Consider the following 288,358-nt stretch of genomic DNA (forward strand, 5'->3'; position numbering starts at 1 on the left):
GCCTGCCCCCGCAACTGGCTAATTTTTGTATTTTTAGTAGAGACGGGGTTTCACCACGTTGGCTAGGCTGGTCTTGAACTCCTGACCTCAGGTGATCCACCCGCTTCGGCCTCCCAAAGTGCTGGGATGACAGGCATGAGCCACTGCGCCTGGCCTATTTCTATAATTTTTATTGTAATAAAAGGATAATACTCCACAAATACAGTGGTAATGCCTACGGCATAAAGACATAATCCAAGGCAACTCATTCATTGAGAGGTCACCAGAAGCTGGGAAGTGGGGGAAACAAATTTGAAAAAAAGGCCTGCTGATGAAAGTGATTGCCTTTACCACACACCTTTGTCCAAGAAAAGCTATGTGAATGCGCCAACACCGGCCTGAAGTCTTCCTAAGAGTGCGTGCTTATAGCCTATTTGTTTAAACGGTGGGAGAGAGTTAACACCCAAAAACCAGAGATTCTGAATATATTTTATTAGTTCAAATGCCTCTACAGTTAACAGAGTCTCGGGGGTTTGGTTAACAGGGCACATGAAAGCAATTCATTAAGCAGTGGAAAATAAAACCTGATCAAGTCTGATGCAGTCTATAAAACCTAGGCCCGGACTCCGTTGCTGCGGCAACCGACTCCGCCCCCACCCGGAGAGGGAACCTGAAACTTGGCGCCCCCAGCACCCCAGCGGGGTGGTCGCCTCCCTTCCGTGTCCCTGGCTTTGTTTTATGGTTGGGAATAGGTAAGGGACACAAATCAACGGCGATACTAGATTCGTCCCCTCTGATCTCCGTAGAGGGAGTTATAACAGGAGGTTCGTCCACAAGCAGAAACCCCTCTGTGGCGCCTCAACGCTAAGGAGCCACGCCATTCCCTTTCCCCGGCGGGAGACTAAAGGCCGGAAAAACACAGCCGGCTCAGGGTTGGGAGCCAAGCTAGCCCCACCTCCCGGTAGCTTCCCGCGATCGTGTAGACGCAGCGAGTTACGTAACTTCCGGTCACGACCCATCAGCTCCTCGGCGATTGGTCCATTTCCATGGCCAACTGGGTGACGTTATCGCCGGGTGCTGGGGTCGCACGTGTGGTGAGGCATACAGAGGCGGCCTTGGGCTGGGCCTTGGTCTCCCCGCTGGACTTCGAGGGTATCTTCGCCGCCTCTGTTGGGGGTGAGCGCCGCGCGGCTGCAGCATGGTGAGCAAGCCTTACTTGTTTCGGCGGCCGGGCGCTGCGGTTTTGCAGAGGCCAGGCTGCTTCCGGTAATGCCTTGGGTACTGCGGCCTGGGTCTAGGTCGTGCCGGAGGCTGCTTGCGGCACAGTACCCTGAAATGGGCCATCCTCACCACCCCGGGCATTCTTTGCTAGTTACAGTCTCGCACCGCCGAGCCTCCCTGGGATGTGGCCCGGAGAGGAGAATGGCCTCCTTTTTACTCCTGGGAGCCTGCAGCCCTGTGCGCTTTCGGTTAGCTAAAAGCTTGTGACTGCGGACACAAACGCACCACCCTGTGCTTCTTGGGGTCGAGCAGAGGGAGCTGCTGGTCTCCCTCAGCGTTGGAGTGGCAGGTGTCTGCCTGTCTGTTTGCTCTGAGAAAGGGAACTTGTGGGAGAGCATAAGGTTGGGCCCAAAGTAAAGCCACTTAATTGGTTTCACAGTTCAGAGAATCAAAATTGAATAGCGAAGTAAGAATGTAGAAGTGGATGATGGATCTTATTAAACTTTAGCTCTTTGTATCGTGATTTTATTTGCTGGTTGGTAGATGCCCTATGTGGAGCTGTCTATTCCAGATTATGCTGTGGCAGGCTTCTTGTCATTCTGGTTCAGTCGGCCAGGGGCCTTCCCTGAGCAGCCAGTGTAAAGTAGCTTTTAAGTCATTTTCACGTCACTGTCTTATATATTTTCACCGGAAATTATCTTGATTTTCTTGCTAAGAACAGGGACTTTATCTGACTTTCCCACTTCTGTATTCTCAGTTCCCATAACAAGGTCTGGCACAAAGTAGGTGCTCAAGGAATGTATGTTGACGGAAGGTTAAGTATGGATTCTACAGAACACAGCTGATGTTGCCTGCCCTAGAAGTGTAGATTTTTAAAAAGTATTTATCTTTAACATGACTACTAAAGATGGATGAGTGAACTATGGAATTGTTCTCTGTCGTTTTGTTTTGTTTTAACTAATTGTTGTGATTTTGTTCCTTTGAAGCCTCACAGGAAGAAAAAACCCTTTATAGAGAAGAAGAAAGCTGTGTCTTTTCACTTGGTCCACCGGAGCCAACGAGATCCTTTAGCAGCAGATGAGACTGCACCCCAGAGGGTTCTGTTGCCCACACAAAAAGTAGGTCCTGTTCTTTAGCCAGTCAGTTTGTAGGTAGACAATAGGTTTTTTGTGTGTTTTTTTCTTTTTCTTAAGTAAATAGTCTCGGCATGTTGCCCAGGCTGGTCTCGAACTCCTGGGCTCCAGTAGTCCTCCCAGCTTGGCCCCCAAAAGTGCTGGGATTACAGGCATGAGCCACTGCGCCGGGCCATGTTAATAGTTTCAATAAATTGTTAAGTCAGCTGTTATTCTCAGATAACTGATATTCTGGGAAATAATCTATAAGTTAATTTTCAGTACAATTTGCTGATTTTTACACCATTCATGTTATTTTGATTGGGAAGACAAAGATCTTTATTAGAGATGTTTAAATGAGCAAATCTTGTAGAATAATGGTAAATATTTACCAAAGCATCAGCTACAATGTGGCATGATGTTATTTAGGGCACCCGTAAATACTCAAACTGGGCTTTCTCTAAGATCCTGCTGTTTTATAACCACAAACTGCATTTTGCCTCCTGGTTGCTTATCTTAGGAAATGTAAAATATCTGAGCTTCTTGATTAGCTCAGGGAACTTTGCAAGGGAGCCTCGAAAAGATTCACTTAATGTTGGACTCTACTTATTAAGTGTAGATATTATGAAACAGAGTGTTGGGAAACAGAGTATTGGGGGACATGGGCCGTGTTTAGCTTTACTGAAAAGCTAGTTTTATTGTATGTTGAGAAGGTTTTTTTTTTTTTGCATATAAATAAAAGAAATTGTACTTACCTTTTAAGGCACCCAAATATCTGTTGCCTAGGCTGGCATGCAAAGTGGCTCCATCTCAGCTCGCTGCAGCTTCTACCTCTTGGGCTCAAGCGATCCTCCCACCTTAGCCTCCAGAGTAGCCGGTACTACAGGCACATGCCACCGGGCCTGGCTGATTTTTAAAACTGTTTTGTAGAAACGAGGTCTCACTATGTTGTCCAGTCTGGTCTTGAACTCCTAGGCTCAAGTGATCGTCCTACCTCAGCCTCCCAAAGTGCTGGTATTATAGGCATGAGCCACTGCACCTGGCCCCCCAAGTCTTTTCTTGTAACCCTCCAAATAGACGATAAAATAAGTTGTATGTATATTTCGTGACTCAGAATGTTGCACATAAATGTCTAGCGGAAGGAGCAATTGTTATTTATTTTTATTGCCCTTTTGAAAGCATGAATGTTTTCATTCCATTTTAATGTTATGTAGCACTCTGGTTTTGAAGCTGTACATTTCCTGTTTGTCAAGAATTCTTTGTCTTTTTCCCATCAGCCAAAATGTTCATGTGCCATCTGCTTCCTACTTGGAAAGCTGTACTCATTGTAATATTTCCTTGCCTTATCCTTGGAAGGCATACTGATTCCATTTTGTTTATAGATAAACAGTGAAGAAAGTACTAATTCCATTTTGTTTATAGATAGACAGTGAGGAAAGGCGAGCAGAACAGAGGAAGTATGGAGTGTTCTTTGATGATGACTATGACTACCTGCAGCACCTGAAGGAACCATCTGGGCCCTCAGAGCTTATTCCCTCGAGTGCCTTCAGTGCACACAACCGGAGAGAAGAGAAAGAAGAATCGCTAGTCATTCCAGTAAGGCTTTTCAGCAATTTAAGTGTGGGAGTGGGTGAAGAAATCATTTTTAAATCAAGATAACTGTTTGGGGCAAGAAATGGTGTCTGTATGAAGAGCACAAAGATAGACCATGCCTCCACTTAAAATTATGTATGTGTATGCACGTGTGTACCATCAGGAGAGAATAGGTCACCTCTTCTCTGGTGGCAGGTGTCAACGCAACAGCCTTTTTATAGGTTTAGAACTTTCGATTGATAGACATGGCCATGTTAGACAGCACTTTTCAATAGGAGAAAAGCAGCTGACATTCTACATGTTAACAACATAACTGTTTCAGGATCATAAACTCTGTTCTAAGATAGGACTTAACTTTTGTGGAATATTTAGATCTTTAACACTTTTGTAAAAGCTGCAGGCTACTCATAAGCAAACAGAATGAGTGGATGATAATAACATTCCTGTCTTGTAAACTAATGTTCGGTCCACTTTAATACCTTCTCTTTCAGGACGAATGATAGTACGTCTATATATGAAATTAGTGCTGTTAGTCTAAGTTCTGTTTTCTCTCTTGTTTATGCTAAGAATGCCCATGTTGTATGCCTTTGTGACCTTATTTTTAATTTGATGTAGAGTAAATTTCCCTGTGGGAAACTTTTATATCATCTAGCACTTTAGAAAAAGGAGACATTCATTAGGTTTATAAGCAAAAGGTAAGAGATAGAAAGGGCACCAGTTTACCCTGCCCCTTATTCCCCAATTCTGTCATGGTCTAGGCATTCCTTTCCTTGGGGAAGATGTGATTGTAGTTCTTACAGGCAATAGCTGGTTGCTTAAGGATACTTAGAAAGGTTCGGTTTCAGGATATCATCCCAAAGAAAGGTAGTAACTGCAGCTGCTTGTTCACTAACTAGGTTGTGACTCTTTTGTAACGCCCCAAATCCTATCACATCTCTGTCATAGAGAACCAACTTCTTTATTTCTTCTTCCTCAAGGCTTTATTGGTGGTAGGGACTTACTGGCTCACTTCCTTCTATAACCTATTGAGGGAGAGAAGGAGTTCCATAGTGGCTCAACTTGTTTATCTAAGGGTGAAAATTCTTAGTAAAGTCTTGCCTGGCTTGTATTGACCAGTACTTTTAATCCTTAATTTGTTTTGAGTAAAAGCAATCACTAATTGATTTTTTAACAGGATAAGGCTCTTAAATGGACAATTCAGTGATGTTTACAGGGACAACTGAATTGTATTTAAAAACAAAATTGTCGTTGGTTTTCTGTACAGCTATGAAAAAATATGGATTAGTCCCATGTACTTTTTTTACTTTAATTTGTAACACACCACCAAATTCAAATAGATTAGAAATAATGAATAACCCCTAGAAACAGTGTGAGACAGTGTAAAAAGGCAGCATAGAAATGATTGATGCTTGAGCAGGCCCTGATTTTGACATGAAAGAAAGAGGGTGGTGCCATTGTGGAAAGTAGCTGGGCAAACACCACGTAGTTGAGAACTACTGCAACCAATGAAAACACAGTACTCCTAAAAAAAAAAGTAATTCCTCTTTACACTCTAATCGTGTATGTGATTCTTTTCTTTCAAGATTTGAAAAATATCTCACAAAGGTAAATTCATTTAACACAAGCTGACCTTGTGTTTAACCCCAAACCTCTAAGGATAAATATCACAAAGGTACCTTTTTAAAAGCCTAAAGGCTAAAACACTATGTAGATTTTGCTATAATTTTAAGTAATTAATAATGTAATATACTTAAAAAACATTAAATTGTACACTTTAAATAGGCGAATTGTATGTGAATGATGTCTTAGTAAAGCTGTTTTCTTAAAAATGTGCTCTATAGCAAAATAACAAATCTTTGCCCATGTTTTTGCTACCGAGAAACTCATTTTGGAAGCCGTAACATCTTGCTGTGTGTACACTGCCATATGTAGCCTTTACTCATGCTCCTCAGAGGCTTCCAATTCAGAGCTTTCTCAGTGAGCCAATGAGGATGCACATTCCAGCTTTGTGCCTCCTCCTGGGCTAAGGATAGGGCAGGTGGTAAGGTGCACAGAGATAAATAACACATAGTGGTTGTCCTCACATTATCAACTGTTTGGTCAAGGAGAGGAAACAAGCATAAGAACCAGTCAGAGAATGTAGGCTAGCACATGTTTAGGTAGATTGCAGTGTGTGAAGAAGGTGGGGAGTTCACACAAGGGAAGTTCTAGGACAGTGATCCGAAAGGGCTTCATGTGGGAGGGTAGGAACTAAGCTGGCCACCAAGCGGTGGGTACTGTTGACAGGAGAAGGAACTTTTTCAGTCAGGGTGCCGAGACAGCTAGCATTGTGGTTCAGTGTCAGGCACATGCATGCCAAGTAAAGTGTTTTGCATTATTACATGACTGAGGAATGAACTTGATTTGCATGGTCGTATAGAATAACTGAGAAATTTGGATACACAGGGTAGGCCTTGGTTTTATAGGGCCTTGAGAACCAGGGCCTTAAATACAGAGTGAAAAATTGAGACCTGTTAGAAACTCAAGAAGGTCACATGATAAAACTATTAAAGGAGCTTAATCTAGCCGTGGGTATGGAGGTTATACTGGATATAGACTAGCTATCTGAGCAGTTGCAGTCATTTATGTTTTGGTTAACTATAAATGAGATGATGCCCCAAAGAATAGAGTGAAATCACTGTAAGTAAGAGATTTCTAGGGGACATAGGACAGAGCAAAATGATTTATAACCACCCAAGGATTTAAGATAGCCAATTCATACAAGGGCTGTGCCATTACTAGAGATTAGGATGTTATCTCTAGTTTAAGAGGAAAAAGTTTAATTTTGTTTTGAAACTTCAGGCAAGTGGAATTAAGAAACTCTGGGATTTGAATCCCAGAATCTCACTTACTGATCATTCTCGGGGGTGGACCATTTAAACTTTCTTAGTTTTCGTTCTTTTGCTAAAACATGGTGAAAACTCATGGGATCTGAGGGATAAATGGAATAATTTACTAGAGAAAGCACTATGATGTATTATAAAGAGTTGCTTTTGAGTTTACGATGGAATATACTTTTTTTTTTTTTTTTTGAGACGGAGTTTCGCTCTTTTTGCCCAGGCTGGAGTGCAGTGGCGCGATCTCAGCTCACCGCAACCTCCGCCTCCCAGGTTCAAGCGATTCTCCTGCCTCAGCCTCCCGAATAGCTGGGATTACAGACATGTGCCACCATGCGTGGCTAATTTTGTATTTTTAGTAGAGACGGGGTTTCTCCATGTTGGTCAGGCTGGTCTTGAACTGCCGACCTCAGGTGATCCACCCGCCTCGGCCTCCCAAAGTGCTGGGATTACAGGCGTGAGCCACCACGCCCGGCCACATGTTTAACATACATACAACCTGGAGCACAGGTGAGAGAACACAGAATGTAGTTGTAACAGTTTCCTAGGACTGCAGTAACAAATTAGCACAAACTAGGTGACTTAAAACAACAGAAATTTCTTCCCTTCATGGTTCTGGAGGTCAGAAGTTTGAAATGAAGGTATCGGCAGGGTTGGTTTTTTTCTTGGGGACTTGGAGAGGCTGTTGCATGGCTCATTCCTTCTGAATGTTACCAGTGATCATTCCTTGGAGTTCCTTGCCTTACAGAGGCCTCATTCCAGTCTGCTGTCATCTGCATATGGCATTCTACCCTGTGAGTCTCTGTCCTCGTTGGTCTCATTATAGGACCATGGTCCAGTAAGACCTCATCTTATAGAGAGGACCCTATTTCAAATATGGTCACAGTCTGAGGTTCTGGATGGACATTGATTTTGGGGGGACTTCAACCCAGTACACTGGTTAAGAAGTATTTCCAAATAAACCTAACCATTGTGCAATTTCTTTTTCAAGAGCACTGGAATTAAGTTGCCTTCATCAGTGTTTGCTTCAGAGTTTGAGGAAGATGTTGGATTGTTAAATAAAGCAGCTCCAGTTTCAGGTATCTTTAATTCCTTTATCTTTTTATGTGGATAAAAGTATTTTGCAAAACATAAATGGTGTAGGATTTTTCTATCCCCATTAAAGTATTGAAACAATTGAGATATGTCTGGAATTCAGATCAGGGATTATTAGGAAGGGATGAGTGTGATCTTTGTATTTTTGTATTCCTACCATCATATCCTTGCATCTTTTGAGTTCCTGTTTGGAGAGGAAAGTGGGGAAACTATTCTTGGTAATCTAGTAGGGGAATTGTAACCTTCACGTAACCTCTTACAAACATAGTGGTGTTCATTATTCATTACTTGTAGTGTAATTTTGCAAAATAATCTGTTGTCTTTCAGAGTTTCTCCCAAGAGCATACAGGTATTTTTATAGAAGTTCATTTTACCATCTACACATATATTGGGGGAAAATTTTTGTTTTTAATTTTTAGTACCAACATTGTATTTCAGAACAAACACAAAAGTTCACAGAAGCGGTGTTGGTATTTTCTCCTGAGTTGCCTTAATTATTAACTAACACCTGTCCTGTGACATTCATTCATTAATTTATTCTACAGATTTTTGAGTTGCCGCTGTCTGTGTGGCAGGGCCTTGGGTTAAAACAGAATAAAGCATAGTCTCTGACCCCAAAATTTACCTCGTTTGGGAAAAATAAACAATAAATGGTAAATTACAGTATAGATAGATAATACTAGTGGGGTGAGGAGTACCAAACCCAGCCTCACAGAGTTGAGCAAGGCTTTCTAAAGGATGTGATGTCTAGTTTGTTTCTTAAGTAAAAGTTAGGTAAATAGAAGAAGGAGGGGAGGGGTGGGGACAAGAGGATGTTCCAGACAGTGGACTGTATGTGCTAAGGCAACAGAACATGAATATAGGTAACTGTACACATTTTAGCAGGCCCAGAAGGAAGGGTATGGATTAAAAAGAAATGAGGCTGGAGGGTTAAGCAATGGCCATGTAGCAGAGGGTGTTGGAGGCCATGTCAGATGATAAATTTGGAGTTGAAAGTTTGTCTTGAACTTGAGTTTTGTTGTTGTTGTTTGTTTTCATTTTCTCCTTGTGGAGCCGGGCTAACTCCTAAGCAGTGCGCCTAGAGTCAGCCTAGTATTTTTATAGATGGAAGAATATATCTGAAAAAACAGGTAGATATTTATTAAAATCTCATAGTCAGAAAAGACTGAAAGTATAACAGTCTAAAAATTGTTCCTTTCAGTTACTTTTAACAGGTGAATTTAAAGCCCAGTTTCTTCCTGCAGACAAAACCTTTGAATTATGCTAGACAAGGTTGAACATTATAGATGTATAATGGAACAGTATTTTTACCAGTGGATATTAAAAGGAGAAGCATCATTTCTTTTTTCTTTTCTTTTTTCTTTTTTTTTTTTTTTAGTTATACTTTAAGTCCTGGGATATATGTGCAGGTTTGTTACATAGGTATACACATGTCATGGTGGTTTGCTGCATCCATCAACCCATCATCTACATTAGGCATTTCTCCTAATGCTGTCCCTCCCCTAGCCCCCCCAACCCCCAACAGGTCCCAGTGTGTGATGTTCCCCTCCCTGTGTCCATGTGTTCTCAATTGTTCAACTCCCTCTTATGAGTAAGAGCATGCAGTGTTTGGTTTTCTGTTCCTGTGTTAGTTTGCTGAGAATTATGGTTTCCAGCTTCATCCATGTCCCTGCAAAGGACATGAACTCATCCTTTTTTGTGGCTGCATAGTATTCCATGGTGTATATGTGCCACATTTTCTTTATCCAGTCTATCATTGATGAACATTTAAGCTGGTTCCAAGTCTTTGCTATTGTGAACAGTGCTGCAGTAAACCTACTTGTGCATGTGTCTTTATAGTAGAATGATTTATTATCCTTTGGGTATATACCCAGTAATGGGATTGCTGGGTCAAATGGTGTTTCTGGTTCTGGATCCTTGAGGAATCACCACACTGTCTTCCACAATGGTTGAACTAATTTACACTCCCACCAACAATGTAAAAGCGTTCCTATTTCTTCACATCCACTCCAGAATCTGTTGTTTCCTGACTTTTTAATGATTGCCATTCTAACTGGCGTGAGATGGTATCTCCTTGTGGTTTTGATTTGCATTTCTCTAATGAGCAGTGGTTTGTAGTTCTCCTCTAAGAGGTCCTTCACGTCCCTTGTAAGTTGTATGCCTATTTTATTCTCTTTGTAGCTATTGTGAATGGGAGTTCACTCATGATTTGGCTCTCTGTTTGTCTATTATTGGTGTATAGGAATGCTTGTGATTTTTGCACATTGATTTTGTATCCTGAGAATACAACTTTGCTGAAGTTGCTTATCAGCTTAAGGAGATTTTGGGCTGAGATGATGGGGTTTTCTAAATAGACAGTCATGTCATCTGCAAACAGAGACAATTTGACTTCCTCTCTTCCTATTTGAATACCCTTTATTTCTTTCTCTTGCCTGATTGCCCTCCAGAACTTCCAATACTATGTTGAATAGGAGTGGTGAGAGAGGGCATCCTTGTCTTGTGCCAGTTTTCAAAGGAATGCTTCCAGCTTTTGCCCATTCAGTATGATATTGGCTGTGGGTTTGTCATAAATAGCTCTTACTATTTTGAGATATGTTCCATCAATACCTAGTTTATGGAGAGTTTTTAGCTTGAAAGGGGTGTTGAATTTTATTGAAGGCCTTTTCCGCATCTATTGAGATAATCGTGGTTTTTGTCATTGGTTCTGTTGATGTAATGGATTACGTTGAACCAGGCTTGTATCCCAGGGATGAAGCCGACTTGATTGTGGTGGATAAGCTTTTTGATATGCTGCTGGATTCGTTCTGCCAGTTTTTTATTGACGATTTTCACATTGATGTTCATCAGGGATATTGTCCTGAAATTTTCTTTTTTGTTGTGTCTCTGCCAGGTTTTGGCATCAGGATGATGCTGGCCTCATAAAATGAGTTAGGGAGGAGTCCCTCTTTTTCTATTGTTTGGAATAGTTTCAGAAGGAATGGTACCAACTCCTCTCTGTACCTCTGGTGGAATTTGGCTGTGAATCTCTCTGGTCCTGGGCTTCTCTTTTGGTTGGTAGGCTATTACTGCCTCAATTTCAGAACTTGTTATTGGTCTATTCAGGGATTCGACTTCTTCCTGGTTTAGTCTTGGGAGGGTGTATATGTCCAGGGATTTATCCATTTCTTCTAATTTTCTAGTTTATTTGCATAGAGGTGTTATATAGTATTCTCTGATGGTAGTTTTTATTTCTGTGGGATCAGTGGTGAAATCCACTTTATCATTTTTTGTTGTGTCTATTTGATTCTTCTCTCTTTTCTTCTTTTATTAGTCTGACTAGCAGTTGATCTTTTCAAAACACCAGCTCCTGGATTCATTGGTTTTTTTGAAGGGTTTTTTTGTGTCTCTATCTACTTCAATTCTGCTGTGTTTTAGTTATGTCTTGTCTTCTACTAGGTTTTATATTTGTTTGCTCTTGTTTCTCTAATTCTTTTAATTGTGATGTTAGGGTGTCGAGTTTAGATCTTTCCTGCTTTCTCCTGTGGGATTTTAGTGCTATAAATTTCACCCTAAACACTGCTTTAGCTGTGTCCCAGAGATTCTGGTATGTTGTATCTTTGTTCTCATTGGTTTCAAAGAACTTATTTATTTCTACCTTAATTTTGTTATTTACTCAGTAGTCATTCAGGAGCAGGTTGTTCAGTTTCCAAGTAGTTGTGCAATTTTGAGTGGATTTCTTAATCCTGAGTTCTAATTTGATTGCACTGTGGTCTGAGAGACTGTTATGATTTCCGTTCTTTTGCATCTGCTGAGGAGTGTTTTACTTCAGTTATATGGTCAATTTTAGGATAAGTGCGATGTGGTGCTGAGAAGAATGTATATTTTGTTGATTTGGGGTGGAGAGTTATGTCGCTGTCTATAAGGTCCACTTGGTCCAGAGCTGAGTTCAAGTCCTGAAGATCCCTGTGAATTTTCTGTCTCGTTGATCTGTCTAATATTGACAACGGGGTGTTAAAGTCTCCCATTATTATTATGTGGGAGTCTAAGTCTCTTTGTAGGTCTCTTAGAACATGCTTTATGAATCTGGGTGCTCCCATATTAGGTGCATATATATTTAGGATAATTAGCTTTTCTTGTTGCATTATTCCCTTTACCATTATGTAATGCCCTTCTTTGTGTTTTTTGATCTTTGTTGGTTTAAAGTCTGTTTTATCAGAGACTAGGATTGCAACCCTTGCTGTTTTTTGCTTTCCATTTGCTTGGTAAATAACCTCCATTCCTTTATTTTGAGTCTATATGTGTCTTTGCACATGAGATGGGTCTCCTGAATACAGCACACTGATGGGTCTTGACTCTTTATCCAGTTTGCCAATCTGTGTCTTTTAGTTGGGGCATTTAGCCCATTTACATTTAAGGTTAATATTGTAATGTGTTAGTTTGATTCTGTCATTATGATGCTAGCTGGTTATTTTGCCTGTTATTTGATGCAGTTTCTTCATAGTATTGATGGTCTTTACTCTTTGGTATGTTTTGCAGTGGCTGGTACCAGTTTTTCCTTTCCATATTTGGTGCTTCCTTCAGGAGCTCTTGTAAGGCAGGCCTGGTGGTGACAAAATCTCTTAGCATTTGCTTGTGTGGAAAGGATTTTATTTCTCCTTCACTTATGAAACTTAGTTTGGCTGGATATGAGATTCTCGGTTGAAAATTCTTTACTTTAAGAATGTTGAGTATTGTCCCCCACTCTCTTCTGGCTTGTAGGGTTTCTGCCGAGGGATCTGGTGTTAGTCTGATGGGCTTCTCTTTGTGGGTAACCCGACCTTTCTCTCTGGCTGCCCTTAACATTTTTTTCTTCATTTCAACCTTGGTGAATCTGACGATTATGTGTCTTGGGGTTGCTCTTCTCAAGGAGTATCTTTGTGGCATTCTCTGTATTTCCTGAATTTGAATGTTGGCCTGCCTTGCTAGGTTGGGGAAGTTCTCCTGGATAATATCCTGCAGAGTGTTTTCCAACTTGGTTCCATTCTCCCCGTCACTTTCAGGTACATCAGTCAAACGTAGATTTGGTCTTTTCACATAGTCCCATATTTCTTGGAGGCTTTGTTCATTCCTTTTCATTCTTTTTTCTCTAATCTTGTCTTCACACTTTATTTCATTAAGTTGATCTTCAATCGCTGATATCCTCTCTTCCACTCGGCTATTGTTATTTGTGTGTGCTTCACAAAGTTCTCTTGCTGTGTTTTTTAGCTCCGTCACATCATTCATCTTCTTCTCTAAACTGGTGATTCTAGTTAGCAATTCCTCTAACCTTTTTTCAAGGTTTTTAACTTCCTTGCATTGGGTTAGGACATGCTTCTTTAGCTCGGAGGAGTTTGTTATTACCCACCTCCTGAAGCATACTTCTGTCAATTCGTGAAACTCATTCTCCATCCAGTTTGTTCCCTTGCTGGCGAGGAGTTGTGATCCTTTGAAGAGAAGAGGCATTCTGGTTTTTGGAATTTTCAGCCTTTTTGTGCTGGTTTTTCCTCATCTTCTTGGATTTATGTACCTTTAGTCTTTGTTGTTGGTGACCTTCAGATGGGGTTTCTGTGTGGACGTCCTTTTTGTTGATGTTGATGCTATTCCTTTCTGTTAGGTTTATTTCTAACAGACCACTCTGCTGCAGATCTGCTGGAGTTTGCTGGAGGTCCACTTCAGTCCCTGTTTGCCTGGGTATCACCAGCGGAGGCTGCAGAACAGCAAAGATTGCTGCTTGTTCCTTCCTCTGGAAGCTCTGTCCCAGAGGGGTACCCGCCAGATGCCAACCAGAGCTCTCCTCTGTGAGGTGTCTGTCGACCCCTGATGGGAGGTGTCTCCCAGGCAGGAGGCATAGGGGTCAGGGACCCACTTGAGGAGGCAGTCTGTCCCTTAGCAGAGCTCGAGCACTGTGCCGGGAGATCTGCTGCTGTCTTCAGAGCCAGCAGGCAGGAAGGTTTGAGTCTGCTGGAGCTGCGCCCACAGCCGCCCCTTCCCCCAGGTGCTCTGTCCCAGGGAGATGGGAGTTTTATTTATAAGTCCCTGACTGGGGCTGAGGCAGCATTTTTTTTTTTTTTTGTCGTGGCATGATCACTCTTTATTCTTCACTAGACTGAACTTAGTTCTTAATCATTCTTTTATCCTCAATATAGTAATAGACTCTTGCTATCATAGGTCCTTATATGAATGAATTGTTGCTACCTTGGGAATTGTTGCTCAATTTTTGTTTTCCTTCTAGGACCTCGACTGGATTTTGATCCTGACATTGTTGCAGCTCTTGATGATGATTTTGACTTTGATGATCCAGATAATCTGCTTGAGGATGACTTTATTCTTCAGGCCAATAAGTCAACAGGAGAGGAAGAGGGAAGGGATATACAGTATGTGTGGTTTGTTTCAAAGCAGAGATGATGACCTAAGTGTTACTGCTTCAGTGGGATGGTAACCATAGAACGTTACAGTTGGAAGAGACCTTCAAGAGCATTTAATCTGAGACTTCTGTATTTTAGAGCAGAAAATGTGAAATTTATTGCTTTTCCTACCAAACTGGGTTGATCAGACACCCTCCTGCCTAGACAAGAACCTTTCCTGAAATACCTTCCGGTTTTACTTGTGTAAAGTGATTTTGTTCTGTTACTTTTTAAGTTGTTTTGGTAGGTAATTTGTGACCTTTACTTTAGGAAATCTGAGAATGAAGATGACAGCGAGTGGGAAGATGTGGATGATGATAAGGGAGATAGCAGTGATGACTATGACTCTGCAGGCCTATTGTCAGATGAAGATCGTATGTCTGTGCCCAGAAAAACCCACAGAGCTATAGCAGATCACTTGTTCTGGAGTGAGGAAACAAAAAGTCGCTTCACCGAGTATTCGATGACTTCCTCAGTCATGAGGAGAAATGAACAGCTGACCCTACATGATGAGAGGTTTGAGAAGGTAAGGTCCCCAAATAAGGGATGCTTTAGTACTATCTTATGATATATATATATATATTTTTTAATACCTGTCAACTTTAGCCCAGGTTGAAGTGCTCACCAACCACAAAGTCAATCATAGGAAATTTACAACTATCCAGCTATAGGTTCATGTAGCCAGCATAAAGCAGAAGGTTATCAGTGCAGTACAGGAGCACAAAGACTGGAAAGGGAGCATAGAACTGTGCAGAAGAAGAGTAATCGCCTAGGAGGATGTGACTTTTCCAATTTATATCACACGCTTACACCTGGAGGTGGCCCAAATGATGTCTCATTCAACCTGAATGGATAACCAAAAGTAGTTGTAATTGTTTTATTCTCAGTAACTGTGGTAGGACAACTCACTTGAGTTTCTATTTGGCCCTTAAAACCCCCAAGAAGTGGTCCTGAAAACCCCCATCATGTCTAATGTTGTGCTTCTTTATTGTGTGTGTCATATAGATTTGTCTCAGATTAGAATGTGAATTCCCCAAGGACAGAGAGTTTTTGTATTTTGCTCACGGATACATCCAAAATCCTAAACTGGTGTCTTGGCATGTAGTAGAAGTTTAAAGTGTTCCATAAATGATAAATGTATGAAGGAATAGTTTCCTTCAAGGTGAATCTAAAGATAGAAGCAATCCAGTAGAGGACCTTGATGAAGCCAAGTGGGTTGAGGTGGATCTGGAAGCTGGACCATCCTCTGGCCAAGTCAGCCAATCCGCCTGTGAGCTAAGTAGATGTTAGGCGCCTTGCTGTGTGCCTTGTTTTTTTGTTTTTTAAATTTTTTTAAAAAGAGAGATTGGGACCCAAAGCTAAAACTTTTGAGTGTTGAAAACAACGTATCTCTTTATTAAAACAGAGCATAAAAGCACCCTACTTATTGTTGTTTTCCCTTTACGCACTCTGTGAGGCCAGTCACCCTAGTTTTGATTCTGGAAAGAACGTGTATAGGTCAAAAGGAGTTGGCTGATCAAACATTCTTATTGTCCCCCTTGAATTCTGACATCCAGATTCTCAATTTCTCCAACAGTAATCCGTAAGATGTTGTATTTCTGAAGTATTGGCCTCATTGAGCACATCAAAATTCCATTTCTTTCCATTTCTCATCTGGAGTTTTCGGACATAACTAACACTGAGGAACATAATGGAAGTAGAGTATAAGACGCTTTTGAAAGTTTGAATTTTCATATACTGTTTTTGGTTCTGTTGTAACAGATTAGCTCCAGGGTTTGTGATCCCAACCTATAGACTGTTTATAAGACTTTTAATCCCACCTATCCTGTTGTTCTGTAGCACATAACACCTCCTAACATCATGTCTAATGTTGTGCTTCTTTATTGTGTGTGTCATATAGATTTGTCTCAGATTAGAATGTGAATTCCCCAAGGACAGAGTTTTTTGTATTTTGCTCACGGATACATCCAAAAGCCTAAAATGGTGTCTTGGCATGTAGTAGAAGTTTAAAGTGTTCCATAAATGATAAATGAATGAAGGAATAGTTTCCTTCAAGGTGAATCTAAAATAAAGGCTCTTACCTTGCTACCTTGTCAGCTAATACTATTTTCCCTCTTCTCTTGAGGGAGAAGCAAATTGTTGCTACACATCTCACACTTCAGGAGATATATCCCCCCCATTTACTCTTTGTCAAAGCTTAACAGTGTCAACACCATTTGCATAATATAATAATTATTGTCTAGACAAGAACGAAATATGTACATTAGTGGGAGAATTTTCAGTTGCACAATCTTTTAGTTTGCGTAACTAAGGAATTTGAAAATATCTTCAGGCTGGGCATAGTGGCCCATGCCTATAATCCCAGAACTGTGGGAGGCTGAAACAGGTGGATCACTTGAACCCAGGAGTTTGAGACCGTCTTGAGCAATGCAGAGCCTGTTTCTATTAACAAAAATAAATAAAATAGCTGGGTGTGGTGGCATGTGCCTGTGGTCCCAATGCTTCAGAGGCTGAGGAGGGAGGATCACTTGAGCCTGAGAGTTTGAGGCTGCAGTGAACTATGGTCGCGCCACTGTACTCCAGGCTTGGAGACAGTGAGATATTTAAAAAAAAAAAGAAAAGAAAAAGTATCTTAAAAAATGTTTTGATGTAATCTGTGCTGCCTAGCATTTTGTTCTCCAAGCTAAGTAGAATAATGCCTTTCATTTACATGTTAAATGGAAGCCTATTTTTAGTCTAAATGTAAGTCTTAAAGTACTGAGCAGAAATATCTTCCACATCCTATTGCATTAAATCCCCACTAATATTTTAATGGTAATTGTGATAGTACCTAAATAACTATTGTGTAAGAATAAAATTAATGTAAAAAAAATTTTAAATATGTAGTCTTACTGAGTACATTTGCTTTTCATGGTATCTTTTCTCTGTTTATATTCAAGTTTTATGAGCAATATGATGATGATGAAATTGGAGCTCTGGATAATGCAGAATTGGAAGGTTCTATTCAAGTGGACAGCAATCGCTTACAGGAAGTTTTGAATGACTACTATAAAGAAAAGGCAGAGAAGTACAGTGACTTTTCTTTCCTTGTTTATCTGTTCTTTTTTTAAAAAAAGAAAAAATTCCAAAGAAAGGTCTATAGTATAACTGAATTGAGGAAAAAATTAACCTAGTCAAAATCCATATTAAGAAAATGAAAAAGGAAAAAAAAAGATAGGAGGGGGGAAAAAAGAAAGTGGTACATTTTCCATAAACTTTGGCTCATGTATAGCTCATCTGTTTTGCCTACATTTTGGTGTTAAGCATTCTGAAGTAGAATGTAATGGGAATATACGAGGAGCCACTTTTTCCATACCTTTGACTTGAGAAGAGTCGTGGTAGAATGTGTTTCGTTTTTTAATTTTTTTTTTTTTTTTTTTTGAGATGGAGTCTTGCTCTGTTGCCCAGGCTGGAATGTAGTGGTGTGATCTCAGCTCACCTGCAACCTCCACCTCCTAGGTTCAGGTGATTCTCCTGCCTCAGCTCCTGAGCCGATGTGATTACAGGGGCATGCCGCCATGCCCAGCTAATTTTTGTATTTTTAGTAGAGACAGGGTTCCACCATGTTGGCCAGGCTGGTCTCAAACTCAACCCCATGTAATATGCCCGCATCGGCCTCCCAAAGTGCTGGGATTATAGGCGTGAGCCACCGCGCCCAGCCCATTTTAAATTTTTTTTACTTTTATTTTGCTTACAAGTTAAAGAAATAAAGGGACATATTCCCCTTGGGAAATAAGATGATATTTCTAGTCTTTGGGCTGAAGAATTATTCCAAGTATATGCTCTTTTCATCTTTCTGAAATGCCAGGTGTTTTGAGAAGTAGGTATTTACATCTCATGGAAAGATAAGAATTTGTCTCTCCAGCTAGATTAGAGGAACTGACCAGCTGGTTATTTTGGCAAATCAGCATCCACATCAAGGTGACTCTCCTCTGAGAGAAACTGATGAAGTGTTCGAATCTGCTAGAAAGGTCTGATGTTCCATGATCACTATAATATATAGATCCCATAGCAGGACAAGGAGCTGTATAGTTTGAGTAAAATATTTGAATACTTCGCAGAGACAGATGAGTTATGCCTTTTTAGGCTTTAAAAACCTGTTTTCTTAGGAAGCTGCCTTGGAAAGACACAGCTAGATGTTACCTTCCTATCAGCTAAGTGAATATCCAAAACTCACTGGAGGGAAAAGGCAGGGCTGGGTAGAACAGAGTTTGACAGAAAATGACAGATAGGTCACTGGAATATGTGCATTTTAAAACACTGGTTTTTTCCCACAGCTAGAAATTGCAGTTTTAGTGACATAGTATAATAAGAGGTCATTTTTTCCCCTCTTGGTCTTCACTTTTAAAAACTCATCCAAAAGTTGTGTAAAATTGAATACTCTTGAACCCTTGGAGGATCAAGACCTGCCAATGAATGAGTTTGATGAGTCTGAGGAGGAAGAAATGATTACTGTAGTCCTCGAAGAAGCCAAAGAGAAGTGGGATTGTGAATCTATTTGTAGTAAGTATATTCACTTTATGATAGTAATTTTAAAGTATTAAAGTATATCAACTTTAGTCTGGGTGCGGTGGCTCATGCCTATAATCCCGGTACTTTGGGAGGCTGAGGCAGGTGGATCACCTGATGTCAGGAGTTCAAGACCAGCCTGGCCAACATGGTGAAACCCCGTCTCTACTAAAAATACAAAAATTAGCCAGGCATGGTGGCGGGCACCTGTAATCCCAGTACTCGAGAGGCTGAGGCAGGAGAATGGCTTGAACTCGGGAGGTGGAGGTTGCAGTGAGCCGAGATCATGCCATTGTACTCCAACCTGGGCAACAAGAGCGAAACTCTAAAACAAAAAAAAACACATACCAACTTTGAAAAAATACATACATTTTAATAAGAGTTACGCTTTTAGGAAATTTGTGAAAAATTATTTGGAAAGAGTAATATTCCAATATTGAGTTGTAAGCAATTTATAAAACATTGATCAGAGACTCCAATGTTATTTTGCACTATGAAAACACAAGGTCAGAAATATAGTAGGAATTCAGTAATGCTTGGTGGAACTGAAAGTGTGCTTATTGATACATGACTTTTATTTGTTTGTTTAGGTACATACTCAAATTTATATAACCATCCACAGCTTATCAAGTATCAACCAAAGGTAAGTCCTAGTGTGCTAAGCTATTTGAAGGATGCAGTGCCTAAAAAATAGAGTGCACATTTTCGCTCAGTAACTTTTTATCTTTGTGGCTAGCAGTGATATTAGGAAAAGCAGCAACAGTATGCCATTAATGTGCTATTTTTTAATAGGAATGAGAAATAACTCTAGTACCATTTTATCTGTATTTCAGCCCAAACAAATTCGAATATCTTCTAAAACAGGAATACCTCTCAATGTCTTACCAAAGCAAGGACTCACAGCAAAGCAAGCTGAAAGAATACAGATGATTAATGGCAGTGACCTTCCTAAAGTATCAACCCAGCCACGTTCTAAAAACGAAAGCAAAGAAGATAAAAGAGCAAGAAAGCAAGCTATCAAAGAAGAGCGCAAGGTAAAAAATATTTTTCAAATGTGAGATTTACAAAGAGCTGGTGGAGGGGAAATTAGGGGAATTTTGTAAAAGCAGCCTGTATCAGGTTAAAGATATGAGTAATACAAGTATATTCTTGTACTTACAACAGGAACGAAGAGTGGAGAAGAAAGCTAACAAGTTAGCATTTAAACTGGAGAAAAGAAGGCAAGAAAAAGAGCTGCAGAACTTGAAGAAGAATGTTGAGGGTCTAAAGCTATAGACAGTGGAGCATACAGGGCAAGCAAGGCACTTTATTAGGGGCTCTTCATTATCTTTAGTCATTGACTAGAACCTTCAGAAAGACAAAACTGTTTGCCATTTTACTGGCAGATAAGAGGAAAATACAGTATTTGTATTATTTTTATACCAGCAAGTGTCCCCTGCCAGCTGTCTTGTAAATACTGTAATGTTTTAATTTTTAATATTTTAAGCTTACATTTGCTCTGAAATAAATGACTTCATGAATGTGAAATGTTTGGATAAATTAAAGGAAAATATCCATAACTTGAATGGAATTCATTTATTTGTATGGTTGTCATAGTTGTTTTTTGCAGATGTTTTCAAATATTTCTTGGAATCCTCTCCATGCCTTTTCAGGAATTACGTGGTTTAATTTGCTGTAAATAGAAAAGTGGCCTGGTTAAACTCAATTTTGAAATGCTGACTTTATTCTGTTTAGTGTAAGATGAGTTTTTCTGAGAAGTTTCCACTGTTAGGAAGCTAAGTTTTCCCTTGCTGTATACAAAGGACTATTTCAAAAGGGTGGTAAAACTGAATATTAAGGTTCTTAAGATTCATATTTCCTGTTATATTACTGGATGACTTGCTTTTGGGATTTAGGAACAGTGAAGGCAGGAAACAGAATAGTCAAGGAAATAAGAAAACTTATTTAGCTTCAGTGAGTCCCTAGTTCAAAATCAGATGTATTTATTTCAGTTTAAACTGGAGTTTGTCTTTTCAGCATTAGTTAATCCTTGGAACCATTCATACTTGATTAAAATACATAGTTGAAAACTTTCCCTGTTTTTGATGAGTTGATTTTTGTTTTAACTGATTCAAACTTTTTCAAGGTTTAGGCAATGACATCATCACAGTTGTTGATTATTTGGTAAACTGTGACTTCTTGCAACAGATTAGTGGCCCTGGTTTATGTTCTTGTCTAGTATGTTGTTATCTAGACTAAGCTGTAAAAATCTGTGAACACTGTTGCTCTGAGTTAGGAACAGAATGGCTGGGGCAGAACCATTTTTGGCAGGTGAGCTGCACTTGATATCTAAATTATTAGAAAACTGCCTTCATCTGTAATCATTTGCTTATGGCTTTTCCAAAGCTGGTAGGTATTAGCTTGTTCTACCATGTGTGATCTGTTTAAATCTAAGTACTGTAGGATTTTTAAAGAGTTGTCAAAACTGATGGTGTTAGGTATTCTACCAACATAGGCTAGAAAAAAATCTTAACTGGAGCTTATCATTGCAGAAGTAGGATACTGGAGAGAATGTATTTAAATGCCAGCCTGTGAAGTAAAGGGTCAGATGATGGTTTATGTCAATATTGAGAACGTAAGTACTAAAAGGATTGGCCATTTATTTTGATAGCTGTCTCAACTGAAGATTCTCAAAAACAGCAAGAGTCTTACAGGCATTGGATGTTCCTTTGTCATGTTACTCAAATTCTGTGTTATGAGGTGCTAACTTTACTTCACTTTCTTTAAATCCATATATTATATATCTTGCAATTAAGAGAAAAAGACTAGGCCATGAGTCTTGATGAAACATATTGTGATTTAGGCAGATTATACTCCAAACTTAAATATTTTAATTTTATTCTGAAGAACAAATTCATGATACTTTAAATGAATTTTCTGATATCTTTGTTGTCTAAAAATCTATGATGATTGGGAACTGATCATAAAAGCTCCGTGTTAAATGTTGGGAGCCCAAGAGATCAGAGGGTTTTTGCCTTCAGGAGCCACATGGTCTGAGGAGGCAGGATAGGTGCAACGAAATGTAACTGGTGATACTATCACTGTTGTGGTAAGTACCACTTTAAATGAGAATCTTGGTACTTGCTGTTCCCTGGAAGTGCTCTCACTGCAGACAGACCTTCCTCATGGTTGGTGCTCAGCTGTCACCTTCACTATAGGCTATTCCCTGAGCTTGTATTTAAAAATACTGCATGCATCTCTCCCTTGCATCCTTGACCCGCCCTCCCTGGTTTATGTTCTTCACAACCTCTGTTGACACAGAGAACTGGTTTTCAGTCTCCTCTTGCAGGACAAACCCTGAAGGCACAGTGTTTTATTTATTGCTTTATCCCCAGGTCTGGAACGGTGCCTGGCATTCAGTATACAGTCACAAAGTAGTGTATGGATGAATGGATACATGGGAAAGATTTCAGAAAAGAATTAAATGTGGAGAAAACCGTAGCAGGGCCTAGACTCACTGGGGTTAGGGAGGAGAGAAAGGCCTAAGAGATCCCAGGCAGGGGGCAAAATGTTGAAGAATTTGTATCTTAAACCTTTTTTGTTTTTTCTTTTTTTTTTTTGCCAAGATGGAGTCTTGCTCTGTCACCCAGGCTGGAGTGCAGTGGTGCAATCTCAGCTCACTGCAGCCTGCAACTTCGGGTTCAAATGATTCTCCTCCCTCAGCCTCCCGAGCAGCTGGGATTACAGGTGTGCGCCACCACGCCCAGCTAACTTTCGTATTCTTAGAGACAGGGTTTCACCATATTGGCCAGGCTGGTCTCGAACTCTTGACCTTGTGATCTGTCCGCCTCAGCCTCCCAAAGTGCTGGGATTTCAGACATGAGCCACCAACACCCGGCCCACCTATTTTGTTTAAGCACTGCCTGTGACTGGTGTTAAAACCACCTGGATATTGTGGTACCACAGATGCTCCTTGACTCATGGTGGGATTATGCCCTGATAAACCCACCATAAGCTGAAAACATGGTAAGTCAAAAATGCATTTACTATACTTAACCTACTGAATATCATAGTTCAGCCTAGCCTACCTTAAACTTGCTCAGAATACTTTCCATTAGCCCACAGTTGTGCAAAATCATCTGGCAATACAGTACGCTGTAGAGTTACCAGTTTGCCCTCGTGATCACATGGCTGGCTGGGAGCAGTGGCTCGCCACTGCCGCCCAGCATCATGAGAGGATTGTACCACTTTCTACTGAATACATACTGCTTTCTCACCATCATGGAAAAATTGTGAAGTTGAACCATCATAAGTTGAGGACCATCTGTACTGTTACTTTACAAGTCTAAGTGTCTGAAGTGCAGTTACCGCTTGTGTGTATTACCTGTGATGCCCTGTATCTACACCTCCATTGTGATGTCATCAAGTCACCTCAGTTGAAAGAACTCTAACCTCTTGTAACTTTACTGTTATGTTTTCAATACTTTTATGTTACTTCTTCATGTGGGTTGACATTGCTATGCTTTATCAGTCTTTTTCCAGTTAAATGGCAGAGAAGGTAGAAATTCTAATGGCCTTGCATTTTTATTGTGAAGCTTACAGGAGAATGTTTAAAGCAAACACAGGGCCACTGTTCAAGTTAAGAAATACAACATAGAAGTCCCCAGTGAATCCATCCTTGATTTCATGTCACTCTTTGCCCTCAGGTAATCCAGCTGTCATGCAAGTTGAACATCTCTAATCCAAAATCCAAAACGTTGAGTACCAATGTGAGACAACAAATAGAAAACACCACGCATAAGTACTTAATACAAGCTTTGTTTCATGCACAGAATTATTTAAAATATTGCATAAAATTACTTTCAGGCTGTGTGTATAAGGTGACATCTGAAATAAAGTGTTTAGACTTGGGTTCCATCCCCATGATATCTTGTTCCAAAATCTGAAAAAAAAAAATCTGCAACACTTCTGGTCCCAAGCATTTTGGATAAGGGATACTCAACCTGCATTAAGTATTTCCTTCTTTTTTAAAGCTACTTGTATAGTATCCCTAAACACAACACCTTTTTTCATTTTGACAACTGAAAAAAACAAACCTAGCTTTTTGAGGGCAGTATTTGCTACCAATTAGATGAAAGCTTCCTAGGGAAGATGAACTGTGAACAGTCCCTGGGTCTGACTTCGACTTCTAGAGTTTACAGGAACCCATGTTTAGATGTCAGTGAGCAAGGTGATGAGTGAGTTTTAGGGAACAAGTCACAGTTTAGGCATCCAGGATGTGCAGAAATATGCTTAAAGGATTGTATTCTTGTTTTATATTTTCTGCTTCTAAACTCACCCTGACCTCTCAAGATCAATGCAGAACCTTCCTGTGGGGTGAAATGAGTGTCTCCAACTGATCTAGAGATCAGGATATGGAAGGGAGAGCAGGCACTTTATTAGAATGTGGCCAAACATGCCAAGTGTAGAACAAAATGGGAGCCAGGACTTCCTTGAATATACTATCTTGAGATTATGAAGGCAGTGAATATGTTAGTCATGATAGCCTTCAACACATCTGTTTCTTTAATCACACACCTCAAACCTCGACTGGTTGCTCTTTGGTTGTGGTGCCTAACTATCATACTGAGAATTCTCTTTTCTCTATCCATTGTATAATTGCCTTTTCCTATATCTCATTCACATGCTTGTGGATCACATCCTCCAGTAATTCATGAAATGGGGTACAGGGGATGTAGACTTTTTGGGAACTTGGATGTCTGGAAATATATTCTACTCTTATGCTGGATTGACAGCTTGACTGGATATAGAATTCTTGGTTGTAGATTACCTCAGAAGTTTAAAGGGTTTCTCCCATTAGTTTCCATTTCCAATTTTGCTTTTTGGAAATCTGAAGCCATCCTGATTGCTGATCGTTTGTATCTGATTTTTCTGTGGAAGTCTGTAGAATCTGTCTTCAGTATTCTGAAACTTCCATTTTACTGAGTATTTTAAATCAGGTGTATTAGGGTTCTCTAGAGGGACAGAACTAATAGGATAGATCTATATATGAAGGGGAACTTATTAAGTATTAACTCACAATCACAAGGTCCCACAATAGGCCATCTGCAAGCTGAGGAGCAAGGAGAACCAGTACAGTGCCCAAACTGAAGAACTTGGGAGTCTGATGTTTGAGGGCAGGAAGCATCCAGCACAGGAGAAAGATGTAGGCTGGGAGGCTAGGCCAGTTTAGTCTTTTCACATTTTTTTTTTTTTTCTGCCTGCTTTAGATTAGATCCACGCTGGCAGGTGACTAGATGGTGCCCACCCAGATTAAGGATGGGTCTGCCTTCCCCAGCCCACTGACTCAAATGTTAATCTCCTTTGGCAACACCCTCAAAGACACACCCAGGATCAATAACTTTGCATCCTTCAATCCAATCAGGTTGACACTCAGTATTAACCATCACAAGTCCACCTCTTGTCAACTTGAACCCATATCCATCTCCTGAGATCATACGTAATCTCCAAATAAAGACGATAATGAGGTCATAATTATGCCTAACGTAATACAACTATCCCTCCTACAATCAGAAATGCACCAATCCCCAACCCAAATACTATTACTATACTATATAGTATACTTACATACTATACTATATACTACATATAAGTACACTATATGTAAGTATACTATATACTATATAGTATGTAAGTATACTATAGTAAGTATAGTATATAAGTATACTATAACAAAAATGGTGATGTGAAGTCAATAAATCATGTCACATGATGAAGGAAAAAGGAAATAAAATGAAGATATCTTCTTAGTACAAGTGTGTACGTGCACAAACATGGTTTTAACAAAAGAAGGAGGAAACACTCATGACAATTACAGTCCTCGTTTCTGCAGCTGGTCAAGTGGTCATAGCTGATATTGATGACTACATTCTTCTACTACCCATTCTGTATTCCCTTTGCCTTCAGCAAGCACCTCAGCAGGTTATGGTTTTTTCCTGGTGGAGTGACCCAAACCTTCATTCCTGAAGGGTCTGGGCCATTTGTAGTTCTGCCTGGATTGGGCTGTTGTAGTTTCCCATTGACCTTAATCACAGGGCATGGTAATACTAAGAGACACCCTAATAAATCTCCTGTATTGTATGCATACTCTTCCTTACCTCTGTTGTGGAATAGTAGAGCATACATGGCCTTCTAGAGAACTTTACCCAGCCCTTCAAAGTATTGTCACCTAGTTGGTGTTGTGATTGTGACTTCAAAAGGCCATTCCACTGTTCTATAAATCCAACTGCTTCAGGATGATGAAGAACATGGTGAGACCAGTGAATTCCATGAGCATGAGGCCACTGCCACACTTCTTTAGCTGTAAAGTGAGTGTCTTGGTCAGAGGCAATGCTTTGTGGAATACCATGACAGTGGATAAAGCATGCTATGAGTCCACGGATGGTAGTCTTGGCAGAAGCATTGCATGGAGGATAGGCAAACCCATATCCAGAGTGACTGTCTATTCCAGTGAGGAGAAACCTCTGCCCTTTCCATGATGGAAGAGGTTCAACATAATCAACCTGCCAGCAGATAGTTGGCTGATCACCCTGAGAAATGGTGCCATATCGAGGTCTCAGTGTTGGTCTCTGTTGCTGGAAAATTGGGCACTCAGCAATGGCTGTAGTCAGGTCAGCTTTGGTGAGTGGAAGTCCATGTTGCTGAGCCCATGCATAACCTGCATTCCTGCCACCATGGCCACTTTGTTCATGGGCCCATTGGGCGATGACAGGGTTGGCTGGGGAAAGAAGCTGAGTGGTGTCCACAGAACAGGTCATCCTATCCACTTGATTATTAAAATCCTTCTCTGCTGAGGTCACCAGTTGGTGAGCATTCACATGGGATACAAATATCTTCCCAGTTTTTGACCCCTCAGAGAGGTCCATCCACATACCTCTTCCCCAAATTTCTTTGTCACCAATTTTCCAAGCATGCGTCTTCCAAGTCCCTGACTATCCAGCCAAACCACTGGCAACAGCCCATGAATCAGTATATAATCACACATCTGACCATTTCTCCTTTCATGCAAAGTGCACAAGCAAGTGCACTGATTAAAGTTCTGCCCACTGGGAACATTTTCCCTCACCGCTTTCAGGGATGTCCTAGAAAGGCAGCTGTCCACTTTTGGGTGGTGCCTCCATATTGTGCAGAACCATCTGTGAACCATACTCTAGTCTTTTTCTGTCAACTGATCATAGGGAACACCCCATGAGGCATCGGTGCAGGCTGGGGGAGAGAAGGCAGGGTGGCAGGAGTGGAGACTATGGGCATTTGAGCCACTTCCTCATGTAAGTTACTTGTGCCTTTAGGACCTGCTTGAGCCCGATCACGTATGTACCACTTCCATTTGATGATGGAATGCTGCTGTGCATGACCTACTCTATGGCTAGATGAGTCAGAAAACACTCAGTTCATGATAGGCAGATCAGGTTGCATGGTGGCTTGATGACCCACAGTCAGACGTTCAGTTTCACCAAAGCCCAGTATCAGGCCAAGAGCTGTCTCTCAAAAGGAGAGTGGTTATCTGCAGAAGATGGCAGAGCCTTACTCCAAAATCCTAGAGGCCTCCGCTGTGATTCACCTTTGGGGGCCTGCCAAAGGCTCTAAACAGCATCACTATCTGCCACTGACACCTCAAGTACATTGGATCTGCTGGGTTATATGGCCCAATTGACAGAGCAGCTTGCACAGCAGCCTGGATCTATTGCAGAGCCTTCTCCTGTTCTGGACCCCACTCAAAACTGGCAGCCTTTCAGGTCACTCAATAAATGGGCCACATTAACACACCCAAATGAGAAATGTGTTGCCTCCAAAATCCAAATAGACCCACTAGACATTATGCCTCTTTCTTGGTGGTAGGAGGGGCCAAATGCAGCAACTTATCCTTCACCTTAGAAGGAATATCTTGACAGGACCCATAGCACTGGGCCCCTAGAAATTTTATTGAGGAAGAAGTTCCCTGAATTTTCATCAGATTTCCCATCCTCTGGCACACAAATATCTTACCAATAAGTCCAGTGTGTTTACTACTTCTTGCTCACTGGATCCAATCAGCATAATGTCATCAATGTAATGGACCAGCGTGATATCTTGTGGAAGCAAAAAATGAGCAAAGTCTCTCTGAATAAGATTATGACACAAAGCCAGAGAGTTAATATACCTCTGAGGTAGAACAGTAAAGGCATATTGCTGGCCTTGCCAGCTGAAGGCAAATTGCTTCTGGTGGGCCTTATGGACAGGAATGGAGAAAAGGGCATTTGCCAAGCCAATGGCTGCATACCAGGTACCAAGAAATGTGTTAATTTGCTCAAGCAGTGAAACCACATCTGGTACAGCAGCTGCAGTTGGAGTCACCACTTGGTTAAGCTTATGATAATCCACTGTTATTCTTCCAGATCCATCTGTCTTCTGCACAGGCCAAATGGGAGAGTTGAATAGGGATGTGGTAGGAATCACCACCCCTGAGTCTTTCAAGTCCTTAATGGTGGCACTAATCGCCACAGTCCCTCCAGGGATGTGATACTGTTTTTGATTTACTATTTTTCTAGGTAAAGACAGCGCTAGTGGCTTCCATTTGGCCTTCTCACCATAATAATCCTCACCCGACCAATCAGGGAGCCAATGTGGGGCTTCTGCCAGCTACTAAGTATGTCTATGCCAATTTTGTATTCTGGCGCTGGGGAAATGACCCGGATGGTCCGAGAACCCACTGGACCCACTGTAAGTCGGACCTGAGTTGAAACTCCATTATTACCTGACCTCCATAAGCCTGTACTTTAACTGGAGGACCACAATGATGTTTTGGGTTCCCTGGAATCAACATCAGCTCAGAGCCAGTATCCGGTAGTTCCCAAAATATCTGATCATTTCCCTTTCCCCAGTGCATAGTTACCCTGGCCAAGAAGGCCAGAGGTCTTCTTGGGGAAGGATGGGAGAAAGATTAACAGCATAAATTGTCAGTAGTGTAATGGAGTCCTTTTTCAAGGGGACACGGCCTCCCCTTCATTCAAGCAGCTCTGGGTCTGTAAACTGGCTCAAGTCTGGAAATTAAGGGGCCATGATTCTCTGTTTTTATAATTCAGATTGGTCTTTTGTTCATTCGACCTAGAAGTTTTCTGCTTATATAAATTAAGTAAAAATGCAGTAGGCTTCGTATCAATTTCGCTTCTAGAAACACTGTGATTAATTAGTCAGTGCCAGAGTACTATATGAGTCAGACTATTCTGATTGTTGCCACTTTGCCTCTGTACTCCATTACAGTAGCTACGTGCACCTTGCCTTTGATGGCTGAGTGCTGCCACTTGACCCCTGCCACCTTGGGATCCAAATATTCCCACTGTATTTATTTCTTACTTTTTAAATTTATGTTTTAGTCTGTTTTCATGCTGCTGATAAAGACATACCTGAGACTGGGAAGAATAAGAAGTTTAATCAGACTTAACAGTTCCACATGGCTGGGGAGGCCTCAGAATCATGGCAGAAGCAAAATACATTACTTACATGGTGGCAGCAAGAGAAACTGAGGAAGAAGTAAAAGTGGAATCCCTGATAAACCCATCAGATCTCATGAGACTCATTCACTATCACGAGAATAGCATGGGAAAGACCGGACCGCACTTAGTTATCTTCCTCTGGGTCCCTCCCAAAACACATAGGAATTCTGGGAGATAAAATTCAAGTGGAGATTTGGGTAGGGACACAACCAAACCATATCATTCTGCTCCTGGCTCCTCCAAATCTCATGTCCTCACATTTCAAAACCAATCATGCCTTCTCCACCGTCTCCCAAAGTCTTAACTCATTTCAGCATTAACCCAAAAGTCCACAGTCCAAAGTCTCATCTGAAACAAGACAAGTCCCTTCCACCTATGAGCTGTAAAAATCAAAAGCAAGCTAGATAGTTCCTAGATAAAATGGGGGTACAGGTATTGGGTAAATACAGCCATTTCAAATGGGAGAAACTGCTCCAGAAAAAGGGGTTACAGGGCCCAAGCAAATGTGAAATCCAGCAGGGCAGTCAAATTTTAACGTTCCAAAATGATCTCCTTTGACTCCATGTCTCACATCCAGGTCATGCTGATGCAAGAGGTGGGTTCCCATGGTCTTGGGCAGCTCTGCCTCTGTGGCTTTGCAGGGTACAGCCTCCTTCCTGCCTGTTTTCATGGGCTGGTGTTGAGTGTCGGTGGCTTTTCGAGCCACACAGTTCAAACTGTCAGTGGATCTACCATTCTGGGGTCTGGAGGATGGTGGCCCTCTTCTCATAGCTCCACTAGGCAGTGCCCCAGTAGGGACTCTGTGTGGGGATTCCAACCCCAGATATCCCTTCCTCACTGCCCTAGCAGAGGTTCTCCATGAGTGCCCCACCCCTGCAGCAAACTTTTGCCTGGGCATCCAGGTGTTTCCATACATCTTCTGAAATCTAGGGGGACGTTCCCAAACGTTTTTGACTTCTGTGCACTCGTAGGCTCAGCACCATGTGGAAGCTGCCAAGGCTTGGGGCTTCTACCCTCTGAAGCTACAGCCTGAGCTGTACATTGGCACCAATCAGCCACAGCTGGAGTGGCTAGAACACAGGGCACCAAGTCCCTAGACTGTACGTGGGGACCCTGGGCCCTGCCCCATAAAACCACATTTTCCTCCTAGACCTCTGGGCCTGCGATGGATGGGAGGGGCTGCTGTGAAGGTCTCTGACATGGCCTAGAGACATTTTTTCCATGGTTTTGGGGATTAACATTAGACTCCTTGCTACTTATGCAAATTTCTGCAGCCAGCTTGAATTTCTCCTAAAAAAAATGGATTTTTCTTTTCTACTGCATCATCAAGTTCAGATTTTCTTAACTTTTATGTTGTTTCCCTTTTAAAATGGAATGCTTTTAACAGCACCCAAGTAACCTTTTGATGCTTTGCTACTTAGAAATTTCTTCCGCCAGATACCCTAAATGATCTCTCTCAAGTTCAAATTTCCACAAATCTCTAGGACGGGGCAAAATGCCACCAGTCTCTTTGATAAAACATAACAAGAGTCACCTTTTCTCCAGTTCCCAACAAGTTCCTCATCTCCATCTGAGACCACCTCAGCCTGGACCTTATTGTTCATATCACTATCAGCATTTTTGTCAAAGCCATTCAACAAGTCTCTAGGAGGTTCCAAGCTTTCCCACATCTTCCCGTCTTCTTCTGAGCCCTCCAGACTGTTCCAACCTCTGCCTGTTATCCAGTTCCAAAGTCACTTTCACATTTTTGGGTATCTTTTCAGCAACACCCCACTCTACTGGTACCAATTCACTGTATTAGTCTGTTTTCACAATACTGATAAAGACATACCTGAGACTGAGAAGAAAAAGAGGTTTAATTGGACTTACAGTACCACATGGCTGGGGAGGACTCAGAATCATGGCAGGAGGTGAAAGGCACTTCTTACATGTTGGCAGCAAGAGAAAATGAGGAAGAAGCAAAAGTGGGAACCCCTGAAAAATCCATCAGATCTCGTGAAACTCATTCACTATGAGGAGAATAGCATGGGAAAGACCAGCCCCCATGATTCAATTACCTTCCCCTGGGTCCTTCCCACAACATGTGGGAATTCTGAGAGATAAAATTCACATGGAGAGTTTGGTGGGGACACAGACAAATCATATCAATTTATTTATTTATTCTTTTATTTATTTTTTTTGTTTTTGAGATGAAGTATCTTTCTGTTACCCAGACTGCAGTGCAGTGACATAATCTTGGCTCACTGCAATCTCCACCTCCCAGGTTGAAAGGATTCCCTGCCTCAGCCTCCTGAGTATGTGGGACTGCAGGTGCCCAGCACCACACCCAGCTAATTTTTGTATTTTTAGTAGAGATTGGATTTTATCATGTTTGCCAGGGTTGTCTTGAACTCCTGACCTTAAGTGATCTGCCCACCTCAGCTTTCCAGAGTGCTGGGATTACAGGCATAAGCCACCACTGCACCTGGCCTATTCCCATTGTATTTAAATTTTGTAGTTGGGTGACTGTGTATCCCACTGTTAGATCTGACATATAGAGAAGGGCAATTACAAGACTCTTCAAAGATGCAGGTGCTGCCCTCTCAAATCTGTTTCACAAGGCATTGGTCAAGGGTATATTTTCTGGACCCTCCTGGATGGGATGAGTAGGTCTAAAGTGACTAATCCACCCCACCATCCCTAAGCCTTTGGGTCCCTTCTTCTACATTAAACCAAGGGAGATCAGGCATTTCCAGCTTGCTCACAGTGGGCCATCTTTTAATCCGTATTTCAGCTAACCAAGCAAATAAACTGTTAGATTTTTTTAAAACTCCCTGATCTGCAACATTAAATGCAGAGTCTCTATTTAGTGTCCCCCAATCTATAAATTCAGCCTGATCCAACTCTATGTTCTTTCCATTATTATCCCACACCCTTAATATCCATTCCCATGCCTGTTCTCCAGATTTCTGTTTATGTAAGTTAGAAAACAGTTCTTTTTGAGTGTATCACACCTCTCATGGGTCACATTCTCAACCTCACTTCTAGGGCCCTCCAAGACTTTTGTCTATTTATAGATCTAGAAGCAAACAGAGGTGTTGGGGGTGGTTTCTGAGGAGAATCAACATTATCTTGCCTGGCAACTGCCTTGGGGGAGGCCATAACTGTTGCCTCAGGCAGCGCAGGGTTTATCTCTTCAGACAAAGGTGGAAAGGCTGATGGCAGCATGGGTCAGGGAAGGGATGTTGCCACTACTGGGGATGGGGAAGCTGTTTCTTCTGGCAAAAAAGGTCCATCAGAGTTTACAAACTCAGTGTCCCCAGCTTCATCAGGGTACTCCCACATGTCCCCATTCAAAGTTGCAGGGTCTCATTCTTTTCCAACCAATGACCTCACTTTAATAGCAGACACCTGGCGAGGCTGTGCATGCACCTTTCATTGCAGCTCAGCCACTTGCATGATAAAAGCTTGTATCTGTTTTTCCATAATTTCAGCTCTTTCTCTAAAGGAGATAAGACTCTCACTCTGGGCAATCTTAGCAGATTTGAGGCTAAGTATCTGCTTCTGAAGCTGGGAGTTAAAAATCCCTGAATTCATCATTTTCTTTCATCACTTTGTCCACTGAACTTAGGAGCAACTAACCAGCTTCATTATGTTCCTTGGTTCTCCACATATGGTCAAAGGTATTACATATAGAGTCACTAAACTCCTTGCCTCTCATGAGCAATGAATCAGGTGTGTCAAATGCATTATTATTATTATAACTCTCTAAACAGTTCATGCCAAGGACTATCAGTGTTTTCCATATTATTAGAAGTAGAGTCCTTGGCATTTTTGGATCTAATTATATTAAGCAGCCAACTCCAGAAACCCCAAAACCGATGAAAGAACTCCATTCTTAATATTCTGTTCTTCTAGAACTCCTGGTACAAAAATCTGTATTAGTCAGGGTTCTCTAGAGAGACTGAACTAATAGGAAATGTATATAAAGGGAAATTTATTAAGTATTAACTCACATGATCACAAGGTCCCACAATAGGCCTCTGCAAGCTGAGGAGAAAGGAGAGCCAGTCTGAGTCCCAAAACTGAAGAACTTGGAGTCTGATGTTCAAGGGCAGGAAGTATCCAGCACGGGAGAAAGATGTAGGCTAGGAGGTTAGGCCAGTCTAGTTTTTTCATATTTTTCTTCCTGCTTTATATTCTAGCCTTGCTGGCAGCTGACTAGATTGTGCCCACCCAGACTGACAGTGGGTCTGCCTTTCCCAGCCCAATGACTCAAGTGTTAATCTCCCTTGGCAACACCCTCACAGGCACACCCATGATCAATACTTTGCATCCTTCAATCCAATCAAGTTGACACTCAGTATTAACCACCACAGGAGGTTTATGTCCTTCTTTTTTGGAAATAATTTAAAAATATTTTTATTCTCTTCCTCATATTTTCTCCTTTTTCTCTCTTGAAGTATTATTTGGAGTAGACCCGTCTGGACCAGTATTCTACTTTGCTTGTTTCTTTGCCATTTCTATGCCATTTTACTTTACTTTCTGGGAGATTTTCCTAATTTTATCTTTCAACTCTCTATTGAGTTTTTCTCCTAAAGACTTTTTTAATTTCTAAGAGTTATAATTTTCCTTTAATTTTTTTTTTTGGTCTGTTTTGGACTTACCTGCTAGAGACATTCTTCAGATCTTTGGAAATTCCTGTCTGTTTGTTCATCATTAAGACTGGAAGAGGAAAAACATGGAAATAACGAACAAGTGAGCAGTATTTCATGACCAAGCTGTATTGTAGGGTGGTCTGAGTGAGCTGTTCGGGAATCTCCCAATATCAGTGTCTTTACATATTTGCTAGTGGAATAATTTGATTCCCAGGGAAGTTACATTTTGCCCTGAGGGCAAGGGTTTGGCAAGCAGAGTCCTCTAAGCCAAGTAGAAGAAGATGGGCATGTGAATATTCTCTGCTTTCAATATCACTATTCATGAAATTAATCACTAGATTGTATATATGTACCCATATACACGTATATATAGACATGCATACATATATAGCTGATTCTTGTTATTCATGGATTCCCTATTTGCAAATTTACCTACTTGCTAAAACTTACTTGTAACCCTAACATCAGTACTCATGGCACTTTTATGGTCATTTTCAGACATGCACATAGTGATCAAAAAGTTGAGTCATCCAGCACATTTTCCCAGCTGAGGCTGAACAAGGTAATACTCTACTTTCTAGTTTTAATGCTCATAATGTACTCAAGTTCCTTCCATGGGCTATTTAGTGCCACATTTTCCACATTTTTGTGCTTTTTCTTTGGTGATTTCACTGTTTAAAATGGCCGTGTTAGTGGCTCACACCTGTAATCCAAGCACTTTGGGAGGCTGAGGCAGGAGGATCACTTGAGGCCAGGAGTTCGAGACCAGCCTGGCCAACATGGTGAAACCCCATCTCTACCAAAAATACAAAAAATTAGCCAGGTGTGGTGATGTGGGCCTGTGCTCCCAGCTACTCGGGAGGCTGAGGTGGGAGGATTGCTTGAATCTAGGAGTCAGAGATTGCAGTGCGCCAAGATCGCACCACTGTACTCCAGCCTGGGTGACAGAGCAAGACCTTGTCTCAAAGGTGGAAGGGGATGGGGAAAGGCCACCTAGCACAGTGCTGAAGTTCTGTCTGGTGTCCCTAAGCTGAAGGCTGTGATTTGCCCTAAGGAGAAAATATGTGCATTAGGTAAACATTCAGGCATGAGTTTACAGTGCTGTTGGCATGAGTTCAACATTACTGAATCAACACTATAAAGAAGGTGTCTTTAAACAGAAATACACATAAAACAAGGTTTTTGTATTGATCCATTAACAAAAAAAGACAGAAATCTAACTCTGTATTTCCCCTAGTAGCCACAGTTCAGTATTTGCTAATTCAGTGCTCACAGTGACTTTATGGAACTTAACTACCAAAAATAATGAGAATTGACTGTATGTATGTCTGTATCTATACCTACCTGTTTTTGCTGTAGTATTCATACCTTCAGACGTGCCTCATATTGACTAATGCACAGACTGCTTATTTTTACCTTTCCAGAAAGCAGAATCACCTAGAGATGGGGAAGGGCATGTATCCAAGGAGCAGGAGAGTTGCGGTGTGGGGCAGGGGTTCGGGGCGGGGCATGATCTAGGAATCTTAACTTCTTTCAAAGAGCTTTCCCCTTGGTCCTCCATATTTTGACAGTCTCTTCCTCCTCATCCGCCTGCCCCAGGTGTAGAGGTACATGCTGTCCAGGAGTTCCTGTGACTTTTAAGAGTCTGTAGGGTGCATCTGGATCGTTCTCAGTTCTCCCTTACTGTTAGTTTGGGAAGTAGAGTTTGGTGTTGCTTTAAGTCCTCCAAGTCAGTTACAATGTCTATTAGCTTTCCAAATTTTAGGTTTCTTGTTTTCTTTCCTCCCTGTCCTATGTTTCTATGTCCCTTTGTCCCTTTACTGTAGCTTTGTTGGGGTTTAGGGAGAAAGCAAAATTAGATGGGAAGCTCTAAATTAGATAGGATTCGCTATCCTAACTGAGTCTTAATTCTTTTTCTTGTCTCATGACTCATGTTCCTGAGATAAATTTTATTGATAAGTTGAGGCCATTATTCCACCCCCTTGCCATAGGGCCTTGGAAGATGTTGATATTGCTAAATATTTGCATGTTCTGGACTGCAAAGAACTTAAGAATTCTGTGATTTGCAGGCATCTGAATGAGAAAGTGTCTTCCTTTTTCTTCTCTACCATGTTCCTTTAAGAAAATGTGGATAGCTTAGTTCTCTACAAAGCACTCTTAATTTTCAGCTCAAGAAAGGGAATATCTGGTCAGAAATAAAACTCTTTCAGTTTTAATCTAACCCTAATTCTCTCCGTGCTTCTTTGTAATGTTTGTTTTTGTTTTTATTTTTATTTTTTTCCTGCTCATGTTGTCCCTGTTTTTTGTTTGGTTTTTTGTTTGTTTTTTTTGTTTTTTTTTGTTTTTTTTTGAGATAGGGTCTAGCTCTGTTGCCCAGGCACAATCAATCATGGCTCACTGCAACCTCAGCCTCCTGGACTCAAGCAATTCTTCTTTGGCCTCAGCCTCCTGAGTAGCTGGGACCACAAGTGCATGCTACCATGCCTGGCTAATTTTTAAATTTTTTTGTAGAGATGAGGGTCTCACTGTGTTTCCCAGGCTGGTATTGAACTCCTGAGCTCAAGCAACCCTCTCGCTTCAGCCTCCCAAAATGCTGGGATTATAGGTATGAGCCACCATTCCTGGCCTATGTTTTATTTTTGATGTGTTAAACAAAGCTTTATCACTCCCAGATTACTTTCTGTTACTCATTTTTAATGTTTTCAAAGTTTACAAACCAATGTTTGAAAATAATAGCCACTATGATCGTTTACCAAGTATGATTCCAGGTAGACAGGAAAAGAAATCGCTGAGGTGATACTCATTGTTTTAGAACATCTTCTGCCAAAGGGGTCCTTTTTTATTTTTTAAAAGGCACTCATTTGTTCTGATTTTTAAAACAGTAATGCATAATTCTCATTAAAAGTTTGGAAATACAGAAAACTAAAAGTAATATTCATCTTTATTCATACCCAAAGTAATTCCTCTTGTGTGCCCTTCCAGTCTTTATTAGTAAATATATGAATAAAAATGTTTCGTTAATATTTTTCCATGTTATTCTCCCACAAATTCCTTTAAATTAATATAAAAATGGTTCAGCAATTTTTGGCAACCTATTTCTGTCAGAGGCCAAGTAGTATCATTTTTGGCTTTGCAGGTCATATGGCCTTCATTAAAAGTATTAAAATCTGCTCTTGGAGCCAGAAAGCAGCAATAAATACTACATATACAAATGAGCATGGCTGTGTTCCCATAAAACTTTATTTACGAAAAAAAAAAAAAGGCTCAGATTTGGTCCACTGGCTACAGTTTGCTGACCCCTAGATATTATTTTTAAACTTTTAATTTTGACATAATTATAGTTTTACAAAATGTTGCAAAACAGCACAGAGAGATAGTTGCTGGATGCCATTTACCCAGTTTTCCCCAAGTTACATCTTAAATAACTATAGTACAATATCAAAACCAGGAAACTGACATTAGTACAAGGTGTGTTCACAGTCTGCACAATTTGATAACATGCAAAACCACCTCACAATGAAGATACAGAACTATTCCATTATACAGAGATCTCCCTCATTCTAACCATAGAGTCACAATCACCTTCCACCTCACTCCCAATCATCTTTATCCTTTTAAAGTCTCTAATCTGTGTCCTATTTCTCTAATTTTGTCATTTTTTAATAAGTTATGCAGGTGAAATCACACAGCATGTGACCTTTGAAGATGGGCTCGTTTCACCTAATATTGAAATCCGTCCAGGTTGTTGCATGTATCAGTGGTGTTCTTTTTCAGCTGGGCACGGTGGCTTACACCTGCAATCCCAATACTTTGGGAGGCCAAGATGGGAGGACTGCTGAAACCCAAGAGTTCGAGACCAGTCTGAGCAATATAGTGAGACCCCATCTCTACAAAAAATAAAAAAAGCTAGCTGGGTGTGGTGGCACATGCCTGTTGTCCCAGTCACTCAAGAAGCTGAGGTGAGAGGATTGCTTGAGTCCAGAAGGTAGAGGCTGTAATTGACCATGATTGTCCCACTGTACCCTAGCCTGGGCAAAAGACCGAAGTCCTGTCTCAAAACAAAAACAAAAACAAAAACGCATTTTTATTGCTGAGCAGTATTCCAGGCTCACCATTCACCTATTGAAAGGCATTTGGGGAGCTTCAAAAGGTTCTTTTAATGTTCTAGCAATCACCTATTCCATGTGATTCAATATACAAAACAAACACTGCAGACCTCATTGATCTCCATGTTTGATTCAGCTGGCTAGCTAGGTGTTCCCTTCCTTCCTTATACTCAAGCTTCTGAGTTGAATGTGGTTCAGAATGTGGTGGTCCATCTGTATCCAAGTATTGAATTGAATCATATCATTTGTATCTGTCAATATTTTAAACTCATTGAACTCACTGATTTCAACCAAAGGTCATTAATCCTCTAGGGACTTCTAGTTGCTTTGCAGGTGAGTACTAACATCTCTCTAGTTGTAGTGATGGTTGAATTAATAGTCTTAATACTTGGAAAGAGACTCAAATTCAAGTCCCAGTATTGCCACTTACTACCTACAGTCGTAGAGAAGTTACCTACTTGAGCCTCCGTTTGCTCATTTGTAAAATAAAAATAGTACTAACCCTGTCTCATAGGGTCACTGTGAGGATCACATGAGATAACATAGTAAAGCACCACACAAATGTTACTGTAATATTCATAAAAATAGATTATCCTTCACTAGTGTTTTAGAAAGAGCAGCAGTAGTTTTATAATCAAGATGAGTAGTTTCAGGTTGTGGTACCCTTGCTTAAAAATATGTACACATATTTTATATACATTTATATATATTTAGATGAAGTTTTACAAACTGCACCAAAAGAACAGGGAGGGCAAGAGGTATTTCTGTGTGCTGCGATGGATGACCTGTGTTGAAAATACAATACCAATTAGCAGATGTGAGAAGAAATCATTTAAATCAACAATGTCTGTAGCAGGCTACCCATCTGCTTCCTGTTAACTAGGGCTTCCTTTTTCAAACTGTCTTCCTTGGTTTCCATGACCCTGTTCTCTCCTGTTTCTCCTCCTGGCTTATCATCATCATTTTCTTGGCCCTAAATATAAGTTTCCCTAAGGATCATCTCTGTACTTCTCTTTCCATGACTTCTTCCCTGGCAATATCATGCCTTTACTTCATTTCTCAAAGCCTACATCTGTGTCTCTCACCCTGACCTCCCTCATTTCCATCCTGCTGGCTGGACAACTCTATTTCAACTCAGTGTTTCCAAAGCTGAGGTCATTTTTCTTCCTAAGATGGCCCTTCTTTTCAAGTTTCCTGTTTCTATCCCACACCCCAGCATCTTCTCAGTCCTTCTGCCTCTAAACGTAGAACAATCCTCAAGCATTCTTCTCTCTTTGCCACCTCCTACCCCCCACAAATCTAATTATGCTGTTGACTCTTTGATACAGAATCATTCATCTCCTCTTTCTTTTCCATTTCAGGCCTCCACCTTCAGCTTTTTTGTGTGTATGTGGGGGAGACAGGGTCTTGCTCTGTCTCCTAGGCTGGAGTGCAGTGTTATGATCATGGCTCACTGCAACCTCTGCCTCCTGGGCTCAAGTGATCCTCACCTCAGCCTCCTGAGTAACTGGGACCACAGGTGTAAGCCACCAAGCCCCACTAATTTTTTATTTTGTGTAGAGACACAATCTCCCTATGTTGCCCAAGTTGGTCTCAAATCCCTAGGCTCAAGCAATCCTCCTGCTTCAGCCTCCCATAGTGTTGGGATTACAGGTGTGAGCCACCACACCTGACCCACCTGCAGCTTTTTCCCTAAACTCCGCTTTTCTCCCACTATACTCGCAATCCATTTGCCCTTCCTTGCCTTTCTCACATCTGTCTTCCACAGTTCTATTCTTCCAACTTAATGTCCCTTGTTACTTTCTTTGCATGTAGAGTAAAGCCCAGATGATTGGTCTAATATAAAGTCTATGCTCAGACCTCAAACTGCTGTTTTTATTAACCTAAGATATCATAGCTTTGATCAAAGTGCTTTTTAAATCTTTACAAATTTGACGCCTGATGAACCAAAAGGAAGTAATACAAAAAACGCTTTTTCAGAATTTCATAATATTTTGTTTTTCTCATGATACTTTTCTAATGTCATTCATTTATCTGCATACTTTTTTCTACACTGGTCCCATGTATGATTTCTCCCAATATTTCCACAGAATTGCATATAGCCAATATCTATTTATCGAACGAATGACTGTTTCTATGTTACAAATTCAATTCTTGCTTGGCCCATGCATTCAATCAATAATTATTGAGTACCTTACTCTGGGTCAAGTACTTGGAGGCATTGGGCATAAAATAGGCACATTCTCAGCCTTCATAGAACTTGCCTTCTAGTAGGAATCCCAAGGATGTTACCACTGGATTATTTATGACTGACCTTATACTAAGGTATTTTTTGCTTATGTCTCAAGCAAAGTTATCAAGCACTTCGTTTAAGAATATATTAAATATTAAATCAAATAATTATACTCTGGTTGCCTGAAGATATGGAATTTACTTGTTTAGTGATATGAGTTTATATCAGGAAAGGAAAACACAGGTGAGTTTACACAGGGTCTTCACAAGGGGAAGAAGCGGTTGGTGGGGAGGGAAAAGAGAGTGAGCATATCAAGCTATTGAGGTCACCTCCAGTCAGTCATTCCTTCTTGGCCAGGCAATTCCATGAAACTAACATAATGTGCTCTTGAATTTTACACAGATGGCAATCAGGAGTTATTTCCCTGTGAAGTCTGTGGAAGACGCTTTGCAGCAGATGTTCTGGTAAACATAAAGACGTTTTGTAGATGTGTTTCATTGGACTTAAATGAACTGTCAAGTCAATGAGGAGGCGGCAGTGCAAAGATTAAAGACAGATGTGGAGGGGAAGCAAGGGAAGAGGAGAAGTACATAACCTATGGCTGGTGGGCCCAGAGAACACTGAGGCAGATTGATGCTGCCTCACTCAAAAGCGACCCTGTTGAACATGGTCCTCCTGAAATGATGCCAGATGGAAGTCTCTTGGCATCGTCAATGATCCCTCAAGAGGTTTTGGCTCTTCCGCCTTTTCTTTAAGCATCAAAAATTCAAATTTCAAGGCCAAAGCACCAGGGAAATTAGCTAGTCAAGAGGAATGAGCATTGAATTTTAGACATCTGGAAACTTGGCTTTTAGCCGCAAATTTGTCACTAATCCTGACAAGTCCTTTAACCTTCCTGTTTTCTGCTTTGCCACGTATACAGAACCTTCCAATTTCAGGGTTTTTATACCATTTGAACAAAATGATACATGGATGTAAGGCCTGTTCCCAGATCTAATTGTTGTCCAGATTCAAGCTAATGACATGTCAAGTCCCCTGATTGATGACTATAAAGTTGAATAAAAGCTTGATTTATTTCAAAATTAGGGAATCAAATAGATGACATGCCCCAATATTATAAAGGGGTTCCCCAGAAAGATCATTTTTTTTCAAAAAGAAAATCTAAGATGATAATACAGCTGTAAGTTGGGACATTTTAGATAAAGGAGACTTATCTGGAACTTAAAGGATGTGAACTGTAAGCCTGACTACGTTTGGGACAAAAGACTATAAAATGAGGTTGTAGGTTTTATTTTTCTGAGGAATTTAAAAAACGAAACAGCTGTCTTTTAGTTAACTGTGGTTAGAGCTTCCTGAAACTAGAGGGAGAGCTTGCGGAGCTGGTTGTGGCCCTGTAGCCCACCAGTGTGTGTCACTGCCTTTGCCAGCCTGGAGCCGCACCCCCAGCCGAGAATCAGTTTGAGACCTGGGAGGTTCCATTTGCAGAGGGAACTCTAAATGTCAAGTACATCTTGGATACTTTTGAGTTTCATTTCCTAAGCCTATTTCTAAGCTATGGAGGGCATTGATCAAATGATTTGATCTTTCTCTCTCCTTTAGCTTAAAATGCATGGCTTGTTCTTAGCCAGTGCAGTGATTTTTATAGAGCTTGTATTTTGTGGGGTCTTACAAAGCTACTGTGTCAATGACAACTATTACGTGTCACACATCCACCAAGGGAGAGGGCAAAGGTCCCATAGTGGTACAGTAGCATACTTTATACAGATGGTACACAGGCAAAGCTCTGCGTGTTAGCTTCTCAGTTTTTGTATCAGAAATGTTGAATACTTGAAGGATTACTGGTTGGAGTAAAAAGTATACTGCCCACATTTGAGTTAAACATATGAACCCAAATTTGAAGTAAGTCTTTTAGCTATAAAGGCATTTTATTGTCTTTGCTCAAACACAGTATCTAGTTATATGTAACGTGGATGAGAAGAGTCAGATGGATTCGCTCTGCTGTGACCTGTTAGAGAATGAACTAGGCTCTGAGGAGCAAACATCGTCCCTGGAGTAGGGGCTGTCTAGGAATGCCTAGGCATTAAAAACTGATTGTGCACTTTAGAAATTCCAATCCCTACCCTTCATTTTCTAGGAAAGGCATGGACCAATATGTAAAAAACTCTTCAACAGAAAGCGTAAACCTTTCAATTCTTTGAAGCAAAGATTACAGGGCACCGACATTCCTACTGTGAAGAAGACTCCACAATCCAAGGTACTCCTGATATCTTCTTTATTGTTTGTTATTACATTCTGTGGGACTCTAAGGCCTGTTTCTGGGACTTCTGGTTTCATTTTTGCTTGATAATGCAGTAATGTAACTGTAATCCACCTTTACTGTTTTCTTTATAATCTTGCTCACTTAGATTTCCAAATATACTTCAGATATTTTCCAGATGTAGCAAAAAATAATCTTGTTTATGTTTTCGTTAGAGTGGCTTTAAATCTAGCAATTAACTTGAGAAGAAAGTCACTTTTAATGTTATATTTGTCTTTCTTTAAAGTTTTATAGTTTCTTTATTTTTCTGAATTTTCTTTTGTGTTTTCCCTCACTATTATGGCCTGCAAATTATATTACTGTATTTTCCAAACCACTTTAAGGAGTACTTTTGAAAAAGAAACTCTCCTTTTCTCCAATTTTCACAGTTCTGTTTCCTGTGAATTCAAATTCCAGCTTTAAACAAAATTGTAATGGAGAGGTATATAGTCTAGGGTATTATTTGTTGGTTTTATTTTTTACAGTCTCCACCTGTGAGGAAGTCTAACTGGAGACAACAACATGAAGACTTTATTAACACAATCCGATCAGCAAAGCAGTGTACGCTAGCCATTAAAGAAGGCCGACCCCTCCCACCTCCACCCCCTCCATCCTTGAACCCAGGTGTGTGGACATTTTCGGTTGCTTTTGAGGCTATGCTTGACTTTTGACCAAATCATCATGCCCTCTATGCACTCTGAAATTGACAATAACAATTACATAGAAGTAATTTTATTAATTATATAAAAGTAAACTTATCCTATTTTTTTCAGTTCTGCATAAAGATTTTGTCTCAACATGGGAACACCAGTGTAGCTGTGCTGTAGTATTACATAACTCCAAGGGACACCAGACACCTCTTAGCTGATAGGCATGGAGCTATGCAGAGCAAGCTAACCAACTCTGCAACAGCTCCGTCGTGTCAGATACCCACAGCTCTTTTTCTTTTCCCGGGTAAAATTCCCAAAACATGAAATTTAGCATTTTAACCATTTGAAGCTGTACAATTTAGTGGTCCACAGCTTTTTTTTTTTTACTGGAAACATTTTATTTGAAAATTTAAAAATCTGTAGAAAAGAGGAAGGAATAGTACACATGCCCTCCACTGAAACTTGGCAATTGTTGACGTTGTTGCCATAATTTCTCCCTTTCTCTTTTTTATCTTTGGCAAAACTATTTAAAAGTAAGTTCCAAGCAACATCAATACTTTATCTTTAGCTATTTTAGTGTGTATCTCTTAAGTTCATTTTCCTGCATAATCTCAATACTATTATCACACTTGATATATATTAATATGTTTTCCCAATTACTTTAAGAATGTTTTATAAAGCTCTCTTCTCACCCATATTCAGCCACAATCCAGGATCCAATCACAGTTTACATATTACCTTTTGTTATCTCTTCAGTCTTTATTAAATCTTGAACAACATCCCTACCAGGCTATTTATCTTTTACAATGTCTCATGTTCTGTATTTCTCCACTTATTTAGTCATATTGGTAAACTTTTTCCTCTATCTCATCTTTCTGTAAACTGGAAGTTAGGGCTAGAATCTCAATGAGATTAACATAAATATTAATATAAGATTATTAATATATCAATATTAATCTCATCAGATACAATATATGACTTGCAAATATTGTCTCCAATTCTGTGGACTGTTTTTTCTCTCTCTCTTGATAATGGCCTTTAATACACAAAAGTTTTTTGTTTTGATGATGTCCAATGTATCTGTTTTTTCTTTTGTTGCCTGTGATTTTGATGTCATATCCAGAAATTAATCACCAAATCTACATCATGAAGCTTGCCCATGCTTTCTTCTTTTGGTTTTAGCTCTTATGTTTAGATTTTTTAAAATCTATTTTAAGTCTATTTTTGTGTGTGATATAAGTTTTCAACATCATTTTTTGCATGTGGCTATCCAGTTATCTCAGCACCATTTGTTAAAAAGACTTTTCTTCCCCATTGAATAATTTTGGCACCATTATCAAAAGTCACTCAATCATATGTTTGAGGATTTATTTCTGGGCTCTCTGTTCTATTCCATTGGTCTAGATGTCTGTCTTTATGCCAGTACCAAAATGTTTTGATTACTGTAGCATTCTAGTAATTTTGACACAAGGAAGTTTGAGTTCTGCAAAATACACTCAAGATTGTTTTTGCTATTTAAGGTCCTTTGAGATTCCATATGAATTTTAGGATTTTTGTTCTGTTTCTGGAAAAATATTATAATGAAATTTTGTTAGGGATTGAATTGAATATATAGAATGTTTTGGGTAGTATTGTCATCTTAATAATATTAAGTTTTCCAATCCATGAACATGGGATGTCTTTCTATTATTTACATCTTCTTTAATTTCTTTTAGCAAAATATTGTAGTTTTCAATGGACAAGTCTTTCACTTCATTGGTTAAATTTATTTCTAAGTATTTTATTCATTTTGACATTATTATAAATGTCAATTTATAATAATGGAATTTTTAACTTTCTTTTCAGATTGTTCATTTTTAGTGTATGAAAATGTAACAGATCATTGTATGTTGACTTTGTATCCTATAACTTGTGCTGAATTCATTTATAATATTATTTATGATAGTGTTTTTGTGGGATCTATAGGATTTTCTACAATAAGATTATGTCACCTGAAACAGAGATAATTTTACTTCTCCCTTCCCAATTGATATGTCTTTTATTTCTTTTTCGAACCTAAATCCTCTGGCTAGAACTTTTAGTACTATATTGAATAGGAGTTGCCAAAGTAGACACCCTTGTCTTGTGTTTTCCATTGAGGATAATATCAGTTATGGGTTATGACTTACTTTTTAAAGCATAAATAATAGCATATAATGGGTATTATAACATGGAAGTGAAATGTATGACAACAATAGCACAAGGTTGGGTGAGGAAAATGGACATATATTGTAAGGTTCTTACATTATACATGAATAGGTATAGTGTCATTTAAAGGTAGACTATTGTATGGTAAAGATACCTATTGTAAGCTCTAGAGTAACCACTAAAAAATACTGCAATTTAGTTAATAAGACAATACATGGAGTAGAGATAAAATTGTAAAAAAGTTCAATCCAAAGGGGGAAAAAGGCACAAAGAGCAGGTGGGATAAAGACAAATAACAAGATGGTAGACTTAAACGTAACCATATGCATAATTGCATATTAATGGCCTACAGACTCCAGATAAAAGACAGAAATTGTCAAACTGAATAGTAAAGCAAGACCCAACTATAAGTTTTCCATAAGAAAAACACATTGATATAAAGACACAAGTAAGTTAAGAGCATGGGAAAAGATATACATGCAGACAATAATCATAAAACTGGAATGACTGTATTAATATAGCATGAAGTTAACTGCAGAGCAAGTATTAACAGATGATGATTCAAAAGATAAATACATCAAGAAGACCTTTCAGTTTTAAATGTTTATATGCCTAGTAACAGCTTCTAAGAATGTGAAACAAAAACTGACAAAACTGGAAGGAGAAGTAGACAGATTCACAATTATATTTGGAGATTTTATCACTCCTCTCTTAGTAACTGATAGAATACACAGCAGGAAAATCAGTAAAGATATAGAAGAGTTGAGCAACAGTAACCAATTTGACCTAATTGACATTTATACTTATCCTATGACACATAGCCACAGCAGAAGACACAGTGTTTTCAAGTATACATAAAACAGTCACCCAAGAGAGACCATATACAGGACCACAAAGTAGGTCTCAAATTTAGAATTGACATCATACATAATATATTCTTGGATCAGAATGGAATTAAATTAGAAATGTATGACAAAATATATCTTGACTATTTGGAAATCAAAAAGTCATTCCTAAACCTATGGATCTAAGAAGAAATCACAAGATAAATTAGAAAGTATTTTTAACTGAGTGATAATGAAAACATCTAACTTTGTGGGATGCAGCTTAATTAATTCTTAGAAGGAATTTTATAGCTTTAAATGTTTGTAATAGAAAAGAGAAAAGGTTTACTTCAATTATCTTAAACTTTCTCTTTAAAAGATTAGGAAAAGAACAAATGAGACCTAAATTAAGTCAAAAGAAGAAAATGACATAATTCATTAAATTAACAAAATATTTTTAAAAGCATATGATCATCTCAATAGAGAAAAAGCCTTCCACAAAGTGTAACTCCTTACACATTAAAAACAATACAAAAAAAAACAAAAAACAAAAAATCAAACTTCTCAGCAAGGTAGAATTAGGAAGGAATTTCCTTCATGAAGGTCATCCTTGAGAAATCTGCAGCTAACATCACACTTAATAGTGAAAAACTGAACACTTTCTCACTGAGATCAGGAAAAAAACAAGGATGTTCATTCTGACTACTTCTATTCAACACTGTACTATTGATAATGCTCAGTGTAATAAGGCAAAAAAAATCAATTAAAATATTATATTTATATGTAAAAAGCATGTAAATTGGGGAAGAAGATGTAAAACTATCTTTATTCACAGACAACATAATCATGAATGAGTATACATAGAAAAGTCTAGGGAACTACAAAAAAGCTACTGGAATTAAAGTGAATTTAACAATGTTTCAGGATATAAGGTATACACAGGCGAGTTGTAGTTCTATATACTAGACATAAACAATTAAACAATGAAATTTAAGGCTGGGCGTGGCAGCTCATACCTGTAATTCCAGCACTTTGGGAGACCGAGGCGGGTGGATCACAAGGTCAGGAGTTCGAGACCAGCCTGGCCAAGATGGCAAAACCCAGTCTCTACTTAAAAAAAATACAAAAATTAGCCAGGTGCAGTGGCGGGTGCCTGTAATCCCAGCTACTCCGGAGGCTGAGTCAGGAGAATCACTTGAACTGGGAGGCAGAGGTTGCAGTGAGCTGAGATCATACCACTGCACTTTAGCCTGGGCGACAGAGCAAGACTCCATCTCAAAAAAAAAAAAAAAGAAAGAAAAGAAAGAAATGTAATAAATTTATAATAACATAAAATAGTAAATATTTAGGGGTATATTTAATGAAATATATGAAGAATCTATAAAATGAAAATCTCATAGCATTCCTTCAAGAAATTAAAGAGGACCAGACTAAATGGTGAGATGTACCATTTTTCTGGTTTGGAAGACTCAAGATTGTGTTATGATGTCAGTTCTACCCAAATTAGCCTATGGATTAAATGCAATTCTAATAGAAATACCTAGAAGTTATTTTTGCTGAGTAGAACTAGCTGGCCGGGTGTGGTGGCTCATGCCTGTAATCCTAATACTTTGGGAGGCCGAGGCGGGTGGATCACTTGAGGTCAAGAGTTCGAGACCAGCTTGTTCAACACAGGGAAACCCTGCCTCTACTAAAAATACAAAAAATTAGCTGGATGTGGTGGCGGGCATCTGTAATCCCTGCTACTCCGGAGGCTGAGGCAGGAGAATCCAGGAGGCAGAGGTTGCAGTGAGCAGAGATGGTGCTACTGCACTCCAGTCTGGGTGACAAGAGCGAAACTCAGTCTCAAAAAAAAAAAAAAAAAAAAAAAAGAAAGAAAGAAAAGAAAGAAATTGACTAGCTGATTCAAAAATCTTATGGAAATGGAAAGGATCTGGAATACGCAAGATAGTTTTTAAAAAAGCATAAAATTAGAGTATTTACATTACCTGATGTCAAGACTTATTGTAACATTACAGTGATCATGACAACTTGGTGTTGGTGTATCAATTTAACAGAAAATAGAATCTAGATACAGATACCCCCCTATCTGTAGGTAATCGATTTTCTTAAAGGATGCCAAGGTAATTTACTGGGGGAAAGGCTAGTCTTATCAACAGATGATGGTGGAACAACGGATATCCATATGGAAAAATGAACCTTGATTCTTATACCATTGTCTTAATCTGTTTGTGTTGCTGTCAAGAAATACCCGAGGCTGGGTAATTTATAAAGAAAAGGGGTTTATTTGGCTTACAGTTCTGCAGGTTGTACAAGAAGCATGGCACTGCATCTGCTTCTCTTGAGGATCTCAGGAAGTCTCCAATAATGATGGAAGGTGAAGGGGAGCAGGCATCACATGTCAAGAGAGAAAGCAAGAAGGAGGGGAAGGAGGTGGGAAGGAGGAGTGACAGGCTCTTCTTCTTTTTTTTTTTTTTGAGAGGGAGTCTCACTCTGTCACCCAGGCTGGAGTGCAGTGGCATGATATCAGCTCACTGCAACCTCCACCTCTCAGGCTCAAGCCATCCTCCCACCTCAGCCTCCCTAGTAGCTGGGACCACAGATGCATGCCACCGCGCCTGGCTAATTTTTTTGTATTCTTGGTAGATGTGGGGTTTCTCCATGTTGCCCAGGCTGGTCTTGAATTCCTGGGCTCAAGCAATCCGCCTGCCTTGGGCTCGCAAAGTGTTGGGATTACAGGTTTGAGCCACTGCACCCAGCCCAGGCTCTTCTTAACAATAAGTTGTGATGGGAGGTAATAGAGCAAGAACTCACTCCATACCAAAAGGACAGCACCAAGCTTGTTCATAAGAGATCCACCCCCATGATCCAAACAGCTCCCACTAGGCCTGCCTCCAACATTGAAGATCAAATTTCAACATGAGATTTGAAGGGGACACATATCTAAACTGTATCAACCACATATAAAAAGTCATTCAAAAAGGATCATTGACCTAATATAATGGTTACAACTAATGACCAACAAAGATTTGCCAGGCAGAACACAAAATCCACTAATAATTTTTTTTAAAAAAAGGAAATTAGCAAATTAGGCCTTACCAAAATTAAAAATTTCAGTTTGAGACTTAAGAAAATGAATCTGGTCTAAAGAAATGATCAATAAAGAAAACAACAACAACAACAACAAAAATGGAAAGGCAAGTTACAGACAGGGAGACAAATATTCATAATATGCATATCTGACATAACAGGAATATATAAAGAACTCGTAAAACTCAGTAATGAGACAACCCAATCAGAAAAGGTCAAGAGATGTATTTGAACAGACACATCACAAAATAATAGCCAATAAGCACATGAAAAGATACTCAACATCATTTTCATTAGGAAAATGCAAATTAAAAACCATGAGATACCACTACACATCCACTTCAATGGCTAAAATTAAAGACTGACAATACAATGCCTGTAATCCCAGCACTTTGGGAGGACGAGGTGGGTGGATCTCTTGAGGCCGGGAGTTCGAGACCAGCCCGGCCAACATGGCAAACCCTGTCTCTACTAAAAATACAAAAAATTTAGCCGGGCATGGTGGCTCACTCCTGTAATCCCAGCTACTTGGGAGGCTAAGGCATGATAATCATTTGAACCTGGAGGCAGAGGTTGCAGTGAGCAGAGATTGTGCTAATGCACTCCAGCCTGGGTGACAGAGCAAGACTCTGTCTCAAAAAAGAAAGAAGAAAAAGACTGACACTGTTAAGTGTTTGCTATGATGTGGACCAACTGGAAGTCTCATATGCTGCTGATAGAAGTATAAAATAGTACAACCACTTTGCACTGGTATTTTCTTAATAAGTTAAACATACACTTAGCCTATACAGCAATTCCATTTCTTGATATTTATACAAAAAATGAAACGTGTCCATAAAAAATATTTACATGAATGTTAGCGTAAGCAAGCTTTATTCATATAGCATAAACTGGAAACAACTAAAAATATCTGTCAACAATTGAATAGGTAAACAGATTGTGGAATATTTACAAAATGGACTAGTATTCAACAATAAGAAGGAAATACATGCAGTAACATAGATGTTCTATTATATGAAATTATAGGTCAGGGAAATCTTATGAATAGTAACAGGAAATGGATAATTGGTTGCCTGAGACTGGGTTTTGCAAAATATTGACTGAAAGGGGGCATGAGGGAACTTTCTGGGGTGATGAAAATGTTCTGTATTTTAATTAGGGTGGTTAAAATGGATACATTTGTCAAAACTCATTGAACTGTACATGTAAAATAGGTGCATTTACTTGTGTGTAAATTATTCCTCAAAAAGACTATTTAAGAAAGTGCAAAAATGAAAAGCCACAGTGTAGTCATACTATAAAATCGTCTGAAAAATAAGTCATCTGAACTTCTATACCCGAAAATAATCCTCATATTTGCTTCCCTTTTATTGAGTGCTAATGAAAATATAACTTGAAATGATGTGTTGTCTTAAGATATTCAGTAGAAAGATCTGTGCTGTGATTTTAGTAATAATGTAAGTACTTTGGCAACAAGTTTCATATAACAAAAAACATCTTTTATGAGAAATATATTCATTTTAAGATCAGAAGCTACAGCATTGATGGCTACCTTATGGTTCTTTAATTGAATAAGTGAAACCATGTCAGATGTCCTGCTGTGTGAATTTCTCTCACATTTTAGATCCAACTTGGATCCAAGTTAGATCCAAGTTGGATCTAAAATGTGGGGATTATTGTTTCTCCAAAAAAAAATTCCTTTTGTAAGGCCTCACCAAATGTTCAATTTATTTTTCTTTTCTTTATATTTCTATGCTAACATGTCATTTTATAATGAACTTCTTTCTTGTGCCCTTTACATAATTTTATGCAACAAACCAAATGATTATATGCACTCCCAATATTTTCACCACAATTGGATGATTTTGTTTGTGCAGAGATTTTATATTAGCCCAGAATTCTCAGGCTTAAGTACTAGAGAATTTATTTGCTGTTGTTGTTGTTGTTTTTCCTTCTTTTTTTTTTTTTTTTTTTTTTTTTGAGATGGAGTTTCGCTCTTGTTGCCCAGGCTGGAGTGTAATGGTAGGATCTCAGCTCACTGCAAACTCCACCTCCCAGGTTCAAGCAGTTCTCCTGTCTCAGCCTCCTGAGTAGCTGGGATTACAGGCACCCATCAACATGCCCAGCTAATTTCTGTATTTTTAGTAGAGACAAGATTTCATCATATTGGTCAGGCTGATCTTGAACCCCTGACCTCAGGTGATCCACCCACCTCGGCCCTCCGAAGTGCTGGGATTACAGGCATGAGCCACTGTGCCCAGCCAGTATGAGAGAATTTATATACATATAACTAGAATTATATATAACATGGCCTAACATGCATGAATGTGCCAGTAATTTCCCTTTTTTCCTCAGCATGTTTCCCTATTTTCATGATTCAGTTTTTGAGACATGCCTATATTCTGCTTTTTAGTGACTTAGCTAAGCCTGTCAATGATTTAAATTTCTCAGATACTGTGACAGTTTATGGGGACAGTGATATAGAATATTTATAATTGTTATTTTTCTGTGAGACCTGGGACATTCAGTTACCATTTTATATAGCTACATAGACATGGATATACAGCACAATGTTGGCATTTTAAAATAATGCTTGGTTTTCCACTTTTCTGTGAGATCTGGCCACCATATTCCTCATAAGAATTCATTTGTACTCTGACTTTTAAAATCATTACCTATCGAAATAAATAGGACGTGGTGATTTTCTGAAAACATTATTGATAGAGGAAGAGAGGTGACTCCGATTGAACTGACAGTAGAACAAATAACGCGGTCATGCTGGGTTCAGATTATTGTTGCAGAAAACACAACAATTCTTAAAGTATGTGAAGTTCAACATAAATAGAATCAGCAACCTTGAATTCTCAGCCACAGGACCCTCTCCTGCCTGCTCTCTGCCCCTCTGGTGGGGACTTACATTCCTTCTGTAGGTTCCCAGAGGCCTTAGTGCCTCCTCTTCTACAGTTTATCCCACCAAGCAGTAATTGTCTGTTTGCCTAGTCATCTCTGAGATTTTCATTGGCAGAGAAATAGACTTCAACTGCTGTCTCCATGGTGATATGTAGTACCAAACACACAGAAGGGTGGCAGTGAGTGAATGAGCAAGTGGGATTAAGGAAGCTACTCAGTATTGCCATGATCATTGTCTTTGCCTAATGTGAGTAGGGTTTATGGTTGCGGCATTTCTTATGTAAGACTTCGATTTCCAGCTGGCAAAATTGAAGAAATAACCACCAAGCTGAGAGCCATGTTCTAGATGGTTCTTCTAAACTATTGTAAATGAATTCTGAATGATAATGGCACTTTCTATTGTACTTTTTTCCTAGGCAGTTTCACTTCTATTTTGGTAGTTGGAAACATAACCTTGCTGAACCTGTTTCCGTATAGCAATAGCTAGCATTTATAAAACATTTAGTATATTCCACCCTGCCCACTGTGCCAAGCCTTTATGTGGGTTATCATAGTTAACTTTCACAACAACCTGATGAAACGGGTGATATGTAGGTGCTGGGAAAATGGAAGCTTAAAGAGGTTGGGTAACTTGCCTGCGTTCACACAGATAGCAAGTAAAGAACTCAGGCTCAAAACCACTCAGGCAAGCTCTAGCACTGGGCTTTTTATCATTTTCCAGTGCTGTCCTGTTCTGTTTTTTTTCAAAGCATTTATCTCCGTGTGAAACTTTTATTTATTTGTTTCTGTACTAGAATGCTTACTCCTTGATTTCAGAGACATTGCATCCCCAGGTGTAAGACAGCACCTGTCACCAAGTAGATGCTCAATCAGTATTAAATAATGATGAGGTACTGCCTTCTGGATGGAGTAAGAAATAAAGGATAAGGTTACCAGATAATTTGTAAGTGCTTAACAATTGTTACATTTTATGAATATACATTTTAGGAAATGATTTGTTCAAATAGAAAACTCCCCAAACTGCTTTAAAAGGTGGCTTACAAAAAATTCTTAATATCCTTTCATGAAATATCCATTCACACATGTAGGAATTTTGACTATACACTAACACAAGTTCTACACTGAGTTTGAGGTTGATGCAGTTTCACAACCTTCTTGGGGTGCGGGGGGGGATTATTTTATGTTGCTGATATCTAGTATGTTATCCCTTTAAGGTACCTAAAACAAAACAAAGCAAACATCAATCTCTGCTTGATTTAGAGGGGTAGGTGCCAACCTAGTTTTGCTATGAGCAGCTCCACGTTCTAAGAAGATCTTGGCTCTCTCCCAGTTCTCATTTCTCTCACTAGCCAATTATGTCTGGTAATTGCAAATGAAAGAAGAATTTAGACAAAAAGATATTATACAGAACCACAGAGAACCTGAGGCCGAGAGGAGCTGCCTGGGCCATTGCATCTCTGGAAGCTGAAGCTGTTTTTGGTGAACTTTCCTATCATCCCTCCTTTTCTCCCTTTTCTATTTTTTGAGTCCTCACCTTTTATCCTATTACTATCTCCTTCCTGAATATAGCCTGCTCACTTAGTAGTTAAGTGAAAAAAAATTCTAGCCACTGCAAAAGCAGTATGTCTTTCTGCCAGTGACACAGTCCCATTGACTTCCGTTCACATCTCCCAAACCCCCATTTTGAAACATCCCATCTCCCTCTGTAACTCCGTAACTTCTGTAAGACCCACCCAGCACTACAACCTAGGTTTTGAATATTCTATGCCCTTCTGTGCCATCAATATTAACATTCTGTGTTTCTAGAACTACTTTCTTTACACAGGATTTACTAAATAATTCATTTAATTGGGAAGTTCTTAAGTATAATCTTCTTTGTTTTTCTGGAAAAGTACATCACTTAAACATTTCAAGGGCACATACTTGAAATGAATGCACAGGCTGTGACATTTTTCCCTGCCATGTCCTTTAGTTGAGCCCTGCATGTCTCCCCCTTTGGGAGTTTGGGACCTTGTTCTTTCATGTTGGAGCAGAGTTCATATCATTACTTATATATTTATTTATTTATTTACGTATTTGAAATAGTGTCTTGTTTTGTTGCCCAGGCTGCAGTGCGGTGCATGATCACAGCTGACTGCAGCATTGACCTTCTGGGCTCAAGCTATCCTCTCGAGTGGCTGGAACCACAGGCACACACCACCACACCTGGCTAATTTTTTGTAGGGACAGGGTTTTGCTATGTTGCCCAGGCTGGTCTCAAACTCCTGGGCTCAAACAATCCACTCACCTCACCCTCACAAAGTGCTGGGATTACTGGCATGAGCCATAATATCCTTATTTCACTTAATGTAGTTCACTCTATAATTCTGTAGTTGTTTTTGAAATGTTAATTGCCATTTGTTATCTTTACATTCAGATTATATTCAATGCCCATATTGTATGAGGAGGTTTAATGAAACCGCAGCCGAGCGACATATTAATTTCTGCAAGGATCAGTCTTCTCGCCGAGTCTTTAATCCAGCTCAGACAGCAGCCAAATTGACATCCAGAGCTCAGGTAACTATCTCTCCCCAGGTGTTGGCTCTTGTGCCCTTGCATGCCTGGGGTGAGCAGGTAGAATTCCCTAGAGAACCTCAATTACCCATCCTAAGAAGTGTAAGGGTGAAGAGAACTGATGACCATTGCTCATCCCTATGGGAGCTGACTTCTTTTGAAGGAGAATGCTTTCCAGCTAATGGCACCTTTGGGTGTTGTAGAAAAAAACATTTCTAAAGTATTTGTAGCTTCTTTGGGTGAAGACTTGAATATATAGTGTTTCTATAGTATTATGGCAAAACTCTTTATCAAACAGTAGGTATCAACCTTAACCATCCAGAAAAGAATTACGAATCTAAAGTGAAACTGCCTGAGTGGGACAGGCTGTCCCAAGGCAACTTCCCCACAGGTCATATGTTTTGCTCTGTAGAGGAGGGGTCTTCACCTTTTATTTAAAGTCACAGAATCAGCAAGTTAAAGGGATATGTGAAAGAATGGAAGCAGCTGTTATAATTAGGTGCAAATCAGTAAAATAACAACCTGAAGTGGAAGACAGTAGATTTATAAACCATAGAACTGGAGCCAGCAAACAGCACCATACACATCAAAGGTCTCAGGTACATACCTACAATATAGCATAAAAACTATTCGTTTCATAGACATGCTTAGATGCCATGAAAAGTTGGTTTGAATACTTTAAGTGTATACAGACTGTTTATTTTTGAGACAGGGTCTCACTCTGTTGCCCAGGCTGGAGTGCAATGGTATAATCATGGCTTATTGCAGCTTTGACCTCCCAGGTGCAGGTGCTCCTTCTACCTCAGCCTCCTGAGTAGCTGAAACTACAGGTGCATGGCACCACGTCTGGCTAATTTTTTGTATTTTTAGTAGAGATGGGGTCTCACTGTGTTGCTCAGGCTGGTCTCGAACTCCTGGGCCCAAGCGATCTGCCCTCTTTGGCCTCCCAAAGTGCTAGGACTACAGCTGTGAGCCATCGTGCCTGGCCCCTGCAGCCTGTTTAGAAAGCTTCTGGTTAAATCCGGTATCTAATGGGGTGGGACCCTTTCCAACAAAAGCGGATCCCACAGACTGTGGATCATGAGCTCTATTCCCATAAGCATTAGAGAGTTATTGACTATCACACATGTACCAGAAACTGTGCTAGCTACTGGTTGATCAAGAATTTGTCATTGAAAGATGGAGGAGGACTTGGAGCTGGTACAGTTGGCATATATAGGAGAGCTATGGAAGAAGAAGTCACTGCAATTCCTGGAAGTCTTCAAAGGCAAGCAAACGTTTTGCCCTTAAATATCAAAATGGGTTCACCAGCCTAGAGTTGGGGTTGGGAAGCACTTTATGCACAAAACATCCAGCTTGTGGCCTGAGGCACCCATCTGGGGGGCTAAAGCATACAGTACCTATGAAAGAGGTACAGGATGCCAGATGTGGTGGCTCATGCCTGTAATCCCAGCACTTTGGGAGGCCGAGGTGGGCAGATCACCTGAGGTAGGGAGTTTGAGACCAGCCTGACCAACATGGAGAAACCCCGTCTCTACTAAAAATATAAAATTAGCTGTGCGTGGTGGCACATGCCTGTAATCCCAGCTACTTGTGAGGCTGAGGCAGGAGAATCAGTTGAACCTGGGAGACGGAGGTTGTGGTGAGCCGAGATCATGCCATTACACTCCAGCCTGGGCAACAAGAGTGAAACTCTGTCTCAAAAAAATAGAGAGAAAGAAAGAAAAGAAAGAAAAGGAAGGAAGGAAGGGAGGGAGGGAGGGAGGAAGGAAGGAAGGAAGGAGGGAAGGAAGGAAGGAAGGAAGGAAGGAAGGAAGGAAGGAAGGAAGGAAGGAAGGAAGGAAGGAAAGAAGGAAGGAAGGAAGGAAGGAAGGAGGGAAGGAAGGACAGGGACAGGCAAGATAGGCAGCCAGATCTAGAAAGGCTTTAACTCAAGTCAGTTGAGAGAGGAAGAAAAGAGGAATTGATTGAAGAGACACCCTAAAATCAAGGACAGCCAGACCTGAGGGCCTGGAAGCAGGAACTGGAAAGTCCTCAGGAAGTCAGGCAGTCCTCCTTTGTACTTTGCCATCCCATCTCTTCCTCCTGCTATTCACTGCCTTCTGTTCTCTCTGACGATGGAGTTTCTTGGCCTTTCTGTCCAATTGGCCTCATGTGTCATCCTGCAGGCAGTGTGGGTTGGGTGAACAGTGGAGGCTGGAGTGACATGGAACTGGCTTTTAAGGAAGGTCACTTTTGCAACTACTGTTCCGCATGGATTAATGGGAGACCAAGTAGGACCCACCACAACAGGGAAAAAATGAGGGCCTAGATTAGGAAGATTAATAGGGTGTGTGGGAGGGAGAATCTAAGAAATAATTGGTGAGACTGAGAAAATGATTAGACATAGGATAAAAGAGGGGATCAGAGTTGACAATAAGGTTTTCAGCTCCAGAGCCTGGAGAGATAGGAAGACAATCTCTGTAGATAATAGAACACAGGAGGGAGGACATATTTGTGTTGAGGGGCAGTGGGTATGATAAATACAGTTTTATAGATTCAGTTTTGTTTTTTACTTTTGTTTTTGAGACAGAGTCTCACTCTGTCACCCAGGCTGGAGTGCAGTGGTGCAATCTCGGCTCACTGCAAACTCCGCCTCCCAGGTTCAAGCGATTCTCCTGCCTCAGCCTCCCAAGTAGCTGGGATTACAGTCACCCACCACCACTCCCAGATAATTTTTGTATTTTTAGAAGAGACGGAGTTTCACCATGTTGGCCAGGCTGGTCATGAACTCCTGACCTCGAGTGATCTGCTTGCCTCAGCCTCCCAAAGTGCTGGGATGACAGGCATGAGCCACCACACCTGGCTTAGATTCAGTCTTGACATCTGAGATAGCATGGGAAGAAGTGCAATGTAGAAAAAGCCAGGATTCTACATTCAGTAGTCAGGGTTTGAATTTCTTTTTTTTTTTTTCTTGAGATGGAGTCTCACTCTGTTGCCCAGGTTGGAATGCAGCAGTGCGATCTCAGCTCACTGGAAACTCTGCCTCCCGGGTTCAAGCAATTCTTGTGCCCCAGCCTTCCAAGTAGCGGGATTATGGGTGCCCACCACCATGCCTGGCTAATTTTTGTAATTTTAGTAGAGACGAGATTTCACCATGTTGGCCAGGCTGGTCTTGAACTCCTGACCTCAGGTGATTCGCCTGCCTTTGTCTCCCAAAGTGCTGGGATTACAGGCATGAGCCCCCGTGCCCGGCCAGGGTTTGAATTTTAATTCTATAATTTAAGTAAACTTGGCTGATTTACTTAAATTCTTTGAGATTCACTTTAATCTGTCAAATGGGGTTAATCATGTGTGCCTTGCTGAGTTGTTGGGGGACTTAAAGATAAGTGAAGGACCCAGTTCAGTGTCTTGCACATAGGGGCTCCTCCTTTCCTCTCTCTACATTACCCCACCCTCCCCTTCTCCAGTAGCCTTTTCTAGTTGATACGATTGGCACCACACCTTTGGAGGAATATGACTACTTTGGGCTTGATTACAGCCTAATTATGGAAAAGTTTCTTTGTATAAGTCTACCTACATTCTGTAAAGCAGTAAAGGGTGAGTTACCTTTCTGCAAATGGTTCCTCTTACCGGTCTCCATAGTTGGTCAGCTTTAGTGGGGCCAAGGAGAGTACAGGAAAGCAGCAAACGGAAGTGTTTTTATTCCTGAAGAAGGCCAGCTGGCTGTCAGTGTAACCAGTGACTTGGCCCCATTCCTCTCCTTGTTTTCCAGAGCTGAGTGGTGATTGGGAACACAGAAGAAAAATTGCTTGCTTTGTGAATTCCTTCACTCACTGTAGAGTATATCTGAACAGCCGTATTTGTTTCCTTTGTGCCAGCTTCACCACTTTGGGGCCTTGTCTAATAGTGAGGCTTACTCAAAAATGGAACAGGAAAGGAGGGGTTGTTTCAGTTTTGAAGGGCTGTTAACAACACAGCCGAAATATGTTTCTATTTTAAACATAATCAGCTTTTAAAATGTGTCATACCCTTAACCAAAAGAGACCAATATGGGCCTCTAAAAATAGCTTTATTTGTGTGAATGGGGATGAGCTGTGTGTTATAGTCTCTCAGCCATTCTTACCCAAGTGAGAATTCTCACTTGGGGTAACAGGTTATCTTTATACTGCAGTTTCCATGGAACTGGAGGTGGGATCAGTGACAAGGTGAAAGGAGCATGTGAGAAACCTTTTGGTCCTTATTTCGTTTTAATATAACTATTCTGCGGCTGCTGCTCTGCAGGGAGGGGGATGGTATAGGGATGTTGTAATTTCATGCTTAAAACATTTGTTGCCTGCCAATCTGTTTTTCTTCTCTGTTCATGTTAAAACAAAACAAAACAAAACTGTCTTCAACTGTAATGAAAAAAATAAAATGTTCTTTAACCTTTATTGACATGAAGTGATTTCTTATGTCTCCATACAACTAATTTTATAGGATGAATATACCACTAACAACCCCAAGGGCTTCATTATGGAAGGGAAGCTTCAAAACCCAGATATGGCTTTGAGCACCAGCTGGGAGGACAAGAACTAGGCTAACTGAAGTGCAGGGTGTGTGTCTGTCCCCTTCTCCTGGATTCAGGGAGTCCCTGCAGATGATGCCAGTCTGCTGCTGGTGAAGTGGGAACAACTGTACCTCCTATGTGGTACCTGAGATTACAGAAGGTGTTCTCTTTGTCTCTCTTTCTTTCTCTCTCTGTAGGGTAGGGCTCAGATGGGTCCAAAAAAAGAACCAACTGTTACCAGTGCCGTGGGAGCTTTGCTGCAGAACAGGGCCCAGGTGGCCACAAGTGAAGTCCCAACCAAGTCCGGTGAGTCAGAGAGTGCATTTCAGCTCTCAAATGATGGGGGTCAGAGGAGATCACTATTGGGTCTGGGATTCACCGGTAGTCTGCAAAGGCTCTAAGACATTCACTGTTGCTTCTGGATGCAAAGATATTTGGAGTAGAGGTTAAAGCTTATTTGCCAAAAGGGAGTATTTCTTAATTTATCAGGATTACACAACTTTCACAATGTACAAGTCAAATTCTATTATTGCAATGGGAGTCTAGAACCATTGTTCTCTGGTCTAGTAAAATTGAAGAGATTGAAAACAGGAGAAGACCATGTGTCTTATGTTTGTGTTGAAAATAAAGGGAAAGTTTCTTCTCTAGAAATAAATACAGATCCTCCTCAATGTATGATGGGGCTATGTCCTGATAAGCCCATTGTAAATAGAAATATGATTTTTAAAAATGCATTTAACACCCCAATTAACTCATGTAAAGTTGAAAAATCTTATGTCAAACTATCATAAGTCAAGAATTTCTGTACAGTCATCCCTCGGTATCCACAGGGAATTGGTCCCAGGGCCCTAGTGGATACCAAAACCTGAGATGTTCAAGTTCCTGATATAAAATGGTGTAGAATTTGTATATAACCTAGGCACATCCTCCTGTATACACTAAATCATCTCCAGATTACTTATAATACCTAAGGCAATATAAATACTATGTAAGTAGTTGTTATGCTATATTAAAATTGTTGTATTATTTTTTATTATTGGTACAGTTGTGTTTTATTTATTTATTTATTTTTAAATGTTCTCCATCTGTAGTTGTTAAATCTGCAGATGTGGAACCCATGGGAACAGAGGCTGACTGTAATTTCTTCAAAGTAGCAGCAAGGCAGAACCATAGGAGCCATCCTAATGGGGATGAGGTGGTATCTCATTTTAGTTTTAATTTGCATATCTCTAATGATTTGTGAGGTTAAGCCTCTTTTCAAGTGCTTATTGATCATTTGTATATATTCGTTGAAAAAATGTCTGTTCAAGTCCTTTGCCCATTTTTGAATTGTTTTTGTTGTTTTGGTTTTTGCTAACTTAATCACCAGTGTAATTAGTTGTTTTTGTTGTTGACTTTTAGGAATTCTTTATGTATTCTGGATATTAATCCCTTATCAGCCATATGGTTTATAAATATTCTTTTATTTCCTATTTCATGGGTTGCCGTTTTTACTCTGTTGATATTCTTGTGTATGTGTGTGTGTGTTTGTTTGTTTGATTTTGAGACAGGGTCACTGTTGCCCAGGCTGGAGTACAGTGGCACAATCATAGCTCACTGCAACTTCAACCTCCCAGGCTCAAGTGACCCTCCCACCTCAGCCTCCCAAGTACCTAGGACTATAGGCATGTGCCACCATGCCCAGATAATTTTTAAATTTTTCATAGAGATGAGTTCTCACTATGTTGATATTCTCCTGATTCATAAATTTTTAAAATTTTCGTGAAGTCCAATTTGTCTATTTTTCTTTGGTTGCCTCTGGTGACCAAGAAATCCAAGAAATTGGATTAATCTTTGCCTAATCCAGGGTCAGAGAGGTTTACTCCTATGTTTTTGTCTAAGCTAAGGCTAGCTTTAGATCTTATATTTTAGGTCTTTGATCCATTTTGAGTTAATTTTTAATATATGGTGTTAGGTAATGGTCCAGCTTCATTCTTTCGAATGTGGATGTCCAATTTCCCCATTCAACCAATGGTCTTGCACCCTTGTCAAAAATCATTTGACCATGTAAACAAGGTTTTATTTCTGGACTCTGTTCTTGGTTTATATGTCTGTCTTTATGCCAGTATTACATTTCCTTGATTACTATAGCTTTTAGTAAGTAGTGACATAAGGAACTATGAGTCCTCCAAGATACAGCCAAGATTGCTTTGGCTATTTGGGATCCCTTGAGATTCCATGTGAATTTTAGGTTGGGCTTTTTTATTTCTGCAAGAAACATCATTGAGATTTTAACAGTGATTGCACTGAATCTGTAGATTGCTTTGTTTAGTATGGACAGCTTAACAATAGTAAGTCTTCAAATCCATGAACATCTAATATATTTCTGTTTATTTATGTCCTGTTTGTTGGTGTTTTTTTTTTTTTTTTTATCATGAAAGGGTGTTGAATTTTCTCAAATGCTTTTTTATGCATCAATTGAGTTGGTGATGTATTTTTTGTCCTTTATTCTGTAAATGTAGTGTACATTGATCAATTTTCATGTGTTGAACCATCCCTGTATCCCAGGAACAAATCTCACATGGTCATGGTGTATAATCCTTTTAAGATGCTACTGAACTTGATTGGTTAGTATTTTATTGAGGATTTTTGCATTAATGTTCGTAAGGGATGTATTTTTCTTATAGTGTCTTTGAAGTCAGGGTACCCTTGGCCTTATGGAATGAATTAGGAATGTTCCTACTTCTTAATATGTTTGGGAAAAGTTTGAGAAGGTTTGGTATTAGTTCTTCTTTAAATGTTTGGTAGAATTTACCAGTGAAGCTCTCAGGTCTGGAGCATTTTAATGTCATAAGATTTTTTATTATTAATTCTATCTCCTTACTAGTTATAAGTCTTTGAAATATTCTATTCGTTCATGATTTACTGTAGGTAGGTGTTTTGTTTTTTAGGAATTCATCCATTTCATCTAGGTTATCCGATTTTTTGGTATATATTTTTTCATAATACTTTCATGAAATCCTTTTTTATTTCTATAGCATTGGTAGTTATATCTCCACTTTCATTTCTGATTTTAGTAATTTGTGTGTTTTCTCTTTTTAAATTTTAACTTTTTTTTTTTTTTTTTTTTTTTGAGAGAGAGCCTCACTTTGTTGCCAAGGCTGAATTGCAGTGGCGAAATCTTAGCTTACTGCAACCTCCATCTCCTGGGTTCAGGCGATTCTCCTGTCTCAGCTTCTCCAGTAGCTGGGACCACAGACACACACCACCACACCTGGCTAATTTTTGTATTTTTAATAGAGACAGAGTTTTGCCGTGTTAGCTAGGCTGGTCTTGAAATTCTGGCCTCAAGTGATCTGCCTGTCTTGGCCTTGCAAAGTGCTGGGATTACAGGCGTTAGCCACTGTGCCTGGCCCCTCTCTTTTTTTTTAAATTAGTCTATCAAGCTAATGGTTTTCTTTTTAAGTTCAGGGGTACATGTGCAGGATGTGCAGGTTTATTACATAGGTAAACATGGGCTATGGTGATTTGCTGCACAGATCATCCCGTCACCTAGGTATTAAGCCAAGCATCCATGAGCTATTCTTCTTCATGATCTCCCTCCTTCCCCCATTCTCCAACAGGCCTCAGTGTGTGTTGTTCCCCAGCGTGTGTCCATGTTTTCTCATTATCCAGCTCCCACTTATAAGTGAGAACATGTGGGATTTGGTTTTCTGTTCCTGCATTAATTTGTGGAAGATAATGGCCTCCAGCTCCATTCATGTCCCAGCAAAGGACACCATCTCATTCCTTTTTATGGCTGCATAGTATTCCATGGTGCATATGTACCACATTTGCTTTATCCAGTCTACCATTGATAGACATTTAGGTTGATTCCATGTCTTTGCTATTGTGAATAGTGCTACAATGAAAATACATGTGCATGTATCTTTATAATAGAATGATTTATATTCCTTTGGGTATATATTCAGTAATGGGATTGCTGGGTCAAATGGTATTTCTGCCTCTAGATCTTTGAGGAATCACCACACTGTCTTCCACAATGGTCAAACTAATTTACAGTTCCACCAACAGTGTAAAACTGTTCCTTTTTCTCCACAACCTTGCCAGCATCTGTTATTTTTTAACTTTTTAATAATAGCTATTCTGATTGGTGTAAGATGGTATCTCATTGTGGTTTTGATTTACATTTCTCTTATGTTAAGTGTAGTTGAGCTTTTTTCATATGTTTGTTGGCTACATGTATGTCTTCTTTTGAGAAGTGCCTGTTTATGTCCTTGGCTTACATTTTAATGAAGTTGTTTTTATCTTTTAAATTTGTGTAAGTTCCTTGTAGATGCTACATATTAGATCTTTGTCAGATGGATAGATTGCAAACATTTTCTCCCATTCTGTAAATTGTTCACTCTGATGATAGTTTCTTTCACAGTGCAGAAGCTCTTTAGTTTAACTAGACCCCATTTGTCAATTTTTGCATTTGTCGCAATTGCTTTTGGTGTCTTCATCATGAAATCTTTGCCCATGCCTATGTTCTGAATGGTATTGCCTAGATTTTCTTCTATGGTTTTTATAGTTTTGGGGCTTTACATTTAAGTCCTTAATACATCTTGAGTTGATTTTTGCAGATGGTATAGGGAAGGAGTCTAGTTTCAATTTGCTGCATATGGCTGGCCTGTTATAGCAGCACCATTTATTAAATAAATAATTCTTTCCCCATTGCTTGTTTTTGTCACGTTTTTTGAAGATCAGATGGTTTTAGGTGTACAAACTTGTTTCTGGCTTCTCTATTCTGTTCCATTGGTCTCTGAGTCTTTTTGTACTTGTGTAATACTGTTTTGGTTACTGTAGTCTTATAGTGTAGTTTGAAGTTGGGTAGCGTGATGGCTCCAGTTTTGTTCCTTTTGCTTAGGGTTGTCTTGACTATCTGGGCTCTGTTTTGATTTCATATAAATTTTAAAATAGTTTTTTTCTAATTCTGTGAAGAATGTCAGTGGTAGTTTAATGGAAATTGCATTGCATCTATAAATTGCTTTAGGTAGTATGTCAATTTTCATGATATTGATTCTTCCTATTCATGAGCATGGTATATTTTTCCATTTGTTTGTGTCATCTCTGATTTCTTTGAGCAGTAGTTTATAGTTCTCTTTGAAGAGATTCTTCACTTCCCTTGTTAGCTGTATTCCTGGGCATTTTATTCTTTCTGTGCCAATTGTGAATGGAGGTTCACTCATGATTTGGCTCTCAGCTTGCCTATTGTTTGTATATGGGAATGCTAGCAATTTTTGCACATTGATTTTGTATTTTGAGACTTTGCTGAAGTTGCTTACCAACTTAAGAAGCTTTTGACCTGAGACAATGGGGTTTTCTAGATATAGGATCATGTCATCTGCAAATAAAGATAGTTTGACTTCCTCTCTTCCTATTGGAATCCTCTTTCTTTCTTTTGCCTGATTGCCCTGGACAGAACTTCCAATACTATATTGAACAGGAGTGGTGAGAGAGGGCCTCTTTGTCTTGTGCCAGTTTTCAAGGAGAATGCTTCCAGCTTTTGCCAAATCAGTGTGATATATGCTGTGGGTTTGTCATATATGGCACTTATTATTTTGAAATGTGTTCCTTTAATACATAGTTTATTGAGAGTTTTTTATATAAAGGGATGTTGAGTTTTATTGAAGGTCCTTTCTGCATCTATTGAGATAATCATATCTTTAGATCTGTTTGTGTAATGTATCACATTTATTGATTTGTGTACATTGAACCAACCTTGCATCCCAGGGATGAAGCCTACTTAATTGTAGTGGATAAGTTTTTTGATGTGCTGCTGGATTTGGTTTGCCAGTATTTTGTTGAGGATTTTTGCATTGATGTTCATCAATGGTATTGACCTGAAGTTTTTGTTGTTGTTGGTGTATCTCTGACAGGTTTTGGTGGTGGGCTCCTGTAATCCCAGCTACTCAGGAGGCTGAGGCATGAGAGTCACATGAACCTGGGAGGCAGAGGTTGCAGTGAGCTGAGATTGACCCACTGCACTCCAGCCTGGGTGACAGAGTGAGACTCCATCTCAAAAAAGAAAAAAAAAAATGCGTTAGGGAAGATTCCCTCCTTTTCAATTTTTTGAAATAGTTTCAGTAGAAATAGTACCAGCTCTTCTTTGTACCTTTAGTGGAATTCATCTGTAAATCTATCTGGTCCTGGGCTTTTTTTTTTTGACTGGTAGGCTATTTATTTCTGCCTCGATTTCAGAACTTGTTATTGTTCTGTTCAGGCATTCTGTTTCTTCCCTGTTCAGTCTTGGGAGGATGTATGTGTCCAGGAATTTTCTTCTAGAATTTCTAGTTTATGTGCATAGGGTTGTTTATAGTATTCTCAGATGGTTGTTTGTATCTCTGTGGGATCAGTAGTGATATCCCCCTTATCATTTCTGATTGTGTTTATTTAAATCTTCTCTCCCTCTTTATCAGTCTAGTTAGCAGTCTATCTATCTTATTAATCTTAAAAAAACAGTTATTGGATTCTTTGATTTTTTGAAGGTTTTTTTTTTGTGTTTTTACTTTCTTCAGTTTAGCTCTGATCTTGATTATTTCTTGTCTTCTACTAGCTTTGGGTTTGTTTGCTCTTGGTTTCCTAGCTCTTTTAGTAGTTAAGTTGTCAATTTGAAGGCCGGGCGCGGTGGCTCAAGCCTGTAATCCCAGCACTTTGGGAGGCCGAGACGGGCGGATCACGAGGTCAGGAGATCGAGACCATCCTGGCTAACACGGTGAAACCCCGTCTCTACTGAAAAATACAAAAAAAAACCTAGCCGGGCGAGGTGGCAGGCGCCTGTAGTCCCAGCTACTCGGGAGGCTGAGGCAGGAGAATGGCATGAACCCGGGAGGCGGAGCTTGCAGTGGGCCGAGATCCGGTCACTGCACTCCAGCCTGGGCCACAGCGCAAGACTCCGTCTCAAAAAAAAAAAAAAAAAAAAAGAGTTGTCAATTTGAGATCTTTCTAGCTTTTTGGTGTGGGCATTTTAGTGCTATAAATTTCCCTCTTAACACTGCTTTAGCTGCAACCCAGAGATTCTGGTACATTGTGTCTTTGTTCTCATTAGTTTCAAAGAACTTGATTTCTGCCTTAATTTCATTATTTGCTCGCAAGTCATTCAGGAGCAGGTTCCATGTAGTGTTCAGTTTCCATGTAGTGGTGTGGTTTTGAATGAATTTCTTAATCTTGAGTTGTTCAGTTTCCATGTGATGTGGTGTGGTTTTGAGTGAATTTCTTAACCTTGAGTTCTAATTTGATTGTGCTGTGGTCTGAGAGACTGGTTGTTAGGATTTCAGCTCTTTTGCTTTTGCTGAGGAGTGTTTTACTTCTGATTATGTGATCAATTTTAGAGTTAAGTGCCATGTGGCAATGAGAATAATGTATATTCTGTTGTTTTGGGGTGAAGAGTTCTTTAGATATATTTTCTTTCATTTCAATCTTGGAGAATCTGATTATTATAGGTCTTGGGGATGATCTCTCTTCTCACAGAGTATTTTACTGGGGTTCACTGTATTTCCTGAATTTGAATATTGGCCTGTCTTGCTAGGTTGGGGAAGTTCTGGATTATATCCTAAAGTGTGTTTTCCAACTTGGTTCCATTCTCTTTGTCTCTTTCAGGTACACCAATCAGTTGTAGATTTGGTCTCTTTACATAATCCCATATTTCTCAGAGGTTTTGTTCATTTATTTCATTCTTTTTTCTCTATTCTTGTCAGCCTGTCTTATTTCAGAAAGATAGTCTTCAAGCTCTGAGATTCTTTCTTACTCTGAGATTTTTTCTTCCACTTGGTCTATTCTGCTATTAATATTTGTGATTGCATTGTGAAATCCTGTAGTGTGCTTTTCAGCTCTAACAGATTAGTTATGTTTCCCTTTAAACTGGCTATTTTGGCTCTCAGCTCCTGTATTATTTTATCGTGATTCTTAGCTTCTTTGCATTGGTTTACAACACGCTTTTTTATCTCAGTGAAGTTTATTACCCACCTTCTGAAACCTACTTCTGTCATTTCAACCATCTCAGCCCAGCCCAGTTCTGAGCCCTTGCTGGAGAGGTGTTGTAGTCATTTTAAGGAAAAGGGGCACTCTGGCTTTTTGAGTTTTCAGTGTTTTTGCATTGATTCTCTCTCATCTTAGTGAGTTTATCTACCTTTGATTTTTTATGCTGCTGATCTTTGGATGGGTTTCGTTGTTGTTTTCTATTTGTTTTTCTTTTAACAGTCTGGCAACTCTTCCATAGGGCTGCTATGGTTTGCTGGGGATCCACTCTAAACCTTAGTTTTCTTTTTTTTTTTTTTTTCGGTACCTTGAGGTATCACCTGTGAAGCCTGTGAAATAGCAAAGATGGCAGCCAACTTTTTCCTCTGGAAGCTCTGTCCCAGGGGTCTTGACCTATTGCTGGCCCAAATTTGCCTGTAGGAGGTGGCTGAAGACTCCTGTTGGGAGGTCCTACCCAGTCAGGATCAGGAACCCTCTTAAAGAAGCAGTCTGCTTTTGATAGAGCAGCTATGCTGTATTGGAGATCCCTTCAGTCCCTGATCTGTTTGGGCTCTCCAAGGCCCACAGGCTGGACAAGCTGAGAAGCCAAATGGCCAAGTTGGCAGCCTGCCCCACCCTTCAGACACTTTGTCCCAGGGATAACACAGGCCAGGGTGACCGGAGGCCACTGTGGGTGGGACCTGACTGGGAGTGCCTGCCCCACAAGGAGGAGTGGATCAGGGTCTTGCTTAAAGAAGCAGTCTGGCCATACCTCAACAAAACAGCTGTGCTGTGGTGATGAACTGCCTCTGCCCTTGTCAACTTGGCCTCTACAAAACCCAAAGGCCAGAAGGGCTAAGTCATCCAACCAACCCAGGTGACAGCCCTCCCCTCCTCTGGGCACTTCATCCCAGGGAGAGATCAGAGCTCTGTCTCTAATATGTGCAGGCAGGCATGGCTGGAGGGTCCAGCTGGAAGGTTCTACCCAGTGACGAAGAAGCAGTCTGGCCATGATCTGGCAAAGCTGCTGTGTTGCACTTCTAGGGAAACCCTTCCTCGTCTGGACCGTTTTGACTTTCCAAAGCCCACAGGCTGAAATGGCTGAATTGACCGAACAGCAGAGGTATTGCCCTCCACTCTCCTCTTGAGGCTCCATCCTGTCTCAGGCAGGCTCCACCCTGTTGCTGATGGCTTGCTGGAATTCCAAGACAGTGGGTCTTATCTTGTGAGGTGCGGTGGAAGTGGGGTCTACAGAATGATGCTGATTGGCTCCCTGGATTCTGCCCCCTTCCTAGGGGTATATGTGAACCACCCACCTTGCCTGAGTTGCAGAAAGACTGGTGTGTTTAAAGTTCTTGGGTTTCTGTGTGTGCCTCAGCAGTTGCTCTGCCAAGTCTCTACCCAGTTCTAAGTGACAGATCCAAAGCTCTGGTGCGTGGGCTCACAAGGGGATCTCCTGATCCACAGGTTGCAAAGATCCATGGGAGAAGCATGGTTTCTTGGGTCACATAGTCACTAATTGCTTCCCTTGGCTGGGGGTGGGGGTTTCCTTGGCTCCATGTCACTCCTGGTGGGCCATCGCACCACCCTACTTTTCTTCATTCTCCGTGTATTGAGTTGATTCCCTAATCAGTACCAATGTGAGAACCTGGATGTTTCAGTTGAAGGTGCTGTATTCACTTGCCTGTTTTGTTCCTCTCTGTGAATGCTGTGGACCACAGCTGCTTCTAATTGGTCATCTTGGCCCCTGCCCCTATGGTTTTTCAATTTATTGATTCTTTTCAAAGAACCAACTTTTGGTTTTATTGATTTTTCTCTCTTATTTTTCTATTCTTGATTTCATTTCTCTCTGTCTAAACTTTATTATTTACTTTCTTCCACTAGCTTTTGATTTCATTTGTTCTTCTCTCATTCCATAATTTGCAAAGTTGGATTGTTGACTTGAGATCTTTTTTGTTTTTTTAATGTAAGCATTTATAGGTATAAATTCCCCCTTAGCACTGCTAAGTCCCATAAGTTTCAGTGTGTTTTTTCTTGAGCTTCGTTCATCTCCAAATATTTTCTAATTTCTCTTGTGATTTCTTCTTTGATACATTGGTTGCTTAAGAATATGTTGTTTAATTTCCACAAATTTATGAATTTTATAGTTTTATTTCTGCTTTATCTCACTGTGGTTGGAGAAGACACTTCATATGATATATGTCTTTTTACATTTACTGATACTTAATTTGTGGCTTAACGTGGTTCATTCTGAAAAATGTTGCATGTGCCCTTGAGAAATATATATTGCCGTTTTTGAGTAGAGTGTTCTGTATATGTCTGTTAGATCTAGTTGGTTTATTGTGTTAAGTCCTCTATTTTCTTACGTATCTTTATCTAGTTGGTATTGGAGTGGGGTATTGAAGTCTCCAACTATTATTGTAGAACTGTCTATTTCTCCCTTTAGTTCTGTTGATTTTTGCTTCATATATTTTGATAGTCTGTCAGTAGGTTCCTCTTTGTCTCTTGTAATCTTTTTTGATTTAAAGTTTATTTTGTCTAATATTAGTGTAGCCACTAATATTAGTGGCCTCTGTTCTCTCTGGTTATTATTTGCATGCTATATCTTTTTCCGTTCTCTCAATTTCAATCTATTTGTGTCTTTGGATCTAAAATGAGTATTTTATAGACAGCATGTAGTTTTATTCATTCTGCCAATCTCTGCCTATTGATTGGACAGTTAAATCAATTTACATTTCAAGGAATTACTGATAAGGAGAGATATTTGTCATTCTGATATATGTTTTGTATATGCCTTATAGCTTTTTTGTTCCTCATTTCCTGCATCACTGTTCATATGATTTGGCTGTGTCCTCACCCAAATCTCATCTTGAATTCCCATGTGTTGTGGGAGGGAACTGGCAGGAAGTAATTGAATCATGGGGGCATGCCTTCCCTGTGCTATTCTCATGACAGTGAGTAAGTCTCACGAGATCTGATGGTTTTAAAAAGAGGAGTTCCCCTGCACAAGCTCTCTGTTCTCTTTGCTGCCGTGTGAGATATGCCTTTCACCTTCCACCATGATTGTGAGGTCTTCCCAGCCATGTGGAACTGTAAGTCCAATAAACCTCTTTCTTTTGTAAATTGCCCAGCCTTAGGTATGTCTTTATCAGCAACATGACAACAGACTAATACAGTAAATTGGTACCAGTAGATTGGGGCGCTGCTGAAAAGATACCTGAAAATGTGGAAGTGACTTTGGAACAGGGTAGCAGGCAGAGGTTGGAACAGTTTGGAGGCCTCAGAAAAAGACAGGAAAATGTGAGAAAGTTTGGAACTTCCTAGAGACTTGTTGAATGACTTTGACCAAAATACTGATAGTGATATGGACAATGAAATCCAGGCTGAAGGGGTCTCAGATGGAGATAAGGAACTTGTTGGGAACTGGATCAAAGGTTCCTTTTGCTATGTTTTAGCAAAGAGACTGGTGGCATTTTGCCCCTGCCCTAGAGATTTGTGGAACTTTGGACTTCAGGGAGATGACTTAAGGTATCTGGCAGAAGAAATTTCTAAGCAGCAAAGCATTCAATATGTGACTTGGGTGCTGTTAAAGGCATTCAGTTTTAAAAGGGAAACTGAGCATAAAAGTGTGGAAAAGTTGCAGCCTGCAACTTTTATAGCACAGGAAAGACTTGCCCCCATTATTTAGTTACTTCCCACTGGGTCCCTCCCAAAACACATGGGAATTCAAGATGATATTTGGGTAGAGACACAGCCAAACCATATCATTTTGTACCTGCCCCCCCAAATCTCATGTCCTCACATTTCAAAACCAATCATGCCTTCCCCACAGTCCCCCAAAGTCTCAACTCATTTCAGCATTAATTCAAAAGTCCATAGTGCAATAGAAAAGAAAATCCCATTTTCTGGGGAGAAATTCAAGCTGGCTGCAGAAATTTGCATAAATAATGAGGAGCTGAATGTTAGTCCCCAAGACAATGAGGAGAATGTCTTCATGGCATGTCAGAGCCCTTTGTGGCAGCATCTCCCATCATAGGTCCGGAGGTTTAGGGGGAAAAATGGTTTTGTGGGCCGGGCCCAGCATCCCTCTGCTGTGTGCAGTCTAGGAACTTGGTGCCCTGTGTCTCAGCTGCTCCAGCCCTGACTAAACGGGGCCAAGAGACAGCTCAGGCTGTTGCTTCAGAGGGTGGAAGCCCCAAGCCTTGGCAGCTTCCATGTGGTGTTGAGCCTGTGGGTGCACAGAAGTCAAGAACTGAGGTTTAGGAACTTCTGTCTAGATTTCAGAAGATGTATGGAAACACCTGGATGCCCAGGCTGAAGTTTGCCGCAGGGGTGGGGCCCTCATGGAGAACCTCTGCTAGGGGAGTGTGGAAGGGAAATGTGGGATCAAAGCCCCCACACAGAGTCCCGACTGGGGCACCGTCTAGTGGAGCTGTGAGAAGAGGGCCGGCTGCCATCCTTCAGACCCCACAATGGTAGCTCCACCAATAGTTTGTACCATGCACCTGGAAAAGCCCCAGACACTCAACACCAGCCCACAAAGCAGCCAGGAGTGGGGCTGTATCCTGCAAAGCCCTAGGGGTGGAGCTGCCCAAGGCTGTGGGAGTTCACCTCTTGCATCAGAGTGACCTGGATGTGGAACATGGAGTCAAAGGAGATTATTTTGGAGCTTTAAGATTTGACTGTCCCGCAGGTTTCAGACTTGCATGGGGCTGGTAGCCCCTTTGTTGGGCCAATGTCTCCCATTTGGAATAGCTATATTTACACAGTGCCTGTATCCCCATTGTATCTAGGAAGTAAATAATTTGCTTTTGATTTACAGGCTCATAGACAGAAAGTAATTGCTTTGTCTTGGATGAGACTTTGGACTGTGGACTTTTGAATTAATGCTGAAATGAGTTAAGACTTTGGGGGACTGTTGGGAAGGCATGATTGGTTTTGAAATGTGAGGACATGAGATTTCGGGTGGCGGGGGGCAGGTACAAAATGATACTGTTTGGCTGTGTCTCTACCCAAATATCATCTTGAATTCCCATGTGTTTTGGGAGGGACCCAGTGGGAGGTAACTGAATCATGGGGGCAAGTCTTTCCTGTGCTGTTCTTGTGATAGTGAATAAGTCTCATGAGATCTGACGCCTTTAAAAAGAGGAGCTCCCCTGCACAAGCTCTGTGTTCTCTTGTCTGCTGCCATGTGAGACATGCCTTTCACCTTCCAACATACTTGTGAGGCCTTCCCAGCCACGTGGAACTATAAGTCCAATAAACCTCTTTCTTTTGTAAATTTCCCAGTCTTGGGTATGTCTTTATCAGCAGCATGAAAACAGACTAATACAACTGTCTTATTTTGTTTTTAGTTGATTTTTGAAGCAAAACATTTATATTCCCTCCTCATTTCCTTTTGTATGTATTCTGTAACTATTTTCTTAGTGGTTACCATGGGGACTACATTTAACTTCCTAATCTTATCACATTCTAATTTGAGTTTATACCAGCTTATCTTCATAACATACAAAAACTGCTCCTTCAGCAACTTCTTTTCCACCCATTTTGGTTGTTGATTTAACAAAATTACATCTTTATACAGGTTGAATGTTCCTAATCTGAAAATCTGAAATGTAAAATGCTCCAACATCTGAAACTTTTTGAGCACTGACATGACATGCAATTGATTTTTGGATTAGTGATGTTCAACCAGTAAGTATAATGCAAATATTCCAAGATTTTAAAAAAATTTGCAACACTTTGGTCCCAAGCATTTCAGATAAGGGATCCTTAACTTGTGCTTTGTATACTAAACTATAATTCCTCTATTTGGTCTGTTAAATTATGTATAAAACAAAATGTGGAGTTACAAACCAGTTACAGTACTATTTTTTAGACTAATAATTGTTTGTAAAAATGTATTAGTCTCAAATCATGTAGAAAACAAAAAAGTGGAGTTACAAACCATTATTACAATAGTACTAGCTTTTATAATTGTCCATGCATTTACCTTTATTGAGATTTTGATTTCTTCATACAGCTTCAAGTTTCTGTCTAGTATCCTCCTACTTCACCTTGCAGGATTCCCTTGAGTATTTCTTGCAGGGCAGGTCTTATGATAATGAACTCCCTCAGCTTTTATCTGGAAATGTTTTAATTTCTTCCTCACCTTTTTTTTTTTTTTGTAAGAGACAGGACCTTACTATGTTGCCCAGGTTAAACTCAAGCTCCTGGACTCAAGCAGTCCTCCTACCTCAGCCTCCTGAGTAGGTGGGACTAGAGTCATGCACGTCTGTGCCCATCTCCTCCCTTACTTTTTGAAGGATAGTTTTTTTGTATATGGGATTTTTGGTTGACAGTTTTTTTCTTCTAGCACTTTGAATATATTGGCCCACTGTGTTTCATCCTCTAAGGTTTCTGTTGAGAAGTCTACTGATCTGATTGAACATTCCTTGTTTGTGACAAGTCATTTTTTTTTTCTCTTTACTCTGATTATTTTTTGTCTTTTTCTTTTGGAAGTTTGATTATAATGTATCTCAATGTTGGTCTCTGAGTCCGTCTTACTTTTAGTTTTTGAATGATTCTTACATGTTTATAGTCATGTCTTTTGTTAAATCTGGCAAGTTTTCAGCCATTATTTCTCTCTGCCCTTTTCTCTCTGCTCCTTCTGGTATTCCCACAATGCATATGTCGGTCAGTTTGACAGTGTCCCACAGATCCCTAAGGCTCTGCTCACCTTTCCTTAATTTTTTCTCTTTCTCTTCCTCAGACTCGATAATTTCCATTGTCCTGTCTTTAAGTTTGCTGAGTCTTTCCTCTGTTTGCTGAAATGTGTCCTTGAATCCTACCAGTAAAGTTTTCATTTCATTTAGTCTATTTTTCAGTTCTAGAATTTTATTTGGTTTCTTTTCAGGATTTATCTCCGTGGATATTTCCATTTTGTTCACATATCTTTTTCTTGAGTCTCTTCACATCATTTTTTAGTTCTCTGAACATCTTCAGTTGTTTGAAAGTATTTGTTTAATAGATCTGTTTAGTATATCTGTCATCAGGTCTTTTCTGGGAACAGTTTGTGTTGATTTTTTTTTTATTTGAAGGGGCTATACTTTCCTCTTTCTTTGTCTGGCTTGTGATTTTCTTTGTTGTAAATTGGACATTTGGACCTAATAATGTGTAACTGTGGAAATTAGATTTTCTCACTTCTGCAGGGTTTGCTATTCTGTCTCTGTCTGTCTCTGTCTCTCTCTGTCTCTCTCTCTCTGTGTGTGTGTGTGTGTGTGTGTGAGACTGTCTCTCTGCCAAGGATCAGTCTGAGGTGTCAACTTAAGTAAGGTTTTCTCGGTCTTTTTGAGCCTCTGCCTTTTTCTGGGTGTGGCATGTTCACTTTCTAATTTCCTAATATATGTAGTTTTTTTTTTTTTTAAAGCCTAGTTTTTAATGTCTAGTTTCCAAAAGGGGGAAAAGACAAAAATAAAAGGAGAGAAGGGCACTATCCCTTTAAATCCCCTGGAAGTTACTTCAGCCAGAGGAGAAGGGGCTTACAACAATGATGGAAGGTACAACAACAATGGCCACCTGCCCCCTTGTCCCTCTTTGATCAGAAACAACAATCAGTGATCAGAGAATAAATCTCTGATAGTTAGAAATTTTATTTGGGTTCCTATTTGCCTACCATGGCTCCCACAGGCCATGTCCAGATTGATCCAGGAATATGTGCAGAGCTGCCTGCCATGCAGCTGAGGGGTGGAGGATGTGTAGCTGTTGCTGTGCTAAGATCTGAAATTGATGAAATTAACTGTATCTTACTGTTCAAGCCTTCCCCTGGAAGTTTTGAGTCTTCAATAGACTCCAGAGTCCAAAATAGTTACAGGGGATACATTCTGCCAGTGCAATTGTTATCTAGGAGGGGAGACAAATTCCTGGTGCTTCCTACTCTGCTATTTTTCCAGAATTCTGACAAGTCATTAGTTTTTTCCTCATTTGGGAAAAACTTAACAATCAGGTAGATATTAGTTTTAAGTAAGAAAAAAATTTAAATTGTATTCATTTGGTAAAACTTTTACTAATACGCTTTTTTCTAAAGTACGATGCTAGTGTCCTTCAGAAAAATAAAAAACAATGTCTTTATATTATGGTTTCTTTTTTTATTTTTCAGAGATAATACATATGAGAATGCTTAAAGGAGCAAAAAACACTCCTTGAAGTTTGAGGTCAGATCTTATTTCTCAAGAAGGAATATTTCTTAAGTTATAAGAATTAGATAACAAATCAACACGAGGGTCTAGAACAATTGAGCTCTTGTTTAGTAAACTTGGAAAGAGATCATGAATGGGAAAAGACAACATGTCAGTTATGGTGTTAAAAATCAGAAGAGAATTTCCTTCCTTGAACTAATTTCTTTAAAATAGCAACAAGACATAAGTGAAAAGGTCCCAAGTTAGGAATCAGAAGTCCTGTGTCCTAGTATGTGATGTTAAGCAGAACATTATAAAGATGCCATTCTAATACATAAGAAAATAGACTAGTAGATCAGTAAATCTAAGCAAAATGGTATTATGTTTGCTCTTGACTAGTTAATGATAATTTGTAAGTACTGTGATGTCACTAAGTAAAAGGCAAAATTCTTAAAATAGTTGGCACGACTGGGCACGGTGGCTCACGTCTGTAATCCCAGTACTTTGGGAGGCCAAGCGGGCAGATCATGAGGTCAGGAGATGGAGACCATCCTGGCCAACATGGTGAAACCCTGTCTCTACTAAAAATACAAAAATTGGCCAGGTGTGGTGGCACGCACCTGTAATCCCAGCTACTTGGGAGGCTGAGGCAGGAGAATCTCTTGAACCCAGGAGCTGGAGGTTGCAGTGAGCCAAGATCACCACTGCACTCCAGCCTGATGACAGAGTGAGACTCTGTCTCAAAAAAAAAAAAAAAAGGTTGACACTAGATTCCATAATACCATCTGAGCTCACCTTCTCCTATTTCTTCTTTTTCTTAAAAAACTGAATCCCAAAATACTGTGCTATTTCTTCTTAATCCTGCTCCAGGTTCAGGTGGCCCCAGGTTGTTCCTTGACCATAGCAGCCATGCACACTCCTGTCTCATGACCATTCACTGGCTGCCCCTTCTGCTGAAAACAAAAACATTCTCCCAGTAATCTGCACTGTTCACTCATTCACTTCCTTCAGTTCTTTGCTAAAGTGTCATCTCAGTGAGACTTCTCCAACCTCTGTATTTAAAACTAACCAAGCCTTCCCTAATTCCTTTGTTATTATTTCCACATAACATTTATCACTATCTAATATTCAATATATATTTAACTCATTTGTCTCTGCTGCGCCAAAAAGAAATGGGATGTAAGTTTCAAGAAAGGGGAATTGTCTACTGTATCTTTCTCTATTGTACTGGAATATCCCTACTTTTTAGAGTTGTTTGTGGCACACATGAGGCACTCAATAAATACTTGTTAAATGAAATGTATGGGGAGAAGTGGAAATCTTGATTCCATAATTTCACACTCAAATTATTATCATAGAATAGAATTATCATGTTAATTAGCTTTAGGAGACAGCTTTCTTTTATTTCAAGTTCAAGATGCTTTTTAAATTTAATTTCTTACTCTCTACTTGCTTACGTTAAAAAATATAATTGCTGGCTGGGTGTGGTGGCTCACATTTATAATCCCAGTGCTTTGGGAGGCCAAAGTCAGAGGATCGCTTGATGCCAGAAGTTCAAGACCAGCCTGGGAAACATAGCAAGACCTTGTCTCTACAAGAAAAATTTAAAAATTAGCTAGATGTGGTGGCACCCACTTGTAGTTCTTGCTACCCAGGAGACTGAAGTGGGAGGATTGCTTGAGTCCAGTACAGGTGTTCAAGGGTTCAGTGAGCTATGATCATGCCACTGCACACCAGTGTGGGTGACAAAATAAGTCCTTTTCTCTTAAAACAAAATAACAAAAATAAAGTTGCTAGGGTTAATGTGTCTTTAAATTAGTCACATGTAATTTGAAGTCATTCCAGGGAGGAATTAGAAGCATACTGGGTGAAGGTGAATCTCTAAAGTATTTAAGGACTTGGAGAAAAGTACCAAATGCCTTTCATTGATGCAAACAAGCACATGCATTAGTTAGAATCTCACTTAGCGAGATTTCCTTTGTTCTGTTCTGGTATTAGTCTACTTGTAATATGGTGGTCTTTTTGTTGATATATACTATTTGTGGAATATATACTATTTTTATGGAATGCATGTGGTATTTTTGATACATGAATAAAATGTGTAATGATCAAATCAGGGTATTTAAGATATCTATCACCTCAAACATTTATTATTTATTTGAGTTGGGAACATTTGAAATCTTCTTTTCTAGTTATTTTGAAATATACAATATATTGTTGTTAACTGCAGTCACCCTACTGTGCTATCAAACACTAGAACTTACTATTTCTATCTAACTGTTTTATGTACCTACTAACCAACCTCTCCACCACCACCCTGCCACACACATACCCTTCCTGGCCTCTGGTAACTATCATTCTATTCCCTACCTCACTGAAAAAAACTTTTTTAGCTCCCACATATGAATGAGAACAAATATTTGTCTTTCAGTGTCTGGCTTAATTCATTTAACAATAATGACCTCTAGTTGCATACACATTGCTGCAAATGACAGGATGTCATTCTTTTTTATGGCTGAATAGTATTCTACTGAGTATATATACCACATTTTCTTTTTTTTCCAATTTTATTCACATTTTTTATTCATTCATCCATTAATGAACATTTAGATTGATTTCATATGTTGCTATGGTGAATAGTCTTGCCATAAACAAGAGGATATGGGTATCCCTTTGATATACTGATTTCCTTTCCTTTGAATAAATACCCAGTAGTGAGACTACTGGATTTTATGTTAGTTGTATTTTTAGTTTGTTGAGGAAACTTCATACTGTCTTCTGTAATGGCTGCACTAATTTACTTTCCAAACAACAGTGTATAATATAGAGTTTCCTTTTCTCTGCATCCTCACAAGCATCTGTTATTTTTTGTCTTTTTGATAAGAGCAATTCTAACAAGGGTAAGATGTCTTATTGCAGCTTGGATCGGCATTTCCCTGATAATTCATTATGTTGAACATTTTTTCCACATACCTGTTGTCCATTTTTAAGTCCTTTTTTCCCCCCCTTTAACCAGAGGTGAGAGAGGTATGTCTTCTTTTGAGAAATGCCTACTCAGATCCGTTGCCCACTTTTTCATGGGATTATTAGTTTTTTTGCTGTTAAGTTGTTTGAATTCCTCAGGTGTTTTTGTGTTGTGTTAGATAAAAAACACAAAAAGTTGTTTGAGTTCCTTGCTTGTTCTGAATATTAGTTCCTTGGCAGATGAATGGTTTGCAAATATTTTCTCTCATTCAGCATGTTGTCCTTCTCACTCTGTTGACTGCTTCCTTTGCTGCATAGAAGCTTTTTAGTTTACATAGTCCCATTTGTCTATTTTATTTTTGTTGGCTGTGCTTTTGAAGTCTTAGCCATACATTTTTTGCCTAGACCAATGTTTGAGAGCATTTTCCCTATTTTCTTTTAGCAATTTCATAGTTTTTAGGTCTTACGTTTAAGTCTTTAATCAATTTTGGGATGACTTTTGTATATTGTGAGACATAGGAATCTAATTTCATTTTTCTGTACTTGGATATCCAGTTTTCCCTGTGCCATTATTGACGAGTATGCCTTTCCTCAATTTATATTCTTGATGGCTTTGTTGGAAATCAGTTAGCTATAAATGCATGCATTTATTCCTGGAGTGTCTATTCTGTTTCATTGGTTTATGTGTCTGTTTTTATACCAATACCTTGCTGTTTTAGTTACTACAGCTTTTTAATATATTTTGAAATCAGGTATGTGATGCCTCCAGCTTTGTTTTTTTTACTCAGGAACACTATGGCTATTTGGGCTCTTTAACGGTTCTATAGAAATTTCAGGATTTTTTTGTATTTATATGAAGAATGTCATTGCTGTTTTGATCGGGATTACATTGAGTCTGTAGATTGCTTTGCATAGTATGGTCATTTTAACAATATTAATTCTTCTGAGTCATGAGCATGGGATATCTTTCCATTTGTTTGTGTCCTCTTAACATTCTTTCATCAGTGTTTTGAAGTTTTCCTCGTAAAGGTCTTTCACTTTCTTGGTTCAATTTACTCCTAAGTATTTTATTTTTCTTAGCTATTGTAAATGAGATTGTTTTCTTTTTTAGCCAGTTTATTATTGGCACATAGAAATGCTGCTGATTTTTATATGTTGATTTTGTATCCTGCAATTTTACTAAATTCATTTATTGGTTCTAAGAGTGTTTTTGGTGGAGTCTTTAGGTTATATACATGCATACACATATAAGTATATATGTATTTTTTTATATATATATCCATGTCTATATAGTACATACACACACACACACACACATACATATATCCATGTTATTTACAAAGAGGCACAGTTTTACTTCCTCTATTCCAATTTAGATGACATTTATTTATTTCTCCTGCCTGATTGCTCTGGCAAGGACTTCCGGTACTATGTTGAATAAAAATGATGACCCAATCTCTAAATAAATAATGAAAATGAAGTGGTGGAAGTGGATATCAAATATCTTGTTACAGTTCTTTCAGCTTTTCCCCATTTAGTATTATGTTAGCTATACATTTGTCAGATATGACCTTTATTATGCTGAGGTATGTTTCTTCTATGCCTAATTTGTTAAGAGTTGTAATCATGAAAGGAAGTTAAATTTTATAAAATTCCTTTTCTCTGTCTATTGAAATGATCATATTGTTTTTGTCCTTCATTCTGTTGTTGTGAGGTATCACATTTATTGACTTGCATGTGTTGAACCATCCTTTCATCTGATATATTATCCTTTTATGGTGCTGTTGGATTCACTTTGCTAGTATTTTGTTGAAGTTTTTTTGTGTCTGTGTTCGTCAGGGGTATTGGCCTGTAGTTTTCTATTTCCATTATGTTCTTGTCTGGTTTTGGTATCAGGGTAATACTGGCCTCACAGAATGAGTTCAGAAGAATTTCCTCCTTTGAATTTTCTGACATAGTGTGAGAATAATAGGTGTTAGTTTTTCTTTACAAGTTTGATAGCATTTGGAAGTAAAGCTATCCGGTGCTGAGCTTTTCTTTGTTGGGAGACTTTTTATTACTGATTCAATCTCATTACTTGTTATTTTATTTTTATTTATTTTTTTGAGACAGAAGATCGCTCTGTCGCCCAGGCTGGAGTGCAGTGGCACAATCTCCCCTCACTGCAAGCTCCACCTCCCAGGTTCATGCCATTCTCCTACCTCAGTCTACCGAGTAGCTGGGAGTACAGGCGCCCGCCACCATGCCCAGCTAATTTTATGTATTTTTAGTAGAGACGGGGTTTCACCATGTTAGCCAGGATGGTCTCAATCTCCTGACCTCGTGATCCACCCACCTGTGGCCTCTCAAAGTGCTGAGATTACAGTCATGAGCCACCCCACCCGGCACATTACTCGTTATTGGTCTGTTCAGGTTTTTCTTTCTGATTCATTGTTTTTTTTTTGTTTTGTTTTTTTGTTTTGTTTTGTTTTTTTGAGAGGGAGTTTCACTCTTGTTGCCCAGGCTGGAGTACAGTGACTCAATCTCGGCTCACAGCAATCTCCACCTCCCGGGTATAAGCAATTCTCCTGCCTCAGCCTCCCAAGTAGCTGGGATTACAGGCATGTGCCATCACACCAGGCTAATTTTTTTTTGTATTTTTAGTAGAGACAGGGTTTCTTCATGTTGGTCAGACTGGTCTCGAACTTCTGACCTCAGGTGATCCGCCCACCTTGGCCTCCCAAAGTGCTGGGATTACAGGCATGAGCCACGGTGCCCAGCCCTGATTCATTCTTGGTAGATTGTATGTGTCTAGGAATTTATCCATTTCCTCTAGCTTTTCTAATTTGTTAGCATATAGTTCTTTATAAGTCTCTAATGCTTTCTTGTATTTCTGTTGTATCAGTTGTAATGTCCCTTTTTGTTTGTGATTTTGCTAATTCACATCCTCTCTCTTATTTTCTTGGTTAGTCTAGCTAGTGATTTATCTATTTTGTCTTTTCAAAAAACTAACTTTTCATTCCATTGACCTTTGTATTATTTTTAAGTCTCTATTACATTTAATTCTGCTCTGATCTTTATTTTTTCTTTCCTTCTTCTAATTTTGGATTTGTTCTGCTCTTGCTTTTCTAGTTATTGAGGGGTATCATTAGCTTGATTATTTGAAATGTTTCTACTTCTTGATATAGGCATTTATTACTATGAAATTCCCTCTTAGCACTTCTTTTACTACATCCCATGGGTTTTGATATGTTGTGTTTCCATTTTCATTTGTCTCAAGACATTTATTTCCTTCTTTCTTCTTCATTGATCCAATGGCTGTTAAGCATGTTATTTAATTTCCAAGTATTTGTACGGTTTCCAAAGTTCCTGTTGTTATTGATTTCTAGTTTTATCCCATTGTGATCTGAAAGGTACTTGATATGATTTTGATTTTTTTTTAAATTTAAACTTGCTTTTTGGCCTAGCATATGGTCTACACAAGAGAATGTTTCATGTGTTGATGAGAAGAATGTGTATTCTGTCACTATTGGATAAAATATTCCATGCATGTCTTTTAGGTACATTGATCTGAAGTGCAGTTTAAATCTAATGTTTCTTTGTTGGTTTTCTGTCTTGATGATCTGCCTAATATGGAGAGTAGGGTGTTGAAGTCTTCAACTATTATTGTATTGGAGTCTATCTCTTCCTTTAGATCTAATAATATTCGCTATATATTGCTATATATTTGCTATATAAGCTAGAGGAACTGGATGTTCTGGTGTTAAGTTCATATATATTTGGAATTGTTATATCTTCTTGCTGAATGGATCCCTTTATCATTATACAGTGACCTTGTTTATTTATTTAAAATAGATTTAGGGGGTACAAATACAGCTTTGTTAAATGGGTATATTGCCTAGTGCTGAGGTCTGGGCTCCTAGCGTAACCATCACCTGAATAGTGTTTATTGTACCCATTAGGTAACTTTTCATCCCTCACCCGCCTCCCACCCTCCCACCTTTCCAAGTCTCTAATGCCTGTTATTCCAATCTGTATGTCCATGTGTGCATACTATTTATCTTTCACTTACAAGTGAGAACATGCAGTATTTTACTTTCTGTTTTTGATATTTTACTTAAGATAATGGCCTCCAAATCCATACATATAGCTGCAAAAGACATTATTTTATTTTTTCATGGATACATAGTATTCCATATATATATACCACATTTTCTTTATCCAATCATTCATTGATGGTTACTTAGGTTGATTCTGTGTCTCTTGTGACTAGTGCTGTGATAAACATGAGTGCATGTATCTTTTTCATAAAATGATTCTTTTCCTTTGGCTATATGCCCAGTAGTTGGATTGCTGGATCAAAGGGTAGTTCTATTTTTAATTCTTTGAGAAATCTCTATACTGTTTTCCACAGAGGTTGTCTAATTTACGTTTCTACCAACAGTATATAAATGTTCCCTTTTCTCTGCATCTTTCCCAACATCTGTTATGTTTTGACTTTTTAATAGTAGCCATTCTGACTGGTATAAGATGACATCTCATTATGGTTTAAATTTGCATTTCTCTGATGATTAGTTATGTTGAATATTTTTTCATCTGCTTGTTGGGCATTTTCATGTTTACTTTTGGAAAATGTCTGTCCATGATTCTTTGCTCACTTCCTAATCCTTTTGTTGTTGTTGTTGACTTGTTTGAATTCCTTGTAGATTCTAGATATTAGTCCCTTGTCAGATGCATAGTTTGCAAATATTTTCTTCCGACCTGTAGTTTGTCTGTTCATTGTCTATTTCTTTTGCTCTATAGAAGCATTAGTTTAAGTCCCATTTGTCTATATTTGTTATTGGTGCATTTGCTTTGAAATCTTAGTCTTGAATTCTTTGCATAGGCCAATGTCCAGAAGAATTTTTCCTAGGTTTTCTTCTAGAATTTTTAGTTTCACATCGTACGTTTCAGTCTTTAACTCATCTTAATTTTTGTATATAGTGACGGATAAATCCAGTTTCATTGTTTTGCATGTGGCTATGCAGTTTTCCCAGCACCCTTTATTGAGTAGGGTGTCCTTTCTCTGATGTATGTTTTTGTTAACTTTGTTAAATATCAGTTGGCTATAGGTATGTGGTTTTATTTCTGGTGTAGCAGGAAGAGCCACAGACAAAACCCCTCAGACACCGAGTTAAAGAAGGAAGTGGTTTCTTCAGCTGGGAGCATTGGCAAGACTCCTGTGTCAAGAGCCGAGCTCCCCGAGTGAGCAATTCCTGTCCCTTTTAAGGGCTTGCAACTCTAAGGGGGTCCGTGTGAAAGGGTTGTGATTGATTGAGCAAGCAGGGGGTATGTGACTGGGGGCTGCATACACCGGCAATTAGAAAGGAAATGAACAGGACAGAGATCTTCACAGTGCCTTTTTAATGCAAATAACCGGTTAGGTCAGGGGTAGATCTTTAACTTCCAGGCCCAGGGTATGGCGCCGGGCTGTCTGCTTGTGGATTTCATTTCTGCCTTTTAGTTTTTACTTCTTCTTTCTTTGGAGGCAGAAATTGGGCATAAGACAATATGAGGGGTGGTCTCCTCCCTTACTGGGTCCTCTATTCTGTCTGTTGATCTATATGTCTATGTTTATACCAGTACCATGCTGTTTGATTACTATAGACTTGTAGTATAATTTGGAGTTAGGAAATGTGATGCCTGCTTTCACTAACTGGGTTCTTTTCAGTTCCATATGAAGTTTAGGATTTTTTTTTCTAATTCTGTGAAAAATGTCATTGTTATTTTGATAGGAATTATATTGAGTCTGTAGATTGCTTTGGGCAATATGGTCATTTTAACAATATTGATTCTTCTAATCTATGAGAATGGAATGTTTTTCCATTTACTTGTGTCCTCTTAACTCTCATCAGTATCTTGTAGTTTTCCTTATAGGCATCTATTACTCCTTGGTTAAATGTATTCCCAGAATTGTTTTCTTTTTCTTTTCTTTTTTTTTTGACTATTAGAAATGGGATTGACTTTTGGTTTGGTTCTTAGCGTGATTATTATTGCTGTATAGAAATGCTACTGATTTTTCTATTGATACATATTTAGAAATTATTTTAGAGAAAGATGTGGCTCTTCTTGCATTCCTAAAAGATTCTAATGTTCAGATGGGAAATGAGTGTATAGCCTAGTCAGCAAATATGTACTGGTGGCTGTTTTCTGGAGGCTTTTGTTATATGAGTGATAAATATACTGGAAGGTACTGCCAAGAAGCTGCTTCTCCAAGATCTTTGTACAGAGACTAATGTCACGATGAGCATGTAGTTCTGGGATCTAGACCTGCATTGCTTTGTATATTTAGTAGTGGATTGCATTAGTACAGCTTTGCTGGTGTGGGCTCTACTTTACTTCTAGATCCAGTGGATTTTCATCAAGTTAAGCATTTTACCTTCACTAGCATTCCATTCTTTACCTAATTTACTTATGTAGCAAACCTGTTGAGCATCAAAGTGTCAGTTGCGGATTCTTTGGCAGAAGTAAAACCAGTTTATGTTTCAGTAAAACTAACACTGAAAGCTCTTTCTATTCCTATCCTTTGAGAGTTTGATCCACAATTTCCTTGTTATTGCTCCTTCATAAAACACTGAGTAGAAAGGAGGCTTCTTAGGACAGAGGGGACTTGTTCCTTTTTTATTTTTTAACAAAAAAGAACCTCTGAGAATCCTGTCCCCTACGATGTGGTCAGGGGGTGCTGTGGTGTGCGCATATCCATAAACTCGTGTATCTCCATACCTAACAGCGCTGCTGGGCTCAAGGGAAAAGAATACTGTCAGCAGAATGAATCCATTGTCACGTAGACAACCTCAAGCAGGGAAGGAAGCTTATTCTTCCGTAAGGCTTAGCAAAGTCTTCTCATATGAGAGCTAGCAAAGAATTTGAAGATCCAAAATATCAGGGTCCATTTTGAAAGCTGGGGCAATAGTGGAGGGGGTGTCGAAAGTCCTAGTGTATAAAAGGTGGGTTACCTGAGGTACAGTCCAAAGTCCATGAGTAAACAGAGGCTAGGGGCAGAGGAAAGAAGACACCTGAGGGAGCCCCTGTTTTCCTTATTTGGTTCAGGCCAGAGAGTGGGTATTTGTCTATAGCTACCCTACCCTTACTACCCTCCCCACAACACTCCCCCACCTCTCACCAAAAAAGAAAAACAAAGGAAGAATAGAAACTTTTGAACCCATGTGGGGATTTCACAATTATGTCTTCTTTTCTTGGTAATGTTCTGCTTTGACATAATAACAAGTCTGTTTGTGTTTGCAAAGGATTAGCTATGGACCCTGCTTCTGGAGCAAAACTCAGACAAGGATTTAGTAAATCTTCTAAAAAAGATTAACTCCTAGAAGCCAGGTAAGAAAAAAAAAATCACCTCTAATCCAGGTGTTCCTGGTCAGTTAATGACTTTTAAGAGAACGGATGCATAGTAGGCAAACTGAAGAGACGTTTGGACAAACTCCAGATTGAGTTAACAAAATGTATGCTCTTGAAACTGACTCTTCTGTTAAACATACAGTTCAAAGAGGATATTCAGTTTTTGATTTATGACTTAATAGGAAAGGGGAATGATCCTTCACTTTTGACCGGAAAGGTTATTGCCTTGTCCCTTTTTCTAAGTACCTTACCTTCAAAAAGAATAGTTCCCTGAGAGTGTGAATTGTTTGTAAAACAATTAAAAGTCTAAAGAGGCCTATATTATTTAGCATTCTCAATGTGGAAACAATGACGTTCTAAAGTAAATGCCTCTTCTTTCTGCTTTCAGGCTGGCTCCCTGAAACCCATCAGCCTGGATAGCTGCATACCCCAGAATGCCACCTAAGGGGAGGGAACGGTAGATGTGACATCGGTTTATATACCCTTGATTCTTCTTGAAGCATCACTTAGAACAAGTAAAACTAGCTTCAAATTTTTATTTACTCCCTTTGAATTTTTCAAAACAAAAGCATGAAACACATCAACCTGTATAATGCATGATTCAAATTCACTTGATGTTTTTTAATTGGACATTTGATGGGTTTTTAAGACAATGTTGCTTTGATATTAGAACCTTTTTAGTAGACTAGTAATTGGAGTACTAACATTATTTACTTACTTGGAAAATCTTTCTTTAACTAGCTTCATTTTATGTACTAGCTGTGAAATCTCAGTTTTGATATTGGCATCTAGTAAGTATTAAATTATAGCTATTATACTTATTTTAAATGTTTATGTATATACTGTGTAGAAGTGTCTTACATATACCAGTCACACAGACCATATTTGGGGGGAAACACTGAAGTGGAGGAGAAAAGATTACCAAAATCTTCCATACTGTGGGAAGAATGTTCTCAGTGGCCTCAAGCCATTTATTTATCATGGCCAAATCAGAAGCTATCTATTCATTTCGTTAGCATTGATTTATACAGAACTCTGTTGGGAGGTGACCCTCTCTTCTCTTTGCAGTCTTTTTTTTTGGGGGGGGGGGGACAGGATCTCAGTCTGTCACCCAGGCTGCGGTTGTGCGATCTTGGCTCAAGCAGTACCTTCCACCTCAGCCTCCCGGGTAGCTGGAACCACAGACTTGCGCCACCACAACCGGCTAATTTTTTATATTTTTTGTAGAGATGGGGTTTCGCTATTGGCCAAGCTAGTCTTGAATTCTTGAGCTCAAGCCATCTGCCTGCCTTGGCCTCCCAAAGTGCTGGGATTACTGGCATGAGCCACTGTGCCCAGCCTCTTTGCAATCTTAAGGGTCAATAGATCTCTTTTTGTAGAATGAGTTGTACTTATACTTTTAAATCCAAGACCTTTTTCTTAACCTCGTAAAATTTTAATTAGGACAATTAAACCGTTTCTTTCTGTCCAAAGGTAAGTAGGAGAATCCCAGCCTACCTCAGCTTCTAATGCAGAATATCTGAAATTCTTATGCTCTGTATTTTGGGGACCAAACTCCAAATGTTATGTTCTGTTTTCAGGAAAATCAAGTATGTGTTGTGGAACTGACAGGAGACAGTAGTAAGCCATGTAAAAGTATCTGTGGAAGCTTCTGTAAATGGATGTCAGGAGGTTTTAGCTGAGATGAGCTACTCCTTTTTCCCCTTTTGCTCTGGGAGATTGCTTTGCCTCTGAGAACAAAGAGGGGATATGGGAACTGACTTAAACATCCCCAAGCAGTGGACTCCTACTAATGGAATAACTTACATCACTTTGTCTCATTTCCTCCCTGTGGGTTTCATTGTAGTTTAAAGACCCAGGTCTGTCTGGCAGCTGGGTCTCACAGATTAAGCTTCCTTCTCAGTTCCAACCCTGGGTAGCAGTTTGCCCCTTAAGTGGTCATCAGCATCATTGTTAAGGACTGTGAGTGGGTCAGGTTTTTCTCACGTTTGACCAATAGGCTTCTTGGATAGACAGATAAATTCATCTTCCCTTTCTCTACCTACCCCACCCTATTTAGTGGTAAAATAAACAGAAATAGGCCTGTCAGATTTAAGGAGCATAATACTTTGAGGAAATCCCAATAAGAAATAAGTACATTTCTAATTTGGCTAGAAATTAATGGTAAACACCATTGTAAAAGTGGATCATGGTAGCCCAGGTTAGACTAAACTCTGGTAGATAGTAGTATTCTGATCTATACATTAGAAATAAATTATGTCATATTATAGACTGATTTAAAATATTGTACAGTATTTTTAGAAATAAGATCTTAGCACTGTGAATTTAACAGAAGCATATAAGCTTCTATCTTAAGTCATAATTATTTTACTCAAAAAAAGTGAAGTTTCTAATAGATGCTCAGTAGAAGTCCAAACAGTAGTTTCTGTGGGGGAAGTAATGACCAGGAGGGGGCAGGAGGGGGCAGGAGGGGGCAGGAGGGAGCCAGGTGGAGCCGGAAGTGTTTTCTGTCTTGATCTGAGTGTATGTAGTTCATGTTGACACAGGTGGAGCGGTATGAAAAATTAATCAAGCCAAATTGCAAGATTTGAAAAGTTTATTATATGTAAGATATATGTTTATGGAAAAGAAAGCCTCTAAAAACATAAGACAATGGAGCTTTAAAAAAGGTTAGGTTTTACATCTTTAAAACTCATTAATAAGATACCAAATTCAAGAGATTATAGTTACATTGTAAAACATAATCCTCTTTGAATAAAAGCTAATAAGGACAAACTGATGAATTACAAATGCACTTATTTATTGGTGATTAAAAACAATACTTAAGAAGTTAAGCAGCTTGAGTAGTAGTTTAAGCTAGACAGAGCAAAGAAAATTCTTGTTTAATATATATATTTTTAATTCCAGTAATATTTTCTTAAATTCCTGTTAAAAATATAATCAATATTATAGTCAGCAAAATGCCTTTGACTGACGCCTGGATTATTTTACCACTTAACCTGGTTACACAGTGATTTTTCTTTCTGTTAGATGTAGCTGACAACCAGTTTAGTCTTTAAGATAAATGAAGTGATAACTCACATTGCAGCATCTTGTGGAAAATATTCAAACTACATTTAAAATGCTTCTGTAAAATGGAGAACTCTATTGCTCCACAAGAAATTGTATATGTAAAACTACAGGTTGGCTATGGTAATAGCAACTAAACTACATCCAACCCTGAAGGTAGAAAAATCCCTGAAAAGAAATACACAGCCTAGTCATAATATATCATATAAAGGTTATTTTCTTATTTTTAAAATTCTCCCAGTTTGGAGAGATCCAAACCTTTCCATAGTTCCCTTACTAGGCAGTGCCACATAAAGTTATTTAGTTAACATTATGATCATGGCTTACGATTAAATTCCATATGACAAACACTTATATATAGCAGCCGTCATTTTGGATGTTGGTTATGACAATATTTGCAGTTTGATTACAGAACACGCGTTCATTAAATTTGGTACAAAGCATGAACACTCAGGACAGATTGGCACAATACATGCAGTTCGAGAATTCTCTTATCTCAAGCCAGTCATCACTGAATAAGCCATAGTCTCAGTTCCGTTTTCCAAATCTTTCTCATATTGTAACTGACATTTAAAATGCTTCTTAAAACATCTTCCAGAATACGAAAAATACACTTTAAAAATCATTTATCTGAATGCATGATGGAAATGAGGCAGGATGGCAGAGCCAGTGCCAGCTGAGAACACATGAGGGATGGGGGGCAGGGGGAGCTGGCCCAGGCTCACAGTGCCCATGGCAAGTGGGGGTTCTTGCTGCTGCTGCCCCAGACAGCTTAACCTGTGGGGCAGAGATTCCCCAGGCCCCAGGGCAAGAGTGCTATTCCCAAAGGTATTTTGGGTAGCAGGAGGGGGCAGCTGCCAGAAGCCCAACAGGGGGGACAGGTCCAGAGAGGCAGGTATTGTTAGGTTCACAGCATCTGCAGGCAGCTCCTTGGGCAGGTTTATTTTACCAGCATTTCCCTTAGCCAGATCAAAACCTGGGTTGAGCTTTTGAGGTGACTGAGGCTCTTGCAGAGGCAAGTCCTCAAACAAACTGATATTGCAAAAACCTTTAGTATCTGCTTTGAGAGGCAGGCTTGCAAGTGGGGAGTATGAGGTAGAAGTGGTGTTGTACTTGTGATTGGGAAGGGGTGGCGGAGGAGAGCTAGGGGATACCGAGGGGTGGAGGGAGGCCAGGGACTCTGGCAGCGGCTGCATAGGCTGCGCGGCTTGTTCTGGGGGACTGAGGGTGAGGCTATGGACCTCAGCTGGCAAGCTACTTGCAAGCCCGTTCTGGGCAGAAGCTCCTAAAGGGAAAGGAGGCAAGGCAGCAGCCTTCAGTTGGAATGAAGTCGAGATGGTGTGGAAGGTGCTCAGAAGGTCTCCGGTCTGCAAGCTCTCTTTCATCAGCTCTTGTGAGTGGGTCTTCTTGGTATGCCGGGTAAGGTGATCCTTGCGCCCAAATCTCTGGGCACAGAACTGGCACAGGAAGTCCTTGCATCCTGTGTGGACCACCAGGTGGCGTCGCACATCCTTCCGGGTGTAGAAGCATCTTTCACAGTGGTCGCACTGGTGCTTCTTTTCCTTGGTTGCGCTAGGGGGCTTCTCTTCCGCATGGGATTTGAGGTGATCCAGTAGCACCTCGGTGCTCCCTAGCTCCAGGGCACAGACCCCACAGGTGAGGTCCCCACTGCTGGCCGCATGGAGGGCCAGGTGCCTCTTATAGCCCAGCATGGTGTTGTACTTCTTCCCACACTCCTCACACCCAAAGGCCATTTTGTTGGGGTCGTGGGTCTGGAGGTGGTTTTTCAGGTGGTCTTTCCGGTTGAACGTCTTCTCACAATGAGCACACTGGTGAGATTTCTGGGGAGAATGGGTAGCCATATGCCTAGGAGCAGAAGGAGAAATTTCACAATACAGAGTTGTTTTAAAGAGCTGAAGAAAGGTGTAGAAACAATATTATATCAAAATGTTAATAGTTTTCTCTGGGTCTTGGTATAATTTTCAAAATTCTTTCTCATATTTTCCAAATATATAAACTTTTATAATTAAAAAAGCAAGCAATACTAAAGCCATAATACATTTTTCACACCTATAAAACGTTTTATGAGACAGGATCTCACTCTTTTCCCCAGGCTGGAGTGTGGTGGTCCGATCATGGCTCACTGCAGCCTCAACCTCCTGGGCTCAAGCAGTCTTCCCACCTTAGCCTCTCAAATAGCTGGAACTACAGGCACACACCACCAGGCCTGGCCAATTTTTAAAATTTTTCATTTCTTATTTTTTTTGTAGAGACAAGGTCTCACTATGCCCATGCTGGTCTCAAACTCCTGGGCTCAAGTGATCCTCCCGCCTTGGCCTCCCAAAGTGTTGGGATTACAGACAAGAATCACCCTGCCTGGCCAGAATATTCTTTAAGAGAACATGTTTTTTTAAATGTATACAGATTTCTAAACAAAGTATGCAAGTATTTAAAAATATGTGACCATGAAAAATCTTTTTCAGGAAGGGGTTAAAGGGGTCTTTTGTACTCTGGAAATTCAAGTGACTCAATTTGCCTGCTACCCAGAACCACATAAAGCCCCAGTTTTAGGTTATCACTCCTAGTTCCTATGTTTCTGTTGTTTGAGACAGAAAGTTCAGGCCATGGACAGGTAACTCTTAGGAGCCTCTTAAAAAGTCCATCCTTAAGCTCAGAAAAGTGTCTAATAGGACTGTGAACATCAGCCTGCTGCCTGTGCTTTCAGCCTCAGCCTCTGCCCACCGTGAGATCTCACCACTGTCTTGATTTCCTTCATTCAAAGCTTGCCTATCAGCTCTTATCTCTGATGCTGCTGCCTGTCTCCATTACTTCAAATTTTCCCTCTAAGACACCTTCGACTTACTTCTTAAAGGTCACTGGTAATTTAATTGGTAAAATTCAAAAAGACTTTCTTCTTTAAATATGAAGCTGCTACTCCTAATAAGAGTTGTAAGTCTGTCTTCAACAATGGCTCAGGGACAAGCCATAGTCCATCTAGTCAATTTGGAATTTCAAAATAGCTATTTTATGTTTGTGAGGAAGAAATTGTTATGGAAAGCCACCACAATTCCATCTTTTTCACAGTTCCACTGAATTGCTAACATCTCAACTCAACATTGGCTTTTAAAAGCTCAGTGCATAAGGAAACCCTGAGTTTGTCATCCTTGAGCTTTAAAAGGGTTCATTTTAATAACTAAAACACAGAGCACTATATGTTAGCATCTCCTATAAAACAATCCTTCATTACAACTTGTAGCTTCATATCCCTCAGGGTTACCTCCTTTACAGGTTTTGTCTTGAGAGGCTAAAGCTTGTCCTGACTGACAATTTAAGTGCAGTTGTACCCTGTGAGCTTTCACGTTAGATACAAAAGAATTTCTAACAACTCATTCCGTAAAAGAGATAGGATCTCTTTAAGACAGTATGTTTAAGTCAAAAGTATGCTTAATTACACCTTTCAGCCAACATCTGCCCTATACTGTTTATTCCTGCTCCTCTTGTGGAGCCAGAATTGGTGAGGGGTCTACAACAGCAGCTGTTGAGTGGAGGCCCCCACCTAGAGGCCGACTGGAAGCCAGTTCAAAAAATATAAAGCTAATCTGAATCAAACTGTCATTTTCTTAAAAATAAAGTACAACCTCATGCCTCCCTCCTGTCTCTCATTAAAAATAAAAAAATAAAAAAGCCTGCTGTGTGCATCCCTTCCCTTCCCTCCAGGACACCACGGCTGGTTCGCACATAAATGATAACATGGTGGGTACTGTAAGGCAGGGACAGGAACCAACACTATGGGCATCTGAGAAATCAGATTGTGCTAGTGTCTCCACGTTCTAGGTCTATCTAAATAAATGCACAGGTTGGAGAAAGGGTTTTTAGAGCATGTTAGAGGGCAAATAGCCATGTTGTTCTACAAGATATCTATATGTATATATATATCACAGGAATAAATATGAAGTGGGGCTGGCTTACACACTTGGTATTTAAACCTTTTTTTTTTTTTTTTCTTGGCCCAGTACTGGTGACCCACAGCTCTCGAGTCAGTTTGTACCTCTCTCTTTTCTTTCATTATAGAGGATTTTCATTTGATTTGATTTCATTTATCACCCATGGGTAGATCAATACCAGGTTAATGACTTCACCTGGTTATCTCCTACCCACTCTTTCCTGTCCTGTACCTGTACTACCTGTAAGTGGGGTGCAAGCTGACACCCCAGTAGTACTTGAACAAGACCACTGCCTTCCAAACTTCACTAGCTCCCACACTTCTGAATTTCTTGACTCTTTCCCTTGCCTGGCATCTACTTCTTTCCCTTTTAATTTATCCCTTACTTACTTATGCAACAATCCTGATCTAGAACATTCTCATCCTGTAGCTGAAATTACTTCAACGACTTGTTTCTTTCCCTCAGTTTTTCATCTTACCTTATAACCCATGAAAACAGCTTTAATATGTCCTAGAGTCAGTACCCAATGCCACCATATTTGGGTATCATCTGGATCATATCAGTGATCTTAGAATTATTTAGAGGTTGATTGCTCACATTAGGACCTCCAACCTTGCCAAATCATCTTTTCTTGCCTGTTGCTGTCTCTAACTGGTTTCATTATTTGCTGCACTGGAACCCACATTATGTTTTCTGGTTAATCAAGTCAGTTATTTTTTCCTTCAACCTCTGTTGCCCCATCTTTTTTTCTTTTTTTTGAGATGGAGTTTCGCCCTGTCATCAGGCCGGAAAGTGCAGTGGCTCGATGTCAGCTCACTGCAACCTCCGCCTCCCAGGTTTAAGTGATCCTCCTGCCTCAGCCTCCCGAGTAGTCGGGACTACAGGCGTGCACCACCACGCCCAGCTAATTTTTTATATTTTTAGTAGAGACAGGGTTTCACCATGTTGACCAGGATGGTCTCTATCTGTTGACCTCATAATCCACCCACCTCGGTCTCCCAAAGTACTGGGATTACAGGTATCATCCTTTTTTTAAAAGCAAAACCGAAAGCATCCTGCCATCTCACACTCTTCCAGTCCTTTATTATATCACTGCTTCAGGCAAGAGAGGCAAGACATGCTGGGGGCTGAGGTAGGGAAGGCAGTTCGTACATAAAGTACACTGACAGCTCCCCTTTTTGCCTCTCTTTACGCCCTTAACTGAACAAGCCATTTTCCTTGCTCAGAACAACTACCTTCTAAACATGACTTAAGACTTCTTTTTCAGTGCAGTTTACCATAGTAAATTATTTCTCGGAACATGCAGGATACTGATTCTACCTGTCATACCCAAATACACGTATACTCAAGTCCTGCGGTCCACCCTGTGGACCACGTGTGTATGAAAAGTCAGCCTTCAGTATACACAGGTTTCACACCCTGCAAATACTGTCCTTTCAATCTGCATTTGGTTGAAAAATATTTGTGTATAAGTGGACCTGCGCAGCTCAAACTCACGTTGTTCAAGGGTCAACTGTAATTCCAATAGTTCTACCCCACTAATGCTTCTTTTCTAAACATTGGTCTCTTGTATGTGTCTCAGTCTTTATCTACAGTTTTAGTGTCCTCACTGTGACTCAGCTACAGCCAGCGCTGCTCTCATGTTTGGATAAGGACCCTTACCCTACGCACACGCAAGAAGCTTCATGCAAAACAGGGAGCCTCTGCAACAAAATCATGCACATGATCGGCACTCAGTACTTCTGCTCGTGACAGCTAGAGGGGGGCCCATGTACAGAAGACATTTGAATTTTAAAATACGTAAGCATTTGCAGGCTAACTTTTAAAACCAACTTATTACATTACATTATGTATAACAGTGGTATTCTTAAGGGCCAGGAGCATAATTTCCATCTTTTCATTCTTTCAAGTGCCTTCCTCCAGGGTCACTCCAAGATTTCATAATGTCTATGGTAGTACCAGTCAGATGCAAAGTCTGACTTGCTAAAGCCTGGCTCTCTCCAGGCGTTTGTATGTGAACAGTCAAAGTTGAAACTTCAAAGTTTATTTCATGAAATTAAGGGCAAATGGTGCATTTTCCTTAACCAAGTATCAAAAGCAGCGCGTATGAGTGGGCGTGGTATGTGTGTGGCTCTGAGTGCACAGACACAACACACACCATGCTCATTACCAGTTCCGGTACTGTGCAGCACAGCCACTGCATGTACACGGAGCCTTCCTGTGATATTAAAAAGATCCTCTGGGGGCAGAAACTACATCAAATGTATTCATATCCCTCATGGAAGTAGGTACCTAACAGGCATTCAATAAATAACTTAGATTAAATGTGATTTTTTTTTTAAAGACTCGTCCACTAAAACAGTGCTTTTTATCCTTGGTGTGTCATGGATGCCTTTAAAACTTTGATTAGATGCACATGCTCCTCATCTGCATACCACCTGAACTCCACTTACTAGGGTGGCTTTCTACCCAAGCTGAGAAACTGTGTTCTAAACATTTAAACTTGGAGATGTCTCCTCCTAGCTTCACTCTCAGGACCCGGACCAGCTCCCTACATTTCATCCCTGGACTCTGAGAGCAGGTTTCAAATCAGCCTACCTGCCACTTCTTCAAATTATTATCAGAGTCCTCTTTCTAGGATACTAAACAAATCATATTACTTCACTACTTACACACTTGAATGAGACAAACCCTCTCAGACAGAGGTAAGGCCTGCTATATGTGGCTTCCTTCCTGCCTGCACTTTTAGCCTCATCTGCTCCTCCGCGGGTAGTACCCTCTGAACATGGGTGCTTTAAGGCCAAGACTTACGGCTTTCCCAGAACATCCTCTCTGCCTCCTCCTCTTTCATTGTGTCACAGCTTAAAGATTGTCCCCATCTGAGAAGCCTTCCCAGGTTTCATCAGGCAGTGAAGAACAACTTCTTCCACCTGTATAGCTCTGTCAGAGCAGTGAGGTTGTGTTTTAATTGTGTTGTCCTATTTCTCCAGCCATGGGGAGAGGCCTGGTATATTGTAGGTGCATAAGAAATCTCTATTGAAAGAATGAACTGACGCTACGTAACAAGACTGTCACATAAAACCACAGGAATCACTGGATGCAGATTTAAAGAATCCCTCAAAGGCTAAAATGCATCCGGATCCTGTGTCCCTTTCCCCTTGCATCGTGTGGTCTGAGGGCTAGAAAAGCCATTTAAACATACTTCTAAAAGTGCATACCTTTGCTAAAGCCTCTCACCTCATCAATTTATATCTGGAAACAAACGCTTTGCCACAGTCAGGCTGCACGCACTTGTACGGCCGCTCCCTGGAGTGGGAATAATTGTGAATCGTGAACTTCTCCAGGGTGAGGAACGTCTTGCCACATAATTGGCAGGGGAACGTGGCCATGGGCTTTGCTTCTCACACCTTCCTTTTCAGATGTGCTGACCAAATGCTGTGCCATTTAAGCACAAACAGAAGGATGGTGCTGGGCACATCAGCAGAGTCCCTGCAGCTGAACTCCAGACCACGGGAAAGGCAGCATCGTGGGCCTGGTTCTACCCAGACATGGGCCTCTCAGCTGTCACTAGCTTTGCTTCCTGCTTTCACACATCCCAGTTTACATGCAGTCTCAAGCTGGGGGGAGAAAGTCTGAGGCACAGGTGCGATTCAGGAGCAGAAAGGTAATCTGCATCACTATAGCTGGGGCATGTCCTGGGTCCCCGGATTGGCTGTGGAGAGAAGAGGAACAGTTTTCTTGCATTAGCCATTTGAAAACAATGCTTTTCCTCCCTGACCGCTTCAGAATCAACTACCCACAATCACCACGTTCCTTTAAATGGTGCTCATGGAACATAATTCTCCCTGCGAGAGGGCCGTCTGCATATAAATCTACACATCTGGCTTCTGAGAGTGTGAGGAGTCAAGCACTGATGGCCAGTGGAGCACACTTTTCCTCTCATAAGGACAGTTCTTTCCACAGATCCAGTATTGTCTATTTCAGGTCACTGTGAAGCTCAGTTGACCAAAGAGGAAAACAACAACAACAACAACAACAACAAAAACCTCCCTCAGTGTGTTCAAGTGTTTTTACTGGTCCATAAACAAAAATCACCCACGCTTATTCAAACCATGGGCTCTTCCTCGTCACTCATTGTTGGCATAACATTAGTTGCTTATCACACCTGTTTAAACTTCCAGAGGATAAGAAATAATTTGTATACACCTAAGTTAATTTGTTTGTAAGATTACTCTGCAGAAGGGCTGATATAAACAGAATGTGCATAAAGCTAGTCTGTCTGGTTGCACTGATGTGGCACAAAGCTGATAGCTCAGGAACCAGCTCAGGCCACATTCAGATTTGTAGGCACCATCCTCTAGTAAGTTCTACTAATCTCTTCCTCTTTTGTTTATGGACCTTTCTTCATTCCCTGGCCCTACCCTGGAGGGCCCATCCAGCTACCACTTCCAGGAGGTGGGCCTACTGCCTCCTCAAACCCAACTTGTCTCAAACCCAAATCATGATCACCCTTCTGACTCAGCCACAGTCACCAAAAACCATGTTCTTTTTCTACCAATTGGCCATCATTGGAGGAACCTGAAGTGTCTGAGGCTACATCATGAACAATACTTCACTTACTAGGGTGGCTTTCCAGCCGAGCTGAGAAACTGTTCCAAAAACTTACACTTGGAGATGTCTCCTCCTAGCTGCACTCTCAGGACCTGGACTAGCCCCCTACATTTCATCCCTGGACTCTGACAGCAGGTTTCAAATTGGCCTCTACCTGCCACTACCTGCCAGTGTAAGGCCCTGGATCACTATCACCCTGTGCTATTCTAGAGAGAGATTCTCAGGTGGGTAAATGCTCACCTTTCAAGTGCCAATACTTAAAAAAATTAAGAGTACTGTATGCTTAGGTGAAGTACACTTGAGTAGCTTTTGTCCACAGGCCAGCATTTGCTGAACTTTGCCAGTAAGCAGAGCACTCATGGTAAGCTGACCAATTGCAGTGAGTCTTTAAAACCCTCCCTGCTCCTTGCAGTCATTTATTGCCATGTCTCTAGAGTTGCTCTTTATTGTTAAAAGTTAATTTTTACTTACCTTTTTGGTTACTTTCAGATCAGAAAGTATGAGTCTAACTAGATGAAACTTTATTGCAATAACAGTTTAAGCATGTTTAAATATAGTATTACGTAGTACACAGGCATAACCAAACACATACTCCTTTTCTAACCAGCAAAAATTCCAGGAAACTTGTAGAGTTCCTCATCTTCTGTTGTAGATGTTTTCAGTGTCTGGACAGAGTTCACAGTGCCAAGCAAATGCCCTTCACCATCCTGCCCCACCCACTTGGAAACTTGAAAGCTGACTTAGGCACCTTTGGTCAGCACTAATCCAAACCAGGGGACACACAGGCATCCTCGGCCAGCACCTTGGCACCACGCCTTCTTTCTGATGGCTTTGATTCTAGCAGCACGCACAACCTCTGCAATTATGTGTGACTTTAACTAACTACCTGTCTTGGCTCTGTCCAAACCCCTTTCCCCCAACCCTTGGTTCCCTTCCAGTATTCTAGTTCATGCCTAAGGCCCTACCTTGAGGAATCTTCAACAGCCCTGGTCACAAACAAAATAACTCCTTCTAGGAATTCTATTCCGCCTGCCGAGTTTGCTCTGCTAGGTATCATGATCTGTTCTACTTCTCATCCAGCCTAAGTCTGGCCATAATACCGGCCCAGCTATAAAACACACTCATTCACTTGGAATTGCTCTGTGTTCTTTTTTATTAAAAAAGACTAACACACACAGAGTATGAAGTTTGAAAATGCATCTTTTTCTCCTCACCTTTATAGCTGAACTCAAAATAGCCTTCATCCCACTCGCCCCTTCAGAGAAGGAGCTGGTTTGTTGGGGAAGGTTTTGTATTTCTCTCACCTACTTAAGGCCCTGCATATATACTTTTTCCAACTTATCTCAGTAAGCTGATTCTCCCCAACTCTTGCTTTGTGAGATGACCAGTATGTCCAACAGAACTTTCTGCAATATTGGAAATGTTACAGATGTGATGGCTACAGAACACTCAAAATGTGCCTCTGAGAAACTGAATTTTTTACTTTAACTTTAATTTAAATTGCTACATAGAGCCAGTGGCTCCTGTACTGGATGGCACAGGCAGACTCTTGGTATCCCCATGAAAGGAGATGAAGGCAAGGCTGTGTTTTCCTTGCACACAACTGTGCTACTGATTCAGCCTCAGGTGTTTACCTTGAAGCTGTAAATCCAGCCACTTGTTCTGTGAATCCAGTGGAAAGATTCCCCAGTTCAAATTCCAGCTTATCCATGTTATCTGTGTCCTGAGTTTCGGTTTCCTCAATTGTGATAGTTACCTGATGTATGTAAACAGGCTGCTGGGACAATTGACTGAAACAAAATGGATCTGAAAGCACACTGTAATCTAAATGAACACCCTACAAATATACAGTATTTATGAAACACTGGGATTAAAAGTACTGTAGAACCACGTGTCAATGTACAGCTCACGTTCTAACCATGTAGCTATGGATGTAACCGGAAAGAGACACATTCTCTCCCTATGGATACTATACTGTATCAATTGTACCGAAAGAAGCGGCAGTTTGGACAACACATGTGCAGAAAGGACACAAGAGGTGGCAAGTAAAACGCCGGCATTCTTTCTCAGCAGATGTAAACCTTGACTAATTGCTTACCAAACGCACTAGGAGTACAAAGAAAAAAATAAAGCTTATTCAATTGAAAAACTTGCCCTTTGGCACTGAATGAGGTTTTCCAGATCTCTTTCCAGCCACTTCTTCTCTAGATTCAAAATGCCAGCAGTCATGGACATCACCCATGCATGCATTTCCCCTGAGCCCTCAAAGATGAAGGAGACAGTCTAAGCGTTAGACATGGCCATGGTTTATTTAAAGATGAGACACATTTCCTCCAACTTCAAGTTTCCCTCAAAGACCAAAACATTTCCCTCAAAGACTAAAACACAAAGCCTCTCGTTTTTATGCTTATTTCATGAATATCTTTTCCCAAGGCTTTATCTTGAGTTCCAGATTCATGTGTTTAATATACCTAGCCTAACACTAAGTGCAAAGTTGGTCCTCAGAACTAAATTAGTTATATGATAGTGAACATTCTTTAATTTCTTCAGAGAGTCCTTAATGAACTCAAATTCATAGTAATTTTTAATCACTATAACTATGTATTTCTTCAATATGGGCCTTAGAATAAAATAAATATTTGTTTTCATGATATAATAATAAACTTCTGTAAAAATAAGACTGTCTTCCCCAACAGATTATAAACTCTTTGTGGCTGAGGGTCAAAGCTTAGTTATTAAAAAAAAAAAAACTGTGTGGATATATACAACATCTCTCATCACCATGCACTTGATCGGCTCTGGCTGTTTACTGATGAGCCCAATCTTTGGTTGAAACCCGATGCACTTTCTGGCCACATCCTTAAAACAACTTAGGACAGCTTTCTGTTATCTGGCAGACCACCATCGATCCTAACAGAACTGACAGAGCAGATAGTAAGTCTTACCCCAAAACGTCTCAGGACATAATTTTCAGTCCCCTTGATTCTAAAAATACTGAGTGAGTGATACAGATCTGCCAGTATGCCAAAGAAGGCTTGTGCCATCTGCTTCGTTGTGCTCATGTTGATTATTTTGGGGATGAGAGAGGATCAGACTGGAAGAAGAACATATATATATGGTAACAGCCAGGAAAGACTGTGTTCCCAGGGGACAGGGGTATACGAGGGTGGAGGGGGAAGTCAGAACACACATGTAGTTCCAGGACTTCCCCAATGCTACATAACACAATCATCTAATGGGGCACAACTGCTTTACAACATTCTTAAAATAAACTGTGACTTCTGGCTTCTATTTCTATTGTCCCCACTGACACAATCAATGCAAGACCCATTTCTGAGAGGAAATTGAATTTCCACTTTTGGTCTTCCAACACAGTTGTTTTTCTCAATATCAGTTCTTTGAAGGACTTTGGTAGCAGTCTCTATCAAATTTTTAAAAAGCTATTTAGAAATGTCATCAGTAGAAAGATGATGTCCAGAACCTCCAGGTAGTCATGGCTGCCATGTCTGCAGACCTCACTCCCATCATGGCCTAAAGGCAAGGCCAAAGATCAATCTACTTGCTGTTTCCTTCTAGTGCTACTTTCTCTCATGCTTCTGGCTTTCTCCCTCCTGGAATGTCCTGGGAACCCTTGTCTACCTGGCAAATTTCTACTTTTCTCTGTCACTCCCAGGCAGAGGCATGAGTTCCTCCTCCACACAGTGAGGCCCAGTAGAGATCTCCACCTTACTGTGTTTGAAGAGCTTTCATTCTAGCTTATCCTCATTGTAGGAGACACCACCTGCCCTTCTATTCTCTCTGAGAGAGCCACCTGCTGAGCCATCAGGCTTGTTGCCTATAGGTTCTTTTCAGCTGTCATCTTGAGACACTGAATTTTGTTAACCCAGTGACTAAGCTCTTACTTTCTAAGAAATGAGGCTTAAGATAAACAAGAAAGACAAAGTGAATTATTTCTTCAGTATTCAGGGAGAAAATTGAGAAAGCTGTCCAGATGATGATGCTACAGCTTTGGAACATCAAATCCACATCCTAGCCAGAACATCTGAAAAGGGACAGGGTGTGTTCTGTTTACAAATAGTGTAATATCTAGTTAAAGATGGCCAATTGAATAAAAGCATGTAGCTCTGGTCTCTCCAAAAATTCTACTAAAACAGTGATGGTGGGATTTTTCTAAAACACAGCCTAATATAAAAGGGGGAAAACAACAAATTTTGGAAGCTGAAAAGCAGGTAAACAAACAGTGATCAACTTGGTCATCCTAAGAAAGCTAAACTTTAAGCCAGCAATAAGAGGCAACAAAACAACCTGCTATACCCTGCAGCATCTACCATACGTCTCCGCAATTTGGTACAGTAAGTACTTCTGGAAGTGAGGATGGAAACAGGTAGGAAAGCAGCAGGTGAAAGTCTGTTAGTGAAGCACTGAGCCCTCCTGACCTCTCCTGGTGCCTGCAGTGGGGCACCTGCCCTTCCTTCCCCTAGCACAAGTGCTCGCTATGGAGAGTGTATGAAAGTGGGGGAGTATTCTGACACAGGGTGAATGTCCCCTCTCTCAGGCCAGGAGGATGGAGGAGTCTTCCCTGGGAAGCCGACGAGCCCAAGAGAAAAGAGCAAACCATAAGGACAAAGGGGGTTCCTCCAGGGGTCGCCACCTTACCCTATACAAGGCTCCAGCTGACAAGCCCCACCTAAGTATACAAAGCTCCCATCAGCTCTTTACTGGTTCGACTCACAAATTAGTAGGCCAAGAATCACCAGAAATCAGAGGAAGGCACTTAATAGGGAAAGCGGACACAAAAACTAACGGGGAAAAAAAGACTATGGAGGGAAGGAAACTTCAAAAAAAGAATCATGAATATCCTAGAGAGAACAGAGGTCCTTAAAAGAAGAGCAGGATATTATTTTTTAAAGAGAACACCACCAACAAAAAGGCAGTGGCAGTGCAAGACCCCAGGGGCTGGGACAGGCATTTGAGTCAAACTTTCAAGGGGAACACTTGAGAACCCAGAGAGCATCTGAGAGTCAACACCATGAAGCAACCTGTTATAACTCAGCTAATATAATCCAGTGACTAACATTCATTGACGAAATGGTTAAAATATGTATCATTACACCAAAAAACATGAAAGGAGAGGGGATGATTTTTAAGGCTAGCCCCTGACTGCATCTACATGGAGATGGAGTGAGGTGGTAGAGGTAGGTAGAAGATGCCAATAAAATGTTCAAGAGGGAAGGGATGACTCCGATGAGCAGGGAGCTGGAATCTGACACCACAGAAGTGCTTCATCTCTCACAGATCTGGGGCCACTTCCACCACTGGCCTTCCTCATCCGTACAGCATGGAAGCAAGGGGCTGGGAGAGCCAGGATCCCCATAAAAGGGCCAAAGGCCTTCTTCCAGATGGGTCATCCAGTATAGTACCCACCAGGGGGAAAAGAGGAAAAGAAATACTGTTGCAGACTCTTGGATCTTTAACACGCCTCCTCACCTCTCCCTACCATATGCATTGTATTTTTAAATAGAAACATTCACAAAAAAAAAAAAAAAAAAAAAAATAGACAAATGTCTACAAGTAAGTAAAATAGATGTGTGCATTGAGAAAGGCAAGGGTTAAGCCAGGCCTGGTTCTCAAGCTGAGATGGGACTGCCTTGTTTGAAGAGGACTATTTATTAAAGAAGACTCTCAGTAGCCTGGTGGGGGGTGAAGGGTGGAGAGCAAGTCCCAAAATCCAGACAAGAGCCTTTGGTATTAGGGGAAGATTTTCTAATCATTATAGTCAGGAACGGGGATCATTCCTTTATGACAGCTGAAAATATATCCCCCTCCTCCCTCCCTAGAAACCCTTGAGTCTCACCTTTAGGCCCTTTTAGGGTCTAGTCTACTTCTATCGCTGATGGCGGTGATCTCTTTTCCTGGGACTCTAAGTATAGGACATGGAGGAACTGCAGCTCTAATTAGCAGCAGGACCTATTATTTTTCCAATAAGGTTACCATTCAAGGGAAAGAAAAGCCTGTTTCTTTCTCAGGAAGTATGTGAAAATATAGGCTCACATTGAGAAGAGAAATGTGAAAAGCATATTAGTTACATTGACCATGGGATGCCCGGTTTGTGCGTTAAAATGACCTGAATGACCTTGAAGGATCTGAGATCTAGAAAGGATGCTCAAGACTTGGGTGGACTGTTTGATCCTAAAATAACATATCACTAAATAAACAGAAAAAGGCCTTGAAGTGCAGATAACTACATGGCAGCAGGGCATCTTGACAGTGGAATTATAGATGACCTCATTTTTTTTTTTATTTTTTGAATATCTGCACTTTCTAAAGTTTGATAATGACTATTTAGGCTGAGTCTAGGAGTATACCAGGGAGGAGGTATATTGCAGATGCAGAGGGGAGAATAGAGAAGAAGAGCTCGGAGTCAGGAGCAGTATGGGGCATTGTGGAACATGTGGTGCAGACTGGCTGGGATCAACAGGAGAAGGGCCCGTGTCAGAAAACCAATAACAGGGATAGCGCACCTGGCAGGGGACATTGGGTTTATCCTATAGGGAACTGGGAGCCAGTGAAAGTGAGGATGTCCCATCTACAGAAGAATTGCAGAGAGGAAAATGTTACATATAATCACTTATCCTTCCCACATGGTAATTCAGTTACCTGGAGAGAACAGCAGATTGAAAGGTACTATTCTGAAATGCTAACTGGTTCTTTTTACATGAGATGAACCCAAGACCAAATCGGATTACCCTAGACACAAATGTGATGGACAGTTTTAAAGTAACATGCAGTATTTTTTTCAAGCTCGATGTAGAACTATCCAGAACTTATAGTAAACTGTGTACATGCATGGTTATGTGAGAAAAGTGAAGCTGCTGCACCTGTTCCAAAGCTCACTCCGCTTCCTCCAGAAGCATGCCCGTCTGCCTCTCGGGACACAGGCCATATTTTATTAGACACAATTATTGCCAGAAGCTTGAGAATTTTCTCTTTGCCTTTCCATGTCATGTCCAATAAATTCAAAGGATGCAAAGCAAATTGTTCATCCAGGAATACTTAATTTGAGAAATAAAAATATTTATCACTAGTCCTTTAAGATTATCCTGGTTCTTGATTTTTTCTTTTTAAACTGATTAACATTTCATCGGGTTTCCATTTTAAAAGAAAATGGCACTGAAGGGACAAGGCAAGTTTTCCAAGCGACAACACTGGCTTTTCTGAAAGGGGAAAGGAATGTTAAGGAAATGGGGGAGAAAGCTTAAAAAGAGTGGAACACTAGCAAGCAGGGCCTCTTCTCCTTTTCACCTTAAGTCTTTTTTCTCTCCCATTCACAGCTTTAGGTCCTTTGTTTGTTTAACAAACCATTACAATCATACCCAGTTCACTGGGGGAGGAATGTGAACTCTCTGAGTAGCTGTCCTTGCAATCCACATGTGTGGTCCATCTTCCGGCTCATCCGCAGGCGGCTTTCATGTGCTGCTCTGCGCTCCCCGTCACCCTGGAGGCCAGCACCTTGCTCACAATAAGCCTCAATTTCCCACCGCTGCCTGCTCGCAGCTCCTCCCCAGCAGCCGAGAGCAGTGTCTCAAGTGGCTCTTCCTCCCCTGCTTGCCTTGCAATCATACTGTCCACCCTGCTTTGGCTGGCCCCCTTCAGCTCCTGAGACAGACAAGGCCTGCTGTGTTAGCCACCCCCCACCTGTTCGCAGCCCATGGACTCGCCACTGAATACTGGGCAGACACATTCCAGGATCTTCCTGGCTAGCACTCCTAGTCTTCTAATGTCAGGCGCACTGTAAACAGAAGATACAGTCAAGACTCTCCCCCACTTCACCCCAACTCCCAGCCCTAACTAGAACTGCTAGTGCCTCTCTCAGGTCCTAGTAGATATGTTGGCCCTGTTGGGATTAATTTCAATTTCTTGGTCAATAAATCAAAATATTTAGTGACAATATTGTATTTCAGTAGGAGTCAGAATACTATTTAATAAACTGTTTCAGTTGAGCTCATAAAGCTTTCTCATGCTATTCTAATAATTCCCATCTCACAGCCCTAAGAGATAGGTAGAAAAGCATCATTGTCCCCATTTGACAAATGAGGAAACTGAGGCTCAGAGGATTTAAGTTTACTGCCCATAAGCATGGACTAATGAGATACTGCAAGTAATACACTATCCCAAGCAAAGCGCCTAGCACAGAGTGAGTGCCCCAAAGGCATTAGCTTCCATTAATATCATTATTGGATGATAATGATGATGAACAGAGGTTGCTCTAAGGTGTTCTGAACTAAGCCAAGTGCTCTTTCAACTTATGCTTTGCCATCCCTTCTAGCCACGCTGTCTACATGAGCAGTGAAGTTCAGCAACAGCTTTTACAACAGTGTTTTCAAATAAAGCCTCAGGAAGTATGACTGGATTGCCTTGTGTGGCTGGGATGTGACCAGCATCTTTCCCAGGCTTATCTTTCAGTCTACATCTGCCACAAAGAGAGGACAACCTCTTACAAATCCTATGTATACAAGTTAGGAGTGTTGGCAGGGGCAGCTTTCTTCTTTTGAACTGACGGGGTTGTCAGCAGAAAATTCCATAGATCTATGTGTATTACTAGGCTGTGGATGTGGGACAGCAGAGGTAATGAAAAGTTGCTAACTGCATCATCAAATTCCCTGAAACGCATGTGCACTGAGCTTTAAAAAATGAAAGGGCTAAAAGAACCCTGTTCTCGGGTATTTTGCAGTTTGTGGAGGAAATGTGTTTATTTTCTACTAGAACCTTTTTGAAGTACCCTGAACCTCCAGCATGTTCTTGCCTATGATGTGTTTCCAAGCAATCATTAATAAACATGCCCAACTAGAAATAATCTTAAAACATGCGCACCTACTGAGTGACAGGAAACATCTGCTGCGAGGCAGGGACTGAGTCCTCCCAGAAGTTTGTCTGAAGATTCAAACCTGTGAGAAAAGACCTTGTACATCGTCAGGGAATGAAGCTAGGAAAACATTCCTCCATTATGCTACCCCCGAGCTTCACTTCTAGAGCACACACACGACTGGCGACGTGCAGAGGAGATTTTCTAGTGTGTTTTCATGCATTTTAATAGATGATCTTTAAGTACTTATATCCTTTGTCCTACTTGCAACTGGATTAAGAAAAACTCTCAACTTTTCCCCTGCTTTCTGCAAGTGGAACAAAAAGAACACATGAAATTGCTTACATAAAATATTCAAAAGAGCACTCAGAGGAAATGGTATTTTTTTAAACCAACAGTATTAAAATACCATAAAACAGGTATGCAAATCTATGCAATAACAGAACCTAAAACAAATTCTGAATTGAAAGAAAGTCAGCAAATAACCAGTTGGCACTCAACAAAGGGGCTTCATATAAATAAAGATTTATCAAATTTGCAGTGCAAGAAGGTTGAAGTCTCCACATTGAATATTTAATTAAATGGTCACTAAACCTGGCTATGCATTAGAATCAGCAAGGAAAACTTTTAAAAATACAGATTCCTGGGTGGCCACAGGGCAAATCAGTGCAGACTAAAACAGCATCACTGGGACCCCAAGAATTTATGTTTTTACCAAATCTACAGAAGCCAAGTCTACAGCCAGCTTTGTGCCACTGAACCCTGATGAGCATTTGGAAACCAGCATTTCTGTTCACCAAGTAATTATCAGACTTGGTTTCTTCCTACCAAGACTATTCCAATCAATTGCTCCTCTTACAGGAAAGCTTTTCAGGATTTTCTTAACTAGTACAAAGGCAAATCTGTTATGGAACGAAGCCAATTAATATCTCACCTAAGTGATTTATTCACTTGCCTATTTTCTTCTGTGAATTTGATCAAAAAGGCTATGTCCATTTATTTTGTATGATAACATCCTTTGAAGTTAAAAATGGAAAAATCAAGGCCATTTTTGGACAACTGTTTTAAAAAAAATGCATCACAATACAGGAAAAAACTGGAGGTGAGCAGGTTATTTGTCTGAGTCATTTAGGGAAATTGTTTCCAACGTATTCCTTGTTTTGCTTGTATAAACACTTTACAAATCATCTTCATGGTCCATCTCTTTTCTCAAAATGCTCAACATTTATTGTGGTGGTTTAATTGGGTGGTCTCCAAAGGCTTGTATAAAAATTTTTTTGAAAGAGCTTTAAAAAGACATTAAAGCAAAAGAGTAAAATTCTTCCAGATGATTCTTCCTTTGCGCCTACCCATCTCACAAACGAACAATACCAATTTATGTATTCAAAGAGGCAGGGGTTCTTCTGCTTCCCAGGAAAGGGTGCACATAACGTGAGGTACGCAAACCAGGCAGTGAAGTAGCTTAGCTTCATTGTGAAAATATTCAAATTATCACAAAAAGAAAGCGATTCCTTTCTGAATTCAACAATACTCCTTGGCCTCCGAGGGCTCACACAGCAGCTTATTCTTAAGCTGTTCAATGTAAGCAGCACTCGTGAAAGAGGAGAACTCTGGCAGGGAGGAGATCAAGTCCCTCAGCTTTTCCCACCTGCCATCTCTGCGCCAGTCTAATGCTTAAATAGTTAACAATACAACAGAGAGCCCGAGGCAGGCCCGACCTGGGGGGAAAATCATGTGCAGTATATGACGATTTAATAAAGCAGAGAAGAGACAGGAAAAATAACACATCTTAGTTTGACAGGATGCTACTTGCAGACTGCTTTTCAGGTCAGAATTTAATTTCTAAAGCAGAGGGAAAAAAGGGTTTTCATAACGTCAATTATTCTTTTTTAAGTATGTGGTTAAAAATGACCCTATAAAATTAAACAATCCTACAGATAAATGTTTCCGAGTTCCAGAGTAACAAGAATCACATTTTTCTAGGAGTGAAGACTGGCAGATGCTAAACAGATTAGTTAATTGTTTTAAATGAAGGGGGAAATATTTTTTGGTAAGTTTATTTATTCGTTGATGACAAAAACCAAAGTTTCACAGATCTAGGGTTTATGAGTTCCAGGATGTGTTTTTGCTGTCACAGTATGTTTTCTAGGCATTTGCTTCTGAGAACAGCATTTAAGAACATGTCTTTTTCTCTCTTAATGAACTGGTTTAGCCGCCTGCTGGGCATTCACTGAAACCCACATTGAACAAAGGGATTTCCTTCCCGTTTCAGCTCATTCACTTCTAGCGACTCCTGATTTTACTTAAGCAAATTCTCCAAACTGACTTTTTTATTTCTAATGATTTGAGTGGGAAAGAATTGGGCAACCCTCAAACACTGGGAAGTCTGCCCTGGTTCTCAGTGAAAGAATCCTCTAGACTGACCATGTACAAGGTTTGTTTTTGTAAAGTCTCTCGAATGTGTTTTAGTTTCCAGATGGAAAGGAGCCCACCCGGTTTGGTGGATTAGAGACAACTAAATTTTATTTCAGCAAGACGGATCATGGTGAACAATGAGACTATATCTTTGAAATGAAGACCCTGAGTGGGATATTCAGATTCACCTCCAAGCAATGATGTCATTTTAAAGGTGACACTGAGGGGCATGGTATTAAGGGGGTCACTCGATGTTGGAACAGATTTGTGGGCCTGGCAGCTGGTCTTCTACCTTCTCCCATTATACATGATCTCCCTGGGGGACCCCATGCATAACCCAAGGTTACCATTACTCCTTGAAGTCAGAAGCCTCCCAAATCTCTATCTTCAATCCCGAACTTTCTTTCAAATTCCAGACTAATACATCTACCTCCCTCCTGCAACTCTTGGATACCTTGCAGTGCCCCTTCAAGGTCACATGGTGGGCTTCAAACGTTAACCCGCAGACTTGCTCCTTCTCCAGCACTGCCTGTTCTAATGGCACCGTTATGCAATAGCCATCAGGGCTCCCGGATCCTCACCAGGTGATGGCTACTGTTTTACGAACTTTACTTAATACCCTTAACAACCACATGAGTAAGTAGCATTAACCCTATTTGACTAATGGGGAAACTAAGTCTTAGAAGTTGTGCTGATTTGCCCATGATCCTACAGCCAGCAAGCAGTTAAGCTGGGCTGTGAATCCAGGGTGCATGTCAAAAGTCTACCTCTTCCCATGTCACTTTCCAGCCTCTCCAAACTTAGAAGCTCTGCAGTCTAGATTGTTCTCAGAGATTAAGCTTTACAACCTTATTGTCTCTCAAATCTGTTTCCTTCTCTTAATTCCCATAGCTACCTACTGTTCGAGTGATGTTTTGCCTTTATTAGGGCCTCCAAATTGGGATAGCACGACAACTTTGGAATTTTACTTTGTTTGAATTCCCAGTGATTTTCCTTTCTAGCTCATTTAAAACAGGTGGCAGCCTTTGTAATCCCTTGTATTTTCATCCAGCTGAAGACAGAAGCATCCTGAAGAAGTCTGTCTTTGTTAACAATATCTAAACCTAGAGAAGAAATTCTGCTGGACTTCTGGGAGGGGAGAAGGAAAAGCAGAGGAGAAGCTGCCAAAATGACACTCTCCCTACCATCTCCCCATGGCCAACCCCCCCATCCCAGGGCCTGATAAGGAGATATGTCAGCCCCCAGCAAGAGAGGCCCTTGCACCCCTCTGTTACCTAAGGCAATGAGTAGAATCCTTGAGAAGACAGCTACGTGAAGAGTGTGCCTCGGGAGGCCAGAGCTGAGGCAGGAGGTTTCCAGCCCTCACTGGCGACCCTGAGGCAGACAGCTACAAGGATTCAATAAATCACTACTTTGATAAACTGAAGGTCAGAGGTGGGTTCCTCATCTTCCAGAGGCCATGAAAATCTCCAGGTCCTAGGACACACTCCATGGGGGAAGGGGAAGCACCTAAAACTTACTGACATGAAATTTCCTCTAGGTTGGCAGAATGCGAACTGGAGTCCGTTTTCATTATGGTGAATGAAAACAGTAATGCTCCTTGCGTACTTGACGATCTGAGGTGAAATGCAGACTTGTGGGGTGCCTCAATAAAGTGCAGAATCTTAGAACAGCACATATCTGTGCTATAGACTAGCTGCAACTGCTGGAACTGGAGCTGATCTAGTTTTCAAAAAAAGCCACCGCTCGGTTAGAGAGACGAGCACGGACTCTGCTTAGGCTCTGGTGACCTAGGGCAGAGGGGTGGGGTGGCGGGGAGGGCAGCAGGCTTATGCTTTAAAACCCTGAGGCAGATAGAGAAGGAAGGAAGGAAACAAGGGCAGATGTTAGAGTATACTCACAAGATTAACTCCTCTGATTCCTATGCAAATACCTAGAAAGGGAGAGACACACAAAGTTATCTTTAAGGTCTTTATCATCAACTCTGAATTGCTAAAATAAACAAAAACACCCAAGTAGCAGGGGGAGGGGGGAACGGAAGTCGACTTGGAAGAGGAAAGAGAGCAGCTGGTGCTGCTGAAGTCATGAGATCCAGGACACCCCTGTTTCCCAAGCCTGGACGTGCCTCCCAGCGTAGCATGCTGGCACGGAGCGGGAGGGATGATTTCCATAAGATGGAAATGATTGCGTGCTGGAAAATGAGGTGCTTTAGGGGAGAGAAGATTCCTAACCCAGAGGAAAGGATATAAATCTTTAATATATCACATTTGTTGACTGTAAGATGTTGCAGTAATGGTCGGTACTTGCAGCACCAAATGGGCACGTCTAAGGGGTCCGGGCTTTGAAATCAGTCATGTTATCCAAACAAATTCCACTTGAGCTCCATGGCTGAATGTCTGAGACCTTCAGAAGAAGCTTATAAAGGCCCTGGTGGAAACTGAAGAGGATTTTAGATACGCCAAAGATGTGCTGGCCATTACACAGAGACTAGAACTTTTAGTGGCGAGAGCTCTGGCTGGGAGAACCTCACATTCCTAAGAATCAGCAACCAGGGACCCCATTTTCCTGCCAAGTAGGCACACTATTAAATCTGATGGGCATGTCCAGGGGAAAGATGACCTGGGAAAGGAGTTGCTCGGGGAGCAAGTGCCCTGTCGCAGAGGCAGAGATTGCCAAGATGGTCTGCTAGGGATTGAGGCACAAAGCCCCCTCTATCTACTTTAGTTATAAGGAGGTGGGAATGCTGTGTTAAATTGTACCCAAGAAGATAACTCATAAGGCAAGGAACATGGAAACTAGGGTGTATTGGGCAAGTAAGCAGAGGTTGCTTGCTTTACTGAAAGTGGGGCTGCTCTGGTCTCTCAAGGGTCTAGCCTTGGTTGGCACATGCTTCCTTTGTCACACCAGACAGGTGAGACCAAGAAGGGAAGACAGAAAGAGACAGTCAGTGAACACCTGCATGGCCCAGCCCCAACCCCACCACTTAACATGGCAACTACGTACAGGAGGCTACTTTCCAATCTGTGGTGCCCAGAAACTTGGCAGGGATAGGGGGTTTGCATGGGGAGGGATGCTAGATAATGGAGAACAAGCTCACTCTATTGTCCCAAACTCAATTTTCGTGTGGCTTCCTTTAAACAAGCCACAAGCTCAATGTGTCAGTTAGGTCAGTGGAGAGAGAGATTTCTGCATGCTAGAGGCAGATCCATATTGCTTCCCCAGTCTCTCTGTTTTTGGATGGTTCCCCTTCATTCTAATCACAATGCTGCTGCCAAGGTGATTCTTCTAACATGCAGATATTTTCCTGTCACTTGCCTGTTTGGAATTCTTCAATGGTCCCCTTAGGTTTCTGTCGACTGCAACGAAAAGTCTTGTCTAATCAGAACCACTGAAAGTTTTTAATCAAGAGAGCAATATGTTCAGGCTTGTGTTATAGAAAGAAACTGAGAGAGCAGACATACAGATTATCCTCCTGGATTTATCAGTTATATACATTAAAATGGCCAAACAGTAATTCACATAGCAAAACAAACAAAAAACCCAACTGTGCAGACACACATACACACACACACACAAGTGCAATAACTGAACTCTGAAGTTCAGTATACAGCTGTTCACAAAGCATTCTAAATCTTCCCTGACTCAGAACAACATCTTCGTGCACTCTGATTTGAATATGTGGTGCAAATGAGAACCATTTTAGGGAAACAACATAAGATGACTATGATCTTAAGGTGGTTTCAATTTACATGGCGATTGTGAGTTTTATGAACCACCTCTAATTCCTACTCCTGGAACAAACAGTGAAAAATTACCTTGGTAAACGCCACATCATGGATCAATTAAGTTATTCCCCAAATAAAGTATCCTTTGTTATAGTATAAGCCTGCATAATTTCTAGCATTTTAAACATTGATAGAGAAATGTACTTTTTTTCTAATTTTAATGTTTAACACTCCTATGTTATGATCCCCAACTCCCTTCATCCCACCACTGATTTCATTTTAACTTTTGTTTGTTCATGGAGGGAAGTAAGGAAATTTTAATGATATTCCTTAGATAATACATTTTCTTACCTAAAAGTAGTACAATAATGAGTTTTATTCTACCTCAGTCCACTATGCGGCATGCACACTCTACTTAATACTAGGTTGTGTTCCTACAGTTAGTTAAAAAAACCAACTAGCTGGTAGAAAGACGGTGTGGTCTAGTGTACAGGAAACTGGCTTTGGAGTTGGATGGATCTAAGTTCGAATGCTGGCTCTGCTACTTGGAAGGTGTGTAACCTTAGGTAAGTTGCATAACTTCTCTAAGCCTCAGTCTCCATCACCATAAAATGGGTATATCTATATATCTTGCAGAGCTGCTCTACAATTATGCATAACACATGTATATTTAGAGGCACAATGACTGGTACCGAGTCCAAAGTACATGTACGAAGTAGATGTGGCCTGTGAATAAAAAGTGTTAGGGCTGATTTTACACGATGGGTAAGCTCACAACTAGGAAACATGAATAACTTTTTTTGGAGTAACATATATATATAATAGAAAGTCAGAGTATACATGATGGATTCGCTTCAATCATGTTTCTTTAATGTGGATCATCATGACACAATTCCATCTCCTGGCATGTATTTATAAAATAAATTTCTACTATCCCTGTGCTTTCACATTTTCTCACATATTTGAGAAATTCCTAGATTCTTAAGCAGTGTAATCCTATTTACTGAGATTTTAATGGCAATATCATGTTTAACTAGAGAAAACAGTTACAAATGGGCCTGGCATGAACTGGTCCTACAGGTGCCATAAAGTTACCCAAATGGTATAATGAAGTGATTGAGGGCGTTTGGGGATTTTGCTACATTTTTTTCCTTCTGAACATATTGGTGGGGGTAGTGGACTAGTTTTAATTAGAATCGTTTGGAGAACAGGAATCCAAACACACGACCTAATATTCTCCTAGTTAGCCTTCCGCCTGAGGCAGCTGTGGACAGCCTTCCTAGAAGTCAGCCTCACGATAAAGAATAGAGCGAGAAGTGGTTTATCTAGTGGGAGGTTTGTGGGGGGAATCGAATGTAAGATGGGATATAAGAAAACTTACAAAGACAACTGGAATTTTTAAAAAATACACCATTATGACCTTCAAGGACATTTTGCAAAGAAAAAAAGAAAGTCTGGAGAGAGGCCAAGAGTTATGGTTTAGCAACAGCACTGCAGCTGCAAAACAAGTGAGGGCTGCTTTAGGGTGACATGGCCTTGAACCTAGAATTAATGTATATGACAGGGAAAAACAACAACCATGTTAGATATGAAATTTAAGGCTGGGATTTGGAATCATTATCTTGAAATAGGCGGTTAAAACAAATCCTAATCTTTACATGAGTGGTAGAAAATAAGAAATAAAAGCTTCTGACATATAATGGGCCCCTGGCAACCATGAATTCCCTCAAATAAACACTGGATTGAGCGACATAACCTATTTTATAACTCTAGAAAATTTGGCAAGCTGAGAATCATCTCACATTATGATTTTAGAAGAGTGGTTTAGAGACTCTGAATTGTAACATATGTTACATTCTGGATATCTGATTCTAAATGGTGGACCCTATCTCAGTTTTTTTTCCTAATATTTCCTTAAGATAAAACCATTTAAAAAACACCTTTTTAAAATATAACAGAAAGAGAACAAGAAGTTTCTAGTGAGCAAGTCATGATAAGTAAAAATCAACTGTACAATGCCCATGATTTCTAATTTAAGACAAATAAATAGCAATGATCATTCTTAGCGTGTCCTCTTGATTTTTTTAGAGTGAAAAACAGGCTTTCATTTAAGACCACATCTTAATCCGCCAACCTTATTTTCCCCTCAAAGCCTGAAGTTCCTCAAATGTAAATTCTCTCACAGAGTCTCTTCTGGGACATAAGCCCCTCTCCTGTGGAGGAGGCCAGGGCTCTGGTTTGTGCTGCAATGCGAGGAGAGAATGAGAACAGAGCCATGACTGATGGTGGGAGTGCTGGGGGGCAGGAGTTGGAGGGTTCGGCACAGACATATTTACCTTTCTAAGTGAGGTACAGATGAGTTTCAGATGTGACACGAGACAGAAGCCACATTAGACGTGACAGCAATCCTAAAGAAAAAAACAATATCAAAAGTTTTTTTTTTTTTTTTAAAGCATCAAGAAAAAAACACATTGGTACTATGAATACTGAAATTTACCTAATCAGAATATGAGTTCAAGGATACCAGGGGTCAAAAATCTCTCTCCATCAATATGCTGTGCTATAATGCCATATCCAAGCATTCCAGAGGCACACATTTAACTCCTTAAGGGATCTTTAGTTTTAGAGAGGCTATACAGTGATGTGGTTAAGACCACAGTATGGTGCCAGAAAGCTTAGATTCCAATCTTGGTGCCACCTGGAGCCACTTAGAGACCTCATGCAATTGGTTTTCTCTCTCTACCTCAGCTTCCTCTCCTGTAAAATGGCAATAATGATTACACCCACATCACAAGACCCTTTTGAGAATTAAATAAGCTAATTTGAGATAAATGCTTGACACTGTCTGGTAAGCAGGGAGTATTCATGTATTTGTATTTATTTTTCAGAGACCCCACGTAAAAATACCTCACAGCTTCAAGCAGAAATTACAAGATAATCATGGCTGGGCACAGTGGCTCACGCCTGTAATCCCAGCATTTTGAGAGGCCAAGGCAGGAGGATTGCTTGAGGGCAGAAGTTTGAGACCAGCCTGGGCCACATAACAGGACTCAGTCTCTACCAAAAAAAAATTTTTTAAAGATAATCAGAACCTTTTTAAGAGTGTCAACTAACCTTTTTAAGAGTGTCAACTAAAAGAACACTATTCCTTTGGGTAAGGGAAACAAGAACCTCAGCAGGGATGAGGGTGAAGAGGGGGAGGGAAGTAAACGCCACTAAAAGACAGAATATGGGGGAAAAAAACACCCCACTTTGGCTTGACTTCAATTTTTTTAAAAAGTCAAGACCACTATTATCAGCAGAGGCCTGGAGACAAGAATTTGCTGTGCAGACCCAATCATTCACCTTGAGATAAGGAAAAGGACAGAAACTGGACAGCAAATGATGAGAGGGCAGCAGCGAAATGTTTACAGACTGAAAAGAGATGGAAATATAGCTTTCAGTGAAAATAATGAAGACAGGAAATAGATCAATAACTTAAACCCATCAACCCTCACCTCCACAGATATAAATTCATTACTGATTAGCAGTGTAATCCAATTGGATGAATACTTGAGCACCAACCCTAAGTAACCTCCTTCTCTGAGTAGCCCACATTTATGCCTTGAACAAAAAGGCTGCTGTTGTATGTGTTTTTAAAATAACAAAACGATATGAATTTGAATCTTACTAATGCAAAAGGCATAAACTTTTAGGTATAAGCTGAGTTGGGGTTTTTCCTCCTGAATTGAGGTTTTTCTTTCAGAAAAATGTCTCACTAAAGGAGACAATACGTAATGTTGCAAAGTAAACATTTAAACTACTTAAAATGTACTAAGTATTTTAACAACCTCATTAATATACAAATGATTAATTACAAATGATTAGGTATCTAATTATTACAGATGATCTTTATAATAGTCATATCTGATCTTATACAACTGACACATTAATTTTAAATAGTTCTGTATTTCAGAATAGCTTTCTTGCAACTAAATCTAGTGGTGAGGAGGATATCTTGTTTTCAACGGCTAGATACATGTTTATTAGGGCTGCTTTATTTGGTCAGTCTGGGTGGACGGGAAACTGTCTAAGAGGGAAATATCTGGTATTTTTCTACTAGGAAGTTAGCTTACATAGATTAACACACATGTAAACAAACAGACATAACATATGTCCATTCCCAAACTTATTTTGAGGGTTTGACTCTTAAGTTACTTGAAATTATTCTTCTGGGATATTACAGCAGTCTTCAGTCTAAAGAAAAAGGCTCTTTTCTGAAGAATCACATAGTTGAAGTTATCTGATTCTACAAGCAGAGCAAGAACAAAATTTTTAACTGCAGTTACTTCCCTGGCCTGTCTGTAGTTCTTTTTTTATTAATGTAGACAAAGATATGCCTCACTGCTGAAAGCTGAAACATCAAATGGAAAAGATGCAGTTTGATTTCCTACATTCCCTCCACTCTCTGCCTCTCCCTACTTCGGTATAAGTCACACAAAATTACTTCCAGAAACTAGGAGGATTGAGCAGCCAAGTTATGAAGCCTAAAGTGCTATGCTTAATGCTTTTTTTTTTTTTAATCTTCAAGTTAATACTTATCAGGGTGACAGTCTACCAATGATCAAAGTCATGGTAATTTTTCTGTTTCATGAGAAATCTAAAATCTCAGAATCACAACCCGCTGACTCGATCTTATTTGTAACAACCCACATAAGTGCCTCTTCCTCTAGGAGATTCCTCCTGCAATTCACAAATGTGAATTTCACCTCTACTATTAATCAAAACAGAAGTGCAAATAAGTTTCTTTAAAAATAATCTTGGTAGTGAACATAAAACAAAAATAACATGGAGAGTAAAGTATTAGCCCGTTCCTGTACTTGTCTGCTTACTTACTCCCTCCTACAACACTTTCTAAAAATTTCCATTTGATTTTAAGACGTTATTTTCCCAAAAAATGTTGACAATAATTTCCCACTTCAAGCTCTGGCTTTAAAAAGAAATAGGTTATAAGTTGAGAATAGCTAAAAAAATTGGGTTCGTCCTAGGGTTCTGTGACATCAGACTAGTCAGTGCTTTAGAATCAAAATTTCCCTTAGACTTTTCACTAAGAAGCAAAGCTGTTTGTTTGCTTTATCTGATAAGGAATTCAAAACATGCAGTGGTAGTAAATCTGGTTAAAGAAATTGTCAAGGGAGGTTTTGAGTTTTGCCATTATTTAACATTACATCATAGAATTAAATCATGTAAAATGGCAGCCTTATCCATCTCAATCACTAAATTTGGTCAAGTGAAAGTCTACAAAATTCTAAATGAAAAGCTTTTTCATCTTCTTAATGGAAATATCTAAACATTACATTGAGGTTTATTTTTAGGAAAGAATAACAGAGAAGAGAGCTTGGCTCTGAAAAAGAAAAATGCCACACACTGGTGATGCTTCCTTCTAGAGGCTGTGAACTGCCTGACAAACTTGCTAAAGCAAAAAAGGGCGTAATAGTTCTCCACAGAGGAAGAATTTTAAAAAGCAGTAGCAACAATCAGGTAACAACAGACCAATCAGGTCTTCCCAAAATTTAGTATTTGCAGTTGAAACTGGGATAAATAATTACTTTCTAAGGAATGTAGAGAGAGCCAGCAATCCCCATTCATTCAGCCCGCATTTACTGAGCCAAGAGCTCTGCTAGGCTTGAGATATAAAAATGAATACAACACAGCTGCTTTACTTCCAGCTAAAAGAATACACCTAAATAAAGAGCTACAGGGCCATGTGTTAAGTGCTATAATAGAGGTGTACACAAAGGGCTGGGGGCCAAAGGAAGAAGCCATAAATTCTTCCTGGGAAATCAAGCAAGTGAGGGGAGATGTGAAAGAAGGTATCTCAGAGATGTTTCCTTGTGATAAACTCAAGACTTTTTCTTTAGTGTGTACTATAAAGGTGGTAATTTTAAGACTGATCAACTATTGCAATGCCAGGTGCTAATCTTGGTCTACAAGCCAGTTTGTGTTTGATACACACTTCCAGTTACAATATCTCAGGAATATAAATATTTTAAAATAAATATATTATTGTAATATTCCCATGCAATGCACACAATCCAGAATGGCATGAATCACTGGCTTGAGTGGAACATAGCTTCCAAGTTCAAAGATGTTTTAAAATATAATGAATGAAAGATGAATTTTAGAGAGTTTCCATATAATATCAATAATGCTTACTGTATCACTGTTTTCTTTTCTCTCAAGGCAAAAATAAAAGAATCACCTGATTATATCATGGTTAATATTTGTTTTTCTCTACTTCTGTGTTTAAAAAAAGAGGGAGGGTAGAGAATCAACTTCTACTTAACATTATTTATTATGCAGACCATATTCCTACTTATAACATAGTTGTGACAAAACCTCCATTGTTCATTACACACTAGCCCCAAACTTGAGTAATTCTAATGTAAGCATGAGAAACTCCCGTCTCCTTTGGGGTGAATTTCCCAATTCCTCTGTGTTAAATTGAGGTCTAATTTTCCCTGTGCCTGGTTTTCACAAGAAGGTCCATTCCACCCCATGTGCTCCTTTTCAGCTGTCAATAAACAGAGGCAGTGAATTCCCCACGGCTTCACAAAGCTAGTTAGGCAGAGCCATTCATTCCTTCAGGAAAACAGGGCATTGATTTCAGCGAGTTCCCAGGGAGCAGCTGCAACAAAGAGATCAAAGGCCCACCTCTCTTTCCCTCCATTGCTTTCATTAGGCCCAGCCCAGACAAACAGCGACAGGTTTCCTTGAGACAAGGAGAGGGCCCAGCAGACCACCTCATGGTTCAATTCAAATTCATCCGTTTCCTACATTCCAGTGACAGTCCAGAATGCTAACCATGACAAACCAGCACAATCACCCGGCATAATATACTGCTCGCTAGTTCATCCAAGGTCAGAGGGAGAAAACAAGCACGGGGGGAAGTCCTCTGCTTCTAGGGCCTGCTGAGCTTCAATGGCCCCCTGACATTCCATAAATAAACTTCTCCCTCTCACTCTCCCTTTCTTCCTCCATCCTACAACCCTACAAGCGACGGTCTCACTGAATAATCTGCAACTTCTTTCATGTCACCATATCCAAACTATATGGAAACTTTATTCTCAGTTGAATAGTTCGTTCTAATAGTCAGAGGAAGATGGCTATACATGCAGCCTCTATTAGTTCACTGCTGTGCTAAAGCCAGTCTGCTACACCTAGTAAGCTGCTACTACAACGTGATGAATTCAGAGCTGCAGTTTCTAGGGTTACCTTAGTAAGGGTTGATCTCCAGAGCTGCAGTTTCTAGGATTACCCAAGGGGTGATCTCCAGGGAAGGCAACACAACTTAAAGATGGAGTTAGTTTGCATAAATTCTGTTTGTACAACAAAAGTGTGAACGGAGATATAACAGTTTTTTTTTTTTTTTAATTGGATCCAGGTAATCACCCAAACTGGTTAATCCAAGCTCCTGTGTATAAATGAGTTGTGTGTTTGTTGGGGTGAGGATGGTTAGTCAAGGGGAGAGGAGAGAGCAAGAGGGACTATGAAAGAAAATGAATTATTCTGACTGGTTTACCTACACGGAACAAATATAATTAAGAGGTTTCCAAATTCACCATTCATTTCTGAATTGCTTATTTCACACCTTCATGGAAGTCTATGACAAAATGCCTTTATTTCATTGTGCTCATTCCATTTGTCACTAATCCTGAGTATACATGGGAATCAGTGGGTTAAGTTTCAAAATTGTGAAACCAAAAATAAAATAAACAATATTGGAATGAAAGGCATGAACCCACTGGGTGAGGCAGAACACAACCTTCCCACGTGCCCACAGGCGTCAGTACTGACCTCGGTAGTGGGGTGGAGGGGAGGTCACCAGTGACCTCCAGGGCCATCTATTCACCAATTACTCACCTTGACCTGTCAAAGATGCTATTTTGTATAGAGAGCTGAACAGCCCTCAAGGAGTAAAGACATTCCTTATATTCAAATTAGGACAGAAATGGACTTTGCATATACAGAACTCTCAACTGCACAGGAAAGGTAGCTTTGACAAAAATGGTGTGACAATTAATTAGGAACCTTAAAGCTAACTCTGGCAATGACTTGCTTTGGGCCTAGGGGACACCTTTAATCCCTCTGTCTTCCCACTCTTCCCAAATGATGACAGAAATATCTGTGAAGAATTCTTTGTGGCAGTCCAATGAAATAACCATTCCTCAAAAACTATGTATCTTGTCAAAGAAACTGGCTTATGAGTAGAACTTCCTTATATAATGATCACTCTGTAACTCAGTAGAAATTCTCTGGAAACTCGCTACATTTCTCTAAATCAAATTGTTTTTTGTAAAGCACTCAGGAAAAATACTACTGAAAGAAAGTCTATGGCAAATGACCAAAACCACTTATCAATCCATTTATGTATCTTTCAAAACCATTTACAAAACACTGAGAAATGTTATCCACTGGATCTCTGCCTCAACCACCTGAGAGAGATGGTTTTATTAATCTATTTTTGAATGAGAAGATAATAGGCTCAAGAGAGGTAAACTGACTTGCCAAAGTCATGGAACTAATAATCAGCAGTTAAAACTTTAAATTCAAGTATTCTATCTTTGAGTCTCTTGCTGTTTCCATTATACCAGCTACCATGTACTGGGGATACAATTATTCACTGAAGTTCTCTTACCAAGGCTATATTAAATAAGTCATCCTGGTTTTTGAGGCCAATGCATTGTACCACTTCCATTCAACGAGGTAGTTGCTTAAGCGTATGGACTCCGGAGTCAGATCTGTATTTAAATTTTAGTGTCACTTTGTAATAAGTTCATAAATTAAACAATTAACAATATATTTGGAACCTCAGTTTCCCTATTTGTAAAAGAGGAATAATAACCTCACAGGGTTTGTGGAGGATCAAATTAGATAACTTATATAAAGCTCCTAAAACAGTGTTGACATACAACAAAAGATCAACAGTTATAGCTATTATCAATGCTGAAAATCAAAACAGTGTAAAGCTTGTTAAAAGGAAAAATTTCTTTTAAAGAAAAAGACATAAAATTTAACATCCAGTCTCTAGATTGCATGATTCCTTGCATTAAAAGTTTAGCTTTCAAATCTAGGATTTTATGGGGAGCAACTAATGAACTAAGATCAAACTATTATAAAAGAGAAAGAAACTACTATACAAAACAGAAACACTAATTGAAGTGTCGTTTTAAAAGGCTAATTGAGGCAAATCCTTGCTACTATAAAGCAGCAGTGTGGTTTTTCTGCACAATTCAGCTTTACTTCTTGCCACTTAGCCATTTCAAGTAGAAATGTATTGGTAACAGGAAGATATTCACAGACTGTTACCACTTGAAGAGAAAAATACACACAGGGATATTTGTTGTCTGTAGACAGTGCTTTCATGTTTTTAAAGAACTAACACACATCTTACTTCATTGACCCTCACATTACTAAGAGAAAACAGATTAATTTTCTAGCACAAGAGAAGACTGCCAGTGGTAAACAGCAAACCTTATTTTTTATTCCTTGTCTCATTTTTCATGACACCCTATTACTGGGTGGTGGCATAGAGATGCCACAGTACAGGGTGTACAGAATACTGTGGGAAGACAGAGGCCACTAAGACTGGGAGAACCAGAAAAGGTTTTGCAGAGAAGGTGACATTTATCCAACCTTTTATCTAGTACAGACGTACTTCTGGAATATTCCTGGTCACCCTTGAGCCTGAGATTTCTTTTTTTTTGTTTGTTTTGGTGAATTCTGAATATCTCATTCAGTGATTTAGTTCTCCTTATACTGCTTTTTGTTCATTTGAAAACTTAAATGGATGCCCTCACCCCCTTTTAAAAATTTCATCCAAGGCCTTGATATTAAAGAGGCCAGGAGCTGAAGCCACTATTGTTTGACTTAATAACATTAATACGTAAGGCACCTTTTGATTCTACAGTTCTGTGACTTTTAAAATGACTGCTTGTTCTGTAATAAGTAGTAGGTATACTGCATTCTGTAAGTAGGTATATTGCATTACCTACTATACAACACATCACTTGAAATGTGCAATTTACTTCCTGTTAATATTTTAGAATATTTTCTTTATTACCATTTATATCAGAAACAGTTTAAAAGAACTCTTATGAACATCTAAAGGACTATGTCTAGCTAAAGAAACTCAGCCCAGAGTTAGTGAAGTATGACAACTGTTTCTGTCCTAAGAGCCGAGTTCCTTTTTGTAGGTAACCACCCCTAATTCTATCTTCTCTCACAACATGAAAGAAACATATTTTTTTAATGAAGGACATTCAGACGTTTGAAGATGATTATGACAATCCCTGATGAGTTATTAATTTGAGACCATTCTTCTTTTCGAACATAGGCATGTAGTGCTACAAATTCCTCTCTGAGCCTTGCTATAAGTTGCATCTTAGTCACTTAAAAATTTGGTTTCATTTTCATTCAGTTCAAAATATTTTCTAATTTCCTTTTTGATATTTTTTAAAAATAGGCTACTTTTTAGAGAAGTTTATGTTCACAGCAAAATTGAGCCTGTTACAGGAATTTCGCATATACTCCCTTCCCTCCCAACACACTTAGCCTCCTCCATTATCGACATCCCCCACTAGAGTGGTACATTTGTTACAACTGATAAACCTCCATTGACACATCATTATCACCCAGAATCCATGGTTTAGAGGTCACTCTTGGTGTTGTATATTCTATGGGTTTGAAAAAATTTATGACAGTTCTCCATCATTATAACATCATACAGAGAAGTTTTGCTGATCTTTTTCCTGTCTAATTCTGCATTTTCTAAAATGTCATATAGTTGAAATTATATAGTATGCAGCCTTTTGAGACTGGCTTCTTTTACTTTAGTAATATACATTTAATTTTCTTCCATGCCTTTTCATGGCTTGATAGCTCATTTCTTTTTCTTTTTTCTTTTTCTTTCTGAGACAGAATCTGGCTCAGTCACCCAGGCTGGGGTGCAGTGGGGCAATCTCGGCTCACCGCAACCTCCAGCTCCCAGGTTCAAGCAATTCTCCACCTCAGCCTCCCGAGTAGCTGGGACTACAGGTATAGTCTGTATACCTGAGATTACAAGTGCCCACCACCATGCCAGGCTAATTTTTGTATTTTTAGTAGAGACACAGTTTCACCATGTTGGCCAGGCTGATCTCGAACTCCCAACTTTCAGGGATCCACCTGTCTCGGCCTCCCAACGTGCTGGGGTTACAGGCGTGAGCCACTGCACCCAGCCAGCTCATTTCTTTATGGTGCTGATTGATTTCGTTTGTGTCACACTTGTTGGCTGGTAGAGTTCACCAGTACAACCATCTGGGTCTGCTGTCTAGAAGGTGTTTTAGTTTATATGTGTATTTCAAGGAACTAGTCTATTTTATCTAATTTATCAAATATGTGGGTGAGAGCTTATTTATACTCTTCTCTTACTAATCCTGTATTTTATCCACGGGATTAGCAGAATAACACCTCTTTCATTCCTAATATTGGTAATTGGTGTACTCTTTTTTTCTTTGGTTGCCTGGCTAGAGATTTATCATTTTACTGATCATTTCAAAGAACCAGCTTTTTATTTTGTTGATTTTCTCCATTGTTTTCCTGTTTTCAACTTTGTTGATTTCTGCTCTAATTTTCAGTATTTACCTTCTTCTGCTCACTGCAGGTTTAATTTGTTCTTCTTTTTCTAGTTTCCAAAGGTGGAAACTGAGGTTATTGATTTTAGGTTCTTTTTCTTTTCTAATACATCATTTAATGCATTTAATGCTGCAAATTCTGAAGCACTGTTTTAGCTGTATCCCACATGCTTTCATAAACTGTATTTTCATTTTCAGTTAACTTAAAATATTTAAACATTTTTTCTTGAGATTTTTCTTTGATCCGTGGGTTATTTGGAAGTATACTGTTTAATTTCCAAATATTTGGAAAATTTCCAGCACTTTTTCCGATATTAACTTCTAGTTTAATTCTGTAGTCTGAGAAGGTATTTTGTATGGTTTCTATTCTTTTAAATTTGTTACGATGTTTTTAATGTCTCAGGATGTGTCCCTGGGTTATTTGGAGGTGTGATGTTCAGGTACAAGATATTTTTCCAGATTCCTTTCTAATTAAATTCCATTATGGTCAGTGAACACTCTTTGTATGATTTAAATCCTTTAAAATTAATTGACTTATTTTCCCACCCAGAATATGGTCTATCTTGATAAGTGTTCTGGCTATGCTTGGAAAAAATGTGCAGTTTGCTGTTGAGTAGTGTTCTATAAATGCCAATTAAGTCAATGTGGTTGATAGTGTTGTTCAAGCCTTCTATAGCCTTATTGGTTTTCCAACTACTTGCTCTATTATCTATTGAAGGAAGGGTGCTGAAATCTGACCATAGTTGTGAATTTGTCTATTTCTTCCCATGTATACTGAAATTATTTTACTAGGTGCATAAACATTTAAGATCATTTCTTCTTGATGAATTCACCACTTTATCATTATGAAATAACCCTATTTATCCCGGTAATATTCTTTGTTCTAATTTCTACTATGTTTAATATGAATATAGTCACTGCAGTTTTAAAAAATTAGTACTAAAAATGATTTTTTTTCATCCTTTAGCTTATAATATATTTGTGTCTTTACATATGAAGTGCATTTTTCTGTAGGCAGCATAGAGTTAGTTCTCAGGGGGTTTTATATGTATTAAATCTGACTGTGAACAATCAATTGAGATAACTCACTACCTTCGGACCGGCCAATGTGTATATTAAATCTGACATTCTTTGCCTTTTAATTATGATAGTTAGACCATTTATGCTTACTTAATGTGCTTACTGATGTGATTAGGCTGAAATGCACCATCTTGTTATTTGTTGTCTAATGGTCTCAATTATTCTTTGTTCCTTTTCTTTCTTCTTTTGGATTGATTATCTTTCTCTAATTTTATCTTCTTTGGCTTATAACTATGTTTTGATATCTTAGTGGTTGCTGTAGAGTTTATAGTTATATCTTTAACTTACCATGGTGTACTTTCAAGGGATATTATACCAGCTCATGTAGAGTACAAAAATTTTATCTTTTTCCTCGCCTGACCTTTGTGCAATTATTGTTGTACCTTTTGCTTTTATAAGTTATACACCCCATTTGCTACTATTTTTGTTTAAACCATCTTTTTAAAAATAATAATCATCATCATATGCATTTACCTAGGTGGTTGCCATTTCTGGTGCTCTTTACTGCTACCTGGCATTATTTTCCTTCTTTATTAAATCAATTAATAATAAATGTGAGAGTTTAAAAAAAAAAAGATTTCCTTTAGTATTTCTTACACTGTGGGTCTACTGGTGATTAATTCTTTCAGCTTTAGTACATCTGAAAAAGTCTTTATTTCACCTGTTATTTTCCTACCAAAGAAAGTGCTTGCATGTTTCACCTTTTTAAAAATATGTTGTCACAACTCTAGATTTCTAGATGAACAGTTTTAGCTTTCGGTACTTGGAAGATGTTTTCCACTGTTTTCTGGATTACATTCCTTCTGACAGGAAGCCTTCTGTCATGCTTGCTCCTCTGAATGTATAGTCTTTTTTCTCTGCTTTAAAATCTGTCTTTACTACTGGTTTTAAACTATTTGATTACCGTGTCCCTTGGTTTAGTTTTCTTCGTGTTATTGTGTTTGCTTGATATTTATTTAACTTAGATTTGTGGATTTATTGTTTTCATCAAATTTGGCAAGTCTTCAGCCATTATATCTTTATTTTCTGTCCTCTCCCTCCTTTGGGGACTCCAGTTACATACATATTTGGTCATTTCAAGTTGTCCCACAGCTCACTGATGTGCTATTCAATTTTTTCTAGTTTTTTTTTTTCCATTCAGTATCTCATTTGGTATAATTTTAATTGCTATCCAGTGTATTTTAGGATTTTAATCCTATCCAGTGTATTTTTCACCTCAGGTGTTATCTCTAGAAGTCTAGAAGTTCAATTTAGGTCTTTTTATAGCTTCCATCTTTTCTTAACAACCCTATGCTTTCCACTACCATCTTGAGTATATAGAACATAGTAACAATAACTATTTGAATATTCTTATTAAATCTATTTAATTTATTTTAGTATCTCCACTTATTAGATGTCTGTCAATTCTGGGTCTATTTCTATTGAGTTTTCTCTTCACTATTGAATTTTCCTGGTTCTCTGCATGTTGGTAAATTCTGATTGAATGCTACATATTGCATACTTTATTAATGGGTGCTGGATATTTTGTATTTCCTTAAATATCCTTGAGCTTTGTTCTGGGATACAGTTAAGCTACTTGAAACAATTTGATCCTTCAAACCAAGTGTCTGCAAACTAGGCCCACAGGCCAAATCTGGCCAACTGCCTATTTCTATAAATAAAATTTTATTGGAATACATTCTGATACATGTAAATACATTTGCTTACAAATTGTTTATGGCTGTTTTAACAGTAGAAGGGCAGAAGTGAGTAGTTACAACAGAGACCACATGGCTCACATATCCTAAAATATTTTCCATCTGGCCCTTTACAAAACAGTTTTATGACCTGTCTTGAACGGCTTACTTTTAAGATTTTTTAGGCAGGATCAGATTAGACTAGTCTAGGGCTAATTTTGCCTCATCGCGGAAGCATTAGTCTTCTGAGTACTACATCTAATCCCACTTATATACAAGGTTTTTCTACTATGAATGGTGGGAGGGTGGGAAGGGGCACACTCTTCTCTGCCCTACATGAGCTACTTTTTTCTTCCCAGTGGCTCTTTCCTCATCCATGGGTAGTTCTCTTACGCATATGCACTAATCAGCACTCGGCCGAAGCCTACAGGAGAGCCCTCTGAAGATCTCTGGAGCTCACTCTCTGTGTAACCAACTCTCTCTTCTCTGGTACTCTGTCCTTCAAATTCTAGCTGCCTCAGCCTCCCAGAATTCCTAACTCTATCATCTCAACCTAGGATAAGCTGTATTTGGGTTCTGCTTTCCTGCATTGCAGCCTGGGGCAAATCATTTGTTTTTTCCTTCTCTCAGGGTTCACTGTCTTGTGCCACTTGTCCAATGTCAGAATGCCTTTGTTTCATATATTTTATGGGCTTTTTGTGTGTGTCTGTTTGTTAGGCTATTTTAGGCGACAGAATAACTCCAGTTCCTGTTATTGCAAGATGGCTGGAAGCAGAAGTCCTCTCAGTACGAAGTTCCAATTCTTTATATTTGCCTTAGTGCTTTATAGTTACAATAAACTGTCCCAGCTCAAGCCATTTACCCAATTCTATGGTCAGTCAGCAACTAGAGAAGGGTGTAATAAGCAAAGTCAGTAACTAGTATAGCATCCCTTTACCCCAATCCCACTTTCCTATCTTTGTGGGATGTATATTGTGGGATATATATCACGGACTATATATTACAGTGAAACTTGGTTTTTAAGATTTATCTTTTCATTGAACCAGTATTTATTGAGTGGTTGTTTTTCCTGGCATTGTTCTAGGTGCTGGGGATTCACCACTGTGAACAAAACACGCAAAAATTCCTACCCTTGTGAAACATACCTATGAATTAAGCTTATCTTTGAATTAATTGTTTCTAGTAGCTTAACTGTATCCCATAACAAAGCTCAAGTAAGATATGTATCAGATGGTGATTAAAAAAATAAAAGTAATGAAGAGACAGGAAGTGCTAAGATATTTGGCAGGGAAAACAGTGTCAATTTAAAACAGGCTGGTCGGGGACAAAGGCATGGGTGAGAAGATGACAATTTAGTGAAGATCTGAAGGAGGTAAGGATGTAAGTCATGTGGCTATTTCTGGGTACAATAACTGCAAAACTGACGCAGAAACAAGAAAACTGGTATGGCTAAAGCAGTCAGTGAAGGGAAGCGGTAAAAGATTAGGCCAAAGGTAATGGGACCCATAGCACACAGGAGCTGATAAGCCTCTGTAAGTGAGACGGGAGGGACTGGAGACACTGGAGCAGGAAAGTAACATGATCAGACTTAACAGTTTTAAATCATTTATCAGGCTGTTGTGTGGAGAGTGAATTCTAGGGGAGAAAGTATGAAACCAAGGAGACCAGTTAGAAAGCTACTGTTATAAAGAGATGATGAAGGTGTGCACCAGTGCAGTAGCAGAAGAGGTGGGGAGAAGTGGCCACCTTCTGGATTTAGGCGGGGCTGACAGTATCTCCTGACAGCTGGCTGTGTAGAGGGTGAGACAGACGAAATGAGGATGCTGCAAAGGCACCTGGCCTGTGCAACTGGAAGAAAAGTCTTCCTCATCTAGGTAAATGGCTACTTAGCATGAAGGAAGTTTGGTTGGGAATAGAGAAGAACTCAGGAGCTCAGGTGCAGACACATTAGGTTTGATATGCCTATCAGACATCCAGCAATTGGATATTTGAATCTGAGTTTAGAGAAGAAGTCTACACTGGAGACAATTTGGTAGCTGCCAGCATATATGTATTTAAAGCCATGAAAATGAATGGGAACAGCTAGGGAGTGAGAATCGACAGAGGACAAGTACAGAGACTGTGCCCTGGGACAGCCAATGTTTGGAGGTCAGGACAATGAGGAAGTATCTGCAAGAAGGATAAGAGTAGTCACATGCAATAGGAAAGCAGTTGGGAAAGTGTGGAGACTCAGAAGACAAGGGAAGAACATACTTCACAGAGCAGCATGATCAATGGGGTTAGTGCTTCTGACAGGTCAAGGAAGATAAGGACTGAGAATTAATGGTTGGGTTTGCAATATGAGGGTCGTTGGTGACACTCGAGAACTTTGGTGGAATGCCCAGAAAGAACTGAGAAATTGTGTAAAAGGAAGCAGGGACATTAAATGGAGCAGTAATTAGAGAGGAATGGGAGTTAAAATTTTTTTTTTAAGTAAAGCAAGGAGGCGGGAATGCATGATGCAGGAGAGAGAAGGGACAACTACTGTAGTTATATCCTTGAGCAGGTGAGAGGAGATGGGACTAAGAATATAAGTGCAAGGGTAAGCTTTAAATTGACCATGGCTGGGTATCTTTCTCCAACTATGTTCAGCTGCACTGCTGCGTGCATGGAATCAGCAGACCAAAGCACCTGGATATAGATGGCTAAGTACAACGGAGCAAAGGGGAGGGACAGAGAAGATGAGTGGATGAGTGATTTTAATGAGAGGGTAGGCTATTGACATTGAATAAGGAAGGATGTGAGATATGAAGGAAGTGTGCTGCAGTGTAAAAGTTGTATGTCTAGATGGAGTTAAAAATGTGTTGGAGTGGGAAGACAGATGGAGAATAGGGTGCTGGGACTCAAGGTCATGGAGTGAGAGCAGTTCTTATTAATGACTAGGCCCACAGTATGACTATGGGTGGAAGTTGCTAATGTAGTTTGGGAGACAAGGTCATTGAAGGAGAGGAAATCAAGAAACTGAGAAGCCAGGATGTTAGGACTCTACAAAGCCTGAAAATCACCAAGAATTAGGACACATTAGTGTTACAGGGAAGGACGGATCCTGAATCTTCAAGGAATAATGAACAATGATGTATTTTAATTTCCAGATTTTAAATTTTTATGTTGTCTTATAACTATATTTATAATAATGACTTAGGCCTTACTCCAAGTCAGCTGTTTTAAGCTAATCCAACTGTCCTTTTATGGTCCAACTTGCATTCTGTTCAAATGTCCTTCTTTTCTTTCGCTATCATTCTGAAAAATGTACAATTAATTCTGTCATTTAAATCAGTTTTCTAAATTCTAAAGCAAAATTTCTCAAACTTTTCCACGGAGCACCAGTTCGATGGTATATTTGGTGAGGTAGGGGTTGTATGGTGAAATATGTTTGGGAAACACCACAGACCAAAGGCCATCGATAATCACTTGTTGGAAATAAACAAGTCTAATTTGATTTTAACTCAGCTTTTTCCACAAATTTAAATGACCATAGGCTCATTTTCTGTATAATATCAGTTAACATCCTAAGGAATGAATATACCAAGGTAGGTACTATCGGGAAGGCTGTATTAGAGGTGTGTGTCTTCTTGGTGACTTCAAAAGAGGTGAAACAGAACCTGCTAGAACAAGATTCAAGATACAGACTTAGAATCTGTCAGAGAATGCAAATCTTTGTTAAGTTACTTTGTAAGAATATTCTTCTCGCCTGCTAACATGATGAAAAACAAAACCATCTCAGAAAATAAATTCTCAAAGATATATTTAAAATTGGTTTAGTATATTTCAATTCTCCTCCATAAAAACGACACTTCATAGACTATTTAAAAACAAAGATACATAAATATGTTTTGGAGGAAGACTAATGCCCAACAGGATGTCTGCATCTATATACAACCTCAGTTCTGCCCTTTGCTCCCACTAACCATAAATCTGATAAGAAGTCACTATAAGGAAACAAATGCCCCAGGCCAAGACATGTACTTCAAAAATCACTATCAAAATAACTATCATCTAAGAGGACCAGAAAAAGTGTGACAGACTTTAAAATAATGTAAGAACCAAATAACAAAAAAGTTTTGCTCCAATTTTTGCTCTAGGAGCTCTAAAAAACCATTATCAAGTTATTAGAGAAGAGAAGGTATTGGGAGAAGAGGATAAAAAAAATTGAAATACCAGCTTACAAAAGCCAATCACGATGTTTATGAATCAGGCAGGAACAATCTGAAAACAAAAATAAAAATTACTAGTTTTATATAATATTTGCACATGCATTTATTAATTATAATTTTGAGATCATTGTATGTTCATACGCAGTTTTAAAAGAGCCTTTACTCAGTTTCCCACAATAGTAATATTTCACAAAACAACAGTACAATATTACAACCGGCATGTTTATACTAATACCATCTACTAGTCTATTGCGATTTCCTGTTTAATTGTATTAGCGTGTGTGTGTTTTATACAGTTTGAGCACATGTGTAGGCTCACATATCTACCACTAGTCAAAATATCGAACAGTTCCATCACAAGGATCCATCATGTTGCCCTTTGACAAACACATACCACCTCCTTTGCCACAATCCCTCTCTGCCCCTGACCCACTGCACATCTATTTTTAACACTAAAATAATAACAGCCATTTACAAAAAGTATTTCACTCCTTGTCCATAGTTGAATGTTGTCTACTACTACTACCACCACTGCTACTACTACTACTACTTCTTCCTAGTTATATGTCAAATCTTGAATGAATACTTTTAGTTTTCTGCATTAAAATTTTAGTTTAAGGAATAAATTCTCCAGAGAGAAGTCTTTCTCATTGTTAGCATGGCATAGATCACTCATTTCAAAAATCAAAACGCAAAAAGTAAGGGAGCCAGAGGTGGTGTCTGCACTCACAGATTCCGTATTTTCAATATATTACTAACGAGAAACTCTGAGTGCTTACTGTGGGCCAAGCTACATATTATATATGTATGTATGTGTATGTGTATGTGTGTGTGTGTGTGTATATATACAGACACACACACACATATACATATATTCCATATACCAAGCCTTGATGTATGCACATTGACCCTGTTTGGCCCAGGAGAAAACTGAGGCACCAAGAGGTTTACAAGTTGCCTAAAGTCAAATAACTAGCAAGTGGCAAATCCTGGAACCTGGGACCAGACTCTGGGCACCCAGACTCTACCATCCCTCAAGGAAACCATGATAAAGTCAAGATGTTTTGGTGTAACCATTCATTGCTAAGACAAATAAATCACCCGATTATTGGTAAGCTTCACTTTAACATAACGGAATTCAACAACGAAAATGTCCAAAACAACGATGTGTAAAATGGAAGAGGTATTTTATTCAAATACAAAATGATAGGAAATTGCCAAAAACAAAGGTTGGGACATGCAGAAAAGATTTTATATTATGGCAACAAACTGTTCACCAGCCCTGAACAGATAGTCTTAACATTCACTGGGGACTGTCAGGAAGCAGTTTATACATAGCCAAGATTACTCTTGAAAAAGACATATTCAATTGAGCAGAGATGATGATGGGAGAACTGAAATTTCTGAGCAGATAAAAGCTTCAAAATTAGGCTCTTCAGCCAATAGAGACATCTAAAACTCCAAAGATAATGTTCGGGTTATAGTAATTTAACAGACACCCATTGTGACAAACTTTCTGTAGGTTTATTAGCTTAATAATATAGCATTATTACTGAGGACTAGTAGATATTCTCTTATGTGAAACTACACAGGACATTTATGCATAGCTGTGACAGTTTTGCCTATCATTCAACAGTACTTAAAAGGTGCCTACTCAATAAGCCATTGATATGCTGCACCAAATACTCTGGTGAGGCTTTCTTTACAGTGCTAATTTTACAGACATCTCCTGGATGATCTAAGTTCAAGAGGCAGCCGGGGAGGAGAATGCATTATTAGCATGGTTTGGTGTGCATATAACTGAGTTATACATAGGAACTAGGGAAATGGAGCTCTGAAGTTCATCTTCCAAATGAAGATATATGCTATTAGTCTCGACTTTCTGGGAGGGAAGTTAATTCATTACTTCATTAACACTGAAATATATTAAAAACATTTTCAGTTAAAAGAAAAAAACCTTTAAATTAAAATGCTTACATGTTATGAGATTTCTAGAAATCACTATTAATTGGTTTTAACTAGTTTTATAATCTCCCCCAGTTACTTAAGGCTTTTATTTATTTATTTTTTGAGACAGGGTCTCTGTCACGCAGACTGAAGTGTGGTGACGTGATTAAGGCTCATTGCAACCTTGATCTCCGGGGCTTAATTGATCCTCACACCTCAGCCTCCCAAGTAGCTGGGACTATAGGCATGTGCTACCACACCTGGCTAATTTTTTTTCTTTGGTAGAGACAAGGTCTCACTATATTGCCCAGGCTAGTCTTGAACTCCTGGGCCCAAGTGATCCTCCCACCTTGACCTCCCAAAGTAAAAACTCACATTTTCTTAAAGGTGGGTAAGCAAAGGATCAGGGTGAAGGAAACCCTCTCCTCCTTTTCAGACACCACCCTGTTTGCCCTTCTTCACCAAGAAGCCAGCTGTCTGTGGCTGGGCCAGCGTGACAGACTCAGGGGACATTGGATACAGCTCTCTTTTCCATGTCTCCTAAAGTTAAGACTTCTATAAGCATTATTATTTCAAGAAAACACTGTGTCCTGTTCTTCTTGAGTAAATACAAGGCAGATGGTAACCTTAATTTTCTCTGAAAACTCTATGTCTAAAACATGGGAAACATTTATCTCCAATTCTTTTCCCAGGGAGACACATACACAAAGCACCCTTTAAGTTGAACACGACATGTTTCTCATATCTTTCTAAAAGTATGTTGTTTATTTAGAATAAGCTTTCTATCTTGCCTACTAAGCTTTTCCCATACATATAAGATAAAAACTGAGAAACACTTTTCCATTCCCAGTGATGTTTGCCCAGTAAGTCTTGGTAAATAATAATGATTATGCCTAAACTAACATCACTCTTTCTCTGCTGCTAAACACAGTCACCTGGCGGTGTGATGTGCATGGTTCCTCAGTGGTTCATCATTCTAGAACATCCTACAAGATTAACTAAATTTTTCAAGTTTGTCTATCACCTCAGCTATAACATTTATGTTTATGTCACTGTTTTTAAGTTGTTAAATTCTTACAGGATACAGACTATATCTGTATAACTTAGTTTACAAAGAATAGCCATGCACGAACATCCCATAAATGCCCTTGGCAGTGATGACCACAATCACAGCAGAGTTAATGGCAGGTTTACTCCACTTCATCAGAGGTTCTGAAGGAGGAAACCAAGATCTTCCCTGAAAGGCAAGACCTGGCATCAGGGGCTACTGTGGGCACTTTCCTTTGAATTGTATTTATCTGCCAGGAAGATGATATCCTTTATCGTTTTACATGAAAGCATTCGAAAATTCTAAAAACTGACCATGCCTGTCTTGGTCAGTTCAGGCTGCAATAACAAAGTGCCATAGACTGGATGGCTGACAAAACATTTATTTCTCACAGTTCTGGAGGGGAGAAGTCTGAGATCATGGTGCCAGCATGGGCAGGTTCTGGTGATGAACCTCCTCCAACTGTCTACTGCTGACTCTCCTATCTTCACAAGGTGGGAAGAAAAGCCAGCTAGTTCTCTGCCCTCTTCTTATAAAGGCACTAATCCCATTCCTGAGGGCTCCACCTTTATGGCCTAATTTCATCCCTAAGGCCCCACCTTCAAATACCATTTCATTAGAATTAGGGTTTCAACTCATGGCTTCTGGGGGGACACACACATTCAGTTCATTGCAATGCCCTTACATAGACATGAAGACAGGTCAGGTATGTTTGAAATAACTCATGATCTGCAAAATCTCACACCAAAAATAACAGAGGGGGAAAAATTCAGAGTAGACCACTCAAAACCTATCACAGCACTAACCAAATAATAATGCATACCTCAGGTATAACTTGGAAAGCCCAGATAGTCAGCTCAGTGTGACTGAGGGTACCCCAGGGGACATTAAAATGCACAGAAACAATAGAGTGGGAAGGCTACTACAGTAGAAATGCACGGAGGATTCAGAGATGAGTTCTCATTGCTGGAGAGTGTGATATGACAGTGAATTGTGTCAACGTGACTGTGCCACAGGTGCCAGGTTAAACATTATTTCCGGCTGTGTCCATGCAGGTGTTTCTGGATGAAATCAGCACTTGTGTTGGTGGAGCTGGGAGCATACCACCCTCCCCAATATGGGCTAGCATCATCTAATGCATTGAGGGCCCAAATAGAACAAAAAGGTGGAAGAGGAAGAATGTACCCCCTTTTCTTCCTGCCTGCTTGAGCTGGGACATCAGTCTCCTCCTGTCCTTGGACTGGGATTTACACCCCCGGCTCCTCTGCTTCTCAGGCGTTCAGACTCGGACTAGAATCACACCACCAGCTTTCCCAAGTCTCCAGCTTGCAGACAGTTGACTGTGGGATTTCTCAGCCTCCATAATCATCAGGGTCAGTTCTTTGTAATCAATCTCTCTTTCTGTCTCCATATATGTATCCATGGGTAAACATACATGCACTCTAACTCTGCCAACTCAGATTCACTTGGGTTCTAGAGACTGCCCAACAATTATGCAACGTTTCCCTAATCTTTGGTCATTTCATTTCACACCTTCTCTCTTATCTTCCAATTGCCTTCCCCACTCCTAATACTTACATATAACATCTCTCTGTTAACATCCCTACTTCATGCTTCTGTGAGAAAACAAAAGCTGTTGGATAGGGCATCTCTGCTTTCTATCTCTAAACTCACAAACTTCCCTATATCCACAGGAGGATGCACCCTCCCTAGAACCAGAGGCCAACTCCACCTCTCTATTCAAAATTTCTTCCTCATTATCTTCTTCCTTTCTACTAAAGATACTTGTCATTGACACACACTATGCTCTGATAGTCCCAATTTTTTATTTTTTTATTTTTTGAGACAGAGTCTCACTCTGTTGCCAGGCTGGAGTGCAGTGGCGTGATCTTAACTCACTGCAACCTCCACCTACCGGGTTCAAGCGATTCTCTTGCCTCAGCTTCCCAAGTAGGTGGGACTACAGGCATATGCCATCACGCCCAGCTAATTTTTGTATTTTTATTAGAGACGAGGTTTCAACATGTTGGCCAGGATGGTCTCGATCTCCTGACCTCAGGATCTGCCTGCCTTGGCCTCCCAAAGTGCTGGGATTACAGGTGTGAGCCACCGTGCCCGGCCAATATTCCTCAATTTTTAAAGAACAAAATGGTCATTCAGCCCCAGGTCCCACTATACTCCCACCTTTTCTCAGACAAACTTCTGAAAAGAACAGAAAACTTAGATAATCCCCATTTCCTTACCTCCTACTCACTTTCCAACCCATTCCCCAGGCTCTTATCTCTACCACTGTATCAAAAGATCCTTATCAAGGTCATCAAAGCAATTCTTATTATCCTCATTTTAAAAACCAGGACACTGAGGCTCAAGAGAGATTACTAGGTTGAGATAGTAAAAACATACCTTGCCTTCAAGATATGCAAGAGCCCAGGGCTGCCCCAAAGCACTCTTTTCAGGATATTAAAGACTTCATCTTCCAGGGACCCAACCCCTCTTTCCTCCCTTATGTCATGCCGCTGCATTATGTATCAGACACACTCCTTAGAATATCTCATTGTTTTTCATTATTTTTAGTTGAGAAAAAGGACCTTGCTTTGCCTATGAATGTTTTCTGTGTTGACCACTTGGTGTAAATTATTTAATTGTTCCAACCACGTGAGAATAGGTGGCTTTAGCCCCTTTGTACAAATAAGAAAGTTGTGGCTGAGAAAGAATAAAACCTTTCCCAACATCAGACAGATAATAAGCATTTCATTATTTCTTAGTTGTTTCCATTAGATGATGGCAAGATAGGGGCATCACTTTGACAGATGTGACATTGTCCCATTATGTCTATGAGGTTGGAAAACCTAGAACTGATGCAAATTTGCTATGAGGAAACACCTCAGAATCTGAATTATATATCATAATGGAACTTTATAATGAGGATTTTAATTTACCATACATCTAAATATTTATAAGTTATAAATTATGGAGACCAACAAAGCTAACCAACCAAGTCCAAAATATATCTTTCCTTGACCAATTTACCTCATATTTCCTGGAAAACCATGTTTGAATGTGGACTTCTTGGAGCCTGTACCTCTAGAACATGGCACTAGGGGGACATGATACTGAATTTTGCTGATTAGGGCATCTTCCCTCCCTAGTTCTACCATGGAAGCCAATTGGTGAGCATGAGGTGTGGAACAGGGATATGTGCTCATCCCATAACCTGTCTGGTTTTCTAGGTATTCAGACATTGCACTCGCTCAGTACTGCCCTTAACCCGGGCGAGTGGAGCTCTGCCTTAGGATCTATGCTCCATTCTGGCCTTTCTCTAGCTTCACCATTTCCTTTATTGTGAGGAGTCCAAAGGCCTAAGGGGAAGGTGCCCACCCAGGCCTACATTCCCTCTCGTAGGCTATGCTCCTGGTTCCTAGAACCATGGAATTCTTTGTTCAAAGAGCTTCAAGTCTGCTAACCAGGGACTGCACAGGTTCTTTCCTAGATTTGTGTTTTTAAGGGCAGACTGTGCCCCTGTTACATGCAGCCCCTAGACCCAGGGGGTGGCCAAGGGGTGGCTGTTTGCAGGAGATGGGGACATAGTGGGTAGAGTGATCCCAGAACATTAAGAGGAGTGAAGACAGGCCGGGGCCTAGTAGCCACTTTGCACCCCAGTGCCATGTTCTAGAGGTACAGGCTCCAAGAAGTCCACATTCAAACATGGTTTTCCAGGAAATATGAGGTAAATTGGTCAAGGAAAGATATATTTTGGACTTGGTTGGTTAGCTTTGAACTTAGTTGGTCTGCATAATTTACAACTTATATTTAGATGTGTAGTAAAAGTGTTTCTATTTATATTCTGACTTGAACTCTACCCCCGTATAGTTAGGAGGGGCATGAGATTAGTTCTAGACTTTAATACAAAGTTGATTACTGAGGGAAAACCATTGAACATTCTCTTTCTGAACCCCAGAGGCTGAGAAAGCCAAGTGTTCCAGAAAGTGTACAATGACAAAGGTGGTACACTCACAGGCTTGAGTCTTCCTGTGTGAAGCAGAGTCTTCTGCAAATCCACAGTGGATGTTTATCGTAAGCAAAAAATAAACTGTTTTTGAATGAAGCCACTGAGGTTTGGGGATGGCTTGTTAGCACAATATAATGTTAACCCATCCTGACTACATAGAAATTGGTACCAGAAGTAGGATGTTGTTTTAGCAAAATCCTAAAATACATGACCTTGGTTTAGTGGTCAGCAAGTCGTGAGGAAACTGATCTTAAGGGCCAGAAAGATAGTGATGTGTTTTATACAGTGGCAACATATCTGGTAAAACATTTGCCTCTGTCAGTTCAGGAGGCAGATCTGCTGCCAAATTTACTTGTAGCTCTAGGAGAAGAGGTAAGAAAAAACAATTGAAATATGGTTGGATGAGGCGGCTCACAGCACCTTTGGAGGCCAAGGCAGGTGGATCACTTGAGGTCAGGAGTTAGAGACCAGCCTGGCAAACATGGTGAAACCTCATCACTACTAAAAATACAAAAATTAGCTGGATGTGGTGGTGTGTGCCTGTAATCCCAGCTACTTGGGAAGCTGAGGCAGAAGAATCGCTTGAACCTGGGAGGTGGAGGTTGCAGTGAGCCAAGATCCTGCCACTGCACTCCAGCCTGGGTGACAGAGTGCGTGAGACTCCGTCTCAAACAAACAAACAAACAACAACAACAACAAACCAGAAAATGGCTGGGTGCGGTGGCTCACACTTGTAATCCCAGCACTTTGGGAGGCCGAGGCGGGAGGATCATGAGGTCAGGAGTTCGAGACCAGCCTGGCCATCACAGTGAAACCCCGTCTATACTAAAAATAGAAAAATTAGCTGGGTGTGGTGGCAGGCACCTGTAATCCAAGCTACTCAGGAGGCTGGGGCAGGCGAATTGCTAGGACCCAGGAGGCAGAGTTTGCAGTGAGCCAAGATCATGCCACTGCACTCCAGCCTGGGTGACAGAGCTAGATTCTGTCTCAAAAAACAAACACACACACACACACACACACACAAACACACACACAATGGAAATGTGTATTGGTTATTATTGGCTTCATTTGACAAAGTATTTCAAGAAAGAGCTGAGCTTAGAAAAGAACTATCCGGTTTCCAGGAAGTGAAAGGGAATGAGGAGACAGCAGACATTTCAGATTTTGCAACTACAAAAACTAACTTCTTCTCCACCCCTACACTAACAGTTAACAGTAAGGCTTTGAAGATCATAAGCCCAGGAAAACTTTTTTTTTAAAACTAATTTGTCTCAGTTCAAGGATAGATAATATATCCATTAAATCTTTTCATGTGGATAAAATGACTGAGAGAATAGATCAGATTAAAAGTAAAACTTTCCAATAGAAGCCAGCCAGTCCCAAGATAACTTCCTTTAGGACCAGAAAGACAGCTATGGGAGTGAGAATGCAAATCAGTGTAGCAAATCTGAGAGCCAGGACTCATGCATGACAAAAGAAAATTCTAGGGCTGTGTTTACTACCACACAGAATTGATTGGAGACAAACAGATAAGAAACCTTCCAAATTTTGTAGAGCACTGTGCTGCCAAAAAGAATAAGCTGAAGTGTTAAAATGATCCTTTGGTCCCCAACACTCTATATGCAGGAAGTGGATAGAAAGAGTTGCTCAGTTCCCAACTAGGGCAGATTCTCAAATGTCCACTTCATATGTGGCTAAGGAAAAAAAAAATAAATAAAATAAAAGAACTCCTTAGTGGGCAGGGCCAGTGCTTCTGAAAATGATGAACAAGGAGGGCCTAATCAGTGCCTAATCAAGAAGCATTTTACTCCCCAGGCTTCCTGGAATCTGGTGAAGGATTTCAAAATTGTTATGGACCAGGAACTCCCTAAAGTATACTGGTGAAATTTATAACTTACAATGTGGGAAAGACTAGGTTTGGATCTGTATTATTTTGATAATCTCAGAAAGGTATCAGAAAAATGAGGAATTTTCCTATATATTGTAAATTTTAAAACCTCACAGTGCATGGGATGTCCACATGTTCCACATCGTGTCCTCTGAGAATATGAACATCTTTCCCCCGCTGTTTAAAAGCAATTTTCTAGATTGCAGTTTTAAACATCTCTGAATGTGACAAGGTATTACCATTAAAGCGTATGACACTGATTTTACACTCCACAAAAGTGCAGACAGATTTAACAAGACAGCCCTACTTCACACTAGCTCTTGAAACCTCAAGTAGGAATGAAATGAAACTAATGACATTATAACTACTACTATTATTCACAAAAAAAAAAATATGTGGAAGATGATGAGAGACAGCAGTGTGACCACTGGAGCAGCTCATATTCGGTCCCAACATTTTATTCCTGCTTGCGTTTCTGGAAAATCCACTGTTACAGATTCAAATGTGTCCTCAAAATTCAAATGTTGAAAACCCAACCCCTAATGTGACTGTATTTGGAGATAGGACCATCAGGGAGGTAATTAAGGTTAAATGATGCCTTAAGAGTGGGGCTCTAATCCAATTAAAAGTCTCATTATAAAGTCTCATTATAATACGTGTCAGTTTCTGATGTGTTTGCTCATAGCAAATTTGCATTAATTTCAGATTTTCTCACCTCATGGAGGTAATTGGACTATGTCACATTTCTCAAAGTGATGCCCCTATCTTGTCATCATCTAATGGGAACAATTAAGAAACAATAAGATAGAACCATCACAAAAGAACAGGCCTCCTGTACTCAGAATCCAAGTGATCAGAGGTCAGATGCTTGCTGTATTACTTATTAACTGTCTGATATTGGGAAAGGCTTCATTGTTTCTCAGCCAAAATTTTCTTATTTGTACAAAGGAGATAAAACTATCTATTCTCAGGTTGTTGGAACAATTAAATAAAATGATTCACAACAAGTGGTCAACACAGAAAATACTCACAGTAAAGTAGGGTCCCTTTCAATTTATCCTTAAAGTTAATTAACAAAAAACTTCAATTTCAGTATTATACAGATATTTGTATGCATGTATCGAGCTACCTTTTCATATCATTCAATAAACAATGCATAATTTTTGGCTTTTGCTTTTTTGTTGTTACGGTTTTTGGGTTTTTTTTTTCTTTTTTGTTTTTGCTTTGCTTTGGGAAAGGGGATAAATGTTAAACTAATTTGAGGAGTAAGTTAAGCCAAGGAAACATGACTCTAAGCTACATAATTTAAACATATTTCTATACTTTGTATTTATGTGTGAACCACTTTGGTCAAAGTTTGAAATTATGTTTACTTCCTATAAATATTTGTTGAATAAATTTATGAATGTTTTCTAAGTTAAATATCTTTAAAAGCTATACTGTCATAAGATACTCATACCACTTAAAATTCAAACACTGTTATGATATATATGCTTATACAAAATGTTTCAAATCTGAAATATAAGGATTTCTTTTGCCTGAAGACTAAAGGAAGAAAGATCACCCTTTCTATAAATTTCATAATATATTTTCCAGGGATGAAAGAGAAAAGAAAATTTAACACTTGATGGGCTCAAATCTTAATTATAAAACAGAAGCTCTTGTTTCAAAGCCGAGTAATAATAAGTATTTCCATAAAATACCTACATTACTGGCTATATTAATGGTGGCCAGCCATAAAATTAAAGCAAAGAGAAGAACTGAAATCTAGACCTCTAATCTTTTTTCCAAAAATATCAAGGATAAAGGATGATCAGGAGTTAACCAAAACCAAAAACTGTTTAACCTGGTCACCCTCCCACCATCGTTCACTCTATTTTGAGACCTGCTGAGCCACATTGTCCTTTAAATTTTCTTGATTTAGGGTCTCATTTTCTCCGAACTGCTATGATCACAATAGTGACACATAAAGAAGAAACACTGGGTGATTTGAGAGAACTTTAACAAGGTCTGGACATTTCTCTCACTAGGAAGTAGCTGACCCCATTACTACAGGGCACACTTCTTATTAGGTGGATCTGGGAGAGTCCTATCACAGAGCTGCAATGTCTGCATGCATGATTACAAGCAAAAGTTGACCAAGAAGGCTTCAATGAGAAGTAGATGAAATTGAATCAAATGAATGTTTATTAAGCACCTACAAAGTGCTTGTAAACAAAAAGTATGGCAAAGACTGCCAATTTTCTCTGATATTCATTCTTCCCTTCTTTCTTTGTAATATAATCTCTGAATTTTATATGGGCACATGACTCCCCAGAATAAAAACATTTCTCAATGTCCCTTGAAGATAAAGGTTGTCACGTTACTGACACGATATAGGCACAAATGTCATGTGCAAATTCTGGTTATTGTCCTGAAGCAGGAGCAGAGTCTTATTTATTCCATTTTTTTTTTTTTTTTTTTTTGCTGACTGAAATACAGACATCATAGCTAGAACTTGGCTAGCCATCTTCGATCATGAGGTAGACAAACAGAACAAGGACACAGACCTTAGAGTTCAGAAACAGACGCACATACTCAGGCATTTGATTTTCAACAAGGGTACCATGTAATTCAATGGAGGGAAAGAAAAATTCCTCAAAAGATTCCAGAGCAATTAAATTTTGATCCTGAAAAAATTAACCTTGACCCTTATCTCACATCATACAGAAATTAATTTGAGATAGATGATGGAATGGGTCACAGATATAAATGTAAAAAAAAAAATGGATATCTTCTTGATTGAGGGATAGACAAAGATTTCTTAAATAGGACAAAAAACAAACTATTAAAAAACTGATAAACTGGATTTCATTAAAACACCACAAGACAGCATTAAAAGATAAACAGAAAAGTCATGAAATCATCAAGGAAATGCACATGAAAACCATGAGACCATGAAGCCATGAGATATCACCTCAAACCCACCAGAGGGCTTAAAGTGAAAAAGACTAACAATATCAGGTGCTGATGAAAATGCGCACTACAACTACAACTCTATTGCTAGCAAAAGTGTACACATATGCATTCAGTTTTGTAAACTGTTTGGCTCCCCTATGGCCTAACAATTCTAGTTTCAGATTTGTTCCTTGGTGAAATACTGCAAATGTCCACCAAAAGACTTGTGTATGAGTATTCACAGCAGGTCTATTTGTAAGAACCCAAACTAGAACACACCCACATAGCTATTAACAGAATGGATAAACGAATTGTGGTAATGGATTCCTACTCAGAAAAAATACAAAAAGAACCACCTATTGATAGATGCATCAGCACAGATAACTCTCAAAAATTTATGCCGAATTAAAGCCAGACACAAAAAAGTACATCTTATTTGGTTATACTTAAAATTCAATAATAGACAAAACAGGGAGGCTCAGGTGGGAGGATTGCTTGAGCCTGGGAGGTTGAGGCTGCTGTGAACTGTCATCCTGTCATCATGCAACCACACTCTAGCCTGGCTGGCAGAGTGAGATACCATCTCGGGGAAGGGGGAGGAGGGGAAGGAATAGACAAAACTAATCTACAGTGATGGACATCAGAAGAGTGTGATCCACAGGGGAGGTGTTGGCCAGGAGGTAGATGAGAGAATTTTCTCCTCGATGGATGTAATATTGTCTATCTTGGTCTTGGTTGTGATTACACAGGTGTGTGAATGTGTATGTGTGTGTGTGTATATATATATAAACTCATCAAGCTATATACTTAAGAATGGCAGAGTTCATATGTTTTTCCTCCCCAAGTATTTCATGCCTCAACAGAAGCAGAGAAAAAGTACTTTATGAAAGATAAGTAGACTCTTTTTACCTTATCCATTGCCCAGCAAAGGTTATTAGGCAAATGTAAAATTTTCTACTTAAAATAAAACAAACACCAAGCAAAGTGTGACTAAACTTTACTTTTTTTCTTACCCCCAAATAAGCCAAAATTAGAATATTCAAACCTTATTCATTAGTATCAACAAAAACTTAGAAGGAAATTCCAAAGAAAGTAGGAGTACACCAGTTAGTCCATAGCAACTATCATGGTCACCAAAGTGAAGATTCTATAGTATAATGGCAATGAAAGCAAAGTTTTCATTGTATATGCCATTTTCAGTGTGTGTTTTACCATAAATGCTTCTGTTCTTGATTTTAACTATTTCTTTATTTTTAACACAAAGGCAGTATGGCATAGAAGAAAGAGCAAGAGCCCTGATTCAGACAAACCTGTTTTGCCACTTACTAACTATATAGTGTTAGGCAAGTTTCCTAATCTCTTTGATACTAAGTTTCTTCACAATTTAAGAGAGATAATAATACTTACTTTGCAAAATTGTAGCACAATTATAGTAGGTACTTAGTAGTGGTAGCTATTTGGCAATAGCTCTTTGTATGCAAAGTATCATGTCAGCCACTTGAACCCTATCTAAGAACCTGACCATCTGGAAATTTATATATAAAGATTGGTGACGAAAGGTAAGAATTTAACATGGGTTACAGATTATAAATTATAGGGTTTCTATGTAGCTAGTAGGGTTGTAGAGTGAGTATTCTCTGAACAGAGCTTGAAAAAAAATGGTTGAAAATTAGTTGGGGAGAAAACATTTAAGGCAGAGGAACTGGCACAAATAAGAACACAGCTGCAAAAGCAGGAGAGTGAATCCTTTAGGGGCTGATGAGTGGTTAGGACCACTTGTATTACTGGATTAGTTCTGAGAAATCAGAGAAGAAGGCCAGCAAAGTAAGTTAGGAACAGGCAAAAAAGGACTATTGTCTTGCTAAGAAGCAAGAACCTTGCAAGTATTGGGATGCCACTAAAGGACTTTTTTCAGGGAACTGACCCCAGTGGTCATTACACATGATAGGAAGGGAAGAAGTCAATACAGGGAAAAATAGCATAGGGTGACAAGGGCCTAAACCAAGATGCTGAGGGGAGTGAAAGAAACAGGAAGGAAAGATATTAGAAAGTTCATTTTTTTTCCTGTGTTTCAGAATGCAAATGGAAGAGAAAGTTCAATTTTATTATTTTAAAAAATGATCATTGAGTTTCCCTGAATGATACAAATAGGCCTGCCTTCAACTTCAAGATTGATCCTAATTGACCCCTAAGTTCCTCAAGAGCAAAGATATGCCCCCAAGCCAACAAAACACATTGCCTGGCACAAAGAAAGTGCTCAGTACATCACTGGTGAATGAATCTTTCCAAATATTCCAAATATGGAAATCTCCATATGCAAATAATACAATGTATTAATGATGTAATGTGAAACACAGAGAAAAGCTAGAATCACTTTTCCTTTTTGTTTAGTGATGATTTTCCAAAATATATGCCAACTTCTGAATTTGGTCATGCAAGAGCTATCTCTATCTCCAGCTTATCAAAAGACTCAGATATAAATCACTCCAGAAAGTTAGGAATGTTGCCACCTCAGTTGCTAAGCTCTTGTGTAATGTTGTTCTAGGAATCCATCATTCTTTATGTCCTTTGCTATAGCAAAAGAACAGTCACTTTATGACTCATGAATATTACATCGAAAAATTAAAACAGTAAATTAAATCCAAATTATGTAAACAAATATGTGTAAGGTTACTTAAGAGTGCAAGATGATTTAGTAATTAATTTGCTTATTACAATAATTTAAATTAAAATAACCTAACACTAAGAAATGAAGGAAAAAAATGAGTACTTCCTAGGAATAAGCACAATTCTTACCCTATTTTATGTATTAACTCATTGAATCCTCTCAACAACCTTATATGGTAGACAGTTTTACCTAAATTTAAAGATGAGAAAATTGAGATACAGAGAAGTAACTGCCCAAGGTTACATTACATGGCAGCAGAGCAGCAGAAGTAGGAATTGAATGCAAGCAATCTGGCTTCACAGTCCAATAGATTCAGAAAAAAAACACTTAATAAATCCAATATGATTCATGATATAAAACTCTTAGAGAACTAGAAGAAGAGAACTTTAAATATTCAGCAACAACATCACACTAAGCTTCAGTGCTACAGAAGTATTCTCATGTAAGTCAGGAACAAAATAAGAATGTTCATGATCAGTACCACTATTCTTCATTGCACTGGGGGTCCTAGCCAGTGAAAGTAGACAAAAACAAAAGAATAAGACATATGAAGATCAGAAGGAAAAGAAAAAAATTATTTCTTGCAAATTATGTATTTATGTAAATGGAAATATAATATTATTTATGAAGTAATAACTAGCTGGTTAGAAAATAGGAAACTAAGAGAACCTATTCACAGTAGCAACAAAAATCATCAGGATTTAGAAATAAATGTAAAAAAAAATGTGCAAGTCCTTTGTTTGTGTCATATCATTGAAGGACACAAAAAGGACATGACAAAGAAAAAACTGAATATTGCAAATATGCCCATTCTTCTCATATTGATCTATAAATTCAAAGCCATTTCTATAAAAATCCCAATAGGACTTTTCAAGAAACTTCATAAACAGGTACTAAAACTCATATGGAATGGGAAAGGTCCAAAATAGCCAAACAATTCAGCAGAAAAACAAAAGAAGGTTTCTCCCCTATGACATATCAAAATCATGAGAGTTATCTTAGGAAGATTTGTTCAGGCAATATGGAGAGCTAGACATTCTAAAACAAACCTTTTAATACTTGCAAAGTTCTAAGGAATACTGGAAAAACATCCTTTAAAATGTCAGATATTTGTAATTCTTCATGTCATCAAACTAAGAAAAGTCATAATCTCAATAGATGCAGAAAAAGATTTTGACAAAATTAAAAATTGAGTATACATACAAATAACTCCTAGCTCTGTCCACAGAGGGCCAAGAAACAGTAACATCTCAGTAGCAGCAAGGACACATAGCACACAGATCTTGGTTTCTAATACCATCGTCCAGTAAAAGGAATCAAGACATTTTGGAGAAATGGCTGATTCTAAGGTTGGGGAAGGGAAAATACTAAATGAGCCTGGAGCATCTCATAGTGCCAGACAGTAAGGAAATGATAAAAAAAAATAAAAATTTTTAATGGCGACATTTCAAAAGGACAAAAGAGCCAACCTGAAAAAATCCCAATGCCAAAGCTGGAACAATTTAAGCAATATAAAAATGATATTAGATAATAGCTCAAAGACTAAAATAAATATCCATCAATATACATGGACATAAATAACTGACTGAATAATAAATCAATGGGAGAAAAGGGACCAATCTTTTTTAGAGAAGAATTCCTATTAATAAATGTAAAAAAAGGAAGAAAATGGAAAATCACCATTAGAATACCACAATAATAATTGTTGCAGGCAAGATCCACTGAATACTAAAATTATTGGACAAAATTTTAAAGAGAAATAGAATATTTGTACTACCTCAAAATATTTATTAATCACTGTGGTGGTTTTAACATATGTCCACAAATTATTTGATACCTTTCCTTCCCTTGACTGTGGACTTTCTCCTAACAAATAGACTATGGAAAGGGGGAAAAAGGAACATTACAATAAGAAACCTTGCCAGACACCATCTGGCCATGTGATCAAAGTTATCATCAGTCGATGTGATTATCATATGTTGCCATATGTGATACAATGAGAAGGGCACAACAGCTCTGCGATATTCTTCTCTCAAAATCCATAACCTCAGTCTAATTGTCAGAAAACATCGGATAAATCCAAATTGAGATGCATTTTACAAAACACATACCAGTACTCTTCAAAAGTGACAAGATATGAAAGACTGAGAAATTGTCACAGATCGGAGTAAACGAGGGAGACATGAAAACTAAACACCATGTGGTATATGGGTTGGATCCTGAAATTTAAAAAAAGAATATTAGAGGGAAAACAGTGGTAATCTGAATAAAGTGTATAGTTTCATTAATACTATTGTGCCAATGTTAATTTCTTAACTTTGGTACTTTACAACGGTTATGTAAGATGTTCACATGAGAGGAAGTTGGTGAAGGGTATACAAAAACACTGCACTATCTCTGCAATTCTTGTAAATTTAAAATTATTTCAGAATAAAATGAATTTGAAAATTCAATACTCATTTGTGAAAGCAATTCTCAGTGAACTAGAAACAGAAGAAAATTTCCTCAATCTGGTAAAGAACATCTACCAAAAAAAAGTACAGTAAACATCACCCTTAATAGTGAAATGTAGAGGCATTCTCCCCTTAAGATGAGGAAAAAGCAAGGATATACATTGTTAATACTGCTGTTAAATATTGTTCTAGAGGTCCCAGCCAGTGCAATAAGGCAAGAAAAGGAGAAAAAGATAATAGAATTGTAAAGGCATATTTAAACCATTTTTTTTCCAGATGGCATGACAGCACATTAAAAAAAAAAAAAAAAAAAAAAGAATCTGCATACTACCAGAACTAAAAGTGAATTTAGCAAGGGTACAAAATACAAGATCAATATATAAAAACAAATTTTGTTTCCATACACTAGGCAAGATGTTTGGAAAATAAAACTGGGGGAAAAAAAAAACACGCCACCACCTGCAACAGCATCAAAAATCATTAAATGTCTAGAAATAAACTGAATAAAGTGTAAGTCCTCTACACTGAATATACAGAACATGTTGAAAGTAACTGTAGAAGAATTTATTCAATGAAGGGAAAGACTCAATTCTGTTAAAATGTTCACTTTCCCAAAGTTGCTCTGCAGAGTCAATGCAATCCCAGTCAAAAGTCTGGTAGACCTTTTTTTTTATTATTATTAATGGACATTGACAAGCACATTTGAAAATTTATATGGAAATATAAAGCACTTAAATAATCAAAACATTTGTTTAAAAGAACAAAACTGGACGGTTTACAATACCATGTCAAGACTTACCATAAATGACAGTAATTAAAAAAGTATGGTACTGATGCAAGAACGGATAATTAGTCCAAGTGGAACAGAATAGAGTCCAGAAACAGACCCAAATATATGACCATTCATTTATCAACAAAGTCCCCATGCAATTCAATGGGAAAAGAAAAGTGCTGTTTTTTTCAGTAAATGTGTAGAGTAGATGAATGTCCATACAGAAAATAAATCTTGAGGCTGGGCATGGTAGCTCACTCCTGTAATCCCAGCACTTTGGGAGGCCGAGGCGGGAGGATCATGAGGTCAGGAGACTGAGACCATCCTGGCTCACACGGTGAAACCCTGTCTCTACTAAACATACAAAAAATTAGTCGGGCATGGTTAATGTGGGCGCCTGTAGTCCCAGCTACTCAGGAGGCTGAGGCAGGAGAATGGCATGAACCCGAGAGGCGGAGCTCGCAGTGAGCCGAGATCACACCACTGCACTCCAGCCTGGGTAACAGAGTGAGACTCCGTCTAAAAAAAAAAAAAAAAAAAGAAATCTTGATCCCTACCTCACACCATACACGAAAATCAACTGGTGATAATCACAGACCCAACAGCTAAAACTGTAAAGTTTCTGGAGGAAAACAAAGGCAAATGCCTTCAAAACCTTGAGAGTGGGCAAATTTGAGGGTAGGAAGAAAATTTTACAGGTAGGATGCAAAAAAGCACTAACTTCCACTCCCTTCCCCTTTTTACCCACTCCCAAATCCTGATAAACCAAACTTCAAAGGAATAATTCTGCTCATCAAAAGGTACTATTAAGAGAATAAACAGGCAAACTCAGGGTAGGAAATACTTGCAAACATGTACCCAACAAAGATTCCCTATCCAGATTATATTAGGAACTAAAAATCATTAATAAAAAGATAACCTATTTTTTTTTTAAATGGGCAAAATATTTCAATAGGCAGGTCACAAAGGAAATCGAAATGGCTGATTAAGATATTTTAAGATGTTCAACATTATTAGTGTCTATGGAAATGCAACCAACCTACCAAAGACCATCAATTCAACTCCTTGGTATATAGCTGAGAGATGTATGTCTACCAACGGATGTTGGAAGAACATTCTTCACAATTTAATTCTTAACGGCCCAACAAGAAAATGAATAAGTAAATTGCTTATATTATAGATCCACATAATGTAATACCATAGAAGAGGGGTCAATAAATTTTTTTCTGTAAATGGTCACTTGGTAAATAGTTTAGACTTTGTGGGCCATATGGCCTCTGTAATAACTACTCAACTCTGCCAAATGGGCATAACTATGTTCCAGTAATTTTTTTTTTTTTTTTAAGATGGGGTCATCTTACTGTCACCCAGGCTGCAGTGCAGTGGCATGATCACAGTTCATTGTAAGCTCAAACTCTTGAGCTCAAGAGATTCTCCTGCCTCAGCCTCTTGAGTGTCTGGGATTATAGACAGGAGCCACGGAAACCAGCCCAATAAAATTTTATAAACAAAAATATGCAGTGGGTTGGAATTGGCCCACAGGCCACAGTTTGCCAACCCTTGATATAAAGCAAAAATAAAAAACAAACAAAAATACTTATACGTGCAACATGGATGAATACAATGTGAACAAAAGAATAAACTCTATGACTCCATTTATATGAAGTTTTAAAAAACACTTGAAAATAATCCATGATCACAGAAATCAGGACAGTAGTTGACTGGGGGAAGCGAGTGGCTCCATTGACAGGAAGGGGCAGAAGGAATGAACATGTTTTATATGTTTATCTGGGTAGTAATCACAAAGGTATACACATATGTAAATTTCATCAAGCTACACGCTTTTTTTGTTGTACATAAATTATAGAACTAAAAAATGTATGTAGAATTCAACATGGATAAAAAATATATTAAATACATTAAATGTACCTTAAAAGATGTGGGTGACAGAGTGAGGAAGTCTAACAGAAGTCTAATCATAGCTCCTAAAGGAAAGAATAGGATAAAAACAGGTGAAAATAAAGAGATAAAAGACAAAATTTTCCTGAATTGATGAAACATAAACCTTAGAGACAGGAGATTTTATTTATATATAAAAATTTATACAAATATATTTAATTTTTATATAAATTCTACAGTGAGATATACATATAATCTATATATAAAGTGCGTATGTATATACATTATGTATATACACACACCTACATACCTTGCCTCAAAAGTCTGTGACTACAAATTATTCTTGATGATACAAGGAGCAGTGAAAACCATAAAGCAATTCTCGAATTTCAAAGAATTAGTGGCCTTGACATGTATGCTGACTACAGGGCAAATTAGAAATCAGTAACAAAAGGATAACTCACAAAACCTTCCACATTGGAACTAGACTACTTTCTACAAATCTGTTAGGGGAAGAAAAAATATCACAATGAAAAAATTTGTAATTCTTAGAACTGAACAATATACTACATAGAAAACAACAGTAAATGAAAATCAGCAGTATTTTCAGATGACAAATAAACAAACCAGGATTAACAGCCTGGAAATAAGCCCAAGCATATCTGGGTACTGTATGTGACAGAAGCGGCACTGCTAATCACTGATATTGGAACAATTACCTTTTCACATGGGAATCTGAAAATGAATTAAGCTTGATTTCATAACATAAAATATATAGATCTAAACATATACATGTTTCAGGTAAATTAAAGAACAAAATGTGGACAAAACATAATTGTTAGAAAAATATTCAGAATACATTTCATTAATAGTAGAGTATCTTAAGACAAAAAGCATACAGATTAATGTCTATAGTTTAATATCTCCAAGTGTATAACAAATATTTGTATCCAGAATGTTTTCCAAGAGAAATTTCTGCAATGATGGGAATATTCTGTTCTATAACATATTATAATATAAAATATATCACAAAATAAAATACAAAAGTAATATGTGGCTACTGAGCACTAAAAATGTGGCCTAAAAGAACTGAGGAACAGAAATTATTGCAGTAAATACATGTTAGCATTTTAAAACCCTGAAAGTCTGTAAAGTTCTGTGATTTTTATATACTTTTTAGTTTTCATTTTTCATAACAAAATTTGATTTTAGCTAAAATTACTACATAAAATATTCCAGTTGTGTATAAAATATGTAAATGTGACTTTTGGGAAAGCAAACACCCCAAATGATATTTTCTCCTAAATGCTTTTTGAAATATTATAAATTAAGTTATAAGAATAAAGAATAATTTAATAAATACTGATACATCTACCATGGAATTTATGAAATAAAACATTATTGATAAGTTCCCTAGGTACTCCTCCCTGAGCAAGATTTTTTTTTTTTCTAAAAAGAAGCCAGGCAATAACAATAACAGACGTAGAGCCCTAGACTCACGCTTCTTCAGTTTGTGACACCCATATTTTAATATATTTGGGGAGAAATGTGACATTCAAGCTTAGTGTGTATCATTTAACAAAGAGTTACAAAGCAAACACCCATGTAACCATTGCACAGGTCAGGCGATAAAGCATTTCCAGCATCTCTGAACCCCAGACCCTCTCCTCCCCACCAGGAGGTGACCATTAGCTTGACCTTTTTTTTTTCTTTACTACTTTTAATGCCTATATATGCATCCCTAAACAATAGCTTTGCTCCATCAGGTTCTGAATTTTACATAGATGATATCACACAACATTCTCTGGCAACTTTTTTTTTTTTTTTGGTTCAACACTGAAAGGCATTTGTGTTGAAACACAAAAATATTTCGTTGGCCACTGTACAGTGTGCCCTTTTTATGACTGGTGTATAATTTATCTTTCTCCTTCAGGTGGGCATAAAGGTGGCTTCCAGTTTTCTGCTATTACAGTCAACCTTCTTGTACACGTCTGCTTGTGGACATGTATTAAAATTTATCTAGGGCAGTGGCTTTCAAACTTTTTTGTCCATGACTCATACTAAGGAATGACGTTTTACATCATGACACACATTTGTGTATGTATGAAACTGAGGAGAGGAGGAGAGATTCATAAAGCGAACACCTCTATGACCTGAGAGACACTGACGTTCTATTCTCTGTGTTTTACAAATTCTGATCATCCACTTAAATGACTTTACGACCCACTAAAATGGACTTCAAATTCTGAAAAACATTGTTGTTAAGGATGAATACCCAGGCGTGCAACTGCTGGATCAGGAAACACGGACATCGGACGTCGTCAACTTTTCCAGATCCTTAACTGTTAAATGTTCTTATCTAAGCGCATATAAATTTACCACTATTTAACTTCAGAGTGAAAAGCGTGAAACATCAGAGAACATTTTATCTTTTCCCTCGGTCATTAAACAGTATTAATCACTTACCATGTGCCAAGTAAGCAATCTCTGGGCCCAGCGCGACCCATGGGTTAATATGCGGAGGGGCTGCGGGGGAGCACTTAGGGGACCAGGACCTCAGTGAGGCCCCAGAAAGCACCCGGGAGGGGCCTCCGATCCTGCCTGGGAGGGAGGGGTTAGAGGAGGATTCCTGGAAGAAGGAGGACCTAAGCTGGGTGTTTCTATTTTTGATTTTTATTGGTTTCCTAAAACATGAAAGTAACACATTTGATGAGAAAAAATATTCAAAATTACAGGAGTATATTCAGTAAAAGGTAGAAATCCCCACTCCGCCCTGAAAGTTGGATGCGGAGACTAACCGAAGTTGCATTATCAGCTGTCCCGATCTAGGAAATTTTTAGGACCTCACATTTTAAAATACTTTTAAGAGTATGTCTGATACAGTCTGTAATACTAAAGCGTCAAAATAATCATATTTTCCATAAGAGACTAAAGCACAAACAGTTACTGTCTAGTTCCATTATTACTTTCAACAGACTTTTTCTTCTTTTCCTTGTTCTGTTTTTTTCCTGGCCCGTTGGCGAGGTTAGAGCGCCAGGCTGTAAGAATCGGGTCTATGGACCACATACCAGATAGGCGCGAACGCCTCTGGCAGCGGCGTCCGGGGGGCTGGCGGCACTCGCGGTGGGGCGGCCTGGGTTGCGGGTGACGATCTGCGGGGTCCCGCACCCGGGCCCGTGGAGCCCGGACCTGCACGTAGGCAGCGCGGCAAAGGCACACCCTCCTTGCGGCCGCGAACCCAGCGCCGTCCTCGCAGCGCGGCAATGCACGGCCACAGCTGCCCCCAGCCCGCCCGCCGCGGCCGCGAGTACCCAGACACCTACCCTGCGGGGCAACGACCCCCGGAGCTCAGGCGAGGCTGCTGGGGCGTGCCACCTCTGCGGCCATGACGGCGACCGGGGGAAGCACCCCGCGCGCCAAGGCCCCGCGCAGCTGGGCTGTGAGTGCTGCTGCCCCGTCCGTCCGTCCAGCACCCGCCCGGAGAGTGAGGCCAGAGCACGCCCCAGCCGTGTCTAAATCAAGGCTCGGGGCGGTACCGACGGGCTGAATGACAAATGGCAGATGCCGTGGGCTTTGCCGCCCGCGGCAGCCAAGAGGATGGCTGAGCCGAGGAGGCCGCGCGCAGGCGGGGCTCAGGAGCCGGAACGGCACGGCTGCGAGGAGGGCGCTGGGGCCCCTGGCGGGGGCGTCACGTGGCAGGAGGAGGCCCCGCCGGGGAGCTGGGGGTCGGCGGCCGAGGCGGGGGGAGCGGAGCGGCACCCACACGACCGGTGGGCCGGGTCACTGGTGGGGGCAAAGCCAAGGTCGCCCAGGTACAGCGCTGGCGCAGGTAGACCCGAGCCGGCCCGGAGTCCGCAGTGGGGCCTGCTAGCTCAAGTCACCGCCAGGATGGGCTGCCTAAGCCTGATCACACACGAGAAACGCGACAGATGCTAGGACGCTGCAATAGGCCAAACTAACTTACCTCCTGTGCCAGCAGCGCCCAAGTGCAGCTGCCCAAATGTGAGCACTGACCGTGAGCCAGGCACTGTCCTAAGTACTTTGCAGGTAAATACGTGTAATCCTCACAGCAATGTTGGCAGAAATAACCGTCTCACGGCTGAAGAAACGAAGACGCAGAAAGCATAGACAGAAATAATTTTATAATTATGGGATCACACTATGTCTGCTTCACACAATTTCAAATTTTTCAATGTTACTGGAATTTAAGAAAAATAAACTGAAAGGAATCTCTATTGCTTTCTTCCCTAAAAGACGTGCTTTTTAAAAGGCCTATCAGCATTACGTAAAAAGATTAAGAGAGGTGTAAGGAGCTCACTACATGTTTGGGTTTAGACAGTTTCATAGCTCTGAAAGATGAAGTTAATTAGCATCATACACCTCCGCCTACCTTTACCCCCTGCCTCTCAATTTCCATTACTTCTATTACTTTCAGCTTACTAGCAATGAGAACATTTGCAATTGCTCTGCAACTTTATTTTTCCAGATGTTGTCTTAATTCTCTCTTTAAATGAATTTGATGTTCACTATAACTTATCCATCCCTGAATTTTTATTTTTATTTAGTTCTTGATGGACTGCCTTCTTTTTCAAGTCATATTCCTAAGGAGGGTTTATAGAGTGCTGCCATGGTTGAGAAAATCTGGTATTTTTCTCTATACATAAATAAAAACTGAGTTGGGTATTTTCAATTCATACCTTCCTTCAAAACCTAACAGAACAAGATGGCAATTGCTTTATTTATTTTTTTATTATACTTTTAAGTTTTGGGATACATGTACAGAACATGCAGGTTTGTTACACAGGTATACACATCCCATGGTGGTTTGCTGCACCCATCAACCCATCATCTATATTAGATATTTCTCCTAATGCTATCCCTCCCCTGCTAGCCCCCACCCCTCCCTGTGTCCATGTGTTCTCATTTTTCAACTCCCACTTATGAGTGAGAACATGCAGTGTTTAGTTTTCTGTTCCTGTGTTAGTTTGCTGAGAACGATGGTTTCCAGCTTCATCTATGTCCCTACAAAGGACACGATCTCATCCATTTTTATGGCTGCATAGTATTCCATGGTGTATATGTGCCACATTTTCTTAATCCAGTCTATCACTAATGGTTTCAAGTTGGTTTCAAGTCTTTGCTATTGTGAATAGTGCTGCAATAAACATACATGTGCACGTGTCTTTAGAGTAGAATGATTTATAATTCTTTGGGTATATACCCAGTAATGGGATTGCTGGATCAAATGTTATTTCTGGTTCTAGATCCTTCAGGAATTGCCACACTGTCTTCCACAATGGTTGAACTAATTTACACTCCCACCAACAGTGTAAAAGCATTCCTATTTTTCCACATCCTCTCCAGCATCTGTTGTTTCCTGGCTTTTTAATGATTATCATTCTAACTGGCATGTTATTTGATAAGCAACTTCAGCAAAGTCTCAGGATACAAAATCAATGTGCAAAAATCACAAGCATTACTATATACCAATAATAGACAAACAGAGAGCCAACACATCACTGAACTCTGATTCACAGTGGAGACAAAGAGAATAAAATGCCTAGGAACACAACTTACAAGGGATCTGAAGGACCTCTTCAAGGTGAACTACAAATCACTGCTCAAGGAAATTAGAGAGGACACAAACAAATGGAAAAACATTCCATGCTTATGGGTAGGAAGAATCAATATCATGAAAATGGCCATACTGTCCAAAGTAATTTATAGACTCAATGCTATCCCCATCAAGCTACCATTGACTTTCTTCACAGAATTAGAAAAAACTACTTTAAATTTCATATGGAACCAAAAAAGAGCCTGTATAGCCAAGGCAATCCTAAACAAAAAGAACAAAGCTGGAAGCATTACACTACCTGACTTCAAACTATACTACAAGGCTACAGTAACCAAAACTGCATGGTACTGGTACCAAAACAGATATATAGACCAATGGAATAGAACAGAGTCATCAGAAATAACACCACACATCTACAACTATCTGATCTTTGACAAACCTGACAAAAACAATCAATAGGTAAAAGATTCCCTGTTTAATAAATAGTGTTGGGAAAAACTGACTAGCCATATGCAGAAAACTGACACTAGACTGCTTCATTACACCTTATACAAAAATTAACTCAAGATGGATTAAAGACTTAAACATCAGACCTAAAACCATAAAAAGCCTAGAAGAAAACCTAGGCAAAACCATTTAGGACATAGGCATGGGCAAAGACTTCATGACTAAAACAACAAAAGCAATGGCAACAAAAGCCAAAATTGACAAATGGGATCTAATTAAACTAAAGAGCTTCTGCACAGCAAAAGAAACTATCATCAGAGTGAACAGGCCACCTACAGAATGGGAGAAAATTTTTGTAATCTATCCATCTGACAAAGGGCTAATATCCTGAATCTAAAGGAACTTAAACAAATTTACAAGAAAAAATCAAACAACTCCATCAAAAAGTGGGCAAAGGGTATGAACAGACACTTCTCTTTTTTTTTTTTTTTTTTTTTTTTTTTTTGAGACGGAGTCTCGCTCTGTCGCCCAGGCTGGAGTGTGGTGGCACGATCTCGGCTCACTGCAAGCTCCGCCTCCCGGGTTCACGCCATTCTCCTGCCTCAGCCTCCCGAGTAGCTGGGACTACAGGTGCCCACAACCGCGCCCTGCTAATTTGTTGCATTTTTAGTAGAGACGGGGTTTCACCGTGGTCTCGATCTCCTGACCTTGTGATCCGCCCGCCTCGGCCTCCCAAAGTGCTGGGATTACAGGCGTGAGCCACTGCGCCCGGCCGAGACACCTCTCAAAAGAAGACATTTAGGTGGCCAACAAACATATGAAAAAAGCTCATCATTACTGGTCATTAGAGAAATGCTTCACTGATTTTTGACACAGAAGATTTCTGTGGAAAGATCTTAATCCCATGTAATTTTCCTGTTGGAGGTGGCTTGATTTTTCTGCTCGGACACCTGAAAAATTCTTTATCATTAATATACCTCTTAATATTCCTATCTGGGCTATGCTTCTGTGTCAGTTATTCTAGATCAATTTTTCCCCCAGCATACAGTATGATCTTCCAATTTATAGATTATGTTCTTTTCTAATATCCCATGCATATTATATATCTGAATAAACTGCATTTTCAGGGCTGAGTGTTGTTTTTATCTACTTGTTCTGTGAATCGAGGTTTTTCAGACAAGGAGAGGTGGGGGAAAAGGGGATGTGTGGAATTCAGCTCAGACAGAGTATAAAGCTTGCTGGGGGAACTCAACCTTCACATCTGAGATTCCTTTAAGTCCTCTGGCAGCTGGACTTCAAGCTAGCCAAGGGAATATCCCATGCCTCAGAGCTTCAGTTCATTTGCTCAGTTCAGCACTGTATCCCAGAAAGCGGGAAACCTTCCTGCTTCCGGCAAGATCCAACAGTGGTATGCAAAGGTTCCTCAACATTTCACAGGTGTGCCACTGCCTTTCCACATTGGAGGACATTTGTGAGAATTCTTAGGATTTGGTCTGATCATCTTTTTCCTCAACATGTCTTGCAGGGTGGGTGGAGGGCTGGGCAGACATAGGTTCATCAGTACACAAATCACGCCTCCATAGAATCTTCTGTTCTCTTTGCTTTTGCCATCAATTTTCAAAGTTTACATTATAAGGTTGTACTTTTTTCTTCTTTGGTTGCAGCATGTAAGTTTTTTGTTGCTTTCTTTCCTTTGGGAGATTTAGTGTTTTGTTTTGTTTTTGAAACAGAGTCTCGCTCTGTCACCCAGACTGGAGTACAGTTGCGTGATCTCGGCTTACCGCAACCTCTGCCTCCCGGGTTCAAACAATTCTCCTGTCTCAGCCTCCTGAGTAGCTGGGACTACAGGCATGCACCATCATGCCCAGCTAATTTTTGTATTTTTAGTAGAGGCTGGTATGGGGGTGTTGGGCGGGGGGAAGTTCACCATATTGGCCAGGCTGGTCTCAAACTCCTGACCTCAGTTGATCTGCCTGTCTCAGCCTCCCAAAATGCTAGGATTACAGGCATGAGCCACCCTGCCTGGCTGATTTAGTGTTTTAATTTTGATTTTTTTAGTGCTTTCTTGTGTCGTCTTTATCCAGAAGTCAGTCAAGCAGTCTTTCTTTCTCACTGGTAATGAATTACGTGAAATCCTTTTTTATCTTTAGGTTATTTCCACAGTGGTCTCTTTGAACATGACTATGTTGACCTGGTAGCTGTGATACACTCTTTTTCCCCTAAGCTTTCCCTCGATGACACATGCTTTGGCATTACAGCATGCCCCAGCAAAGTTTCTGGAGCAGGGGTTGCAAACTCAAATCTCTACAAAGTTTAAAACAGTGAGGAACAATGGGACTGTGGTAAAGTGAAAAGGACATTATTTATGTAAGGGGCAGATGCTCAGCTCAGGCCAATGGCTGCCATGTTTGAATTCAGGGCAGGGTTGCCACATCTGCATAATTTTCAAGGGAAGTATGCTAGCTAACATTTTAATATAAAATCTCCTAATTTTAGAAACACTGTAGAGGCCACATGAAGTATTTATCCAGGTCAAACTGGACCCAAGGGTTGCCAGCGTGGTCCCTGTTGTAGAGAGAACCCCTCAGGACAAATTCCGTAATCACACTTTTTCTTTAAGTATTTGGAGATTCCATTTTATTCTGCAGACTATTGAATGACTTCTTAAAATTTCTTTAGCAAATGCAGAACAAGAAAATTCATCTGACACATCTATAAGTTGATACAATGTGTCAAGACCCAACACTTTCAGGAACAGGTGTTACCAGGGGTGGCAGCTATGATGGGGCTAAAATTAATAACACATGGGCAGATAGTCATACAGATTATGCCCACATTAACAAAATAATGGAGAGAGGAATGTTATTTTCAACTGATGCAAAAAGAACATTTGACAACCACACCCCATCCTAAACCAACTAGGAATGGAATGGAACTTCCTTAGCCTGATAGTGGCTGTATTTTATCCTATAGCTGCCATAACAAATTACCACAAACTGGTGGCATAAAACATGAAATGTATTTTCTGAGTCCCAGAGGCCAGAAGGCTGAAATCAAGATATCAGCAAAGGCCGCAGGCGCCATCTAGTGGCTCTAGTGGAGATTCCTTCCTCACTTCTTGCAGCTTTTAGTGACCATTGGCATTCCCTGGCTTCCTCGGCTTCCTTGGCTTGCGGCCACAGCATGCCAATCTCTGCCTCCATCTTCACAACGCCTTCTCTGTGCGTGTCATGTGGTTTCTCCTGTGTGTGTCTCTCTTATAGGGATAGATGTCACTGTACTTAGGACTCACTGAAATAACTGAAGGTGGTCTCCTCATTTCAAGATCCTTAACTTAGTCACATCTGCAAAGACCCTTTTATTCAACTCAGGTTACATTCTGAGATTCCAGAGATTAGGACACAAACAAATATTTTTGAGGGTCATCAGTCAGTCCTCATGTCAAAGTTGATGTGGGCAAAATCCATGTCAGCTTTGCTGTTGAAATTGACAAGCTGATTCTAAACTTTATATGGAAATGAAAAGAACCTAGAAGAGAAAAAATCATCTTAAAAAGAAAAACAAAGTTGGAAGGCTAATTCTATCTGATTTTTAGGCCTACTATAAAGCTAGACTAATCAAGACAATGGGGTACTGGCTGGGTGCGGTGGCTCACACCTGTAATCCCAGCACTTTGGGAGGTCGAGGCAGGCAGATCACTTGAGGTCAGGAGTTCAAGACCAGCCTGGCCAACATGGCAAAACCCTATCTCTACTAAAAATGCAAAATTTGCCAGGCATGGTGGTGCACACCTGTAATCCCAACTACTCAGGAGGCTAAGGCAGGAGAATTGCTTTAACCTCAAGGTGGAGGTTGCAGTGAGCCAAGATTGCACCACTGCACTCCAGTCTAGGCGACAGAGCAAGACTCTGTCTCAAAAAAAAAAAAAAGACATAAGGGTACCGACAGTAGGGTACTGACAAAAGACAGCAGGGTACGGACATAAGAAAAAACAATATTGTATTGAGTCCAGAAATAGACACACACATAAGATCTATTGGGTTTTGTTTGTATGTTTGTTTGTTTGTTTTGAGACACAGTCTGGCTCTGTTGCCCAGGCTGGAGTACAGTGACTCGGCTCACTGCAGCCTCTGCCTTCCAGTTTCAAACGATTCTCCTGCCTCAGCCTCCAGAATAGCTGGGACTACAGACAGGTGCCACTGCACCCAGCTGATTTTTGTATTTTTAGTAGAGATAGGGTTTTGCCATGTTGCCCAGGCTGGTTTCAAACTCCTGGGCTCAAGTGATCTGAGCACCTCGGCCTCCCAAGGTGCTGAAATTACAGATGTGAGCCACCGCCCCCAGCCTAGATCTATTGGTATTTTGACAGAGGTATAACGTAATTGCATTGGAAAGAGATAAATGGTGTGGGAACTGGTTACCTATATAGAGAAAAAAATAAACTTCCACATTCATTTCACACCCTTCCCCCCCCCCAAAAAAATCAAGTGAAATCTCAGACCTAAATAAAAAGCAGGAACTATAAAACTTCTAGAATCACCCTAGAATCACTTCTAGAATTCAATACAGTACCCATTAGCCATGTATGGCTATTACATAGCTAGTCCAAACTGAAATTTGCTATAAGCGTAAAATATACTCTGGTTTTCCAAGATATGGTATTTTTTAAAAATGTAAAATATCCCATTAATTTTTATATTGATTACATGTTGAAATAATATTTTAGATACATTGCATATAATTCAAATTAACTTAAACTATTTTTAAAACATGGCTATTGGAACATTTTAAATTACCTATGTAGCTCACATGATATTTCTGTTTGACAACACTGTTTCAGAAGAAAACCTAGGGATAGGCAGAGACTGACTGGGCAGGACACAAGAAGCAATGACCCTTAAAGAATAAACTGGCAATTGGATTTTACTAAAAATAAAACGTGATCTTTAAAAGAGACTATTAAGGAAAAAAATCCAAGCCACATGGGAAAAAATCTTCACAATGCATATACATGACATAGGATTTGCACTAAAATATTTGAAGGACTCAATAATACAATAAACAATACACTTCACTAAATGAGACGTGTGAAGGGCCAAGAAGCCCAAGAATGACATTAAACGTCATTTCCCCAATGATTAATGCAAATCAAAACTATAGTGAAATACCACTACATACCCACTGGAAAGGCTGAACTTGAAAAGACTGACAATACCAAGGGTAGGTGACAATGTGGGAAAACTGGAACGCTCACACATTGCTAGAAGAAATATAAAATGATACAGCCACTTTAGAAAACAGTTTGAAAGTTTCTTATAAAGTTAAACATACTCTTATTATATGACCCAGCAATCCAAGTCTTAGATATTTTATCCAAGAGAAATGATAACATGTCTGTGGAAAGATTTAAATGCAAATATTCATATTCTCTCCAAACTGATAACAACTCAATTGTCAGTAATAAAATGGGCAAACTGCTGATACTGTCAACACAGATGAATTAAAACAATAGCAACAGTGTGCGGAGTCAAAGAAATCATATTGTATCATATCAGGGTTCTCTAGAGGAACAGAACTAATAAGATATATATATATGTATATATACACTCACACACATATACATACATATATATATTATATATATATGAGTTTATTAAGTATTAATTTACATGATCACAAGGTCCCACAATAGGCCGTCTGCAAGCTGAGGAGCAAGGAGAGCCAGTCCGAGTCCCAAAACTGAAGAACTTGGAGTCTGATGTTAGAGGGCAGGAAGCATCCAGCATGGGAGAAAGATGTAGGCTGGGAGGCTAGGCCAGTCTCTCCTTTTCACATTTTTCTGCCTGCCTTATGTTCATTGGCAGCTGATTAGATTATGCCCTCCAGATTAAGAGTGGATCTGCCTTCTGCCTTCCCCAGACCACTGACTCAAATATTAATCTCTTTTGGCAACACTCTCACAGACACACCCAGGATCAATACATTGTATCTTTCAATCCAATCAAGTTGACGTTTAGTATTAACCATCATAATATGTAAACAACACATGGTCCCATTCATATGAAATTTTAGAAACACAAATTTATAGTCTTTCTAAAGCAGATCAATAGTTTTCTACAGTGGAAGGAGGGGAGGTGTTGGGGAATTTTACAAGGTGATAGAAACACTCCACCTCTTGCTTAGTAAGAAGATTACATTGGGGCTATGTATTTGTCATACTGCACTGAATGATACACCTAAAATACATCCATTAGATTACATGCAAATCATCCTTCAATAAATGTCATTAAATTATTTCCTTTCTGATTTGGATAGGATGAGGAGAAATCACATGAGATTGGTTTTATTTCTATTACCAGCAATTTGAATTAGAATTGACCTTCTGCTACTTTTTTGTTGTGAGCTTTTTCATTAGCACTCCCTTGTGCATTATTAGTCTGTTTTCTAACCTGCGAGTGTGTCAGTGGCAGTGACCTAGAGCCTTCTCTTGGACTCCTAATCCAGTGTTCTTTTACAATAACAAGCAGCCACAGAGCCTCATTATGGCATTTACAGTCTGCTAAACAGATTATGCACCATAAAAACTCAAAAAAATCTCTTAGTGTGTTCAACTCAACAGATATTCACCAAGTGCCTAGATTTAATTTTCTCTAATCACAATATAAATAACCCCTAAAAACCTATAAACATGTGTAGTTTTTTTTTTTTAAGGCTCATCACTTCTGGCCAAACTACCTCTCGCTGGTCTTAATGCTGGCCATTCTCAAGCTTCAAATCGCTTTTCCTTTTTTTTTGAAATGGTAATCTTGGCTCAGAGGATTCCTACCCCCTTCCCTCCTCTTGCCACTATTTGCAATGACTTCTCTATCTAGGTATCACTTCCCCACCAGGGCTCCCATGAGAACATCTTAAAATTTTTCCCCAAGCAAAACTGACTAATGTCCATTTCTATCTTCATTCTGACATTTAGTGAACATAGAAGACCCACAAGGTGAAGTTTGGCGCCTCTACTAAAATGTCCTACTTTACGTGATACAGTTTTTCCATAGACTCATTATCGAGCCTGCTCAAGGGATGATTTTGGCACCTGCTGGTTAAATGTCCCCGCTAGTTGCCCTATCATCCCGGGCCAATTAGACAACCATGTGAATTATTTATTCAATAGCCTAGTCTTAGAATTCCTTCACTTCCTCCTAATGGAAAACTTCCTCTCCATTCAAACAGTTCCCTGAATCCATGGCAACCCCCTAGACTTCAACAACCAGGATCTGCTCTCCCCTAGAAATCTTCCAACTCCAAAATTCCCACCACTGATCATAACTTCCAGCTCTTCCTGGTTTCTCACTCTCTTACTCACAGAATGTTTACTCTGACTGCAGTGAGACTCTCCAGTCTCCACTGGACTCCCTCCTGGTTTCCACACCTTCCCTAGCCAGCCTACACCACAAGGTTCAAGACTGTAATCATTTTCTCACCACTGTCCAGATCTTGATATCCTGTCCTTGCACCAAACCAAACTCCAAAGCTGCAGCCCCACTAGTGAATGAGCACAGAAGGAATAATTTAGAAAAGTTACATTTTGTAACCATTATAGTAATAATGAATACACGAATTATCAATGGATGCTAAAACTACTAGGGGGAACATTGAAGAGGAATAGGATATCTACATAGTCTCTATAGTCTCAAAAAATTAAAGAAATTCTATCGTTTACAACAACATGCATGAGCCTGGAGGACATTATGTTAAGTGAAATAAGTCAGACACAAAGACAAATACAGCATGATCTTTCTTACATGTAGAGTATAAAAAAGTGAAACTCATAGAAGTAGACAGAGAGTAGAATGGTGGTTACCAGAGAGTAGAATGGTGGTTACCAGCTTTTGAAGCTATAAGAGAAGATAGCTTCAAAAGAAGTGATCCAACTCTCCTACCTTAGGCAGGTGTAGGGCTTTGAACGAGAGGCTGAGAATCACCAAAAGAATTTTTTAAAAACCCACATTCCAAAGACAAACCACAGATTGGGAGAAATATTTGCAAATCACATATCTGAGAAATAACTTATATTAAATATACAAATAGCACGTAAAACTAACAAATAAAAACAATCAACCTAATTAAAAGATGGGTAAAGATCTGAACAGACAACTCACCAGAGGAGATATCTAGATGGCATGTAAGCATATGAAAAGATGTTCAGCATCATTTGTCTTTAGGGAAATGCAAATTAAAACAAGATACCACTACGTACTTACTAGAATGGCTAAATTTGTTTTTAAAAGTTGACAATACAAAATGCTAACAAGGATGCAGAGCAACAACCCATCATTGGTGATGGGAATGCAAAATGGTACTGCCACTTTGGAAGACAGTTTGGCAGTTTATTACAAAGCTAAACATAGTGATATGGTTTGACTGTGTTCCCATCCAAATCTCACCTTGAATTGTAGCTCCCATATTCAATTCAATCCAAATCTCACCTTGAATTGTAGCTCTCATGTGTTGTGGGAGGGATCTGGTGCTGGTAATGGAATCATGGGGACAGGTCTTTCCCATGCTATTCTCATGATAGTGAATAAATTTCACAAGATTTGTTGGTTTTATAAAGGGGAGTTCCTTTGCACAAGCTCTCCTGCTTGCCACCATATAAGATGTCCCTTGCTCTTCCACCATGATTGTGAGGCCTCCCCAGCCATGTGAAACTGTGAGTCAATTAAACCTCTTTCCTTTATAAATTACTCAGTCTCAGGTGTGTCTTTATTGCAGCATGAGAACAGACTAATACACACAGACTTCCCATACTACCTAGCAATCACACTCCTTGGTATTTACCCAATTGATTTGAAAACATATCCATACAAAAACCTGCACGTGAATATTTATAACAGCTTTACTCATAATTGCCCAAAACTGGGAGCAACCACAATGTCCCTCAATAGATGAATGGAAAAACTATGATATATCCATAATGCGGAATATTATTCAGCAATCTAAAGGAATGAGCTATTAATTCATGCAACATCATGGAAGAACCTTAATGTGTACTGCTAAGAAAAAGGAGCAAGTTTGAAAAGACTACATACTGTATGATTCCATTCACATAATATTTTTAAAAAGAGAAAATTATGAACATGAAAAACAATTCAAACTCACCAGGAGTTTGTGGAAGGAAGTAGATTGACTGGGTGAACAGAGGGGATTTGGGGATTATTTTTTAGGACAGTGAAGCTATTATGTATGATAACGTAGTGGTGGATACATAACAGTATGCATTTGACAAATCCCACAGAATTTTATAGCACAAAGGGTAAACCTTACCATAGGCAAATCCCAGGATGGAATGCAGACGGCGACAAAAGAATCTCACTGTAATACTAATATGTATAGCATAAACTCATTGAAGGGGGGCTGGAGAAAAAAAGGTGCTGATTTAAGTAACTTTGGAAATAATTAAAGACAAAAAGGAACTGTACAAAAAATAAGCACCGCACTCTAGTTGGTAAAGTTGTTTCGTGTGAGGGTACAGATGAACAGTTCCAAAACCACAGTCCATGCACAATGGGAATGGCCAAGTAAGTAATTAGATGGTAGGTGGTGGGAGCTAGGTTTCTCTGTTAGGGGAATTACAGATAAGCAAGAGGGGAAAGCTAGAATAAGCCAGGTAGGACTGGATTAGAGTTGGACATCATTATGAATTCATATTTAGCTTTTTTTTATTTTTTATTTTTTATTTTTTGAGGCCACAAAGAAATTAAAGACTCTCATTGTCTGGACCACACAGTTCTTTTCCTTTGTGAAAGCAATTAGAATGGTAAGGAGAGCTAACTATATATTGGTAGCATTCCAGGAAGGTTTCAAATGGTCAGGTAGTCATGGAATCATAAAACTGAAAGATACTGGCTCTCTGGGAGGTAACTTACTATTCCTATTTTATAATGAGGCAACAAGAGTCTTGCTCTGTTGCCCAGACTGGAGTACAGTGGTTCAATCTTGGCTCACTGCAACCTCCGCTCCCAGGCTCAAGTGATTGTTGTGCCTCAGCCTCCGGAGTAGCTGGGATTACAGGCACGCACAACCATGCCCAGCTAATTTTTGTATTTTTAGTAGACACGGGGTTTCATCATGTTGACCAGGCTGGTCTCAAACCCCTGGCCTCAAGCAATCCACCCGCCTCAGCCTCCCAAAGTGCTAAGATTACAGGCCTGAGCCACTGTACCTGACCAGCTTCAGAAAGACATATGTGGATATATAAATATAATTGTAGCTATGTGTGTATGCATAGGTTAGTATCCACCCCTATATTTCCTAGCTCTGTCTACTGAGAAGGCCTACATACAGTGACACCCTGCTGATGATGAACATACATGGTCAGATTTCTATGTCTAATATTATTCTCCAATAAGAGGAACCACGCCCCTTGGAGAAAGCATTCATGTGAGGGGTGGGCAGGGAATATACAAGATGTACCTTGATGATATGGTTTGGCTGTGTCCCCACCCAAATCTCACCTTGAATTGTAATAATCCCCATGTGTCAAGGGCCGGGCCAGGTGGAGATAGTTGAATCATGGGGGCAGTTCCCCCAAACTGTTCTTGTGTGTAGTGAATAAGTCTCACAAGATCTGATGGTTTTATAAATGGGAGTTCTCTGCACAAGCTCTCTGGCCTGCCGCCAAGAAAGACGCTCCATGCTCTTCCACCATGATTGTGAGGCCTCCTTAGCCATGTGGAACTGTGAGTCAATTAAACCTCTTTCCTTTATAAATTAAGCAGTCTTACATATGAGCAGCATGAGAACAGCCTAATACACTTGAGCATCCTGAATACCAGAAAGTAAGGAAGTGCTCAAAAATAAAAACAATAATGGTGGTATGTCAAAGGGACACAAGAGCCAACCTGAAAGAGTTCCTAATGACCAAAACTGAAATCATCTGAGCAAACAAATAATTCATGTAGTATTGAATTATAATCCAAAGTATAAAATAAACATCCATGTATATCAGTATGATCTCATACTGATATAAATAATTGAATGAATAAGTAAATAAATGAGGGGGAAGAGACAAATCCTATGCAGGAGAATTTCAAATGATTTATGTAGATACTCCGCTCTCAAGGAGATGAGGCATAACTCCCCATTCCTTAAGCATAGGCTGCATGTACAGCCCTCCTTACATTATTATACAGCATGTACATTATGGAGTGGGGAGGGGTGACTTTGCCAATGGAGAAACCAGACAAACATCACCTCAGCCAGGTGACCAAGGTCAATCTCAGCAGCGACAAGTCATAGTCACAGCTGTACCCTTTTCCTTTCTTTTGTAGTCTTCCCCCAAACTCCAGTCTAACCATGAGAAAAAACATTAAACACACCCAAATTGAGGGACTTTCTACAAAATACTTGATCACTACTCTTGAAAACTGTCAGGGTTGTCAAAAGAAAAAAGGAAAATGTGAGAGACTGTCACAGCCAAGAAGTCCCTAAGGAGACTTTGTGACTAAATGTAATGAGGAATCCTGGAATAGAAAAAGGACTTAGGGGAAAATGAGTGGAATCCATCCAAAGTATGAGGTTTACTTAATAATATGTATCACTATTGGTTCATTAATTGTGACAAATGTACCATAGAAATGTAAGATGTTAATGCTCGGGGAAACTGGGTGCTAGGTATCTGGAAACTCTCTGTACTGCCTTTGCAACTTTTTTGTAAATCTGAAACTATTTTAAAGTAAAAAGGATACTTTTAAAAAACACCTACTAGATGGGCACAGTGGCTCACACCTGTAATCCTAGCACTTTGGGAGGCCGAGGCCGTTGGATAACTTGAGGTCAGGAGTTTGAGACCAGCCTGGCCAACATGGTGAAACCCTGTCTCTACCTAAAAATACAAAACATTAACTGGATGTGGTGGCATGCACCTGTAATCCCAACTACTCAGGAGGCTGAGGCAGGAGAATCACTTGAATCTGGGAGGTGGAGGTTGCAGTGGGCCGAGATCATGCCATTGCACTCCAGCCTGGGTGACACAATGAGACTCCATCTCGAATAAATAAATAAATAACACCTCCTTGCCCAAGTTCTACCTGAGAGATTTGGATTCAGTCAGTCTGGGAACACTGCCACATATATGAATACTAAGTGACAACCAACAATGGACAAAATCTACCTCTAAAGAATTTCTCTGGTTTATCCCAGCTCCTTATTACTTTCCCGACTTATTCATTCATTCTTATATTTCATAAGCATTTATAGAGGACCTAACATATCCTAGGGACTCTATAAGGTACTGGGAATTAAACACCAATAAACCACTGTTTTGTAAGGAGCAGGTCACAACCCATTAGGAGGTCATGAAATCAAGCTGGTAAGTCATGACTAGCATCTTCTTCCTACTAAAAGAATGAAACGTATCAGAATCCAACTTATATAATAAAAGACTGGGTTGGAAAATTATTTGTTTTGTGTATGTTTGTGTGTCCTGGATATAAAACACAATTCTTAATATAGATTTAAAGCCAAAAGAGTTTGAAATCTACCATAATAAATTATGTTCCTGGCCTCAAGGAGTTTCGGTTTGGCAGAGGAAAAAAGACAAGTAAATCTTAGAAAAAAGAGTTTGCTTTAACAATAGCAAAATAGAACTGTTTTCTACAGTTTATACAAAAAAATAGTACTGCATTAACTAGTTCACAAAATCTTAGCCAAAGAAGTATCACGGCATATTTATACTTATTCATTTATAATTTATTTCACTATATCTCCAGAAAGAATTTACAGCAGCTGTCTAGTTAAGATAGTCATCCCTAGCTATGAAATTTAGAGACCTGGGGTTCAACTGCCACATAAATCTTCTATACAAATAGCCTAACAAATTTCTGATGGTATATTCTTACAGAAACCCATGTTTTGCAATAATTCATCTATACCCAAGCCAGACTTGTCCAAATATCTTTGCTTGTTGTTTCAAGTTAGAATAAATACGTATTTTCAATCTCTAGATTACATTCACAAGAATACTGTCGTGCTCAAGCTTAGTTAGTGCTTAATCCTTTGGATGCCCTGCAAACCACTGTAACTACTGGCAAAGCAGATAGGAACATTTATTTCTAAAGACAAAAAAAAAAAAAAAAAAGGTAGCTTTTCAATTTCAGACTTCCAGGTTAGATCAACTTGCTTAGACTTCTCAGTGCAAATTAAGCTTATCAATAAAACTTAGTATTAGCATTATTTTGTCCAGATGCAGTGGCTCACACCTGTAATCACAGCACTCTGGGAGGCCGAGGCAGGAGGATCACTTGTGTCCAGGAGTTTGAGACCAGTGTGGGCAACAAAGTAAGACCCCCGACTCTAGAAAAACAGTATTAAAAAATTAGTCAGCCGCAGTGGCATGCATCTGTGATCCCAGTTACTCAGGAGGCTGAGGTGGGAGGATCACTTGAGCACAGGAGTTTGAGGCTGTGCGGAGCCATGATCATGCCACTTCACTCCAGCCTGGGTGACAGAGAAAGACTCCAACTCAAAAAACGAATGAACGAACGAATGAGAGAAAGAAAGAAAGAGAGAGAGAGAGAGAAAGAAATGAAGAGAAGAAAGAAAGAAAGAAAGAGAGAGAAAGAAAGAAGTAGAAAAAAATTTATTTGATCTGCAGTACAATGTCTTTAAGAAGTGAAATCTGTAAGTATTCAGAATAAAAAGGAAAATTGCAGGTGAGGATCTTTTTGTTTCTTCCACGATCCCATGAGAAACAGCTAGAGAAGAAGAGAAAACAGGACAAACTAGTAGGAAGAAATAGAGAAGTAGTTAATAGGAGAAATAGAAGAATGCAAATACCACTCAAGAGTGAGGGAGTAGAACAAAAACAGCTAATATAACAACACTGACCTCCACCTCCCACCATCCTTCAGCACCAACTGCACCCATGGAAAAGGCCCTATAAAAGCACCACAGTAAAATTCTAAGACTGTACAGTGCTTTGATTTACATAAATATAACCTCTTGCTCCAACAGATGAAAGCTCCTTTAAGTGTTCTTGTTTTGAAATAAGGTTAGATATTTTAAATAGTCTCTTTACTAGGAAACACTTCGCTCTGTCAGGGAAATGTTAATCGTATTTGCTCAACTTACTATTATATATCCATTCTAATAATCTCCATTTCTCCAGTCTTGCAAATATGTACACAGATTCACATATAAGATCCTAAAGAAAGGATTTTGCTGATGCTTCCCAATTTTCTCAGAGTGTCTTTCATTTTGATATAAGAATATACAGATGCCTGGCAGCATTTGTCTTTGAAAAAAGAGAGAACAAGGAAATATAAAGTATTCAAAACTCCAAAAATGCACAGGAATGTCCCTTTGAAGTCTCAGCACCTCAAACAATTTAAATAATGGCTCATATGGTTCCTTACCACTCTTACTTATTATAATTTTATGCTATAACCAAAGCAGGCTTTCTTGGTGAAGTTAATTATTTAACTGTATGCAGTTACTATATAAGCCATTAACTTTTCAAACATTTATTCCTTTAGAATACTCTATCTAAAATTAACTATTACTCTTGTAAATGTTCCAAAGTATATTAGTATATTAGTATAAAACACATTATATCTTTTAAATTATGTATTTTAAAAGTCAGTTCTCTGTAGTCCCGTGAAAATGTTCTATCTTAATTGCAGTCACAGCTCCAAGGGTAAACACATTTGTCAAAATTCAAGCTGTGCATTGAGACTGGTTGCATTTTACTGTGTGTAAACTGTAACTCAGTAAAGCTGATGAGGAAAAAAGACTCTATCAAGTGTGATGAAGATGTGATGGGAGGGGAGCAGGGAAAAGGGCCTAATTTTAAAAGAAAGTCAAATCATCAAGAATTTTAAAGGGAGAAATAAAGATTTACTGTTAAGTGCTAATTTTAGGGTATGGCTGTAAAGTGAGCTGCATCTTCTCTCAGTGAAATACATAAAAGAGCACATTCCCTGCAATCCTGACATCCGTCTATAAAAGAAGAAAATCTGGATAAACTAACTATATTCAGGACAAAACAATGATCAGTTTTCTTTGCTCTACTTTTGGCTGCAGAGGGTGTAGAGAATGTCAAATACCCAAAGTGAGTGGATCCAAAGCAAATGCGTGTTATCTGCGTGCTGAGACTACAATACCAACCATGACACTGTGTTTTTTTATTATAAAAATACATGCTTGTTTTAGAAGTTTTCAGAGACCATAGAAACATTTTAAATAAAATAATATCACTACCAAATTACAGTAATTAATCTGCCTTCCATTTTTTTCTCCTCTTTTTTTATATAATTGAGATGATCTGGAATAATTAGTCTTGATTCTGGTCTCAAAACTTGTACAACCATAATTCCATGACCTTCATTTGTAAACATTTTATTACTGTATGTTTTGAGGAACTTCCTGTAAATATTATTTATACAAGTTGCATAATAATCTATTGTGTAGCTATATCACAAGTAAAGCACTATTCTTCAGTTGTTGAACTTCTAATTACCTTTTTTAATTTATAAAGAATGGAATGAACATTTTTACATATAAATCTTTCAACATATTTAAAATTATCTCCTGTGGTAAGGAAGGCATTCCCAAATTTGACACAAACCCCAACAGTCACGGAAAAATTAATAAATTCAACCATGTAACAAAATCAAATTCTCTGTATAAAACATACCATAAACAAAGTCAAAAGACAACAACAACCTGATGGGGTGGGAGCGGGGTAACTGTGATTCACAATAAAGGGCTAATTTCCTTAATATAGAGAAAGTTTCTGCAGATAAGTAAGGAAAAAATTAACTCAATAGAATAATGAACAAAGAATAGGAAAAGACACAGCTCATTTCGTGAAGAATAGAAAGATGGCTCTTAAGTCTATCAAAAGATGCTCCTCATCCTAAGAGAAATGCAAATTAAAATTATGCTGAGATTTTCCACTTATCAGATTGGCAGTGATTCAAAAATCTTAACACATACTATGCTGTCTAGCATTTGGAGAAAGGCACTCTCGTCTCTCACATATTGCTAATGGCAGTAGAAACTGGTACAGCCTTACGGAAGGCAACCGGGTAATATCTATCAAAGGTATAAACACGTGCACTGTTTGATCTCACATTTCCACTTTTAAGAATATATTCCGTTGATAAACTAACATGCTCAATATGATGGAAGAACAAGGTTAGGCAATAAAGCTGTATTTCTAATAGCAAAGTTCAATAATAGAAGACATAAATTTTAATACAATGGATGTAAGTTCATACAATGGAATAAGGTACAGCTTTTTTATTTTAATTTTTTTATTTCAATAGGTTTTTGGGAAACAGGTGGTGTTTGGTTGCAGGAATAAATTCTTTAGTGGTGATTTCTGAGATTTTGGTGCACCCATCACCTGAGTAGTGTACACTTTACCCAATGTGTAGTCTTTTATCCCTCACCAACCCCCAACCCATTCCCCCCAAGTCCCCAAAGTCCAATGTATCATTCTTATGCCTTTGTGTCCTCATATCTTAGCTTCCACATATAAGTGAGAACATACGATGTTTGTTTTTCCATTCCTGAGTTACTTCACTTAGAATAATTGTCTCCAATTCCATCCAGGTTGCTGTGAATGCCATTATTTCATTCCTTTTTATGGCTGAGTAGTAGTCCATGGTATATATATACCACATTTGCTTTATCCACTTGTTGACTGATGGGCATTTGGGCTGGTTCCATGTTTTTGCAATTGTGCTGCTATAAACATGAGTGTACAAGTATCTTTATCATATAATGACTTCTTTTCATCTGGGTAGATACCCAGTAGTGGAATTACTGGATCAAATGGCAGACCTACTTTTAGTTCTTTAAGGAATCTCCACGGTGTTTTCCATAGTGGTTGTACTAGTTTACATTTCTGCCAACAATTTATAAGTGTTCCCTTTCCACTGCATCCACACCAACATCTGTATTTTTTTTATTTTTATTTTTATTATGGCCATTCTTGCAGAAGTGAGGTGGTATCGCATTGTGGTTTTGATTTGCATTTCTCTGATAGTGATGTTGACTTGTTGGCCATTTGTATATCTTCTTTTGAGAATTGTCTATTGATGTCCTTAGCCCACTTTTTGATGGAAGTGTTTGTTTTATTCTTGCTGACTTGTTTGAGCTATTTGTAGATTCTGGATATTATTCTTTGTCAGATATATAGATTGTGAAAATTTTGTCCCACTCTGTGGGTTGCCTGTTAACTCTGCTGATTGTTTCTTTTGCTGTGCAGAAGTTTTTCAGTTTAATTAAGTCCCATCTATTTATATTCGTTTTTGTTGTTTTTGCTCTTGGATTCTTGGTCATGAAGTCTTTGCTTAAGCCAAGGTCTAGAAGGATTTTTCTGATGTTATCTTCTAGAATTTTTACAGTTTCAGGTCTTAGATTTAAGTCTTTGATCCATCTTGAGTTGATTTTTGTATAAGAAAAGAGATGAGGATCCAATTTCATTCTCATACACGTGGCTTGCAAATTATCCCAGCACCATTTGTTGAATAGGGTGTCTTTCCCCACTTTATGTTTTTGTTTGCTTTGTCGATGATCAGTTGACTGTAAGTATTTGACTTATTTCTGGGTTCTCTAGTCTTTTCCATTGGTCTATGTACCTATTTTTATACCAGTATCATGCTGTTTCAGTGACTATGGCCTTACAGTATAGTTTGATGTTGAGTAATGTGATGTCTCTAGATTTGTTCTTTTTGCTTAGTCTCGCCTTGGCTATGCAGGCTCTTTTCTGGTTCCATACGAATTTTAGGATTGTTTTTTCTAGTTCTGTGAAGAATGATGGTGGTATTTTAACAGGAATTACATTGAATTTGTAGACTGCTTTTGGTGGTATGGTCAATTTCACAATATTAATTCTACCCATGCATGAGCATGGGATGTGTTTCCATTTCTTTGTGTCATCTATGATTTCTTTCAGCTGTTTTGTAGTTTTCCTTAAAGAGCTCTTTCACATCCTTGGTTAGGTATATTCCTAAGTATTTTGTTGTATTTTTTTTTTTGCAGTTAATGTGAAAGTGGTTGAGTTCTTGTTTCTCAGCTGTTCAATGTTAGTGTATAGCAGAGCTACTGATTTGTGTACATTAATTTTGTATACTGGAACTTTGCTGAATTCATATACCAGTTCTAGGAACTTCATGGATGTCTTGAGGGTATTCTGGGTATACAATCACATCATCAGCAAACAGTGACAGTTTGACTTCCTCTTTACCAATTTTAATGCCCTTTATTTCTTTCTCTTGTCTGATTGCTCTGGCTAGGACTTCCAGTACTTTGTTGAATAGAAGTGGTGAAAGTGGGCATTTTTGTCTTGTTCCAGTTCTCAGGGGGAATACTTTCAATATTTCCTCATTCAGGAAATTTTTCCTCATTCAAGAAATTGGTATTAGGGTGATAGTGGCTTCATAGAATGACTTGGGGAGGATTCTCGCAAGATCTTCATTATTTCCTTTCTTTTGCTAGGTTTGGGTTTGGATTGTTCTCATTTCTCCATTTCCATGAGGTGTGACCTTAGATTGCCTATTTGTGTTCTTTCAGACTTTTTGATATAGGCATATAATGCTCTGAACTTTCCTCTTAGAAACACTTTTGCTGTAACTCAGAGGCTTTGATATATCATATTATCATTCAATTCAAATAATTTTTCAATTTCCATCTTGATTTTATTGTTAACTCAACTATCATTCAGGAGCAGGTTACTTAATTTCCATGTATTTGAATGGTTTTGAGGGTTCCTTTTGAAGTTGATTTCCAATTTTATTCCACTGTTGTCTGGGAGAGTACTAATTTTGATTTTCTTAAATTTACTGAGACTTGTTTTGTGGCCTATCATATGGTCTATCTTGGAGAATGTTCTGTGAGCTGATGAATAGAATGTATGTTCTGCAGTTACTGGGTAGAATTCTCTGAAAATATCTGTTAAGTCTATTTATTGACTTTCTGTCTTGATGACCAGTCTAGTGCTGTCAGTGGAGTATTCAAGTCCCCCACCATTACTGTGTTGCCATCTATCTCATTTATTAGGTCTAGTAGTAATTGTTTTATAAATTTGGGAGCTCCAGTGTTAGGTGTGTACATGTTTAGAATTGTGATATTTTCCTGTTGGACTAGCCTTTTTATCATTATATAATGTCCCACTTTGTCTTTTTAAACTGCTGTTGCTTTAAAGTTTGTTTTGTTTGATACAAGAATAGTCACTCCTACTTGCTTTTAGCATCCATTTGCATGGAATATATTTTTCCAGCTCTTTACCTTAAGTTTACGTGAGTATGTGTTAGGCGAGTTTCCTGAAGACAGCAGAAACTTGGTTGGTGAATTATTATCCATTCTGTCATTTTGTATCTTTTAAGTGGAGCATTTAGGCCATTTACATTCAATGTTAGTATTGAGATGTTGGTACTACCCTATTATTTGTGCTGTTTGTTACCTGAATAGCTCGTTTGTTTGTTTTCATTGTGTTTTTGTTATATAGGTCCTGTGAGATTCATGTTTTAAGGAGGTTCTATTTTGGTGTATTTTGAGGATTTGTTTCAAGATTTAGAGCTCCCTTTAGCAGCTCTTGTAGTGCTGGCTTGGTAGCAGTGAATTCTCTCAGCATTTGTTTATCTGGAAAAGACTATCTTTCCTTCATTTATGAAGCTTGCTTCACTGGATACAAAATTCTTGGCTGATAATATTGTTTTGTTTAAGAAGGCTATAAATAGGCCTCCAATCCCTTCTAACTTGAAGGGTTTTTGCTGAGAAATCTGTTGTTAATCTGATAGGTTTTTCTTCACAGGTTACCTGATGCTTTTGCCTCACAGCTCTTAAGAGTCTTCCCTTTGTAGTGACTTTTAGATAACCTGATGACTATGTGCCTAGGCGATGATCTTTTTGCATGAATTTCTCAGGTGTCCTTTGAGCTTCTCGTATTTAGATGTCTAGATCTCTAGCAAGGCTGGGGAAGTTTTCCTCGATTGTTGCCTCAAATATGTTTTCCAAACTTTTACATTTCTCTTCTTTCTCAGGAACACCAATTATTCTTAGGTTTTGGATGTTTAACATAGTCCCAAACTTCTTGGAGGCTTTATTCATTTTTAAAATTCTTTTTTGTCTTTGACGGATTGGGTTAATTTAAAAGCCTTGTCTTCGAGCTCTGAAGTTCTTTCTTCTGTTTGTTTGATTCTACTGCTGAGACTTTCCAAGGCATTTCATATTCACTAAGCGTGTCCTTGATTTCCAGAAGTTGTGATTGTTTTTTATTTATGCTATTTCACTGAAGAATTTTCCTTTCATATCCTGTGTCATGATTTTGGTTTCTTTAAGTTGGACTTCACCTTTCTCTGGTGCCTCCTTTACTAGCTTAATAATCAACCATCTGAATTCTTTTTCTGGCAATTCAGAGATTTTATCTTGGTTGGGATCCATTGCTGGTGAGCTGGTATGATCTTTTGGGGGTGCTAAAGAACCTTGTTTTGTCGTATTTCCAGAATTGTTTTTCTGGTTCCTTCTCATTTGGGTAGAGGGAAGATCTGGGACTCAATGGCTGCTGTTCCGATTATTTTGTCCCACCAGGTGCTCCCTTGATGTGTTGCTCTCCTCCTTCTCCTAGAGATGGGGCTTCCTGAGAGATGAACTGCAGTGACTGTTTTTGCTCTTCTGGGTCTAGCCACCCAGAGGAGCTACTGGGCTCCAGGCTGTTATTGGGGAGTGTCTGCAAAGAGTCCTGCAATGTGATCCATCATCACGTCTTGCAGCCGTGGATACTAGTACCTGCTCCAGTGGAGGTAGCGGGGGAGTGAATTAGACTCTGTGAAGGTCCTTGGTTGTGTTTTTGTTTAGTGTGCTGGTTTTGTGTTGGTTGGCCTCCAGCCAGGAGGTAGTGCTTTCAAGGGTGCATCAGCTGCAGGAGTATAGGGAGGATACAAGCTCACCTCCTGCTGTGCAGCCCAGTTCCTAACAGGCCACAGATCCGTAATGGTCCTGGGAGTTGGGGACCCCTGCTTTATGAGACTCTAATGCCTGATGATCCGAGGTTGGACAGTTTCTTCCCAAAACCACCTGCGCCCGCCCCCCAACCACTCCATGGAAAAAATGCCTTCCACAAAACTGGTCCCTGGTGGTGCCAAAAAGGTTGAAAACTGCTGATCTAGTCAGAAGGTCTAAAGGTTGTAAGACATTTAACTGTGAAACTGCTTTCTGAAAGAGTTCCTCAAATTATATTTCTGGTAGTAGTATGTGAACATCTTTCCCAGGCATTACAGAGAACATAAGATCCTTATATTTGATAACATGATTAAAAAGAGGTGGCATTATTTTGACTTGCATATACTGATTACTAGTGAGTTTAAGCATTTTCTCAAATTTTGTTAGTTCTTTATATTTGCTCTTTTGTGAGCTACCTAGTCATGATGACCTTTTCACCTTTACCTATTGGGCACAATGGTTTTTATAAAATATATTATATGTTATATCAAGCTTCTCCCTACACCTTACTGCATTTTTTTTTTTTTTTTTTTTTTTTTTTGAGACAGAGTATCTCTCTGTTGCCCAGGCTGGAGTGCAGTGACACAATCATAGCTCACTGCAGCCTCAACTTCCTGGGCTCAAGCGATCCTCCTGCCCCAGCCTCCTGAGTAGCTGAGACTCCAGGCGTGTGCCACCACACCTGGCTTTTTGTTTGTTTGTTTGTTTTGGTGGAGATGAGGTTTCACTATTTTTCCCAGGCTGGTCTCAAAGTCCTGGGTTCAAGTGATCCTCCCATCTCAGCCCCACAGAGTACTGGGATTTCAGGTGTCAACCACCATGCCCAGCTACTTATTGCAATTTTTAAGCCAGTTTTTATCTGCCTTCTAATTTTTAGCTTCTAGGCAGAAGTTTTAAGTTCTATGTGGTAAAATAGTGTCATAATTTCTTCTACCTCCTAGTTCAGTTTTGATTGTGTTTTTAGGGTTTTTTGTTTTGTTTTGTTTTGTTTTTTGAGAAGGAGTCTTGGTTTGTCACTTAGGCTGGAGTGCAATGGCACAATCTCAGCTCACTGCAACCTCCGCCTCCTGGGTTCTAGCAATTCTCCTGCCTCAGCCTTCCAAGTAGCTGGGATTACAGGCATGTGCCACCATGCCTGGCTAATTTTTGATTTTTAGTAGAGACAGGGTTTCACCATGTTGGCCAGGCTGGTCTCAAACTCCTGACCTCAAGAGATCCAACGTGCTGGGATTACAGGCATGAACCACCATACCCAGCCTACCTAGTTCAGTTCTAAGCATTCTTTGGTTGCTACTATGTTCCAGGCAATTACTAAGTAAACCCTGAGAGGTAAGAGATTAAGAGGGATACCATACTGGGGGCAATAGACATGTGATAGATAATTCTATATGGCATGATAAGTGAACATGAAGGACCACATGCTACTATGGACACACAGATTTGGGCCACTTAGCAGAACTCAGTAGCAGAGCCCACATTTCTAGAAGAAATTATTCATTAGATGAATTTTAGAAGACAGGACACCAGCCAATAAACAAAATGGGAAGAGCATGCTAGGTAAAGGGCATACCACAAGAAGTGCACAGATATGTGAGTGACATGAGGACTACTGCCTGTAATTGCTAAAGCCTGGAATATACAAAGAATGGTGAGAGATGATGTCAGAGCTATTGCAGGGTCATCTTGGACTTTTTATCTACAGACCTAGGACATAATAAATACTGGGTTTAAGCCACTAAGTTTGTGGCAATTGGTCAGGGCAGCAATAGAAAACTAATACGAATTTTGTTGCCTGGAAGTGGTGTGTTGTTGTAACAAATATCTAAAAATGTGGAAAGCCTTGGAATTGGGGAGTGGGTAGAAGCTGGAAGAATTTTGAGAAACATGATGGAAAAACCTAGATTGTCTTCAGCAGACTGAAACACAGACAGGAAAGGTGGTACCAGTGAGAGTTCAGAAGGAAACGAGGAACACATTACCAGAAACTGCAGAAAGGATGATCTTTGTTATATACTAGTAGAATGCTTAGTGAAATGTGTCCTGTAGTTATGTGGAAAGCCAGAAGTGTAAATGGTGGACTGAGATATTTAGCTGAAGAGATGAACAAGTTTAGAACTGATCAGGTAACTTAACTGCATGCCAGAACAAAGTCCAACACTATTCAAAGGAATAAAACAAAATCCAGCATAAAACAATGTAAAATCACAAGGTCTACCTTCACATCAAAAAATTATCAGCATGCGAAAAAGCAGGAAGATGAGATCCATAACTAGAAAAAAAAATCTGTCAAAAGAAATGGTCATTTCTAAGTCTGAGGTAATGAAACTTGAACATAAAAACCGCTATTATAAATATGCTCCAAACACTCAAGAATGTAGAAGAACCCAGATAGAATTGCTAGAGATGAAAGATACACTATCCAAAATCAAAAACACATGGATGCTTTTACTACACTACAGGACATGGTCTCCATGTAGTACATACAAAACTGCAGATTTCAATTTTCATGGAGTGTTTTATACTGTCAATTACATCTCCATGCAGGGCTGAAAAGAATGACCTATGTTTACATGTAAAATCATGTTGTTGGAGGAGGGGGTGCCCCAGCTTAATGAACCCCAGCCTCCCTCCTGGGGTGCCTCACTCCAGGGCTCTTCCATCTTTCTTCAGCTGCCAAGGCCCAGGCTGACGACCCCCCATCCCCACCACACCCCTCTGGGCTAAAACCTCTAGGCCCAGGATTGCTGACTCAGGCTGCTGGGCACACAACCCCAGGCTGACTAGAAGATGAGGCTCACTGATACTCATCTCAAGGGCAGCAATGAAGGACTCTCCAGTTTTCCTGTTAACTAAGTAAGCCTCAAGTCCTTTTAGTGTTTGTTTCTCTTCGAGAAAATAAAAGACTTATTTGTTTCCTTTGTATCCTCCTCTCATTCAGGGGGTTCAAGAAATTATATGCCAGAAAGGAAGTATGGAGCTGATTCAGTCCTCCAGCAAAGAAAAGTGGGGGGCCCCGAGGAACTGTCATTATGCAATAATGAACCTTGAACAGCCAAAATTTCATCTACAATATCAAACATGGAACTTAACTTTGGAGTTTATTTTATGCTAAAAATCAGGATTTCCCCCTAGCTTTTAAGATTGAAACAAATCTTCCTTGGAGGTGATTGTCATCTTACATAGCTGACAGTAATTTTCAGATTTGTGGAGTTTTGCAAGCTTTAAGCAAAGTAGATGAACCAGGCCCAATGCATCAGCTTTGTTTAACATCACTGAGTAGACTAATATTCCTCCCAGAGCCTGATCTAGGACTTCAGCTGAAGTCTTTCAGGTTTGGACAAAAATCTTTGAGTATTAACTTGGAAATAAGGTAAATTGATGGATGGGTATGTAATACATTGAGAACAGTTAAATGTTAATAATAGAATCTAATGGTAGGTATAAGGGCATTCACTATAAAATTCAACTTTCCTGTACATTTCAAAGTTTTTCATACTAAAATGTTTCGGGGGTTGGGGGGTATATTAGGGTTATCTAGATGCACATAACTAATAGGATAGTTGTATATATGAGAGGGAGTTTATTAAGGAGAATTGACTCACACAGTCACAAGGTAGTCACACAATAGGCTGCTTGCAAGCTGAGTAGCAAGGAAGCCAGTGGTAGATCAATACAAGCACCAAAAACTCAAAAATAGGGAAGCTCACAGTGCAGCCTTCAGTCTATGGCCAAAGGCCTGAGAGCCCCTGGAAAACCACTGGTGTAAGTCCAAGTGTCCAAAAACTCAAGTACTTGGAGTCTGATGTTCGAGGGCAGGAAGCATCTAGCATAGGAGAAGGATGAAGGCAGGAAAACTCAGCAAATCTGCTCTTCCATCTTCTCCTGTCTGCTTTATTCTAGCTGTGCTGGCAGCTGATTAGATGGTGCCCAACCAGACTGAGGGTGGATCTCCTTTCCTAGTCCACTGACTCAAATGTTAATCGAATTTGGCAACACTCTCACAGACACGCCCAGGAACAGTACTTTGCATCCTTCAATCCAATCAAGTTGACATTCAATATTAACCACTACGGGGGCAAGAGGCTTTGTGTCAAATCCTTGTTGCTATGAGTGGTAAGACTAGAACAAAATGCCCAATACTCAAATTACCTTATTTTCTTATTTTTGCCTCTAGATATGATACCTTGTTTTTTTATATGTGTAATGTAGATCATTACTGATCTCACATGGTTGATGAGAAAAATGACAACGTCAAGAGCATTTCTGGCACTACTAGAGGCCCTCAAATCAAGGGTAGCCAACTGATGGGGCAAAGAAATTCAGGGATCACTGGAGTGGGCTGGTGAGAAACTTCTTTAAGGAGGTGGAGGAGCAGGGGCATTTCTGGGTTTTATTGTGCCCAGATTGCCATCTGATTATGTGTGGCTTAGCCTGGAAACCCTCAACGCAGGACTCCAACCCCAAGAAAGTGCTTCAAGGACACCCCAGATGGATCCAGAGGGCAGCTGCAAGCCGACTTTTATGCTCTGCCTCCAGAATGCCTCCTTCCAATGCTCACTGATGCTTAGGGACCTGAGGAGAAGTCTTTTATGCCCAGAAATGACAACCACTTCCTCTGACTCTAAGAACAGTCCATTTAGGCTATTTCATCTTTGCCAGTTTCATTTTAGTAAACGCAAGCCTTATAACAAAATCCCGAGGAAACCAGCTGTGAAATACACAGACTTTGTGCGGAGAAGTGGTACAAGTGTGCACTGCTTCAGTCTTAGTGACTGAGGACAGCCAGCCCACATGCCCAGTACCAAAGGGGCACATGCTCCGAACCAAAAAATTCCACAGCTGAGATTGCCCAGAGAAGGGGACCTGCTACACAATTCCTCACCCTTAGCACTTTGTGACATAGGACAATTCCTGCCACGTGACAGGACTCCAGTCCCGGGGCTGCTACCGGGTGCAAGTGGCGCACTGGAAAGAGCGTGGTGGACATCTAGGGGCCAACTCTAGGAACATGCATTTCTGATTCAGAATAGCTTTTTGGTTTTTGTTTGTTCGTTTGTTTGTTTGTTTTAACTTATGAGGCTTCTTCACTACTCAGGGACAAAAGAAAGCGGAAAGAATGGAAAAAGTGAAAATACAGAAGTTGTGCAACTTCCAGAAAACTGCTCTAAGACAAGCAAAAAGGGAGACGTGTTAAATGCCCATTATGAGACTATTTAACTAAACAGGTTTGAAATACTCTGTCGTAAAATGAAGGCCAACCTTAATGGTTTGTTCTTGGTGTTGGGCAAATCATAAAAGGACCAGACATTGCTGTGATGAATTATATGCCCTGGAGACAGGCAGAAAGTGAATGTACCACCTTCATTTGCACATGGAAAGGAAAACTAAAGGTAGTACCTTAACTCTTTCCTCTGCACTATCTGCTTGCCTCTTATCACAGACCACTCCTGCATGTCTTTAAAAGCATGTAATATTTTAGTGCTTTAATTAAGGACACATGTAAAGGCAAGATTCCACCTGATACAACACTGATTTTTGAGACTGAACTTTATGCTGTGATCAGAGGACCACTGAACCATTTAAACAGAAAGACACCATGACAGACAGCTCTCTAAAACAGAGCTAATCATTACCTAAAAGAGAAGTTTTAAAAAGATGAGAAGCCATGTGATAAGTAAGTCATATCAGAATGCAGTTTTAGGCCAGGCACAGTGGCTCACGTCTGTAATCCCAACATTTTGGGAGGCCAAGGTGGGACAATAACTTGAGCCCAGGAATTCCAGACCAGCCTGGGCAACACAGCAAAGCCCCATCTCTACCAAAAAAAAAAAAAAAAAAAAAAAAAAAAATTAGCTGGGTGTGGCAGTGTGCACCTGTAGTCCCAGCTACTTAGGAGACTGAGATGGTAGGAGTGCTTAAACCCAGGAGTTTGAGACTGCAGTGTGCTCTGATATGACTGTGCCACTGCACTCCAGCCTGGGTAACAGAGCGAGACTCCATTTATTTATTTATTTATTTATTTATTTGAGACGGAGTCTCGCTCTGTCACCCAGGCTGGAGTGCAGTGGCCGGATCTCAGCTCACTGCAAGCTCTGCCTCCTGGGTTTATGCCATTCTCCTGCCTCAGCTTCCCGAGTAGCTGAGACTACAGGCGCCCGCCACCTCGCCCGGCTAGTTTTTTTTTTTTTTTTTTTTTTTTTTTTTTTTTAGTAGAGACGCAGTTTCACCGTATTAGCCAGGATGGTCTCGATCTCCTGACCTCGTGATCCGCCCGTCTCGGCCTCCCAAGACTTCATTTTTTAAAAAAGCAAAAACAATGCAATTTTAGAAGATATTTTAAAGGAAAATGATCACGATGGTGATAGTTTTCTTTCAAGGAATACAATGCATATCAATATTATGAACTATAGTATATTTTTATTTCTATATTTTCTTAGCTATTTACTGTCTTTGTTTATAAAATAAAGTCACTTTCATAAGAAAACCCAAACCCAAACTACTGCTTTTGATGTTGTGCTATTGTACATAGAAATGTACACCTCAAGGTTCTGCAATGAAAAGCACAGTACTCTTGAGACTTAGTACTGCTTTGATTCATTGTTCAGGCTACAATCTCCCCCCTTAGAATGTAAGTAAAACTTAGTGCTTGTCACCAATAAACGGTAATACTAAAATGAACTAACTCCCACCTATGCAAAGAGAAAAATAATTGAAAAAATAAGCAAAGTCTCTGAGATCTGTGGGAACAGTATCAAGTTGTCTAACAGATAGTAGTTGGAGTCTCAGATGGAGGATAGTAATAGCATTTGACAAAATAATGGCTGAAAATGCTACACATCTGATGAAAATGATAAGCCCACACAGATCTATGAATCTTAATAAACCCCAAAGCACAAAAAATAAAGCCATATGTGTTAAGATGGTAATACGACTGAAACTTACCTTCTTATTGTTTGTTTGTTTGAACTTGTGAGGCTTCTTCACTACACTAGGTTGCCCTATCAAGATTTTGGTTAATGTCTTTGTAGAAACTGACAAGCTGTTCATAAAATTCATATGGAAATTCAAGGGAATCAGAATTACCAAAAAATATTGAAAGAGCAGAACAAAGTTAAGGGGTCACCCTTCCTAATTTCAAAAGTTACTACAAAGCTACAGTAATCAAGACAATGAGGTACTGGCATTAAGGCTAGTTATAGATCAATGAATAGAATCAAGCATCCATAAATAAACCCATATGTCTGTACCCAGTAGATTTCTGACAAGAAGGCCAAGACAATTCAATGAGGAAAGAATAGTATTTTTTTAATGAATAGATAAATAAAGTGATATATCCATACAAAGAAATTCATTTGGCAATAAAAAGAAATGAAGTACTGATACATGCTACAACATGAGTGGCCTTTGAAAACATTATACTGTGTGAAGAAATCAATCACAAAGAACCACATATTGTATGATCCCATTTATATGAAATGCCCAGAGTAGCCAAATCTAGAGAGACAGAAAATAGATTAGTGACTGCCTAGAGCTAAAAGTGATGAAAGATGTGGGGATGATGACTAAAGGGTAAAGGTTTCTTCTTTGGGTAATGAAAAAGTCATAAACTTGATTATGGTGGAAAATGCACAACTCTATGAATATACTAAAAGCCATTAAAAATGGGTGAATTGTATGATATGTGAACTATATCTCAGTAAGTTGTTTTTTTACAAAAAGAAAACCACACCAAGATATATCATAAAATTTCTGAGAGCCAGTGATATTAAAAAATATATCAAAAGTAGCTCAGGGATAGGGGAAAGACATAAAGTAAAAACACGACCCACAAATTTTGGAGATAGGTTTGCTATTCCAGAATTACAAAAAGTTATTACAAATAAATAAGGAAGAGACAATCCAAAAGAAAAACGTGCAAGGCATATAAACAGGTGTTTTACTGAAGAATAAACAGAAATGGCTGTGAAACAAATGAAAAGATGGTTGACTTCATTAGTCATCAGATAATGAAATTTTAAAATATCACATGCTGGCCAGATGCAGTGGCTCACACCTGTAATCCCAACACTTTGGGAGGCAGAAGCGGGTGGATCACTAGAGGCCCAAAGTTTGAAACCAGCCTGGCCAACATGGCAAAACCCCTTCCCTACAAAAAAATATAAAAATTAACTGGGCATGTTGGCACACATTTGTAATCCCAGCTACTCAGGAGGCTGAGACATGACAATTGCTTGAACCTGGGAGGTGGAGGTTGCAGTGAGCCGAGATCGTGCCACTTCACTCTCGCCTGGGTGACAGAGTGAGACTGTGTCTCAAAAATAAAATCAAATAAAATATCACATGCCATTTTACACTCCCGAAATGAAAAGGCTGACAAGAAGAGATTTACATTTCTGGTAGGGGTATTAAATAGCACAACAACAAATTATACAACAATTTGTAATAGTCAGCGAATACAAAGGGGTATATACTAAATGCTACAGAAATTCCATTCCTGGGTATAAATCCTAGAAACATTTACACATATATATACCAGGATATATGTGCAAGAAAGTTTATAGCAAATCTGTTTGTAGTAGCAAAAGGCCAAAAGGTCCATCCACAAGAAAATTAATAAATTGTGGCACATAATGGCATTCTTTATGCCAATAAAAATGGATGAAATTATAGTTAGGTTCAAAAGGCAAGCCTCCAGATAATTTATATCATATAATTCCACATACAACATTCAACAACAAGCAAAACTAAACATATACATATGTTAAGGAAAATGATGAACAGGGTTAGAAAATGATTAATATAAAATTACTGCACAGTGATAACATTTAATGAGAAAAAAGAAGGAAGGACTTAGTGAGTGACCTACAGGGAACTCCAAAGTTCATGGTAAGTAGTAAATACATAATCAAAGTACTCAAAATAGAAAATATTTTAGTAATGTTTAGTCAATATCTTATTTAAAACAAGGTCTAGGCCAGGCGCGGTGGCTCACACCTGTAATCCCAACACTTTGGGAGGCTGAGGCGAGTGGATCGCTTAAACCCAGGAGTTCAAGACCAGCCTGGGCAACATAGTGAAACCCTGGCTCTATTAAAAAAAACAAAAATTAGCTGGGCATGGTGGCACATGCTTGTAATCCCAGCTACTCAGGATGCTGAGGCAGGCAAATCATTTGAACCCAGGAGGCAGAGGTTGTAGGATCACACCACTGCACTCTACCCTGGGTGACAGAGGGAGACTCAGTCTCAAAAAATAAATAAATATAAAAATAAATAAAACAATGTCTAAAAAATACTAAAAGCTACTAGGAGGTAGCCAGGCACAGTGGCTCACACCTGTAATCCCAGCACTTTGGGAGGCCAAGGCAGGCAGATCACTTGAGGCCAGGAGTTTGCGACCAATCTGGTCAACATGGCAAAACTCCGTTTCTACTAAAAATACAAAAAAAAAAAAAAAAATTTGTGTGGTGGCACATGCCTGTAATCCAAGCTACTTGGGAGGCTGAGACATGAGAATTGCTTGAACCTGGGAGTGGAGGTTGCGGCGAGCTGAGATCACGCTACTGCACTCCAGCTCAGGTGACAGAGTGAGACTCTGTCTCAAAAACAAACAAACAAACAAAAAACTAATAGGAGATGAAGAAGTAAAGATAGCTAATCTTGAATAATCTTTAAAACCCTTAGGTGGGAAAAAGAGAGAATATATTAGTCAGAAAGGGATCTGTGGTCAAGAGACAGTTTGACTTTATTCTTTTCCTGAACAGGAAATGCTTTGCAGACATATGAGCTGTGGGTTGAAGACCAATGAAGAGTAGCAAGTTAACAGTAGTAGAAGCAGTAGTAATAGGAAGAGTAAAAGCTAATATCTATTGAGAGTTTGTGGCAGATACTATTCTAACTTTATTTTTTTTTGGTATATACTTTAAGTTCTAGGGTACATGTACACAATGTGCAAGTTTGTTACATACGTATACATGTGCCGTGTTGGTTTGCTGCACCCATTAACTCGTCATTTACATTAGGTATTTCTCCTAAGGCTATCCTCCCCCACACCCCCACCCCACGCCAGGCCCCGGTGTGTGATATTCCCCACCCTGTGTCCAAGTGTTCTCATTGTTCAATTCCCACCTATGAGTGAGAACATGCAGTGTTTGGTTTTTTGTCCATGAGAGTTTGCTCAGAATGATGGTTTCCAGCTTCATCCATGTCCCTACAAAGGATAGGAACTCATCCTTTTTTATGGCTGCATAGTGCTCCATGGTGTATATGTGCCACAGTTTCTTAATCCAGTCTATCATTGATGGACTAAGTCTCTTTGTAGGTCTCTAAGGACTTGCTTTATGAATCTGGGTGCTCCTGTATTGGGTGCATATATATTTAGGATAGTTAGTTTTTCTTGTTGAATTGATCCCTTTACCATTATGTAATGGCCTTCTTGTCTCTTTTGATCTTTCTTGGTTTAAAGTCTGTTTTATCAGAGACTAGGATTGCAACCCCTGCTTTTTTTTTCTTTCCATTTGCTTGGTAGATCTTCCTCCATTCATTTATTTTGATCCTATGTGTGTCTCTGCACGTGAGATGGGTATCCTGAATACAGCACACTGATGGGTATTGACTCTTTATCCAATTTGCCAGTCTGTGTCTTTTAATGGGGGCATTTAGTCCATTTACATTTAAGGTTAATACTGTTATATGTGAATTTGATCCTGTAGTTATGATGTTAGCTGGTTGTTTTGCCCATTAATTGATGCAGTTTCTTCCTAGCATCAATGGTCTTTACATTTTGGCATGTTTCTGCAGTGGCTAGTACCGGTTGTTCCTTTCCATGTCTAGTGTTTCCTTCAGGAGCTCTTGTAGGGCAGGCCTGGTGGTGACAAAAGCTCTAAGCATTTGCTTGTCTGTAAAGGATTTTATTTCTCCTTCACTTATGAAGCTTAGCCTGGCTGGATATGAAATTCTGGGTTGAAAATTCTTTCCTTTAAGAATGTTGAATATTGGCCCCCACTCTCTTCTGACTTGTAGAGTTTCTGCCAAGAGATCCACTGTCAGTCTGATGGGCTTCCCTTTATGGGTAACCTGACCTTTCTCTCTGGCTGCCCTTAATACTTTTTCCTTCATTTCAACCTTGGTGAATCTGACAATTGTGTGTCTTGGCATTGCTCTTCTCGAGGAGTATCTTTGTGGTGTTCTCTGTATTTCCTGAATTTGAATGTTGGCCTGCCTTGCTAGGTTGGGGAAGTTCTGGATAATATCCTGAAGAGTGTTTTCCAGCTTGGTTCCATTCTCCCCACCACTTTCAGGTACACCAATCAAATGTAGATTTGGTTTTTTCACATAGTCCCATATTTCTTGGAGGCTTTGTTTGTTTCTTTTCACTCTTTTTTCTCTAAACTTCTCTTCTCACTTCATTTCATTAATTTGATCTTCGATCACTGATACCCTTTCTTTCACTTGATCGAATTGGCTACTGAAGCTTGTGCATGCATCACGTAGTTCTTGTACCATGGTTTTCAGTTCCATCAGGTCATTTAAGGTCTTCTCTATACTGTTTATTATAGTTAGCTATCATCTAATCTTTTTTCAAGGTTTCTGGCTTCCTTGCGATGGGTTCGAACATCCCCCTTTAACTCAGAGAAGTCTGTTATTACCGACCTTCTGAAGCCTACTTCTGTCCACTCGTCAAAGTCATTCTCCGTCCAGCTTTGTTCCGTTGCTGGCTAGGATCTGCAAACCTTTGGAGGAGAAGAGGCACTCTGGTTTTTAGAATTTTCAGCTTTTCTGCTCTGGTTTCTCCCCATCTTTGTGGTTTTATCTACCTTTGGTCTTTGATGATGGTGACCTACAGATGGAGTTTTGGTGTGGATGTCCTTTTAGTTGAGGTTGATACTATTCCTTTCTGTTTGTTAGTTTTCCTTCTAACAGTCAGGTCTCTCAGTTGCAGGTCTGTTGAAGTTTGCTGGAGGTCCACTCCAGACCCTGTTTGCCTGGGTGTCACCAGCAGAAGCTGCAGAAGAGCAAATATTGCTGGCTGATTCTTCCTCTGTATGTTATTCTCTTTTCTTCTGTCTGAGGAGAGAAAAATTCTTCTATACTCTTTTAAGGCTGTCCCTTCTTATATGTTTGTGTCTCTATGATTACATTATAGGCTTATTCTATGGAATAAATATCTTATTCCTGCCTTGCAAAGAATAAGCACATGATATTTATACACATCTCTGGGTCAGGTGCAGTGGCTCACGTCTAAAATCCCAGCACTTTGGGAGACCAATGCAGGAGGATCGCTTGAGGCCAGGAGTTTGAGACTAGCCTGGGAAACATAGTGAGACCCTGTTTCTACAAAAAAAAAATTTTTTTTTTTTTAAGTAAATCAGGTGTGGTGGCACATGCCTGTTGTCCCAGCTACTCAGGAGGCTGAGGTGGTAGGATCACTCGTCTGGGAGTTTCAGGCTGTAGTAAACTACAATTGTGCCACTGCACTCCAACCTAGATGACAAAGCAAGACCCTGTCTCAAAAACAAAACAAAGCCAAAAACCTTAGGGAACTATATCTGTTACTCTTTTATTACAAATGGTATCTTCAGGCAAAATCTACTGACAAACATTTATCAATTAAATGTAAAAATAAAATCTTAAATCAGCTTTAAAATAATTTGGTATATGATATGTAACAACTCTAAATCAATTTTAACAGTTTGTAATATGTAACAGCTTAAAATCTAGACACCTTCACACTAGCAGATAATGTCTAGGAAATCACCTCAATTACATACTTTCTCTAAGTTTTCTATATATCACACAACGAAATTACAATAAATTTCAGAAAACGATGAATCAACTCAATACAGGAAACCACAATCAGCAAAAGTACAGGACACAGGGAAACCAAAAACTGCAACATGTATGTGCTTAATGAAAAAAGATCCATTCAGGCATATATTCAGATGCCAAATAGCTTCTACTAGTACTTTCCTCACACTAATTCTACTTTACTGCTTTGAATCCTTTTGGTAAACAATACTCACCATGCATGAGGCACACACACAATTAAATAATAACTAAGGACAGCCATTTACCCTATTTTTTTTCACAAATGTATCTCATTGGATGTGCTTTAAACCAATATGTTTCAAATGTTTTTACCACGACCAACACTAAGAAAAACATTTCATGTTGCAACCAAGTTCAAACATATTGTATTAGTCTGCTTTCATGCTGCTGATAAAGACATGTCATAACTATGATAGATAGTTAAGACTGGGAAGAAAGAAAGGTTTAATGGACTTACAGTTCCACATTGCTGGGGAGGCCTCACAATCGTGGTGGAAAGTGAGGAGGAGCAAGTCACGTCTTACATGAATGGCAGCAGGCAAGAGAGAGCTTGTGCAGGGGAACTCTCATTTTTAAAACCATCAGATCTCATGAGATTCATTCACTATCATGAGATTAGTGCAGCAAAGACCTTCCCCCATAATTTAATCACCTCCCACTGGGTTACTCCCACGACACGTGAGAATTATGGGAGTTACAATTCAAGACGAAATTTGGGTGGGGACAGAGCCAAACCATATCACATATATTTATGAATTACAGTTTAATCTAATAATATTTACCTTACTACTCATGATGTACTGTAACATTTATTTTTATTTTTACTAGTTTCATTTTACCAAATTAAAACTTAAGAGTTTGAAAAATCCTGCTCCAATTACTTTACTCAGATATTATTTTTAATGACATGATTATAGGTTGCTATTCAGAAAAATAAATATTTGTCCTAAGATCCTGACAGATAGCATATATGTCCTTCATTCAATATGGCAAGGAAAAGAGCAATGGCAAGGAAAAGACTACCACCAAAGAAGGGCAATTAGTCAATCAATCAATCAGTCAATCAACCAAGGCAGATAGAACATTTTTGCTGATATTCAATCAGGGTCCTTTAAAATTATGTGAGGCAGTGTGATACAAAGGATAGAGCACTGAATTTAAAATGTGTATACTTAGTTCAAGTCCCAGTTCTACCACTTTGGACAAGACATTTTGCAGAGATCTATTTTTTTCTCATTCATAATGAACATGGGGCAGGGACTCTATTTCCTGTCCAGCACTCTACTCCCAGAGCTTAAACAGTGCTTGACATTTAATAGATGTTGTTAAACAAATAAATAGATGAATACATATCTTGTTCATATGGTTGCAAACAGGATGTCAAACAAATGCTTGATTTTTAAAAATTCAGTCTGAAATAATTGGAAACTCAATATGCTGGCAGCTTCACACTATGCTGATTAAGCGCTTTTCTCTTTCCACAACTCCTAAACCAAAAAAAGAAAAAGAAAAAAAATGTGGGGAAGGGGTTGTGGAGGGACTGATTTTCTGTATTTTTCCTTTTCCAGCAACTAATCCTTAAGAAAATAAATTCTATCAACAATGTGTTTAAATTCTCCACATCCAGGATATATGCAACATTGGTGCCCTCTTAGACCAAAAATGTAAAAATTGTACTACTCCTTGTTTAAACATTTAAGCCATTTAATTCTTTCTTGGTGTCATGAACTGAGAAGATTGAAGGAGTCACAGAAAAATATTATAATCACAATACTATATTTTTTCAGGTTGCATCAATACTTGTAAATGTTTTGATAAACAAGGATGAAATTATTTATTTTAACTGATGCTCATCTGTATTGGGTCATCCTAATTAGCTACAACCACACATTGCCAAAATAAATGAATCAATCTTTTTTTTAAGATGGTCTCGCTCTGTAGCCCAGGCTGGAGTGCAGTGGCGCAATTTTGGATCACTGCAACCTCTGCTTCCCGGGTTCAAGCAATTCTCCTGCCTCAGTCTCCTGAGTAGCTGGGATTACAGGCATGCACCACCACGCCAAGCTAATTTTTGTAATTTTAGTGGAGACGGGTTACACCTTGTTAGCCAGGCTGGTCTCAAACTCCCGACCTCAGGTGATCAGCCACCATGGCCTCCCAAAGTGCTGGGATTACAGGCATGAGTCTCCACGCCTGGCCTAATTACTCATTAATTCTTGAGTAGTTCATTCAGGTATAACATCTTGCTACCATCTATGAGGGATACAAAAGGTCCCAGTGCTTGTCATCTTAACATGATTTGTCATGAAATTACTCAATAACTGTGCAAAATACTATTTGATTAAATACAATAGACAGTACATCCAATAAGCCCCTATGGGATTTGGATAAAAAGGGATATACTACCTTCATAAAGAAACTTACCACCTAAAAGTCTAGGCTTCAGGGATGGCAAATACATGGAAAATGATCAGCTATTTTCCTCATCCTCTACTAACTATGTCAGGCCAGTTACTGATCATGGTATTCTTGCCCAGTGAACATAGTTATAACCTCAAGATCCTTATCAGCACATCCTTCTAGGCAGCTACAATAAAATACAATGAAATCTATTAGTCATCTCTGGGCTCAGCCTCTTTAAGAAGCTGCAGGAAAGTCTTTGGTTATATTAATTATCACATGAATCCTGTCCAAGTACACACCAAGAAGAACACCATCAACTTCAAAATCCATCAGGAAAGGGATATTCATTTCTCTATATGGTCTAACAAAATGACACTATTTAACTTTAGGTCTTAACTTACTTATGTCAAATGACAATTGTACTTATAAATTCAAAAAAGTACTTTATAATTACAAAGTCTCATTCTATAATGAACCACATGCATGAAATTATAAAATATATGCCCATTTTAACAAACAATACAAAAGTATATAAAGTAAAAACTGAAAGTTTACCAGCCCCTACAATAGTCCATTCTTCAGAGATAACCAAGACTAAGTTTAGTATACATCTTTCCAAACTTACTTTTTACTTATGCAAGAAAACAATGTGTGCGTCGTATGTTTACTGCAGCACAATTTACAATAGCAAAGACATGGAACCAACCCAAATGTCCATTAATGATGGACTGGATAAAGAAAATGTGGTACATATATACCATGCAATACTATGCAGCCATGAAAAGGAATGATATCATGTCCCTTGCAGGGGCATGGAATGAAGCTGGAAGCCATCATCCTCAGCAAACTAACGCAGGAACAGAAAACCAAACACTGCATGTTCTCACTCATAAGTGGGAGCTGAACAATAAGAACACATGGACGGGCAGAGGGCAACAACACACACTGGGGCCTGTCGGGGGTGGGGGGTGAGGGGAGGGAGAGCATTAAGACAAATACCTAATGCATGCAGGGCTTAGAACCTAGATGACAGGTTGATGGGTGCAGCAAACCATGGCACACGTATACCTATGTAACAAACCTGCATGTTCTACACATGTATCCCAGAACTTAAAAGAAAAAAAAAAAAACTAAAAAAGAGAGAGCGTGTGTGTGTGTGTGTGTGTGTGTGTGTGTGTGTTCATGTCTAAGGTGTACTAGAGCTAATTTCCTTACAAAATTATTTCTAGCAAAAGTATTTCTTTCCTAAACTTTAAATTTGTAAAAGAAATGCAACATGTAAATAATATAAATTTAATGCCATTTTATTCTGTACTTAACACAGGTCAGTGTTTGGACATGTACAAATTAAAACATGGGGAAAATGCATTAACCCAGCATTTGAAAAGGTTTCAACATGAATTGTCATAATAAAGGATTCCATCCAAGTGTTATTGAAGCTCAAAAAATAGAACTTTCTATTGAAAAACACCCTTTACGTATAGTAGTGCCATATATTTTGAAAGAGAAATGTCTAATGAGCCTGGAGAGGCACATCCACAGATATTCATATCCACAGATATTTATGAAAACACACTTACCCAGAAACACAGTGTGTTCAACAGAGAAGAAAGCTCACTGAGTACTTAGTTCAACACTTTCATTTTACATATAAGGAAGCAGACCCAAAGGTCACAAAGCCAAGAACAGAAGCAGCACCAGAACCACAACCCACCACGACTTGCTGTGCTTGTTATACAAAACCACACTGGCATTCTTTAACATGAGGAATTTTATTATACAGATGAGACTTATGGTTTAAACGGGGGTTCTTATCTGTACTAAATTGTTTTTGTCCCCAAATCTAGCTCCTTGATGCCCTGGGTGCCTCTATTGTAGGACCCCCAACTACCCTCAAGCCTGTGATTCTTTCTCCTCCCTCCAGTCTCATCTCAACAGTCTCTTCCATTGATGGCCCTTGTGCTGGTCTGCCCCTAACCCTGACCTTCAGTTTCATCCTTAGCAAAGTTTTGGGGCTTAATAAAGGGAAATGTGTATGTGCTCATCTCCAGATCCGGAACCACAGTTGTCAGAGATATAAATCATAACGATAGGTGCCTTTAGGAAAGTGAAAGCTACATTTACATTATTAATGATAACAAGGCCTGGAAGAAAGAACCTCATCCCCATGAAAGATTACACAGCCACTGTCTTTATTTGGGTACTACATTCACACACACACACAGATTCATGTTCCAAATACATGATAGTCCTGTGATTCAGGCTAAAATTTAGCCTTCAAAAGCTCATAAAATAGTGGTGCTCTTACTTTTGAAAGCAGATACACCCTTTTCATAATGGTATATCAGAAGCTCAACATATAAGACAGAAGTACCACACACAAGTTAAACATGGTAAAAGATTACTCACTTTTCTTTCCCCATCCCTTCCTCCACCCCACCCCTACCTCTGAAGAAATCTAGAGCTCCAAAGGATCAGTTTGAGAATCACTACTTTATATATTTTAACACGTTCACTTTTTTAAAAGCCTATTTTTTTTTTTTTTTTTTTTTTTTTTGAGACGGAGTCTCGCTCTGTCGCCCGGGCTGGAGTGCAGTGGCACCATCTCGGCTCACTGCAAGCTCCGCCTCCCAGGTTTACGCCATTCTCCTGCCTCAGCCTCCCGAGTAGCTGGGACTACAGGCACTCGCCGCCACCTCGCCCGGCTAGTTTTTTGTATTTTTAGTAGAGACGGGGTTTCGCCGTGTTAGCCAGGATGGTCTTGATCTCCTGACCTCATGATCCGCCCGTCTCGGCCTCCCAAAGTGCTGGGATTACAGGCTTGAGCCACCGCGCCCGGCCAAAAGCCTATTTTTTAAAGCAGTTTTATGTTCACAGCAAAATTGAGAAGGAAAGAGACTTCTTACATGTCCCATCCCCCACACATGCACAGCCTCCCCTATTACCAGCATCCCCACCAGGGTGGCACATTTGTTCACACTGTTGAATCCACACTGACACACCATTATCATCCAGAATCCATGGTTTACATTCAGGCTCACCTTGATGTTATACGTTCTATGTGTTTGGACAAATTTATAACAGCATATATCTACCAATATAGTGCCATACAGAGTAGTGTCACTGCTCTAAAAAAAAACTCCTCTGTGCTCCGTTTCACCCTTTTTCACCGCTAACCCTTGATAGCCACTGATCTTTTTATTGCCTCCATAGTTCTGCCTTTTCTAGAATGTCATACAGTAGGTAGCCTTTTCAGGTTGGCTTCTTTCACTTAGTAATATGCATTTAAGGTTCCCCCATGTCTTTTCATGGCTGGATAGCTCTTTTTCTTTCTTTTAATTCAGACAGGGTATCGCTGCTGCCCAGGCCAGAGTTCAGTGGCACAATCACTACTCACTGTAGCTACTTTTTAAAAATTTTCTTTATGTTTCTTTATGTTGCCCAGATGTTGCCCAGACTGCTGTCAAACTCTTGGGCTCAAGTAATCCTCCTGCCTCAGCCTCCCAAACTGCTGAACCACTATGCCTGACTCTCATTTCTTTTTAGTGCTAAATAATGTCCTGTTGTCTGGATGAACCACAGTTTATTAATCCATTCACCTACGTATTGGTTGCTTTCAAGTTTTGGAAATTATGAATAAAGCTGCTATTAACATCCTCATACTGGTTTTTGTGTGGACTTCAGTTTTCAACCCCTTTGGGTACATACCAAGTAGTGCAATCACTGGATTATATGGTAAGAGTATGTATAGTTTTATAAAAAACTGCCCAAAGTTCCGCCAAAGACATGTTCACTTTTACTAAACAACAAGAAGACCTACATAAAGACAAGGCACACGGCACTTTGCAAGCTGCAAATCGTTAATAACCAGCAGTATTCTATTTATCCTTGCTTGATAAAATGTAATGCTTTTACTTCTCCTAAACAAGTTGTTTATAAATATGTTGCTCTGTATTGAGTAATATATTAAAAATCATCTTTCTTCTGACCAGAGGCACCCTACATGTATACCTGGCCAAGGGCTGGCCCATCAGTGGCAGGAGGAAGCATGTGCCAGCACCCACGCCACTGCGGCATGCTGCATACCGCATACAGTGCTCCAGAGAATCCCGCCCTTCCCTGCGCCGGCACCATTTCCCAATGTACTCGCAAGATTCCACACCCACAAGCTGATAAAAGATGCTACATTCCCTTCAATCTTTCTCTGAAAATGACACACCCATTAGCTTCATTGGCTCATGTCTCTTGCTCCTCTCCCCAAAAGCCCAGTCTAAGTAGCTGTGCCGCAAGAGAAAAGGAGGAAGTGGCAAATGCCATCCCATGCCTTCCACACCACCACTCATCTCCATTTTTTTAAAACTTCCACATGCTTCGTCTCTCTTCCTTCAGCCCAAAGCCCTCAGGTTCATGGACTCATGCAAATTAATGTTTGAAGGAACCTATTATTACTATTGCAGTTTTAACTTCGGCCAGATCCAAACCAAGATTAGGTGGAGCCAATGAATACTTGACCGTCTCTAATAAGATTGACTCCAAATTTATACACCTATACCAAAACTAAAATTGGTGTCATTTCCAAAATATCACTTGTGGTAGGCCATCTTTGCATCACTATACAGGAATAACTGAGACTGGTTAATTTACAAAGAAAAGAAGTTTAATTGGTTTGTGTCTGTAGGCTGTACAAGAAGCATGGTGCTGACATACGCTCAGCTTCTGGTGAGGGCTCAAGGAGCTCTTACTCATGGCAGAAGGTGACAGGGAACCAGCATGTCACATGATTAAGAGCAAGGTAAGGTAGATGCCACAGCGCCATACACTTTTAACAACCAGATCTTGCATGAGCTCATTCATCACCAGGAAGATGGCACTAAGCCATTCCTGAGGGATCCATCCCTATGATCTCAACATCTCTCAGCAGGCCCCACATCCAACACTGAGGATTACATTTCAACATGAGATTTAGAGGGGACGAATTTTCAAACCACATAATTCTGCCCCTGCCCCCCCAAAATCTCATGTCCTTCTCACATTACAAAGTGCTATCATCTCTTCTCAACAGTTCATTAAAGTCTTAACTCATTCCAACATCAAGTCCAAAGTCCTAAGTCTCATCTGAGACTCATGACCTTCCATTTTTGGGCCTATAAAAGTAAAACAAATCATTTACTTCCAAAATACAATGGTAGTACAGATATTGGGTAAACATTCCCATTTCTAAAGGGAGATATTGGCCAAAAGAAAGGGGTAATTTTCATGCGAGTCTGAAACCCAGCAGGGCAGATATTAAATCTTAAAGCTCTGAAATAATCTTCTTTGACTCCATGTCCTGTGTTCAGGACACATGGGTGCAAGGAGTGGAACCCCAAGGCCTTGGGAAGCTCTGCCCCTGTGGCTTTGCAAGGTACAGCCCCAGCAGCTGCTCTCACAGGCTGGATTGTGTTGCAGCTTTTCTAGGCAAGAGTGCAAGCTGCTGGTGGATCTATCATTCTGGGGTCTGGAAGGTGGTGGCCCCCTTCCCACAACTCCACTAGGCAGTGCCCTGGGGGTACTCTGTGTGGTGGCTCCAGCCACACATTTCCCTACCACACTGACCAAGTAGAGTTTCTCTTCAGGGACTCCACCCCTACAGCAGGCTTCTGCCTGTGCACTCAGGCTTTCTGATATGTCATTGGAAATATAGGGGGAAGCTGCCAAGCCTCCTTCATTCTTGCATTCCATGCACCCACAGGCTTAACACCACATGGAAGCTGCTAAGGCTTATGAAACCTTGTATTCCCCAAAGCCATAGCCAGAACTCTACCTGGGGCTCTTTGAACCAAGACTGGACTGCAGCAGTGGAATGTGAGAAACAGCTTCCCAGGGTGGTGCAGGGCAGCAGGGCCCTAGGCCTGGCCCTTTAAGCCATTCTTTCCTCCTAGGCCTCTGGGCCTACAATGTGACTCAGACCTATAGGTCTTGCTAAGGTTCCTCTACCAACTGGGCAGGATTCAAGGGCCTTTGTGTCTGTTAACAAAGCCTCAAAGTCCTCTCCAGATACCTCCTCTCAATTCCCTTTCCTGGGGATACTGTGACCTCCTGCTCTGTAACTGCCCTTCTCAATAATAGGGAAGAATCACATACATTTTGATAAATACTACTCACAGCCCTAACCCTAACTGTAACTTTCCCAGATATTTTTAATATATTGAGGAAATGTATTCAGCAAAATTATTCAGCAAATAGCTACCACCCATCGTAGCCACTCATGAAATCTATCACCTATTGTGAATTTAAGGGAATCTTGTCATTGGGTGCATTAAGCTTTGTCTTGCCATTAATAATATTTTCCATCCCTGAGGCTGCCCTGTAAGTAAACCTGCTTTAGTCTTTTGGGGCACCTGGGGCCATTTTGAGAGATCAGCCTTGAAGTCCATTTTGGGATATAACCTCAAGGTTATTAGTACCCTTACTGTTTATTTCTCTATCCCTAATGCCACTTCACTGTCCCCAGGTGGCCAAGGGTCTGAAAGGTTATTTCCCCCCCCTCTAGCCAGAGCAAGTCCTCTTTACTCCTTTACGAAGCTTTCTCAAATTTTATGAGAACCCTCTGATCTATCTGTGCAGCCTACCAAGTTCCACCAGGATCAAGTAAAGTGAGATAAGAACAAGAGAGCAGCCACTCCTGAATGTGGCCTTTTCATAGCCAGGTGCCTCTGAAACATCATAGCTGTTAATCCTCACAAGTCTCCTGTAGATCATATTATTATATCCCCATTGTACAAAGAGCAGACACAGCTGATTGAGGACCCTGTTCAAGGTCACCAGCCAGTAAGTTATTCAAACTTGTTTAGCCCATGTTTAACCTCCATACTATACTGTCTCCCTCTACATTTTCAAATAACTTTAAAACTACAAATCTACACAGTTCTATTAAAATATATATGAAAAAATGAGTCCCTGAGGAAGAAGTTGGCAGCCAGATTTGATTCACTTATTCCTTTTCTACTCCCCACCTCCCACCATCAATTTTATCAAGTTCCTTCGTCCTCCCAATCTCCCTCTTCTAGTTATTCCTTTTTATTCTTCTTACGATTTTCCTTTTGTGCACCTCTCCTCTGTTTTCATTCCACCCTTCTGTAATTAACATAATGAGACAAAAACGCCTACAACTTGAAAGTTCGTGCAATTAAAACAATGTATCAGTTATATTTACTATGAATGTAGGACACATTTTGAACTTTTTCTTTGTTTTTGTTTGTTTATTTGTTTTGTTTTTTAACCGCCCCTTTATTGTGTTAACTTTTGACACAGCTGAGACTTTAACGAAGATGAAATGACAGAATGCTTAGAAAACTTGAAAAAGAGACACCACCGGCCGGGCGCGGTGGCTCACGCCTGTAATCCCAGAACTATGGGAGGCAAAGGTGGGCAGATCACAAGGTCATGAGATTGAGACAATCCTGGCTAACACTGGAAACCCCGTCTCTACTAAAAATACAAAAACCTAGCCGGGTGTGGTGGCACACACTTGTACTCCCAGCTACTTGGGAGGCTGAGGCAGGAGAATCACTTGAACAGGGGAGGCAGAGGTTGCAGTGAGCTGAGATCGCGCCACTGCACTCCAGCCTGGGTGACAGAGCAAGACTCTGTCTCAAAAAAAAAAAAAAAAAAAAAAAAAAAAAAAAAGACATCATGAAACAAAGTAATTTCCATTTTAGATGATCAGCACATAATTACACTAGAATGTTAGACTAAAACACACACACACACACACACACACAGATTTGACTACACAGTGAATCCTAAATTCTATATGTGGCTAGTACAGAAGGCCACTGTTTACCCATCCCTATTTTTGCCTCCCTTGGATGCTTTTCCCCCCAAACCCAAACCTAGGGAGCTGCCCCTCTCTCTGGGCCACGCAGCACTTTATTCATTTTCTACCTTAGTTATCATCATAGCTGGGTTATATTGCAGCCTGTTTTCACATTAGTCTCCCCAGCTTAACAGAGAGGGCTAGGGAAAAAACAGCATTTATTCATCTTTATATTCCAAGAATGCCTGGTACATGAAGATCCCCAATACATGTCTGTTGAATGATGGAACAGAAATTCACATTTAGCAGGAAAACATGCAGCCTTCAGACAGACTGGGGTTACCACAGGGCAGGACACATTGGCGATTACTGGTTCTTAATTTGCTTACAGGAAAATAATCTAAAGCCTTTGGTTCTTGAGAACAGGAAGCAGAAATGGTGCATTTTTCAAACCATCCTCCACAGGCTGGAGCTGGCTCACTTTTCAACCTGCTGACAATTTTCTGAGTTACAGTTTACACCAACATTGTCACAGAGCTGATCGCCTGAAAACCAGCCCTCCTTTCCTTCCCGTGGCAAGGGTATCCTGCCATACTCCTCTCAGCGGAAAGATCACTTGCAGAACCAAAGAATGAATTTATTTGTTGCAACCTGCACCGGAACTTTGTATTATTCCAAGTTCTCCCTTTTTCACACACTTCCATAACCCTATTTCACCTCTATTACAAGTTCTCTGGGGCCACTTTACAGATGATAAAACTGGGCTGAAAATGTGTTTAAGGTCACATGAGTGGAACCCAGTTCTTCTCCTTCCTGATCCCTAACTAGGCGTCCCCAGCCACATCCCCGGGGCAGCTTTTACCAAAAGGCACAGGTCAGGGCTTTACCCCCTCATGTGATTCAGGACCTCTGGGGTAGGCCTAATAGGTGTGTTCTGAAAAGCTCTCCAGGTGCTACTGGGAGGCGCCTTGGGTTAGGCAGCGACGCACAAAACAACATAAACCCTGTCATATCATTATTTATTCCCTTAACACATCGGAGTTATGTCTTCTTTCAGTGGCCACAAAGATGCTCAATGTCACTACCTTTGAGTAACTGCCATAGTTGTCACTTCACTTCGCTTTTTCAATAAAATGAACAGCTCCCGCGCTCCCAGACCTCTGAACACTCGGGAAGCCCCAGGGGTATCGCTGTCCTCGACACAGCCCGGGCCCTACAAACCCAACACGGTTGTCCACCTGCCAAAGTCCCCACGCCCACCACGGCGGGGCGTGTCCTGCCTGCCCCCATCAGGGGAGTCCTGCCCCCGAAATTATCCCGCGCGCCGCCGGCAATCCGGGGGGAAGTCACGGCCCAGGTCTCTTTTCTCCCGAAGTCTGAGGGGACCTCCCCGCCGCCACTCGGTCACTTTCTTCCCATTAACTCAGTCTCTGGTGGACGGGCTAAGCTGGCACTTGAGATTCTCCCGTTGGGGTGGTTCAGCAATGACCAGCCCGCCGTCGGCGCAGACAGCCCCGCCCCCAGCCTCGGCAAGCACAGGACCCGGGAGGCGGCGACAAGCCTCGACGCGGGGACAGGGGACGGCGGGGCGGGCGCTAGATGGCGGCTGTTCAACTCCCACGTCACCCGGCCCGCCCTCCGCCCAGCGCAGAAGCGAATAGCTGCATACGACGGGGAAAAGGGAAGCGCGCCCCAAGTAGCACAAAGGTGGCTGCCGGTGTCCCAAGCACCGACCGCCATCCCCAGCAGGACGCAGGCAGGAGCCTCGGCCAGGCTGCCTCGCCTGGCCAGCGGGCTCCGCGCGGCACGTGGGCCCCTGCGACCCGGGTTGGAGCCCCCGCCCCTCGCTCCTACCTGCACGCCGCGCCACGGGCTTCCGGCCCCGCTGCCAGCCCGTTCTCTCGCTAGCCAGTGCCTCACCTGCCCTTCCTACCGACCCGCCGCCAAGTTTCCCCCGTTTGGAAAGTTCTGGAGTCCGGAGCCCGTGGCCCACTGGGGCAGCTCCGAGGGCGGCGAGCGGGTCCGGGCGGCCACTGGGCGTGCGGCCCGGCTCCTACTCCGCGGCGCGGAAAAGGGGAAGGGGAGGAAGGGGCGGGAGCCTCGGCGGGGCGATCCCCCTCCGACCCCAGCCTGCCCGCGGTAGCCGCCCTGGGGACTTCTGCGCTATGATTATCCGCCCCCGCGTTGGGGACTTTGCCTCTCTTCCGTGAGACTCTTGTCATCGCCGCCCGCGGTTAAGAGTTGGGGCTCCGGGTCGGGCTGCTTCGGTTCAGATCTTGCTCCTCCACTTAGGAGGGTGTGATCTGAGGCAGCCTACTCTAACCCTCTGCAAAAGGAGGGAAATTAATAATAATAACAATAATAATAATTCCTATCCAGGGGCGAATCCACGTGTTGTGGGGCTTGAAACTGAAATAACTGTGAGTGGGGGTGGCGAATCCTGAAGGGAAGTATAAAATGAGATTCTGGGATTAGAAAGCATCTGTGCTCGTGAGGGGGCCCGAAGCTTAAGCTTCATTAGCTTCACGTCTCAAACTGCCTCTGCAATGTTCCTCATGAAATTAATTAAGTGCGAGAATTAAATGAGGTGAGCTGCGAACTGGGCCTAGCAATAATGCGGGGCGCACTTAGCAGGTGTTGTTTATAGGGATCATTTCCCTGTAACTGGCCAGGTGGACCTGGGAGAGGAGGAAATAATGCTGATTGTCAGTTATGTGCCAGGTGTTAGAATACGTGTTAAACTCAATTCATATGCCAACGCGTGCGTAAGCAATATGCCAGTTTTATAGCCCAGAACACCGAGGCTCAAGAGAAGTCACGTAACTTGCTCATGGTTTTACTGAAAACCCAATTCTGCCACGTTGCAAGGACCCGCTTTTTCCACAGCTCCATCTCACAAATATGAATATGTAACTATGTTACTCTAACTTGTTGTTCGGGCAAGAGAAGAAGAAATTCCCCCATGAGAGAACTGTTAACGAATTTTCAGTGCAGAATTTCCCCAGCTCATGCAATGGCAAATGAAGACTTGCCCTGCATATGAAATACCCTCCTGGAAAATCAATAAATTTACTGAAATGGGTTCAGTTTACACATTTGCTTGCTCTGTTAGCACTTTGTAGTTTTTATATTGGTTATTAACACTACTGCATTTCAGATGAATGAGTTTATAAACTATCCTCAAAGGGCTTATAAACGAAGACAACAACATAAGGGAAGGAACTTTCCTTGTTCAAGGCACTTCGTTCTTTTTCTCATTGAATTTCAACATCTCTGTACTGTAGTTGTAATACCCTCAATTAACTGATGAAAACTCAAAAGTAGATTAAGTTGTCTAAGTTCACACAGATAATCAGGATTTGAACTCACTTGATTTGCCTGAATTCTAAACCTTAGCTCTTTTTTTCTACACTCTGGGGTAGAAGAGAAGAAACTATTTTAAATACATGAAGTCAGGTCGGGCACAGTGGCTCACACCTGTAATCCCAGCACTTTTGGAGGCTGAGGCCGGCAAGTTTGAGACCAGCCTGGCCAATATGGTGAAACCCCTTATCTACTAAAAATACAAAAAATTAGCCAGGCATGCTGGCAGGCTTCTGTAATTCCAGCTACAGGCTGAAGCAGGAGAAGCGCTTGAACCTGGGAGGCAGAGGTTGCAATGAGCCCAGATTGGGCCATTGCACTCCAGCCTGGGCAACAAGAGTGAGACTCCACCTCAAAATAAATAAAATAAATAAATAAATAAATAAAATACACAAAGTCATTTATGTTTTGCAAAGTGGAAGAAAAAGAGTATATCAAATGCAAGTGGTTATTTTCTTAAGTTTCTATTGCAGGAGAACTATACAGAAAGCTTAGATCCACAACTTAGTTACTTAGGGTGAGGAAGGGAGAGTGCCTACTACAGTGCCAGGCACATTATAGGATATTTGTTGCAAGAATTAATGAATTCATAAAAGAATTAGTGAAATTCTTTTGGGTGCTTGGTTGTGCCTCTTAAGTTACAGCCTTTCAATATGTGCTTCTTATAAAATGCCAGTATAGTGAAGAGATTTTCCCCTCTACCTTTTTTCTCCCTCTTGGGTAATAAAAGGGACAAATCAAATTTTTAGGGTGAGCAAAAGGAGAGTGGAAGAAGGAAAGAACATAGAAGAATAAAAGGATCGTAGGAATAAGGAGAAGGAGAATGAGACATATCCTTTCTCTTGCCTCCTCAGAGTGAAAAGATTTTATATCTGTCAGAAACATGAATAAAACTGCAAAAGTGCATTAAATTTTCTAACTAAATTGTGAAATAGTTTGATTGTTATTGTATTATTGTAAAAGCAGCAATATTTTGTTAAGACCGAAAATAAACCTTGCACCCATGTGCACTCCCACCCCACAACATGTGAGTTCAGCTGTGGCTTGGATGGGGTAGCCGGATGGGAGGTTGCACATTTAGATAAAGAAGGCAAGTTCACTACCTCTCCCTCAGGCAGGTAGTGAACTTTCATACAGGAAGTGAACTTTCAAAAACTTTCAAAAACGAATTCAATAAAGGAAGTGAGAGAGGGAGGATACATACGACTTTCAAGGAATAGATGATTTTTCTGAAATTTAGAGGAGGGAAGGAAATGATGGCTCTAATGAAAGGAGTAAGAACTACCGTTCTAGTCCTTATCCAGGCAAGCTGACCCCAGAGCCCATGTTCTTTTGCCCATGCTGTTGGGCACTTTGCAGGAGAAAAAGTTAGACCAACTGATCTAGAAATGGCAGGCTGGAGAATAGAAAGTGAGAGTGAGGAGGGAGGAGGAACTCTGGGTACTTTCTTTTTCTTTCTCTTTTTCTTTTTTTGAGTCAGAGTTTCACTTTTGTTACACAGGCTGGAGTGCAATGGTGCCATCTCGACTCACTGCAACCTGCACCTCGAGGGTTCAAGTGATTCTCCTGCCTCGGCCTCCTGAGTAGCTGGGATTACAAGCACCTGACACCACATTCGACAATTTTTTGTTTTTTGAAACGAAGTCTCATTCCGTCACTCAGGCTGGAGTGCGGTGGCACAATCCTGGCTCACTGCAACCTCTGCCTCTCAGGCTTAAGAGATTCTCCTGCCTCAGCCTCCTGAGTAGCTGGGTTTATAGGCACGTGCCACCATGCCAGCTAATTTTTGTATTTTCAGTAGAGATGGGATTTCACCATGTTGGCCAGGCTGGTCTCGAACTCCTGACCTCAGGTGATCTGTGCACCTCGGCCCCATAAAGTGCTTGGATTACAGGTGTAAGCCACCACGTTCAGTCTCTGAGTGCTTTCTTAAAAGACCTACAGAAGATGTGAGGCCCTTGAGCCTGAAGATTAAAGCAAAGTCATTCCCCAATCCCAGACTGAGAGTACAGCCTTCCTTACCTGCATACCTAGTCAGAACATCTCTCATTTGCAGATGTCAGTAGCACATCCAGCAGTCCTTAAGTTTCAAGTACAAGATCTTTGGTTATATACCATCAGTACAGCTGCACACTGTTTATTAATACACATCGCACCCCCTGCCCTATAACCTGCATCTATCTTTCGTACACCGAACTCCATTTTGGGTCATCATCTGAGAGATGACACCAACCATTGAGTGATGGGTGTTGCTGTTAGCCACTCATCAAAAGGAGCACAGACGCCGGGGGTTTGTGGTCCCAATGCCCACCAGCCCGTGCCAAAGAACCGTGTTCTTGGACCTCTGCCTCCACACAGAGGGCACTCATGAAGGAGGCTCAGGGGTCATGTCCCAGTGCCTAAAACCTGCTCTCCTGGGTTGGGGAATGGGGTTAGTTCCAGCAGACACAGCCTCAATTCTTTGGTGAAATAATACAATCAAATCCTCTGTAGGTGCAGAAGATGAAGATCCTCACCCCCTACCCTGTTCCACCTAAACAATGGCATGATGTTGGTAGTTAGGTTTAATCCACCCAGGTGCCTGGGACATGGGTGGCCTGACCCCAGCAGCTATCTCCCTGCCTGGGGTTCCAGAGTGAGGGCTGACAGGCTAGAACTCTCAGTGGCACCCCTGGCCGTTCAAGCCTGAGGGAGCCAGGGCCTACAGAGACCATCATGAGAAATTTTCTAACATCTACATGTTTTTTTTGTTGTTGTTATTGTTTTGTTTTGTTTTTTTCTTTTTTGGCTTTAAACACATTTCCAGGAACTCACATTGGTTACCAATGTAAGGGACCGCCTTAATGAACATATTACTCCAAGGATATAGAATTCCCTTTCGTTGTCACAGCCTCTTTTTCTGCCCACCCTGTCTTGCTTCCTATTTCAAAAAATGTCTTTGTGACCTTTAATCCCTAGATCCTCTTCCTACTTTCTTAGTTCATTACCTCCATTCTGACTTGCCTTACCTCTCCACTCACTATAGGTCAGTTCTTGTTGCTGTGGTTTTGTGTGTACGTGTGTGCACTTATTTCCTTACCACCATAAGCATGACTCTTCATTTCTTTGACTTCCCTGCATTCCCAGTCAGAAATCTTCCCTCATTCACTTGTTTTGTTACTTTCTCAAATTGTTACATGCCACTGGGACATCAAAAGAGTATGCTGATTGGATCTACTATGAATATAATTTCAGAAGAGCACATACAGCTTTTTAGCATCTTTTTCATCATCTCTTGTATTAGTCCATTTTCATATTGCCATGAAGAAATATCCAAGACTGGGTAATTTCTAAAGGAAAAGAGGTTTAGGCCGGGTGCAGTGACTCATGCCTGTAATCCCAGCACTTTGGGAGGCCAAGGCGGGCGAATCACCCGAGTTCAGGAGTTTGAGACCAGCCTGGCCAACATGTACTAAAAGTACAAAAATTAACTGGGCATGGTGGTGGGCGCCTGTAATCTCAGCTACTCGGGAGGCTGAGGTAGGAGAATTGCTTGAACTCGGGAGGTGGAGGTTGCAGTGAGCCGTGATCGTGCCATTACACTCCAGCCTGGGCAACTGAGTGAGACTGTGTCTCAAAAAAAAAAAAAAAAAAAAGAAAAGAAAAAGAAAAAGACGTTTAATGGACTCACAGTTCCACATGATGGCTGGAAAGGCCTCACAATCATGGTGGGAGGCAAAGGAGGAGCAAAGTCATGTCTTACATGGTGGCAGGCAGGAGAAAGTGTGCAGGGAAACTGCCCTTTATAAAACCATCTGATCTTGTGAGACTTATTCACTACCATGAGAACAGCATGAGAAAAACCTGCCCCTATGATTCAATTACCTCTCACTGGGTCCCTCCCATGACACATGGGGTGTATGGGAGCTTCAATTCAAGATGAAATTTGGGTGGGTACACAGCAAGCCATATCATCTCTTTATTACATTTTCTACCTTTGCAATTCTAAACCTTTTCCATCCAAGATCTTAACTTTTCCTCCCCTTCATTCTCAACAGAGTGAGTTGCCTTCTTCTTCAAGTAGAAGTACTTCCCACTGGAGCTTCCACAAATATTTTTGCATTTTTCCATTATGTATTTTTCTTCTTTCTTCTCTGAGAAAATGGTTCTCCTTGCAAAAGCTAATCCCTGTGACTTCAACTCAAAACCCCGAACTTCTCCAGGATTAGACTATCGGTTGTCACATTTTACTTGCATTTTCAGAGTCCTCTACTGTGTTGACTCTTGGGCCTCTGCTTTCAAGCTTATGTCTTCATTATTCTTTAAATAATAATCATGAATATTAATATAAAATTTTCCAGCAGCTTTGCCACTTCCTGAAACTATTGACTTGTAGTTCAGTGCTCCCTTACTACCTGTGAAGTTTAATATTGAGTGTCAACTTGATTGGATTGAAGGATGCGAAGTATTGTTCCTGGATGTGTCTGTGAGGGCATTGCCAAAGGAGGTTAACATTTGATTCTGTGGACTGGGAAAGGCAGACCCACCTTCAATCTGGGTGGGCACCATCTAATCAGCTGCCAGTGCAGCCAGAATAAAAGCAGGCAGAAGAACGTGGAAAGACCAGACTGGTTTAATCTTCTGGCCTACATCTTTCTCCTGTGATGGATGCTTTCTGCACTTGAACATTAGACTCCAAGTTCTTCAGTTTTGGGACTCAGACTGGCTTCTTTGCTCCTCAGCTTGCTGACAGCCTATTGTGGGATCTCACCTTGTGATTGTGAGAGTCAATACTCCTTAGTAAACTCCTCTTATATACACATCTATCCTATTAGTTCTGTCTCTCTAGAGAACCCTGACTAATACACCACCAAACTTTGTCAATGCATGTCTCTGCCCATTACCATTGGTTCTTGTCCCTACTCACTGTGGAACCCCTTAGTATCCACACCTTGCAATCTGGCTTCCCCACCACTCTGCTTTAGCCATTCTTTGCAATCGACAGTGACGTCTTCTAACTGCCAAGCCACTGGGCTCAGTCTTTAGCATCCTCGACTTTTCCAAATGATTTACCATAAAAATGGTTCTGAACCATTTACCGGGTTAATCTGTGTCTCTCCCTTCACATTATCTTCCCAAAGGCTCTTTTATAAAAAAGGAAACGGGGGATTTTAAAATTAGCTACGTGATTTAAATTACTGTTATTACTTTTATTTAACGGTCTTAGTTCCTTTGACGGTCTACCAGTTTGAACACTTCAAAACAAGCCAGACACCTGAGCATCTCATGTCATGCATCAATAATCCCAAATTAGGTAGAATTGTTGCAGGCTGAATGTTTGTATCCCCCAAAATTTATAGGTTGAATCTTAATCCCCAAAGTGATGCTATTAGGAAGTGGGGGACTTTGGGAGGTAATTAGATCATGAGGATGCCACCTTCATGAATGGGCTTAGTGCCCTTCTAGAAGGGACTTCAGAGATCTCTTGCTCTCTTTCCTCCGTGTGAGGATACAATGAGAAGCCTGCTGTCTGGGACCTGGAAGAGGGCCCTCACCAGAACCCAGTCATGCTGGCACCCTGGTTTTGGAATTCCTGCCTCCAAAACTATGGGAAATAAATTTCCGTTGTCTATAAGCTATGCAGTCTATGGCATTTTTGTTATAGCAGCCTGAACTGAGTAAGACAAATTTTATATACTCTCTCAATCTTTTCTGTCTATACATTTGCTTGAGGAAGGAGGACAGGGCTCTAACTAGCCCCAAGGAAATAGCTAATAACCCTAAGCAGAGGCAAAACAATTATCAAGAAATTAAAGGAAATCCTACATGAAATTATCTGTCCATTCAAAGCTGTTATCTCTGCATTGAGGAAATAATGCCAGCCCTAGCAGAAAGTAATTCCTCCATTTGCTTCAGTGATTCTATATCTCCTGGCTCTCCTAACACTCAAAATATTTCTTTATCATCATTCTTTCCTCTTTTCCTTTCTTAAATGTGGTGGTCCTCCAATATTTTATCTTGAGACCTTTCCCTTTATCTTCGCTCATTCTCCTTTCCACTTATGTTCTTAAGAAGCACATAATAAATCACTTCCAGGCATACAGATTCCAAACTGCTAGCCCTGAAAGATCCCCAGTCATAAGATACCTGGTTTTTTTTTTTATACTGCCGGCTGAACATCTTGCCCTGCAGTGCCCACCAGACTTTCTCACTCAACATTCCAAACTGATCTCAGCATCTTATCACTATAACTAGTTTCCTATTTCAATTTTCATAATTCCAGCAGCACTGCCATTCTCCCAGATGCCTATATTTGAAAACTAACTTTCCTCCTCTGTTTCTTCTCTGTCCTTCCCTCCCTGTATTGTATGTCCCAAAGCTATCGAAAGTGCACTTAGACTAAGCTTGGCATGTGTATTCTTATGATACCTATTTTATTCTGTTGGGAATTATACAGATGTGACCATTTTAAGGAAAATCCATAAAAAGAAATGAAATTTAAATAGTAGTATTTAGATACTTAAGTTAATATCAATGGTATTATTCATTCTACAAAAAAAAAATACTTCTGTATAACCTCTTGACAAATACGAGATGTAAAATTCAACTTCTATGTCTAATAATTTAATTTTTACAGGCTAAAATTACATGCAGTTATAACATTTTTGCCTATTAGAGGAAAATAGTAACATTTAAAAACTATATATCTGTCATTTGTCAGAGTAATTTTATTTTAATATGAAAAGTTTAAGCATACAAAGAAGAGAAAGTAGTAAAATGAACTCTCATGACCATTGCTCAATTCAATAAATACCAATATTTTGCCATGTGTGCATAATATATTTTTTCTGTTCTTTTATTTGTTAAAGTATTTAAAGCAAAACCCAGACATCAGTTTACTACATTCCTGTTTACTTTGTTATGCTGTTATAATAGTGTTATATAATAGAAGAATATAAGCATATCCATTCTAGTACATAAAGCATGTAATAGTGTTATAATGTAATTATAACACTAGCAAAATTGATGGTCATAACTTGGTGTTGTATAAAACCCATACTGTATTCAAATTTTCTCTATTGTCTCAAAAATGTGTTCTTACAACTGTTTTTTTGGGGGGGGATATTGTTTTGTTTTGTTTTAATCAGGGGCCACACAAGTTCTACTGAATGCATTTTGTTGTTATTGCTCATAATTCCTTTTTAGTCTTTTTATTTTCCATACCATTAACTTCTGGAAGAAACCAGATCCATAATATTCAAACATCCCACATTCTGCGTTTGTCTGTTTACTTCCTTGTGGTATAGTTTAACAACTTGTTCCTCTACTCTCATAGTTTCTGTAAACCGATGCCACTAGTTTTGTTTTTTGCATTTTGTATATTTTTCCCACTGCCTGTGGGCCACTCAAAAAAATACGTCTTTCAGTGATGCCTTTTTTTCCTGGATTCATCTAAGTTGAGTTTTGATCTTTCAATAGATACCAATTATGATGAATTAGTCATATTCTAGTCATTTTCCTAAGAATAGACTGATGCCTTAATGAGGGAACTGACAACACATAAACATGGGTTGAATAAAAGAAAATTATTTTAGAAGAATTCAGGAAATGACATTAATTGTTTTATATAGCTGAGTTCTTTGATTCAATATGCTGTACTATAAGAACATTCTCTGTGGTGTTATTTTATATACATATATATATATATATATATTTGTTTTTGTCCACTGTTCTGGCTCATACCTGCCATAAGCCCTTGCTACAGTCTTTGTTATAATGTTGGGTGTATTTGGCTTCAGGGATAGGCCTCTGCCTTTCTCCTGCCTTCCTTTCACTCTCCTGTTTCCCTGCCTCTCTGATAGTGGGTGGGTCTTAAGACCCTCCCAGGAGAGGGTCCCACCCTAAACCCTGGGGGAAGGAAAGCTGATGTTATGAAGCTTTCATAAAAAACCCAAGAGGACGCATTCAGAGAGCTTCTAAGTAGCTGAACACATTGAGGTGCCTGCAGGGTGGCCTCCAGGGAGGGCACGGAAGCTCCACGGCCCTTCCCCATAAGTCACCCTACACGCCTCTTCATCTATATTCTTTGCAGTATCCTTTATGATAAACTGGCAAGTGTAAATTAGTGTTTTCCTGAGTTCTGTGAGTGGTTCCAGCAAATTAATTGAACCCAAAGAAGGGGTCATGGGACTTGGGACTGATGTATGTGTAAAGGGAAGCAATCTTGAGACTGAGCCCTCAGCCTGTGGGATCTGAGATTATCTTAGGGTAAATGGTGTCAGAACTGGATTGGAGGACACCCAACTTGTGTCTGTTACTGGTGTGTGGGAAAAAAAATCCCACACATTTGATCACAGAGTCTTCTGTGTTGACTATTGTGTAAGAGTGGAGGGAAAATGTGGTTAGAGAGAGTTTTCTCTACTACATTCTCTTTTTCATTTAAAATAAATAAAACACCTTCACATATCAATTATCATTTTTTTTTTTTTTTTGAATCGGAGTCTTGCTGTGTCGCCCAGGCTGGAGTGCAGTGGCTCGATCTCGGCTCACTGCAAGCTCCACCTCCCGGGTTCACGCCATTCTCCCACCTCAGCCTCCCGAGTAGCTGGGACTACAGGCCCCCGCCACCACACCTGGCTAGTTTTTTGTATTTTTAGTAGAGACGGGGTTTCACCATGTTAGCCAGGATGGTCTCGATCTCCTGACCTCGTGATCCACCCGCCTCGGCCTCCCAAAGTGCTGGGATTACAGGCTTGAGCCACCGCGCCTGGCCTCAATTATCATTTTTTATAATGAGAGCTGGGTTTTGAAGTTTTTAGAAGTAAAGAAGCGCTAGGCCGGGCACAGTGGCTCACGCCTGTAATCCCACCACTTTGGGAGGCTGAGGCGGGTGGATCACCTGAGGTCAGGAGTTAGAGACCAGCTTGGGCAACATGATGAAACCCCTGTCCCTACTAAAAATACAAACATTAGCTGGGCGAGGTAGTGGGTGCCTATAATCCCAGCTACTCAGGAGGCTCAGGCAAGAGAATCGCTTGAACCTGGGAGGTGGAGGTTGCAGTGAGCCAAGATCATGCCACTGCACTCCAGCCTGGGCGACAGACGGAGGCTCTGTCTCAAAAAAAAAAAAAAAAAAAAAAAAGTAAAGAAACACTTATTTTTGAGTGATTGGAGGGATTTAACTTATGTCTGTGCAGACCTGTTATACTGAATAGTGTATGTGGGTAATCCTGTGTTTTATAAATAAAAACCGAAGCTCAACAAGGTAATTTATTTCCCAAGTATATATAGATATTATAGTCATATTTTTATCATAAATATATATAACTTGTTAATAAAGATATAGTTTCTAAATATTTTCTCTACACTCAAGAATATGAAAATTTCATAAAGGATATCATAATTACATTTATTGAGTACCTACAATATACCATTTATATGTTTACATTCTCTATATATGTAATAAGCCTTTTAGGCTTTACAAAAATCCTATGAAATAGGCTTTAGAATTATTCTCATTTAATAAGGAAGCAGAGGCAAAAATCAGTTAGGTCCCTTTTCCAAGGGCTTTCAGGTCCAGGATTTGAATCTAGGTAGTTTAGCCCTCTTTGCCCTTAATTTCCATGCTGTGCAAAGCTTGCATTAAAGTAGGCTAAGTGGGGAGGCGGGCAGAAGCAACTCATCACGTCTCAGCTTGTGTAGGCCAGAGTCCCCTTCCAGAGTGGCCCCAGGAAACTTCTCCAGTTACAGAGGGGCTTTAGGGAATCCCCGTCCAAATAGGGCAGTGTGGGATAGACCTGAGAAAACTGTTGAAGAACAGTGGAAATCCCCTGCCATCGAGAGATTTGAAAGAGTCTAGCATTTTCCTCTTTTGTCTCTTCAGATGGAACTAGTCCATTAGTTTATAGCAACTGCAGCAGGTCACAAAATAATGGGTATAAGTGCCCTTGGAGGAATCTAGACCAGCTCTGTGTAAGTTTAGCCACATTACCTTGGTCCACCATGCCTTTCAAAAACGCTAAGGAGACTGGAGTTTGCATTTTGAAGACCAGCTTAGAGTGAAATGACTTAGGTAAAAAGTTGCTTGTTACACTTGGCCTTTTTGTCCTTCATGCTGAATGTTTCATTTTAGATCTTCAAAGACTTCTGTAAAGAAAGCTCTTCTAGATTAAGAAGACATTGTAGTAAAGTTGTAATTGGATTGGTTGGGTTTTGTTTTGTTGCAAAAACACCTCTCTGTATCTGAAACCTCTTGACACCACCCGGAAAACTGTTGCTGAGGTTGTTTGTAATAGTTTGCTAGGGCTGCTGGAACAAAGTCCTGGTGGTTTACATTAACCAACACTTACTGTCTCACAGTTCTGGAGGCTAGAAGCCTGAGATCAAGGTGTTGCCAGGGTTGGTTCTGTCTGAGGCCTGTGAGGAAGAATCTGTTCCACAGCTGCCTGTTAGCTTCTGATGGTTTGCTGGCAATCTTCGGTGTCCCTTGGCTGGTAGATGCATCACCTGATCTCTGTCTTCACGCTCACATAGTGTTCTTCCTATGTGCACGTCTGTTTCTGTGGCCAAATATTTCCTCTTTATAAAGGCACCAGTCATATTGTATTAAGATTCATCTTAATGACCTCAGTTTCAACTTGATTGCCTCTTAAAGACTGTTATATTTAGATTATTTGTCCCCTCCAAAACTCATGTTGAAACTTAATCCCCATGTGACAGTATTGAGAAGTGGGGACTATAAGAGGTGATTGGGTCATAAGGGCCATGCTCTCATGAATGGATTAATCAATTCACAGGTTAGAAGATTAATCCATTCATAGATTAATGGATTAATGGGTTATTATGAGAGTAGAACTGTTGGCTTTATAAGAAGAGGAAGAGAGTCCTGAGGTAGCACAGTCAGTCCCCTCATCATGTGATGCCCTGTACTGCCTCAGGACTCTGCAGAGTCCCCACGAGCAAGAAGGTTCTTATCAAATGCAGCCCCTTGACTTTGAACTTCTCAGCCTCCATAACTATAAGAAATATTTCTTTCTTTGTAAGTTACCCAGTTTGAGGTATTCTGTAACAGAAAATGGATTAATACAAAGACCCTATTTCCAAATAGGGTCACATGCCGAGTGAGGTACTCTGGGTTAGGACTTCACACTATTTTCAGGGGGGCACAATTCAACCCATACCCATAACACTAGTATTTTGTTGTTGTTGAAATTAATGTTTTGTTTTTCTGTTTCCTTCTATTTTTTTTCCATAACAAATTTAACAGACATTTATTAAGTAGATTAAATGGGAACAGCTCCAGGCTAGATGGGGCTGGGCAATACAAAGGGAAGATGTAATCTGTGAAGGTCGTAGGGGCCAGTGAGGGATTGAAATCCCACGGATATAGGTTGTCATACACCCACTTCACACCAGTTGCTCTTATTCTATGCCATCATTTCACAGAAACCTCCCACAAATGCTGAGTGGAATGGCATGATTTTCCTTATTGCAAGATGAGGCTATCTGGAAGGATCCAGTGACTTCCCCAGTGAGTTGGGGGCTACCCAGGCTTTTGTCTCTAAGGGAAGAGCTGTCACTCACTGCACAGGAAGCAGCAGGAGAATAACCAAGTCATGGTCTAAAGTTGGGACACCCAACTGAGATACAGATTTCTGCCTGCACCCATGATACAGGAATTCAGAATAAGGGTGAGATCCTTGTGGGTTCGTGTGATGGTGGCACGGCGATTCATGCTTGATTGAGAAGACAGAACATGAACACTTCTTTAAGACAAAACATGAACACTTTAAGGGCTTCTTGCACAAGTGAAGTGGTTGTGGAAATGTTTTCAAGGAGCAAATGCCTTTTTAATAGAGAAATTTACTTGACTAGTTAGCAGAAGTTTTTCTTTCTTGGGTTAAAAGTAGTTGCTGCTATTATATCCTGAAGCATCTGGCTGTCCTGATGGGGACATATGAGCGCTGCCACAGGCCTGGAATATCCCAGGCGGGTAAGAATAGCCCACAATAAGAGATGACTGCTGCTTGCTCTGCTGGTCACTGCGGTTGTCAGGAATGTTTTGCCTCAGAGGCTGAGGGCTGTCTCAACCTGGAGACAGAAGAACCCATTTCCTACTCCTGGCTTAAACCTTTGCTTTCTTATTTCCAGCTCACAGCTTTAAGTCTTTTGTAGTTAAAGGACACTTATCCAGGCAAGGATTTTTCCACCTCCTTGGAGAACACAGCCCTCCAGTGTCTCCTGCAGCCTGGAGCCTGTAACATTCTGGAAGCATGGAAGGCGTGGACTTGCTAGGGTTTCTCATCATCACACTAAATTGCAACGTGACCATGGTGGTTGAGTATTGGGACTGTCTCCAAACTCCTGCACAGTTTTTGTTTCCATTGCCATGGTGGAATTGAGTCCTTCTTCTTCTTTTTTTTTTAATTGTACTTTAAGTTCTAGGGTACATGTGCACAATGTGCAGGATTGTTACATACGTATACATGTGCCATGTTGGTGTGCTGCACCCATCAACTCCTCAGCACCCATCAACTCGTCATTTACATCAGGTATAACTCCCAATGCCATCCCTCCCCCCTCCCCCCTCTCCATAATAGGCCCTGGTGTGTGATGTTCCCCTTCCCGTGTCCAAGTGATCTCATTGTTCAATTTCCACCTGTGAGTGAGAACATGCAGTGTTTGATTTTCTGTTCTTGCGATAGTTTGCTGAGAATGATGGTTTCCAGCTGCATCCATGTCCCTACAAAGGACACAAACTCATCCTTTTTTATGGCTGCATAGTATTCCATGGTGTATATTTGCCACATTTTCTTAATCCAGTCTGTCACTGATGGACATTTGGGTTGATTCCAAGTCTTTGCTATTCCTTCTTTTATTTTTATTTCCATTTATTTCTCAGAGTATTGGCTGTGTTTTTATTTTTCAATGACAGAATTTTCTCCTCCATTCTGTCCCCTGTCCCCTCCACCACCCTTGCCCTTTCCTCTCTGTCCAGTTCTTTCTGCACATTGATTCTGGGTTAAACTCGTAGCGGCACAACTTAGAGCAAGTAAATCTCTGTGCAAAAATTCCCATTGCCCCCAGAATTGAGTTTTGGCTTCTTGGTTTGGCATTTGGGGCTCTTTTACAATCTGGCCTCCAACAGAACTTCCCTTAAGAATGCTCTGCTCTTGACTGGCTTTATTCTAAGATACATATTTATACTTCCACTTTTTCTTACCGTCTATTCTCTTTTTTCTAGAATACCCTCTCTCTCATTTATCTTTGTTGACCTGAGCCATATCCTTACTTAAATGCCAAGTTCAAGACCTACTTCTTTCAGGAGAGAGTCCCTATTCATTTCTAGGGGTCTGCTCTCTGCCAGTTATCACTACCTCTTCAGAAACCTTGAATCACTCACTTGTCTTCTTTTACCTACTCTCTTGTAGTAAATGCTGTATATAAGACACAGCAAATAGATGCTGATATGGTTTGGCTGTGTCTGCCACCCCAAAGCTCATCCTAAATTGTAGCTCCCATAATTCCCACATGTTGTGGAAGGGATCCAGTGGGAGACAATTGAGTCATGGGGGCAGTTTCCCTGATACTGTTTTCATGGTAGCAAATAAGTCTCATGAGATCTGTTGATTTTATAAGGGGTTTCCCCTTTTCTTGGCTCTCTTTCTCTCTTGCTTGCTGCCATGTAAGATATGCCTTTCACCTTCCACCTTCCACCTTCCACCTTCCACCATGATTGTGAGGCCTCCCCAGCCACTTGGAACTGTGAGTTCATTAAACCTCTTTTTCTTTATAAATTACCCAGTCTCAGGTATGTCTTTATCATCAGTGTGAAAACAGACTAATACAGATGCCTTCACTTTTCAATTAGAGTATAAATTCCTTAAAGGCAAGGTTTATATCATTTACTTTTATGTTATTTTTTATTTTTGTATCCTTACCATCCTGACAAAAACTGGCACTTTATTTCATTCAGTCTAAAATGCTATCAGATGCAGGATGCACCATTATTTTATTTATCAGTAGGAGGAAAAAATGTGACTGCTTAACTGAGGGCACAATGCTTTCTTATGTTCTTTGAGGTATCAAGAGTGTTGATGACACAGCATTTCTTCAAAGACTTCATAAAAGAACTAAAAGCCATTGGTGCTGAGCTGTTCAGCTGACTGTGCAAGTATAGAGCAAGAGCTTTTTGACCCTTGCTTCAGAAATGTTGCTAAACATATCAGACTCACTACTTGTCCCTACCCCTCTTCCCATTACAATTTGAGTTCTGAGAGCTAAGAAAGTGATCCCATATTTGTCTCTGGATTTTTTCTCAAGCTGCTGACACCCCTTTGGATAGGTCTTGATTTTGGAGTTTTTGACATTTGGGTAAGCACAGTCAAGCCATGTCATGACTGCCATTGGGCCAACAGTGATTATATGATGCTGCCTGATTTTGGAGATATAAAGATGTGAAGAAAAAATATGTACATCTTAAAACACAGGAAATGCAGTATGTAGCATGTAGTTGACAGACTGAATGCTTAACAAATACTCTAAGTATCTTTAGGGGACAACTCTGGCTTAGTTTTGTCCAGCATCCATTCAGTCTTCTCCTGATAACTGTCCCCCTCTTTCTGTGAATGGGTCCAACCTCTTGTCTACTGTGGGCTTGGGTACCTCTGAAGGCATTGACTTTGCCTGTGATCCATGGGTGGAACATATGCCCATGGCTAAATTAATCAACATGTTGATGTCCCCGGCCACAATGCTTGGTCCAGGGATCATCTTGGATTTGAACCTGAAGTATATAGCTCTTGGAGCTACTGTCAGCTTCAGGAAATGGCAACAATACTGAGGAATCATAAATGAGAAATTAGCAGAGAACAACAAAGTTCCAGTCACATATTTGAACCGTGGATCTTAAAGCACCAAGACTGAAGCACCTGGATTCGCCCTAAGCTCTTTTTGCCTCAGTCTGTGGATCTCAATGCCCTTCTTTTGCAACTTAAATTATCTTGAATCAGAAGAGGGAAGATGAATCGCTAGGCAGAGAAACACATTCAAGAAATATTTATTGCTTGTCTACTGCATACTGGCACTGTGTTACATCCTGGGCTATAAAAATGAATAAAATCGTTTCTCCATTGAGGTGCTTCCTAGGTTGGAAGATAAAAATCTTTCCACCAACCTTGACCAGGTTAGTTTGGCATTTTCCTTGAACTCTTTTGCACACCCTGAAAATGATAAATACTGTATTTTGTATTACTGGCTTCATTAGGAGGAATTTCCACAAGTCTGCAACGTAACAGATAAATTTGGACTTTCCTTAACCACATATTTGTGAGAAACTCCATGTTTTCCATAGCCATAATCTTTTTTTTTTTTTAACAAAAAAATTAAGACATTATACCAATTTATCATGTGCAGCAGTGTGATCATGGCTCACTGCAGCCTCAACCTCCTGGGCTCAAGTGATCCTCCCACCTCAACCTCTAAAGTAGCTGGGACTATAGGCATACATCACCACATCCAGCTAATTTTTTTTTTTTTTTTTTTTTTTTTTTTTGAGACAGGGTCTCACTCTCTTGCCCAGGCTGGAGTGCAGTGGCGTGATCTCGGCTCACTGCAAGCTCCACCTCCTGGGTTCACGCCATTCTCCTGCCTCAGCCTCCTGAGTAGCTGGGACTACAGGTGCCCGCCACCACGCCTGGCTAATTTTTTGTGTTTTTAGTAGAGACAGGGTTTCACCGTGTTCGCCAGGATGGTCTCAATCTCCTGACCTTGTGATCTGCCCGCCTTGGCCTCCCAAAGTGCTGGGATTACAGGCGTGAGCCACTGTGCCTGGCCTGATTTTTGTATTTTTTGTAAAGATGAGGGTTTTGCCATGTTGCCCAGGCTGGTCTTGAACTTCTGGACTCAAGCAATCTGCCCCCCTCAGCCTCCCAAAGTGCTGGGATTACAGGTGTGAGCCAGCTCACCCGGCCTAATACTATCTTTTAAAATAAGCAGTGCTGTTTCAAGGAAACTGTTACTGAAGGTATGCACAGAGCCTCCCAAAGTGCTGGGATTACAAGCATGAGCCACCTCACCCAGCCTAACGTTATCATTTAAAATAAGCACCACTGTTCCAAGACAGTTGTTACATAAGATATCCACTGAGACAGTAGAGGGTAGTTTGAATTAAATCTTTTTTAGGTCTATGTACCATGCACTACCGATATTCAAGGTTCAGTTACTTGGTAAAATAGGAAATATTCTGCAGTTTAGGCTGAAGAATAAGAAACGATGTTTCACTTGAGAAATAACGCCTGCTGTACAAATAAATGCCATATTCCTTGCATTGCTTAACATGGCAGAGATAAGCCAACTGATGCTGCTTATTAACGTACTGGGTATTTGAAATTGCATTTTAGCATTCATATAACAGCCTGCCATTGAAAGATTTCAGTAATTTAGAACTGGTTGGAAGAAATTACACTACTTAAAACCCATAAAAATTAGTATCCTCAAGTGTATATTTGAAAAAATGAGTTAGTTAATATTAATACTAATGGGAATTAAAAAAATCAAATGCTAAGTGAGAACACAGGATTTTAGTAAGAGTCTTATATATGTGTAATATATTTGAATATTTGAAACCTAATAAATATGCGCATATGAAAGCCAATTTATATTATGCGAATTGTCTAGGACCTTGTGTCTGAGGCAAAAAACAGGCTCTTATACAAATTAGAAATGATATATTAGAATTGAGAGAGACTTAAAGACCATGTGGGTGCAGGGAAATCTTCATTTGTAGAGGAGGGCTAAATTGAATAGATCGAATATAATTTTCATGAAGGCGGGAGGTAGCCATTATCTCACAAAGAACAAATGTGAGGCAATTTTACAGGCTTTGACTATCAAAGAAACTTTCTGTATAGTGATAACTATGCATATATTATTGGCTCTTTTTTGAAAAATGGAAAGAGCTTTTCCAGAAATACAACAGTGACATGCACCACCCCCCAAATTTTATCTATTTACAGAATGAGTGTTAGGAGGTCACTCTGGCCTTGCAGTGCCCATGATGCTATCAGAAAGCTGTGCCCGGCTGGGTGCGGTGGCTCACGCCTGTAATCCCAGCACTTTGGAAGGCCGAGGCAGGCAGATCTCTTGAGGCCAGGAGTTCAAGACCAGCCTGGCCAACATGATGAAACCCCGTCTCTACTAGAAATACAAAAATTAGTCGGGTGTGGTAGTGCATGCCTGTAATCAGCTACTCCTGAAGCTGAAGCAAGAGAATCACTTGAACCCTGGAGGCGGAGGTTGCAGTGAGTGGAGATTGTGCCATTACACTCTTTTGGAGTCAGAGCAAGACTCCATCTCCAAAAAACACAACCTTTGACTGGCTTTCTGTGAATAACATCCTGAGAGCTCCATTTGCCTTCCCACTAGAAACATTCCAAGAGTCCTGGCCTGGATAGGGATGTTCTTTGAATCCTATAGAATTTGTAGTGAGCAGGCCAGGCACAGTGGCTCACACATGTAATCCCAGCACTTTGGGAGGCTGAGGTGGGCAGATCACTTGAGGTCAGTAGCTCAAGGCCAGTGCAGCCAACAGGGCGAAACCCCATTTCTACAAAAATACAAAAAAATTAGCCAGGCTTTGTGGCATGTGCCTGTAATCCCAGCTACTCAGGAGGCTGAGACAGGAGAATTACCTGAACCCAGAAGGTGGAGTTGCAGTGAGCCAAGATCAAGCCACTGTACTCCGGCCTGGGCAACAGAGCAACACTGTCTAAAAAAAAAAAAAGAATTTGGAGTGATCAAAGTTGCTAAATTAAAGAGTGAATAAACCCACGAATATGGTCTCTCTTTTTTTCTGTCTCTTTTGAAAAATACTTTTCTTGGCCGGGTGTGGTGGCTCACGCCTGTAATCCCAGCACTTTGGGAGGCCCAGGCAGGTGGATCAGGAGGTCAGGAGATCGAGACCATCCTGGCTAACACGGTGAAACCCCGTCTCTACCAAAAATACAAAAAATTAGCCTGGCGTTGTGGCGGGTGCCTGTAGTCCCAGCTACTTGGGAGGCTGAGGCAGGAGAACAGCATGAACCCGGGAGGCGGAGCTTGCAGTGAGCCAAGATCGTGTCGCTGCACTGCAGCCCCGGTGACAAAAAGAGACTCCGTCTCAAAAATAAACAAACAAACAAAAACCCAAAAAACAAAACAAAACAAAAACAAAAACAAAAAACCTTTTCTTTCGTTCGTTCGTTCGTTCTTTCTTTCTTCTTTTTTTTTTTTTTTTTTTTTTTTTTTTTTTTTTTTTGACAGAGTTTCTGCTCTTGTTCCCCATGCCGGAATGCAGTGGTGCGACCTCGGCTCACCACAAGGTCCGTTCCCAGGTTCAAGCGATTCTCCTGCTTCAGCCTTCCGAGTAGCGGGGATTACAGGCATGTGCCACCACGCCTGGCTAATTTTCGTGTTTTTAGTAGCGACAGGGTTTCACCATGTTAGGCTGCTCTCGAATTCCTGACCTCAGGTGATCTGCCCACCTCAGCCTCCCAAAGTGCTGGAATTATAGGCATGAGCCACCGCTTCCGGCCTTAAAAATACTTTTCATTAAATAAATTCACCACCTTTAAACTTTTTTTTCCAGATTTTTGATACAGAAGCCTGAATAACCAGCTCAAATACAGTTCATACATTAGGCATTCTCAGGTGCTCCTACGACAAATGAATAACGTCTACAATCTTTTTCTACTGTACCGGTAACAGTATATACATATTATTTAGCATTCAGTTTCCCATTAGTAATGTGTGTTTTATCAAAATAAACTTGTGTTATCAAACGAAGAACTCCTTCATGCACATATGCCTTATTTACCATCTTAAAAATTTCTGTCTGCATGACACAATCTTTGAGGTGTGTGAAATGCAATTAGCACTGCATGTCTTAGTATATGAATTTTCAAGAAGTTCTAGGGCTGAGAGAAAAGGGTTAAAGATGTATTGGCTTCACTACACTAATAATCTGTTGTTTCTTATCACAGAACAGCAAGAAAGAGATAAGTGGGAAGAGAGAGAGAACAAAAGCCGGAGAACATGCTGAAGCGCTAGAGGAAAAAAATGAATGTCTAATCAGTTTTCATCCTCATGAGTGTGAATATGTTGGCTTTCCATAATTTGCCTTCCATGAATTTTAAGTCTATTTAAATTAACTGAAAGACAAGGTGCATATTTAGTCCTGTGCTCCCATGTTATAGTCATCGCCTCCAAAGTCCTTACTGACATGTATTTACCTCAGATTTCACCTTCCATAAATCAGTAATCGTTTTCTTCTGCATATGGGAAACATTTTGGTTTTAGCAATATATTTTTTCTTCAAGAAACTAAAAGAATTTTCATGTGATCCTATAAAAATGGGTATTGTGTCACTTCTTATTCAATCAAATATGTATTTTGAGATTTACTTGGCTTGAGACTTTCATTTTATTATGTGGAATTATCTTATAAGTACTGTGCGCTAACCGATTGCGCCACTGGAGCCACTTATTATGTGGAATTATCAAGTTATTTGAACATTTGGTATTTTCCACACATGCTTATTTATATGCTGACAATAGAAACAAGTGTGTATTTCTTTGAAAGATGTTGATGTTAGAAAAAAAAAAAAACCCAAAACCTATGGTGCTTGTCAGACTTGATAAAACTAAAATCACTGAGGTGAGGTTGTTAACACATCAGAAAACATCAGAGTTCCACGTTGAACGTAAAAGGTAGAAAGATTCATAATCAATCCATGTTTAGCATTTTTCTGTGTCCCATCTCAACTTTACCCCATCCTCATTGTTCCTCATGAATTTGTTTGTTCATTTGTTTATTTATTCACTTACTCATCATTCAACAACTAGTTATTGTGTCCACTCTGTGTCGTGCACTACTCTAGAATCTGGAGATGCATTGGTGCACTACATTTTTCTTTTTTTTTTTTTTTGAGACAGAGTCTCGCTGTGTTGCCCAGACTGGAGTGCAGTGGCATGATCTTAGCTCACTGCAACCTCCACCTCCCAAGTTCAACTGGTCCTCCTACCTCATCCTCCCAAGTAGCTAGGAATACAGGCACACACCACCGTGCCTGGCTAATTATTTTTAGTAGAGACGGGGTTTCACCATGTTGGCCAGGCTGGTCTCAAACTCCTGACCTGAAGTGATCTGCTTGCCTTGGCCTCCCAAAGTGCTGGGATTACAGGCATAAGCCACCCTGCCCGGCCTATTACTTTTTCTTTTTTTTTTTTTTTTTTTTGAGGAAGGGTCTCATTCTGTCGCCCAGGCTAAAGTGCAGTGGTGGCACAATCATGGCTCACTGCAGCCTTGACTTCCTGGACTCAACTGAGCCTCCCACCTCAACCTCCTCAGCAGCTGGTACCACAGGTGCGCACCCTCACACCCAGCTAATTTTTGTATTTTTTTTTTTTTTTTTTTTTGTAGAGACGGAATTTTGACATGTTGCCCAGGCTGGACTTAAGCTCCAGAGCTGAAGCGATTTGCCTGCCTCGGCCTCCGATAGTGCTGGCATTACAGGCATGAGCCACCATGCCCAGCCTCATTTTCTTTATTAATTGTGAGTGCAGGACCTTGTTTTCATAATCTTTGTATCACTCTTTAGTGCTTAGGACTGTGCATTACATGGTCTGACTAGTATTGTCAGTCAAATATTTTTATAGTGTCTATAGTGCATTAAATGCTAAGCTACATAATGAATAGCATCAGCTAAAATTGTTGTTCTTGCTTCATGAGATTTTATCATTTAAAGCAGGGGTCCCAAACCCCTGCTGCAGACCGGTAATCGTCTGTGGCCTGTTAGGAACTGGGTAGCATAGCAGGAGGTGAGCGGTGGGTGAGTGAGCATTACTGCCTCAGCTCCGCCTCCTGTCAGGTCAATGACAGCATTAGACTGTCATAGCAGCTTGAACCCTATTGTGAACTGTGCATGTGAGGGATCTAGGTTGCACACTCCTGATGAGACTCATGTGGAACAGTTTCATCCCGAACCTCCCACACTCACCCCCTCAACCCTCCAATCTCCCAATTCCCCAACCCTGGTTCATGGAAAAATTGTCTTCCACGAAACTGGTCCTTGGGGCCAAAAAGTTTGGGGACTGCTGATACAAAGTCCAAGTTAACCTAGCAGAAAAACACAAGATATAAGACATGTCCAGCTCCTAAATTTCACAGGAAAATACACATTTTGCTCTTTCTTTTAAACTGATTTTTAGAAAAATTTATTCTAAGGCTGATACACTTTTTTTGCAAGGTGAGATGGATGCAGTAAGGTTAAAGAACCTCTCTTGAAAGAGAGGCTGAGAAAATTAGAAGACTGGTTGAGGAATTTAGATAACAACTGGAAATGGTGGGAGGAAAAGGGGTCAAGCAGAGGAAAGGAAACGGGAGAAGCTGAGGTGGGTCCAGATGAAAAACAGACTGGAAGGAGCTGCTTTGTAGAGATTGAAGTGTTCAAGAGTCCCACCTCTTATTCTAACCAATTGATTACGTGCCTCCTTTGCTGCAGACTGTGAGATCCACAGAGGCCATGACCCCGTTTGCCCCATTGCAGGTTCAATAAATGTGCGTTAAATAAATGGCTAAGAGTTAAGATTCTAAAAATAAGAAGCCTACATTCATATAATACATTAAAGCTTTGAAAACACATGACACACACCTATATACTGAGGACATTTTGCCTGCATCTGAGGAGACACATATGAGAATGTTCGTTGCAGCATTGTCTGAAATAATAAAATGGTGGAAACATTCTAAGTGCCCTTAATTAGAGAATGCATGTATAAATTGTGTAGTATATTCCTATGACATAACCTTAAAAAGGAATGAACTACACAACTATAGCTCTCAACTTGGATAGATCTCAAAAATATAATGTGTGGGCCAGGCACAGTGGCTCATGCCTGTAATCCCAGCACTTTGGGAGGCTGAGGTGGGAGAATCTCCTGAGCCCAGGAGTTTGGAATCAGCCTGTGTGACATATGGAGATCCTGGCTCTACCAGTAATAAAAAGAATTAGCCAGGTGTGGTGGCATGCATCTGTGTTCCCAGCTAAGTGAAAGGCTGAGTCAGGTGGATCGCTTGAACCCAGGAGGCTGACGCTATAGTGAGCTGTGGTTGCACTACTGCACTCCAGCCTGGGCGACAGAGTGAAACCCTGTCTCAAAACAAAAACCAAAAACTATATATATAAACTAAATTATGTGTGCAATACCATACTGTATAATACCATACCTTATAATACCATATATAATTCAATTATATATAATACCATATCTGTATATACCATAATGCAATTATATGTATAATATGTTGGCATATGTATAATACCAATTATATGTATAATACCATATATGTATATGTATACAAACCATACGTATATAATACCATATATATCTACTTTAAACAGCTTTATTGAGATATCATTTACATACCACACAATTCGCCCATTTGAAGTGAACAGTTCAGCTGGGCACAGTGGCACACACATGTAGTCCCAGCTACTCCAGAGGCTGAGGCAGGAGGATTGCTTGAGCCCAGAAGTTCAAGGCTGCAGTGCGCCATGACTGTGCCCATGAATAGCCACTGCACTCTGGCCCAGGCAAAACTTTGTCTCTAGGAAAATAAAATGAAATAAATTTAAAAACAAAATGAACAATTCAATGGGTTTTGGTAAATGTATTATTAATTTTTAAAATTGCAGTAAAAATATATAACACATAATTTGCCATTTTAATTAAGTTTACAATTAATTCTGTTTCATTAATTACATTCACAATATTGTACAACCATCACTACTATGTCATGATTATTTTGGAAATAATTTTCCATTACCCCTAAACAAAAATTCTGTAACTGTTTTCTTGGGGGGGCGGAGCAAGATGGCCGAATAGGAACAGCTCCAGTCTCCAACTCCCAGCGCGAGCGACACAGAAGACCGGTGATTTCTGCATTTTCAACTGAGGTACTGGGTTCATGTCACTGGGGAGTGCTGGACGATCGGTGCTGGTCAGCTGCTGCAGCCCGACCAGCGAGAGCTGAAGCAGGGGGAGGCATTGCCTCACCTGGGAAGCGCAAGGGGGAAAGGAATCCCTTTTCCTAGCCAGGGGAACTGAGACACACAACACCTGGAAAATCGGGTAACTCCCATCCCAATACTGCGCTTTAAGCACACAGGCACACCAGGAGATCATATCCCACACCTGGCCGGGAGGGTCCCACACCCACAGAGCCTCCCTCATTGCTAGCACAGCAGTCTGTGATCTACCGGCAAGGCAGCAGTGAGGCTGGGGGAGGGGCGCCCGCCATTGCTGAGGCTTAAGTAGGTAAACAAAGCTGCTGGGAAGCTCGAACTGGGTGGAGCTCACAGCAGCTCAAGGAAACCTGCCTGTCTCTGTAGACTCCACCTCTGGGGACAGGGCACAGTAAACAATAACAAATGCAGCAGAAACCTCTGCAGACGCAAACGACTCTGTCTGACAGCTTTGAAGAGAGCAGTGGATCTCCCAACACGGAGGTTGAGATCTAAGAAGGGACAGACTCCCTGCTCAAGTGGGTCCCTGACCCCTGAGTAGCCTAACTGGGAGACATCCCCCACTAGGGGCAGTCTGACACCCCACACCTCACAGGGTGGAGTACACCCCTGAGAGGAAGCTTCCAAAGCAAGAATCAGACAGGTACACTCGCTGTTCAGAAATATTCTATCTTCTGCAGCCTCTGCTGCTGATACCCAGGCAAACAGGGTCTGGAGTGGACCTCAAGCAATCTCCAACAAACCTACAGCTGAGGGTCCTGACTGTTAGAAGGAAAACTATCAGACAGGAAGGACACCTACACCAAAACCCCATCAGTACATCACCATCATCAAAGACAAGAGGCAGATAAAACCACAAAGATGGGGAAAAAGCAGGGCAGAAAAGCTGGAAATTCAAAAAATAAGAGCGCATCTCCCCCGGTAAAGGAGCGCAGCTCATCACCAGCAACGGATCAAAGCTGGACGGAGAATGACTTTGACGAGATGAGAGAAGAAGGCTTCAGTCCATCAAATTTCTCAGAGCAAAAGAAGGAATTACGTACCCAGCGCAAAGAAACTAAAAATCTTGAAAAAAAAGTGGAAGAATTGATGGCTAGAGTAATTAATGCAGAGAAGGTCATAAACGAAATGAAAGAGATGAAAACCATGACACGAGAAATATGTGACAAATGCACAAGCTTCAGTAACCGACTCAATCAACTGGAAGAAAGAGTATCAGCGATTGAGGATCAAATGAATGAAATGAAGCGAGAAGAGAAACCAAAAGAAAAAAGAAGAAAAAGAAATGAACAAAGCCTGCAAGAAGTATGGGATTATGTAAAAAGACCAAATCTACGTCTGATTGGGGTGCCTGAAAGTGAGGGGGAAAATGGAACCAAGTTGGAAAACACTCTTCAGGATATCATCCAGGAGAACTTCCCCAACCTAGTAGGGCAGGCCAACATTCAAATCCAGGAAATACAGAGAACGCCGCAAAGATACTCCTCGAGAAGAGCAACTCCAAGACACAGAATTGCCAGATTCACCAAAGTTGAAATGAAGGAAAAAATCTTAAGGGCAGCCAGAGAGAAAGGTCGGGTTACCCACAAAGGGAAGCCCATCAGACTAATAGCAGATCTCTCGGCAGAAACTCTACAAGCCAGAAGAGAGTGGGGGCCAATATTCAACATTCTTAAAGAAAAGAATTTTCAACCCAGAATTTCATATCCAGCCAAACTAAGTTTCATAAGTGAAGGAGAAATAAAATACTTTACAGATAAGCAAATGCTTAGAGATTTTGTCACCACTAGGCCTGCCTTACAAGAGACCCTGAAGGAAGCACTAAACATGGAAAGGAACAACCGGTACCAGCCATTGCAAAAACATGCAAAAATGTAAAGACCATCGAGGCTAGGAAGAAACTGCATCAACTAACGAGCAAAATAACCAGTTAACATCATAATGGAAGGATCAAGTTCACACATAACAATCTTAACCTTAAATGTAAATGGACTAAATGCTCCAATTAAAAGACACAGACTGGCAAACTGGATAAAGAGTCAAGACCCATCAGTCTGCTGTATTCAGGAGACCCATCTCACACGCAGAGACATACATAGGCTCAAAATAAAGGGATGGAGGAAGATTTACCAAGCAAATGGAGAACAAAAAAAAGCGGGGGTTGCAATACTAGTCTCTGATAAAACAGACTTTAAACCATCAAAGATCAAAAGAGACAAAGAAGGCCATTACATAATGGTAAAGGGATCAATTCAACAGGAAGAGCTAACTATCCTAAATATATATGCACCCAATACAGGAGCACCCAGATTCATCAAGCAAGTCCTTAGAGACTTACAAAGAGACTTAGACTCCCATACAATAATAATGGGAGACTTCAACACTCCACTGTCAACATTAGACAGATCAACGAGACAGAAAGTTAACAAGGATATCCAGGAATTGAACTCATCTCTGCAGCAAGCAGACCTAATAGACATCTATAGAACTCTCCACCCCAAATCAACAGAATATACATTCTTCTCAGCACCACATCATACTTACTCCAAAATTGACCACGTAATTGGAAGTAAAGCACTCCTCAGCAAATGTACAAGAACAGAAATTATAACAAACTGTCTCTCAGACCACAGTGCAATCAAACTAGAACTCAGGACTAAGAAACTCAATCAAAACCGCTCAACTACATGGAAACTGAACAACCTGCTCCTGAATGACTGGGTACATAACGAAATGAAGGCAGAAATAAAGATGTTCTCTGAAACCAATGAGAACAAATATACAACATACCAGAATTTCTGGGACACATTTAAAGCAGTGTGTAGAGGGAAATGTATAGCACTAAATGCCCACAAGAGAAAGCAGGAAAGATCTAAAATTGACACTCTAACATCGCAATTAAAAGAACTAGAGAAGCAAGAGCAAACACATTCGAAAGCTAGCAGAAGGCAAGAAATAACTAAGATCAGAGCAGAACTGAAGGAGATAGAGACACAAAAAAACCTCCAAAAAATCAATGAATCCAGGAGTTGGTTTTTTGAAAAGATCAACAAAATTGACAGACCACTAGCAAGACTAATAAAGAAGAAAAGAGAGAAGAATCAAATCGATGCAATTAAAAATGATTAAGGGTATATCACCACCGACCCCACAGAAATACAAACTACCATCAGAGAATACTATAAACACCTCTACGCAAATAAACTGGAAAATCTAGAAGAAATGGATAATTTCATGGACACTTACACTCTTCCAAGACTAAACCAGGAAGAAGTTGAATCCCTGAATAGACCAATAGCAGGCCCTGAAATTGAGGCAATAATTAATAGCCTACCAACCAAAAAAAGTCCAATACCAGATGGATTCACAGCCGAATTCTACCAGAGGTACAAGGAGGAGTTGGTACCATTCCTTCTGAAACTATTCCAATCAATAGAAAAAGAGGGAATCCTCTCTAACCCATTTTATGAGGCCAACATCATCCTGATACCAAAGCCTGGCAGAGACACAACAAAAAAAGAGAATTTTAGACCAATATCCCTGATAAACATCGATGCAAAAATCCTCAATAAAATACTGGCAAACCAGATTCAGCAACACAACAAAAAGCTTATCCACCATGATCAAGTGGGCTTCATCCCTGGGATGCAAGGCTGGTTCAACATTCGCAAATCAATAAACATAATCCAGCATATAAACAGAACCAAAGACAAAAACCACATGATTATCGCAATAGATGCAGAAAAGGCTTTTGACAAAATTCAACAGCCCTTCATGCTAAAAACGCTCAATAAATTCGGTATTGATGGAACGTACCTCAAAATAATAAGAGCTATTTATGACAAACCCACAGCCAATATCATACTGAATGGGCAAAAACTGGAAAAATTCCCTTTGAAAACTGGCACAAGACAGGGATGCCCTCTCTCACCACTCCTATTCAACATAGTGCTGGAAGTTCTGGCTAGGGCAATTAGGCAAGAGAAAGAAATCAAGGGTATTCAGTTAGGAAAAGAAGAAGTCAAATTGTCCCTCTTTGCAGATGACATGATTGTATATTTAGAAAACCCCATTGTCTCAGCCCAAAATCTCCTTAAGCTGATAAGCAACTTCAGCAAAGTCTCAGGATACAAAATTAATGTGCAAAAATCACAAGCATTCTTATACACCAGTAACAGACAAACAGAGAGCCAAATCAGGAATGAACTTCCATTCACAATTGCTTCAAAGAGAATAAAATACCTAGGAATCCAACTTACAAGGGATGTAAAGGACCTCTTCAAGGAGAACTACAAACCACTGCTCAGTGAAATAAAAGAGGACACAAACAAATGGAAGAACATACCATGCTCATGGATAGGAAGAATCAATATCGTGAAAATGGCCATACTGCCCAAGGTAATTTATAGATTCAATGCCATCCCCATCAAGCTACCAATGAGTTTCTTCACAGAATTGGAAAAAACTGCTTTAAAGTTCATATGGAACCAAAAAAGAGCCCGCATCTCCAAGACAATCCTAAGTCAAAAGAACAAAGCTGGAGGCATCACGCTACCTGACTTCAAACTATGCTACAAGGCTACAGTAACCAAAACAGCATGATACTGGTACCAAAACAGAGATATAGACCAATGGAACAGAACAGAGTCCTCAGAAATAATACCACACATCTACAGCCATCTGATCTTTGACAAACGTGAGAAAAACAAGAAATGGGGAAAGGATTCCCTATTTAATAAATGGTGCTGGGAAAATTGGCTAGCCATAAGTAGAAAGCTGAAACTGGATCCTTTCCTTACTCCTGATACGAAAATTAATTCAAGATGGATTAGAGACTTAAATGTTAGACCTAATACCATAAAAACCCTAGAGGAAAACCTAGGTAGTACCATTCAGGACATAGGCATGGGCAAAGACTTCATGTCTAAAACACCAAAAGCAACGGCAACAAAAGCCATAATTGACAAATGGGATCTCATTAAACTAAAGAGCTTCTGCACAGCAAAAGAAACTACCATCAGAGTGAACAGGCAACCTACAGAATGGGAGAAAATTTTTGCAATCTACTCATCTGAAAAAGGGCTAATATCCAGAACCTACAGAGAACTCAAACAAATTTACAAGAAAAAAACAAACAACCCCATCAAAAAGTGGGCAAAGGATATGAACAGACATTTCTCAAAAGAAGACATTCATACAGCCAATAGACACATGAAAAAATGCTCATCATCACTGGCCATCAGAGAAATGCAAATCAAAACCACAATGAGATACCATCTCACACCAGTTAGAATGGCAATCATTAAAAAGTCAGGAAACAACAGGTGCTGGAGAGGATGTGGAGAAATAGGAACACTTTTACACTGTTGGTGGGATTGTAAACTAGTTCAACCATTATGGAAAACAGTATGGCGATTCCTCAAGGATCTAGAACTAGATGTACCATATGACCCAGCCATCCCATTACTGGGTATATACCGAAAGGATTATAAATCATGCTGCTATAAAGACACATGCACACGTATGTTTATTGCGGCATTATTCACAATAGCAAAGACTTGGAATCAACCCAAATGTCCATCAGTGACAGACTGGATTAAGAAAATGTGGCACATATACACCATGGAATACTATGCAGCCATAAAAAAGGATGAGTTTGTGTCCTTTGTAGGGACATGGATGCAGCTGGAAACCATCATTCTTAGCAAACTATCACAAGAACAGAAAACCAAACACCGCATGTTCTCACTCATAGGTGGGAACTGAAGAATGAGATCACTTGGACTCGGGAAGGGGAACATCACACACGGGGGCCTATCATGGGGACGGGGAAGGGGGGAGGGATTGCATTGGGAGTTATACATGATGTAAATGACGAGTTGATGGGTGCAGCACACCAACATGGCACAAGTATACATACGTAACAAACCTGCACGTTATGCACATGTACCCTACAACTTAAAGTATAATAATAATAAATAAATTAAAAAAAAAATTCTGTAACCATTAAGCAATAATATGTTATTGCTTCTACACCAAACTCCTAACAACCTCTGTTACTTTCAGTCCTGATGAATTTGGCTATTCTAGGTGCATCATATAAATGAAATTATACCACAAATGTCTTTTTGTGCTTTGCTTATTTCATTTATTTGCTTATTTCATGTCTTAAGTTCATCTATGTAGTTTGTATCAGAACTTCATTCCTTTTTTATGGCAGAATATTGCATTGTGGGTATATGCCACATTTTGTTTATCCATTCATCTGTTAGTGGACCTGTGGATTTCTTCCACCTTTTGGCTATTGTAGATAATGCTGCATTGAACACTGGCATATAATTATCTATTCCAGTCCTTGCTTTCAATCCCTTTGGTTATATACCTAGAAATGGAATTGTTGAATCACATGATAATTCTTTGTCTAGCTTTTTGAGAAACTGCCAGATGCTTTCATTTGTGTGTGTGTATATAGATGTATATATACATTTGTATACATACATATGCACATATATGTATCTACACATATGTATATATATGCACATATATGTATCTATACATATGTATATATATGCATATGTATTATACACACATATATTTTTAAAAACATAACAACACTTCTACATATGGTTCCTAGATATGAATATATGTTTATAAAATCTAATGGGTATACGGGAAGAACTTACTCATAGAAGTGATTACTTTGGTGGTGGGGGTAGGGATGAATATGAGGACACAGGAGAGACTGGGCTATAAATGGTCAAAGGAGACAATAGTTTTACCTGTAATGCTTCCTTTCAGGTTTAAAAAGGGGCATAGATACATAATTTGCAAATTGTTTTAAAAATAGAAAAAAGGGAAGGAACTTGGACAAAATTTGAGGTAGAAGTATCTCCATGTTATATTATTCTGTGTACCTTTTTTTTGTTTAATCAGAAAAAGACAAACTTTTCTACAAGGTACACATCATTCGATTCTCATATCAAAATTTATGAATGAGATAGTATTAATACTAATGATACCGTTTTAAAGGCGGAATTCTGAAACAGACAGCAGTGGACCAGAACCAGAGATGAGTGCCCTAGTCTGCTGGCCCAGGGCTTGGAGGTGAGGAGAGGGAGGCTGAGGTGGTGAACACCCTAAACGCTTTAATGCTGTACCACAGGGCCTCAAATCACCTACTGTATTTTCCCTTCGTTTGTAATGTTACAAAGACACTTCTGCTTTAAAGGCCACTGTTTTTAGAGGAGACATGGAGGAAGCAAGGATAAGGTTCATTGAAATAGGAGGATAGAGTGGTTAGAGGGACGCCTAGAGGACAAGATAACAACTGAGAACAGTGGCTAGGAAATGAAGGAAGTGGAGACGAGGAAGGATTCTGAGCTAATGCAGATCACAGATAGCGCTTGAAAGAGCCATTCCTACCAGACCCTTTGTGTAGTGAGATGAGATGGACTCTTCAATGTCTTGGTTTCCTACCAGCACCCCCCTGGCTCCAGGTTTCAGTATTTCAGGGTTAATTGAGTGGGCAGGCATGATGGAGCAAATGTGTGTATCGCACATAAGGAAGATGTAGGACAGAGAGAGCTGAAAGAAATGTGCGACGTGAAATGAAAAGCCAGTTAAGAACAAATTGTCATCTCTCCAAAGCAGACCAGCTGTTGGCTGCCAGATCATGCAGTACTGATACCTCATCAGTATACATCTTCCAGACATTAATAAAATTAAGGAACAAAATGTATTGGTTTTCTTCTTGCTCTTGTCCTGAAAAAGAATGAGCTGCAGATAGCTTCATAACTAATTTGTGCAATATAATTAATGTCTCCTTTCTTTGTAATATCTTTAATTTGCTAGTCTAAGAGAGGTGGAAAGAATCGGAGCTGAGAACAAAGAATTTCCATTCACAAACGTATTCACTTTCAGCGATGGAATTACAACCCAAGGAAAGGAAAGTTTTCTGTGGCTATGAGTTCCAACCTACACACCGCTGCCAAATTTATCTTCCTTGAGTTCAGGGTTGAATACATCATTTCTCTATTCTAAAATGTTTTCATTACCAAAAGCAGTATCCCTCAAATATTTTTCTCAAAATTATCTTTGTATTTCTTGAGAAAATAAATTCCAGGATTAAATAAATGTAGGAAATGATAGTCAAGCAAAATTTCTTACTGTGAAACTTTAAATAATCTGAAGCATGAATCTCCAAGGTGTATGGCATTTCTGAAACTTATTTCACCAAAATGGTCCCCCCGCCTTATCCCTAAAAACCAAAACCAAAACAAAATAAAAAAACCCAAAAAAACCATTGATAATTTTTCGAGGAATCAGAATTCTGTAAAACACATTTCTGGAAACCCTCATCGACCCCACGAAGAGACTGGATGCTAGTTTAAGTCCCTGCTCTACCTGTTACTTGTTGATGATATTGGGCAAGACCCTTCAATTGTCCTAATATTTTTGTTTATTAGTGTAATGGGATAATAACTTTCTCAAGTTTGTCATGAAAACTGAGATGTTGATGTTAGTCTTTGGCACATAGTGCACACATAGTAAATAGTAATTGTTATGTTATTGTTATCAACCTAGGATGTAGACCCTGGTTTTCCAGATTTATGAAAGCAGGGGCCAAAGGGTGGGAGGTCTTGTAAGCCATAAGAAGTTATTAGAAGTAATGGAGAGGGAGTTTTTTTGTTTTTGTTTTTGTTTTTGTTTTTTTGAGACGGAGTCTCACTCTGCCGCCTGGGTTGGAGTACAGTGGCGTAATCTTGGCTCACTGCAACCTCCACCTCCCTGGTTCAAGCAATTCTCCTGCCTCAGCCTCCTGAGAAGCTGGGATTACAGGCATGCACCACCATGCCCAGCTAATTTTTGTATTTTTAGTAGAGACGGGGTTTCACCATGTTGGTCAGGCTGGTCTCAAACTCCTGACCTTGTGATCCACCTGCCTCGGCCTCCCAAAGTGCTGGGATTACAGGCATGAGCCACTGCGCCCGGCCTGGAAAAGGTTTTAATAGAGAAAAGGGATTTGAATTCTGCCCTTATGAGGGCAGCTAAGAAACCTTGCCCTAGTCTTAAATGTGTAAGTTTTGGCTGGGCATGGTGGCTCACACCTGTAATACCAGCTGTTGGGGAGGCCGAGGTGGGTGGATCATGAGGTCAGGAGTTCAAGACCAGCTTGGTCAATATAGTGAAACCCTGTCTCTACTAAAAATACAAAAAAGTTAGCCGGGTCGGGTGGCGGGTGCTTGTAATCCCAGCTACTTGGGAGGCTGAGGCAAGGAGAATCGCTTGAACCCGGGAGGTGGAGATTGCAGTGAGCCGAGATCATGCCACTGCACTCCAACCTGGGTGACAGTACAAGACTCAAAAAAAAAAAAAAAGGGTACGTTTTATTTCATTAGTCAAGGCCCTGCCCAAATGCCTTTCTCAATGCCCTCACCCAGTACCTCACTGGCGGTTTGCAATAATCTCTTCCTGTACATTCCTGTAGCCTTTTTTTCTAAATTTCTTTTTAGCATTTATCACTTGCTACTACATATTAAAATTATTTATGTGCTGCTATATTTATTTCTCCAACTACCGTGCTTTCAAAGGGCCCACATCTTGTCCCATGCTTTTAAGCATAATACAGTCATCTGTAAAATGATCACTAAAATTTGTCAAATGAAAAACGTGCCCAATTCTTTATAGTTTACAAAGTGGCTTTCTAATTACATCACTCTAAATACACATAGAAACCGCTGATTTTTCTCCGGAGTTATCAGGAATCTGCAAGTTTAGATCTTTTTCTGAAAGTAACTTCCATCTGAGTATCATCTGCTGCCCTCCTGTGTTTGACACAAATATTATTTTATATGAGAACAACAAAAACAGAATGGCTCAATTAAATTTATTTGGAATGCACTTCTACTTTCAGATACTTGAAATGTTTTTCCACACAAAACAATTATGCTTCCTACTAAGATTATTTTTATTCAATCTTTATTCAATATATTTCAAATTACATTTTTTACTTAGGGTTATATGAGATCTTTCATATTGGTCTGATATTCTTTCAATATAATCTACTAAACTTTTAGTATTTCGATTTTAAAAATCTGAGACAACTTATTTGAAATTATTCTAATATTATTTTTGTATGCTAGACCTACTTGGGCAACAGTACAAGACTTTGAAAAAATCTGGTTACTAGTTGTGTGATCATGTGCAAATTACTTTTCTGAACCTGTTTCATCTGTAAAATGAAGACAGTACCTCCCAAAGATCACACAAAACACTTAGCACACCATAAAAATGCTCAATATGTTAGCCATTATTAATATTATAGGAAGCATGTTTTCAGATAGCTCTTCTTTGGTATTACCTATTATGGTAAAGTTAAAGACTGCCTAAGAACATGAATTAGCATGGGCCCAATATATCACCTAGATTAAGCCCTATCCTTTGATAGTCAACACTTAAGATTTATTGGACACCTGGGATGTGTTAGACATCATTCTAGATACTTAGGATATATTAGTTTGTAAAAAAGACCAAAATCCTTGCCTTTGTGAAACCCCACTCTTCATGGAGGTCTTTAAGTTACTGACTTCCTTCTAAATTCTTACTGTACACATTACTCATTTCTTTATATATGCTATCCCATACCATATATCCAGTCCTTTCCTCTCTATCTCCAATGCAGGCTGTCATCTCTCTTGGTCTACTGCTACAGCCTTGAACTGGGGACAGGAGCTCACTCTAATGACACTTTTTATACCTTTATCAAGTTTTATAAGGATGGTGACTTAGTTTGACTCTGCTATTCTTTAAAGAGGAAAAAAAAAATTAGTGTTGACATTTTTATTTAATTGCCAATTATTACAATCTATCCTCTTTCACATTACCCCAGTCTACTCTCAACACAGCAGCCAGAGGGATCATCTGAAACCACAGTTCAACTGTTTTTCTTGAAGTGATGGCCCATTTCATCCATTTTTGATAAAATATCTGCCAAATACCCAAGTGTAAACAACCATAGTTTAATCTCCTATTGGTCATTATTTCCAGTAAAAATGGCAAGAAAGAAATCTCAGGGAAACTGTGAAGCCAAAACTATTTTCATAAAAGTAACATTTTACTTGCCTTTCTTACCGTTAGCATTTGCACAGATGGTGCAAAAGCAATAGTGATAAAACTACTAGCACTTAGCATAAATCAATGGAGTGGCACAAAAATGTATTCCTGGTCATTGTATACTTCATTGCCATGCACCCTCAGTAAAAACAAACAAAAACAAAAAACAATTCAGTTTCACTTAACAATGTGCTTGATGAAGCAGTAAAAATTACTAACTTTATGAAATCTTAACCCTTAAGATGTCTTTTAATATTCTGTGTGATGAAACTGGTAATATGCATAACACATTTCTGCTGCCTGCCAAAGGACAATGGTTTTCTCAAGGAAAAACACTTTTTATTATTTGAGTTGCAAACTGAATTGGCTTTTTTTTTTTTAAGGCACGTTTTTACATGAAAAAATGACAAACTGTATCTTGTTGCTCAGACTTGGGTATGTATTTGACAGACATTTTCTTGAAAACGAACCAAGTGTGCCTTTCTCTTAAAGGAAAACAATAATATTTGCTATCAATTTCATGCTTGATAGCTTGGTCAAGTTCAAGCTATCAAGTAAAAACTTAAACTTGTGGAAAACTTATACCTTCAAGTAGGTTTTTCAGTTTCCCAATACTATAAGACCTTCCTGAGACACATTAATCAATGTGATTTTTGATATATATAATGAATGTATCAACATTTGGAAGGCCTGTGTAACTCAGTGACCCATTACTTTTCAGATGACTGATGCATGATGTTCCAAATCAGGTATGGGTAAAAGATTCATTCAAAGCTCAAGACAGATGAATGAATTTTAATGGAACAGATAAAAAGTTCATTAAACCAGTTTCAGATTCCACGTTGTAACTAACCTTTAAGAAACTACCACTTGTTGGGTTTTAGTAGAATATCAAAGAAGTATATATACAAGTATTTGAAAAAGTTAAATATTCCTCCCATACTAAGTATTTATAAGAAGTGGATTTTTTCATACTTCAACAAAAATTTCATATCCCAACAGTTTGAACACAAAAACAGATATGGGAATCAAGCTGTCTTCTATTAAGCCAAGCACAGAAGACCTCTGAAAAAACAGTTTTTCTTAAAAGCCATTCTTCTCACTAAATTGTGTCTTGGTAAATTGTCATTTTTCATAAAACAAGAACTTTTTTGTTAACATGAAATGGTTTTATCATTATTTTTACCATTGACCTGAGAATTGTCCTTATTTTTCAATGAATTAAAACTTTTGCTTTCATTTCTATGGTGAATATCAACAGCCATAATCCACGCAAACAGAGGCTCTTTGGTGTCTTCAACAATTTTCTAGTGTAATGGAAGGTAGGAGTAGAGACTCACACCTGTAATCCCAGCACTTTGGGAGGCTGAGGTGGGTGGATTGCTTGAGCCAGGAGTTCAAGACCAGCCAGGGAAACATGAGACCTCCATCTCTACAAAAAAACTAAGACATGCAGAAATTAGCCGGGCATGGTGGCCCGTGCCTGTAGTCCCAACTACTCGGGAGGCTGAGGTGGGAGGACTGCTTGAGTCCTGGAAGTTGAGGCTGCAGTGAGCCATGATCGTGCCACCGCACTTCAGCCTGGAGTTCCAAAGCCACCACTGATCTAAGCTATGCCAGGTCATGTGTCTTCTCTGGGTAAAAACCTTCCAATGGTCTGGAGTGGTGGCTCACACCTGTAATCCTAGCACTTTGGGAAGCTGAGGTGGGAGGACTGCTTGAGGCTAAGAGTTCAAGACCAACCTAGCCAACATAGCAAGACCCATCTCTTATTTTTAAAAACTAAAATTAAAAAACCCACAACCTTCCAATGGCTCCTCAGAGGTTCATATATTGTCCTACAAGGCTCTACTCGTTTCCCCCTCCATTACCTGTCCCTCTACTTTTCCCCTGGCTCACCCCCTCCAGCCATGCTTGCCTCTTTGCAGGTCCTCCAATAAACCATGCATACTCCCAGTGTTAGTACCATTGCACTGGCAGTTCCCTCTTCATGGAAAGCAATTTCTCCAGTTTTCCGCATGGCTATTTCCCTCATTTCCCTAAAGTCTTTGCTCAAATGTCACCATCTCAGTAACTTGTGTATCATATTTAAGATTATGGCCCTACCAACTACTCCCACCCACACCACGTACATTGTTCTCCCCTCCCCGCAGCATCTTCTAACATTTACTTATTACGTCTACAGTGTTTGACCTCCTTTCTCCACCACCAGCATAATGTAAGCCTCAAGACCATGGGAAAATGCCTGTCACATAGAGCTCAACAAATATTTGTTGAATATAGAAAGGATGAACTCACTTGCCAGCTTGTCATTTCTGGAGACATGGCCACAAATTCCCAAGAAAAAGAAAGGATGCATTTTAAAGAGGCTAAGGAGGACAATGACAGCAAAGACTGCAAAGACTTTTAAAACGGGAGAAAAAGAAAATGGGATACAATAACCACAAACTTCAATACTGAAGGCATTGTGGGCCTGAAAATAACGCTCTTGGGAGAAGTGGCAGTCGGGGAATTAATTATAATGGTAGACAGGGTGGATTTAAGTACCTGATCATGGACACTGGCATGCACTCCCTCCCCCGACCCATTTCCCGCTCGGGTCTTTCAGGAGCCCTCCACCCTAACACAGGAAGTTCACACCAAGAGAGTGAATGATTTCTAAACTTTATGGAAAAAGCCAATGACAATCAATTAGCCAAAAATGAGACGCCAAATCCCATCTCATTCCAGCGCCACGCCCTCTTCTCAAACGCTTGCCGGCTCTAGGCCCTCTTCACCAACACAGTTCTCAGGGGTTCTGCTGGTCTCCCAGTGCTATTCCAAAGGGTTCACATGAAGGCAGGTCAGGCGGGATTCCCCGGGCAAGCACTTCTGTACGCGGAAGTACCAGACGCAGGAGCCATGGAGAGCCGGTCCTTTGGAGGCAGAAATAGTCGAAGGGATTGGCCAACCTGAGGAACACTGGGAGAGGTGCCCCGCACAGTGGTGGTAAGGCAGAGTCTCAGTTCTCCTCGGGCTTGTCGGCTGGCGGTCCACAAGGCTGAAGCATCTTCTCCATCAAATTGAAGCGGACTCGCGCTTTGCTCTCATTCTCTGCAATGGCGAAGTAGTTGAGAAGGTCGAAGTGGCCCATGTAGGAGCAGTACGAGTCGCGGTGTTGGTTCACCAGCCACTCCCACTTGGTGGTGTCGGCGTGGCCCGTGCCGATGTACTTGGACTGCAGGTGCTCCAGCTGGCTGTGGATGGTGTAGCGGTCCGTCATCTCGCCGCTTTCCCCTTAGTTCCCAGGACAGAGGACGCAGACAACAAATCGCCGCTCTGGCGTTTCACGCGGGAGTGAGGCCACCGTGCGGAAGCTCCCGGCCCGCGCCGTCGCAGAAGAATGGCGTCACGACGACTAAGTAGCGTAAGTCTCGCTCATAGGGCTCAAAGGCGGAAGCGGAAGCACATTCTGTCACGGAATTGGAGTTGCCGAGGCGACGCCACAAGTGTGTCGCCCCTGTAGAGAGCCCCGCCCCGTCAGAGAGCTTTGCATGATGGTCCACTTGGTGGCTATGGGAAGCCCTTTTCCAACAGGGAGCCTTGCATGCTGGGACTTGTGGTCTTGGGAGTTCGTGCTCGTAGGCTTCTGGAACTCCTGGTCTCGTTTTGTTGTTTGAGACAGAGTCTCGCACTGTTACCGGGACTGCAGTGTAATGGCGCGATCTCGATTCACTGCAACTTAACGCCTCCTGGGTTCACGCGATTCTCCTGCCTCAGCCTCTCCAGTAGCTGGGATTACAGGCGCACACCACCACGCCAGGCCAATTTTTTTTTTTTTTTTTTTTTTTTTTTTTTTGTATTTTTAGTAGAGATGGGGTTTCACTGTCTTTGCCTGGCTGATCTCGAACTCCTGATTTCGTGATCCTCCCTCCTCGGACTTCCAAAATGCTGGGATTACAGGCGTGAGCCACTGCGCCAGGCCCCTGGTCGCGTTTTAAAAGTGATCTGGGGACCTAGTGGAGGGTGATGTCTGGGAGGTGGGGAGCATCCGTGGGTGGCTTGGGGCTGATGGGAAATGGGAAACCCAAGTAGGACTGGACTACAAGCAGCCCCGAAAATAAACTCTCCCTGTTTTCCAAAGCTATCATGGTAGCACAGCCATCCCTTCACAACCAGGGATGGATTTCCCAGAAGTCGGCAGGCACAAGTTCTGGTCCCAGCTATGTCTCTTAGGAGTCTGTGGCATAAAAGAGTTATTTCAGCTCTAACCAGGGTGCTTGGTGAGCAAGTACAGCACCAATTCCCACACATTCCGGCTTCCACCTCAAGCTCCTCCTTCCTCTCTAGCCACTTATTTTGATATCCTTCCTCCAAGGCCTCACTGCACCCTACTTGGCCCTTCCATTCAGTGGGTTTTGTGGATTCAACCGACCCGATTGAAAATATTTGGGGAAAAAGTCAGTCTGTACTGAAGTGTAGACTTTTTAAGGTTATTATTCCCTAAACAATACAGTATAACAACTATTTACATAGCATTTACATTGTATTAGGTATTGTTAAATAATCTGGAGACAAACTATACAGGAGAATGTGCATATGTGCAAATACAAGCCATTTTATATCAGGGACTTGAGCATCCTCTAGTTTTGGTATCCATGGGAGTCATGGAACAAATCACTCACGGATACTGAGGGACAACTGTACTTCTCCGTGTTACCTGTTGTGCCCATACCCATTTTCTTGTACAAGCTGTTCCCTCTACGTGGAATGTCTGTTCCCTTGGTGAATACATCTCCCAAAAAGGCAGCTCAAATGCATCTCCTTAGAGTTTTCTCTGGCTGCTCCAGACAGATGTAAACTCTCCTTCCTCTTTGCAGGTTATACATCTCTTCCTTGTTATTGCTTTATATCCTACCGTTTGGTTTAATAACTTCCTTACATGGGTAGAAGCTACTTGAAAAAAAAAATCCAAAACAAAAATTTGATAAATGGTTAAATAACTCTATTACAACGGAAGGGAAGGAAAACTTTACTAGGAGAGAGATAACTTGAAAATTATTTTATTCTGCTGTTTAAACTTTGTTGGGTCAGGTTCCAAGATGGCCAAATAGGAACAGCTCCAGGCTACAGCTCCCAGTGTGAGTGACACAGAAGACGGGTGATTTCTGCACTTCCAACTGAGGTACTGGGTTCATCTCACTGGGACGTGTTGGACAGTGGGTGCAGGACAGTGGGTGCAGCCCACCAAGAGAGAGCTGAAGCAGGGTGAGACATTGCCTTACCAGGGAAGCACAAGGGCTTTCCTAGTCAAGGGAAACCATGACACACAGCACCTGGAAAATCGGGTCACTCCCACCCTAATACTGTGCTTTTCCAAGGGTCTTAGCAAACGGCACACCAGGAGATTATATCCTGCGCCTGGCTTGGAGGGTCCCACACTGGAGTCTCCCTCATTGCTAGCACAGCAGTCTGATGGCAAGGTGGCAGTGAGACTGGGGGAGGGGCACCCACCATTGCTGAGGCTTGAGTAGGTAAACAAAGCAGCCAGGAAGCTCGAACTGGGTGAAGCCCACTGCAGCTCAAGGAGGCCTGTGTGCCTCTGTAGACTCCACCTCTGGGGTCAGGGCATAGCCAAACAAAAGGCAGTAGAAACCTCTGCAGATTTAAATGTCCCTGTCTCACAGCTTTGGAAAGAGTAGTGGTTCTCCCAGCCCAGAGTTTGAGATCTGAGAACGGACAGACTGCCTCCTCAAGTGGCTCCCTGACCCCCGAGTAGCATAACTGGGAGGTACCCCCCAGTAGGGGCAGATTGACACCTCACACGGCCAGGTACCCCTCTGAGACGAAGCTTCCAGAGGAACGATCAGGCAGCAACATTTGCTGTTCAGCAATATTCACTCTTCTGCAGCTTCTGCTGCTGATACCCAGGCAAACAGTGGACCTCCAGCAAACTCCAACAGACCTGCAGCTGAGGGTCCTGACTGTTAGAAGAAAAACTAACAAATGGAAAGGACATTCACACCAAAATCCCATCTGTACGTCACCATCATCAAAGACCAAAGGTAGATAAAACCACAAAGATGGGGGAAAAACAGAGCAGAAGAACTGAAAATTCAAAAAATCAGAGCACCTCTCCCCCTCAAAAGGAATGCAGCTCCTTGCCAGCAACAGAGAAAAGTTGGATGGAGAATGACTTTGACAAGTTGAGAGAAGAAGGCTTCAGACAATCAAACTTCTCCAAGCTAAAGGAGGAAATTTGAACCCATTGCAAAGAAGCTAAAAACCTTTAAAAAAGATTAGATGAATGGTTAACTAGAATAACCAATGTAGAGAAGTCCTTAAATGACCTGATAGAGCTGAAAACCATGGCATGAGAACTACATGACAAATTCACAAGCTTCAGTAACCGATTCGATCAACTGGAAGAAAGGGTCTTCAGTAACTGATTCGATAAACTGGAAGAAAGGGTATCAGTGATTGAAGATCAAATGAATGAAAGGAAGTAACAAGAGAAGTTTAGAGAAAAAGGAGTAAGAGGAAATGAACAAAGCCTCTAAGAAATATGGGACTATGTGAAAAGGCCAAATCTACGTCTGATTGGTGTCCCTGAAAGTGACAAGGAGAATAGAACAAAGTTGGAAAACACTGTGCAGGATACTATCCAGGAGAACTTCCCCAACCTAGCAAGTCAGGCCAACATTCAAATTCAGGAAATACAGAGAATGCAACAAAGATACTCCTCAAGAAGAACAACTCTAAGACACATAATTGTCAGATTCACCAAAGTTGAAATGAAGGAAAAAATGTTAAGGGCAGCCAGAGAGAAAGGACGGGTTACTCACAAAGGGAAGCCCATCAGACTAAGAGCAGATCTCTCAGCAGAAACTCAACAAGCCAAAAGAGAGTGGGGCCAATATTCAACATTCTTAAATAAAAGAATTTTAAGCCCAGAATTTCATATCCAGCCAAACCAAGTTTCATAAGTGAAGGAGAAATAAAATCCTTTACAGACAAGCAAATGCTTAGAGATTTTCTCACCACCAGGTCTGCCCTACAAGAGCTCCTAAAGGAAACACTAAGCATGGAAAGGAACAACCAGTACTAGCCACTGCAAAAACATGCCAAATTGTAAAGACAATCGATGCTAGGAAGAAACTGCATCAACTAATGAGCAAAATAACCAGCTAATATCAAATGACAGGATCAAATTCACACATAACAATATTAACCTTAAGTGTAAATGGGCTAAATGCTCCAATTAAAAGACACGGACTGGCAAATTGGATAAAGAGTCCATACCCATCAGTGTGCTGTATTCAGGAGACCCATCTCACGTGCAGAGACACACATAGGATCAAAATAAAGGGATGGAGGAAGATCTACCAAGCAAGTGGAAAACAAAAAACAGCAGGGGTTGCAATCCTAGTCTCTGATAAAACAGACTTTAAACCAACAAAGATCAAAAGAGACAAAGAAGGCCATTACATAATGGTAAAGGGATCAATTCAACAAGAAAAGCTAACTATCCTAAATAGATATGCACCCAATACAGGAGCACCCAGATTCATAAAGCAAGTCCTTAGAGACTTACAAAGAGACTTAGACTCCCACACAATAATAATGGGAGACTTTAACACCCCACTGTCAACATTAGAGAGATCAATGAGACAGAAAGTTAACAAGAATATCCAGGAATTGAACTCAACTCTACACCAAGCAGACTAATAGACATCTACAGAACTCTCCACCCCTAATCAACAGAATATACATTCTTCTCAGCACCACATCACACTTATTCCAAAATTGACCACCTCGTTGGAAGTAAAGCACTCCTCAGCAAATGTAAAAGAACAGAAATTATAACAAACTGTCTCTCAGACCACAGTACAATCAAACTAGAACTCAGGATTATGAAACTCACTCAAAACCACACAACTACATGGAAACTGAACAACTTGCTCCTGAGTGACTACTGGGTACATAACGAAATGAAGGCAGAAATAAAGATGTTCGTTGAAACCAGTGAGAACAAAGATACAACATATCAGAATCTTTGGGACACATTTAAAGCAGTGTGTAGAGGGAAATTTGTAGCACTAAATGCCCACAAGAGAAAGCAAGAAAGATCTAAAATTGACACTCTAACATCACAATTAAAAGAACTAGAGAAGCAAGAGCAAACACATTCAAAAGCTAGCAGAAGGCAAGAAATAACTAAGATCAGAGCAGAACTGAAGGAGATAGAGACACAAAAAACCCTTAAAAAAACAATGAATGCAGGAGCTGGTTTTTTGAAAAGATCAACAAAATTGACAGACCACTAGCAAGACTAATAAAGAAGGAAAGAGAGAAGAATCAAATAGACACAATAAAAAATAATAAAGGGGATATCACCACCGACCCCACAGAAATACAAACTACCATCAGAGAATATATAAACACCTCTACGCAAATAAACTGGAAAACCTAGAAGAAACGGATAAGTTCCTGGACACATACACTCTCCCAAGACTAAACTAGGAAGAAGTTGAATCCCTGAATAGACCAATATCAGGCTCTGAAATTGAGGCAATAATTAATAGCCTACCAACCAAAAAATGTCCAGGACCAGATGGATTCACAGCCGAATTCTACCAGAGGTACAAAGAGGAGCTGGTACCATTCCTTCTGAAATTATTCCAATCAATAGGAAAAGAGAAAATCCTCCCTAACTCATTTTATGAGGCCAACATCATCCTGATACCAAAGCCTGGCAGAGACACAACAAAAAAAGAGAATTTTAGACCAATATCCCTGATGAACATTGATACAAACATCCTCAATAAAATACTGGCAAACCGAATCCAGCAGCACATCAAAAAGCTTATCCACCATGATCAAGTGAGCTTCATCCCTGGGATGCAAGGCTGGTTCAACATATGCAAATCAATAAATGTAATCCAGCATATAAACAGAACCAAAGACAAAAACCACATGATTATCGCAATAGATGCAGAAAAGGCTTTTGACAAAATTCAACAGCCCTTCATGCTAAAAACTCTCAATAAATTCGGTATTGATGGAGCATATCTCAAAATAATAAGAGCTATTTATGACAAACCCACAGCCAATATCATACTGAATGGGCAAAAACTGGAAGCATTCCCTTTGAAAACTGGCACAAGACAGGGATGCCCTCTCTCACCACTCCTATTCAACATAGTGTTGGAAGTTCTGGCCAGGGCAATCATGCAGGAGAAAGAAATCAAGGGTATTCAATTAGGCAAAGAGGAAGTCAAATTGTCCCTGTTTGCAGATGACATGATTGTATATTTAGAAAACCCCATCATCTCAGCCCCAAATCTCCTTAAGCTGATAAGCAACTTCAGCAAGGTCTCAGGATACAAAATCAATGTGCAAAAATTGCAAGCATTCTTATACACCAATAACAGACAGAGAGCCAAATCATGAGTGAACTCCGATTCGCAATTGCTTTAAATAGAATAAAATACCTAGGAATCCAACTTAGAGGGATGTGAAGGACCTCTTGAAGGAGAACTACAAACCACTGCTCAATGAAATAAAAGAGGACACAAAAAAATGGAAGAACATTCCATACTCATGGATAAGAAGAATCAATTTCATGAAAATGGCTATACTGCCCAAGGTAATATATATATGCAATGCCATCCCCATAAAGCTACCAATGACTTTCTTCACAGAATTGGAAAAAACTACTTTAAAGTTCATGTGGAGCCAAAAAAGAGCCCAGATAGCCAAGACAATCCTAAGCCAAAAGTGCAAAGCTGGAGGCATCACACTACCTGACTTCAAACTATGCTACAAGGCTACAGTAACCAAAGCAGCATAGTAGTGGTACCAAAACAGACATATAGATCAATGGAACAGAACAGAGCTCTCAGAAATAATACCACACATCTACAACCATCTGATCTTTGACAAACTTGTCAAAAACAAGAAATGGGAAAAGGATTCCCTATTTAATAAATGGTGCTGGGAAAACTGGCTAGCCATATGTAGAAAGCTGAAACTGGGTCCCTTTTTTACACCTTATATAAAAATTAATTCAAGATGTATTAAAGACTTAAATGTTAGACCTAAAACCATAAAAACCCTAGAAGAAAACCTAGGCAATACCATTCAGGACATAGGCATGGGCAAAGACTTCATGACTAAAACACCAAAAGCAATGACAACAAAAGCCAAAATTGACAAATGGGATCTAATTAAACTAAAGAGCTTCTGCATAACAAAAGCAACTACCATCAGAGTGAACAGGCAACCCACAGAATGGGAGAAAATTTTTGCAATCTACTCATCTGAAAAAGGGCTAATATCCAGAACCTACAGAGAACTCAAACAAATTTACAAGAAAAAAACAAACAACCCCATCAAAAAGTGGGCAAAGGATATGAACAGGCACTTCCCAAAAGAAGACATTTATGCAGCCAACAGACACATGAAGAAATGCTCATCATCGCTGGCCATCAGAGAAGTGCAAATCAAAACCACAGTGAGATACCATCTCACACCAGTTAGAATGGCAATCATTAAAAAGTCAGGAAACAACAGGTGCTGGAGAGGATGTGGAGAAATAGGAACACTTTTACACTGTTGGTGGGACTGTAAACTAGTTCAACCATTGTGGAAGACAGTGTGGCGATTCCTCAAGGATCTAGAGCTAGAAATACCATTTGACCCAGCCATCCCATTACTGGGTGTATACCCAAAGGATTATAAATCATGCTGCTATAAAGACACATGCACACGTATGTTTATTGTGGCACTATTCACAATAGCAAAGACTTGGAACCAACCCAAATGTCCATCAATGATAGACTGAGTTAAGAAAATGTGGCACATATACACCACAGAATACTATGCAGACATTAAAAAGGATGAGTTCATGTCCTTTGTAGGGACATGGATGCAGCTGGAAACCATCTTTCTCAGCAAACTATCACAAGAACAGAAAACTAAACACCACGTCTTCTCACTCATAGGTGGGAATTGAACAATGAAAACACTTGGACACAGGGTAGGGAACATCACACACTGGGGCCTGTCATGGGGTGGAGGTAGCGGGGAGGGATAGCATTAGGAGATATACCTAATGTAAATGATGAGTTAATGGGTGCAGCATGCCAACATGGCACAAGTATACATATGTAACAAACCTGCACGTTGTGCACATGTACCCTAGAAGTTAAAAGTATAATAAAAAATAAATTTTAAAAATAAAAATAAATAATAAAAATAAAATAAAATAAACTCTGTTATAACAAATGTTTCACTCCTAAAATGCAAAGAATTTTGTCAGGCATACTTGTGGGAGATGTATCAAACCTTAACATTTTGCCATTTTTCTATGGAGCCTGTTTTTTTGATTGCTGAAATTGTGTATCCATGCACAATAGATGTTTTTGTTATGCATGTTTTAAAGCTCTATATAAATAACACTGTCTATATTGTTTAAAAAGTTGCTTTTTACCCTTGTCAGTATTCATGTTACATGTTGTGGAACTTTAGTTCATTTTTACTGCTATGTAGTATGTCACTTAATTAGTAAACCATAATGTGTCCACTCTCTCGATGATGGGCATTTATTTTCATATTTTTGCGATTAGAAACAATGCTGCAACAAATATTCTCATACATGTGAAGGAGTTTTCTCCAGGGTAGTGGTCCTCAACCTTTTTGGCGCCAGGGACTGGTTTCATGGAAGACAAGTTTTCCACGGACAGGGGTTAGGGATGGCAATGGTTTTGGGATGATTCAGGCACATTACATTTATTGTACACTTTATTTCTGTTATTATTACATTGTAACATATAATGAAATAATTGTACAACTCACCATAATGTAGAATCATCCGGAGCCTTGAGCTTATTTTCTTGCAACTAGACAGTCCCATCTGGGGGTGATGGGGGATAGTGACACCCGAAGTGTGTTGCTTATGTCCAGTCTACTCTGTAATCTCAATTTGGTTGTATCACTGCAGAAAACCCTGCTTCACAAAGATAGGATGTTGGAAATGGAAGCAGGGTTTTCCGTGCTTTTGTGGCAATCTGAGGATATTCTGCCTTGATTCTAATCCAGAACACATAGAGATTTGAAGTTTCAAACATACTTTTAAAGGCACCATTATTTGCAGTCTCAAGCAGTTGATCTTCTAGTACGGGCAAAGTTGATTCACGTGTTTTTCTCACAAATGCATCACGGATCCATTCCTTCCCAGTCCAGAGGTCTTTTAGTTGGGAAGTAATGTCCAAACTCTTTTAAATGTGAGACAGGTGATCATGCACCTGCTGCGAGAAAGAAGGCCCTGGCTCAGTCTCTTTCAAAATCTCTACTAATGATTGAAACATCAAAAATCCTGGTGTTGACTTGTCACCCCCATAATTCCAGTTGAATTTGAATGCAACCACTTTATCTAGCAACTTGAACACAGTTGTTCTCCTCTGAAGTGACAGATTGAATTTGCTGAGCAGCTTGAATATGTCACACAAGTAAGTTTTGCCACCCATCCTGTGTAACTGACGTGCTGCCAGTGATTACTGTTTTTTAAAAGAAATATCTGTAGCAGCTTATCTAATTCAAAAGCTCTGGCCAGTGATCTATCTTTAGAAAGCCATCTCACCTCTGTGTAGAAGGAAGATGAGTGTACTCTGCGTCCATCTCCTCACAGAGCTGTGCGAACAGACGTGAGTTAAGGGCATATACTTCAATATAGCTGATAATTTTAATCACATCCTGCAAAACGTGATGAAGTTCAGGTGACATTTTTCAGCTAGTCAGCGTTTCTCCATGAACAACACAATGCATAGACACATTCAGAAGCAACCTCTTTGACCCAAGTAGTGAAACCAGAAAGCTGTCCTGTCATGGCAACTGCTCCATCCGTGCATATACCAACACAAAATGTCCAATTCAGTTTCCTGATGTGTAATCATTTAAAGACTTGAATAGTTCTGCAGCTGTGGTGTTGATTGGCAACAAAAGTACACATAACATATCCTCACACACATCCTCCTGAAAATATATTCACAAAAACAAGCATTGTTGCCTTGTTGTCAGCATTGGTAGACTTGTCAACCTGAATTGTGTACCACGGTGACTTATTAATCCTCTCTAACAATAATGCCTCAATATCCTCTGCTATTGCATCAATTTGTCTAGTTGTGGTGCTAGCCAAAGAGGAATGTGTGTCTCCTTTTGAACTGCAGCCTTTCCTAAAAGTTCACAACAGATGTCCTCAGCAGCAGGGAGGATCAATTCTTCACCAATAGTAAAGGGCTTCTTATCTCTAGCAATGTGGTTAGCCATTGACTGATGCTGTCAGTACAGACACACTTGATGCGGTAGGACCTTCAATAATTGCTTCCGTTTGTGTTCATGTTTTTTGTTTTTTTTTTTTTCCTTTGAAAACCTCCAAAACCTGGTCTTTTAATGCAAGTTTCTTGTTCTCCATGTGGTGAAACAGTTTTGAAGCTTTCGTAGTTTCAGTGGATAGCCAGTTACCAAGTATTATACAAAGTGAGCTTGGAGAATGTGAATAACATGTTGCAAGGAGTAATTTAAGTAGGACTCTTGGTATTTTCTTTTAAATGCAGCTTTCTTTTTGCTGGCAGTCTTAGAGTCTTCTGTCTCATCATTGGATCTTTCTCCTTTTTGAAAGAAGCGCTCTAGTGATGTTTGTTTTTTGCTCATGTTGGCTGGGATTAGCTTGTGTGCTTACCAAAACTGTGACTGAGACAAGTGCCAGAAAGAAGCATTGATGGAAGTGGTAAATAAAATAAACGGTGGACCATCCACAGACTAAAATAAGTGTTGAATTGTGACTTAAAGCCTGCCACCAGATGCAGCTGTATAATTGAAGTACATCAACTCACTTGCCACTGTAAAGCCTGCCACCAGATGCAGCTTAATTGTCACTTGCCACTCACTGATAGGGTTTTGATATGAGTCTGCAAGCAATTGATTTATTATAGTTTCTGTGCAGTCAAACCTCTGCTAACATTAACCTATATTTGCAGCTGCTCCCCAGTGCAAGCATCCCCACCTCAGCTCCACCTCAGATCATCAGGCATTAGATTTTTACAAGGAGTGCACCACCTAGATCCCTCACATGCGTAGTTCACAATGGGGTTCAAGCTCCTATAAGAATCTAATGCTGCTACTGATCTGACAGGAGGCGAAGCTCAGGCAGTAATGCCAGTGATGGGGAGTGTCTGTAAATACAGATGAAGCTTTTCTTGCTTGCTCACTGCTCACCTCCTGCTGTATGGCCCAGTTACAGGGGTTGTGGACCCCTGCTCTAGGGCATATACATAGGAATAAAATTGTTGAGACTTAGGGATGAGTGTCTTCAAGCTTTGCTAAATGTTGCCAAATTGCTTTACAAGTGATTGTACCAATTGGCTCTCCCACCAGCAGAATGAGAATTCCTTTTGCTCCAATACTTGGCGCTGTCAGATACTTTTTAATGTTTCAAGTCTGTTGGATGGAATGGAATTTCACTTTGGCTTTAATGTGCATATCCCTAATTAACCAGGGGGGCTGGAGGTCTTTTTGTTTATTTATCTATTGTATTTCTCTTCCGTGAATTGTGTATTCATATACTTTGCCCATTTCCTACTGGATGTTTGTATTTTTCTTGCTAATCTTCAGGAGCTCTTTTTTGAGACAGAGTCTGGCTCTTTCATCCAGGCTGGAGTGCCGTGGCACAATCTCAGCTAACTGCAACCTCTATCTCCTGGGTTCAAGCAGTTCTCCTGCCTCAGCCTCCCAAGTAGCTGGGATTACAGGCACCCACCACCACACTTGGCTAATTTTTGTATTTTTAGTAGAGACAGGGTTTTGCCATGTTGACCAGGCTGGTGTCAAACTCCTGGGCTCAAGTGATCCACCCAACTCTGCCTCCCAAAGTGTTGGGATTACAGGCGTGAGCCACCGTGCCTGGCCTAGGAGCTCTTTATATATTCAGGATACTAGGCTTGCTGATTATAAGCAATGAAAGTATCTTTTTCCAGTCTATGGCTTTTCTTTACTCTATCTTTAGGATATCTTTTGTTGTAGACAAGTTAAGTTTAAAGTAGTCAGATTTATCAGCCCTTCTTTATGGTTTTTTTGCTTTTTGTATTTGGTTTAGAAAATGAAATCAATCAAAGCCCTTTCCTACCAAGGTGCCACAAAAAGAGTTTCCTTTATCGTCTTCTAAAAGTTTTAGAATTCTTGTTTTTCAAATTTATGACTTTAATCCACCTGGAAGATTTTGTTTTGTTTTGTTTTGATTTATGGATCTAATTTTTAATATTTCCTATTTGACTTTCTGGTTACCAGTGATAACCAATCATTTATTAAATAGTACATCTTTTTTTTCTACTTATTTAGTGCTTCTATTACATACTTATAGAGCTGGGCATTCTATTCCATTAGTTTATCTGTCTATATCTTTAATAGTAGCACAGGGTCTTAATTACTGAATCCTTACAATAGGTCTTGATATCTGATTGGGTGAAAGCCTGTACAACATTTTTCTTTCATAAATTTATTGACTAGTCTTGATTTTTTGCTTTTCCATGTGCATTTAGAATTGTCAGAATCCTTATGGAAATTGTGATAGAGTCTAACAAAGTCATGAAAATTAATCCGATACTATTTCTATATCATTAAGAATGATTCTAAGAATATGAGAGAATGCCTCACATTCAAAAGCCTTTAGAGGGAAATGGAAAATGCCCTTACGTGTATTAATTAAGAGTCAAGGTATATTAGGTTGTTTATGCTGCCATGACAGAAGTATCACTGGTTGTTTAAGCAACAGAAATTTATTTTCTCACAGTCCTAGACCTAGACATCCAAGAGCAAGGTGTTGGCATGGCTGGTTTCATTCTGAGGTATCTCTCCTTGGCTCTCTCTGTGTCTTCACAAAGCTTTCCTTCTGTGCCTGTTTGTGTCCTAATCTCTTATAAAGACACCAGTCATATTGGATTAGGGCTCACCCATATGACCTCATTTTAACTTAATTACCTCTTTAAAGGCACTGTCTCCAAATACAGTCCCATTCTGAGGTACTGGGGGATAGGAATTTATTTATTTATTTATTTATTTAGAAGGAGTCTTGCTCTGTCACCCAGGCAGGAGTGCAGTGGCACGATCTCAGTTCACTCCAACCTCCACCTCCCAGGTTCAAGCAATTCTCCTGCCTCAGCCTCCCAAGTAGCTGGATTACATGCACCACCATGCCCGGCTAATTTTTGTATTTTTAGTAGACTTGGGGTTTCATCATGTTGGCCAGGCTGTAGGATTTTAACATATGAATTTTAGAGGGACACAATTCAGCCATAATAGTTATATACAGTGACATGTAATACATAAAATAGCTTGCTTTTTACATATTTGTGAATTTAATTAGATTTATGAAAATAATTGAAATACTTGAAAAGTTTTATTAAATCAGACAATTGCAATACTAACAAGGAACATAAAATATATTAATAACTATGGTTGAGGCCTGGTGTGACAGCTCACGCCTGTAATTCCAGCACTTTAGGAGGCCAAGGTGGGAGTATCTCTTGAGTCCAGGAGTTGGAAACAAGCCTGGGCAATATGGTGAAACCCTGTCTCTACTGCAAATACAAAAATTAGTCGAGCTTGGTGGCCCATGCTTGTAGTCCCAGCTACTCAGGAGGCTGAGATGGGAGGATTGCTTGAGTCTGGGAGGTTGAGGCTGCGGTGAGCTGAGATCACACCACTGCACTCCAGTCTGGGTGACAGTGAGACCCTGTCCCAAAAAAAAGGAAAAAAAAATAACTATGATTTAAAGTGTTTAAAATAGTTAAACTTTGGAGTAGAACTAAATTTTATTCAAAGGCCCCTTTAAAAGGACTGCTAAAATTTGCTAAACTTTGAAATAGATTAGGATTTTTAACTGAAGTTAAAAGCTTAAGGAAACAAAGGTAGTTTTGCAAGTTATAAGTTTAGTAGATTGAGCATCAGCTTTTAAAACCTAAATAAATGCCTGAATAGTACTTTCTACATTCCCCCAAATGATCCTTAAAGGCACTACAAAGCCTCACATTTAATGAAGTCAGCTTTCAAATAGCATGAAAACCTTGCTGCAATTTTAATTATAATTATATTTAATTTTTAACTTGGAGAGAGGGGTCATATACACATACTATATATTTTCATTTATTTACTTCTTTCTTTCTCTTCTTTCTTTCTTTCTTTCTTTCTTTCTCTCCCTCTCCCTCTCCCTCTCCCTTTCCCTCTCCCCTCCTTTCTTCAACAGAGTCTTGCTCTGTTGCTCAGACTGGAGTGCAGCTGTGTGATCTCGGCTCACTGCAACCTCCACCTCCCAAATTCAAGCGATTATCATGCCGCAGCCTCCCAAGTGTCTAGGATTACAGGCATATGCCCCCATGCCTGGCTATTTTTTTTTTTTTTAGTAGAGACAGTGGCCGCCATATTGGCCAGGCTGGTCTTGAACTCCTGGCCTCAAGGCCACCTCAGCCTCCCAAAGTGCTGGGATTACAGGCGTGAGCTACTGCAACCTAAGTCTACTTTTCTTAATGTAAAATAAAGCTTGTATAATTTTCTCCATTCATATCTTTCCCATATTCTGTTAAGATTATTCCTGGGTATCTGCCATGTATACTTATATTACCCGTTAATTTTAAATTATGCCCTAATAAGGAATATTACAATTTCTTACAATAAAGAATTTTGACAATAAAGAATTTTGGTCTGGAAACAGCAATCTTATTGGCAAGACATGCCAGGAGAGCTGTGAGCATTTCCTACCCCAAGATATTACCTCAAGTCAATCCCACCTGTTAGGTTGCTTTATGTAACTATCAAATGTTGTCACACTAGATAACTTTGGGGACGAAAAAAAAGTAAACAGAAACCTTAAAAATAAAATTTTACAAATGCTGTCTTACAGTTCAGCATTTGAGTAAGGAAAAATATGCAACAAAAGATTCCACTGGAAAAGTGTATAGAATTTAAAATGTGTAAAGAAAAAATTACATATATTTTTAGACAGAAAATTATATTTTGTTGAATCTTTTTTTCAAGAAAAGTCTTCCTTGTCCTTCTTGGTCTTGTGTTGCAGGCTTTACATTTTTTAAAAAGCCATTTAACATTTTGAATAATAAAGGCATAATCCACACATAGAGAGCTGTAACAAGGAAAGCAGTATCTAACTTATACCATTTCTCAATCCCCATCTTTAATGAGTAACCACACTGTATTAGTTTCTTGTGTATCCTTTGGGAGGTTACATTCATGGATGTATAAGCAAATATAAATATATATAGTATTTTAAAATTCATATGGTAGCAAAATGCTCACCATAATTCTCTACCTTAGTTTTTTTGTGTTGGTTGTTTAATTCTGTTCTATGTTCTTTGATATATCATGGAAATCATTGCATATTAGTACATGAAGAGTTTCTTCATTCTTTTTTTTCTTGTATTATTGCCACATAATATTCCATTGTATGGGTGTATCATACTCCAAGTAACCACCCTTTTATTGATTACCGTTTATGTTGTTTCCACTGCTGCAATGAATAACTTGCTGCAATGACTAATACTGTACATATGTTATATTGCACATGCACAAGTATATTCATAGGGTGAATTCCTAGTAGTGGAATTAGAGCATTAATTAAGACAATGAAACTACTGTTGTGCACACACTTAATGCAATCATGAATCTCTAACCATATTGCTTCTCAGTGAATTCCAAATGTCTTGGGCTACCAGAAATTATATTCAAATTTTATTATGATCTAAGAAAGACATGAACTTTAAATAGAAATTAACTAAAGTCACATTTTCCTTGGTGAAAAATTATTTTAGATATCGTTTCTGTCTGTAAGCAAGTATTAAGAGGACTTTCAATATGTCCAGATGTTGAAATAATGTTTCACACTAGGGGTCGCCAAAACAGTATTTAAGGCCAGCAAATGGAGCAATGGTTGAGAATATTTTTATAATGAGGCACTCTTGAGCTTCTCAATCATGGTTCTCAGGAAAGACGCTTTGTGACTGAGATGCTAAAAATAATACTTTGGCGTGCTGTATTTTTAAAGGCAACTAAGACTTTGATAATTTAGGAGAAAAGGAAGCAACCATACCCTTATCGTACTTTGGGGACATTACAGAGTAAGTGGTGATGTGGAATTTAGGTGATATGGGATTTAGACAATTTTAAAAATAAATTTGCTAGTTATGATCTTATTTTTCTGTGATTGAAAATGTCTTTATCTTCTACTTTTCTTTTTCCAACAGTTGTGGGTTTCACATATCTGGGCAGATCTAGAACTCTCAAGTTTTTAAAGGTTTTACCCCTAATTGGGGATATACTACAAGGTTTAAATTTTCTGTACTTTTCATATAACTTCTCCAGGGGCAGATATGATTGCCATGGGCCTCCATTCTACAACTCGTAAGATTTAATAGGCTGGTTCCTCTCTGTTCCTTAGTGATAACGTTAAATCACAGGCCAGTGCAATTTTAAAACAATTTCTCATTGGAGAAATTTTACAAAGAAACATTGAAGCATTGTATGCATGTTCCATTTGTTACAGTAATATGAAATTTACTCTTATAATAGTATTTTTATGAGAACAAGTGTCTTAGTTCAGGCTGCTATAACAAAATACCATAAATTGGGTAACTTAATAATAACAGAAATTTATTCCTCACAGTTCTAGAGGCTGGGAAGTCCAAAATTAAGGTCCAGCAGATTTGGTGTCTGGTGAGGGTCTGCTTCCTGGTTAATAGACAGATATCCCTTCTCTGTGTCCTCCTGTGCCTGAAGGGGAATGGGAGCTCTCTTGGGCCTCTTTTATGAAGGTGCTAATCCCATTTGTGACAGCTCTGCTTTCATGAGCTAACCTCCCAAAAGCCATACCTTCTAATACCACCACCTTGGAGTTCAAATGTCAACAAATGAATTTTGGGGAGACGCAAGCATTTAAACCACAGAAAATAGTTAAGAGTCACAATTTGTCATTTTCACAGTTTACCTAAGAGAGGGAAATCATCTTTAAATATATGGTGAGAAGAGGTTTGAGGTCTAAATAAAAGATTTAACTGAAGATTTTTTTGTATCTTCAGTAAAAGGAATAAACAGGGTGCTATGATAAAGAATAATGGGGAAGGAGAGGAGGCATTGAGGAGAAGGTGATTGAGGGAGGCCACTCTAGAGAGGTAACACTTGCATGTGTGCTGAGAAATGACAACAAGCCAGCTATGCCAAGAACTCTGGAAGAGCATTCCAGGCATACAATAAAGGCCCTGAAGTGGGGAGAAGGTTGAAGGACACTAGGAACCACCAGACAGTTGGAGCCTAGTGATAGAGAAATAGTTACATTAGATGAGTCTGGACATGGAAGCAGTGGCCAGGCAATTTAGAGTCTTGCTTGAGTTTTTAGTCTACTGGGGAGCAAAGAAAGTTTGAAGCCAGCGGAGCACTATGAAACCCTCATGTACAGAAAGGGGGCTTTGGGAGTGAAAAAGAGAGTGAGCTAAATCCAGCTGCAATCATAATCTGTGTAAAGATGCGTGTACAAGACTGCCCTGTCACTCCAACCAACTCTTGTTGAACAGCTCATTGTTCCAAACACACTGGCCAGAGATGTTTGTATCTCAGAGGTATTTTTCTCTTTACTTCCTCTGCCTGGAATTCACTGTCTCCAGATTTCCATGTGGCAAAGTACCTTGGTTCCTTTAGGCCTTTGCTCTCAATGACTTTTTAAATGAGTCTTTTTCTGGCCAAATTATCTAAAATTGTAAACCTGTCCCTCCTTTACCAATGTTTCCTCCCCTATTTCCTTTATTTTCCCTTTAGTACTTATTGCTAACATACATGTTTAACTACATGTAAATACATAAATAATGTTTTATTTATCATGCTTATTGTCTATCTCCTTACATAGAATATAAGGTCCGTGAAGACAAGGACTTTTGTGTTTGGTTCATGGTTCTGTCCCCAGCACGAAGTTCAGTGATTGACATAAGTACTAAATTAATGTTTGTGGAGTAAATGAACGAAGAAATGTTCGTGACGGCCTCTTGAGTGATAGCAAAGGCTTGGAAACAACTTGAGTGCTAACAAAAAGGAATAATTACATAAATTGTGGTATAATTATAATATGTAGCTTTTAAGAGGCCCACACCTAGTAGATATAAGCAGGCATAAAAATACATCCATTTTATATTAAATGGGAAAAGGAAGTTATAGAAGTTATATGATCCTATCCTTTAAACACACACCACACACACACACACACTTGTGTCAGTGTAGGAAAAGTATTGAAGGAAATATTAATCATTGGCCTTGGGGGAATGAGATGGGTGATTAAGGGGAATTTGGTTTGAATCATGCATTACCTTTGAAATAAAAACAGAAAAATAGACCAAACGAATGTTATTTAAAACCAAAATGTGATTCTACTCCAAACCTACCAGCATGGATTAACATGTAAAATATTGACAGTACTAGAATATTGCTCTCTTAATGGGGTAGGCAGGAGATAACCAAAATCTCAAAGGATCCCCCAGGAATTAAAACTAGTCACCTCAACTTCTTGACCATCCTTTATCTTAAGCCTAAGAGATGTGGATTTGGGAGGAAATTTTTATTCTATAGAATTAACATCAGAGAAAAAGACCCATGACAAGGCTTTACAAAATTATGAATATACTTTTTTTTTTTTATTGTTTTTGAGTTGCTTCAGTGACTTGTCTAAGAGGATTGCATGGAACAGTCTTTCCTAGCTGAGTCAGTTCAGCTAAGGTCCTTGAACAGCAATAATTTCAAATTAGAACCTGGAGTCTGAAAATAAGAGGTGAAATGGATGGGATTGACCTTCTGTGCAAATATTGAACACTTCAGGTTCCTAATTAAAGATGCCATTCATTACAGTCTACCCAGGGGAAAAGTTGCAGGTGAACCCATAAGAAAGGAGCTGAGCTTATACTTTTCTTTGTAGCTGAATTTGAGCAAGTGTAAGATTTGTCTGGTTCCTAGGGAAAGTTTAATGTCACTTCTCAATCGACATGGGGTAGTTGTTACATTTTGACTTTTTAGAACAGGTATGTGTATAGAAGTGATGACAGGTGCATCCTTATTAGTGTATGGTTTCTTTCATTTTTCACAAGTTGCACTTTCATAAAACAGAACCACGTTTTAAAATCTCCATGTAAATTTTTGCAATGTTATTTATTTGTATCATATTTTATTCACATTCACCTATGAGTGTTTCCTAACTTAGAAGCTCCTAAGGATCTGTGTTTAATATACTGTCTTCAGTGACCCGAAAAGACCATGATGCAGAAGCAAGCCCAATATTTTTTTGTTGTTGTTCATTTGTTTGTGGTAGCTTAAGACCAAAAAAGAATTTGGGGGTGGAGCAGATTGGCACTCACAGCCATAGCTAACTACTTTTTTTTTTTTTTTTTTTTTTTTGAGATGAAGTCTTGCTCTCTGTTGCCTAGGCTGGAGTGCAATGGCGTGATCTCGGCTCACTGCATCCTCTGCGTCCCGGATTCAAGCAATTCTCCTGCCTCAGTCTCCTAAGTAGCTGGGACTACAGGCACATGCCACCACGCCCGGCTAATTTTTGTATTTTTAGTAGAGACAGGGTTTCACCATCTTGGCCAGGCTGGTCTTGAACTCCTGACCTCATGATCTGCCCACCTCGGCCTCCCAAAGTGCTGGAATTACAGGCGTGAGCCACCACCGTGCCTGGCCAGCTAACTAATATTAAAGAAAAAATTATTCAATGATGCTTGTTGAAGCGCAGTAAGGAAGAGTTTATTCAGAACCATCAAGATAGGTACAGGGATGACTGCAACGGTGTGTTGCAGTAGGGGAGAGAGATTGGGCTTAACTTCCAATACAGCCTGGGCAAGTGGGAATTTATAACCAAGGAGCAGGGTGGGGGTCAGTGGGTGGAAAACTACTAGGAGGAAATATCAGGGGTAAAGGGGATTCTGGCTAAATCAACCCAACAGGATTCTTGCTGAAGATAGACCAGGATGATCAGACATCACCTGGGGGAGGATGGAAGACGAGGAACCTGATCAGATATCAAGGATGATCAGATTATCAAGGATGGGGGTTCTGGTGAAACTGACTTAGCCGAATTCTTTTGCTAAAGCTGGATTTCAGAAGGAAGTGCACAGATGGGCCCAGGAGAAAGTTCAGAAACATGATTAAAGAATCTTTGTCAACCAAGCATGGTGGCTAAAGCCTGTAATCCCAGCACTTTGGTCAGGAGTTCAAGATCAGCCTGACCAACATGGAGAAACCTCATCTCTACTAAAAATACAAAATTAGCCTGGCATGGTGGCACGTGCCTGTAATCCCAGCTACTCGGGAGGCTGAGGCAAGAGAATCACTTGAACCTGGGAGGCAAATGTTGCAGTGAGCTGAGATCATGCCATTGCACTCCAGCTGGGCAACAAGAGCAAAACTCCATCTCAGGAAAAAAAAAAGAAAAAAAAAAAAAAAAAGAATCTTTATCAGTGCCTATGGTGCCATTTCCCCACCCATTCTGTTGACATTTTCTTCAGCTTATGTAAGCCACTACGCAAAGCCATTTCAAGTCTCCCTACTTCTAAGTAGATGTTTCCTTCTAAATCCCTCTTATAAAGACATTCTAGCAGGCTGCTGAGGACCACCTAAATAATGAGCTTCAGTGAGTTAGCTGCTTTTGTTGTCTGAGGAACTTATTTATTCTGTTAGAAGCATAAAAATACTTCCAGTCAAAGCCCCATCTTCAGGGTCCTCAAGATAGCGAAATTCTGCTTTGGCATCATACCATTTCATCTCTATTTTTGGATCTCCTGATTTGGTAGATGGTCTTTCTATTTGGCTTAATCACTTTACTTAAAAAGGTAAGAAAAACACATGGAATTTTGTCCTAGCTGTAGTGCAGTTCTGCCCTGAGAGCAAGGCAAGAGTGGGGCTTTCCCCACACCCCTCACTTTAGAGGGACCTGTTTGGACTCCCCTGTGAGTGTCACCCTTCCATGAGCTGCAGAGTCCACGGATCAAGGGGACATACCCACCAAGGTCCACACCCCCATGCTCCCTACTCTCTCAACCCCTGGCTTGGACACACACAGATTAAGTTTTGAAACACAAATTCCAAGTATGAATGGTCCCAAGCCCACATCCAGGGCTTTGTGCAGGTTTCTTTCCTGCATCTGCCCTCCCAAAGGCTCACTTTGCTGCTCAGGTGCACAGCACTGGGCCTGCAGTGTGTCTAAGGAATGGCTCTTGGCTGGGGTGTTCAACTCGTGAACTCGAAGAGGTAGGTTGAGAAATTCCATCTGAAGAGTTTGGGCTTAGAGCTCCTTCCTAACTTAGAGATGATTTTTTTAAAGGACTCAGGTGTCCATCTTTGGTTCAGAAAAGATGATCTTGTACCTAAATGTCTCCCATGTTGCCATCCCAGTCTGAAATGTCAAACTGGTAAGTAACCTTGCTCCAGGTGGTAACCTCAGTTCTTTTGAAATAGAACATCTGATCTTGTGATATTAAAGCTTCTTTAAGTTCTGATGTTAAAGCTGCTTCCTTTACTAAGTGAGTGACTTTTCAAATCAAAGATTTATATTTAAATGCAAAGCTGGTAAATTATATCATGCCACCAGTATGAATACTTTCATGTTAGGCTTAGGAATAATCTTTTTATGATTTTCTTTAAAGTGTTTATAATATTTAAAAGAGTTTGCCATATTAGACTATCTTACAGATGTCTTGTGATTCCATTTATTTAAAACATGTAATTGACATAATTTCAAATTTTAAAAAGTAAGAATGTGAGCAAATGTGTAAGTGGCATAATATTTAAGAGAAATGGATTTATCAAATTTATTACTTAAATTCGGATTTACAAGAGCCTTTGAAGTGCTGTGGAAGGTTTTAAAAATAAGATCATGGGCTTGCTTGTTCAGGCATTTGAAATGCTAAAAGTAAATCAAATATATTAAACCCATTAATACAGTTTAAAATGTTTAAGGGGGTTTGCTGGATACAAAAATCAATATTAGAAAGTAATGGTACTTCTATATTCCAGCAACAGGAAAATAAAATGGTCCACACATAAATGAATGCTTGATGTACAACAAAGGTGCACTGCAGGGCAGCGGGAGAAAAAGTCTTTCCAATAAGTGGCGCTAGAACAATTGTGTACCATGCTGGAAAAATATGAAATTGAACTCCTAATTCACACAAAACTCAATTCCAGGTGAATATGAGATCTAATGTGTTACAAATTGTTAAGTTATCCAGTGATTAATACAGAAGAATATCTTCGTGACCAGGGGGAGGGGTGGCGAAGGGTTCCTTAAATGAGACACAAAAAACACTAACCATAAAAGTAAAGATTAGTACAATTACATGAAGACAAAACACTCTGTTCCACAAAAAATGTCATGAAAAAAATAAAAATACAAGCCATAGACTGGCAGGAGATATTTGCAACTTATGTAACCAGCTAACAATAAAACAGCGAAGCTTATTTCCAATCATATAAAGACCTCTTTTGGTAATTGGGTAAGAAAAAAGGCAGAAACCCAAATTACAACTAGGCAAATGACTTGATTATGCATTTCACAATAGAGAAAATCCAAACGGCTACTAAACATGGAAAAATGTTCTTCACATAATTAATAAACAGAGAGATGCTAATTAAAATAATAAGATGTCACTGAGTACTTACTATATTAGCAAACTTTTTAAAGTTTTATAATATCAAGTACTGATGAAGAGTTCTAATTTTTGGTGGGAATGTACTGTAACTTGTACAGTCAGTTTCGTTTTGTTGTTTTGTTTTGTTTTTTGAGACAGTTTCTCACTCTGTCACCCAGGCCAGAGTGCAGTGGCGCGATCTCAGCTCACCTCAACCTCTGCCTCCCAGGTTCAAGCGATTCTCCCATCTCAGCCTCCCAAGTAGCTGGGACTACAGGAGCATACCACCATGACTGGCTAATTTTTGTATTTTTAGTAGGGATGGGGTTTCACCATGTTGGCCAGGCTGGTCTTGAATTCCTGGACTCAAGCAATCTGCCTGCCTCGGCCTCCCAAAGTGCTGGGATTACAGACATAGCCACCGCACTTGACCTGTACAGTCACTTTGGAAAACAATTTGGGATTATTTTACTGTGTTGCTTGGAGGAAGCATCACCCCTCTGGGAATCAGGATCTTTAGAAATAATTCCCCAAATAGGCCACTGGTAGTGATGGTGGGACCATTCCAACTTTCAGTTCATTCCCAGTTCCATGTATTCTATATACTGGGAATACAGCACCATATACAGTGGCAAATGCTTGAAGGTCTATTCTGTAACCTGAGGATAGTGCCCTATCTACTGCAGGGTGTTGTCTCCAAGCCGGCACTTTAGCTGTACCTTCAAGGGGTAATTTCACTACTCTTTCATGATGGCAGTTTCTAGATGGTACATGATCCACAACCACACGCCCAATGCCATACCTCCATTGCTATGAAGATGGTCCTGTGGTTCAAAGACAATGTTAGGTGCCATCCCAGGTCAGTAGGTCATACACTTTATGAGCTTACACACAATGGAGATAGCTGAGGCACTACAGGCAGGAAAAGTAAAAACGTATCTGGAATATGTGTCAATCCCTTTCAAGATAAAATATTTCTTTTTCCAGAGTTGAATGGAACTGATATAAACAATAGGCCACCAAGTGACTGGTTGGTCACCTGAAGGAAGAATACCGATAAGAAAAATAAGTTCTAGGGATCTGATATACAGCATGGTGACTATAATTGATGCTGTATTTTATACTTGAAATTTGCTTTCAAGATTGCTAAGATCTACTTAAGCGTTTTTCTACCACAGAAAGGTAACTACATGAGATGATAGGTGTGTTAATTAGCTTGATTGTGGTTATCATTACACAATATTTATGTTTAAAATTTTTGTGTGTCAGTTATACCTCTATAAGGCTGAAGGGAAAAAGAAGGAATGGTCCCATATCAAGTACTCAGGAGTGATCTTTGTTGCTGGAAGGTTAGACATTTAGCAGCAACAGTACGTAGATCAGCCACGGTGAGAGGGAGTTTGTATTGTTGCACCCAAGCTTCAGGGTTGCTCGGAACACAGCAGGAACCTGCTTCAGAGTCTTTTTTGTTCTTGGCCCAAGTCAAAATTAGCAGTTTTCCAAATTATTTCAACAGTTTGTTGAAGGAGCCTTCCCAAGTATACTATATATTTCGCCTCCAAAATGGCCTGTAAAGTAAGGTGTGACATATAGAAACTTGTTCTTTACCTTGGAAGGGATGTCTCAGCATATTCCAGAATGTTGATGCCTAAAAACTTTATTGAAGTGTGTGGCTGCTAAATCTTTGTAGTGTTTGTCTTCCTCCATTTAGATTACATGTCTTAATAAGATGTCCAGAATAATTGCCATTTCTTGCTCCTAAGGTCCAAATAACATGATGTTTTCCACTTAGTGACCCCACATGAAGTTCTGTGGAATGTTCAGATGGCCCAGAACCCTTTGCACTATCACTGCAGAGATCTAGAGAACTGACATAGTGCTTGGACAAGACCATGAGTGTATACTGTTAGCCATCCCGTGTGTGTGTCTTGTCCTGATTGATAGAGAGCAAAATGGAAGCAGATCAATAGCCACTAACCACACATGTGGCAGTGTGAATCTGCTATAGTAAAGATGTCACATCGAATACAGCAGATGTCATTGAAGTTACTACTTGGAGAAGTTTGTAGTAGTTCAAGGTCATATGCTCTGATTCACCTGATTTTCTAGGGGCCAGAACGATGAAGTATATGGGTTTATAATGAAATCCAGCACCCCTACATCCTTTAAATTTCTGAGGGTAATGCTAACCTCTGCCATGTCACTCCTGGGATGCAATGTTGCTTTTGATTTATAGTCTTGGCAGTGGGGTGAGAACGTAATTTCAGGGGCTTCTATTTACCATTCCTACTACAATAGCTCTTACTCTATATGTCAATGAACTAATATGAAGGTTCTGTAAAATCCTAATATGTCTGTTCCAATTATACATTCAGAAACTGGGAAAATGACCTCTGTGTGGATCTGCAGACCAGAGGACACATGTGTCTAGCTAGGACTCCGTTAATTACTTGACCCTCATATACTTCTGCTTTACCAAGAAGTCTGTGAAGATGCTTTTGTTCTCTAGGTATCTGCATCAATTCAGACCCTGTATCTAACAGTCATCATAAAATCCACGTATTCCCATTTCCAGAGCATGATACCCTAGTTTATAGCCAAAGACCTTTTGGGGAATAGTTAGAGGAATCACTACTGTAAACATTTGTCCTGGTGTCACAAGGTCCTTCTTCATGTGGACCTGGCCTCTCTTTCAGTCAAGGGGAATGTTCTGTAGTGGGTTTGAAAACTACCTTAGGTTTGAAAACTGGGCAAGGAATCCTGATTTTCTATTGGAGTAGCTGACCGCAGTCTTCCACACATCTACTCTTCATTTTTCTTTTGATTTTATATATATTGAGCAATATCCTCGATGGCTACACATCTATCTTATCCCTTAGAACATTTTATTCTATTTTTTTAATGAACTGTTCAATTTATATGAATTTTTAGATGAGGCAAACTAATTATTGGTGAAATAAATCAGAACAATGATAGCCTCTGTGGCTGGGGACTTATCGGGGCATAAGGCATCCTTTGGGGGTGATCAAAATGAGCTTTCTTCTTTTTTATTTTTAAATTGGCAAATTAAAATTGCATATATTTATGGTGCACAATATGATGTTTTGAAATATGAATGGGTTGTAAAATGGCTAAATCAAGCTAATTAATAAATACATTGCCTCACATAGCATTTATTTGTGGTGAGAACACTTAACATCTACTGTTAGCAATTTTCAAATAAATAATACGTTGTTACTAACTATAGTTATCTTATTGTACAATAGATCTCTTGAACTTGTTCTTCCTGACTGGCTGAAATTTTATATTCTTTGCCCCACATCTCATCAATCCTCAGCCCTCTCCATGCTAGTTCCTGATAATCATCATTCTATTCTCTGTTTCTGTGAGTACAACTTTTAAAAATTCCACATACAAGTGTTTTGTGTGGTATTTGTGTTTCTTTTTTTCTGGCTTATTTCACTAAACATAATGTCTTCCAGGTTCATCCATGTTGTGGCAAATTTCCTTCTTTTTAAGGCTGAATAATATTCCACTTTGTGTGTGTGTGTGTGTGTGCAGGTGTATACATACCATATTTTCCTTTTTAAAGTTTTATTTCATTTTCATTTGACACATAATTATACGTATTATTTATGGAGTACAATAAGATGTTTTGATGCATGTATACATTGTGAAATGTTCAAATCAGGGTAAGTAGCATATCCATCACCTTACCTATCTATTTTTTGTTGTTGTTGTAAGAACATTCACAATCCTCTCTTCTAGCTATTTTGAAATATACAATACATTATTGTTAACTATAGTCATTCTGTTGTGCAATAGAATACCAGAACTTATTCCCCCTATCTAGTTGTAACATTATACCTGTTGACCAACCTTCCCCATCCCCACTCCTTCTCACTACCCTCCCAGCCTCTGGGAACCATTATTCAACTTCTATGAGATCAACTTTTTTAGATTCCACATATAAGTGAGGTCAGGCAGTATTTGTCTTTCTGTCCCTGGCCTATTTCACCTAACATAATTCCCTGGATTTATCCATGTTGTCCCAAATAACAGGATTTTATTCTTTTTATGGCAGAATAGTATTCCCCTGTACATATGCATATACCACATTTTCTTTATTCATCTGTTGGTGGACACTTAGGTTGATTGCATATCTTGGTTATTGTTATTAGTGCTGCAATCAACATGGGAGTGCCGATTAGCTCTTCGACATACTGATTTCATTGTCTTTGGATATATACCCAGTAGTGAGATTGCTAGATCATATGGTAGCTCTGTTTTTAATTTTTTGAGAAACCTCTATACTATTTTTCATAATGGCTGTACTAATTTACATTCCCACAAACAATGTAAAAGGATTCCCTTTTTTTCACATCCTCACCAACACTTACCTTTCATCTTTTTTTTTTCCAGTTGCAAAATTTAATAAAGTGAAAACAGAGCTCCTATACAAAGGGAGGGGACCCAAAGCGGGTTTCTGCTCCCTGCTCAAATGCCTGGGTTTATATCCTGATCATTGTCCCTCCCCCTGTGCTCTCAGGTGACAGATGATTGGCTATTTCTTTACCTCCTGTTCTAGCCTAATTAGCGTCTTAGTGAGACCTCTTTACTACCTGATTGGTCGGGTGTGAGCTAAGTTTCAAGCCCAGTGTTTAAAGGTGGATGTGGTCAGTCACCTTCCCAGCTAAGCTTAGGGATTCTTAGTCAGCCTAGGAAATCCAGCTAGTCCTGTCTCTCAGTCCCCCCTCTTAACAGGAAAACCCAAGTGCCGTTGGGGAGGTTGGCTGATGACCACTCTAACTGCTTCCTGCTGAATTGGGGCATAGTAGGGGTCGTACAGTTGAGATTTCCTCGGGAGGGGTGCCTTTGATGTCGTTAACATCAGAGCATGGGCCAGCAGGCCAGTCCAGGGGTCCGTGGTAGATCTTAGTCATGGACGGCATCTGGGGCTCCATTTGAAGAACGATTTGTAGTTTTACAGCTTTGATTCTGGAAAAGACAAACTTAACAAGGAGGTCAAAGATACAGGGATTGAAATGTATGGCCTGCAGTGCAGGGGATTATTTCTTTGGCACACTTCACAGGTCCTGACTATCTGCTTGATAGTTTTGAAAAGGCCTGGTCCATTAAATAATAATTTGGCCATCTGATGGGTGCTATTAATGCCTAAGTGAAAGGTTTGGTGAAGGGTTTTAAGTAATTTCCATTGGTTAGCTGCAGGCAAAAGTATTTTTCCTTCTTTGGTGGCTAGCCATCCTGAGGGGAGGAAACTATGTCCTTGTGAGGTTTCCCATTCTATTTCTCCTGTTGAGTACTGGGGCTTGGTTTCCTGGAGGGGATTACCCGATGCTAGGGGTCCTTCTATAAGCATTTCTAATGGAGGGTCCTGCCTTGCGGCTCTTTTGGCTTAAATATCCGTTTGGTGGTTCCCTTCTATTTCCTTTTCCTTTCCTTTCTGATGACCCCAGCAGTGTAAGACTGCCACCTCTTTAGGTTTCTGTACAGCCAATAATAACCTTCTAATTGCTTCCTGATGTTTGATAAGTGTTCCCTCGGAAGTTAGGAATTTCCTTTCTCTCCATATTACTGCATGGACATGGAGGACTAGATAAGCATACTTAGAGTCTGTATATATATTTACCCCTTTTCCTTCTCCTAGTTCTGGTGCCTGAGTGAGGGCTATTAGTTCTGCCAGCTGAGTGCTAGTTCCTGGAGTGAGGGGATTACTTTCAAGTATTCCATTGTCACTGACCACTGCGTACACCGCCTTTCAAAGTCCTTTTTCTACAAAGGAGCATCCATCAGTATATAAGTTGAGGTCAGGATCAGTCAAGGGAACCTCTAGAAGGTCCCCTCAAGCGGCGTAGCTTTGAGCAATCACCTGTTGACAGTTACGTTCTATCTTTTCTTCATTGTTTGGAAGAAACGTGGCTGGGTTAAGAGTTGTACAAGTGCGCAGTAGCAGCACTGGTCCTTTAAGTAATAGAGCCTGATATTTAAGCAAATGGTTGTCTTACAGCCACGAGTCTCCTTTTGCAGTGAGTGTGCCATTTGCATCATGAGATGTCCACACAGTAAGGTGTCTTCCCTGTATCATTTTAACTGCTTTAGATATTAAGACTCCTACTGCCGCCACTACCCATAAACAATGAGACCAACCCTTTGCCACTAGATCACTTTCCTTCCTTAGGTATGCCACGCATTGCAAGCTGGTCCCTCGGACCTGTGTAAGGACTCCTAGAGCTATTCCTGTTTTTTCTGTGACATATAAAGAAAAAGTCTTGCCCTGTTAGAAAGCTTGGGGCTTTGGTTAGGGCCTTCCTTAGGGCCTGAAAAGCCGCTTCTGCTTCAGGTGTCCATCTTACTAAATGGGTATTGGCTTTCTGAGTTTCCTTATATAGTGTATATAATGGCCTGGCTATTTCACCGTACCTGGGAATTCACATTTGGCAGAAGCTTGTTTTGCCAAGGAGCCCTCTTAGTTGCTTTAGGGTTTTAGGATGAGGATAAGCCAATATAGGCTGGATACGTTCCTCACTGAGGGCCCTGGTGCCTTTGGATTGTTTTAGCCCTAAGTATTTAACCTGCTGTGAGCAGAGCTGAGCCTTTGGTTTGGAAATCTTGTAGCCACAGGTGGCAAGGAAATTTAAGAGTGCTTGGGTGGCTTGATGGTTCAAGGTTTCTGAACTGGTGGCTAAAAGTAAATCATCCACATACTGAAGGACAAGAGTGTCCAGGTATGAGAACTGGCTCAAGTCTTGGGCTAATGCCTGGCCAAATAGATGGGGGCTATCCCTAAGCCTTGGGGTAAAACAGTCCTGGTGAGTTGAGACATTGGGTTTGAAGGATCTTCAAAGGCAAGCAAGAATTGAGATGCACAGGGATGCAGAAAAGGGCATCCTTAAGGTCCAGGACTGTAAATCATTCTGTTTCCTCTGGTATTTGGGAAGGCAGAATATAAGCGTTAGGTACAGCTGGGTATAGAGGTATAACAGCTTCATTGATAATCCTGAGATCTTGCACTAACCTCCACTGTCTGTTGGGTTTCTGTACTCCTAAAATTGGAGTATTGCAGGGGCTATTGCATAGTTTTACTAGGCCTTGAGCTTTTAGGTCCTTAACAATCTTTTAGAGTCCTTGTTGGGCCTCAGGTCTAAGAGGGTACTGCCTTTGGTAGGGAAAGGAGGTGAATCCTTTAGTTTAACTTGAACAGGACAGGCATTCTTTGCTCCTCCATATTGTCCTTCTGTTGCTCAAACTTCAGGATTAATTCCTTCCTCAAGCAGGGGAAAACAAACGGGTGTTCCTTCTCCTATGTTCAGGTGTATACTGCTCTTGCTAGAATGTCTCTCCTTAACAAGGGAATGAGGCTTTCAGGCATAGTTAAAAAAGCATGTGAAAAGAGTAAAGCTCCCCAGTCACAACTTAGTGGCTGGGAGAAGTATCCAGTGACTGGCTGCCCTAGGACTCCTTGGATAGTGACAGATCTGGAGGACAGTTGTCTGGGACAGGAGAGTAAGACTGAGAAGGCCGCACCAGTGTCCAGGAGACAGTTAACCTCCTGGCCCTCAACGATCGAGCATACCCGGGATTCTGTGAGGGTAATGGCATGGGCTAGCGCTTGCCCTGGGCACCCTCAGTCCTGCTGCTGGATCATCTGGTTAGTGGCTTCTGACTCAGAGGACCTTCGTCCCCTGGGGCAGTGGGCCTTCCAGTGATTCCCTTGACATAAGGGGCATGGACGAGGGGGCGGCTTATTTTTATCTGGACAATCTTCTTTAAAGTGTCTTTGTACACCACACTGGAAGCAAGCCCTATTAAGCATTCGATTTGCCCAGCTTTTCCCTTTCTAGAGCCTCCAAAGTCCACTTGCCTGAGGGCCATGACTAAAGTGGTGGCCTGTTTTTTAAATCCCGTTTGTCCCGTTCTTCCTGCTCCTCCTGATCTCTATTATAAAAAACCAAGGTTGCCAAGTTCAATATGGTTTCTAAGTTTTGCTCCGGGCCTAAGGTGTACTTTTGAAATTTTTTTCTAATGTTTGCAGCTGATTGAGTGATAAACTTATCCTTTAAGATAAGTTGGCCTTCAATAGAGTCAGATGACAGAGAGGTATGCTTCCTCAATGCCTCCCTCAGTCTCTCAAGAAAGGGAGTAGGATTTTCTTCCTCTCCCTGTGTTATAGTGAACATTATTGAATAATTTATAGACAGTTTCCTAGTTTTCCTTAGTCCTTCTAGCATGCAAGTTAGCAAATGCCTGCGGCACCAATCTCCATGTTCTGATTCTGTGTCCCAGTGAAGGTCTACACTGAGAACTGCCTGCTGGCCTATGGGGAATTGTTCTTTTCTCTGTTGTCATCCTATCATTGACCTGACTGAGATACCAGAGACTGCCAAACTCTCGGGCTGCAGTTATGGCAGCACTTCTCTCATTTGAGGTTACAGTCTGATTTAGCAGTAACATTATATCTCTCCATGTCAGATCAAAGGACTGTCCTACCCTTGTAAAACATCAATATAGCCATCAGGGTTATCTGAGAATTAACCTAGGTCTATTTTAATTTGCTTCATGTCTGAGAGAGAAAAAGGTACATGCACTCCGGCTGGGCTGAATTTTCCTCCTCCCACCGCTTGGAGAAGGCATAATTGGGGAATATTGGCACTTTTTGGTTCATTGTTTACCCCTTTGTCTATCTTCTTTTGGACCGTTTGGGTTGAAGGGGGGTCCTTATTAGTTGGGGAAGGAGTCGGGGAGATACCGGTTTAGGGAGGCAGACTCTGAGGACTTCCTTTAGGGCATAAATCACACTTTTTACATAATTGCGAGTTGTCTCTTAATGAAAAGAAAGTTTGTACATATGGCACTTCTCTCCATTTGACTTCTTTTCTACAAAAGAGGTCTAGCTGTAATATGGTGTTATAATTTATACTTTCCTCAGGAGGCCAGGTTTGTCTCCCTTGAAGAGGATATGGTGGCCTGGCGGTACTGCCAAAGAATATAAGTCATTTCTTTCTTAGCGTCTGAGGGTCAAATTGGTCCCAATTCTCCAGAATACATCTTAGGGGCATTTTTGCCTTGTGGGGAAAGTTTTCCATCACTTTGGAGGTCCCTTCGTGGTTGCCAACATGTTACCAGGGTTTCTTGTCCTTAGAGCTCCCAAGATGGTGGTGGGCTGCTTCCAAGATGGCGGCAAGCCTCTTCTTCTCTGACTTGGGGTTCTTGGCCTCATGGATTCCAAGGAATGGAATCTTGGGCCATGCAGTGAGTGTTATAGCTCCATTGGAAGCTGTGGATTATGGAAGAGAACCGTGGAACCCAGAGACTAGTGTTCAGCTAGGTGAGGATGAAACCGGGCACTTAGCCATGCAGGAACAATGGCAAGCCTTTAGCCCGACTGGGAGCAGCAATGGGCGCCTCACTGGATCATGAGCACAGCAGACACCCTGCTGGATCTGGAGGGGTGGAAGTCAGCAGCGGGTCTGCAATAGTGGCAAACAGCAGTGGTGTACAGTCAGCCAAAGCTCAGCTTGAGCTGTAACAAACACGGACCAGAAGAGTGTGCCGTGGCAAGATTTAATAGAGTGAAAACAGAGCTCCCATACAAAGGGAGGGGACCAAAGGGGGTTACCCTATCTTTCTTCTTTTTTGTAACAACCATTCTAAGAAATGTGAGGTGATATCTTATTGTGATTTCAATGTGCTTATGATTAGTGATATTGAGTTTTTTAAAATATATCTATTGGCCATATGTATGACTTTTTTATGAGAAATGACTGTTCTGGTCCTTTATCTATTTTTAAATTGGATTATTTGTTTTCTTAGTATTGAGTTGTTTGAGGTGTTTCATAACATCTATTATTTGAGTTCCTTATATATTTTGCATATTAACCCCTTATCAAATGTATGGTATGCAAATATTTTCTTCCATTCTGTAGGTTGTCTCTCCACACTGTTTCTTTGCTGTGCAGAAGCTTCTCAGTTTGATGTAATCTCATTGATCTATTTTTGCTTTTGTTGCCCCTGCTTTGGAGGTTATAGCCAAAAGATCATTGCCCAGACCAATGTCATGGAGATTTTCTCTTCTGGTATCTTCTAGTAGTTTCACAGTTTCAGGCCATATGTTTAAGTCTTTAGTCTACTTTGAATTATGTTTTGCATATGGTGTGAGATAAGGGTTTAATTTAATTCTCATGCGTATAGGTATCCATATTTCCCAACACCATTTACTGAAGAGACTGTTCATTTTTCATTGTGTTTTCTTGGCATCTTTGTCCAAAATCAATTGACAGTAAATGTGTGAATCTATTTCTGGGCTCTCCATTCTGTTCCATTGATCTAAGTGTTTGTTTTTATGCCAGTACCATGATGTTTTGATTATTGTAGCGTTGTAGTATATCTTGAAGTCAGGTAGTATGATGCCTCCAGCTTTGTTATTTTTGCTCAGGATTGCTTTGGCTATTTGGAGTCTTTCATGGTTCCATATGAATTTTAGGACTGTTTTTTTCTATTTCTCTGAAAAATGTCATTGGAATTTTGATAGGAATTTCACTGAATCTGTAATTCACTCTGGGTAGTATGGACATTTTAACTATATTAATTCTTCTAATCCAGGAACACAAGATATCTTTCCATTTATCTGTGTCTCCTTCAATTTTTTTCATCACTGTTTAATGGTTTTCAGTGTACAGATCTTTCACCTCTTGGCTAAATTTACTACTATTTTATTTTTTGATGCTACTGTAGATGGGATTGTCTTTTTAATTTCTTTTTCAGTTAGCTCATTGTTACTGTGTAGAAACACTACTAGTTTTTGTATATTGATTTTGTATCCTGCAATTTACTGAAACATTTTTTTTTAGTTCTAAAAGCTTTTCCTCGGTGTCTTTAGGGTTTTTGGTGTATAATATTACGTTGCCTGCAAACAGAGATAATTTTTTTTCTGATTTGGATGCCTTTTATTTCCTTTTCTTGCCTAATTGCTCTGGCTAGGACTTTTAATTATCCCACAGAGTTTCTGGTGGTCAGAAATCTGAGGGTGGTTTTGCTGGTTCATTGTTGGTGGTAACATGCTACTGTCTGGCCTCTGGGATCCTGTTGCCCCCATGACTACTGCAGACCCTAGTTCTGAAATAGCATCTCTTATCATCAACTCTGGTCTACAGAGGAGAACCACCTCTCACCTCAATGACACTGGTGTCCTCTACCAGCAATTTCCTTATTGCCTTGATGCATAGAGTCCTCCATGCTCTTTCGGGAATCTTATTTAGCTGATAAGTTTCCAGTTTCACATAGTAGACCCTGTTTAGCATGCTCACGTTCCTGGGCCTTTCAGTTCCTTTCTCCACTCTGCCTGGCAACTCTGGCACCTCCACTTGATTTAATATGGGCCATTGCTCTTAAAATCTCCTGAAGTCCAGCCCACCTAGAACAAAAAATATTGGCTTGATAATTTATTTTCATTTCACCCATATATTTCACTAAACTTTCTTCTGGCTTAGGATTCAGCTGGAGTGTTGTGTGATCCTGAGCTCTGATTGGTGTTCCAATTTTTCCCATACAATTGAGGTTAATACAAAGTGCATGAAATCATTATAATCAGTTCAGTAAAAAGAACTGTGGGCACAAGAAGAGGTCGGAGAGAGCGCAGAAGAGGAACAGACCTGGGAACAAATAGCTTAAACTTACAAAAGAGCTAGCACGAAGTCCTGTTTTTCAGGAAGAGGTGTCTATATAAGGCCAATGTGAGGTCCATTTTCAGGCAATTTATTAATGTTAATTGAGAGCTTTTTCTTCGTTTCAAATACTATAGCCATATTTTTCCTGTATGCACTCAATAAACAGCTAGTAAAATTAGCCAACATGGACAAAAAATTAACACAGAAAAGGCCTGTGGTCATAAAACACATTAACTATTCAGCATTGAGACTATTTTTATTTCTATCTTCTGCCAGAAAATTAGCAGCAATTAAAACTATAATTTTTTTAAAATTTCCATATAGGCCTGAGAGGTTAAAATAGAAAGTTAAATAACATGAGTGACATACCAAATGACCCAGCAAGTGTTTGACTGAGATAAGTTTTAACACTTCTGCTAAAAAATTGAAAAACTGTCACTTCCTTGTTAGAGCTGAAAATAGCTCTTACAAATTGTTCTTCCTGATGCACATCCATATTAAGCTTTGTATTATTAACACAAATCACTCAAAACAATCCCAAATGGGACTTAGGGAGAATTGTGTAATAAATAATACTAGATTGTTGATATAGCATTTAATTCAGTTTAAATGAGTGCTTTACCCAAAGAGAGCTGACTTGAGGTTTTTTCCTTTCCTTCTATAAATTCAAGGCTTACATACAAATTAAATTTAATAAATATGTATTATGCAGCTGTTAGGTAAAAATTCAGTGACTAGGTGCTCCCAGGACTACAGATGTGAAGAAGAGGTAGTGAATACCACATAAATTACAATGTAATTGTGGTAATGAATATGAAAAATGTATAATTTATAACAATGGAAGACAGCATAAAAACTGACTATTCAGTGAAGGGGTGGATTACTTTTAATGTAATGAAAAAGGAATTTATAAAAGAAATGATATTTGGGGTAGGTTTAGAAGTCTGTGCAGCATTTCAGAAGTTGGTGATGGCCCTTTAGGATGATCATTCTGGGGAAGGGTCTTTCTTTCATGAAACAGTCATGGAGAACGGAAAGCTCATGGTGTGTTCAGGGAACAGCCAGTAGAGGAGAGGAGGAAAGAAGAGAAGGAAGGAAGAAGAAGATCAAACTGAAATGGTACTATGGGGGCTCTTAATGTTCCATTAAGTCAAATGGTTTGGACTTCATCTGTAAGTAATAGGGAGCCAATGAAGTGTGGGACAGGATAGTAATTCAATTCAGTGTGTACTTTGAATTGATGGCTATGATAGTGACTAAGGAGAATTAGAAAGTAGAGGCAGTTAGACTAGTTCAGTGGCTGTAGAAATAGTCTTGGTGGGAGATGAGGTCACATTTCAAAGGGCCTTGAGGAAATGGGCACCTGTGGCAGAGATATTGTGTTATCTCCCAATGTCTGTTTGTTCTTTCTTGCTTTACTTATAACCCCCTCACCTTTCATTGGGTGCATCTCCATTCAGAATAAAGATTAATCCCTCCCTCCCTTGCAGTTAGATGGGGTCATGTGTCTAAGGTCTGGCTAGCAGACATAAATGGAAGTAGTCTGTGCAACTTCTGCAGAATGACCCTAATGGAAGGGATTCACTTTTCTTTATCTTTTCTCCTTTCTGATGGTTGGAGGATGGCCATGGTGGCTACAACCAGAGCAGCCATGTGGGCCATGAAGTGAGTTCAAGATGGAAACTAAGCACAACCTAGAAGGACCCTGCCTCCCTGACACCCTAGTTTACCATACAGGACCTGGACTAATTCCCTTTGGAACTTTATCTGAGAGAAATAAACTTCTGTCTTGCTTAAGCCATTTGTTATGGTGTGTTTCTGTCATATGTAGCCGATCCTAATCCTAGTTTTTACATTATCCATCCATAAGCTGAGAAGAGCCACAAAAAGTTTTACACAGGGGAATGAAATGATGAATATCATCTATTGCAAGAGATTCTCTGCTCACCATGTCTTCAAAGAACTGGAGAGATGCAATGCTTCAGGCAACAACACACCTTAGGAGGCCACTGCAGCCACCTGATTTGAGAGGGGACCTGGACTGAAACAAGGCAGCGGGAATGGGCTATCATTCCCTGAAGATGCCCACAGCCCTTTCACAACTCCCACGGTTTTGCTCTTACTATTTCTTCTGATTAAAAAGATCTCACCTTCGGCCAGGTGCAGTGACTCATACCTGTAATCCCAGCACTTTGGGAGGTCGAGGCGGGAGGATCAGGAGGTCAGGAGATCGAGACCATCCTGGCTAACACGGTGAAACCCCATCTCTACTAAATATTACAAAAAATTAGCCCGGCGTGGTGGCGGACGCTACTTGGGAGGCTGAGTAGTCCCAGCTACTCGGAAGAATGAGGCAGGAGAATGGCCTGAACCCGGAGGCGGAGCTTGCAGTCTCTACCCTGAGTGACAGAGCAAGATGCTGTCTCAAAAAAAAAAAAAAAAAAAAAAAAAAAAGATCTAACCTTCAAGACCTACCTAGTCCTGAAATGATCTTCAGCATTCTCACAGAGTTTTGTTTTCCTACAAAAGTTTGTTCATTTATTTCTTTGTTCATGCTATTAATGCTCTCTCAAATACATATATAAATCTGGTGGTGTCTTTCCTGGTTAAACTCCCTGGACAGACAAAGCACTCCAAGAACTAACCATCATGGAGCACTTACTATGCACCTGGCAGATTGTTACGCCCTTTATATGCACTATCTCATTGACGCCTCTAAATATCTCTATGAGGAGAGTAGCTTCTTTCCAAGAACGCTGGACTTCCCTCAAAATCAACGCTCTCTCCTGGCTACCCTACATAGGCAAGGGGATATGTTGTTGTTGATAGTGATGTTTCTGCCTTGGCGCCTCTCAGGTGGCCACTGGGAAGGTGGCTGCCCCTAGAGCTAGAAGCTTCCAAAAGGTAATAGTTAACACCTTTTGTCTTTAGATTTCTGTATTGACCGCAATTCTCAATAACAAATAAACTCTATGTCATTTATATATTTAAATCACTGATCCAACTTAACAGATATTTACTGAATACTAATTCTGAAATTTACATTCTACAATTTATTTTGGTGAAGGAAATGAAAAATAACACAGTTTGATTTTCTTTTTCCATAGATTAGCCAGTTGTTCTAATACCATTTACTGAAAAAATAATAGTACTTATTTCCCTCTCTGGTTTGAAATACTATATTAATCATTTATTTTAAACTAATTTCATATGTGTGTGTATCTATTGGGATTTTATAAACTCAAATTATTCCTGGGAATATAACCTTGTAATTGTGTGGAGTTTTTAAAACTCTTTTTTTTTAAGACAAGGTGTCACTGTATATCACCCAGGCTGGAGTGCAGTAGTGCAAATTATAGCTCACTGTAACCTTGAGATCCTGGGCTCAAGTAATCCTCCCAGCTCGCTGTCACAGCCTCCCAAGTAACTAGGACTACCGGTGTGGGCCATGATGCTAGGCTAATTTTTAATTTTTTTTTTTTTTAAGAAACAGGATCTTACTATGCTGCCCAAACTGGCCTTGAATTCCCAGCCTCAAGCAGTCCTCCCACCTGAGACTCCAAAAATGCTGAGATTACACGCATGAGTCACCATGCCTGACCCTAACTATTCATTTTGGAATGATTATAGACTCACACAAAGTTGCACAAATAGCTCAGAGTCCTGTGTTCCCTTCCCCCCAGTGGTGACATCTTATATAACTACAATATCAAAACTAGGAAATTGATATTGGCAAATTACTGTTAAATAAGCTACAGCTATTCAATTTTTCACCATTAAAAAAACATTCATTCACTATTATGGATGTGTGAATAGTTCTTTGCAATTTTATTCCATTAAACAGATTCACGTAACCACCACCACAATCAAGAAACAGAACAATTCCATTACCTACTTCTTCATATTTGCACCTGGCCCTCACCTTCTTCCACCTCTTCACCCACTTCTCTGTGTACTGGCAACCTCTAACCTGTCTCCGTTTCTATCCTTTTGTCATTTCGAGAATGCTTTATAAGTAGAATCATTACTGTACATAATTTTTTGACAGTGACATTTTCCACTGAGCATGTTGCCCTTGAAGTCCATCTAGGTTGTTGCATGTATCAATAGTTCATGTTTTTTGGTTGGGCGTGGTGGCTTATGCCTGTAATCCCAGCATTTTGGGAGGCTGAGGTGGGCAGATCACTTGTGGCCAGGAGTTCAAGACCAGCCTCGGCAACAAGAAGAAACTCCATCTCTACTAAAAATACAAGAAATTAGCCGCGTGTGGTGGCTTGCACCTGTGGTGCCAGCTAACTTGTGAGGCTGAGGCAGAAGAATCACTTGAACCCAGGAGTCAAAGGTTGCAGTGAGCTGAGCTCGTGCCACTGCGCTCCAGCCTGGGTGACAGAATAAGACCTTGTCTAAAAAAAAAAATCTGTTTTGCATTAGTAAGTAGCTTCTTGTTGTATGGATTTGGCAGTTCATTCAACCATTCACCCATTCAAGGACATTTCGGTTGTTTGCAATATTTTGCTATTTATAAATAAAATAACTATGAACATTGGTGTACAGATTTCTGTGTTAAGTTTCCATTTCTCTGGGATAAATTCCTAAGATTGCTACTGCCAGGTTATATGCTAAGTGCATGCTTTGTTTCATAAGAAATTGCCAAGTTATTTTCCAGAGTAGCTATACAAGCAATGTATGAGAGATACTGTTTCTCTGCATTCTTAGCAGCATTTAATATTATCACTACCTTTTTTTTTTTTGATTTTTAATGTGGTGTCTTGTTCTGTCACCCAGGCTGGAGTCAGTGGCATGATCTTGGCTCACTTCAACCTCTGCCTCCTGTGTTCAAGTGGTTCTCCTGCCTCAGCCTCCCGAGTAGCTGGGACTACAGGCACATGCCACCACGCCCAGCTAATTTTTTTGTATTTTTGGTAGAGACGGGGTTCCACCATGTTAGCCAGGATGGTCTCGATCTACTGACCTCGTGATCCACCTGCCTTGGCCTCCCAAAGTGCTGGGATTACAGGCATGAGCCACCGCACCCGACCATATTATCACTACTTTAAAAAACTGTGATAAAATTCACACATCATAAAATTGACCCTTTTGTGATAAAATTCACACACAACAAACTTGACCCTTTTAAAGTGTGTAATTCAGCTGTTTTTAGTGTGTGCACAAAGCTGTGCAGCTATGACCACTATCTAATTCCAGAATATTGTAATCATCCCCCCACACACACACACACGAACATATCCATAGGCAGTCATCCCCCATTCCCTGTCCCTCCTCTCATCCCCTAGCAACTACCAATAGACTTTCTGTCTCTATAGATTTGCCTATTCTGGACATTTCATGTAAATGGAATTATGACCTTTTCTATTAATGCTATTTTTAATTTTAGTTGTTGTAATAGGTGTGTAGTGATATCTGATTGTGATTTTAATTTGTATTTCTTTTATGACTAATAGTGTTGAACATCTTTTCATTTGCTTATATGCCATCAGTATTTCTTTTTTGGTGCAATATTTGTTCATATCTTTTGCCTGTTTTTTAATTGGATTGTTTACTACTGAGTTTTGAGAGTTCTTTATATATTGCAGATAAAAGATCTTTGTCAGACATAAGGCTTACAAATAGTTTTTTTTTTTCAGACTGTAGTTTGTCTCTTTATTTCTTTTAACAAGGTATTTCACAGTATAGAAGTTTTAGATTTTGCTAATTTATTAATTTTTCTCTTTTATGGATCATGCTTTAGATGACACGTCTAACTAAGAACTCCTTGCCTAGCTCTGTCTCAAATACAAAAACACAAAAGCAAAATCATAATCATAACCCACTGAAAGTTAGTGATATAGAGAAAAATCTCAAAGGAGCTAAGAAAAGAAAAAGCTAAAATGATAAGAACTTATGGACACAAAAAAGGAAATGACAGGCACTGGGTCTACTTGAAGGAAGAGGGTGGAAGGACGGAGAAGAGCAGGAAAGATGACTATTGGATACTGGGCTTAATACCTGGGTGATGAAATCATCTGTACAACAAACCCCCATGACATGCGTTTACCTATATAAGAAACCTTCACATGTACCCCAAACCTAAAATAAAAGTCCAAGAAAGAAGCTGAATACATATAAGGATGAGATTATCATATTAAAGCCAGAATACATTGGAATGGCATCTTTAAAGTGTGAAAAGGAAGATACAAAAGGAACAATGAATATTTCCTTTCCTATATGTACAGGAAGTTGGTCTTCCACAGTCAGAGCTGGTTAAGCACACTCTGTAAGGTTGATGTCTGTCCTTATGGCCGATGCTGGCACTGTAGGGATGGCTGTGGCTGATGCAGGGAAGAAAGATGGATGCCAAGAGGATGAGGAGAGCAAGAATAAGCTAAAGCTCACGGAGCAAACTGGAACCATGTCAGCTTCTGTTGCCTGGGGTCTTGGTGGTGTGGGTGTCCTGCAGAATCTGAGATTCTTCATGAAGGAGCTAAACACACACTTGGGCCAGAAGTCAGAAAAGGTGAAGGAGGACCTTGGGGAAGGTGGAGCAGTTGAAGGCCTGGCTGCTGTCTCCCACCAGTAAGGAGATCCAGATGATAAATGACAATGTGTATGAGCTACAAAAATGTCTGCTTCTTCATTTCCTCTTAATCTCACATAAGACTCTCCCCTGTGACCCTCCCTAATCAAAAATGCACACTGAGGGGAATTTTAGGAAATGTAATTGAGCTCCACACTCACATGTAATATTTCAGTTTATTTTAGCAAAATTTTAACAAAGTGGACATGGTGATAAAGATGTCTGGAAATGGCCAGGCATGATGGCTCATTCCTCTAATCCCAGAACCTTGGGAGGCCAAGGTGGGATGATCACTTAAGCCCAAGATTTCAAATCTAGCCTGGGCAACATAGTGAGATCTTGTCTTTACACACACACACACACACACACACACACACACACACACACACACACACAAATATATATATATCTCGGTGTGATGACATGCACCTGTAGTCCCAGGTACTGGGAGACAGGGACAGGAGGATTGCTTGAGCCCAGAAGTTCGAGGTTACAGTGAGCCATGATTGCACCACTGCATTCCAGCCTGGGCGACAAAGCGAGATCCTGTCTCAAAAAAGGAAGGAAAGAAGGAAGGAAGGAAGGAAGGAAGGAAAGAAGGAAGGGAGGGAGGGAGGGAGACAGGCTGAAAACCATCTGGAAAAAGCAGCATGTATATCTGGTAGCTTTAGATTTGATTTATTGTGGTAACCATGCCCCAGAAATGTTTCATCAACCCTACTTACTGGAGAATATTATCTGGCTGGATCCCAGTAGAAAACAAGTCTTTCCCAGGTGGAATTTTGACAGAAATCTAGTAAATGTACGCAGATGGGGGTAGAGTGAAGCAAAGCAAGAAGGAAAATTGGGGCATTGGAAGAAACAACAGTAGGAAGTCTTTCCCTCCCAGAGCCCTGTGCAGCCTGGAGCCAAAAGGAGCCGTGGTGTGCAGGGACCCTGCTGGTGCCAGAACCTTGGTGTCACCTGGCAAGAGTAGAGAAATACCCTGACCCAGCCTCATTCTGCCTTCTGATCTCCTGCCAAAGCCTCCTGAGGCTCCAAGCAGCAGAGAGAATGGCCGAGAATGGATTTAGGGAGACAGAAAATAGCTGGTGCGAGTGATACCTAATTCAGCCAAACCTCTTGCTGTTTTACCAAAAGAACCTGAAATAGTTGTGACAATAAATAAACTCATGTAGGGTTTATATTTTCTGTGAAATTTGCTCTTTTTCACTGAAGCTAAACCATATTCATCATTTGGACAAATACCATTCATTTTCTTTTTTTCTCAAATGGAACATTGCCCTATAAATTATTTTCATAACAAAAAGTGACTCAACTTTAAATAAAAGTGATGTATGGAAATCTGCCATGTTCTCATTCATAAATTACTCACTATTACTCATAAATTTTCTGACTGTTAGTCAACTTCTCTAAGTGTTCTGAGTCACAATAACTCACAGTTAGGCACTGAAAATACAATTCAACTATTCTAAAGGTGAAAGTGTACAATGGACTAATATGACATTCATGTAATAGTGTAAGAAAGCAGTCAGCTCAATATAGTCAAAGCACTAACTGCATCTAGTTCAAAAAGTTGGCAGATTTAAAACTCATGAATTCAATACTATAACAAAACACTCTCCAAGTGTCTTGCTCTTGAGAATACGTTTACAAGGCTGGACATAGTGGCTCACACCTGTAATCCCAGCAATTTGGGAGGCCGAGGTGGGCAGATCACTTGACTTGAGCTCAGGAGTTCGGGACCAGCCTGGGCAATATGGTAAAATCTGGTCTCTAAAAAAAAAAAAAAAAAAGCATGCACCTGTAGTCCCAGCTACTTCTCATTTGCTTTCAAATGTACTTTGTCTGATATTAATATAGCCACTCTAGTTTTTTTGTTAATTCATGTTAACTTGCTGTATCTTTTCTCATAACTTCACTTGTGTCTTTATTTTATTTTATTTTATTTATTTATTTATTTTTATTATACTTCAAGTTCTAGGGTACATGTGCACAATGTGCAGGTTTGTTACATATGTATACATGTGCCAAGTTGGTGTGCTGCACCCATCAACTTGTCAGCACCCATCAACTCATCATTTACATCATGTATAACTCCGAGTGTCATCCCTCTCCCCTCCCCTCTCCCCATAATAGGCCCCGTTGTGTGATGTTCCCCTTCCAGAGTCCAAGTGATCTCATTGTTGAATTCCCACCTATGAGTGAGAACATGTGGTGTTTGGTTTTCAGCTCTCGTGATAGTTTGCTGAGAATGATGGTTTCCAGCTGCATCCATGTTCCTACAAAGGACACGAACTCATCCTTTTTTATGGCTGCATAGTATTCCATGGTGTATATGTGCCACATTTTCTTAATCTAGTCTGTCACTGACAGACATTTGGGTTGATTCCAAGTCTTTGCTATTGTGAATAGTGCTACAATAAACATATGTGTGCATGTGTCTTTATAGCAGCATGATTTATAATCCTTTGGGTATATACCCAGTAATGGGATGGCTGGGTCAAATGGTATTTCTAGTTCTAGATCCTTGAGGAATCGCCCTACTGTTTTTCACAATGGTTGAACCAGTTTACAATCCCACCAACATCCTCTCCACATCCCTCTCCAGCACCTGTTGTTTCCTGACTTTTTAATGATTGCCATTCTAACTGGTGTGAGATGGTATCTCATTGTGGTTTTGATTTACATTTCTCTGATGGCCAGTGATGATGAGCATTTTTTCACGTGCCTGTTGGCTTATGCATGTCTTCTTTTGAGAAATGTCTATTCATATCCCTTGCCCACTTTTTGATGGGGTTGTTTGTTTTTTTCTCGTAAATTTGTTTGTGTTCTTTGTAGGTTCTGCATCTTAGCCCTTTGTCAGATGAGTAGATTGCAAAAATTTTCTCCCATTCTGTAGGTTGCCTGTTCACTCTGATGGTAGTTTCTTTTGCTGTGCAGAAGCTCTTTAGTTTAATGAGATCCCATTTGTCAATTATGGCTTTTGTTGCCATTGCTTTTGGTGTTTTAGACATGAAGTCCTTGCCCATGCCTATGTCCTGAATGGTATTACCTAGGTTTTCTTCTAGGGTTTTTATGGTTTTAGGTCTAACATTTAAGTCTCTAATCCATCTTGAATTAATTTTCATATAAGGAGTAAGGAAAGGATCCAGTTTCAGCTTTCTACTTATGGCTAGCCAATTTTCCCAGCACCATTTATTAACTAGGGAATCCTTTCCCCATTTCTTGTTTTTCTCAGGTTTGTCAAAGATCAGATGGCTGTAGATGTGTGGTATTTTTTCTGAGGGCTCTGTTCTGTTCCATTGGTCTATATCTCTGTTTTGGTACCAGTACCATGCTGCTTTGGTTACTGTAGCCTTGTAGTACAGTTTGAAGTCAGGTAGTGTGATACCTCCAGCTTTGTTCTTTTGACTTAGGATTATCTTGGCAATGCAGGGTCATTTTTTGTTCCATATGAACTTTAAAGCAGTTTTTTTCAATTCCGTGAAGAAAGTCATTGGTAGTTTAATGGGGATGGCATTGAATCTATAGATTACCTTGGGCAGTATGGCCATTTTCACGATATTGATTCTTCCTATCCATGAGCATGGTATGTTCTTCCATTTATTTGTGTCCTCTTTTATTTCACTGAGCAGTGGTTTGTAGTTTTCCTTGAAGACGTCCTTTACATCCCTTGTAAGTCGGATTCCTAGGTATTTTATTCTCTTTGAAGCAATTGTGAATGGAAGTTCATTCATGATTTGGCCCTCTGTTTGTTTGTTACTGGTGTATAAGAATGCTTGTGATTTTTGCACATTGATTTTGTATCCTGAGACCTTGCTGAAGTTGCTTGTCAGCTTAAGGAGATTTTGGGCTGAGACAATGGGGTTTTCTAAATATACAATCATGTCATCTGCAAACAGGGACAATTTGACTTCCTCTTTGCCTAATTGAATACCCTTGATTTCTTTCTCTTGCCTGATTGCCCTAGCCAGAACTTCCAACACTATGTTGAATAGGAGTGGTGAGAGAGGACATCCTTGTCTTGTGCCAGTTTTCAAAGGGAATGCTTCCAGTTTTTGCCCATTCAGTATGATATTGGCTGTGGGTTTGTCATAAATAGCTCTTATTATTTTGAGATACGTTCCATCAGTACCAAATTTATTGAGAGTGTTTAGCATGAAGGGCTGTTGAATTTTGTCAAAGACCTTTTCTGCATCTATTGAGATAATCATGTGGTTTTTGTCTTTGGTTCTGTTTATATGCTGGATTACATGTATTGATTTGCGTATGTTGAACCAGCCTTGCATCCCAGGGATGAAGCCCCCTTGATCATGGTGGATAAGCTTTTTGATGTGCTGCTGGATTCGGTTTGCCAGTATTTTATTGAGGATTTTTGCATTGATGTTTATCAGGGATATTGGTCTAAAATTCTCTTTTTTTGTTGTGTCTCTGCCAGGCTTTGGTATCAGGATGATGTTGGCTTCATAAAATGAGTTAGGGAGGATTCCTTCCTTTTCTATTGATTGGAATAGTTCCAGAAGGAATGGTACCAACTCCTTCTTGTACCTCCGGTAGAATTCGACTGTGAATCTATCTGGTCCTGTACATTTTTTGGTTGGTAGGCTATTAATTATTGCCTCAATTTCAGAGCCTGTTATTGGTCTATTCAGGTATTCAACTTTTTCCTGGTTTAGTCTTGGGAGAGTGTAAGTGTCCAGGAAATTATCCATTTCTTCTAGGTTTTCTAGTTTATTTGTGTAGAGGTGTTTATAGTATTCTCTGATGGTAGTTTGTATTTCTGTGGGGTCAGTGGTGATAATGCCCTTTATCATTTTTTATTGCATCTATTTGATTCTTCTCTCTTTTCTTCTTTATTAGTCTTGTTAGCGGTCTATTGATTTTGTTGATCTTTTCAAAAAACCCAGCTCCTGGATTCATTGATTTTTTGGAGGGTTTTTTGTGTCTCTATCTCTTCAGTTCTGCTCTGATCTTAGTTTTTCTTGCCTTCTGCTAGCTTTTGAAAGTGTTTGCTCTTGCTTCTCTAGTTCTTCTAATTGTGATGTTAGGGTGTCAATTTTAGATCTTTCCAGCTTTCTCTTGTGGGCATTCAGTGCTATAAATTTCCCTCTACTCACTGCTTTAAATGTATCCCAGAGATTCTGGTATGTTGTATCATTGTTCTCATTGATTTCAAAGGACATCTTTATTTCTGCCTTCACTTCGTTGTGTAACCAGTAGTCATTCAGGAGCAGGTTGTTCAGTTTCCATGTAGTTGAGCAGTTTTGATTGATTTTCTTAGTCCTGAGTTCTAGTTTGTTTGCACTGTGGTCTGAGAGACAGTGTGTTATAATTTCTGTTATTGTACATTTGCTGAGGAGTGCTTTACTTCCAACGATGTGGTCAATTTTCAAATAAGTGCAATGTGGTGCTAAGAAGAATGTATATTCTGTTGATTTGGGGTGGAGAGTTCTGTAGATGTCTATTAGGTCCGCTTGGTGCAGAGCTGAGTTCAGTTCCTGGATACCCTTGTTAACTTTCTGTCTTGTTGATCTAATGTTGACGGTGGGGTGTTGAAGTCTCCCATTATTGTTGTATGGGAGTCTAAATCTCTTTGTAAGTCTCTAAGGACTTGCTTTATGAATCTGGGTGCTCCTGTATTTGGCACATATATATTTAGGATAGTTAGCTCTTCCTGTTGAATTGATCCCTTTACCATTATGTAATGGCCTTCTTTGTCTCTTTTGATCTTTGTTGGTTTAAAGTCTGTTTTATCAGAGACTAGGATTGCAACCCCTGCTTTTTTTTGTTCTCTATTTGCTTGGTAGATCTTCCTCCATCCCTTTATTTTGAGCCTATGTGTGTCTCTGCATGTGAGATGGGTCTCCTGAATACAGCAAACTGATGGGTCTCGAATTTTTATCCAATTTGCCAGTCTGTGTCTTTTAATTGGAGCATTTAGTCCATTTACATTTAAGGTTAATATTGTTATGTGTGAACTTGATCCTGTCATTGTGATATTAGCTGGTTATTTTGCTCATTAATTAATGCAGTTTCTTCCTAGCATTGATGGTCTTACATTTTGGCATGTTTTTGCAATGGCTGGTACCAGTTGTTCCTTTCCATGTTTAGTGCTTGCTTTAGGAGCTCTTGTAGGGCAGGCCTGGTGGTGACAAAGTC

At 40.0% G+C, this 288,358-nt stretch overlaps 4 protein-coding genes across 56 annotated transcripts; 2 read left to right on the forward strand and 2 right to left on the reverse strand.

Moving 5' to 3' along the window:
• The first annotated feature begins 1,039 nt into the window (after positions 1-1,039).
• Positions 1,040-20,384, forward strand: LTV1 (LTV1 ribosome biogenesis factor). Of its 4 annotated transcripts, none has more exons than XR_012433508.1 (11): positions 1,040-1,180; positions 2,187-2,318; positions 3,735-3,908; positions 7,773-7,860; positions 14,106-14,247; positions 14,548-14,803; positions 15,854-17,344; positions 18,680-18,819; positions 19,416-19,468; positions 19,659-19,859; positions 19,990-20,384. XR_012433508.1 is itself a non-coding variant. In XM_005552028.4 (11 exons), exons 1-11 carry the CDS (start codon positions 1,178-1,180, stop codon positions 20,098-20,100), a joined length of 1,428 nt encoding a protein of 475 aa, XP_005552085.2. In that variant the 5' UTR covers positions 1,040-1,177; the 3' UTR covers positions 20,101-20,384. The 4 variants fall into 4 exon arrangements, 1 of the variants encoding a protein (XP_005552085.2); XM_005552028.4 differs by having other exon boundaries at positions 17,217-17,344; XR_012433509.1 differs by lacking the exon at positions 18,680-18,819.
• A 512-nt stretch (positions 20,385-20,896) lies between these two features.
• ZC2HC1B (zinc finger C2HC-type containing 1B) lies at positions 20,897-86,537 on the forward strand. Its single transcript, XM_065543499.2, has 8 exons — positions 20,897-21,135; positions 40,715-40,776; positions 42,447-42,566; positions 43,094-43,232; positions 54,686-54,825; positions 59,548-59,656; positions 85,713-85,797; positions 86,207-86,537. Exons 1-7 carry the CDS (start codon positions 21,108-21,110, stop codon positions 85,781-85,783), a joined length of 669 nt encoding a protein of 222 aa, XP_065399571.1. The 5' UTR covers positions 20,897-21,107; the 3' UTR covers positions 85,784-85,797; positions 86,207-86,537.
• Positions 86,538-88,396: 1,859 nt separating this feature from the next.
• Positions 88,397-154,158, reverse strand: PLAGL1 (PLAG1 like zinc finger 1). Of its 50 annotated transcripts, none has more exons than XM_065543502.1 (9): positions 153,993-154,158; positions 131,061-131,100; positions 114,782-114,853; positions 114,580-114,688; positions 112,036-112,108; positions 110,622-110,653; positions 106,314-106,387; positions 96,069-96,543; positions 88,397-90,753 (listed from the first exon to the last, which is right to left on the reverse strand). In XM_065543502.1, the coding sequence occupies exons 8-9, from the start codon at positions 96,218-96,220 to the stop codon at positions 89,514-89,516; spliced, it is 1,392 nt and encodes a 463-aa protein (XP_065399574.1). In that variant the 5' UTR covers positions 96,221-96,543; positions 106,314-106,387; positions 110,622-110,653; positions 112,036-112,108; positions 114,580-114,688; positions 114,782-114,853; positions 131,061-131,100; positions 153,993-154,158; the 3' UTR covers positions 88,397-89,513. The 50 variants fall into 50 exon arrangements, with proteins under 50 accessions (XP_065399574.1, XP_065399584.1, XP_073893276.1 ...); XM_065543512.1 differs by having other exon boundaries at positions 106,314-106,401; XM_074037175.1 differs by having other exon boundaries at positions 106,314-106,401; positions 131,053-131,100.
• An 86,732-nt stretch (positions 154,159-240,890) lies between these two features.
• On the reverse strand, positions 240,891-241,576 carry SF3B5 (splicing factor 3b subunit 5). Its single transcript, XM_005552029.4, has one exon. The coding sequence runs from the start codon at positions 241,498-241,500 to the stop codon at positions 241,240-241,242; it is 261 nt and encodes an 86-aa protein (XP_005552086.1). The 5' UTR covers positions 241,501-241,576; the 3' UTR covers positions 240,891-241,239.
• Between the last annotated feature and the right edge of the window lie 46,782 nt (positions 241,577-288,358).

This window comes from Macaca fascicularis, chromosome 4 (genome assembly GCF_037993035.2).
Source record: "Macaca fascicularis isolate 582-1 chromosome 4, T2T-MFA8v1.1".
Classification (NCBI taxonomy): Eukaryota; Metazoa; Chordata; class Mammalia; order Primates; family Cercopithecidae; genus Macaca; species Macaca fascicularis.

What these genes read in the sequence shown, in the direction of transcription:
- LTV1 (XM_005552028.4), top strand. An exon ending in GGATTGTGAATCTATTTGTA is followed by an intron (nt 18,820 to 19,415) that starts GTAAGTATATTC and finishes TTGTTTGTTTAG; the next exon opens with GTACATACTCAAATTTATAT. An exon ending in TTATCAAGTATCAACCAAAG is followed by an intron (nt 19,469 to 19,658) that starts GTAAGTCCTAGT and finishes TCTGTATTTCAG; the next exon opens with CCCAAACAAATTCGAATATC.
- ZC2HC1B (XM_065543499.2), top strand. Translation starts at nt 21,108, where the DNA reads ATGGCTGGGGCAGAACCATTTTTGGCAG. An exon ending in AGAAGACTCCACAATCCAAG is followed by an intron (nt 42,567 to 43,093) that starts GTACTCCTGATA and finishes TATTTTTTACAG; the next exon opens with TCTCCACCTGTGAGGAAGTC. An exon ending in CCCTCCATCCTTGAACCCAG is followed by an intron (nt 43,233 to 54,685) that starts GTGTGTGGACAT and finishes CTTTACATTCAG; the next exon opens with ATTATATTCAATGCCCATAT.
- PLAGL1 (XM_005552017.4), bottom strand. Translation starts at nt 96,220, where the DNA reads ATGGCCACGTTCCCCTGCCAATTATGTGGCAAGACGTTCCTCACCCTG. An exon ending in TCCAGATATAAATTGATGAG is followed by an intron (nt 90,754 to 96,068) that starts GTGAGAGGCTTT and finishes TTCTGCTCCTAG; the next exon opens with GCATATGGCTACCCATTCTC.
- SF3B5 (XM_005552029.4), bottom strand. Translation starts at nt 241,500, where the DNA reads ATGACGGACCGCTACACCATCCACAGCCAGCTGGAGCACCTGCAGTCC.